Source organism: Heptranchias perlo, chromosome 10 (assembly GCF_035084215.1).
Source record: "Heptranchias perlo isolate sHepPer1 chromosome 10, sHepPer1.hap1, whole genome shotgun sequence".
NCBI lineage: Eukaryota > Metazoa > Chordata > Chondrichthyes > Hexanchiformes > Hexanchidae > Heptranchias > Heptranchias perlo.
This window is the reverse complement of record NC_090334.1, coordinates 73,154,839-73,403,109: the sequence shown is the minus strand read 5'-3', so window position 1 is coordinate 73,403,109 and position 248,271 is coordinate 73,154,839. Positions and strand designations below refer to the sequence as shown.

At 43.8% G+C, this 248,271-nt stretch overlaps 6 protein-coding genes and 1 long non-coding RNA gene across 12 annotated transcripts; 4 read left to right on the top strand and 3 right to left on the bottom strand.

The window, feature by feature from the left end:
- Window positions 1-9,864: 9,864 nt before the first annotated feature.
- LOC137326695 (exportin-1-like) lies at window positions 9,865-77,175 on the bottom strand. Its single transcript, XM_067992021.1, has 25 exons — window positions 76,701-77,175; window positions 50,767-50,892; window positions 50,503-50,604; window positions 49,320-49,392; window positions 49,136-49,191; window positions 46,689-46,733; window positions 43,409-43,590; window positions 42,047-42,095; window positions 41,733-41,852; window positions 39,567-39,695; window positions 38,057-38,215; window positions 37,175-37,369; window positions 35,954-36,092; window positions 32,408-32,589; window positions 32,012-32,168; window positions 30,783-30,946; window positions 29,287-29,421; window positions 27,973-28,156; window positions 26,743-26,849; window positions 26,138-26,332; window positions 22,594-22,762; window positions 22,015-22,149; window positions 20,938-21,100; window positions 18,959-19,055; window positions 9,865-17,768 (listed from the first exon to the last, which is right to left on the bottom strand). The coding sequence occupies exons 2-25, from the start codon at window positions 50,884-50,886 to the stop codon at window positions 17,622-17,624; spliced, it is 3,204 nt and encodes a 1,067-aa protein (XP_067848122.1). The 5' UTR covers window positions 50,887-50,892; window positions 76,701-77,175; the 3' UTR covers window positions 9,865-17,621.
- Window positions 77,176-78,786: 1,611 nt separating this feature from the next.
- Window positions 78,787-119,951, top strand: LOC137326694 (zinc finger protein 410-like). Of its 4 annotated transcripts, none has more exons than XM_067992019.1 (11): window positions 78,787-78,835; window positions 100,955-101,044; window positions 103,565-103,615; window positions 104,875-105,010; window positions 109,391-109,570; window positions 110,389-110,554; window positions 111,005-111,186; window positions 112,839-112,928; window positions 114,099-114,221; window positions 116,498-116,629; window positions 117,668-119,951. In XM_067992019.1, exons 2-11 carry the CDS (start codon window positions 101,036-101,038, stop codon window positions 117,808-117,810), a joined length of 1,212 nt encoding a protein of 403 aa, XP_067848120.1. In that variant the 5' UTR covers window positions 78,787-78,835; window positions 100,955-101,035; the 3' UTR covers window positions 117,811-119,951. The 4 variants fall into 4 exon arrangements, with proteins under 4 accessions (XP_067848120.1, XP_067848119.1, XP_067848121.1 ...); XM_067992018.1 differs by lacking the exon at window positions 78,787-78,835 and adding an exon at window positions 95,254-95,458; XM_067992020.1 differs by lacking the exon at window positions 78,787-78,835 and adding an exon at window positions 95,254-95,474 and having other exon boundaries at window positions 117,695-119,951.
- A 2,375-nt stretch (window positions 119,952-122,326) lies between these two features.
- Window positions 122,327-145,244, bottom strand: fam161b (FAM161 centrosomal protein B). 2 transcript variants are annotated; one of them, XM_067992014.1, is made up of 10 exons: window positions 145,052-145,244; window positions 139,640-139,974; window positions 137,999-138,144; window positions 136,262-136,672; window positions 135,256-135,587; window positions 133,652-133,779; window positions 131,453-131,620; window positions 129,062-129,161; window positions 127,894-128,048; window positions 122,327-124,612 (listed from the first exon to the last, which is right to left on the bottom strand). In XM_067992014.1, the coding sequence occupies exons 1-10, from the start codon at window positions 145,178-145,180 to the stop codon at window positions 124,399-124,401; spliced, it is 2,118 nt and encodes a 705-aa protein (XP_067848115.1). In that variant the 5' UTR covers window positions 145,181-145,244; the 3' UTR covers window positions 122,327-124,398. The 2 variants fall into 2 exon arrangements, with proteins under 2 accessions (XP_067848115.1, XP_067848116.1); XM_067992015.1 differs by having other exon boundaries at window positions 122,327-124,609.
- Window positions 145,245-146,662: 1,418 nt separating this feature from the next.
- On the top strand, window positions 146,663-167,222 carry coq6 (coenzyme Q6 monooxygenase). The gene is made up of 12 exons (XM_067992011.1): window positions 146,663-146,936; window positions 150,147-150,278; window positions 150,761-150,819; window positions 152,240-152,366; window positions 153,531-153,661; window positions 155,371-155,478; window positions 156,074-156,136; window positions 156,433-156,540; window positions 158,662-158,864; window positions 160,750-160,865; window positions 161,642-161,808; window positions 162,307-167,222. The coding sequence occupies exons 1-12, from the start codon at window positions 146,744-146,746 to the stop codon at window positions 162,334-162,336; spliced, it is 1,437 nt and encodes a 478-aa protein (XP_067848112.1). The 5' UTR covers window positions 146,663-146,743; the 3' UTR covers window positions 162,337-167,222.
- Window positions 164,850-208,999, bottom strand: entpd5a (ectonucleoside triphosphate diphosphohydrolase 5a). The gene is made up of 14 exons (XM_067992012.1): window positions 208,892-208,999; window positions 194,684-194,990; window positions 192,296-192,372; window positions 191,140-191,283; window positions 189,739-189,814; window positions 186,929-186,964; window positions 182,240-182,328; window positions 174,952-175,031; window positions 172,981-173,042; window positions 171,546-171,647; window positions 170,189-170,329; window positions 170,040-170,096; window positions 167,733-167,848; window positions 164,850-166,920 (listed from the first exon to the last, which is right to left on the bottom strand). The coding sequence occupies exons 2-14, from the start codon at window positions 194,910-194,912 to the stop codon at window positions 166,834-166,836; spliced, it is 1,296 nt and encodes a 431-aa protein (XP_067848113.1). The 5' UTR covers window positions 194,913-194,990; window positions 208,892-208,999; the 3' UTR covers window positions 164,850-166,833.
- On the top strand, window positions 178,088-183,519 carry LOC137326692 (uncharacterized). The gene is made up of 2 exons (XR_010964257.1): window positions 178,088-178,852; window positions 182,583-183,519. It is a non-coding gene; the product is annotated as an uncharacterized lncRNA (long non-coding RNA).
- A 401-nt stretch (window positions 209,000-209,400) lies between the features above and the next one.
- On the top strand, window positions 209,401-245,305 carry LOC137326689 (basal body-orientation factor 1-like). 2 transcript variants are annotated; one of them, XM_067992009.1, is made up of 11 exons: window positions 209,402-209,543; window positions 211,080-211,332; window positions 213,352-213,417; window positions 215,476-215,619; window positions 220,334-220,414; window positions 221,671-221,741; window positions 228,317-228,461; window positions 230,185-230,678; window positions 233,875-233,976; window positions 243,423-243,482; window positions 245,058-245,305. In XM_067992009.1, exons 1-11 carry the CDS (start codon window positions 209,524-209,526, stop codon window positions 245,188-245,190), a joined length of 1,569 nt encoding a protein of 522 aa, XP_067848110.1. In that variant the 5' UTR covers window positions 209,402-209,523; the 3' UTR covers window positions 245,191-245,305. The 2 variants fall into 2 exon arrangements, with proteins under 2 accessions (XP_067848111.1, XP_067848110.1); XM_067992010.1 differs by lacking the exon at window positions 243,423-243,482 and having other exon boundaries at window positions 209,401-209,543.
- The last annotated feature ends 2,966 nt before the right edge of the window (window positions 245,306-248,271 follow it).

Here is a 248,271-nt window from a genome sequence, read left to right as displayed (position 1 = left end):
CATCCACCTAAATAGGCAGATAGGTCCTCTAATACCTCATTGGAAGGACAGGATAGAACAGGGTACTTTCTAAATGGTAAGTTTAAAAACTGTGGATGTCCAAAGGGACTTAGGGGTTCAGGTACATAGATCATTGAAGTGTCATGAACAGGTGCAGAAAGTAATCAGTAAGGCTAATAAAATGCTGGCCTTTATATCTAGAGGACTAGAGTACAAGGGGGCAGAAGTTATGCTGCAGCTATACAAAACCCTGGTTAGACCGCACCTGGAGTACTGTGAGCAGTTCTGGGCACCGCACCTTCAGAAGGACATATTGGCCTTGGGAGTGCAGTGTAGGTTTACTAGAATGATACCCAGACTTCAAGGGTTAAGTTACGAGGAGAGATTATACAAATTGGGGTTGTATTCTCTAGAGTTTAGAAGGTTAAGGGGTGATCTGATCAAAGTTTATAAGATATTAAGTGGAACGGATAGGGTGGATAGAGAGAAACTATTTCTGCTGGTTGGGGATTCTAGGAGTAGGGGGCACAGTCTAAAAATTAGAGCCAGACCTTTCAGGAGCGAGATTAGAAAACATTTCTGCACACAAAGGGTGGTTGAAGTTTGGAACTCTCTTCCGCAAACGGCAATTGATACTAGCTCAATTGCTAAATTTAAATGTGAGATAGATAGCTTTTTGGCAACCAAAAGTATTAGGGGATATGGGCCAAAGGCAGGTAGATGGAGCAAGATCACAGATCAGCCATGATCTTAAAGAATGGGGCAGCAGGCACGGGGGGCTGAATGGCCGACTCCTGTTCCTATGTTCCTAGTGCTGCACTGAAATATCGTTGATTGTGTTGAAATCTGGGACTTGAACCCAAGATCTGACCGGTGGAATGCAAGTGTCTGAGCCTGGTTGAAGATCAATGATCAGGTTTAAGATCTGTCCAGTTATGCCCAATTCAGATGCACTGGGAAGATTTGGGGATTGAGTAGTGCAGTATGTTAAAATACTGTTTAATCTCTGGGTCCTGATTTTTGATTCCCAAGCCAGTGGGAGAAGGATGCTAATCGGGTACAGCAATCTTCCCTGCAGTATCATAGTCAAGTCCCCTACAATTCAATGCAACCCCAACTAAATTCTGCAGCATGAGAGAAAAATGTATTATTCTTGTCCAGGGTTTGGGGACATGTCTTAATATAATTAAATATTAATCATGCAGGGCATGCACTTTAGTCCATTCTTGCTTTTTGTTGACATTTTTGGTTTATAGTGTAACTTTTTTTCCCATTGTAAATTTGTGATCATTTCCCATTTAATTTATCAGCTGTCATGATTGGAAGCTTTGGCAAAGGGGTGGCATGTGGAATTTTTTTTAGATTTCCAGTATATACTCAGGTCCTGGTCACTAGGTGGTGTAAATTTAAGTATCCCAGTTATCAACATTTTTTGTGTTTTTTTGAAGGTAGCTTTTTAAAACTTTCGTACAAATTTTCACTTCACTTGTACCCCCATTACCAGCCCCTTCCTCACCCCACCCACTTCCCTCCTCACATTTTCCTCAGCAGGAAGGAGAGCAAGTATGATGCCCTCTGACTGCTTGAAAAATTGACTGGCTGTAATAATTTGCACAGGAGTAGGTATGTGCCTGGCACAAGGTGAGCCTTGCATTTTGGACCTGTAAAGCCCCATCTTGGCTAGGCCCAAGAGCAGACCCATAACTACGGTCCTCTGACTTGCCCATCCTCCTCCGCATCAGGTAGTCAAAGATCAGGAGCATAGGGCTAAAGTGCAATCTAAAAGATTACTGGTTGGAAAGGCAGTGAGTGTTGAGAGCAGCATCTGGTGGCAAGGAAACCCTACTGCATTTAGTATTCCCAAGCAGTCTCCCATACAAGTACTAACCAGGCCTGAATCTGATTAGCTTCTAAGGTCAACTGGGATTGTGAGAGGAGTTGTCAGGGGAGGTTATGAGTGGAATCAGTGCTTCAACCCCTGTTGTAATCTGGATGCCAAAATTGTAATCTCATCAAATTTATAGACATCAAGTACAGAAAGTAGGTAGTGCAATAAAGATAGACCATACAATTTATAAGTCCTTTTGAAAGTTACTATCAATTATGCAGACATGTACCAAGTAATCTGGGAGAGTATGCTCTGAGTGAGCGAACTTATTGGATAATATATACAAGAATTCCAGAAGGTTTTACTGTTCACTTCAGAAGACACCTATCAGCTGTGCTGGGCACTTTTTTGATCAAACTAGCATGAAGTTTTTGGGTATGTACCTACCATCAATTCTGCACATCTAAACACTGTCCCTACTTACAGCATGGTGGGCGGGGTGGGGGGGGTGTGGGGAAGCATAGGAACAGGAGTAGGCTTAACTCCATTTACCTATCTGCCTTAGCTCCATATCCCTAACAAAAATCTGCTGAACTCAGTCTTGAAAGCTCCAATTGTCCTAATATCCACAGCCTTTTGAGAATTCCTGATTTCTACTACCCTTTGTGTGGAAAAAGTGCTTCCTAATTTCCTTCCTAAATGGCCTAACTAATTTTAAGACTGTCCCCTTTTTTCTACCCCTCCCCAATCAGAGGAAATAGTTATCAATTCCTTTTAACATTTTAAATACCTCAATCAGATCACCCCTCAATTGTCTAATCTGAAGGCAATTCAAGCCAAGTATCCAGCAAACTACTGGTTCATGAAATTCATTTGACACTGAACTCAAAACCCTTTGTAGAAAAGACAGTGGCATCTAGTCTGGACTAGAACAATCTGATGATCCCTGGATCAAAGCACCATTAATTCAATTGACCCACTTTGAATCAGAAAAGGCTCCTTGATTCTATTGCAGTTTCTAATGTTACATTCAGTCTGCAATCAAAATATTTACATATTAAATTAGAGCAACAGAAACCTTTTGAAATAACCACTATTTTAAATTGAGTAACTTGCATTTTTGATTTTTTTTAGAACTAATATAAGCCGAGATACAGTAAACACAAATAAATCACTGGCAGAGGATTCACTTTTTTCATCACCTGTTATGTCAGCTTGTGTTGTGAAGGCACAGCTCACAGTCCCTCTACATGTGAATTGTAGTCAGTTGTCCACTGGTGGAAAGGAACTGCTACCTCCCTTCACCCAGACCCGATGCAAGAGATTTGAGTATTGCTATTAATTTGATCGTCGAGAATAACACGTCAGTTTTAAAATTCAAAGTTAATTTGGCATCTAAACTAATTAGCCCAAAATCTGTCATCAACCATTCACTCATCCACATATCCTTCATTTGCAGCAACTTGAGAGATAGGTTGAATAGCCAGTCCTGGAATTAAATTCAGTCTCCGAAGCAAAGGGTAATGGTTGAAAGCTGTTTTTGTGACCGGAAGGCTGTTTCCAGTGAGGTTCTGCAGGACTCAATACTAGGTTCCTTGCTTTTTGTGATATATTAATGATTTAGACTTAAGTGTACAGGGCATGATTAAGAAGTTTGCTGATAATACAAAAACTGGCTGTGTGGTTGATAGGAGGAAAGCTGTAGACTGCTAAGGTTAGAGTTTGTGGATTCTCGGGTCTCTGTTGTGTAGTGGGGGACTGCTGTTCAGCAAGGGCCCTTGTGTATACCTTTTTAATTGAAGTGAAATTGGTGGGATTCATTTAATTTGAATTAATTAGTTAAAGGGTAAGTCATGTCAGGACAGCCCAGCCCCGTGTTATGCTCTTCCTGCTCTATGTGGGAAATCAGGGACCCTTCCGGTGTCCCTGACGACCATGTGTGCGGGAAATGTATCCAGCTGCAGCTACTGACAAACTGCATTGCGGCACTGGAGCTGCGGATGGATTCATTAAGGAGCATTCGCGATGCTGAGAACGTCGTGGATAGCACGTTTAGTGAGATGGTCACACCGCAGGTAAAGGTTGTACAGGCAGGAAGTAAATGGGTGACCACCAGGCAGAGTAAGAGGAGCAGGCAGGCAGTGCAGGGATCCCCTGTGGCCGTCCCCCTCTCAAACAAATATACCACTTTGGATATTGTTGAGGGGGATGACTTATCAGGGGAAGGCAGCAGCAGCCAACTTCCTGGCACCAGGGGTAGCTCTGCTGCACAGGCTGGGAGGAAAAAGAGTGGAAGAGCTATAGTGGTAGGGGATTCTATCGTAAGGGGAACAGACAGGCGTTTCTGTGGCCGTAAACGTGACTCCAGGATGGTTTGTTGCCTCCCTGGTGCCAGGGTCATGGATGTCACTGAGCGGCTACAGGGCATTCTCAAGGGGGAGGGTGAGCAGGCAGAGGTCGTGGTCCACATTGGGACCAACGACATAGGTAGGAAGGGAGATGAGGTCCTGCATCAAGAATTTAGGGAGCTAGGTAGCAGATTAAAGAGCAGGACCTCAAAGGTTGTAATCTCTGGATTACTCCCAGTGCCACGGGCTAGTGAGTATAGAAATAGGAGGATAGAACAGATGAATGCGTGGCTAAAGAGTTGGTGCAGGAGGGAGGGATACAGAGTGGAGCTACAATAGGGGGTGATGTGCAGCCAAATATCGAGAAAAAAGAAGTCAGCTTGGAAGACAGGGCAAATATGTGAGGGCAAGGCTGGATGGCATCTATTTTAATGCAAGGAGTCTTGCGAATAAGGTGGATGAACTGAAGGTGTTGATAAACACATGGGAGTATGATATTGTTGCTGTCACAGAGACATGGTTGAGGGAGGGGCAAGACTGGCAGCTCAATATTCCGGGGTACAGAATCTTCAGGCGAGACAGAGGGGGAGGTATAAGAGGAGGGGAGGTTGCAATATTAATTAAAGAATCAATTACTGCCATAAGGAGGGATGATATATTAGCAGGTTCCTCTAATGAGGCCATATGGGTGGAGCTTAAAAACAAAAAGGGGGCAAGCACTTTGATGGGAGTGTACTATAGGCCCTCAAACAGTCAGGGGGAGATAGAGGAACAGATATGTAGGCAAATCTCAGAAAATTGTGCAAATAATAGGGTAATAATAGTGGGGGATTTCAACTTCCCCAATATTAACTGGGATACTCAGAGCGTAAAAGGCTTAGAGGGTACAAAATTCTTAACGTGCATCCAGGAGAGCTTTTTGAGCCAGCATGTAGAAAGTCCTACAAGAAAGGGGGCGGTACTGGACCTAATTCTAGGGAATGTGGCCGGCCAAGTGGAAGAAGTGCTAGTAGGTGAGCACTTTGGTGACAGTGACCATAATTCGGTGAGATTTAAGGTGGTCATGGAAAAGGATAGGGAGGGGCCGGAAATAAAGGTTCTAAATTGGGGGAAGGCTGATTTTAATGGGATAAGGCAGGATCTGGCCAAAATGGACTGGGATCAGCTGCTTGTAGGAAAATCCGCATCGGAGCAATGGGAGTCTTTCAGAAGGGAGATTGAGACCATACAATGGCAACATGTTCCCGTAAAGGTCAAGGGTGGTTCCAAGAACTCCAGGGAACCTTGGATGTCAGGGGATATACGAGAATGGATTAGGAAAAAAAGGAGGGCTTTTGGCAGATACAAAAGGCTAAAGACTGAGGAAGCCCTAGAGGAGTACAAAAAGTGCAGGGGGATACTTAAAAAAGAAATTAGGAGATCAAGGAGGGGCCATGAAATAACACTGGCGAGCAAAATAAAGGAAAATCCTAAGATGTTTTATAAGTATATTAAGGGTAAGAGGATGACTAGGGAAAAAATAGGGCCCATTAGGGACAAAAATGGCAATCTGTGTGTGGAGCCGGCAGATGTAGGAGGGGTTCTGAATGAATTTTTTGCATCTGTTTTCACTATGGAGAAGGACGATGTAGACATAGAAATACGGCAGGGGGACTGTGATATACTCGAACATATTAACATCGAGCGGGAGGAGGTATTGGCGGTTTTAGCAGGCCTAAAAATGGATAAATCCCCAGGCCCGGACGAAATGTATCCCAGGCTACTGTGTGAGGCAAAGGAGGAGATTGCGGGGGCTCTGACACATATATTCAGCACCTCTCTGGCCACAGGGGATGTGCCAGAGGACTGGAGAACCGCTAATGTAGTACCATTATTCAAGAAGGGGAGTAGGGAAAAACCGGGGAACTACAGGCCAGTGAGCCTAACATCAGTGGTAGGAAAATTATTGGAAAAAATTCTGAAGGACAAAATTAGTCTCCACTTGGAGAAGCAAGGATTAATCAGGGATAGTCAACATGGCTTTGTCAAGGGAAGATCATGTCTGACTAATTTGATTGAATTTTTTGAGGGGGTGACTCGGCGTGTGGATGAGGGTAACGCAGTGGATGTGGTATACATGGATTTCAGTAAGGCCTTCGATAAAGTCCCGCACAGGAGACTGGTCAAGAAGGTACGAGCCCATGGAATCCAGGGTGCCTTGGCACTTTGGATACAAAACTGGCTTAGTGGCAGAAGGCAGAGGGTGATGGTCGAAGGTTGTTTTTGTGACTGGAAGCCTGTGGCCAGTGGGGTACCACAGGGATCGGTGCTGGGTCCCTTGCTGTTTGTGGTCTACATTAATGACTTGGATATGAATGTAAAAGGTATGATCAGTAAGTTCGCTGATGATACAAAAATTGGTAGGGTGGTAAATAGTGAGGAGGATAGCCTCAGTCTGCAGGACGATATAGATGGGTTGGTCAGATGGGCGGAACAGTGGCAAATGGAATTTAACCCGGAAAAGTGTGAGGTGATGCACTTTGGAGGGACTAACAAGGCAAGGGAATACACAATGAATGGGAGGACCCTAGGCAAGACAGAGGGTCAGAGGGATCTTGGTGTGCAAGTTCACAGATCCCTGAAGGCGGCGGAACAGGTAGATAAGGTGGTAAAGAAGGCATATAGGATACTTGCCTTTATTAGCCGAGGCATAGAATATAAGAGCAAGGAGGTTATGATGGAGCTGTATAAAACACTGGTTAGGCCACAGCTGGAGTACTGTGTGCAGTTCTGGTCGCCACACTACAGGAAGGATGTGATCGCTTTGGAGAGGGTGCAGAGGAGATTCACCAGGATGTTACCAGGGCTGGAGCGCTTCAGCTATGAAGAGAGACTGGGAAGATTGGGTTTGTTTTCCTTGGAGCAGAGGAGGCTGAGGGGGGACATGATTGAGGTGTACAAAATTATGAGGGGCACAGATAGGATGGATACTAAGGAGCTTTTTCCCTTCGTTGAGGGTTCGACAACAAGGGGACATAGATTCAAGGTAAAAGGCGGGAGGTTTAGAGGGGATTTGAGAAAGAACTTTTTAACCCAGAGGGTGGTTGGAGTCTGGAACTCACTGCCTGAAAGGGTTGTGGAGGCAGGAACCCTCACAACATTCAAGAAGCATTTGAATGAGCACTTGAAATGCCATAGCATACAAGGCTACGGACCAAATGCTGGAATATGGGATTAGAGTAGACAGGGCTTGATGGCCGGCGTGGACACGATGGGCCAAAGGGCCTCTCTCCGTGCTGTATAACTCTATATCAATGGACAGGTCAGGTGGGCAGAAAAGTGGCAAATGGAATTCCATCTGGAGAAGTGTGAGGGAATGCATTTGGGATGGGCAAACAAGGTAAGGGAATAGAGGGGTGTAGAGGAAGTGGGGGACCATGGATTGTATGTCTACAGAGCCTTGAAGGTAGCAGGCTAGGTAGTTAAGGCATATGGAGTACATTCCTTCATTAGCTGAGGCATAGACTATAAGAGCAGGAAGGTTATGCTGGAACTGTATAAAACACTGGTTAGGCCATAGCTTGAGTATTGTGTACAGTTCTGGTCACCACATTACAGAAGGATGTAATTGCACTGGAGAGGGTAAGAGGAGATTTGCAAGGTTGTTGCCAGGACTGGAGAATTTCAGCTATGAGAAAAGATTAGATAGGCTGGGATTCTTCTCTTTGGAACAGAGGTGGCTGAGGCATGACTTAATTGAGGTGTACAATATTATGAGGGGCCTAGATAGTTTATTATTTGTTCATGGGATGTGGGCTTGAGAAGATGGTGGTGAGCTGCTTTCTTGAACCACTGCAGTCCGTGTGGTGAAGGTTGTCCCACACTGCAGTTAGGAAGGGAGTTCCAGGATTTTGTCCCAGCGACAATGAAGGAACAGTGATATATTTCCAAGTTGGGATGGTGTGTGACTTGGAGGGGAACGTGCAGGTGGTGTTGTTCCCATGTGCCTGCTGCCCTCGTCCTAAGTGGTGGAGGTGCTGTCAAAGAAGCCATTGCAAGTTGCTGCAGTGGATCCTATGGATGGTACACACTGCAGCCACAGTGTGAAGGGAGTGAATGTTTAGGGTGGTGGATGGGGTGCCAATCAAGTGGGCTGCTTTGTCCTGGATGGTGTCTAGCTTCTTGTGGTGTTGGAGCTGCACTCATCCAGCCAAGTGGAGAGTATTCCATCACGCTCCTGACTTGTGCTTTGTAGATGGTGGAAAGGCTTTGGGGAGTCAGGAGATGAGTCACTCACTGCAGATTACCCAGCCTCTGACCTGCTCTTGTAGCCACAATTTGTCTAACTGGTCCAGTAAATCTCTGGTCAATGGTGACCCCCCCCCCCCCCCCTCCCCCTCCAGGATGTTGATGGTGGGGGGGATTAAGTGATGGTAGTGCCATTGAATGTCAAGGGGAGGTGGTTAGACTCTCTTGTTGAAGATGGTCATTGCCTGGCATGAATGTTACTTATCAGCCCAAGCCTGGACGTTGTCTAGGTCTTGCTGCATGTGAGCACTGACTGCTTCATTATCTGCAGGGTTGCAAATGGAACACCGTGCAATAATCAGTGAACATCCTCATTTCTGACCTTTATGATGGAGGGAAGGTTATTGAAGAAGCATCTGAAGATGGATGGGCCTAGGACACTGCCCCGAGGAACTCCTGCAGTAATGGCCTGGGGCTGAGATGATTGGCCTCCAACAACCACTACCATCTTCCTTTGTGCGAGGTATGACTCCAATCACTGGAGTGTTTTCCCCCTGATTCCTATTAACTTCAATTTTACCAGGGCTCCTTGGTGCCACACTTGGTCAAATGCTGCCTTGATGTCAAGGGCAGTCACTCTCACCTCTGGAATTCAGCTCTTTTGTCCATGTTTGGACCAAGGCTGTAATGAGGTCTGGAGCCAAGTGGTCCTGGTGGAACCCATATTGAGCATTGGTGAGTAGTGCCACTTGATGACACCTTCCATCACTTTGCTGATGATTGAGAGTGGACTGATGGGGTGGTAATTGGCCAGATTGGATTTGTCCTGCTTTTTGTGGACAGGACATATCTGGGCAATTTTATACATTAGTGGGTAAATGCCAGTGTTGTAGCTGTACTGGAACAGTTTGGCTAGAGGCACAGCTAGTTCTGGAGCACTACAGCTGGGATGTTGTTGGGGCCCATTGCCTTTGCTGTATCCAGTGCTTTGGAAGGACCTATTTCCCCTTAGAGAGGTCAATAAGCAGGGGCCATAGATTTAAAGTGATTGGTAGAAGGATTGGAGGGGAGCTGAGGAAAAATCTTTTCACCCAAAGGGTGGCAGGAGTCTGGAACTTATTGCCTGAAAAGGGTGTTATAGGCAGAAACCCTCAACTCATTTAAAAAAGTACCTGGATGTGCACCTGAAGTGCCAGAAAGTAGGATTAAGCTGGATGGCTCATTTTTGGCTGGCGTGGACACAATAGGCCAAATGGCTGCCTTCTGTGCCTTAAATCTTCCAGGCTGGTTATTAAGCCATGTTTGCCAGATGAGAACTGGCCTTGCCAAATTAGGAAACAAAGTATTTTAAATTAAAAATTACATTCTTCACCTGGCTAATGGTCCCTGGAATCTGCCATAGATCAGTCAGTCAACCTCAGGAGCACAATATAAAGAAATTAAGACAAGAGGAGCAGTTGATTTAAGGCAGTTTTTTTTTTAATATTTTAATCCCAGATATGGGACAGAATATTCATACATAAAAGGTACAATCAAGCACTCCAATTAAAGAATGCCAGCCATTGCTTCCAAAAGATTTAGACGAGGCTTTTCACAAACCAGCATTAAGATCTCAGTTACAGCTTTTCCAAGCAAGCTCAGTGAGGACTGTACATTGTAAGTTCCACTGTTCCAACTCAGTTTCCAAACAGAATACAAGGGATTGAAAGAATTTCACACACACGCACACACAATGATCCTTAAAACAGCAGTTTCTAAGCTTCAAATTGCTACATTTACCAGACACTTAAAATCAGCTGCATGAATTCTGGATTTTTTTTTAAAAAACAGTATTTTCATGAAACCCAATGAAAAAACTTCCAAGTACACAGCAATCATTAAGTATGGCAGGGGGGAAAAAAGAGAGGAAAGAGAAAGTCTTTTTAAAAAAAATTGAAGAACTTGCTCTATAACTTGTGGATATGTAAAAATTACAACAAATGCTGTCAGTACCTCTCCACCTCCCTTTAAAAAGAAACAAATTTAGTAATTTTAAATATTCACAGCTATTGTTTTAATTTACTATCCGTGAATTTGCGCCTTTCCGTATACACAAGTTTACAAGCCTCTTCAGTATAAAGCTTGAATGAACCCCTGACCAATCTTACTCATGTAATAGTTGATGCCCAATCTCTGTATATGCACGCACTCACACACCATGTTTGAAGTAGGCAAGATGTACTGGGTCTAATGCCATGATGACAAAAGGGAGGTTGGGGTTCTTTAAAGGGGTTATTTTGGCATCTTTGGATCCTCACAGTTTAAAGAGATGGTTGGATACATTATTCAAAAGGGGGCCCTGATGCTGGATCATTAATAGAATTAATCCTTTTATCCCTCTTGAATGTTTTCTTTGAGCAACTGACTTTGTAATTGGGGTTATTGACACACAGTTAACATTAATAGGAGATGGTCAAAAATCAGAGGGGATTGATCAATTTATATATCCCCCCCAAGTCCAAGAGGAAGAAAAGTAGTGTTAGCTGAGTGTGGGATTAATTTGGAGAGATGGGTTGAAGAGGGGGGGTGCAGCCAGTGACACAATAATCACACGTGGGCTCTGGATTGGAGTGCACTTGACAGGTTGAATTATCTTCTCATTCTGATTTTTCTCATGTTTATTATGTGAGATCAGCTCTCCTATACCATGAGTTTCAGTAACTCCAAGTCAGGATCCCAATGCCATCAGCTGTCACTGTTTAAACATAAAAAGGGGTGGGGTGGGGGGGAATTTTTTTTTCAAAAGGACAAGGCAGAAAGAAAATGTTCCCAATTCTTTATATTTAAAAAAAAACTGTCACACAAAGAAACTTTCAAAAATTTTCACCATGGTAAGCTGTTTCTAATGGGCTAAATACTGCTTATTCAATTCAAAACTGACCACTCACGCACATACTACCCAATTCTTCAGCACAGTATTTTGATAAATACATTTAAAACAGACGACAGCAACCATCCAAAAAAACAAAAATAAAAAAAATAAAAATCTAGACCAGTTTTTATTTTGTCTTTGTTTAGTAATGATGTATAAATTAAGCTAATGGGAAAAATATACATTAAACTCATTCCTCATAAGCATATTTATAAAAGGTATAAAACTAATTTAAAAAAGTGACACTGAAGCAGTAATCAGAGTTTGCATCTCACATACATGGATTCATGAAGCTCATGATATATTTAGCCAGGATGGTGAAGGGGGTTGGGGAGAAGGTGTTGTCTTGGTATACAGTATTAACAGGGTTTTTTAATTATCCATAGAGATTTGGAATTGTGTGTGTCTATATATATATATATATATATAGCACTCACTTTATATTCAAAGGGCATAAGACACATGTAGAAGTACAACTAATAACACAGGATTTCTAGATTAGTCTCCTAAACTTTGTACACTTAAAACCAGGGGTAACAAAATCAGTATAAAAAACTCATTATGCTCACAGCACTAAGCAAAACTATTTATGCTCAATTTCACGCTCTTACTTTCTTCACTAGTAAAAGATGATCAATATCTGGGACAACCAAAATCACTAACTATAAGGGGTTCTTGCGCAACTACCTAAAATAAACTGCAATAACCCTGTTCTCCACAACAGTGCTCAACATTTTCAACAGTGAAGTTTTAAAAATAAAAATGGATACTTAAAAACTAACTAGACTTTTCCACTGATTAACTTGTTAATTTTAATAAATGTACCCATTAATTTAAAAAACACATTTTGACTGCAGCCTCCAATCCAAACAGCAGGCGTTAGATTTTAAAAATGTGATATTCAAATCAATAAACTTACATCAGAAGCCAAGGTACTTTTCAGTTTCAATTAAAATATATTCTAGCCTATACAGGCAGGAGCCAAACACCCATCACTACATTCTCACTTAAGAGCAATGCTGTATTTCTATATATAAATTGTACAAAGCACACACCAGAGTGCATTCCAAGGTAGTAAAACATCTTCGGGGTAAGGTGATATTAAATTGTTCACGTTACAACATTGCAGCATGTTGCAGACCATTATCACAATGTATACACCTGACAGCCCCTTCTAATTTAAAAGAAATACTGTAGGGCTGGTCACATTGGCGGGGGGGGGGGGGGGGGAGAATTAAATTAGATAGCACTGGTGACCAAAGTAGTACAGACACAATGGGCCAAATGGCCACCTCCTATACTGAAATTTCTATGATTGTGTGACGAATGTCCCGATACTAAGAGCAATCAACACATGGAATGAACTTCCAGATGGAGCAGTGGAGGCAAAAAGTCTGGAATCATTTAAGAAACAAGTGGATGCTGCAATGGTTTTGGGGGGGTGGGGGTGGGGGTGGGGGTGGGTTATTTCCTTCTGGATAGATGAATGGCCTTCCTCATCTGTACACATCCACCTTAAGGCCTCAATGCATACAACAACTTTACCCACCTCCCCTCCCTACCATTTAGTTTCCACATAATAAAAAATACGATTACAAAAACTTCACAATTGCAAAAAGATGTTGGTTTTCTTGCCACTGCGTTTGTTTTAAACATGATAACATTCACTAACCGTAAGTGAAATTAAGATGTCAAACCAATCTCTGGATTGGATGCTTTCCTGCAGTAGTTTTACAGTTATATAACATAACCCCTCAGTTTGATAACTGTGATTAGGGCACTGTAATATTTTTTTTGGAGAACCTTATCTAGATTCATTAAAGTTTTTTTAAAAAAAAAGTTATGGGATAATACAGCTCTAAACACCGAATCATGCTACTTGCTAAATTATATCCATTCACTTTATTTTCATGCTGGTATACAGCATTAGCCTGCTCATTGTCAGCTCAATAACACATTTATGGGCTCATTACAGGGTTTATAGGTTTTATCCAGCACAGCATGTCTCAACTGGCTCCCACTGAAGCCAAGTTGAGAATGTAGCAGTTTCCAAAACGATTTTTAAAAACTCAAATCTGCTTGTACGGCTCCGGAGAAAAATCATGGAAAACACACAATTGGAATAATGTCCCTCTAAACAGCACAGCACAAGGCCCCCCAACTCACATTGTTCATCCCAATCTCAAACTAGAGTACATGTCTTGGTTAGAATGACAAAGTGCACCCTACTCTCCTTCCCTTGCCCCCGAGGTGGCCTCAATGACCAGAAACCAACTGGTCCAAGTGTATGTGATAGTACATTGGGGGAGGAGGACAGACTGTTAAAAGTAATGCAGCCTGTATAAAGATGGGTGCTCACAGCAAACTACAACATCTACCAGAGAGAAAGTCAATCACATTGATATTGTGATATATTTTGGTGTAAAAAAAAGTGCACATTAAAAAAAACAAACACACACACCCTTCTCAAAGTCAACCACAGTGGCACCTTGCAACACTCTTTTTAAAAAAACATTGAGGTCCTTTTGTATTTAGGTGGCTCCTCACTGAGGAAAACTGAATAGTTTAAAAAAAAGCGGCAGAATATATGTAAGCATTCATGGATCAGCGCACAAGTCAATTTAAAAACAAAATACAAAACGTGAGATACACCGCACATCACCACAAACTAACTAGTAAAGTGTAACTATCTCATTTATCTAAAATCTTATTTATTAAAAAAACATTTGTCAACATTTCTATTCTAATCACCTTAATTACAATCTGTACAGTTTTTTTTTTAAAAAAAGAGGGAGGTACTTTGACCATAGTAGGAGGTTGCAAGCTATTATGTTTACTTGCAATTTCCTGCTATAAATTCTGCCAAAAAAACATTTCTAATACAGTGTAATACAGTTAAATTACACAAATTCTTAAACAAGACTTTCTGTACAAGTATTGAAAGACACGACAGGTCATAAAATGGGCTCAACTCCTCAAATCATTAAACAAAAACAGATGATAGACACAGAGAACCAAATTTCCACAGGCACACACTGCGAATGTGATGCTTTCTCATTGTATAACACAATGTGAAGTGAAACCAAGGGAGGTTCGTCCTCAGTGACTGCCACATACACAAAATTAAACCTCCCCTCTCCCCCCAGCACAACTTGACAGAGACGGGTCAAGGGGAACGGGGGACAGTGGGCAGGGACCGTGCTTTAAAATAAAATAATCTAACATCTTTGTTTATCTCGGGCAAGCCCACGTAAAATTAAATGCAACGTCCCAATCGATTGTCCAATTACTTGCGATTAAAAGGCTTAACTCGCTGGAAAAACATGGTACTAAAAAGACAAAAATATAGTGTGTAGGTTATGTCAGCGTAGAACTCAGCTGTAGCACTTCCAGGGCTGTTTGTGTGTGTGTGGCGGGAACGGAATTAAAACTTTATATGAAAATGCAACTTATGCCAATGTGAACCTGGCTTGTTTGCATTGACATTTAGAGCATCTGTATCTAAACCAAACAAAAATTAATTCCCAGAGCAAACATTAGTGACAAGTTTGGAGTCTTTTTTTTTTAAAAAAGGCAAGGATACCAGATTTACCAAAAGATGATCTATCACACACACAGCTACATGGTAAAAGTGCCACAGAATGTTTTAGATGGTACACTTTCATGGTTTAAAAATGCATTGCATTCATTCAGTACACTTATAACCAATAGTGTGGGGGGAACCTCTAGAAGGCTTGTTGATATTCGAGATTTCACTTGTGGTATAGCAAGCAATGAGGTATCTAGTGAAATAATGACTTGAAATACTCTCCCCAAGGATAGTTTCAACTGGGGAGTAGAATATAAAATCAGTCATGTGATACCTCCCAAAAGTTCAATATTATGCTAATTTAAAAAAAAATTATAATACTTCCTCCTTCCCCGATGCCAGGAAAAAGGGGACCGACCGGGAGTTGGGAGTACTGCATGAACACTCAGGACCGACCGGGAGTTGGGAGTACTGCAAGAACACTCAGGCTAAAACAGGATCATTTAAACTGGAAACGCACAAGACTCTTCCTCCCCTTCAACAAGTTGGAGTAACTCACACCTTAACATTTGATAAAGTTTAGATCAGTTACCATTACAGGTGCTGTATTAACAATGCAACACATACTGAGGCCCCTCCCACGTGCCCCCTCTGATTTCTTTTTTTTTTTGAGGGGGAGGGGAAGCTGGAAGGAAAGAGAGCAAGACAGAGGCAACTAATACTAACTGAAGTGGAATGATTGTGAGAGAGGAAAAATACTGAATCTGACAATTCCCCAGGGAAGGGGGGGGGGGGGGGGAGGGAGGAATAAAACTGTGCACTGGTTTGGTTCTTCAGAATAAATGTTCCCTCAACCCTTCTTCCTTCCTCCTCTCTCCACCCCTGCTTAAAGAAAACTTTGCTCAGCAACTTAAGGGTGCATGCTGCAAAAACCTGACTCAGCATCAAAATGGAGAGTTTGGGGTATTGAAACTTATCAGTCTGATTGATCAGTTAGAACACAAACCTGACCGTCTGATCAGATCGCTGGGATCTAAACAGCCATCATTGGAGGAAGCAAAAATCTCCCCATCCCACTTTGATTTGCTTCATTAGCTTAATTAACCCATTAAACAGATAGTTTTAACTTTCTTGTTTTAAAAAAAACAGAAAAGTAAAACTGAAATAGTTGGACATGCAAGTCCTGTCTTTCAAATCCAGATGTGCATTCCCTCTTGCCCCATCCCTCATTTCATGGCAGCCAGCAATCACTCAGGTTGTGTTCCATTTCCCCCCCCCTCCAAAAAAAAGACAATTTTAAAATGATAAATCATTTGTCAATCTTAAACTCCACACACTAACCAGATTTTTTTCTTTTCCAAAAGTGCCATTCCCTGGATGCTTTAATCAGAGCAAGACAAAAATATTTTTTTTAAAAAAGTGTTGGTGGGTGAGTGGAAGAGTGGTTGTGACAATCGGTTAAAAACCATTATTCAATTATGGTCAGTGGATTTCTTTACAAATTTGTACAAATGCAGGAAGCTCCATACATGGTGATCTTGAGAGCAACGCTACTTGGGGAAGGGGGGCGAAGCGGAGAGAGAGAACACAGTGTGCTTTACAGGCTCAGCTGTGTGGATTGAATGAAATACCATAAGGCTCTCTACAGACAAAAACCAGCTGCACCCATTTGTTTTCTTGACATAGCCGAGCTCTGGTCCCTTCCTCCGACAGCTGAGCGGGTTAGTGCCCTAAACACCGTACATAAAATAAGTGTTGCAAGAAAACCCCCCACTTTTGGCATCAAAAAAAGTTACATCTAAAAAAAACAGGAGCACTGACACTCATTAAAACATTCCAAATTGCCACCCACCCCCCTTAAAACAGAATTTTTTCGAACCCACGGCCAGTTGCACCCCTCCCCAACCATCAGTCCCACCTTGTTTCAAAGTTCTATGCGACACAAAGCACAGCAACTCCGTTAACTAGTAGCAACCGTGGCACGACCCGGCATTTTCTTTGTTTTGGAGAAAGGGGTGGGGTGGGAGGGGGAACGGTTTACAGCCAGGCACCACGTGGAGAGAAATTCACAGCACAAACACAATTAGGACGAGCAGGTTATAAACACCACCGAGTGGCACACGCCACCCTCTCTCCCACCCAAACCTCATTCACGTCAACAAAAAAAAAACAACGCACGAACAACCAGTTTTTAAAAAAGAATTCTCAGCACATGTTCAGGTGGATGAATTCCCCACCTTGTGGCTATTTTTAAGGCTGTCCCTGTTCTGTCAAAAATTTGTATTTTGCCTCCCTCTCCACAAAAAACACTGCAACTTAAAAGTGACTGTATGTTAAACCAGCCAAGCTGGATTTAAAATAAAACAGAACTATAGAATGTTTTGAAAAGTTCTCCAATGTAGTTTTTAAAAAAAAGTTGAAATAGCTCAAGCTGTACAACACTGCTTTGCCCAAATAAGGAATAATGGCTGTAGATTTAGCTATGAACAGGTTCACAATTCATAAAAACAATTCTAACCCAGGGGAAGTAAAAAGAAAAATAAATGAATCTCTTTGCGATAAAGCTCTTCTCTCTTCACCAACTGCAGTTCAGCTGCCTCGTGACGCGAGGAAACAAAATTGGAATTTCAATTTTTAAAAAATCCCGTCACATCTGGTGGATGAAGTATTTGTTCCATTTACTGTCCCTTTCACACACATTCGCTCGCTCGCTGTCCTTTCCTCTTTCATCCCTCATCCCCCACCCCCCCACCTTCTCTTGTAACACTTTGGGTTTGTTCAGTCACACATCTCCTCTGCTATTTCGTGTGGATTTAAAATCCCAGGAACAGTCATCTGAAGCTTTCTCTTCTCTTCCTGGGCCTGACGGAGGGCTGTTTCCCTTTCCTCCAGGAACAAGTCTGAAGTGTCTTCTCCACCAAATTCCTAACAACCGGAAGAAAATAGAACAGTATAGTTGCGATTCCAATCGAGAACTTCAGTATCAAACCTCAACAGAGAACAATCAGCTCCCATTCCCATTTGCTTTCCTCAAATGTTCCAGGTGAACATTTGGTGCTAAATAAGGCGTGGGATATTGAGGCACTGATTGAACCGACCATCAGTGACAGCTATAAAGGCCTTTAACGTAGTGAAACTTCCAATGCGTTTTATTAAAGGGCAGGCTGGAAACTGAAGAGGAATGGGGTGGGGAAGTGGCCAGATGGGAGGTGGATTTTGACAGTGGAGAGAGATGTGGGAAGGCGGTGGGAGTTTAGGAAGGTGATTTCCAGAGGGCAGAGCTCTGAAGGCTGTGCTACAGATGTTGGCATGAGGCAGAGAATACACACCAGTTCAGACTCTCAAGGCACGAGGGATCAGAGAGAGAAAAGAGACACCGGAGAGAAAGGGAACGGAAGAAAATCGAGCAAGTGGGCGCACAAGCATGACTTGCGTGACTCTGGTTTTGGTGTTGGGGAGGGGGGGGTCGACAGATCGATAGATAGATAGAGAGAGCTCTTCGTCCAATTGTCTTCCTCCCCCCGGTCCTGTAAATCTCCACTCCCACTGACCTGCTAGTTCACCAATGCTGGGCACCCACCAATATCTTACTCAGCCAGTGTTGGAAATCCAGTTAAAAAAGGTGGAAAGGACCGGAGAAAAATTTACAGCCAAGCCCAATTGTACCCATACTGCGAGTCCACTCATGGCTTGGGTTGGCTTAAAGGTTATGTTTCCCCAGCCATATTTACTAATGAAACATGGATTAAATAGCTCTGACTGTCCTTTACATTTAAAGTGCCTCATCATGTAGAGACATCTGAGTGCTTCAAACAATGAACGGACATGTTTTGTTGCAATAAAAAGGTTTTGAGGCAAAAGTGTAAAAATTATTCAATAATAATTCTTCCTAATTTAGAAAAAATGTTTTTATTAAGATGGCGGAAGCAAAACATTGAGTCCGGCACCTCTGGGTTACAGCTCATGTTGTATGCTGTGGGCGCCATCGCAAAAACACATTCTCCTTTATAAATACTTGTTGCTTAGCTACGACAGACAAGTGCTCCAAGAAGTGAAGTGCACTTGTTTTGTTACATTTCACATCAGCATCGAGACTTGCAGCGTTCAGTTCTTACCTTTATCTGTACAAGGAAATCTCTCAGATGTTCTTTGAAAGATGGAATGTCTTGGTTCAGGCTGAACAGGCCGGTCACAAAGATTTTGATCTGTGCACTGGGGGAAAAAAACCACCACAAAAAGCACCATTAACCAATCTATTTTTATATCCCCATTTCTGCTGCAATTCAAAAATTAGTGAAATCTTCACACAAACTCAAGCCACTATTAACATCTCTGAGCAAGGAGAGAAATTCATGCATTCGGTAGCAACCGCGGTTAAGGGCACACCGTCTGGGCAGAACAAACAGACACCTCGTTAAGCATGGAAATGTGAAAAGATGCAAATCAGCAGCTCCCAAAGAGGAAATCAGCAAATCACAATACAACAACCAGTTTCACAGTCTGTTTGACAAAAAAGAGAAAACAGACAGTCAGAGACAAAAAAAATGCAGGGGTCGGGGGGGAAAGAGAAAAAAGGACGGACAAAGGAAAGAGAATTAGAAAGCAATTGAGATAAGTGGGGGGGGGGGGGGGGAAACCAGAAGACAGACAGACAGAAAGCAACAGATAAAAAGAACAGCTGCAATTTCTTCAATCACAGTTGGTGACTCCAACACCGTCTCACTATCAAATTTCACACCGGTCCAGATCATCAAAAGATATTTGGTTTGGAACAGTAGAGGTAAATTGAGAGGGAAAACATTCTGTGCAAATACCTACAACGCACCACGCTGTCAGCTTCAGTTACTGAACAGGTAAGCTCAACGACAACCCAATCTCTAGGTGGGGGGGCAAGTCTCACGACTGCATCTACCACGTGCACACTGCAGGGACCCCAGAATGTTACTGTTTAAAGCGGTCCTGATGTGACACATTTATACAAGAGAGCGAGCCCACAAGTGTTACAGCCCCGAGTGAATAAGAATTTTGTGATTACCAACAGCGTCCTCGCCTTCTATTCAACTCCAGATCGGAGCCAGCAATACTCTCACAGTCATTATCAACTGATCAAATCGTGTCACTGTATGTTTTAGAACAGTCTCAATGTCAACCCATGAATCAGATCTGGGGAGAATGAAATGCAGCCTCCCAGCTTCACAATTATAATTTCAATAGTTTACAAAAAACCAAAACCAACACACAGACGGGTGAGTGCTGGACATATAGGGGGTCATTTGAACCTAACCCATCAGTTAGGAAACTGACGAGACCACCAGTTCGACACCCCATCGAATATTATTCTCCGTTGACTTCAACAGAGAGTAAAATCGGGTGGGTGGAAAAGCAGCGTGGTTCCCAATCCAGTCAGTCTCCCGTCGGGCAGGTTAGGTTAAAATTGCCCCCATAATCTCACCAATATATGATGAAATTAAGAACTTGCAGCCAATATCTCTGGGGTGGGGAGAAGAACTCACACAAGCACTCAGTGCAAAACACCAGGGTTTTTACACAGCTGTTGTCAGCGAGCTTCACAGCAATAGGGAAAAAAAAGAGGACATTCGGCCCCTCGAGCCTGCTCCGCCATTCAACAACATCATGGCTGATCTTTGACCTCAACTCCACTTTCCTACCCTATCCCCCTAGTATCGAAAAATCTATCTATCTCTGTCTTTAATAGACCGAATGACCCCTCTGAGGTAGAGAATTCCCAAGATTTACAACCCTCTGAGGGAAGAAACTTTTCCTCATCTTGGTCCTAAATGGCCTACCCCTTATCTTGAGACTATGTCCTCTAGTCACAAGAAAAAGAACTGCCCCGGTCTTGTCCTTCCTGTACGTAGGCATACGCACCAAGTGGAGGACGCTGGATAGCGACCAGTGGAGGAACCCTGCCCAATATTCACCCTGCCCAACCCAGAGGGCTGAGGCTTACTGCAGCACCTCTGCCACCATCCCTGCCGAGATCAGCTAACTCAGCACAGACCAGGGATCGAGGCCCAGAACCTCCTCGTCTGGATGGCCAATCTCATCACATCTCAGTCCAATCAGCACTCACTCTTGGAGGTGAGGGAAGGCAGTTTTCAGCAGGTTCGCCACAAACTCCTGTACGAAGATCTGATTGTTGATCGTGGGAGTAGCTGGGCTCAAAGACAAAGTGATCTTGCCATCCTCCACTAAACTGAACATGTATGCCAAGATGGTGGCATGCATCGTCAATCCTAGAAAGGAGGAATTAATTAAAAAAAGGTTAGACATCAGGTTCCATCGAGTAATGTGGTCAGATCCAAGTTGCACACCCATAATTGAATGTATTCTGTCGGTCACCTCCCCCAAGCGGCCATTCATCACCAGTGTCAGCGGAGCCTCAGTGGGCAGCACTCTTGCCTCTCTGAGTCAGAAGGTCATGGGCTCAAGTCCCACTGCAGGGGCTTGAGCACAAAAATCTAGGCTGACACTCCAGTGCAGCACTGCGGGAGTACTGCCACTCTTCCTACTATTACGTGGAGATGCCGGTGATGGACTGGGGTTGACAATTGTAAACAATTTTACAACACCAAGTTATAGTCCAACAAATTTATTTTAAATTCCACAAGCTTTCGGAGGCTTCCTCCTTCCTCAGGTGAACACCTGACGAAGGAGGAAGCCTCCGAAAGCTTGTGGAATTTAAAATAAATTTGTTGGACTATAACTTGGTGTTGTAAAATTGTTTACAATTCCTACTATTACAACAGCGACTACACTTCTAAAGTACTTCGTTGGCTGTAAAGCGCTTTGGGATGTCCCGAGGTCATGCAAGGCGCTATATAAATGCAAGTCTTTCTTTTTCTTTTCAATGAGCCTCAACCACGGAGGGTTTCCCATCCAAACCCAATCTCATCCTCACACAAGCTTTCCAGTATGAGTCACTCAATGGAAAAATAAAGAGCAGCAAGCCTCACCAACTCTCCCCCAACTATATATAACTTGCACATCCTCCATCATTACACTGGGCTCAGATCAGTTAACTCAGCCAAGAATCATTCTGCAACCTTCCTGGTCTGTTATATCATTTACTCAATGCTCAACCAGATAGTCCCAAAGTGGATTAATTTCTGGGTGGGGAGACTAAAGTGAAAACAAAAGTCCGACTTACCAGCAGTGTGGGAAGTGTCGGTCACCACTGAGAATATATGTTGGAGAATGTCACAGAAATAGGTTTGGTAAAAGCTCTGGGCAGCTGCTTCTTCCTGTGCAACGTTCTGCAGTAGAGTATAAAGAATAGACAACCCTGCAACCAAGCACATCGAGGAATCCAGTTAAAACACCGATGCAGTTCAAAACCAGAGGTCATAAAATACACGATAGTCACTGATAAACGCAATTGGCAATTCAGGAGAAACTTCTTTACCCAGAGATTGGTTGGAATGTGGAACTCGCTACCTCAAGGAGTAGTTGAGGCAAATAGCACAGATTTATTTAAGGGGAAGCTAGATAAGTACATAAGGGAGAAAGGAATAGAAGGATAAGTTGATAGGGTTAGATGATGTAGGGAGGGAGGAGGCTCGTGTGGAGCACAGGCAACAGCACAGATGAGTTGGGCTGAATGGCCTGTTTCTGTGCTGTACATTTCATGTAAAGTCCTTATAGTTGGATTCAGCACAGTAGAGGCCACATGAGGATCCAAGAGACGTTTGAGGGGGTGGGGAAATAGAAAGCTCACAACACAACATACCTGTGTCAGCCACATTCCTCATTGTGTGTTTGAAAGCCCAGATAATGGAGTCAAGGACCAATTTGAACTGGGCTGGAGGTATGTTCAGGAAGGCAGGGAAACAGTGACTATTGACTGCTTGAAGAAGCAGAAAGAAGTTAGTCCTGTGCTCTGGATACTCTTCAAAATCCTAGAGGGGGAAGAAAAAAAATTAAAAACTTTGAAATTATATATAGGAATATAATTTACAATCTTTGTACAGTCTGCAAGTAGCATCATCAAATATCAAACAAAAAAACTTTACTGCCACAATTTTAATATTGAAATCAGACCGTTAACAGTTCTAAGATTAATTCATTTGAGTACAATTTGAACTTTTTGGTGCAAAAACAATTTGGAATGATCAGGAGTGACTAGCAGACGGGGAGTTGCCATTCTGGTCTCACATTTACCACACTGCCATGTTCTCTTGTGGTACACGAGGATCTGGTCTTGAAAACAATGCTATTTTTTTTTCAAGATTCTAAGATTGTATAAATAATTCGGACCCTAATAAAGTTGTGGTTGAGCTTCCGATTATGCCAAAGGGGCAAACTCAGAAAAGGGAAGATGAAGAGATTTAACTATCTAACCCAGAGGGTGGCGAATGTATGGAACACACTAACTATGCACTGCCTAGTCAGACAGCGACGGCAAATTCAAGAGGCAACTGGATAGATATTTAACACAAAGTGATTGACTGCTGCGAGAGGTATAGTGCACGATATTTCTCCAACTTTGGGACTGGACCGTCACGAGCTCTTCCAGTCCTCTACATCCCCCATGTTCCACACTGGACCTCGCTGATGGCACCTGTGACTAGCAATGGCTACATAGCAAGTACGACAACCAAAATGGCAGGTATCCAAGGATGGCAAAATGTTTTAAGCCTAACTACTACACTGGTGCAGGTGTGGGAAAGGGGGAAGTATTTTAAAATTACTCTACAGATCTTCTCCTTCGATGTTGTGCTATTCGCAAGACACAATCGCTATCCCTCGCTTCCCAAGTGAAGTGTTTTTGCATTTTCTACACTAGCTACATCTATTGCCTCTCAGAAATGAAGTGCCAAGGTGTACCATGTTATGAGCGGTTTCATGCTGTGAACCCACAGCTACTAGGAAGTGGTACTGAAATTATCCAAACCTGTTTCACATGGGAAGACCCTTACAGAAAAGGTGGAGATGTTCATCTCATCAGGCTGAACTGGACACGAATACAAATTCCAGGAGGTGAAAGGGCAGTGTGCTAATCCGTTGGAACCATCCAGATTCCCCCACTATGCATTCTATTTATACCGCCCATTTAGAAAAGAAAATTAAACAAGTTACTTTTAACAGATGACAAAGAAAGTTAAGCTGTTTGGTTTGTAAGCTGACAAAAAGGAGCAGTGAAAGAATCATAAAAAAGTTACAAAAATGTAAATGAGGAAATGGAAAGCAATATACCCACAGGGATAATAAAAAAATTACAGGACCCGACTCCACACTTTAACAAAATATTCAGTCTACTGAATATAGAATTTATCCAATAAAACAGCTGATTAATTAGCTGCATAAGTCCCTACTCACGTGGGATAAGTTTACATTTAATGGGTACCAGTGAGTATTTGGTTTATATCACTACCGTATAAAATATTTTCTTCCATTGTGTCATAATTCAATGGCACTTCAGCCACGACAATTTAATACTCAGTTTCCCCCCCCACCCCTTTACGGCAATGACAGGAGCTGAGGAGAGGTTCCACAGTGTCAGGAGGCCTCCTGGACAGAACCTAAGTGGTCGTTCTCCACCTGTCAGACTGGTACTACTGGAGGAAGGGCGGAGTTTAAGGAGTCGTCGAGTTCAATCCTGCCTTCACCCAGTATCCATAAACATACACGTGCCATGTAGGGGTCACTGGATCAGAATCAGAAACAAAAACCCTGGCCAATTCTCCTCCTCCTCCTTCACCTCCACCTCCGTTCTTTGGTTGTTGGAGCCAATCATCTCAGCCCCAGGAGTTCCTCAGGGCAGTATCCTAGGCCCAACCATCTTCAGCTGCTTCATCAATGACCTTCCCTCCATCATAAGGTCAGAAATGGGGATGTTCGCTGATGATTGCACAGTGTTCAGTTCCATTCGCAACCCCTCAGATAATGAAGCAGTCCGAGCCCGCATGCAGCAAGAACTGGACAACATCCAGGCTTGGGCTGATAAGTGGCAAGTAACATTCGTGCCAGACAAGTGCCAGGCAATGACCATCTCCAACAAGAGAGAATCTAACCACCTCCCCTTGGCATTCAATGGCATTACCATCGCCGAACCCCCACCATCAACATCCTGGGGGTCACCATTGACCAGAAACTTAACTGGACCAGCCATATAAATACTGTGGCTACAAGAGCAGGTCAGAGGCTGGGTATTCTGTGGTGAGTGACTCACCTCCTGACTCCCCAAAACCTTTCCACCATCTACAAGGCACAAGTCAGGGGTGTGATGGCATATTCTCCACTTGCCTGGATGAGTGCAGCTCCATCAACACTCAAGAAGCTCGACACCATCCAGGACAAAGCAGCCCGCTTGATTGGCACCCCATCCACCACCCTAAACATTCACTCCCTTCACCACCGGTGCAACGTGGCTGCAGTGTGTACCATCCACAGGAATGCACTGCAGCAACTCGCCAAGGCTTCTTCGACAGCACCTCCCAAACCCGCGACCTCTACCACCTGGAAGGACAAGGGCAGCAGGCATATGTGAACACCACCACCCGCACGTTCCCCTCCAAGTCACACACCATCCCGACTTGGAAATATATCGCCGTTCCTTCATCATCACTGGGTCAAAATCCTGGAACTCCCTTCCTAACAGCACTGTGGGAGAACCTTCACCACACAGACTGCAGCGGTTCAAGGTGGCGGCTCACCACCACCTTCTCAAGGGCAGTAAATGCTGACCTTGCCAGCGACGCCCACATCCCATGAATGAATTTTTAAAAAATAGCCCAGGGATGTGGAAGTCATCTACAACTGGAGCTTGGCCAAAACAGCGCAGGCCACACATTGAACTTCAGTATCTTTGTGGATTGGATTTCACTTCCCTTCAGAGGATTGTGCCTGGCACCTTGAAAACCGCATTAGGAAGGATTAAAGCTAGAAGCTACTGGAAGATACAACTTTAGTAAACTTTGTATTTTAGAAGTGAAGCAAGACATAAATTGCTGGTCAATCAAACTTGCCAGTCTAAGTTGGTTTTACTTTTAAATTAGCACCATCAGAACTGTTAATTTAACATTTATATATTGAAAGAGAGACAGTCAGACTTCAACTAGCACAGAGACAGACTACTAACACGTACTATTTAGGGATTAACAGAGGCCGCATTGACAACTGAGCAGGGAAGGAAATTAGTCCCAGCCCCTGAAATCCAGTGATGCCGAGGAGACTATTTTGTCTTCAACTCCTTCGCTCGTCAAATGTTATGGATTATACTGATCAGATCGCACGACACGCAGTAAATTTCCTACAATCGGACTCAAACTTACCTTGTTGATCATATCCAGAGTGCACTCAAACAAGGCGTCAAAGATCTGAGGGACCTCTGCAGTGATGTGGTTCTCCAGTTTGTTGACTATCGTGGCCATTGTACTCAACACTTCGGGCTCCCGGGCCGCAGGAACGTTCCTCTGGTAGTCAATCAGCACTGCGTCAAGCAGCGGGGGAACAAAGTTTTCCGCAACCTGAAAGAGGAAGAGGAGGGTGAGAGTGTAGCTGTTGTGACTGGGTAACTTTGCATGGTTTCTCTTTTTGTTAGTGGGATGACAGAACTAACCCACAAGGTCACAAGAATGGGCAATGGAAACCGGTTATGATTACAGCATATCCTAGTAGCAGGGGATGGGGGATTAAAAGAGGAAAACCTAGGAGGTAAAAGTCAAGCTTGGTGTTTTTTTCTTTTAAAAACTGGTTACTGCCCATCAGTGGACTGCCCAGGTGCCCTCAGTTCACAAAAATAGAAATGTCTAGGCCACGAGCACCAAAGGTGGGGGACATGGGAGGGGGGACAGTTAACTTAAAAGGAACAGCTCAATGGAAGAGAACAGTAGGGTTGTTCCGGGAGGCCAAGTTAAGATGTGCCGATTGTACTCACCAGCTGTGGGTCTGAGGACCGGCTCACCCAGCCAGATATCAACTTCAATGTCTCCCTCTTCACTGTCCTCATGCTTTTGATTAATGGTTGCTTAGTAACAACTTCACCTAATTGAAAAAAAGAATGTACAAATATAGATTAAGAGTAGCCATCAGGATCAGCTGCCCATCCCTTCTATGGTCTGGTCAGTTATCTTGCCCGTTTTGTCTTGCTTGCACGGGCTCTCTCTTTACTGTACCCCAACAAGGAGAGGGTTTGCGGAGGGGAGGGGGTACATTCATTTGGCAATTTGATTTTCTCCTCTTGGGCTCCTGAGTGCGCCATACCTTCCCCTGGTTGGAAGAGAATCAGGCTTCAGCCAAAGCTGTGCCACAGCCAGAGTCTCCCCAGGAGTCCCTCATCCATCACTTCCTCACAGCAACACTTCATTGTACGACAAGCAAAGATGCCAGCTGTCTCGCAGCTTTTACCCTGGGGGGTTGCTGGGAGCAAAGGTTTGGAGGATTACTAGCTGGTTTGAGATGGAGGACTCACTGTGTGGGAAACCACAGGCATGAAACTGCAACACGTGGCCCTTAACATACCGTGATATATTGTATAGATCATAGATCGAAAACCGTTTATTTAGAAGTCACTCTCTAAAGCAGTCTCCTCCGTTACTTCTGAAGGAGAGTGGTGGGAGAAAGAGAGAAATAAAAGCAGGGTACATCTTATACACAAGATTTCAAAATGTATTCGCAACCTATCCTGCTCCACTCCAAAGCCACGTAAACATGAAACGTGCTTGATAACTAAAAAGGAACGGTCTGTAAACACCATTATTTGTCTTCCTAATCCAGTCCATTCCAAGCCTGTAATCACATCCTCAATGGATAGCAGAGCTTTCCTTCCCCAATTGGACAAGCCATGAAAGACTGCTATTTTCTTCAGGGGCACCGAAAGGAACATAGGAACAGGAGTAGGCCATTCAGCCCCTCGAGCCTGTTCTGCCATTCAATTAGATCATGGTTGATCTGCATCTTAACTCCATCTACCCGCCTTGGTTCAGTAACCTTTAATACCCTTGCCTAACAAAAATCTATCAAACTCAGTCTTTAAATTTTCAATTGAACCCCAGCCTCAACAGCTTTTTGTGGGTGGGGGAATTTCCAATACCCAAGAAGAGAATTTTGAAACAACTTGCTTTAACCTCCCCCTCATCCCCCCGCAAAAAAAAAAAAGACTATTTACCGTTTGCCTGGATGGCAGCAGAGATATTTTCACTCAAACACTTGTACACGTTGAGCATATCCAGATATATTCGTCCCAGCTGGATGACAAATGGATGTCCAACTGCTTTGCAAGCCCTCACGTTGGTCTTCAGGATACTCCCAAGCTGCTTTACCGTCTCTGCATCCTTCAGAATATCCACGTTCTTTATAAAGGAAGACGTACATAAATGGGATGCGCATCTATTAGAGGGGCAAAGTGCTCTAAACATTTCCCCTTTGCATCTCACCCGCTCCTTTCTGTTGCGGCCAAATGGAGGGGCAGGCGGCATGAAGTGCTCAGGCCTCTCCTCGTGGCATTCCAGCTGGGCACCAGTAAATGGTGATGCCCATCACTCCAATTTCCCTGTGGGGGAAGTACCCATCGTCCAAACGGCACATCTCTACAACAAGCCTGAGATCACGAGAAGACTACATTTAAGATCTTGGAGCTCAGGTGGAAAACACTACTGAATTCCCCATTAAGATCCAATCTCCATATTCTCTCCAGAGTTTGTAATTGTTAACTTATAGGAAAGGAAGTTGGAGACGGGGCAGTAGTTTGCAAGGATGGAGAGATCGAGTTTTTTTTTTGAGGGGATGATAGTGGATTTTTGATTGGGAGGGGGGCAGCACCTGAGGAAAATAAACCGTTTACAGCAAACATAGGGGCCAGGAAGGGAAATTGGATGGTTAGCAGTTTAGTGGGAATAGGGTCAAGAGAGCAGGCGGTGAAGTCTTATGGGCAAGCTGAGCTCAGAGGGGAACACGAGAAAAAAAAACTAGAGAAAGGCACAGGTTCAGGGCTAGGATCTGGGGAGGCGGCTGAACAGATGGTCCCAATCTTAAGTGATAAAGAAATCCATGAGCTCCTGGCACCTGTTGGAGGTGAGGGGTTTAAGGAAATGGTTGGTAGTGGGGAAAAGAAGCCGCAGGTTATATCAGCGTAATTGATAACTGTGGAGATAAAAGAAACAAAGGGGCACTTAATGCCTCATTGCTATAGTATTTGTTAATGTCGCACAGAGCTTAGAAATTGTTCTTATTTACTACATACGACCGTCTTGCTCTTCCGAAACCCGTATTTGAATTTTGATTTTATGCTCATTCACAATTTCAGACCTTTGTTTCTTGTAATATTTTTCCATAAAAGAGTTGCAAGAACATAGAGAGCGTTGCCTTCAAAATGATTTCATTAACCTAATGGCCCAACGTAAAGGACGACAGCCCAGAAAGAAGTGCAGATCTCTCATTAAACGTATAATGAATTGACCTTCCCATCAGTTGTCTAACTCACCTTAGTTGCTTGCTGAATGATGCTATCCCACACCTGGTTAGGCAAAAGCATGTATTTTTCAATCAGATGCTCCTGGACGGTCTGATCAGTCTGAGCTCCGATCATGTAACCAACGGCTTCGTAGAACGTGTGCACCTGACGTTGAAAATAAGTATTTTGCCTTAATTTTCCTCATGAAAGAATGTCTAGAGATTGGTGTTGAATCACGTGCCTTGTGTGTCACCATCAAGCTGTGCAGCTATTAAACCTCAGGCTTCTTTGACGTTACACAGCATCTCCCAAGGACATGAAACAGTGGCCAAAGGCAACTCCAAAATATTCCCTTTCATCCTGGGAATCAAGAGAAATTCTGTGCTTTGTGTCCACATTACTTGAAGCAGTGAGAAGAGTGACTTGAAATAGCATAAGGCAAGTGTTGTTTGCCTCATACAGGCCAAATTTCTGTCAAATTAAGTTACAAAATTTACTTATAATTCTATTGCATTTAGTAAATCACCCTCCTGTTACACATCTCACTTGTATCTTGTTTCATTTGATACATTATTAGTCACATTTTGAAACTAACCACCATTCAGGATACTGTCCCATTAAAATGTAATTGTTTTTTGCAGGTCCAACCCACTATGTATGCACCTTGTGTGCATTTGTCACACACTAGACATCACACCCCAAAGTCACACTGCATTACAAATGAAAGAAAAACCCAGTCATTAACCTATAGCATGAAATTAACAAACACGTCACTCAATTAAATGTGTTTATTTAATCAGCAATTAGAGTATGTGGCTTTAAAGTGACATAGCTACACTGTAGCAGAATAATGCAGTGTGTTAGTGTGATATTCTTGTCTTTTTAAAATAGTGAGTCAGGTAATGCACTGTCAGAAAGGTCATGGGAGACACGCTAATACTGCAGAAAAAGTGAGCTAAATTTCCTTCCCTCTCCCCAATATTTTATTTATATTGTCCAGTTGCTTTCCTTCTGCCTACAGTGATGGGATGTGCGTTTACTCCTAGGATTCCTGAAATAGTGAGTTCCTAATTTCAATTTCACAATGGGTAGTTGCTGCCCTGTCACTTATCCTTCAAACGTGGAAGTACCCAGTCTCCAGACAGCATTTCCCTTTGCTCTATATAAAAGAGTACAAGTAGAAAGAAGTCACAAATGTGTACAATATACTGGTTAGGCCACAGCTAAAAAAAAAGTACTGTGTGCAGTTTTGGGTGCTCCATTGTAAAAAACATTAAAAGCTCAGTATATCACTCAAGTATCAGTTGCACCGACGAACAGCTGGAAAAGTGGCTTCCCACGTTTGCGGTCATGGGCCTGGCTCCCTTAACCTGATGGCATATTTGTGGCCGGGCTACGACGTCAATGGTTTTTTTTAAGGGTAGCTGCATTTCATAGTAAGGGATAGCAGGAGAGAGAGGGAGAGCCGCTGACTCAAGTTGGCGACACTTGTAAAATATGCAAACTACAGCTGCGTCAGCACTGACCTGATGAGGCTGCAGGTCACATATGATGGTGTTGATGTTTGTCAAGATCTCATCAATGAAAGGCATCACCTCTCCCACCTGCACTTGGACAAAGTGACGCCGGCACTTCTGTGCTATCTTAATAAACGTGTCACAAGCCATGTCCTGGACGCCATCGTGGGTTTCTGAGAAGCAAAAAAAGGAGTAAAAAAAGTTTCATTTAAATTTGTAAAAAAAATTTTAGCTACAAATTAAATTAAAAACCCTTTTAGATGCATTTTTTTTAAAAAAAAATCTGAACTTGATCAGCTTTGAAACTTGGGCTTAACTTGCATAGAACTTAGTGCAACACATTTCCACACTTAACGCAATTCAATGGAATTGTGCATAGAGGCCCATGTTCTCACCCCCCCCTTCCTTTAATGCTATGTTAAGGTGCCGTTCTATGAATGAACGGCTGAAAAATTTAATTCCAAAACAGTTCCATGTATCCTTTTTGAAAATAAAACACTGAAATCAGGGCAATAGTAACAGAAATTCTTCACAAATTGAGGGTACAGTATTTTTGCACAAAATTAATTCTGCAGAGGCACATCAGTGGAAATACAGAAACTGCACATTTACATACACTGGTAGAGTAAAATTTGACAATAAAAATTTCCTGATTTTAACAGAAAAAAAAAACTTGCATTTATATAGCACCTTTCACAACCTCAGGGTGTCCCAAAGCGCTTTGCAGTCGATGAAGTACTTTCTTTTGAAGTGTAGTTGCTGTTGCAATGTAGGAAATGTGGCAGCCACTTTGTGCACAGCAAGATCCCACAAACAGCAATGTGATAATGACCAGATAATCTGTTTGTCATGTTGGTTGAGGGATAAATATTGACCCGGACACTGGGGGAGAACTCCCCTGCTCTTCGAAATAATGCCATGGGATCTTTTACATCCACCTGAGAGGCTAGACATTTAACGTCTCATCCGAAAGAAGACACCTCCGACCGTGAGCACTCCCTAGATTTTGTGCTCAAGTCTCTGGAGTGGGACTTGAACCCACAACCTTCTGACTCGGAGAGAGTGCTACCCACTGAGCCACAGCTGACACCACAAGTAATATACATTATTCCGTAGACACAAACACAAAAGGTCTGTTGCATTGTCAAAATAAATATTCACAAGAGCAAACAAACCTGCACAGCAGCTACCAGTTCCACAATGAATACAAGCCAGGCAACATGACAAGACTCACTTACCATGCATAAATTCGAAGAGCTTGTTCACCACAGTCTTCAGGAACTTCCAGTGAGCTCGAAGGAACCGGGGGTACTGTCCCACCACGTACATTATATTAGAGGCAATAATAGCCTTGTTATCCTTCCCACGTTTTTGTTCACAAAGACCCAGCAAATCCTTAAAAGTCAACAATACAATACAATGGTGAGTAAAACCAGCAGAGAGAGAGTGTTCAGGCGTCACATCTTATTTTTTTTGGTCTGTGTGTTCAAGGCATTACCAATCCCTGAATGCTCATGGGAAACAGACATGACCACTCCCTCTCCGACATCGGATTTGGGGGTACAACCTAAGTGAAAGATATGAAGCAGTATTACTCTATACTTGTGAACTGGAAATCCCCGGCACTGACTGACCTTGATGACCGTGACGAGGAAGCGTTTCTCATCCTCCTCGTGCATCGCACCGCTGATTGAGCCGATTGCCCAGCAAAGTGTGTTGAGGTTCTTCCACGACCATTCGGTGCCGTTCACTTGGTTGTGTAGCTTCTCGGTCATAATGCATTCTGTGTCAGCGTAGTCTAAATGTGTGAGATATACTGAAACAGGGGAAAAAAAAAGCCTCTTTAAACTTAAGGTTTCATACTTTGTCATGTCCTTCCATAGGTGCGACCATTAAGGGAAGGAGTGAAAAGGGGATCAGGAGAGCACATCCTCCCTCTCCCACTAAATGTTTTTGGCAAAGGTTATGCCACTTCTTGCCTAATTCTTCAAATTCTGGAATTGCCCTTGGTGTCCTTCCTAACACTTCATAATTGGTTACGCCTGGATTTCCTTTATTAAAAAGGGGCAACATTAGCACTGGGACAAGTATTTCTACATGAAGCCCTACGCTGCCTATTAAGATCAGATTGACTGGATGGTACAGAGTGTTACCAAACAACCTTCCATTGCTGGGAGCTGGGTTTGAATCCAGCCCAGGATAGGATGAACGTATCCCCCTTGGCTGGTTGCAAAGGTCCTACACGAGATGAGTTTGGGCAGTTCCTAGAGGGCGTTGGCCCAAAGCACAAATTATCCCTAATCTGGCAATCTCACTCGAGAGCCCACAGAGAGTTGATATGGGAAATGGTGCACGCTCCTGAGGTTGAGACTGAGATGCATGGTCGGGACAGAGTAGAGGGAATATTACTCTGCATCTAACCATGCGATAGCTGACCGGGGAGTGCTCGATGCTCGTTACTGGTGCCAAAAATGGAAAATATTCCATTCCCCTCGAATGAGATTTAAAAGAAACAACCGCAAATACACAACATGTCCGTTAGTATCTGACAGGAGAAAAGATATGAACATTCTTGGTAGAGGTTTGTCAGAAATGGGAAATGGATTAGAGCTCCTTTACAGGGTGATCAAAGCACCAAGAATGGGGGGGAAACAAATAGTAATGTCCTTTCATAGGGCTGATCACAATTATATAGACAGCGTGCCATTCCCAGGCCTTCGCCAACACCATACAATAATCATCTGCTATAGGTACACGACAGCAATCCAAGGTATGGGGGGGGGGGGCAAGGCAAGAAATAAATATAGAAAAGTTATAACATGGAAACAGGCCATTCGGCCCAACCAGTCCATGGCAGTGTTTTCCTTCCACAGTCAATCACCTCTGCCTCCTTCGCATATCCCTTTACCCACTTATCCAATCTTGAATGTTCACATACTCCCAGGGTTAGCGGTTGAGGCAAAAAGTGAATTACCCCGCCTCAACGTTGTGTAAAAAGTTTCTATTGCTCCATCCTTGCATTTCATCTTTTATCAATGGCCCCTTGTTCTGGAACCCGCAAAGACTAGAAACTGTCTGCTTCTCTCTACCCTCCCCCATCCTTCCATAATTTTAAACACTTCAGTTATATTGTCCTGTAATCTGTTATTGTCTTGTAATCTGCGGCATTCTAACGGAAAAGCCCCAATTTTTTGAAGTCTTTCTTTGTATTTCCTCAGCGGGCAGAATGTGGCTGAGCTCCCGGGACACGAATGGAATCAAGGGATTATGGGGACAGGGCGGGAAAGTGGAGCTGAGGTAGAAGATCAGCCACGATCTTATTGAACGGCGGAGCAGGCTCGAGGGGCCGAGCGGCCTACTCCTGCTCTTGGTTCTTATGACCGACAGAGATATCACTGTGAGGAATCGCAGGTGAAAACTCAGATCACAAAATTGTGGCCCGCACAAGCTGCCGTTCCCGACTAGTTTTACAGTTATCCTTTCGACTCGGGTAATCCCCAAAGTTTCTCACTTTACCTGACTATACCTGATGCAGACCACACCCCATCAGCACAGAGCATCTCCCAAAGGGACCAGCTAATTTAAAAGCTGATGCATTTATAACACAGATGAGGGTTTTATTTTTGGGTGCTCAGTGCAATTGTACTTGAGAGGAACGATGAAGTGGCTTTTGCCCAATTTTCATTCAACGGCAGCATCAAGTCCTCAACTTGGGTTGTAATTCAGAACGCCATCACATTGTCTTTAAGACACCCAGCTGAGGTTCTCCTACCTCAGCGTGTAGTATTTATATAAAAGCAGACAAGCATTTTACATTTGTTTATTAATCTCCAGATTTCGGATTTAAAAAATCAATTCCTTTGACGTGACACTATTAACAGAGTAATGACACCCATGGGAGCTTGATCTGTAACCATTTCAGCATTCAGCTTCAATTTGTGACAAAACTCAAACAAGTGCAGATCCTCTCATTCATTATCACCAGGATTGGAGGAATAGGCAGAGCGGTGGCACAGCTTGTCGGCACACCAGCGACATTCCTCCCCTCCCAGGGATTGCAGGGGCATGGCCCCCAATCTCACCCATTTTGTTTTGAGGAGAAGCTTGTGCAGCGGGCACAGGGAGGGAAGAAAAATATTCAGGGAGTAGCCAAAAAGTTAAAGTTCCCCTACCCACTCGCCCGCTCCGAAGATGGCGCCTTACCCCCGGGAATATCTCCACCACCACTGGAAGCTCACCTAGTCATTATACAGAATGTACAGCACAGAAACTGGCCATGTGGCCCAAATGGACTATGCCGGCGTTTATGCTCCACACAAGCCTCCACCAACCCTACTTCATCGAACCCTATCATCGTATCCTTCTATTCCTTTCTCCCTCACGTGCTTATCTAGCTTCCCCTTAAATGCATCTATGCTATTCGCCTTAATTACTCCTCGTAGTAGTGAGTTCCATGTTCTAATCACTCTGGGGGAAGAAGCTCTTCCTGAATTCCTTATTGAATTTATTACTGACTGTCTTATATTTATGGCCTCTAGTTTTGGATTCCCCCACAAGCAGAAACATTTTCTCTACATCTACCCTAACAAATACTTTCATAATAAAGACCTCTATCAGGTCGCCCTTCAGTCTTCTTTATTCGAAAGAAGAGAGCCCCAGCCTGTTCAGTATTTCCTGATCGGTATAACCTCTCAGTTCTGAGATCATCCTTGTATATCTTTTTTGCACCTTCAGTGCCTCTATATCCTTTTTGTAATATGGAGACCAGAACTGTGCACACTATTCTAAGTGTGGTTGCACAGTTCTCTTAAGTGTGGTATTTTTTTTCCACGAGAGCCTGCAAAGCATCAAGAGTAGGCTATTTAATCAGAGGGGGTTAATCAACTGAGCCCAAACCTTCCGTACCAGACATCCACACGTTTTCCAGCACAGATCACTGGCTAGCAATTAGGTGCAGGAACCCTTGCTACGTGTACTTCCCCTTCCCTAATCCTTCAAAAAGACATTGAGGCCAACTGCGGTGCCCCTACTGCTGCCCCCAGCTGAGATCAACTAACTCAGCAAAACCACAGGATCAAGTTGAGGCCTTCCAGGCCTATACGAGTCGGAAATAATTCTAAAACTTTTGCACTAACAGTTAAAACTAAAAAAAAACCACACGACTTGTGTCTCAAACCTACCAAGTGTCTCCCTCATAGTTTTGTACAAATTGATGGAGTCCGTGTCTTTCATGAATTCCCGAACTACTTCTCCCTGCTCATTCTCCACCACAAGCACCTCTTCTGGTTTTGCCATTCGGCTGATCATTATAAGCCTCACCTGAAACACAAAATCCATGAACTTATTATTAAGACGTTTAGTGCAACGATACTTCACTCAACGGTTTCTGCCTGTGTGGCACCAGTGATAAATTTCCTTACTATGATGTTTAACAAGCTAATTGTCCAGAATGGTATGTCCAGTTTGTGACCTCAAGGTGACAAACCATGGGGAGAAAAAAGGGGGGAGGAGAAGAAGGCGGGGTTGATATCAGTCATTCAAAGCTTAGAGACTGGTCCTGGTACCAGGTCAACTGACTGCCCTCTTGGCATCGTACAGATCGAAGGGAGAAGTATAAATAACTTTAGGGTACTTTGTTTTTATTTTAGTGGTGAGGGGTTACTGGCCTATCCAGCAAGGGCAGTCAGTGGAGGCAGTCATTAACACAGGACGATTTCACTTCAATCCCACCATCATGCAGTGCAGAGCGTTAAAGTGACACTGCATGGCACGTTTGAAACACTACTGTGCCAGACAGGGAAGCCAAGGGACCTGTATCCCAGCAAAGAGGGAAGTAAAGAAAATCAGAAAGCGTCGTTGCCAGGTCATTTGTGCGCACCTTCTCGGTGATGGGGCGGGGCGGGGCCTGGGAACAGTTCACCTGTGGACAGGAGGTGGTCAGTGGAGGAGGAAACAAGAACAAATTCAGCTCCAATGCAGTGAAGCTCAGTTAACTGGCCTCCCCTCCTCCTCCCAGCTAGAACTGTTATATTTCTGACTGAAGGAAAATAAAGCAAAGCAACATTTGGGTTGAATTTGTTATACGTGATATTAACAAATGCCACGTCCAATTTATTAGCAGAGGTTCATTTTAAAACGGGGTAGCACCTTTGTTAAAACAGTGTTTGAGGAATTTTATACTAACACCAATCATTAATATTTAATAACTAGGGAACACAAGAAATGTCACATCAAGGAACACATGGTAATATTCTTTGGTTTGGTTTCCTTTGGGGGGGGGGGGGGAAAAATCAGGAGTAAAGTCCACAAGAGGATAGACCTCTCCTGGCCTGTGAACTTAATCCAAGACTGGCTCTTGAAAATGTGGCAGAACATACTTCACCTGTTAAAGCAGTACACACCTTCGATAGCACCGGTAGGTAGATCTGCCTCCTAGGAGGGACGTCACTGTGTGGATTCCCCAGAGCAGGAGAGGCACTGATGGAAAAGGGATTCTCGCGATAAAGCTCTCCCGCCAGATGATTCCAGTATTCCAAACAGATTTTAAAAATCTCTATCTCTTCCACTTCCGATATCAGAATCATGTAGTGAAGGCCCTGAAACAACAGCAAAAAAAAATTAAATACACATCTGCTTGGATGCAATAATTACTCATGACAAAGCAGTACTTGCTATTTGATACACGTCTTTTTAAAAAAAAACACACATCACATACACACACTATAGTCACCATCACTGTGTGTGGGCACGCAAAAAGAAAATTTATGCCATGTGCATAGGGTCAATTGCCGGATCTCCAGCACTGATCTTAGTGTCTCTCTCCTCTTCACACTAATCGTTCTCCGCACCAGTCTTCTGCCGCTCTCCCCTGGCACACAGAGTGCTGCCCTGCCTCTCGTTTGCCTTTCTGTTGCAGAGATCCATGCAACCGCTGGCCTGATTCAGACACTGGAATTTTCACTGCCAAAAACAGGACACACTGCAGAAATTGTGGTACCTCTGGCAGGACATCGCACTACACAAAGTAACTGTAAAAACTCATGGGATGCTGCATCACGCCAGATCACTTACCCCACCAGTGACCCATGCTAGGAAGTGCACATAGGGATGCCCTCCATGATTAAATGTCCTGTCAATGGTCACCGTCTAGACTCTCACACTAAGAACGGTCACTTGCTGAGGTCCCGGGGGCTAACAGCACCTGTAGAGCCAGAATGCTAGCAGGATTTACTGGAGGGGAGAGAAGTTATCATCGAATCCCATCTTTCCAAGCTTATACTTACATCCAAGAGTGCCTCTCTGAGCTCTAGTGTCCTTTCTACCAATGTGCCATGTTCCTTCAAGAATGTGCACAAGAAGAGACTCAGATTTTGGATGAAGTTCTGCTCATCGTCCTTCCCATTTGCATATGCAAGCCGAATGTTCGTATTCGCAGGTAGCATCTGGAAGGAAATAGAACTCAAAATTGAATTGGTACATCATCGTACAACCAAATCCACAATTAGGCATGGCCAAAAGTAATTTTTTAAAAATTTTCTTACGTCACAATTCAGCCTTTAAATAAATGAGCACACTAGTCAATCATAGAATCATAGAAGTTACAACATGGAAACAGGCCCTTCGGCCCAACATGTCCATGTCGCCCAGTTTATACCACTAAGCTAGTCCCAATTTCCTGCACTTGGCCCATATCCCTCTATACCCATCTTACCCATGTAACTGTCCAAATGCTTTTTAAAAGACAAAATTGTACCCGCCTCTACTACTGCCTCTGGCAGCTCGTTCCAGACACTCACCACCCTTTGAGTGAAAAAATTGCCCCTCTGGACCCTTTTGTATCTCTCCCCTCTCACCTTAAATCTATGCCCCCTCGTTATAGACTCCCCTACCTCCTGGTGGAATTGGGTAAAAACAGCGATTGAATAAAGATCAAAGAAACCCATTGTTGATATGATGGTCTCAAGTGGGATGCATTAGTAATTGCACATGACAGAGCCTACATCATTAGAGGACAGATCCTTTGCAACCAAGTCTAGCCAACAATGCCAAGTCTCGGGTTGGACAACAGCAGTTTGAGCAAAATTTGTTCTACTCGAGTGCTGCAAGCTGGCCAGTTTTGCTGATTATTCGACCAAATGATGAAAACGGGATTGCAAACCTATCCAAATTATGGCACTGGAATTAGCAGAAAGCAAGGCAACTGCATGGATAAGGAATAGTGCTTCAAACTGAAAGTGCTGCATCACCACCAAAAAAGGTCCAAAACTTGGAAATATATTGTCGTTCCTTCATCGTCGCTGGGTCAAAATCCTGGAACTCCCTTCCTAACAGCACTGTGGGGGAACCTTCACCACACGGACTGCAGTGGTTCAAGAAGGCAGCTCACCACCACCTTCTCAATGGCAATTAGGGATGGGCAATAAATGCTGGCCTTGTCAGCGATGTCCACATCCCATGAATGAATTAAAAAAAACTACATTCTATCGTGTTGAGGATCATCTTCATTTCACATTAACAATTGACACGCCTTTACTCATCTATTTCAGAGCATGCTCTGCACCAGAGAGCCAGTCTGATTGGGGGAAGGTGAGGGGATTAATTACTGACAGGTTAGGGGTGGGCTCCAAACTGAATCCTAGAAGTTAACATTTGGGTTTTCGATGCCAAGAGACAAATACCAGTATGGACTTGAGTGTTGGCATGTTACACAGAGTCAGTTTTGAGGTTTCTCTGGGCATTGCCGGGGAAGCATCCCCAGTTGCAAATGCTGACAGGCCATGAGTTCCAACATACCTGTTTGAGCTGAATGAGTGTTAATGTAAACAATGTGACGAACTGCTCATCATACTGACTGACACTGACGCCAGCAATCTCCGTCAAACACTTCAATGTCACGTTTCGAAACATGGGCACATTCAGAAACTGGGTTAAAAGAGGGGAGAAAAGAAGAGTGATTAAAATTAAAGGCTAACTTTAAAAGTGTGTAGATTTATATATAAATAAGAGTTTTACAACTGAGTCACTTATGGTCAACCTTTTCCATTATAAATTCCAATATCCAATTTATAAAGGAAACTGCCTATGTAAACTTGTGACACTGTAATTACAACTTCCCACCAGCACCACCGCCAAAAGAGGGTGTAATTACAGCATGACGAGATTATATGTGCTGCTGCCATTATGAATGGGGAAATAAGAATGTATAATGGAAATACAAGGACAAAACGTATATCACTTTAAAAGGGGGGGGGGTGGGGGGGGGACCAAATTACATTTATGCGCCCTTGTCCAATTATCTCCACCCTCTAACCCCATTTCACCTGAAGAGCTCGGCAGCTCATATGCGATGCTACAGGACACGGACTAGAATTATACAAATGTATTTCTCAATATGGACAAAACTTAAAAATTATTGTATTATCGTAATACAAAACAATTAACTAATCAGATTTCACACATTTTGTGGTCAGCCTGGTTCAGTTGGCATCATTCACTCCCAGGAGCAAGAAGACGATGGCATCAATTCTAGGACTTCTGGAGCCAGCTCCCACTTGCATGCTGACAACACCTAGCTCGACTTCACCATCTCTCTCGACACCTCTGCTACCCGTGTGTTGTCAGACTTCTTGTCCGATATTCAGTATTGGATGAGCAGTAATTTCCTCCAGTTAAACATTGGAACACCAAAGCCATCAACTTGGGCTGCGAAACGCCTTGGGATGATTTGCTCCATTAAAACGCTACATAAATGCAAGTTGCTCTTGTGCCCATAATCTAGGTTGACACTCCAGCGCATAACTGAGTGATGTATTGCCGGAAATCCCACTGCGCTATTCGAAGAGAAGGGAGTTCTCCTAGTCAACATTCCTTCAACTAAAAACATCCCATGCTGTGAGCAAAATCCTGCCCCATTTAACTACATAGCAGTCACTGCACCCCAAAGTATTTGAGTGCGCTGAAGTTATGCAAATACAAATCTTTTTTCACTAAAATGTTCGGACCAACTTCTAGTAATTCAAAAGAATCCACAAAGCCAGTTCTTGTATATTCATGGCCTTGAAACTGGAGGTTGCAGCAGGCACAAAAGCATGAATGTGGCTTTACAATGGAATTAGTGGTAGGATACGTCTCCTCAGTTGGCCCGCTAAGGCAGGGTTCCCAGGTTGTGTCTCTGCAGGTCACACAGGTGAGCCTCAGGCCACAAACAAGGTTTAAATCAGTTCCATTAATTTGCACGTATCTCCAGTTATTGATACCAATAAATCTTGGGTGTTCCGATTTAGGATTTATTCACCAATGAAGCAACAGCACTAACAACAGCCCCTTCAAAACCTCCAGGCCCACAAAGTTCACGTGAGATAAATCAGCAAGTAAGAAATAGCAGCACAGAAAGGCCTGGATTGTCTGGGCTCAGTGGCAGTCCGTGACCAACCCTAGGATTGTTGGTCAACACTCCTACTCAAAAGGGCCATAATAGCAGAACAATTCACGGGGAAAGAAGAAAAATTCCCTCTGCTCTGCCTATAGTTTATCTACAGATATCAGAAATCCATTGAAACTGGGAATAAAAATCTTCAGAATTCACCCCCAAATCGCCAGGAATCTTTTTTTGCACCTGCATCCAGAGAGGGTGGCAAGTTGGATGCGTGCAATGAAGGGTGCTAAAATCCAGTTACTCCGACCTGACATAACATCCAATTTACAGGGGTGGGGGTTCCTCTAAACAGGTTTGGGAAAAAAAATTATATCCCAGGTCAGTCGTTCTCCAACGCCCCAGGTTATTTTTTTTAAAAAATTATTAAAAAAAAAAAAAAATCGCTCCCCATTTAACAAAAACCACTAGAAACGCTGCTGGCAGCCAAAAGGAACGTCGAAAAACACAGGACCAGTTTAAAGCAAAAGATGCTTGGTTATATCACAAACATTCAGGCGGGGTGAGGGGTGATTGGCCAATCTCACCTTGTACACCAAGCTGGTGATGAGTTTAGTTTCGAAGATGTAACCTAAAGGGATCCAGTTCAGAAACCTCAGCAATGTCTCTAGCGTTGCGTGGACTAAAGGGGCATTCTGGGAGTTCTCCTGAAATATTTAAAATATAAAAAAGGATTATTGAACACAGTAACCCGGCATCGTAAAACAAAAAATCCACACAAGACAGTAGAAATCCGAATTTTTTTTTAAAAAAACAAAAAATGGACAGCAGTTCTGGTGAAAGGTTACTTTTCGTTTCTACTCAACTACTGCAATCCCGATCCATGTAATAATATACTCACCATCACAAACTGACACAGCTGGAATATCTGTGAGAATTCATTGCACATACTGTGGGAGGGAAAAAAAATATCAAATACATATTATATAAAGACTACAGTACAGAAACAGACTAATCAGCCCAACAGGTCTACGCCAGTGTTTATGCTCCACGAGCCTCATCCCACCCTACTGCATCTAACCCTAACAACACATCCTTCTACTCCTCCCTCCCTCACGTGTTTATCTAGCTTCCCCTTAAATGCATCTATGCTAGTCGTCTCAACTGCTCCTTGTGGTAGTGAGTTCCACATTCTAATCACTCTTTGGATAAGAAGTTTCTCCAGAATTCCTCATTGGATTTATGACCATCTTATATTTATGACCCTTAGTTCTGGATTCCCCCACAAGTGGAAACATCTTCTCAGGATTCAGGAAAGACTGTACAGGCTGGGGCCCTTTTCTCTAGAGGAGAGAAGGCTGAGAGGTGACCCGATAGAGGTCTTTAAAAATTATCAAGGGGTTTGACAGGGTAGACGTAGAGAACAATTTCATATAGAAGTGATGGGGAGTGAGGGCAGCACGGTAGAGCTCTGCAAACGCACGGCGATGCTGAATGGCCAGGCTGCAGGTTTTTGCTTACCAATTCCTGCCGCCAAACCACGATGGTACAAGCAGCCAGACTTTGCTCCACTAGATGGCATAACCCAAGTCAAGGGCACACCCATAATCTGTGCTCCTAGACTTGGGTTGAGGGGGGAAGAAACCAAAAATAGCATGGCAAGTGTCCAAATACGTGGACAGGTTCAGGCTCGTCTCTGGTTAGGGAGAGTGACTTGTTGTGGTGCATGGATCCATTATGCAAATGCCGGCATTTTCACTACCCAACCCTCACTGCCCCCCCACCCCACACCCACCCAATTTCACGTTAAACCCAGAATATAGCTATATATAGAATCACAGGAGGCCGCCATTCGGGCCATCTTGCCTGTGTCGCATCTTTGAAAGAGCTATCCAATTAGTCCCACTCGCCCGGCTCTAGCCCCGTAGCACTGTGCATTTTTTTCCTTTTCAAGTATTTATCCAACTCCCTTTTGAAAGTTACTATTGAATCCGCTTCCTTTCAGGCAGTGCATTCCGTACCTCGGTACAAATTGTGCTACACACGTTTAAAAGTCTCTCGCCAGGCCAGATCACTCGCCCTAGTTACGCTTCCCCAAGTCGAACGGCCTGCCGATACTCATTACACACGCACGTGCAAGAACGATCGGCTGCTTGAGGAACGGTAGCCGAGTGGCACAGTACCCACCCCCGCTGCAGCTTGAGCCACCACCTTCAGCTAAGGAAAGGACATATCTAGGGAACATTTGACTCTGTGCACCCACCTGTCTTTTAAATGCTTGGCTTTCACCTGCGTCATCTGCCCACTGGAGAAATCAAATACTTCTTCACTCAGCAGTTTTAAAATGACCATGTTGTTCTGACACAAAGATTCACTGGTTCTGCTGGCTCCTACAATATCACTTATGAACGTGGGCCAGTTTTTGGGCCATTCATGTTTGAGGATCTGCAATTTTTAAAAAAAAGGAACGAGGTTAAAATAAAAACCAAAAATAAATTCCACATTTCTTATCTAAGTGTATTTCCAGTGTATAAAACGCCCACTTGTTCTTAAAAAATATCAAATTCCATGCAGCCATACATCACTTCCATCAACCACTAACTAGTTAATGTTAAAAAAGATTTTTTTTAAAAAAACAATGGATAACCATAGAAATCAGGTGGTGGGAGTTAAACTGGTGCAAATAAGTTTCCTGCTACATTTGAGAAACCTTGCAAGTCCATAGTGCAAAACACAAAGTGCAAAAAAGAGCAGGAAAGACGACTAGGCAAAAATCAGTAAGCACCGTTCTTTTTTTCTGACAAGTTTGGCAGGCAGAAATGCTGAGCACTTGATTGCCACTTATATTACCAATTGGTGTTTGATGAAGCCGAGACTGTTGCTATGGATCTCGAGGAGGCTGAAAGGAGCCCAGCGTCTGTCCCCCTACTTCCCACACAAAATTTCAAAAAATATTGATCAGAAAAGGTGGCTTTGCTCCTTTAACTTGGATGAAAGTTGCACACGCACAAGCTTGTGCAGGTTCAGTTCAAATTTGGACCTGGTGCAGGGGAAATTGCCCTGCAGTATTAATAGGAAGCTGCAGCCAGCATTATAGGATCACCTCTTGAAGTAATTCTCCAGTATAAAATCAGCCCAAGTCCAATGTATATACAACTGGCGGTATGTTTGGGCACTTGTGCATGTACAGTGGCACTCAGCTCAAGTGTCATCTTAGCTCATTTGGCAGCACTCTTGCCTCAGAAGCACAAGGTTATGGGTTCAAGCCTCTCTTATAGATTTGAGCACATAATCTTGGCTGACAGTCCAGTGCAGCACTGAGGGAGTGCTGCACCGTAGAAGGTGCCATCTTTCAGATGGCACATTAAACTGAGGCCTTGTTGGCCTGTTCAGGTCTGTCCAGACTTGCAAACCCACAGGCAGACCTGAACCCACATGAAATGCCAGGTTCGTTGGTGGCAGGGAGAAACAGGGGAACAACAGATGTTAACTACATGGTTTTACCAACGAGAACAAGTCATCCTTTCACCCTCTTCAGCAGGGTGTTGCTCTGTTCCCCGACTGGATCTAAACAAGCAAATAAAACAGAAACAACCTTCTGGTGCAACCGGGCAACGCTGGTTCGAGAAACTGTAGTGGACCAACTATCAGAAGGAATGTTGCTCCCCCCAACCCCTCACTAACTCCGAGAGTAATGGTTTTGTGGGACCGAAGCCAGAGTAAAAACACTGCAAAATCTAGCAACTGCTTGGAAATAAAACAGCTGGTTCAGGAGAGGACCGTAGGTCATTGAACGCAATGGGTACAACAGCACAGAAATCAAAGAATTGTTAATCGGGAGGAAAACCCGCGGCCCGGAGTGGACAGCGGAGGCCGCACGTGGATTGATATCTGGGAGTTCTGCTTTGTTATCTTCAGGGGAAAATCCGGGGAAGAATTTTTGCAGAACCTTCACCTCAGGAGGAGATCAAATAAACTGGGCAGAGTCCACGGTAAGGAAGGTTGGAGATGGCCTGTGGAAGGAATCAGCTTGTTCTTATTCTCTCTTACCAGACTTAACCTCAAACACTGTTGCCAGCTGGCAATTGCTTGCCTTTTACAGCTGCAGTTTCTGAAATTTATTTTAAAAAAACGCAGAAAATTTTGTATTGTCAAGCTGGATTCCTTAAATTAAAAAAAATTATACATAAAAGAAAATAAACAAAGTCTGTTCCCACCACCAAGGTCATACACCACTTAAAATATGCATCGGGACTCAAAAAGACAACAATAAGTTGCCATTTCCTTTCTCTCTTCCCCCCCCCCCCCCCCCCCCCAATAAAAGGTGTCACTCCCTCGCTGGGGTGTCACTCCACCAGCAGCCGCCCTCCAGTACCTCATCCAGTGGCTCTTTATCACGTGTGAGCGCAGACATTGAGCGGACAGGCTATTTGACTGTGGGTGGTATCGCAGTCCAGCCTGAACCTGCTCTCACCAGATCGGCATAGGCATTGGTGGGTAGCGATCAAAGACAGAAGTCTGACATACAAATGATGATCTGTCTTTAAAATTTGTATTTTTTAAAAAAAACACAACTTGGTTTTGAATAGAGATGCAAAAAGGTCAGTGGGCACTTCTGCATGTAACACAATTCCTTTCTTTAAAAAGGCTCACTTTTTGAATTCCCTCTGCTACCTGCCCCTGCCCCCGCCGCCCCCCACAACCTGCTCCAATTTTCCCCCTACATCTCCTGAAGGCAGTGAATCATGTTGGGGTCCAGTTCCACAGGCACCAGCTGTCCTCCGCAGTAATTTCGTCCATGTGGCCGTTCTTCGTGCGTTGGCCCAGATAGTAGGCTATTCCACCGTAAAGGGCCTCGTAGCCAAGCCCAGATCGACTTTCCAGTAGTGGGGACCGGGGTGTGTGTGGGGTCACTGTCCAACCGTGAAGAGTGGGATCTCTGTCATTTGCCTTCGTAAGCCCAGGTAAATTGTAGCATTTCCATCCCTATCACGGCTGGTACCAATTAAAAATCGACACAGGCCAGGCATCGAGTCTGGGATTTCCTGGTTACGGCTCAGTTCTCACACTGGGCAGTGCCACAACCAAACGATTGGGGAGCGGATTCCACACATTATATTAACGTTTTTTTTTTAAAAAAGTGCAGCTTCACAGTGGTACCCTGGATGTAGGGACAGAGGGTTCACTATCCCCATTGTCTCATCACTCCCAACTACGCTGCACAGGAAAAGCAGTAGCCTGGGAGACCAAATGCTAACTGGAAGCCAAGCTTCTTCCCAACGTGGGCGCGAGGCAGAAACGAGGTGGGTGCAGGAAGTATGCACACAGCGCTGCGTTTCCCGCACATCTCTGGGCAGCCGGTCAAGAGTGACCCCGCTCAGCCCCAGGGGTACAAGATACCACGGCGATATCTCAAACCATTCCCCAAAGGGTCGACTTAACTTCCATTTCAAAATTTACATCGGACTTGCACACTGTTCAGAAGAGGGAAAAAAATACTTTTTTCCCCCCTTTTCGGTTTGCATCATCAAACTTTTACCAACCTGGACAAGAATCATATTCAGTTTTCCGAGATAAACTTTATCTTTCTAGAAGACAAGACAGAAACATGTTAATTAAAACCTGAAAATTGAGTTTTTTTCCTTCTGTTACTGAGCCTCAACACTTATTTTTCATTATATGAGCTTCCTAGAAAAAGTGTACTCAGTTTATGATTTCGCTACAAGTGGCATAAAAGGAGACAAACTGACCAATCAAATCTAGAAAGTGAATTACAAAGTTGGGCTCCATATACATAAACCTGGTCTAAAACAAAATACATACACACATCAAAAGAGAGAAATCTAGGGAGAGATACAAGGCCTTATTCAGGATGTTACCACAGTTTAAAACAAAAGATGGAATAAATCAGGAGGCAGTAATCAGGTAAAACAACCTTCAAGTTTAAAATCCCGCAGACGGAAAAAAGGGAAAAAGCGAAGTGAAGGAGCTGAGGGGGGGTCAACAGTTGTTGCGTTGGGTTAACCCTCAACACTGTTGTTCAGGCAAGACTGAGAGATTGCCTCCACATAAATACCCCGACTGCTGGTTAAAACTAACAAAGATATCCTGATGGTTCAAACTTAAAAAGTCTCTGAGTGATAGAGCTCACAAAAGGTCTGGGTGGAGCTGGTCAAATCGCAACCAGGGCAATGGTAGAGTTGCTACAACTGGTCTGGGTGCCCATGGGTCAAAGAGGAAAATAAATGAAGCCAGAGTTCTTGTCCTGAGTTGCCGTACACAACTGTGAATGCCAGACATGGACAGGAGCAGACTTGGTTACAATGTCCCCCCATGGTCACATAACCTGCTGTGTGCTCACTATTCCACACCTATATTTTGTGAAAGCAATGATGTGGGATTTGGGGGGTGGGGGGGTTGAGAGCTCAGAATCTCTAATTATTCCTGACCCTCACATCACAAACTCTGCCACAACTTTGACAGCTGACTGAGAACATGAGGGCTGGAAACATTTGCTGCGAGACCAGGCGCTCTTTTGGGTTCTTTAAACTTGCTCAATGTTCTCTACACCCCTCCTGAAGGTTCAGAGTAATTTTTTTGGATCCCCTTTAACTGAGCCAGTGTTTAATACATGCATTGGAATATGACCACAGGTAATTCCAGGGGAGGGAGGAAAGTTATCTTCACACATAGGCATACAGACTTACTAAGGATGAGTTTTCTTCTGCTTTCTTTCTCCTAAATAAGGGTATTAAGGGATACGGAGTCAAGGCAGGTGGATGGAGTTACGATACAGATCAGCCATGATCTCTTTCAATGGTGGAACAGGCTCGAGGGGCTGAATGGCCTACTCCTGTTCCAATGTTCCAGTGTTGAGGATTTAAAAAAATATACATATGAAAGTGATGGGCAAGAAAAGACCAGCTGGTCCATCAAGCCTGCCCCACACTATGATGGCCAGACCATCATGATTAAACACTTCCTCCCTTCCCCGACCTCATAAGAACATAAGAAATAGGAGCAGGAGTAGGCCAATCGGCCCCTCGAGCCTGCTCCGCCATTCAATAAGATCATGGCTGATCGGATCCTAACCTCAAATCTAAATTCATGTCCAATTTCCTGCCCGCTCCCCGTAACCCCTAATTCCCATTACTTCTAGGAAACTGTCTATTTCTGTTTTAAATTTATTTAATGATGTAAGACCTCCCACCCACCCTTGCAGCCATGTACACATACAAGGCTTTGGAGAAGGTGCAGAGGAAAATTACCAGAATGGTACCAGGGAGGAGGGAATTCAGTTATGTGGAGAGACTGGAATGCACTGCTTGGAAGGATGGTGGAAGCAGATTCAATAGTAATTTTCAAAAGGCAACTGGATATGTACTTGAAAAGGAAAAATTTGCAGGGCTACAGGGAAAGAGCAGGGGGAGTGGGACCAACATGGATCGTTATTTCGAAGAGCCGGCACAGGCACGATGGGCCGAATGGCCCCTTTCTGTGCTGCATGATTCTACAATAATTCTGACTGCTGGAAGCATGCATCTCGCTGCCGTTTTTAAATTGCAATCTCCGTCAGCCATGCTGAATTAGCGAGGGTTAATGCAACTAGTAAATGAAAAGCAGCTAACAGACACGGTAAAATTAACATGTTAGGAGGCGCTGCAGTCCCAATCAGCACACCAGAGTTTGCGCCCCCCACCCCCCAACAGCTGACTGATGTTCATTTCCAGCGGCTTCCCTAGTAGACCAAGTTTTGCCTGTTGGGTCATCCACCCACGGAAGCCCCTCCTCCTCCTCCTCCCAAAATAAGGAAGTAGCTTTGCAGGGTAGGACTACATTTGAATATGGTAGAAGAGACAGAAAAAAAAAACGGAACAGCAGGAGAGACAGAGAAGGATTAGCCAAGGAACCAAATATTCAGGATTAAGAATGAGGAACGAATAAGAAAAAAAATTGCAATAATATTCAAAGTACATAATTTTTACTTTACCTCCAAGGTCTCTGAAGATGTTTTAATAATTAAGCCGACAACATACTTTTTTATACCTGCAAAAAAGTGGGGGGGGGGGGGGGGCGGAAGAAGAGGGGAAAGATGGAAAATTTTAATAAAAAGTATCTGATTTTTAAAAAAAACACACATACACTGAAGACAGTAAAAAAACTGTTAGACTCACCTTCACACTGATTTCTCGGAAGTATTTTCCAACGAGTTTTAATCACAGTTTCCAGTATCTGCAAGGCATAGTACTGAGAAACAAAGAGATTAAAAATTATCAGTGCTGTTTTAATAATAAAGAATGTAAAAACTTACTGTACCACTTTTGATCCATCCTCCACACACCCCTTATAAAATTTTGAGGTCACCCTGAATTTGTCATCTCTGGCCAAGGTGATGTACCGAGCAGTGCATCATCACATCTGAGTCAGTGCTGCTCAGCAGCCAGTAATGGGCAGCAGCCCATGGGTGGGAAAACAGAAATACGACGTTTCAGAAGGTGGGCGTTAACTCGCACTGTCTGTGGAGGGCGGGAGGAGGGGGAAGCCCCCTAGTCGGGAAATGGTCATCAATGCAGCTCATCATTGGGTACTTCTGGCATGCAGGCCAAATAAATAACTACCGGTTTATCAACAGCCAACTCAAGACAAGGCCACGTTTCGCCTCCTTCCCCATTTTTTTGGGACAATTCCGAGTGCCAGCCCAACAGTAGCTGTCTGCACAGCCAGCCATTTTAAGCTGTTAACATGCAGAACTCTGCTTTACAAGGTGAAGATTGCAAACACCTTTCTAAGAGTCATTTTCTTCTGCTGATGCTGCTGCTGCTCCAATGCATACCATTCCCTATCCAACAGTCACAAGGAAGTGGCTAGCAACTAGGCCTCTTGACACTAGCGCTTTGATTAACAAAGACTGGACAACTGACCTCAGAGGGAGGGAGGGAAGCAATCAAATCATCCTTCAGGGCACTCTTTGCAGCTGAGAGGCAGGAAGGGAATGGAGATTTGTTTTTTCTCTCTCAAGATTTCCTTGTAAATATGGCTAAATTAATTAAAGCTGGTAACTCTAATTGGACTTTTAATAGTAACCACTGCCTAATTGGCGTTATCTGGCGACAGTCCAAGGGGTTATCATCAGGCTATTCACTACACCTGTTGGGTGTTTCAGCAGCCCCACTTTTCGGCTGCTATTTAACAGCTCACCTCAGCATATTCTTTTGAAGACGCCACTTTTGAAAGCAGCGAGGCACTGAGCTGCCTTTATTAAATAAATATATACAATGGGTTGTCTTTTATTTCCCTTTCGATTGTTTTTAACCAATAGCGCGCATGTTGTATTTTTTTTTTTGACATCTTACTTACCTTTGTGTTCATATTCTGGGAAAATTCTAGAATGGTATCTACCCTGGTCCAAGCATCTGGATGCTCTTTTAAATGGGTTAATATCTCTTGTGCCATTCGTTGCTGGGAAAACAGAAAAGCAGCATTGAATTTAGTGGACCAGATTTATTCAAATACCATCATTTACTCTTTAAATGATGGTACAATACTAAGAATACACAGATACTTATTGCTAAAAAGTGCAAGAGAAAAACCACTCTGGTTACCTAACACTTTTACTCTTACCTGCGGGCCCTCCCCATGATATAAGCAATTTACAACATTATCCAGCAGGTTAATGTCTAGCTTCTGATTGAAGTCCAGAAGCTGACGTGCAGGGTGGTCGGTAGTCATAATTGTTGGCATGGGGTCCTGCAAGAGGGGAAAAAAACAAATAGATCAGATAATGGTGCAAAAACTGACTAGCCAGGACATTATTTCTCCTTTTCCTCTCCATCCCCACCCGCCCCAATTTTATTCCTTCCTCTCCCAAAGGCAGAGATTCGTGCTGGGATACTACATTGACTACACTTCAAAAGTAATTCGTTGGCTGTAAAGCACTTTGGGACGTCCTGAGATCACGAAAGGCGCTATAGAAATGCAAATCTTTCTTTTCTTTTACTATTCTACAGGTACAAGTCTATGCAGCAACAACATTGGTACCTGCTGCCCTAACCTCACCAGATCTTCATCAGGACCAAGTCATCTTTAAAAACTGACAACAGATTGATTTTTGAGGTAGGAGATGGAGATGGGAAGAGAACATTGTGTTTAATATTTGTGAAATTGTTTGAACTACAGAAGATAAGAAAAGCAGTTATGTCTTGTTGAACTGAGTGTTCTGTCGCTGTTTCTGAATAGTGAAGTAATAATTTCCACAGCATTACATTTAAGAGTATGAGTATGTGAAAGAAATGGTATTTTTTCCATTAGACTGCCTTAAGCATACATTCATAAGTAACCTTTCCTCCACCAGAAGTGTTTTGTGTAGGGTGCATAGAAATCAGGCTTAAAATTTCATTTTTAAAAAGAAACCAGTTTCCCCTGGCTAGAGGGTCAAGAATTAGGGGAATATAGTCGCAGGATGTGGGGTCGGCCATTCAAGACTGAGATGGGGAGGAATTTCTTCACGCAGAGGGTTGTGAATCTTTGGAATTCACTACCCCAGAGGGCTGTGGATGCTCAGTCATTGAATATATTCAAGGCTGAGATAGATAGATTTTTGGACTCTAGGGGAATCAAGGGCTATGGGGATCGGACAGGAAAGTGGAGTTGAGGTCGAAGATCAGCCATGATCTGACTGAATGGCGGAGCAGGCTCAAGGGGCCATATGGCCTACTCCTGCTCGTATTTCTTACGTTCTTAAACTCCAGCAGAGGCACAATGGGCTGAATGGCCTCCTTCTGTGCTATATCATTCTATGATTCCAGGAGCATGGAGTAGAAGGAGCTCCACTTTATATAAAATTTCGGTGCACTGCCTCACATGCTGCTGAACTACGCCGGCCAGATGGATCCCAGGTTTCAATCCCTGGTTTGCTGTAGGTTAATCAATCTCTGGACATGCTGGGGGGAGGAGGGGAGGCGTGGGGGAAGACTGCTTTTCCTAGGCTAGAGGAAAAACTTGGGCAACAACCTCACTTAAAATCGTTGTGCAGTGATCTCTGCTGAAAAGTGCATGTCCGTGCTCATCTGGTGAGGAGAGATGAATGCACCTATGTTGCCTCCCACCATGTTAGGAAACACGGCAGCCAATTTGTGCAACAGCAGGGTCCCACAAGCAGCAATGAGTCAACGACCCAAATCATCTTTTAGTGATGTTGGTCGAGGGATAAGTATTAGCCAGGACACCAGGGAAAAGTTTTCTGCTCTTCTTCGAATAGTGCCATTGGGTCTTTTACATCCACCCGAGAGGGCAGACGGTTTTTTCTGACATCTGACTGTGCAGCTCTGAGTATTGCACTGAATTGTCAGCCTGGATTATGTGCTCAGATCTCTGGAGTGGGACTTGAACCCATGACCTTCTGACTCAGAGGTGCAAGTGCTACCAACTGTGCCAAGGCTGACACATTACTGAAAGCTAACATGTGGTGCAGCCAAGAAATACAATGGAGCACAGAGAAAACGAAACCAAATCTGGGTTGAATTAATCACTCGCTTTTCGGTTTGCAAGTTACACGCCTGAGCACTTCTAATGTAATAGTAAAACGTAAACCGCCATCTCACTCCCCCATATCATGAATTTCATCTGGAACTGAAAAAATGCCTCCTGGGCTTAGACCTTCCAATCAGCAGGCAAATTATGCTGCTTTTGGGACATATACACACAGAAATTCAACATCATGGGTAAACCGTTACAGGATTTAAAGGCACAATTTACAAAGTCAGCTGAAATCCAATTACATACCAACTTGAAATGATTCCCACTCCTTTATTCCACCCTCTCCTCTCCCTCCAGTGTTACATTTCCACTTTATAAATTGCTGCATTTTACTGCCTCTTTTTTGTTTAAAAAGACCACATCAAACACGAGGCAGTGCTGCACCTGGGAGCAGTGTCGCAGGGCAGTGAGCGCCCACAAACCCTCAAGAGATAGATAACTGTGGTGGAGATCAGGAGCGCTAAGTTAGAAACTGGATGCTTCCCCCTATGGAGGGCAACTTAGCACCCACTTGTGCAATTCCGATTGTGACAGTTACCGATAGTGGTCCAGAGAGCACGTTGTTAAAAATATTAATTATGGGACACAGGATTGGTGTGGTCTTCTTTCAATCAAACTCTGATTCTAGCCCCTCCTGCTTAAGGTGTGGGGGGGGGGGGGGGGGGAAGAAAAAGCAACAAACAATATTGGTGTTGCCGAAATCTCTCTCTATTGTGGTAAAATGGCTGATGTTGCACTTTTTAAGCAAACAAATATTTCCAAATGCAAAAAATGAAATACCATTCAAAAGGAGAATTTCACTGGAGTTTCAACACAATGGGATTTGCACGTTATGCAATATTGGCATAAATACAACTTTTCTACAGTATACTGGTACTAATATGCTAAATAATCCAAGAGTTAGGAATCGTACAATTATACAGCACAGGAGGCCACTCGATCAATCGTGTCTCTTGCCAGCTCACTCAAAGACCCATCCCCCCTACCTTTTCCCTATACCCTTTTAAGTTTATCTTTAGTTATCAGTGTTTCTCTTTCCCCCCCCTTCTCCCCAACACCTTACTTCATCAAAACTCCACCAAATTTTGAGCATCCCTCATCATATTGCTTCTTTACCCTCCCTATTCTAAAATGGGGGGGAAAAAAGTTTCTAATGTCTCATGATTTTAGCAATGTGAGGCTTAAGTAATCAGAGTGAATCTCTTCTGCACCCTTTCCACAGTCTGGACATCCTTCTTAAAGTAAAAAGTGCCCAAAATTGGACCTAATATTCTGACTGCAACCTAACCAATGATTTGTATAGGTTTAAGCATTACCTCTTTGCTAGTATATTCTATGCTCCGATTTATAAAACCTATTATCCCATATGCTTACTTTACTTTTTTCTACAGCTTTATCAGCTTACCCCCCCCACTTTAAAAGGTTTGGCTATCGAACCCCCCCCAAGTTCCGCTGCTCCTCAAAGTTCTGCGATGTAGCAAACATTTTCTCTCCTCCCTCTCAAAATGCATCACCTCATATTTCTCCGCATTAAATTACACCTGGCATTGATCTGCCCAATCTACTAACTTGTCTATATCCTCCTGAGCTCACTATTTTTGTTATATTAATATTGTGCTCCCATACCAAAAAGTGTGGCTCATACATATCTTGTTCAGCTCAGTACCTTTATCCTTGACCATTCCCACGCCTTTGGAATCAAACCTGGCAATTGGGGCTCGACTGTGATCTCGGCTCATTAAGGGATAAATTAAATCAAAATCACAGTGACTAGGTCAGGCTGCTATCCAATGAGTCCCCGCAAGAAAATGCACGTCTGTAAATGCCAGATAAGGACAGGACCAGGCTCCGCTACGATGTCTTGCACAACCAAACCACGCTACCAACACTCACCATCTAGGCTCACATGCACAGCCAGCTGAACAAAGTACTGGGAGAGGGAGAGGGGTTTGTTGGCCAGGACCAGTAATCCTCAGTAGGGGAGGGAAGCAGCAGGTTTAGCGGGACGGGAGTCAGCATCAGATGTGCCTGAATAAGAAGCCAGCATTCTGTGACATATCTGTGCAATAGTGGTCAGAGACGCTGTCCAGTCTTTCACTCATCACCAACTCATCGGAGGTAGCTGATTAAGAAACATTCCCACAAGTTCAGGATAGCATTGGGAATGCTGAGTAACATTTCTGGGAGTAACTCCGATTCCAAACCTGTAGCACTAGTGTATAATTGCCAGTAGTAGTACACGCCTAGAGAGAGACACCCTTTCCATGAACATATTTGTCTGAACGGAAGCTGCAGTCCCAATTATTCTCTACCCACGTACTTACCCCACATTCAAAACTAAATAAAAAGCCTTTATAACTTGCATTTTAAAAATCACACTTTTCATGACCTCATGATGTCCCAAAGCAGGTACAAGTGCTCGTGTTTCAAACATAAGCCTACCAAATCAGTCAACAGGCTATTCCACCAAGGCAGTCATCACAACAGAGTCTGACCCCTCACTCAAAAAGACCAAAATACTGCAGATGCTGGAAATCTGAAATAAAAATAAGAGTTAATGTTTCAGGTTCTGATGAAAGGTCATCGACCTGAAACATTAACTCGAGTTTCTCTCTCCCCGCAGATGCTGTCTGACCCTGCCGAGTGCTTTCCAGCATTTTCTGTTTTTGTTTCTGGTCCTTCACTCCACATGTGCAACTGACACACGAACACTCCAGAGGTCAATGGAAAGTGATACTTATCTTCCCTAGCCCAAGGCTAATAAAGCAATGTTTGCCTTTTCAAAAATGTAACATTTAATAAAAACTAAACTGGCTTTGCAGAAAGAATTTTGTGAAAAACACCAACATTTTGTTTTAAAAAAAAGGACTTTTTCTAAATTAGCTTATTACAGAATATGAAATACAAATCAGTCTTTATAATACAAGACAGCCTGGAAAAAGATGTCAGGCCCACCACTCCAAGACATTTAATAAAATGGATAGTTTAAAGCATTTCAGTAATGTAATTTCAGAAATGAAAGTTGTTCATCTTGTTGCTGGGTTTATTTATAATAGGGCCCAAGAGCCAATTACTGCCTCTCTCTCCCCTTCAAGAAAGAACTTGCATTTATATAGCGCCTTTCATGACCCGATGTCCCAAAGTGCTTTACAGCCAATGAGTAGTTTAAGTGTAGTTTAGTGTTCTAATTCAGGAAACACAGCAGCCAATTTGCACACAGCAAGGTCCCACAAGCAGCAGTGAGGTACTGACCAGATAATATGTTTTAATAGTGTTGTTGAAGGGTAAATAGTAGCCAGGACACTGGGGATAGCATCATGGGATCTTCTACGTCCACCTGAGGGGGCAGACAGTGTCTCGGTTTAATGGCTCATCCGAAAGACGGCACCTCCAACAGTGCAGCACTCCCTCAGTACTGCACCGAAGTGTCACCCTGGATGATATGCTCAAGTCTCTGGAGTGGGGCTTGAACCCATGACCTTCTGACTCAGAGGAGAGTGTGTTACCACTGAGCCAAGGCCCACACCTTTATGGATGTGACAACTTTATGCACAGTGTGTATGGGGAGTTACAGGTACAGACCTGTGTCCCATCTCTCCCTGGGGCATTCATTTCAGTAGCCCCCATGCAAGATTTAATTGATCAAAAAAGTTAGGCAGCAGCACTGATATATACCAAGGCATTGATTTTTTTTCTGTTTCTTTGCGCTCGTCACTCAAAACAAAACAGCTGATTTCCACACGGGAAGAGAAGGGGGTGGGTTGGGGGATGGACAGAGTTAGAAGATCTATATTTCAGGCAACTCTCTGCAACACCTTCAGTGAGATGACTGGAAGCAGGTCTCCAGCCCACCTCAGTCAGAGAAAATACAGAACGGTCGCTAGGAATTCAATAAAGCATAATGGCGGGTGTGCAAAATGTACGTGTTAACTTGCGAGATAATGCCATTTATAGAGTCCGTCCTTCCAAACTAGAGATAAATCTGGAGAGAATGTGCTGAGCTATAGAACACTAAAGCGATGACCTGGTATTCACAGGTATGTTCACTTCCCTGACAGGAGAATTCCATTTGGCGCCCGGCAGTATAAACGCTGCCTAAAAGCATCACACAAGTAGTGCACTGGCTTAAGTGCAATTGTAGCTATAGTGTACTAGGACCAAATAAAGCCACTGCAAACACAGATTCGTTACAAAGGCACAATTCATTATTTACTCAGTGGGCAGCACTCTCGCCAGAAAGTTGTGGGTTCAAGTCCCACTCCAGAGACCATAAACTAGGCTGACACTTCAACAAAGTACTGAGGGAGTGCTGCACTGCTGGAGGGGCCATTTCTCAGATGAGACATTAAACGGAGCTCCCGTCTGCCTTTTTGGGTACAGGTAAAAGATCCCATTTCACTATTCTAAGAAATGCAGGGGAGTTCTCCCCAGTGTCCTGGACAATATTTATTCCATAACACCACAAACAGATTATCTAGTCACTATCTCATTGCTGTTTGAGACCTTGCTGTGTGTGAATTGGCTGCCACTTTTCCTACATTACAACAGTGATTACACTTCAAAACAAACAGTACAAGCTGTAAAGCACTTTGGGACGTCCTGAGGGCATGAAAGGCACTATATGCATACAAGTTCTTTCTTTCAAGGAACTTTCTTCTGTAGTGTTTCTGATAGGTGTACAGTTCACTAGTAATGATACAAGGCTTATTCTCAGCTCATTACATTTGTCACACAACATGAAACCAAACTGGTCCACATGTGCTAGTCATACGTGTTGCTGCAAACAAAGAGGGGGGAAATCCATTTAAAAAACAGCAATCACATACTGAGCCATATGACAACATAACCAATGAAATTCTGCAGCCATGATTACTTCACTGGCTAGTTACCAATCATAGTCATGCACTGACCCCAAACAGGTAGGAAGGAGAGCATTCCTGGACTAGGTAGGGGGATAACAAAATCAGCTTCTCATTCCCAATAGCTATCCAAACTTAAACTACCCTGTTTCCAAGAACCAGAGGAACTGTGCCCAGACCTGAATATATTTCTGGAAAAGAAAAAAGTAAAATGCTGCAAATACACACCAGGTCAACCAGCAGGGAAGAAAACAGGTCGATTTTTTTGGGCAGAACCTTGTTCAAACTGAAAATCAAGTGACAAATAAAATAATAGAATCAGTGAAAAGGAGGGGAGAGAAAAAAAAGAGATACCCCAATCACAGGATGAAAGAGACAAATCAAAATTATGACAGAGACAGAGAACAGATTTAATAGAATGCTGCTCTTTCCCTGTTATGGATTGAACTGTTAACCTAGATCTAGGGTGTTTCAATAACGAACGGCACAAGCAAGATTATTATGGGTCTCAATAGGACAGAGGTAGTCGGCGGTAGCAGGTTACATACCTGCAAAGCAACCACGTCCACAACGCAGTCATGATACTACAGTATTAAAGGAACAGAATTAACTGCCAGCAGCTGCCTGCCTTCATACAGTGCCTTTTAACATAGCAAAACATCCCAAGGTGCTGCAGAGGCGCGAGAGAAAAAAAAAAGACACCACCAAGGAGGAAAGATTAGGAAGGGTGGCCAAAAGCTTGGTCAAAGCAGTGAGTTCTAAAGAGGGTCGTGTAAAAAGGAGAGGGAGGGAATTCCAGAACGTGAGGCCGAGGGGGGGTGAAGGCACAGCTGCCAACGGTAGAGAAAAAGGGGGAAAATGCACAAGAGGTCAGAGCCCACAGGAACAGAGGGTTCAAGGAGAGGTTGGGGTTGGATTATAGGTGCCAACAGAATCAGGGAGGGGTGAAGCCATGGAGGGATTTAAACACAAAAATTAGAATTTTAAATCTGAGGAGTTGGGAGACCAGGAGGGCCATATAAAAATGAATTAAAATATTCAAACAAAAACAGATTGAAGACAATGGGGTAGACAGAATATGGAAAGGGGAGGTGGAAAAAGACAGCAGGAGATAAATAAAAGTGTTCCAAAATGTGCACATCCCCACCTTCAATAGTGCTTATTTTGAAGTACGTTGCAAGCCAAATATGGTTGGACAAATTCGTACAGACCCAACCTGTTTATCAAACATCCATTATAACCAGAAAATTCAGGTCAGCTGTGGAACCAGGCATTAAAATAATAATTTAATTCACCATTAAATAATCTCTCCATGTCGCTCCCCGATAAGGTGCCATCCGGATAAACATTGCCTACTGCAGGCAGTGGTCTGGATATGTACAGACAATCCGCAGAAGCATGTATTGAGTTTAGTCTGGCTTACCAGAGAGTGTCAGCACAGACTGTGTTGCCTGGGAAGTGAACTGCACTGTATCGAGCCAAAGCTACAGCACAAAAGCCACTTCTGACATCAGTGCAGCTACTGCTGTAAGAGAACTTGTTTTAGCCTCAAAGGCACCAAGGTTCCCACTCCCCATCATCTAGTGATCCTGTTAGAAAACATGTGGACATCTGGGGAGGGCAGGATCGAACTTATGCTGTGATGTCCGCCAAACACTCGACGTCCAAGTTCATAAGTTACAAATGGCCGCCAGGGCAAAGTACCAAAGCACTCTCATCTTCAGGATAACATCACTTGGACTATAAAAGACGGTAATGCCAGACTGGTACAGCAAGGAGTGCTCATCTCAAGCCAGAGTTCAACCACATGACCAATCAATTTTTAAAAAAATAAATTGTTCAACATAGGCACTTAAGTGCGAACTCACAAGACTCAGTCTCAGGCCTACGATCAAACAGGCCGGGACTTGCTCGGGAGCATATTGCATTGTGATGAATTTTACGGGAATGTTAATTTGCATGAAAAGACTAACTGTTGATTTTGTACAAAACAAAGTGTTATAAATGTACAGCAGATTGATCAACATCTGAAAGAGAAAGATAGATTAACATGGAGTGCGACTCTTCAGGAGGAATTAACCTCTCACCAATGGTTTGATGTAGTTCCTCATTGAGTCGCACTCGAAACATGGATTCATCTATCAGTCTGTTCTTATTTCAGATTTCCAGCTTTTTCCCCCCCACCGCTACCCATTGCTTTCCCTCATGTCTAACCACATTATGCATTTACCCAACAGATGTATTCACCCCTCATACCCTAACTCTGCCTAGGCCCTAAGCTCAGGAATTCCCTTCCTAAACCTCTCTCCTCCAAGGTGCTCCTTAAAACCTACCTCTGTGACAATATCTCCTAATATCTCATGTGGCTCAGTGTCACTGATTTTCCTGTGAAGTGCCTTGGGAAGTTTTACTATGTTCAAAAGGCACTATATAAATGCAAGTGGTTGTTATTGTAACCAAGCAATGAAAATGTTTAGCCACTATCAACATCACTTACCTAAAACTTGGCAGTATTTTTATTTTGTTCTAACTAGCTATTTGCCGATATAGTATGTTCCAAAGTTCTACACCACTAAACACACTCAGCAATTCTGAGCTAACTGAATGGAAGTCAAGCCACTTCTCTTGGATGAGGGAATAAAAGATATTTAGAATTTGGCAAACCAATCCAAACCATCCTGTTGCAACTGATGAAAGACCATTTGACAAAACGTCACCTCAACTTATTTGGGAACTAGTGCACGTCATTAGGGTGGAAGGGAGAAAGGCAGAGCAGTACAAACCACCCGCCAATGGCTCAAGTGAAAAGTGCAATGGCTGGTGTGGTGTTAGGTCATATAGACCAGAAAGGCTCCAGCTTCAATTCCCACTATGTACAGAGTGGGCTCATAAGTTGGGGCAGCAATTGAGGGCACTATAATTGGGCTTACTGCAACTGGACTAGGGAAACATAACAAAATGCAACAGTGATTACACATGTTGTTATACATGTGGATATAGGAATTTATAATGGATATTATACAAGATTTTTAAATATAGATATAAACAGGGTCACAAAGGAATAGAACAGGTGGAGTCAAAAATTATATTGAGATCATTGCATTTCGGGCTTGCTTCCAATACTACTTCTTCTCATCACAAAAGGCAACTTCCACAGCCAAACCTGTGCTCCCCATGACCTGAAACATAACCTGGTGTGTTTTGTATGTGGGATATACCACAGGTAAAACTATTCTTTTTATTGGAAACTGGAAAGTAGTAAAATTCCACTGGCTAGTAGGACTGAACGACGTCTCCTCTCACATCTGAAAGTGATCAGCCACAACAAATACTTTTCACAAGAGTACAATATATGGCCCGGGGAGTGGGGTGGGGGGGAAGGAAGGGTGGGTGGGTGATATCAACAATAAAACCAGTCTTTTATCTTCACAGGTGTTACCTGCATTACTGTGTATTCCTAAATATGCTTTGAAGGACAAATAAAAGTGATTGGCTAAACAAAACTAAATCTTCACATCCTAGACACAAAGGTATATGGAGTAACACATGGGGATGCTGATGAGGTTCAGAAATATACACTGTCTGGGTTTGGGAAATTTAACAATTACAGCCCACAACGTATGCTAAACACATTCTATTCACACCTGGATCAAATAATTTGTCTGATCAGAAGCAAGCAGCCTTCTTTCTGCAGTCTGTCCCGACGGGATGGGAAATGTTCTTGTGGTACATCATCGCTTAACTTCACAATCAAGACATTGGCACGTCAAAATATTTTGCTCCCCTCGGATGTATTCATAGAATCATGTATTGTAGCAACCAACTAGACAACTCAGCTTAGGTGTTTCGATCATAATGCCAATGGTCACCCATTCATTTTAATGGAATTACCATCAGCATCTAGATCAGAAATTCTAGGCCCTTGTTTAATGTAACCTCCATTTTCAGTTTGGTGTTTAAAACTGCTATTCAGGAACAAGAAAAGTATCCATTGGCAAAGGTTTCAATTTTGTCACAGTTCAGTTTATTAATTAAGTGGAGTAGCAAATTACATCGAGAGACTGACAAATTAACCCAGTCCCAATTATTTACCCACCATTGGGATGGAGTGATATGTATCAAAAATACAACCTCCACCTCTGGTAAATTTTCACGACCACTGCATCCCAGATTACACTTTGCTCTCTGGAGGTATGTAAACTGTTACATGTACTACTGCATTTATTAGAATCGAAGAATGACACAGCAGAGAAACAGGTCATTCAGCTCATCACATCTCTACTGGTGTTCTTTTCCACATAAACCACCTAGTCTAACCTCACTCTCCTGCTCATTCCAAGCACCCTTTAATATCCCTTTTAGTCAAGCAACTAATTCCCTTTTAAAAATCATTTATGGACTCATGCTTCAACAATAATTTGTGGCAAAGAATGCAACATTCTAACTACCTTTGGTGTCTAAAAAAAATTCTAACTTCCCCCTCAATTCTTTTTAGCAATTATCTTAAATGTGTACTCTCGTTACAATCTCACTGACCAGTAGCAACAATCCTTCATAATCTTGAAGATTATGTGTTAACCTTCTTTACGGTAAAGAAAAAACCCAAACTTCTCAAGTCTCATGACTGCAACTCCTCATTCCCGGCAACATCCCAGTTAATCTGCGCCTTTTCTATTACTTTTATACCATTCTTACTCCAACCGCAGTCTAACTATGGTCTTGTACTCAGACCTAACTAAAAGGTCATGTACCGTAGTCTATCCCTCGAGACATAAAACTCAGGCTTCCATTTGCCTTTAAATGCCCTTACCTACTGATGCTGCTACTTTTAATGATCTGTGTACCTATATGGCAAAGTACTTCTGCTTCTCTACTCCATTAAGATGGATTTCCTTTCTTTAATCTTGCTTCACACTTTTCTAAATTGAACTGCATCTGCCACCTATCTGCCCATCTTGCTCCCCTATGCCCGCCTAGATTTTTTCCCACAATCTTAAACTCAATTTGCCATACCCTCCCAATTTGAAATAATGAGTAAACCTCAATTCCCAAATCCAGACCATTTATGTATACAGTAAAGAGGAGCTCCAATATAGGCATGATGAAACAACATACACTCCCATTCTGACAAACTTATTTTTACCCTTAGGGTGATGGTTGGAGGAAAGAAAACTATCAGCATGTCCTCGTTCCCCCTAATTCCACGTGTCACTTCCTTTGCTAAAAGTCTACATTATACCATGTCAAATTTTTTAAAATTTATATCAAGCAACTTCAATTTTTTTCCCAAAGAATTCCATTACACAAAAGGACAAAATTAAATTCTTCACTGAAATTGCCCTTATAAACAAGACAATGTCAAATCTCACATTGTAAAAGTGTCTCAGGAGGTAGTAGTATTCTCATCTTCCAGTCAGAAAGTAATAGCTTCAAGGCCCACTCCACATGCTGGAGCATATAATCTAGGCTGACACACCCATTTAATACTAAGGGTAGTGCTGCACTGTATAGAGATGCCAATCTTTCAAATGAGACTAACAGAGGGCAGATAGGGCCTCTGTTACACAGAATTTACAGCACAGAAACAGGCCATTCAGCCCAACTGGTCTATGCTTTACATGAGCCTCCTCCCACCCTACTTCATCTAACCCTAACAGTTTATCCTTCTATTCCTTTCTCCCTCGTGTACTTATCTGGCTTCCCCTTAAAAGGCATCTATGCTATTCGCTCAACTCCTCCTTGTGGTAGCAAGTTCCACATTCCAACCAACCAATCTCTGGATAAAGAAGTTTCTCCTGAAATCTTTATTGGATCTATTAGTGACTATCTTATATTTATGGCCCATAGTTTTGGACTCCCTCACAAGTTGGGTATAAAAGATCTCATGGCAGTACACAGGTGTCCTGGCCAAGATTTGTCCCTCAACCAACACCAGCAAAAACAGCCTAGTCTCACTGCAGCTTGTGGAACCTTGTGGTGCACAAATTGGTTGAGACGCTTTCCCACATTACAAAATATGGCTATATTGGCTGTGAAGTGCTTTGGGACATCCTTTGCAAGTTCTTTGTTTCTTTCATAACGTACTTTTTTGGGGTCCACAAGGATTCTGGAAATTGGTGACTGATTTGCGAGGCACTGAATGTAAACGGCGATGAGTAGTCGTTGATATATTCTTTTCTCCTCCTTTATTGAAGGAAGATATTCCATGCTGGGTTACAGTTCCACAGATGATGAGTTATCCTCCTGTACCTTGCCCAAGTCACTTTCTTGCCCATTTGTGAGCAGAAATGCAAATTTCAGCTGGGTAGGCCAAGTGTCCCAAGACCAATTATAGTTCCCCAACTATCCCCCAACCCAAGGCTCAAGTCAGCTAACACAGCATATAATCAAAATTAGTGCCTTTGTGATCTATGCTGCTCAGTACTATACCAGGCATGCATTTTACACACTCATCGGGGCACTCATGTCATTTAAATTCAATGGCTCGCAAACCAGTTTCTTTTTGTGTTGTATAACTATGCATAGTGTACCGTATAGGAGTGATATTTTCTAGTTAAAAACAGGTCACTCCACTGCCAAATGTTAATTTTCACAGTACTGCTCACAAGGGTATCAATCTAATACGCAGCATTCTTGTTAATTGCATCTGGCTTCAGACAGCATCAGAAATCGCAAATATCCTCATACACAATGCTAAGAAAGGCCCAGGCCTTTTCTCCACAGTGGCAATAAACCAACCCCGCCCCCCCACCAGAAAAACACATGCGGAACTTGAGGGCAAATTTTACATCTAAAAAGGTGTACTGATTACCTTCAACTTAACCTGGTTGCATTGCTTAAGGGACTAAAAGTATCACAAAGCTTTGTGATTATTGGCCTGTACTAAATAACCATGTTTCAGGAGCTGCATCCTTAGGTCTTCGCACCTTAATTTCTCCTTACAACTACGAGCCAGCTGCCACTGTTTTGTTTTTCAGTCCAGTAGATGCCATGGCCACGTGAACTCCCAGCAACAACTTAATCCTTCCCAGATGTAGGATGCTCCAAAAAGCAGTAATAAAGTGACACTATGAACATCTATCCAAGAATGATCTTAGCAATTCATTTTGCGTTGAGATCACGATTGTTTATATCTCTGAATTGTTCTGTACCACACAGCTCAATCTAGCAAAGCATCTTTTTCTCAGGGGGTTGGTAGAAAAGTTAGTAAAGTAAACATCTATTGTTCACTCAACACACCAATATAGAATTGCTATTAGGTCTTTTGTCAATTTCTTCCGACCATCTTTTCATTGATTCACTATTGCCATTGTTCAAGATTCTTCTCAAATTTGCTATCAATAACATTGAACCTCGTTGTAGAAAAACTATGAATATTGGATACACTACAGGTGCTCTGGGAAAACAACAGGTCGATCTTTGCATGCTTCGAAATCCTTTAGCGGTGAAAGGATTCATACCTTCTAGTACATATCTTCCTAAAGTCCTTGCTACCAAAATGAACTAAACCAGTCAGATTGATTAATGAGTCAAACAGATAAGCCAGGCAGAATCTTGAAAAACTATTGATATCAGATGCCGATCTTTCATATCACAATTTAAGTACTCAAAAGAAGAAGAAGTACAACAAATAATTGGAGTCCTGTTGTTCTTCAAGCTAATTAAAATCTAAAATGATAGTTTCTGACGATGATTTCAGAAGGTTAGAGAAAGCTGGAGAGCAACTTGGAAGCAAGTCTTCAAAAACAGGGGAAGTGTTGAGTGTGGAATCTGGAAAGTTAAGAGTTTAATCGAACAGAAATAAACTAGAAAAAATGTGCAGTAAATGTTAACTAATACCATTATGTCTCTGCATTGTTATACTGACTTTCCTCTGAGCCAGAGAGGAACGTGCATATAACGTAGAGAAATAATGTAAATGTAAGGACAGTTAAGCTAGGATGAGATGACCAAAGAAAGACAAGGACCATGGAAAACAACTCACCATGGGCACACCCAGAAGCAAAGCCTGAGCATGCCAGTTGAGGGCATAAAAGCCCCACGTCACAACAGCCAAGTGACTACAAAAGATGAGGTTGTATATCTTATGGTCATGTCTGAAGGACGGCCTGGATACCCAGTGATACATTGAATACAGACTGTGAACTTAACCTTGGTAAATCTGTACTGCAATCTTGGACATTGAACATAACCATTACTAAGCAAAATTCAGCTGATCCTGCAATACTGTGATACACTTAAGTTACTGTTGTGCCTATAGTGATTTAGGCTCTGTCATTTAATGGTATATATTCAATTACTTTTATGTAATTCTCAACACTTAACTTTGACAGTTTTAATTTGATCACAGATGTTAATTCATAGAGTAACATAGTTAATGCACGAGTGTCCCACTTCATCTTTGATAACTTTATCAATAGTAGCTGAGTTACACTTCAGTCAGTGTTGTACTGCAGACCTAGTGTGATTGTTTTGGCTTGGTTAACTATCAATGATAATTTGGACTGGGATACGTGGACAAGCCCATGCAAGAACCTTAAACTCAAGGAGGGTGGTAGAAACCAATTCCGATATGTACTCGTTGGGAAAGGGGAAAAGATTCATCCTGATACTTTAATGTACACACAGACTCTACACTGGAATTTTGGGCTAATTTCTTACATATTGCACAGCATTTAGCATTTATCCAACTAACATCCCCTTTAATTTAAAGGCTGACACCGACACCATATGGAAATCCAACTGAAGTTATAGAATGCCAGAGGCATTTAAGCCCATTAAACTAAATCTGAAAATGGTAATGTGCTCCCATTAAATGAAACACTTTTTAAAACCATTTCAGTCAATACTACACGGCATCCTTAGTGCTCATCCTGATCCATCATTGTGACTTTCTAAGTGAGTCTCAAGCGATTGCTAGATTGTAGTTTAATTTCAGCTGATTTGTTCTCAAATTCTGGTTCATTACCAAATTTCTTCATGTTGGTTATATGTAGTTTCTGAGTCAATATCACATGAAAAGAACTGAATATGATTCACTGTTTTCATGATGTCTCTGCAGCTCTGAACCCCTCTCTTTCTTGAAGAAAGGCTTAGGTGCAGCACCACCTCCTGATCAGTTCTCGCTCTACATCAACGACAAAGACTTGCATTTATATAGCGCCTTTAACATAGTAAAACGTCCTAAGGCGCTTCATAGGAGCGTTATCAAACAAAATTTGACATCGAGCCACATAAGGAGATATTAGGACAGGGCTTGAATCTAAGGAACGTCTTAAAAAGGAGAGAGGTAGAGAGAGGCAGAGAATTCCAGAACTTAGGGCCTAGGCAGCCGAAGGCATGGCCGCCAATGGTGGAGCGATGAAAATCTAGGACACGCAAGAGGCCAGAATTGGAAGAGCACAAAGATCTGAGGGTTACAGGACTGGAGGAGGTAACAGAAATAGGGAGGGGCGAGGGATTTGAAAACAAGGATGAAACTTTTAAAATAGAGGCGTTGCCTGTAACATCAATAGTTACAATAATGACGGCAGAAGTGTCAAGCACACAGCCTCTCTAGGCATTCTCCACCACACCCAGCACCAGCTCATCAACCCCAATGTTCTCACCTTCTGCTCCCAGCAATCAAGCACAGCTCACTCCTTCGGGGTAAACTTTTCAAACCCCATCCCTACTTTCTTCTTCCAGTGCCCCACTCCCACAGACCAACCACTCAATTTGATAATCACTCCCAAGAATTTTGATCCCTTGGGAAGGCCCTTACCATTAATGATCTCATTGCAGATGAATCTACTGATCCCCTGGCGTTGACAGAAACCTGCCTTATAGGTAATGACGCCCTCACTGAAGCTGACCCACCTGGCTACAGATTCCATCATCATTTCCCTGCCCAAGCCACTGAGGTGGCACTGTAGCTCTTAAACCGCTGAGTCCCACCGTGGGCTCTTCACATCACTTGTGAGCAACTCATCCTTTTCCACTCAATTAAAATCCTCATGTGTGTCACCCTCTGAAGCCCTCTATTGACTTCCTCAAAGATCCCCTCCTTTACCCTCTGCACCAAATGATGCCTCATCCTCAGGTGATTTCAACCTACACCTAAAATGCCCTAGCCACCTCTCCTCAATAAAATTCACTCCATATAAACTCCCAACACCTCTCTCCCTCCCCAACCATCTCTTATGGTCTTCCCATTCCTGAGGTCATAAATCACAATCTGACCATTTCTCACCACTCCCTCATCTCCTTTAGCATCCACATTCCCCTTCTATCCTCCAATCTCATTACCTTCATCGTCTGACCCTGGAACAAAAACTCTTTCCTCTCTCCTTTCTTCTTCCCCCCCCACCCCCCACCCCCACTACTGATTCACTCAAATTCCCTCTCCTCTGGCCCTCCATCAATTACAGCACCTCTGCTACTGTTGACTTGCTCTATTGCTGCCTCGTCTCTGCCTTCAATCGCCTTGTTCCCACCTACTCACTCATTCACCTTGCCATTCCACTCAATTCAATCCCAATCTTCACTGCCTTAAGTCAGAGGAAAAAAGAAATAACTTGCATTTGTATCACACCTTTCATGACCTCCCAAGGCGTTTACAGCCAATAAAGCACTTTTTGAAGTGTAGTCACTGATGTAATATTTGAAACTCAGCAGCCAATTTGTGCACAGCAAGGTCCCACATACAGCATTGAGAATGACCAGATAATCCATTTGGCCATAAATATTGGCCAGGACATCAGGGAGAACGACCCTACTCTTCTTAGAATAGTGACATGGGATCTTTTACCTGTACCCGAGGGCAGACGGGATCTCTGTTTAACGTCTCATCCGAATGACAGCATCTCCAACAGAGCACCTTATCTTTTGGTCCTTTTGCAATAGAATAAATGTATTAAACAACTACAGTATTTTTATCATGCAGGAACAGAGAACTCTGCAATATTTCAGCATTTCCATTCTCCTCTAATAGCAAATGGAGCTTAAAACACTGCTTCCAACAGTGGCAAATTTGCACTTACATTGCTGACTGGACACAAAAGGTCAAAGTGATTTTAATGGGTTCATTTTCTGGTACAATTCTGCAATCCCAATTCTATTGTTTGAGGGATTAGAAATACCATGGAAATTATCTTGATTCTTCACTAACTACTAATTTTTCAGGTTTCTTTGCTACAATGCAGCTCAGACTGTCCCTCTGAATAACGACAAGTTTGCACTGGTAATTTACTCAGATGCTGTGCCCTGCTTGAGCTCCCGGCAAAACAAAATGCAGTATTTTCACTCCCTTCACCACCAGCGCACCATGGCTGCAGTGTGTACCATCCACAGGATGCACCGCAGCAACTCGCCAAGGCTTCTTCGACAGCACCTCCAAAACCCGCGACCTCTACCACCTAGAAGGACAAGGGCAGCAGGCTCATAGGAGCAACACCACCTGCATGTTCCCCTCCAAGTCACACACCATCCCAACTTGGAAATAGGGGCAGAGGAACAGGAGTAGGCCATTCAGCCCCTCGAGCCTGCTCCACCATTTGATAAGATCATGGCTAATGTGTGATCTAACTCCATATATCCATATCCCTTAATATCTTTGGTTGGCAAAAAGCTATCTATCTCAGATTTAAAATTAGCAATTGAGCTAGTATCAATTGCCATTTGTGGAAGAGAGTGCCAAACTTCTACCACCCTTTGTGTGTAGAAGTGGTTTCTAATCTCACTCCTGAAAGGTCTGGCTCTAATTTTTAGACTGTGCCCCCTACTCCTAGAATCCCCAACCAGCGGAAATAGTTTCTCCCTATCCACCCTATCCGTTCCCCTTAATATCTTATAAACTTTGATCAGATCACCCCTTAACCTTCGAAACTCCAGGGAATACAACCCCAATTTGAGTAATCTCTCCTCGTAACTTAATCCTTGAAGTCTGGGTATCATTCTAGTAAACCTACGCTGCACTCCCTCCAAGGCCAATATGTCCTTCCAAAGGTGCGGTGCCCAGAACTGCTCACAGTACTCCAGGTGCGGTCTAACCAGGGTTTTGTATAGCTGCAGCATAACTTCTGCCCCCTTGTACTCTAGATATAAAGGCCAGCATTCCATTAGCCTTCTTGATTATTTTCTGCACCTGTTCATGACACTTCAATATCTATCAACCCCTAAGTCCCTTTGGACATCCAGTTTTTAAACTTTTTAACCATTTAGAAAGTACCCTGTTCTATCCTTTTTTGGTCCAAAGTGAATGACCTCACATTTGTCTACATTGAATTCCATTTGCCACAGTTTTGCCCATTCACCTAATCTATCAATATCCCTTTGTAATTTTATGTTTTCATCTACACTGCTTACAATGCCACCAATCTTTGTGTCATCAGCAAACTTAGATATGAGACTTTCTATGCTTTCATCTAAGTCATGATGTGGAGATGCCGGTGATGGACTGGGGTTGACAATTGTAAACAATTTTACAACACCAAGTTATAGTCCAGCAATTTTATTTTAAATTCACAAGCTTTCGGAGGCTTTGACCACGTCAAAGAGGCCATCCCCTATAGACAGGCCCTGCGAATACACAGGGTCTGCTCAGACGAGGAGGAACGCGATGGACACCTACAGACGCTGAAAGACGCCCTAGTAAGAACGGGATATGACGCTCGACTCATCGATCGACAGTTCCGACGGGCCACAGCAAAAAATCGCATAGACCTCCTCAGGAGACTAACACGGGACGCAACCAACAGAGTACCCTTTGTCATCCAGTACTTCCCCGGAGCGGAGAAACTACGCCATGTTCTCCGCAGCCTTCAACATGTCATCAATGAGGACAAACACCTCGCTATGGCCATCCCCACACCTCCACTACTCGCCTTTAAACAGCCACCCAACCTCAAACAGACCATCGTTCGCAGCAAATTACCTAGCTTTCAAGAGAACAGCGTCCACGACACCACACAACCCTGCCACGGTAACCTCTGCAAGACATGCCAGATCATCGACACAGATACCACCATCACACGAGAGGACACCACCCACCAGGTGCATGGTTCATACTCCTGTGACTCGGCCAACGTTGTCTACCTCATACGTTGCAGGAAAGGATGCCCCAGAGCATGGTACATTGGCGAGACCATGCAGACGCTGCGACAACGGATGAACGGACACCGCGCAACAATCGCCAAACAGGAGGGTTCCCTCCCAGTCGGGGAACACTTCAGCAGTCATGGACATTCATCCACCGACCTTCGGGTAAGCGTTCTCCAAGGCGGCCTTCGAGACACACGACAACGCAAAATCGTCGAGCAGAAATTGATAGCCAAATTCCGCACCCATGAGGACGGCCTCAACCGGGATCTTGGGTTCATGTCACGCTACACGTTACCCCACCAGCGAACAAATGTTATCTGTTTTTAATATAACGGGTCAGTTGCTGTCTTTTCTATGTTTCTACCTCTCTATCTCTGTTTTTTTTTGTTTGTTTTTTTTTGGTGATTTGTATATTCTGTGAGACCTGGCAGGTAACACCTGTCTGTCTGCACACTGATTGCCTTGGCAACGGGCAGTTGAAAAAACTGTCTGTACTCACCAAGCATTGTTCTGTGAATTATAAATGCGATTTCATTTCGAGGATCTCATTTCACATCGTTCACCTGACGAAGGGGGAAGCCTCCGAAAGCTTGTGAATTTAAAATAAAATTGCTGGACTATAACTTGGTGTTGTAAAATTGTTTACAATTCATCTAAGTCGTTAATAAATATTGTGAATAATTGAGGCCCCAAGACAGATCCCTGCAGGACTCCACTAGTCACATCCTGCCAATGTGAGTACCTACCCATTATCCCTACTCTCTGTTGCTTTTCGCTCAGCCAACTTCCTAACCAAGTCTGTACTTTTCCCTCGATTCCATGAGCTTCTATCTTAGCTAACAGTCTCTTATGTGGGAATTTATCAAATCCCTTCTGGAAGCCCATATAAACAACATCCATTGACATTCCCCTGTCCACTACTTTACTCACCTCTTCAAAAAATTCAATCAGGTTTGTCAGGCACGACCTACCTTTCATAAATCTATGCTGGCTCTCTCTGATTAACTGAACATTTTCAAGGTGTTCAGTCACCCTGTCCTTAATTATAGACTCCAGCATTTTCCCCACAACAGATGTTAGGCTAACTGGTCTATAATTCCCTGGTTTCCCTCTCTCTCCTTTCTTAAAAAGCGGAGTGACGTGTGCAATTTTCCAATCTAGAGGGACGGTTCCTGAATCTAGAGAACTTTGAAAGATTATAGTTAGGGCATCTGCAAAGTGCTCACCTACTTCTTTTAAAACCCTGGGATGGAAACCATCTGTTCCTGGGGATTTGTCACTCTTTAGTACTATTATTTGCTCCATTACTGCTGTTTTACTTATGTTAATTTTATTGAGTCCCTGTCCCTGATTCAATATTAGTTTTCTTGGGATTTCCGGCATGCTATCCTCTTTTGCTACTGTAAATACTGACGCAAAGTAATTATTCAACATGTCCGCCGTTTCCCCACTGTCAATGACAATATCCCCACTTTCAGTTTTTAAGGGGCCAACACTGCTCCTGACCACCCTCTTTTTCCTAATATAACTATAAAAGTTCTTCGTATTGGTTTTGATATCCCTTGCAAGTTTCTTTTCATACTCTCTTTTCATAGCTCTTACTATCTGTTTTGTGACCCTTTGTTGATCTTTATCGTTCCCATTCGCCACGATCTGTGCCATTTTTTGCCTCTCTGTATGCCCTTTCCTTATGTCTTATACTGCCCCTTATCTCTTTAGTTGTCCATGGTTGTTTTTGTTGGCAAGTAGAGTTCTTGCCCCTCAGGGGTATAAATCAGTTCTGTATCTCGTTAAATGTTTCTTTAAACATTTCGCACTGATCATCAGTCGTTTTACCCATTAACAGATTTGCCCAGTTTACTGTGGACAGTCTCTGTTTCATCCCATTGAAGTCGGCCTTACCCAAGTCTAGAATCTTAGCAGCTGACGCACTTTTTCCCCTTTCAAAACCTACCTTGAACTCGATCATGTTATGATCGCTATTGGATAGATGTTCACACACAGTTAAGCTGTTAACTAAATCTGGTTCATTACTCATTACTAAATCTAGTATGGCTTGCCGCCTTGTTGCCTCTAGGACATACTGCTGTAGAAAACGATCCCGGACACACTCAAGAAATTCACTACCTTTCTGACAGTTGCTAATCTGCTTTTCCCAATCTATGTGAAGGTTAAAGTCCCCCATTAAGACCACTATGCCTTTGTTACACGCTTGTCTAATCTCTGCATTTATACAATCTAGCACTTCAGAGCTGCTGCCAGGGGTCTTATACACAACTCCCACTGTAGTCTTAGATACTTTCCTATTTCTCAGTTCAACCCATAAGGTCTCTGTTGGCTGCTTATCTCTTGTTATATCCTCCTTTATCATTGAAGTGATTTCATCTCTAAATCATTAAGGCTACTCCTCTCCCTCTTCCATTTTCCCTATCTCTCCTGTTGACCTTATAACCTGGTATATTTAGTTGCCAATCCTGACCATCCTGCAGCCATGTCTCAGTAATAGCTATCATGTCATACCCTCCAATATGAATTTGTGCCTGTAGTTCATCTAATTTATTCCTTATACTCTGTGTTTGTATATAGAATTCTTAGTTGAGCCACACACCCTAGTCTGTCCTTCAGCTTTGATGCTGGGTTAATCGCTTTACACCTTCTAGTTTTCACTTTATCTGTAGTGCCTAAAGTACACTCTCTTTCTGCTGCTCTATGTTTTTCCCTTTCACTTGTTCTTGGACAACTATTTGTACTGTAAATTTCCCCTGGGTCCTCCCCTCTCTTGCTGCTTTCAACTTTACTCTCTGACTCCCCGCTCAGGTTCCCATCCCCCTGCCACTCTAGTTTAAACCCTCCCCAACAGCAGTAGCAAACCCCCTTGCGAGGATATTAGTCCCGGATCTGTTGAGGTGCAACCCGTCCGGCTTGTACAGATCCCACCTTCCCCAGAATCAATCCCAATTCCTCCGGAATCTAAATCCCTCCCTCCTGCACCAACCCTCCAGCCACACATTCATCTGGTCTATTCTCCTATTCCTATACTCACCAGCACATGGCACTGGGAGTAATCCTGAAATTACTACCCTTGAGGTCCTGCTTTTTAAGCTTATTTCCTAACTCCTTATATTCTGCTTGCAGGACCTCATCCCTCTTTATATAATCGTCGTTCCTTCATCGTTGCTGGGTCAAAATCCTGGAACTCCCTACCTAACAGCACTGTGGGAGAACCTTCACCACGTGGACTGCAGCGGTTCAAGGCGGCGGCTCACTACCACCTTCTCTAGGGCAATAAATGCTGGCCTTGCCAGCAACACCCACATCCCATGAAAGAATGAAAAAAAGTTTTCAACAGAATTTCAGTAAAACATAATAATGGGTATCTGAAATTTGCATCCACTTGAATTGTGCAAAACACTCAGCAATACAATTACAGATTTTGTCCTTTGAAATTTGGATTGTGTCTGGAGGAAGCAATTTGAGGTGGAGAACAGTGGGGTGAAGCAATGGTTTTTGCAGATCTGTTACTGGTGCAGGTAGTTTGTGGGACAACTTAAGGTAATACATCAGAAAATTGAAGCATGTTGGCTTAAGTACAATTTTTCTATAGCTCATTGGTACCAATCTTCTAAACAACATTGCAATACAACACTGATGTGTTGGCACACGTGCTCCAGCTGCAATGTTATTGCTATGCTGCAGCTACCTTATTACTTGGCTAAATTTTCAACCAAACTGGCTGAATAAGAGAAACTCTGTTCACATGCAAAACAATGTGGAAATGTATTACCAAGTCTGCATTCTGCTGTATAGGGAAAACCCTATGCAAGACAGTCCCACCATCAGCCCGATAGGATAACTTCTACACTGCTTTTAAAAAAAGACATAGCCCTTTACTTCAAAGTTGCTTAATTCAAATCTTAAGCATTAAATTCCCATTTTTCATTATTTATTCAAATAATTGGATTATTCAATTTTTTTTTAGTGCAAAGAATAACCAACTTCAGGAATAGACAATGGGTCCATTTGTAGTATGGGGTGTGCACAGGGTGGTTTTCTGCTGGCTCTGAGTAAAAGCAGAGTCAGAACATCATGGGTTCCAGCCCCACTCTAAGACATGAGCACATAATATAGGTTGACATTTAATAGAGGGAGGGCTGCTTTGTTGGACATGCCATCATTCAGACAAGGTGTTAAACTGATGAAGCCCCGTGTGCCTAATGTTTTGGTGTCAGTGGACGTTAAAAGATCCCATCTATTCAAAGAGAAAGAAGTTGGTCCAGTAGCCTAGCCAGAATTCCTCCCTACCACCAAAAAAAAACCTGCCCATTCATTCTTCTCACTTTGTTGTGAGACCTTGCAGTATGCAAAATGGTTGCCACCTTTGCCTGCATGACAGTAATTGCACTTCAAAATTAATTTATTGAACATGGGAGTGCTTAGGAGGACCCAATAGACGTGATAGTTGCATTATGAAGAAGCATCTTTCACTCATTTTTGCTAAACCATTCAGATCAGGAAAGTTTTAGATTGGACATTGCCCCGAGTTAGCAGATGTCAAATCCACCAGTGATTCCTGTGCTGGAATATGTAAGGATCGCCTTCCTTCCTCCATTAAACACTATCCAAGAATGACCACTTGAGTAAGGTGCCATAAGGTCATAAACCAACAAGAAGCACTCCATGGTCTTCCAGAGAAGGGCGGGTTATAGATCTAATTATAAACCAGATTTATAATTATATCTTGCAGTTAAGAAATCAATCACTAAAGTTTGATGAAATACCAAGCCTGTTAGTAATCCTCGAGTTCCCTTTTTGAAATCCCAAAACTATTCAAAACATGACATTTATGCAAATGTGCCCGTTGGGTTTGCACACCATAAAAGGAACAGTCATCTGAAGGAAGTCATAAACGAAAGTGTACGGACTGAGTAGCGCAACTTTTGAAAGTTTTCAATATACCCGCGGTGAACACGCGGGGGATCTGCTTCAATCTAACCTAGTAGCGAGACCGACAGCTGATGAGCCAGCCAGAGTCGCAGCGCAGGCAACCGCCGTCAAAAGACCCAATGGACAAGGGCCCGGAAGGCGGGAACTCAACTTGCCCCAAGTTTGGTTGTCTTGTCTACAACGTTCAAAAACGTGGTTTAAAACAATTTCACAATACCTTCAGGGAGCGTCACCAAACGGCGCAATCCAAGTCCCACCCGATGGGAAAAATACGATCGAGTCTCAGAATATCACAAATCACTCATCTCCACCCCCAGAATTATACTTTATTTTACTTATTTTTTAAAATGCAGAAAAAAGGAAACTTAGGACACAATCCCTTAGCAAGAAACAAGTTTTTCTTTCTAAAAAAAACAGAAAAACAGCACCACGATTGCCAAGAAAAGGCATAAAAGAACTACTATACTGTGCAAAGACTGCACAAACATAAATGCAGGATAGGAAACTATTATTCTGAACCACTTCAACGGCACACGTCAAAAACACCAATAGGTGCGAAGTTTAAATGAATGAGATTGCAAGAAAGTTACATTAACTTATTTTAAAAAAACTTCAACAAAGAAAAAAAAGCGTTGTTAAAGGAGCATGCAAGCCCACCCCCTCAAAAGGTTAATGCACGGTATAGCTTCACGCCAGCACTGCAAGATTTTCAAAAATGTATCAATAGATACATTAGTGCATTTTAAACTCTTATAATTCATTCCAAGAACGAGTTGCGCCCCTTTAAAATTAAGCAGCTTTATTTTTTTGATAATTGCATAGGTTTTTTTCTAAAAACGACTCGTTTTACATACAAACGGATTTCAAACAAGTCTTTTTCTTAAGGGGAGGAAACAAGGTGGTTATTACCAGAACACAAATACAAAACATAAAGTCAAATTATTTTTCAATGAATAATAAAACAATCCATATAAAAACACAAGACTCGTGTTTTTGAACTGATTACCCCCTCAGTCCAAAAAAACTATACTGAAAACGAAAGACACTCCCCTAAGCGTGTCGAAGGCCAAAATATAGGCCCATACCCCTTAAAAACCCATGCCTGTTATAAAGCAAAGCGAGAATTGATCCACTTACCTAAATTATTACAAATCCCTCCTCGAGATTCTCCTTAATTGAGTTGCGATTTATCCCAGATGAAGAATTAAAAAAATAATAGAAGCTGTCTCCCCCCCCTCAATTCTGAAGCAAAATAGAAAGTCTCTTTGGTCTTTAGTAAGAAGCTCTCACTTGGCAACAGTTGTTTCAATAAATGATGATATATATTGTTTTTCCTCTCTTGTGTTTCGTGTGTTGTTTTTTCCTCCTCCTCCTCTTCTACAAAGCTGGAGTTGAAAATAAATTATCTTTTGATAAGCAATCCTGTGCAAACTTAACAGGATGGTTTATTTTTCCCCTCTTTCTTTCCTTTCAACCTCCCCGTAGATCTGAAATCTTTTAAAATGCAGCAGAATTTTTTTAAAACATATATATATCCTGGAGTGAATGTGGGAAGCTTTTCACTGCTGCTCGTCTTTTCCCTCACAAAAAAATCTAACAACCGGTTGCAACCAGTTCTTACTGGGAGATTCCATCTTAATGTAGCCATCCGGAAAAAGACGGAAATACACGAACCACCACCACCAACCTTCGCCACTTAAATCCTTTTTAAAAAAAAACAAATCTTACCTACTTTATTATCGTTGGTTAACACTTGAATGATTTAATTTCTTTTTTAAAAAAATAGGACTGATCTCAGTCACAGTTTGTTTGTTTTTTATGAGTTAAGACTTGTTTTTTTTAAAAAAAACATCCACACCCCCTTCACAACCAACGCCTGCTGAAAATAGATGGTTGGCTTTTTTTTCGTAATAAAAAACTATCGGGGGAAAAAAAAATCACTTCATATATTTGCACATAATGTGGACACAAATGATTCTGATGTGATGGGAGTTAATTTGTTATTTTTCAGTCACAGGTTTTGTTACATTTTTACCGCGCTGCTCGAGGATACATTGTATCAAACGCAGCGGAATTCCAAATTCCACAGATACGGGCCATGTTTTCGAGTAATTATTACTGGAAGGGATTGAGTTTTTTTTTAATTATATGTTTTTATCTCTGTCGATCTAGTCTGTAGTAGTTTCTTCCACTGTTGATTATCTCTACCCTGGCCCGCGTGCTTAATTTTTTTTAATCTATAACGTAACCCCCGAGCGTTGCTGATGAATGGGACTTACGTCATGCATAACGCGTAAAATATTATAATGTAGCGCTTTTTGCAGTGTGGGGGAGGGCGGACGTGTGGCAATGTTGCTCACAGTCGTCTCATCCCGACCTATTTCCTTCCCCATGCGTCTGTTTACTTTTCTGTTGGTTGCGATTAATTGCAGAAGTTTTCGCCTTCTCTCACCTGCTGCAATGGAAAAGGAGCTTTTCAGTTGGTCGTTTTTGTGGAGGTTGCCTAGTGGTTCTCAGACACACACCAGGCACGCCCCAGAGGAGGAGGAGGAGGAGGGGGCAAGGTTGCCAACCGTCCAGGATTGTCCTGCAGTCTCCAGGAATTAAAGATTAATCTTCGGAACACTGATGCGAGCAACACCCTGGAGACAAATCATAGAGGCATTAAAAAAGTTGTATTTTTTTTCCCATCATCTTTGAACACTTTTTATTAGTTATAAATATTTTGGAGATGACTGTTTGGCTGGATGGAGCGCTGGAGGCGGGGGGGTCATGTGATGAAACCTCCAGGAATATGTCCAACCAGAGTTGGCAACCCTAAGGGGGAGAGAGACAGACACACACCTCGTCACATGATCCAGAGCCGGGTTAAAATTTTAATACTCCAAAACTTCTTAAACAAACATTCTATTTATGCTTTTTTTGTGCATCATTGTTTTCTTTCAAATATGTTTTGATACGTTAATGTACCACTTTCTTTTTAAACTCAGCACATTCAAGAACAACCTTTTGTTTATGCATCAACCCAAACCATCCATCTGGTGGGCATGAAATTAGTGATCTAAGAGCTTCTGTATATTGTGGAAATTTGCAGGGAAACTACGAGCAGGATTTTAACTGCCAAGTCCAGGTGGGTTCGAGGCGGGGGGGCAAACAAAAGGAATTCCGGCTCCAACCTGCTGAAAAACACATACGACCCAGACACATTTGGGTGCACACGGATCAGGAAGCAGAAGTCCCGCCGGCAAATTTACCTCATTGAGGTACTTAAGGTAGTTTATTTTTTGTATATTGAATATTTTAAAAGATTTTAACCGTACCTGGGCGGCTTTCCCACGGCTTCCGATTCACGCCTGGTGAAACCAGTCAGGGAGGGCCAGATCAGGCAAAAATAGACTAAATAAATAAAATTACATTTCCCATTGTAAAAAATAAACATACCTTAAAACCGATGTCACCTGTACCCCGATGTCCGATGTCTCTCTCTCCCCCCCACCCTCCCATCTCTCTCCCCCCCCCCCCCCCACCCTCCCATCTCTCTCTCCCCCCCCCACCCTCCCATCTCTCTCTCCCCCCCCCACCCTCCCATCTCTCTCTCCCCCCCCCACCCTCCCATCTCTCTCTTCCCCCCCCCACCCTCCCATCTCTCTCTCCCCACCCCCACCCTCCCCCCCCCACCCTCCCATCTCTCTCTCCCCCCCCCACCCTCCCATCTCTCTCTACCCCCCCCCACCCTCCCATCTCTCTCTCCCCCCCCCCCCACCCTCCCATCTCTCTCTCCCCCCCCCCCACCCTCCCATCTCTCTCTCCCCCCCCACCCTCCCATCTCTCTCTTCCCCCCCCACCCTCCCATCTCTCTCTTCCCCCCCACCCTCCCATCTCTCTCTTCCCCCCCCCCACCCTCCCATCTCTCTCTTCCCCCCCCCACCCTCCCATCTCTCTCTCCCCCCCCCCCACCCTCCCATCTCTCTCTCCCCCCCCCACCCTCCCATCTCTCTCTCCCCCCCCCCACCCTCCCATCTCTCTCTCTCCCCCCCCCCACCCTCCCATCTCTCTCTCCCCCCCCACCCTCCCATCTCTCTCTCCCCCCCCACCCTCCCATCTCTCTCTCCCCCCCCACCCTCCCATCTCTCTCTCCCCCCCCACCCTCCCATCTCTCTCTCCCCCCCCCACCCTCCCATCTCTCTCTTCCCCCCCCCCCACCCTCCCATCTCTCTCTCCCCCCCCCCACCCTCCCATCTCTCTCTCCCCCCCCACCCTCCCATCTCTCTCCCCCCCCCCCACCCTCCCATCTCTCTCTCCCCCCCCCACCCTCCCATCTCTCTCCCCCCCCCACCCTCCCATCTCTCTCCCCCCCCCCCACCCCACCCTCCCATCTCTCTCCCCCCCCCCACCCTCCCATCTCTCTCCCCCCCCCACCCTCCCATCTCTCTCCCCCCCCCCACCCTCCCATCTCTCTCCCCCCCCACCCTCCCATCTCTCTCCCCCCCCCACCCTCCCATCTCTCTCCCCCCCCCCACCCTCCCATCTCTCTCCCCCCCCACCCTCCCATCTCTCTCTCCCCCCTCCCATCTCTCTCTCTCTCCCCCCCCCCTCCCATCTCTCTCTCCCCCCCCCCTCCCATCTCTCTCTCTCCCCCCTCCCATCTCTCTCTCTCCCCCCCCCCACCCTCCCATCTCTCTCCCCCCCCACCCTCCCATCTCTCTCCCCCCCCCACCCTCCCATCTCTCTCCCCCCCCACCCTCCCATCTCTCTCCCCCCCCACCCTCCCATCTCTCTCTCTCCCCCCCCCACCCTCCCATCTCTCTCTCCCGTCCCCACCCTCCCATCTCTCTCTCTCCCCCCCCCCCACCCTCCCATCTCTCTCTCCCCCCCCCACCCTCCCATCTCTCTCTCCCCCCCCCACCCTCCCATCTCTCTCTCTCCCCCCCCACACCCTCCCATCTCTCTCTCCCCCCCCCACCCTCCCATGTCTCTCTCCCCCCCCCACCCTCCCATGTCTCTCTCCCCCCCCCCACCCTCCCATGTCTCTCTCCCCCACCCTCCCATCTCTCTCTCCCCCCCTCCCATCTCTCTCTCCCCCCCCCTCCCATCTCTCTCTCCCCCCCCCTCCCATCTCTCTCTCTCCCCCCCTCCCATCTCTCTCTCCCCCCCCCACCCTCCCATCTCTCTCTCTCCCCCCCCCCCACCCTCCCATCTCTCTCTCTCTCCCCCCCCCACCCTCCCATCTCTCTCTCTCCCCCACCACCCTCCCATCTCTCGCTCTCCCCCCCCCCCACCCTCCCATCTCTCTCTCTCCCCCCCCCACCCTCCCATCTCTCTCTCTTCCCCCCACCCACCCTCCCATCTCTCTCTCTCCCCCCCCCCACCCTCCCATCTCTCTCTCTCCCCCCCCCACCCTCCCATCTCTCTCTCTCCCCCCCCCACCCTCCCATCTCTCTCTCTCCCCCCCCCACCCTCCCATCTCTCTCTCTCCCCCCCCCACCCTCCCATCTCTCTCTCTCCCCCCCCCACCCTCCCATCTCTCTCTCTCCCCCCCCCCACACTCCCATCTCTCTCTCCCCCCCACCCTCCCATCTCTCTCTCCCCCCACCCTCCCATCTCTCTCTCCCCCCACCCTCCCATCTCTCTCTCCCCCCACCCTCCCATCTCTCTCTCTCCCCCCCCATCTCTCTCTCTCCCCCCCCCCCACCCTCCCATCTCTCTCTCCCCCCCCACCCTCCCATCTCTCTCTCCCCCCCCACACCCTCCCATCTCTCTCTCTCCCCCCACCCTCCCATCTCTCTCTCTCCCCCCCCATCTCTCTCTCTCCCCCCCCCCACCCTCCCATCTCTCTCTCTCCCCCCCCCCACCTTCCCATCTCTCTCTCTCCCCCCCCTCCACCCTCCCATCTCTCTCTCTCCCCCCCCCCACCCTCCCATCTCTCTCTCTCCCCCCCCCCCACCCTCCCATCTCTCTCTCTCCCCCACCCACCCTCCCATCTCTCTCTCTCCCCCCCCCCACCCTCCCATCTCTCTCCCCCCCCCCACCCTCCCATCTCTCTCTCTCCCCCAGCACCCCCACCCTCCCATCTCTCTCTCCCCCCCCCCACCCTCCAATCTCTCTCTCTCCCCCCCCCACCCACCCTCCCATCTCTCTCTCTCCCCCCCCCCACCCACCCTCCCATCTCTCTCTCTCCCCCCCCCACCCACCCTCCCATCTCTCTCTCTCCCCCCCCCACCCTCCCATCTCTCCCCCCCCCACCCTCCCATCTCTCCCCCCCCCACCCTCCCATCTCTCCCCCCCCCACCCTCCCATCTCTCCCCCCCCCCCACCCTCCCATCTCTCCCCCCCCCACCCTCCCATCTCTCCCCCCCCCCCCCACCCTCCCATCTCTCCTCCCCCCCCCACCCTCCATCTCTCCCCCCCCCACCCTCCCCTCTCTCCCCCCCCCCCACCCTCCCATCTCTCCCCCCCCCACCCTCCCATCTCTCCCCCCCCCCCACCCTCCATCTCTCCCCCCCACCCTCCCATCTCTCCCCCCCACCCTCCCATCTCTCCCCCCCACCCTCCCATCTCTCCCCCCCCCCACCCTCCCATCTCTCCCCCCCCCCCCACCCTCCCATCTCTCCCCCCCCCCACCCTCCCATCTCTCACCCCCCCCCACCCTCCATCTCTCCTCCCCCCCCACCCTCCCATCTCTCCCCCCCCCCCACCCTCCCATCTCTCCCCCCCCCACCCTCCCATCTCTCCCCTCCCCCACCCTCACCATCTCTCCCCCCCCCCACCCTCCCATCTCTCCCCCCCCCACCCTCCCATCTCTCCCCCCCCCACCCCTCCATCTCTCCCCCCCCCACCCTCCCATCTCTCCCCCCCCACCCTCCATCTCTCCCCCCCCCACCCTCCCATCTCTCCCCCCCCCAACCCTCCCATCTCTCCCCCCCCCACCCTCCCATCTCTCCCCCCCCCACCCTCCCATCTCTCCCCTCCACCCTCCCATCTCTCCCCCCCCCCCCACCCTCCCATCTCTCCCCCCCCCCACCCTCCCATCTCTCCCCCCCCCACCCTCCCATCTCTCCCCCCCCCCACCCTCCCATCTCTCCCCCCCCCCCACCCTCCCATCTCTCCCCCCCCCACCCTCCCATCTCTCCCCCCCCCACCCTCCCATCTCTCCCCCCCCCACCCTCCCATCTCTCCCCCCCCCACCCTCCCATCTCTCCCCCACCCCCCACCCTCCCATCTCTCCCCACCCTCCCATCTCTCCCCCCCCCCCACCCTCCCATCTCTCCCCCCCCCCCACCCTCCCATCTCTTCCCCCCCCCACCCTCCCATCTTCCCCCCCCCACCCTCCCATCTCTTCCCCCCCCCCACCCTCCCATCTCTTCCCCCCCACCCTCCCATCTCTTCCCCCCCCACCCTCCCATCTCTCCCCCCCCCACCCTCCCATCTCTCCCCCCCCCCACCCTCCCATCTCTCCCCCCCCCCACCCTCCCATCTCTCCCCCCCCCCCACCCTCCCATCTCTCCCCCACCCCACCCTCCCATCTCTCCCCCACCCCACCCTCCCATCTCTCTCCCACCCCACCCTCCCATCTCTCTCCCCCACCTCCCATCTCTCTCCCCAACCCATCTCTCTCCCACCCATCTCTCTCCCACCCATCTCTCTCCACCCATCTCTCTCCCACCCATCTCTCTCCACCCACCCTCCCATCTCTCTCCCCCACCCACCCTCCCATCTCTCTCCCACCCATCTCTCCCCCACCCACCCTCCCATCTCTCCCCCACCCACCCTCCCATCTCTCCCCCACCCACCCTCCCATCTCTCCCCCACCCACCCTCCCACTCTCCCCCACCCACCCTCCCATCTCTCCCCCACCCACCCTCCCATCTCTCCCCCACCCACCCTCCCATCTCTCCCCCACCCACCCTCCCATCTCTCCCCCACCCACCCTCCCATCTCTCCCCCACCCACCCTCCCATCTCTCCCATCTCTCTCCCAATGGCCGATGAGGTCTCCCTCTCTTTCTCCCCCCCCCTCGGATGTGTAGCTCCTCTTTGCCGGGCGCGAAACCCAGAAAAGAACATTGATTGGCGATCGCGACCCGCCTACTTCCATTCCAGGTTTCGCACCCGCAAATCCTCCCCCCCACTCTCCTCCTGCCGCATGATAAAATCATCCCCTATTTGTGAATATATCCTGTGCTTAATCTGAATCAATCCATGCCATTGTGATACTGCTTTGTATTTATCAATTGCAATCAAAATTATAATTATTCAAAATTAAAATATTAAATTCCAACTCTGTGTGAAGAAATTCTTTCTGGAGTCTGTCCTAAAAAATAAACTTGCCCCCTTCCCAACCCTGAACCTGTGTCAAGCATGGCTCAGTGGGTAGCACTCTTGCCTCTAAAATCAGAAACTTGTGAGTTCAAGTCTCACTCCAGCGATCTAGGCTGACGCTCCAGTGCCAGTACTGAGGGAGTGCTGCACTGTCGGGGGTACTGTCTTTGGGTGAGACGTAAAACTGAGGCCACATCTGCCCTCTCAGGTGGATGTAAAAGATCCCATGGCACTATTTCACAGAAGAACAGGGGAGTTTTCCCCTGGTGTCCTGACCAATATTTATCCCTCAACCAACACCTAAAAACAGATTATCTGGTCATTATCACATTGCTGTTTGTTGGACCTTGCTGTGTGCAAATTGGCTATTGCGTTTCCTACATTGCAACAATGACCACACTTCAAAAGCACTTTATCGGCTGTAAAGCAATTTGGGACATCCTGAGGTTGTGAAAGGCGCTATATAAATGCAAGCCTTTTTCCCTTTCTTTTTTGTCTTGCTGTCTTGGCTAATTAAGTATCCCATTAAGTATCCTATATACCTCTATAAGGTCTCCTGTGAGGCATCTCTTTTTGAAGCTGAGGAGCCCCAGCTGATCTATTTCCCCATAGCACCTCCCTTTATAAGTGGAATCTGCTTTACCCCCTCTAGGGGTTGGTTGTGGATGAAGAAAGAACTGACATTTATACAGTGCATATCCTCAGGACCCCAAGACACTCACAACTGCTGAATTATTTTTGACATTAGTGCACAGCAAGGGAGCACAAACAGAAAATAGGATAAATAACCAGTTAATCTATTTTTGGTGGTGCTGAATGAGGGCAGAGTGTTGGCCAGGACACTGGGAGAAGTTCCTGCTCTTCTGCAAAGTGTGCCATGGCATCTTTTACGTCCACCGGAACAAGCAGGCGGGGCCTCGGTTTAACAATTTATCTAAATGTCAGCACCTCCAAAAGTTTTTGACTCATGGTGACCAGAAATGTAATGTATTGGAATACCCCAGGTGCGGCCTGACCAGACCACTGTTCAGCTTCTGGGGATTTAGCAATATTCCCCAGCATGCTGCTTGCTGTCATTGCCTCCCTTTTACTTCTAATTTAATCAAAATGTTTAATCGCTTTATATGTTTTAGTCTCTGTCAATTATATATTTTTTGTTGAATTGTTTCAAATTCTGTTTAAAAATAGAAACCATAATTACTCAGTTTCAAGCATTACATTCATTTTAATGTTCAAAAACTAAATTTTACAGATGCTTTTTTTTCTTGTCATGAGGGAAAAGCGTAAGGAAATTGATTCAGAAGGAATGTTTTTCAACACCAAGAAATTAAATACTTTTCAAGGTATAATGCTGAACATGCACAATACTGTACCTCGGATTAAAAAGAATAGACTAAACTGAGTGAGTCCAAATTAGTCTGAAATAATGTATGGAGGAAAATTATTACAAATCCTGAAGGGAGAAGGGTGAAGGGAACCGCCAGAATGAATGCAGAAAAAAATCAGAAACTTATTAAAAGGGTGGTCAAAGGGGCTAAGAGGAATCAGGAAATAAGCATAGCTCCAGACCCAAGACATAAGAAATTCTTTCAGTCCTACAATAGTAAGAGGGCAGTCACAGAAGACGTAAGGATGCCAAGCTTCACCCTACACAAACTCCAACGCGTGCCAAACTTCATACCCCACACTAAGCCCTTCCTACTGCGACTGAGCATAAAACAGTGAGTATATTAAATCATTACTTCCTCCAAGTATTCACTAGGAAAGACATGAGAAACATGCCCTCCATAATTAGTAATAATCCAAGTAGAACTAATGCCTTCAACATAAATGAGTTGGAAATGCTAGATAGGAACATAGGTACAGGAGTAGGCCATTCAGCTCCTCAAGCCTGTTCCGTCATTCAATTAGATTGTTGACCGGAGGTCACCGGTTATGGTTATTGGCTTAGTACAAAGAGGAGAAGAGTCAATTCTCTCTTAACTCTCAATTCGCTTTATTCACGTCGTTAGATCATACACATATAGCTTATACGTCTGGTTAGATATAGACATGCAGTTTGCACCAGGTTATACAGTTTTATACCCAAACTAGGATCTAAACGCACACCCAATAGGTTTCTCTGACACTCCCTGAGTGGTCACAGAATATAAAGGCTAATACCCGAAAAGGAGAGCTGACGCTGGCCAGGCATTCCGTTCTCTCTCTCTTTCAACCTTCTACGTCCCTGACGTAGGTTTTTCCATTTCCGCGATGGTTGGTCCCTGGAGTCTTCGCTGGCTCCACGCCCGAGATTCTTCATTCTTATTCCGAATCTTATCTCTTCAAGCTGTGCTGTCTCTCTCTCCCGTTGGTTTAGGCTTGCTCACCTAGTCTGTGTCTTCTCCTCATTGGCTCTGTCCCAAGGACTTAGGTAGCATTACCTCATAACTCCTTTTCTAAATAAGGACTTGTGTCTCATCACATCTCCTTTGTCTTTCACAAAACTTAGCTAATTCAAACCGATTCCAGCCAGCTCAGGCCAGCGACTGAACTCAGGTTACTTCAGTTCAAAAGTTGCTTTTGCCTGTGTGTCAGCAGTTCGGAATAAACTTAGTAGTTTCTGCATCCCCTGGCCAACAAGATCATGGCTAATCTGTATCTTAACTCCATCTACTTGCCTTGGTTCCGTAACCCTTAATACTCTTTGCCTAACAAAAATCTATCAATCTCAGTTTTGAAATTTTCAATTGACCCCCAGTCTCAACAGCTTTTTGGGGGAGAGTGTTCCGGATTTCCACTACCCTTTGTCTGAAGAAGTGCTTTCCGACATTATCCCTGAACAGCCTAGCCTATGCAACCTGTCCTCATAATTTAATCCTTTTAGTCCCGGTATCATTCTGGTGAATTTGCACTGCACCCTCTCCAAGGCCAATGTATCCTTCCTGAGGAGCGGTACCCAGAACTGAATGCAGTACTCCAGATGGGGTCTCACCAGAGCTCAGTACAGCTGTAACATAACTTCCACCCCTTTGTATTCCAGATAAAGGCCAACCTTCCATTGGCCTTTTAAATTATTTTTTGTATCTGTCCACTAGTTTTTAGTGATTTCTGTACTTGGACCCCTAAATCTCACTGCTCATCCACAGTTCCTTTGCTTCTCGCCATTTAGAAAATACTCTGATCTATCTTTCTTAGGTCCAAAATGGATGACCTCACACTTTCCCACATTGAACTCCATCTGCCATAGTTTTGCCCACTCATTTAATCTATCAATATCCTTTTGCAACTTTCTGCTCCCATCTACACTATTTACTGTGCCACCTAACTTAACGTCATCAGCAAACTTAGATATACAGTTCTCTATTCCTTCAAGTCATTTATAAATATAATGAAAAGCTGCAGCCCCAGTACAGATCCCTGAGGGACACCACTAGTCACATTCTGCCAATTTGAGTACATATCCATTATCCCTACTCTCCGTCTCCTAACCAATTCCCTATCCAGCCAGTAGGATGCCTCCAATTCCAGGCGCCCTCATTTTTGTTAAGTCTCTTATGTGGGACCTTGTCAAATGCCTTTTGGAAGTCCATATAAATAATATCCACAGACACTCCCTTACCTACCTTGTTAGTTACCTCCTCAAAAAATTCAACTAGGATCGTTAGACATGACTTACCCTTTATAAATCCATGCTGGATCTCTGATCAGCTCATATCTGTCCAAATGCACAGTCACACTGTCCCTAGTAATAGATTCTAGTAACTGCCCCACCACTGATGTTAGACTAATAGGCCTATAATTTCCTAGTTTATCTCTCTTACCCTTCTTAAATAATGGGGTGACATTGCCAATTTTCCAATCCAAGGGGACAATTCCTGAATCGAGAGAGTTTCGGAAGATCATGACTAATGCATCAATAATTTCCTCACCTACTTCTTTTAATACCCTGGGGTGAAAACCATCGGGTCCTGGGGATTTGTCTATCTTTAATCTCATTAGTTTCTCCATCACCTTTTTTTTTAGTTATGTTGAATCCAGTTAGTTCCTCCCCTTGATTTATTCTTGGTTTTTCTGGTAGCTCTGGTATTTTCTCCTCATCCTCTATGAAGACTGATACAAAGTAACTATTTAGTAAATCTGCTGTTTCCTGATTTCCAATTACAATATCACCTGTGTCTGTCATTAAGTGGCCCACATTACTCTTAGCCACCCTCTTTCTCTTAATATATTTGTAAAACTTTTAGTATATTCATGATATCCTTGATATCCCTCGCAAGCTTTCTCCTGTATTCCCTTTTTGCAGCTCTTACCATTTTCTTTGTATCCTTTTGCTGTTCTTTATATCTCTCCCAGTCCGCGGGATCTCTACTGCTCTTTGCCTTGGTATAAGCTCATTCTTTTAATTTTATACTGTCTCTCACTTCCCTTGTTGACCAAGGTTGTTTAATTACACAAGTAGAGCTCTTGCCCTTTAGGGGTATGTACAGGTCTTGTATTCTACCAAATACTTTTTTGAACGCCTCCCAGTGTTCATCCGTAGTTTTATCCGTTCTGCCCAGTCTGTTGTGGTCAATTTCTGCCTCATTCCTCCAAAGTCAGCCTTACCTAAATTTAAAACCTTGGTTCATGACTCACCTTTCTCCCTCTCAAACCTAATATCGAATTCTATCATATTACGGTCACTGTTAGCTCGATGTTCCCTCACCGTTAGATTATTGACTAGTTCATGCTCATTATTCATTACTAAATCTAAGATGGCCTGTTCTCTTTTTGGTTCAAGAACATATCGTTCCAGAAAACTGTCCCGAATACACTCTAGAAATTCGCTGCCTTTCGGACTCGAGCTGTTCTGCTTCCCCCAGTCTATGTGAAAATTAAAGTCTCCCATTATAACTACTCTGTTTTTGCAAAAAGCTTCTCTGGTCACTGCGTTTATGTGTCCCGCTACTTTATCACTGTTATCTGGAGGTTTATAAACAACTCCCGCCAAAGTCTTGCATCATTTTTTACCCATAGCTATTGCCCGCTCACCCTTACTGATATCCCCTCTTTCTAATGCTGTAATAGTGTCCTTTATCAATATTGCTATTCCTCCTCCTTGCCTGTCCTTTCTAAAGACCTTATAACCTAAAAGACAAATAATCACCAAGGACTGATGGTATTTATGCTTGGGTACTAAGGGAAACAAAAGAGGACATTTCTGATGGTCGTTATGAGGGAGGTGATGAATGTTGGATGGTCCTACTTACATAGTGCGCATTTTTAAAAATGGTGACAAAACAAACTCAGGCAATTGTAGGCCCATCAGTCTTACATCAAACTGGGTAAACATAGAAACATAGAAACATAGAAAATAGGAGCAGGAGTAGGCCATTCGGCCCTTCGAGCCTGCTCCGCCATTCAGTATGATCATGGCTGATCCTCTATGTCAATACCATATTCCCGCTCTCTCCCCATACCCCGTGATGCCTTTTGTGTCTAGAAATCTATCTAGCTCTTTCTTAAATATATTCAGTGACTTGGCCTCCACAGCCTTCTATGGTAGAGAATTCCACAAGTTTACCACCCTCTGAGGGAAGAAATTTCTCCTCATCTCAGTCCTAAATGTCCTACCCCGTATCCTGAGACTGTGACCCCTCGTTCTGGACCCCCCAGCCAGGGGAAACATCCTCCCTGCATCCAGTTTGTCTAGCCCTGTCAGAATTTTATATGTTTCAATGAGATCCCCTCTCATTCTTCTAAACTCGAGTGAATACAGGCCGAGTCGACCTAATCTCTCCTCATACGACAGTCCTGCCATCCCAGGAATCAGTCTGGTGAACCTTCGCTGCACTCCCTCTATGGCAAGTATATCCTTTCTTAGGTAAGGAGACAAAAACTGCACACAACACTCCAGGTGCGGTCTCACCAAGGCCCTGTATAACTGCAGTAAAACACCCTTGCTCCTGTACTCAAATCCTCTTGCAATGAAGGCCAACATACCATTTGTCTTCCTATCTGCTTGGTGCACCTGCATGTTTGCTTTCAGTGACTGTTGTACAAGGACACCCAGGTCCCTTTGTACATCAACATTTCCCAATCTATCGTCATTTAAATAATACTCTGCCTTTCTGTTTTTCCTTTCGAAGTGGATAACTTCACATTTATCCACATTATACTGCATCTGCCATGTATTTGCCCACTCACTCAACTTGTCTAAATCGCCTTGAAGCCTCTTTGCATCCTCCTCACAACTCACAATTCCACCTAGTTTTGTGTCATCAGCAAACTTGGAAATATTACATTTGGTTCCCTCATCCAAATCATTGATATATATTGTGAATAGTTGGGGCCCAAGCACTGATCCCTGCAGTACCCCACTAGTCATTGCCTGCCATCTCGAAAAAGACCCATTTATTCCTACTCTCTGTTTCCTGTCTGTTTTCAATCCATGCCAGTATATTACCTCCAATCCCATGTGCTTTAATTTTGCACACTAACCTCTTATGTGGGATTTTATCAAAGGCCTTCTGAAAATCCATATAAACCACATCCACTGGTTCTCCCTTATCTATTCTACCAGTTACATCCTCAAAAGGGCACAAGTCAGGAGTGTGATGGATTACTCTCCACTTGCCTGAATGAGGGCAGCTCCAACAACACTCAAGAAGCTCAACACCATCCAGGATAAAGCAGCCCACTTGATTGGCACCCCATCCACCACCCTAAACATTCACTCCCTTCACCACCGCGCATGGTGGCTGCAGTGTGTACCATCCACAGGATGCACTGCAGCAACTCGCCAAGGCTTCTTCTACAGCACCTCCCAAACCCGTGACCTCTACCGCCTAGAAGGACAAGAGCAGCAGGCAGATGGGAACAACACCACCTGCATGTTCCCCTCCAAGTCACACACCATCCCGACTTGGAAATATGGAAATATATCGCCATCGTCGCTGGGTCAAAATCCTGGAACTCCCTACCTAACAGCACTGTGGGAGAACCTTCACCACACAGACTGCAGCGGTTCAAGAAGGCGGCTCACCACCACCTTCTCAAGGGCAATTAGGGATAGGCCTTGCCAGCGATGTCCACATCCCATGAACGAATAAAAAAAAAACCTAAACATAAAGCCTTTGACGAAGAATTTCATGAAAAGCAGCTACTTAGGGTTTATCTAGCTCAGTGCTGTGAACTCAACAGCGTACAGCATCAGTGTCCTCCTCAACCCAAGGCTGAGCTTCAAACTCTACTTCTGGTCAATCATCAGGACTGTCTATTTCCAACTCTGGAACATCAGCTGCCTCCATCCCTCTTTCACCCACATCGCCGCTGACTCCCTCATTCAGACATTTGTTGCCTTCAGACTCAATTTTTTTCACTGCTCTCCTAGTTCATTTCCTGGCTCCATCCTACATGAACTCCAACTCATTCAGAACTCTGCCACCCACATCATATCCAGTCCCACTCACTCATTATCCCAGTTCTCGTTGCCCTCCACTGGCTCCCTGACCCACGGTGCATTAACTTCAAAATCCTCACCCTCATTTACAAAGCCTTCTATGGTTTTGCTCCCCTCCCCTCCTCCCTCCCCCCTCATGCCCCATCCCTGCAACCTCCTCCAGCGTTACATCCTAGCAACCACCATTCTTCTAAGTCTGAACTACTGTGTATTGCCCTCTCCCATCAATCCACATTGGTGGTAGAGCCTTTAGCCATCACGGCCTTGTGTTCTCTTCCCACCTTCAGTAGCCTCCCTCAAAACCTTTCTCTTCAACCTTGTCCTTGGTTATCTTACCTAACTTTCTCCCTGCTCGGTTTCCAATCAGCCCCTCTGTCAAACACCTTGGAACGTTACACTACATTAAAGGTACTGTATAAGAATAAGTTGCTGTTAAAGCAGTGTGGATTGAAGGTAAAACTTGGAAATGGATAAGAAATTGGCTGAAGGATAGCAACGGCATGCACTGGGACCAATATTAGGAGGGGAGAAGTCCTGAGAGGAGTGCTCTAAAAATTGTTGTTGGGACCTTTACTGTTTCTAATTTATATTAATGCCTTGGATTCAGAAGTTTAATGCATACTGGTCAAACTCACAGATGATGACAAATAGGAGGGGCAGTTGAATCTGAGGAGGCAGCCCAGGAACTTTAAAATGAGCCAGACAAAATATGGAAGTGAGTGGAACAGTGACAGATGAAATTTAATATGGATAAGTATAATGTATTGTACATGAGATGAAAAAATGGAAGGCAGAAATAATCCACAAAGGGTGAAATAGCTAAAGGTGAAGTTGAGAGATATACTAGGGTTTTAGTAGATTTAGCAACAATCCTGGAATCATTTAAGGAATAATTGAATGCTGTGATCGGGGTGTAGGTTTGTTCTCGATGGATAATCTCAAATGGTCAAATAGGCTTCCTCATCCATGTCTATTCTGTGAACAGCAAAAACTAAATTATGTTCATGTTTGAGTAAAATAAAACCCTGTTCATCTGACTGATCTCATACACTTTAAGTATTACATGAAGCGATATATGTCATGGAACAGTGGTTCACACAAACACAAGTGGCATCAACCGTGTAACAATACAACGGGTGCTAATGAGTTACAACTGTCAGAATATGAGCGATTGATTCTTTGTAAAGTACTGGTACCAACATTTATATATTTCACTTATACATAGGGAAGGTGTGATGTTTAATTTTCCATATAATGAATATCTGTGAGATTATTTTTCTTCCTGATTGCTTAAGTATAGGGAACACAATATGAATTTTGAAATCTACACAACAATAGAATGCATGCTTAACTATAAAGAGGGCTGTAAGTGACTTTGGGAGTTCATAGGTTAGCAGATTGGACGGCTAGACGTCAGATGAAATTTAATGGGGAGAAGTGCAAGGTGATAATGCTGTAAAAAGCAACTGGGGTCCTAGATTTTATAAATAGGGACACAGAGAACAATAGCAAATAGTAATTCTAAACCTATACAAATCATTGGTTTGTCTACAGTTACAATATTGTGTCCAAATCTGGACACCTTACTTTAGGAAGGATGCCAAGGCCATGGAGAGGGTGTAGAAGAGACTCTGTGAGATAATACAAAGGATGAGAGGTTTTAGTTACGAAGAGAGAGCTGAAAGAGAAGAGAATGTGAGATGTACACACAGAACTCCACCACTCATGTCATATCCTGTCCCATTCACACATTATTCCAGTTCTTGTTGCCCTTCACTGGCTCCCTGACCCACAGTACATTATTTTCAAAATCCTCACCCTCATTTACAAATCCTTCTATGACCTTTCTCCCACATGCCCTGCTTCCGCAACCTCCTGCGTCAGTGAAGGATGCAAGGCTAAAGGCGGTTACAAAGGTGGGGGGGGGGGGGGAGGGGAGGGGAAAGCCATGGAAAACGTGTAGACAATGACAAGAATCAACTTCATAAATTTATATGATATGCACATTATGTATATATTGAAGCTCATGGGATTAAAGGAGCAGTGTGGATACAAATTAGCTAAGGAACAGAAAGCAGAGAGTAGTGGTGAACGGTTGTTTTTCAGACTGGAGGGAAGTGTGCAGTGGTGTCCCCCAGGGGTCAGTGTTGGGACCACCGCTGTTTTTGATATAGATTAATGACTTGGACTTGGGTGTACAGGGCATAATTTCAAAGTTTGCAGATGACACAAAACTCAGAATTGTAGTAAACAATGTGGAGGATAGTAACAGACTTCAGGAGGACATAGACTGGTGAAATGGGCAGATGCATGGCAGATGAAATTTAATGCAGAGAAGTGTGAAGTGATACATTTTGGTAGGAAGAATGAGGAGAGGCAATACAAATGAAATGGTACAATTTTAAAGGCGGGGTAGGAACAGAGAGACCTGGGGGTGTATGTACACAAGTCTTTGAAGGTGGCAGGGCAAGTTGAGAAGGCTGTTAAAAAAGCATACAGGATCCTTGGCTTTATAAAAAGCCAAGGATCCTGTTTTTTCCACATCGTTCACCTGAGGAAGGAGGTAGCCTCCGAAAGCTTGTGAATTTAAAATAAAATTGCTGGACTATAACTTGGTGTTGTAAAATTGTTTACAATTGTCAACCCCAGTCCATCACCGGCATCTCCACATCATTTATAAAAAGAGGCATAGAATACAAAAGCAAGGAAGTTATACTAAACTTTTATAAAACACTGGTTAGGCCCCAGTTGGACTATTGTGGCCAATTCTGGGCACCACACTTTAGGAAGGATGCCAAGGCCTTAGAGACAGTACAGAGGAGGTTTACTAGAATGGTACCAGGATGAAGGACTTCAGTTAGAACAAAGAGGATTAAGGGGAGATTTGATAGAGGTGTTCAAAATCATGAAGAGTTTTGATAGAGTAAATAAGGAGAAACTGTTTCCAGTGTCGGAAGGGTCGGTAACCAGAGGACACAGATTTAATGTAATCGGCAAAAGAACCAGAGGTGCCATGAGGAAAAATAAATGTACGCAGCAAGTTGTGATGATCTGGAATACGCTGCCTGAAAGGGTGGTGGAAGCAGATTCAATAGTAACTTTCAAAAGGGAATTAAATAAATACTTGAAGGGGAAAGTTTTGCAGGCCTATGGGGAAAGACAATTGTAAACAATTTTACAACACCAAGTTATAGTCCAGCAATTTTATTTTAAATTCACAAGCTTTCGGAGATTTTCTCCTTCCTCAGGCAAATGTGGGAAAGAGCAGGGAAATGGAACTAATTGGCTCTTATGGGGAAAGAGCAGGGAAATGGAACTAATTGGCTCTTTCAAACAGCTGGCACAGGCATGAGGGGCTGAATGGCCTCCTTCTGTGCTGTATCATTCCATGATTAAGCAGGCACAAGTGTAATACACACATATATTTTGTATTATATATTATTCTTCAAAAGTAGGCAGGGAGAGTGGTAAATACCAGTACTGCTTTTAAGTACTTTGCCACTTTTCTCTTGCCCACTGCTAAAGCCTTGACTCCTTGCTGAGATGTTTCAATATGGATAGCCTATTCGACCAGCGGGAACATCACAGCCGAGCCTGACCCAGTCCTATCTGATGTTCACACACACTTCCAGTAGGGATCACTGGGTAGCAATCAGGAGTGAGAAATCTGGCTAATCTCCCCTTCTTCATCCAAGGAGTGCTGAGGTCAATCGCAGCACCTCTGCCAAGCTATCAGCAGGGGCACTTTGTAGCTGTCTAACTGAAGAAAAAAAAAATTAGATATACTTAGCGGATGAAAATCTCGTATCTATCGTTTACACATTTTGTTTTAAAACAGCAGCGAATTAATTTACAATCAAGAAAAAAAAAACCCTCTCTCACTCCCTTTAAGAAAACGCGTTTCGACAGGGGGGGGGGGGGTGAGTAACCTTGTGCTGGTCGGCGTGCCGTAGGGGTCGGATGTATGAATGTAGCAATGTGCGAGGTTTGGGGAGCGGGCCCGCCCGGGAGCTCAGAGCACGTCCGGCCGGCCGGCCCTCACCGCTCAGGACAAGGGCTGCTGAGAAGTCAGTGAGAGGAGAGAGAGAGAGGCAGGCTTGGTGTTGGGATTGCGTGCGTGCAGTTAAGCTGCAATGGGGGAGAGAGAGGCCCTGGTTTGTGTTTATGTTTGTGAGTAAACCAGCTCAGTCTGTTCTGACCTTCTGCATGCAGATGTAGCATTTAATTCACTGTGCCTGCTGAATGAGAATGCACAAATTGATTTAAATACACACATTATATATGTGAATATATTTTATATATATATTACATTATTATATATACACACACACATAGATATCTATGTGTGTGTGTTTTGTTTTATTAGTAAATGTGTGATATATTTTTTTTCAAATGGAATTGGGGTTTAGGTTTTTGTGGATCCCTCACCTGCACTTTCTTTCCCTCTAATGGAAATTCAAAATCTTACCAGCCTCCTGCGTGGATCTGCGCATGTGGAGGTAGGACTAAGTGTCGTCTTCAGTTGCAGCAGGGTTAAAGCAAAGGAGATTTACTAGAATGGTACCAGGGATGAGGCACTTCAGTTCTGTGGAGAGACCAGAAAAGCTGGCATTGCTCTCCTCAGGGAAGGTTAAGGGGAGATTTAATAGATAGAATAAATAGGGAGACATTGTTTCTACTGGCAGGAGGGTCGGTAACCTGAGGATACAGATTTAAGGTAATTGGCAAAAGGATCAGAGGGGTGATGAGAATTTTTTTAATGCAGTGAGTTGTTATGATCTGGAGTGCATTCCAGAAAGGGCGGTGGAAGTAGATTCAGTAGTAACTTTCAAAAGGGAATTGGATCTATACTTGAAAAGGAAAAATGTGCAAGGTTATGGGGAAAGAGCAGGGGAGCGGGGAAGCAATTAGATTGCTTTTTCAAAGAGCCAGCACAGACACGATGGGTCAAATGGCCTCCTCCTGTGCCGTCAGATTCCATGAATCTATAAAATGGTGGAGATAATTGGATGAAAATGTCGAGAGAGGAAAAGACTGGCTGGCCCATGTAGCCTGTCCCACACAGTTGTGATGCTTTGTACATCAGGTAAAGAGACCTCCTACCCCCTTAGGTGCCAAGTAGCCTCTTGGATGAGGTGAAAAACCAGATCAAAAATCCAAGGTCAGTTGTTTGGGGGGGAATCTGGAAAATCCCTCTCCCATCCATCTAGGCAATTGAAACTAGTCCAGGTGACCATGATGACCATGACTTGTATTAATTGGTATCTTCCTCTTGTGTGATGAGATCTTGCACGTAAATGCAAGTTTGTTCTTCTTTCACCACTCAAGCTGGCAACCTGTTCCACAAGTCTGCTATTCTCTGAGAAAAGAACAACTGCCTAACATCTAACCTATCTTTTTCCTCGTGTAATTTATATGCATGACCCCTGGACCTCCCCAACCTATCAACATGAAATAATTTGTCAGTCTGCAAACAATCTAGTCCCTTCATAATTTTATAGACCTCAATCAAATCGCCTCTCAGTCTGTGTTTTTCTAAAGTATGTAGACCCAGTTTCTTAAGGTGTTTTAAACTGTGAATCATCCTTGTGGCCCTCCTCTGAACCTGTTCCAAAGCCTCAATATCACCCACCATGTGAGGGGACTGGAACTGGACACAGTATTCTAAATAGGGCCTAACAAAGGTCCTGTACAAGGACAAAATAGTATGTTTCATTTTGTAATGGGGTTGAATGTAGCCCAGCACCCTATTTGCTTTAGCTATAGCTTTTCTGCATCAGTCGTGAACCTTTAGAAAGTTAGGAACGATGATACCAAGATCTCTTTCTTTCACCACAGGCTTCATTTGTGTTCCTCGTGGGGTGTAAGTGTACTTAGCGTTGGTCCTGCCTGCTGCACTTGTCTCAAGTACAAGTACAAGTACAAGTGCAGTGGGCAGGACCAATGCTAAGTGTACTTGGGTATGGTAGCATTTTGGTTATGTTACTGGACTAGTAATCCAGAGGCCTGGGCTACTAATCTGGAGTCATGAGTTCAAATCCTGCCATGGCAGCTGGGGAATTTAAATTCAATTAATTAAATAAAATCTGGAATTACAATACTAGTATCAATAATGGTGGCCATGAAACTACCGGATTGTTGTAAAAACCCATCTGGTTCACTAATGTCCTTTTAGGGAAGGAAACCTGCCATCCTTACCTGGTCTGGCCTATATGTGACTCCAGACCCACAGCAAAGTGGTTGATTCTTAATCGCCCTCTGAAATGGCCCAGCAAGCCACTCAGTGGTTCAAGAAGGTGGCCTACCACCGCCTTCTCAAGAGCAGTTCATATGGGCAATAAATGCTGGCCTTGCCAGTGATGCCCACATCCCATGAACGAATTTTAAAAAAAGTGAAATACCATTTGCTTACAGCAAAACTCCCAACAAAACTTCACCTATTATAATACATGCATTACTCCAAATCCCCAGTACATACCGCTGTCTTGGACTGTCTGGCAAGCACACCGGGCAAAAATTGACGGAGCACACCAGTGGTGTCTTTGATGCATCTGTCACATTCGGTGGTGCGACTGTGTCACCAATAGGTCAGAAAGATGACTGGCCAACCTCCCCTCAGTGTCACAATTGCCAAAAGGGCAGGTGGCTAGGCTCGACCGGCCACACTACACCTCCAGGGCACTTAGAGCCTGTCCTCCGAAGACCTGGAAACGTGCCGCTCCCACACCCCTCCCTCACCCCCCCCCCCCCCCCCCCCCCCCGGACGGACGAGAAGCCCCCGGCTCTCAACCGTTACAGATGATCTCAGGTGCCAGAATATAGGAATCTTATTTTTGTCTTTCTGTTATAAATTCCCATATCCACATTTATAATGGAAGCAGCCTATGTAAACATCTCACACTGTAATTACATCTTCCCGCCAGTGGTGGTGTGGGTGCAGGAGGGAGGGAGGTGATTGTGTAATGACAGGTTTTATATAGACGAGTCCCATTATAAATGTGGATACAGGAATTTATAATTGAAAAAGTTGATGGGATATGTGTGCAGATGTAAGATTTTTAATACATTATAGATTTATAATTAAATAAAAATATGTACAGCAATTTGGGAAGCAACGAAGTAGTTAGTTGCAGAGTTGGTGTTTCTCTGCACCACAGGCTGAGGAGTTGAGATACAAACCTGAGATGCTACAGTGCCACCATCTATGGGATGATGTGATCACTGCAGGGCAAGTTGACATAGGCAGTTTCCACTATAAGTAGGGACATTCAAATCTGTAATGGAAAAATTGACACAACATTTTAGCTATGAGAAAAGATTGGATAGGCTGGGGATGTTTTCTTTGGAACAAAGGCGGGTGAGGGAGATTTAATTGAGGTATATAAAATTAGAAAGATCCTCCCTATCCACTCTTATTCCCTTAGCAGAGGGGTCAGTGACCAGGGGGCATAGATTTTAAAGTAATTGGTAGAAGGATTAGAGGGGAGCTGAGGAGAAATGTTTTCACCCAGAGGGTGATGGTGTCTGGAACTCACTGCCTGAAAGGGGAGTAGAGGCAGAAACCCTCAACTCATTTAAAAAGTACTTGGATGTGCTGTAACCTACAGGGCTACGGACCCAGTGCTGGAAAGTGGGATTAAGCTGGATAGCTCTTTTTCGGCTGGCACGGACACAATGGGCCGAATGGCCTCCTTCTGTGCCGTAACTTTCTATGATCCTATGATTGTATGAACAAAGGGCCATAACCTTAAAATTAGAACTAGGCCAGGGTGATGTCAGGAAGTATTTCTTCACACAAAGGGTAGTGGAAATCTGGAACACTGTTTTTACCCCCCCCAAAATGCTGTTGAGGCTGGGGGTCAATTGAAAATTTCAAAACAGAGATTGATAGATTTTTGTTAGGCAAGGGTATTAAGGGTTACGGAACCAAGGCAGGTAGATGGAGTTATCAGCCATGATCTAATTGAATGGGGGAAACAGGCTTGAGGGGCTGAATGGCCTCCTCCTGTTCCGATGGAATGTGAATGGATATTGAGTGTTCTTAATATTTTTGAGCAGCCCTGTGGGCCAAAGTAAAATGGGAGGGGCCAGGAAGGCTGATCACTTTCTGAAATGGAAACGTGATGTAGTAACGAGAAAGCTTAAAACTGAAGATGCTGGAAACCTGAAACCGAAATACTGGAAACACAGCAAGGCAGTCAGTATCTGTGGAGAGAGATGGAGACCCCCATCGGAACTGCCTGCTACAGGATGCACAGGGACACACAAGCTCCAGAACCACTTCTTAGAACAGCTGTCATTAGTTCCACACATTTAAAATCCTGACCATTCTCAGCGACCCTGAGTTTGCTGTACTGCTGCCCTGCCCTGTCACAGTGATGGTTCGTTGCTCCCGGCCCTTGTCGGCACAATATGATCAGAGTAGGGCCTCCTTTTACTATAAATGTGCAATTTCTGACTTCCAGTGCTCTCAATTAAGAGTCTAGGGTACAATCAGTCAGACTCGCCTCAAGATTTGGAGCTTTTATTTAAAACTGCTTGTCTTCTTTTTCACACCAACTTTCTCCTCACTTCTCCTCCCCCCAAGGGGAGAGGGGGGGAACGGTTCCATGGTTCCTTTTTATCTCTCCGGTACCTCACCCAAGTGGCCATTATTCAAGTTTGAGCCTTGACACTGAGTGTCAGCAAGCTATTTGATCTTGATCACCTGGTGTGGGGAGAGGGTGTGGTGAAGGCATCATGAAGCCCTGATCCTGTCCTCACCCAGTATCCATGTGCGATCGTACAGGTTGCAGGATAGTGATCAGTGGTGGGACCCTTGGCTGTTTTTCTCCACCCACCCCCCCCCCCCCCAATCCTTAGTCAAAGAAATGCTGAAGCTAATTGTCGGCCTCGAGTTTGCCCTGGTTGAGATCAGCACACTCCGTGCAGACTGGAGAGCAAACCTGGGACCTCCAGAGATTATTTTTTGACAGGAGTGGTTAATTGAAAGAACAGGTGCCTTTAAATGTCTTCATGACATCCCAAAGCTCTTCACAGCCATTTAATTACTTGCAGAGCAAATTTGTGCACAGCAAGGTCCCACAAACAGCAATGAGATGATGACCAGATCATCTGTGGGGTCTGTTGAGGGGTAAGTATTAGCCAGGACACCGGGGAGAACCCTTCCCCTACTCTTCTTCGAATAGTGCTGTGGGATCTTTTACATCCACCTGCGAGGGCAGGCGGTTTAATGTCTCAACTGAAAGACAACACCTCCAACAGTACAGCACTCCCCCAGTACTGCAGTGAAGTGTCTGTCTGGATTATGTGCTCAAGTCTCTGGAGTGGGACCACTGAGCCATGGCTGACGCCAGTGTTTAGGGACGGCTGGCTTGGGGGAAAAAGCCACAGCGTTTCATTAAGGGAGGGCGTATTCCCAAGTGAGGCACTCTGTTTGGGGCAGAGTAGAGGGAGCTGCACTCTGCATCTGGCTGTGCTATATTTGACCTGGAAGTAGAGTGCTTGATGCTAGCACTGGGTGCTTGAAATGAGAAGTGTTCCATTCCTTGGTACTGACATTCCTCGCCTTGATGAGCGCAAAATAAACCCCAATTCATGTACATTTTATTTGTTTGGAGATTTCTAAATAATTTTTTTTTCTTATCCAGCGATGACATCCCAGGAAGCGTTTGAAGACCAGTAGAGAGCGTTAATGCAAAATAACCTCACCAAAGAAAACATCTTCTCATATGATTAAGGTAAGAGCTGTCTTTGAAAAGATTATGTCTGAATCCAAGAAAGGTGCGATTTTAGATGACACCGAACGCAGCAGCAGGTTAATCTGATGCTATGGGATAAATACTTGAAAAGGAAAAATTAGCAGGGCTATGGGGAAGGAGCAGGGTGGTGGGACTAAGTAGATAGCACTTTCAAAGAGCCAGCACAGGCACGATGGGCCTAATGGCCACCTGTGCTGCATGATTCTATGATCCCATGTGCGAATTTGATAGATTCTATATTTTGGTGCCTTGGGGTGTTTTACTGCATTCATCATTAAATAAATTTAAGACAGAAATAGACAGTTTCCTCGAAGTAAAGGGAATTAGGGGTTACGGGGAGCGGGCAGGAAATTGGACATGGAGCTGAGTTCGGATCGGTCAAGGCCCTGTGGGTGGCGGAGCGGGCCCAGGGGCTGAGTGGCCGGGTCCTGCTCCTGCTTCTTGTGTTCTTTAGATTTGAGGTTAGGATCAGATCAGCCATGATCTTATTGAATGGCGGAGCAGGCTCGAGGGGCCGATTGGCCTACTCCTGCTCCTATTTCTTATGTTCATAGCGCTATATAAATGCAAGCTGTTGTCGTCGTCGTCGTCGTCCAGACACGATGTAAGAATCCACAGATCTGTCAAATGTTCCTCTGTAGGGAACACCAACCTTTGGAACTGGGAAGGGAAAGTCCTAGGGATCTACCCGAGAACAAAATGCACATGACCCTCGGTGACCAGAGTTGGCCGGTGAGGTGCAGCTTTGGGACCTCCAGCATTATCGCCACAGAGTGGCGGATCGCAGGCTCGCGCTTGGAAATGACCCCTTTTAACCGTGCCTTTTTTGATGAGGGGAGGGGCAAGTGTCCAGCAGGATCCAGGAGAGCACAGCAGGAAGGCAGTCGCCCTGGATTGCTCCTTTGCAGCTCCGAATGGCTGGGCATTATGAGCAGAGGACTGGGAGTAGGTTTCCTGTCTCCCTGGGTGGATAATGCTGCATGATATTTGGGAGACGTACAGGTAGGGGAGAGTAGAACCAATCTTTTTTTTTTTTACTCCCCTCCTATCCCTCAACCAATATCACATTTAAAAAAAAAACAGATTATCTGGTCATTATCTCATTACTGTTTGTGGGATCTTGCTGTGCTCAAATTGGCCACTTCGTCTCCCTACGTTACAACAGTGACCACACTTCAAAAGTACTTAATTGGCTGTAAAGCGCTTTTGGGACGTCCTGAGGTGGTGAAAGGCACTATATAAATGCAAGTATTTTCCTTCCCTTCTGAAGGTGCTGTCTTGGCTGGAGTAAGGCCTCGCGGTTACTGGTATCTCACCCAAGTAGCTATTCTTCACGTGTGAGTCCAGTTGGTGAGCGCTGAGGGGATAGTTGACTGCGGTGGGCATCACAATCCAGCCTGACACTGCCCTCAGCCAAAGAGCAGGCACGTGCTTTCCCAGCGGGAGTCGGTGGATGGTGATCAGGAGCAGGAATCCTGGTTGATTCAAAATTGTTTTAAAAATGTGTGTTGGTCAGAATTTTCCATTGAAAGTACATTGTACAAATGAGGGCAGGACAGAATTAACACTTCTGGTTCAACGGTGGGCTTACATTACACAAATATAAAATGTTTGTCATTTTCTTTTACCAATTTCTCTGTTCCTTGGGAAGGAAGGAACTTGTATTTACAAAGTGCCTTTTTCGACCTCACTTTATGGCTGATTAGGTACTTTTTTGAAGTGTAGTCACTGTTGTAACATAGGAAACACAACAGCCAATTTGCGCACAGCAAGGTCCCACAAACAGTAATGAGATAATGACCAGATATTCTGTTTTAGTGATGTTGGTTGAGGGATAAATATTGGGTAGGACACCGGGGAGAACTCCCCTGCTCTTCGAAATAGTGACATGGGATCTCTTACATCCGTCTGAGAGGGCGGACGAGGTCTCGGTTTAACGTCTCTTCCGAAAGATGGCACCTCCGACAGTGCAGCGCTCCCTCAGTACTGCACTGGGAGTGTCAGCCTAGATTATGTGCTGAAGTCTCCGGTGTGGGGCTTGATCCCATGACCTTCTAACTCAGAGACGAGAGTGCTACCACTGAGCCGTGGCTGACATCTGTCCTTGGTGGGATACAGTTCTGTTACATTCTACACTACCTCTCCCAAGACGTCATTATGCTTGTGTGCGTCTTAAAGGTGGGTGTTGGTCAGTCTTTTCAAGCAAGGGGCAGCAAGGCTGGCCTCGATCATGTCCTTCCCGTCATCCCGCTCTCAAACAGGGGTAACTGGGCAGGGACCAGCAGTGGGAGTCCTGACTGACTTTCTTCAACCCAGGATGCTAAGGTCAATTGCAGTGTCCCCTTACTGAAATTCTAGCCGAGATCAGCTAACTCGGCACAGACCAGGGACTGCACCCGTGAGCTGCCTGCTCTGTGTAGCTCGGTGATCGGAGGTGCTGACCCATCAAGGGATCAATCTTAAAACTTTTTTTTTTTTAAATCGTGTGCTTCTTCACAGAAATCCGAGGCTGAATCTATGTTGTCAGATGAACTAGAATCCAGGCCTGAGGTGAGTTGCAATACCTTTTAAAGTATTGATTTAAGGTTGCAGTTAATATTTCTTTGGATTGTTCAGTGAAAACCCATTGCCTTGAAGAATGAGCACACACTTGACAGATTTGTCGTTCTCACTATATCGTACATGATGGAACCTGGTGTTGGGGGGGGGAAGGAAAAGGAGTGAGCTGAGGGGAAACTCTTGTTTAAAAGCGTTGGAGTTGGAGGCCTGATAATGCTTGACACTTTTTTTTTGTCCCTACCTATTTTCTTGCCTCTCGTGTTAGGGTGCGGCCGTTCTTCATGTATCACCAAGACGGTGAGTGTTGGCCGTGGCTCGGTGGTAGCTCTCTCTCTCTCTCCTCTGAGTCAGAAGGTTGTGGGTTCAAGCCTCACTCCACAAAACCTAGGCTGACACTCCCAGTGCAGTACCGAGGGAGTGCTGCACTGTCGGAGATGCCGCCTTTCAGGTGCGACGTTAAACCGAGGCCTTTTCTGCCCTCTCAGGTGGACGTAAAAGATCCTATGACGCTATTTGAAGAAGAGTAGGGGTGTTCTCCCCGACGTCCTGACTAATATTTATCCCTCAACCAACATCTCTGAAACAGATTATCTGGCTATTTATCTTATTGCTGTTTGTGGGACCTTGCTGTGCGCAAATTGGCTGCATGTTTCCCACTCCACGGTCAACTCCAATACCAAGAGCGCGTGGATTTCTTTGTCTGTTGGTTTTAGACCTCCCCAGTTTCTCACTCACAGCATCAAGACTGACCTTTCCAAAGTCACAATTGATATCCTCTGTACGCGTGACCGCAATGTGTTAACTGTCCTTGTCGTCCACAACCTCTCCGCAGATTGATATAATAGAATCTTACAACACAGAAGGAGGTCATTCGGCCCGTCGAACCTGTGTTGGCTCTTTGATGTAGTGAACCACACCACCCTCTTCCACTGTACAACTCTGGAGTGGGACTTGAACCCACAACCTTCTGACTCAGAGACGAGGTTGATAAGGGGTCAGCCTTATGGCTACCACTGAGCCATGGCTGACCCCTTATCATGTAATGAGACATCAACCTTGACTATAAATGAGCTGTGGCTTCAGATATTTTCATGGCTACTAAATCAATGATTTAATGTAACGTTTTAATTGTTTACTCGGTCTTGTTTTAATTAAAATTTTTATTACACCACCAGTTGTCAGTAACGTTGCCATTGAAATGTCGTGTGTTTGGATCTACGAGCTGATGTCCTGAACTGTTTTGTTTGCAGTTGCTGGTACAGTTTGTCCAGAATACTTTTATACCCTTGGGAGAAGGGTTAGAGGAGCCAGAACAGGGTACTGTCAAATGCCTGCCTCCAACCAAAGCCAGTGAGAGCACTTTACACAAGCAAGCACCAGTCTCGGGTAAGCAGAACAGAAACGTCTCAGAAATGGGGATGGGAGAGGCTCTGTAAAGCAGCAGGTAATATTTTTTTAAAGTTGTGCTGATTATAGTGAGGATGCCAGTGATGGGCGATGGGTTGGGTTTTCTACTTTGGATGCCCACTGTTGACTTTGAGCTAATGCTTCCTAATTTCCAACCCAATGATGCGCCTCAATCTCAAACACCCCTTATTGCACCAGACCTCCTGTGGCCTCTCCGATTAAAAGGGTCAGTTTGTGCACAGGTTTGAGAGAAGTGAAAGAACAGAAATGGTGGGGAGACAGACAAACAAGTGAAAGATGAGAGAGAGAGAGAGAGAGAGAGAGAGAGAGCGCCCAAGAGACAGGAGGAGTTATGTCGTGTGGTCCAAGGATTGAAAGAAATGCAAAATAGATTGAAAGTTGGCTGTGCTGTTTAATCACAATTCTAAATAGAATCATGGAAAGGTTACAGTACGGAAGGAGGCCATTCGGCCTGTCGAGTCCGTGCTGGCTCTCTGCAAAAACAATCCAGCTAGTCCCACTCCCCCGCCCTATCCCCGTAGCTCTGCAAATTTTTCCTCTTCAAGTACTGATCCAGTTCCCTTTAGAAAGAAATGATTTGAATCTGCCTCCACCACCCCCTCGGGCGGTGCATTCCAGATCCTAACCACTCGCTGCGTTTAAAAAAAAAAGTTTTTCCTCATGTCACCTTTGGTTCTTTTGCCAATCACCTTAAATCTATGTCCTCTGGTTCTTCACCCCTCCACCAATGGGAACAGCTTCTCTCTATCTACTCTGTCCAGACCCTTCATGATTCTGAATACCTCTATTAAATCTCCACTCAACCTTCTTTGCTCTAAGGAGAACAACCCCAGCTTCCCCAGTCTATGCATGTAACTGAAGTCCCTCATTCCTGGAATCATTCTAGTAAATCTCTTCTGCACCCTCTCTAAGGCCTTCACATATTTCCTAAAGTGCGGTGCCCAGAATTGGACGCAGTACTCCAGTTGTGGCCAAACCAGTGTTTTATAAAGGTTCATCATAACCTCCTTGCTTTGGTACTCTGTCTCTATTTATAAAGCCCAGGATCCCGTATGCTTTCTTAACCGTTTTCTCAACCTACCCTGCCACCTTCAATGATTTGTGCACATATACTCCCAGATCTCTCCGTTCCTGCACCCCTTTTAGAGTTGTACCCTTTAGTTTATATTGCCTCTCCTCGTTCTTCCTACCGAAATGTATCACTTCACGTTTTTCTGTGTTGAATTTCATCTGCCACCTGTCTGTCCTCTTGTCTCAGTCACTGTTCACTACCCTTCCAAATTTTGAGACATCTGCAAATTTTGAAATTGTGCCCTGTACACCCAAGTCCAAGTCATTAACATATATCAAAAAAAGCAATGGTCCTAGTACCGATCTTTGAGGAACACCACTGTGCACCTCCCTCCAGTCCGAAAAACAACCGTTCACCACTACTTTCTGTTTCCTATTACTTAGCCAATTTCGTATCCATGCTGTCATTGCCCCTTTTATTCTATGGGCTTCAACTTTGATGACAAGCCTAATATGCGGCACTTTATCAAACAACTTTTGGAAGTCCATGTACACCCCATCAACTGCGTTGCCCTCATCGACCGTCTTTGTTACCTCAACAAAAAACTGATTGAGTTGTTAAAGGCAAATCGTGTTTAACCAACTTGCGGTTGGTTAAACACGATTTGCCTTTAACAAGTCCGTGCTGGCTTTCCTTAATTAATCCACACTTGTCCAAATGACTGTTAATTTTGTCCCGGATTATCGTTTCTAAAAGTTTCCCCACTACCAAGGTTAAACTGTAGTTGCTGGGTTTATCCTTACCCCCTTTTTTGAACAAGGGTGGAACATTTGCAATTCTCCAATCCTTTGGCATCACCCCCGTATCTAAGGATGACTTAAAATCTACTTCATCAAACTCCCCTCCCCTGTTTGTTGGTTGAGTCACAAAGATCTGGCCCACCACTCGGATGATAAAAGTTTGTAGATTCCTGACCCAGTACGACAGGTTTTTATGATTTGGATATGGATGATGGAAGCCTCTCGATGGTAGTGGCCATTCTTCAGGTGTGAGTAGAGAGAGTGACAGCAGGGGATTTAATCGTGGGGCAGGGGGTCATATATCCTTTCCTTGCCAGACATCTGGAATTGTGTACTTTGCAACAGGGGTCATTAGGGGTGTCCAAATCCTTACTTTAAAAAAAAATTATATTGAAGAAAAATATTATTTTCAACTGTATTATTGAGAAGAGGCGAAAAGCATTCTCCGCATTAATAGCAGCAAAAGGAACTGAGCAACTATTTAGGGCTTTTCTTGATTGTCTCTGGAGTACAATGCTGTATTTTTAAATATGAAAGGATCTGCAGTATTTATTCCCCAGACGTGTGCTGTGTTATCTGCCCCTCTGCGTCCAGCACTCTGTAAGTGTCTCCAGTCACAATTAACTTATTCTTTCACAGCTCCATTGCCAGGATGTGGAATCCAGCTCTACCCTGTGTTAATATAATGGCCTGATTGTTTCAATTAGTCGCTGTGTAGTTATCAAACCCACTTGCATAATGAGATTGCAGCAAACTCCTGCAGCTGGGCTGGTAATGTTTTCTCTTTAAAACAGACCTTCATTATATCTTCCCTCTAATAAATGTTTGGGGTGCGGAGGACATTTATAACGGGAATCTTGCAATTGGCAACTGGTCAATTTTATAAAAAAGAAAAAAACAAGTGATTTTAATGTCTTTTCACCCCCCCCCCCCCCCACCCTCCGGCTTTTCTCCCTCTCCCTAAGGTGCTGATTCTTGCTGGGGACACAGATCAACAACTCTCCACTACCTCACCCATGTAGGCCTTGACAGTGAGTGTCAACAGGCTGGTTGATTATGAATCGCAGCTGTGACTGATGCTTCCTGTCCTTGGCTGATTCCCACACTCATGCACTTTGCAGCAGGGCGGCGGAGGTGTGGGGGGGGGGGGGGGTCACTGGATAATGATCAGGAGCAGGATCCCTGGCTGGTTTTCCATCTCCCTCAGCCAGAGATGCTGGGATTAGCTAATTCAGCATAGGTCGGCAATTGAATCTTGGACGTTTCTGGCTTGTATCATTATTCGGTGGCACGTTTCCACACTGAGTTAGCCGGGGTGGGGGATGCGGTGGTGATTTGTGACTCTAGTTTAAGTTGAATGACTTTCTATAGTGCAATCTTCAGGCCTGGGGCTCATGCAAAACCCAGGAAAAATGCAGCAGTGTTAAAATATGAAAGAACTGTGCAAGCTCCCACAGTGGGTGTATATATAGACCCGGAAAGTCTCTCATTTGACCCCTAGTCTGATTGCTGTCGGGTCGGGTCAGGACCTGAGGAGCTACAATTGGCCTCAGTAACCCAGGGCCAGGATTTGTGCTCCTGATCACTGCCTAGTGATCCTCGCTGGAAAGTACCCATTGGGTGAAGGCAAGATCATGTGATGCCCTCAACGGTTCAATAGCTTCCCCAAACTCGCTGCCTAGGCTCGCACGTTAAGTATAGTGACTTAGGCAAGGTGCCATAGGGCTGCCAGTACCTGTGATGCTACACCATTGCATGAATTACCATCTCCAAGACCAGCACCAAAGAAGCTCCTTCAGTAGTCGTCCAGCAGGTGCTCCCAGGCTTAAGCCAGTGCTGTTCTGAACCCAGCCACTAGGAGGTGCAGCTCTCCCTCAAGGGATTTCCTTCCTGTACCTGACGTCTGCTGAACGCCTCCTCACATCAGCATGGCTAAGAGCAGGAACTCCATAACCTTGTGACAAACACCTTCCGCCGTTGCATGGCAGAGTACATTGCCTTGTGCCCACTTGTGCCCTTTTCTCTTTTTCCCCTCCCTGGATTCTAATTTTCCTGTTTTTGAAAACCATGGTCTTTCAGAAGGTCATGGGTTCACGTCCCACTCCCGGGCCTTGAGCACAAAATCTAGGTTGACACTCCAGTGTGGGACTGAGGGAGTGCTGCACTGTCGGTGGTGCCGCCTTTTGTTTGACACGTTAAAGAGAGACCCCGTTTGCCCTCTCGGGTGGATGTAAAAGATCCCATGGTACTATTTTGAAGAAGAGCAGTGGACTTCTCCCCAGGTGTCCTGGCCAATATTTATCCCTCAACCAACATCACTAAAACCAGATTATCTGGTCATTATCACATTGCTGTTTGTGGGATCTTGCTGTACGCAAATTGGCTGCCGCGTTTCCTACATTACAACGGTGACAATGCTTCAAAAGTACTTCATCAGCCATATAGTGTCCTGAGGTGGTGAAAGGCACTACATAAATGCAATTCTTTCTTTTTCTTTCTTTCTATCTTTTCTTTCTTTCTTTCTAGGTGACCCCTCCGCCTCCGACCCTGCTGTGCCAGCTCGAGCCGAGGCACCAGATGCCGGGAGTGGGACAGCTTCCGGCGAAAAGGCAGATGGGAGTACTCCGTGGTACCTCCGCGTTCAGGAGCTGGCGCACGACAGTCTCGTAGCTGCGACCAGGGCACAGCTGGCAAAGGATTCAAAAGGTACCAACAGTATTGACTTTTCTTTGCTATGTGGGAACACAGGACAGATGTAGGCCATTCAGCCCCTCGTGGATCATAGCTGATCTGTGTTGGTACTTAAAACCCCTCTCTCCTTTCCCCTCCTCCCCCGCCCCACCATGATAGTTAGTGGCCCAGAAAAAGCTGGAGTGGGGCATCTCTGGGCGAGCGCAGTGAGTTGCATTTTTGTAAGCCCGCCTTTCCGTTCGTGTTATTTTTGCGCCGCCCACGATAGTTATTCTGTTTAACGTCCTCTTCTCCTCCTTGCTCTCCTGACTTGCTGCCCTCGAGTATCTCCCGTGAGGGGCAGTTCTTTGCGCCCAAGCCTGACCAGTAATTTCACAGTGGGAGAGCATCGTCGCCCAATCCTCTTCTTGCCCACTGTCAATGGGTGCCCCACCCCCCCCCCCCCCCCCCCTCTTCTCAGCTGGGTCACTGGATACTTTGTCAGCAGTGAGACTTTGGGTTTGGTTTCTCTTTTTCCTCCCCCCCCCCCCCCCCCCCCAACCAAATGTAAAAGAAAGAACTTGATTTAAATGGCTCCTTTCACCACCTCAGGATGTTCCAAAGCGTTTTACAGCTAATGATATCAGGGAGGAAATACCAACCAAGCTCTTATTTTTTGGCTGCCCCTCACTCAGGTCCGGGGCGCTGAGACCAATCGTTGAGGCCTCCACAACCTACCCGTTATGTTTAGAACACGTAGCACCCAGAGGAAATCTACCCGTTCCCCCTCCCCGAGGTTTGAGACAGTGCAGATGTCTGAGGCTGCAGCCCTGATGTGTGATGTTCATCCCCAGGGGAGCCAGTGAACAGCTGTAACGTATCCAGCTGTAAGGAAGACTTGACGCCTGACCTGCGACATGGCACTACGCGGAGCGAGAAGACCCTAAAGTGCACTTACGAAGGATGTAGCAGGACCTTCCTCTGGCATGCTCACCTGAAGTATCACCTGAAAACACACAAGTGAGTTTAAAAACGTATTTCTTGGCCACAACCATGAACTTACATTGTTGGGAGGGCAGGGTGTTTTTTCAATAAAAGAGAAAGAAGTTCTAGCTTTGATTGATTTAATTGGAAACTTTCTCCACTTCCTTGTGGCATGCGGTGCCATAGACCAAGAGAGCAGGGGGAAGGACCTATTCCCCTGGCCTTCACCATATGATACAATCTATGGAATCACCAGGAGGTACTCAAGTCTGGGGAGCAGTTTCTCCCCCTGTTTCGCCTTCGTGTAGCACCTCTCCCTGACTGCAAGGTTAAGCTTACAAACCGAATGGGGCACGATCCCACATCTTACCCCCCTCACGTTGGACTTGCCAGTGTATGCACACCACCGCATCGCCCACATTTTCTGGCTTCACATAGTTTTAGGTGTGCATTCCCTCCCACCGAGTAAACCCCGTCTTTCCACAGGAACGATCGCTCCTTCACCTGCCCAAAGGAGGGATGTGGGAAGAGTTTCTACGTACTCCAGAGGTTAAAGGTCCACATGAGGACGCATAACGGGGAGAAACCCTACATCTGCCCCGAGGACGACTGCGGGAAGAAGTTTACAACAGCGGGCAACTTAAAGAACCACATGCGAATTCACACTGGTACCGATCGTAGTTAACACGCAACTTTACATTTTTTAAAATGATTTCAGAACGAGGTTGAGTTGCCGGCCAGGTGTTTGAGCGGCACGTCTTTGTGTGAGAGCATTGCCCCTCCTTTCCTCCCCGCGCACTCCCCGCTCTCTCCCCGTGAGCTGTCCTACTCTGTGATTAAGGGACTCAAGATTCAAGTTGCTGCTCGTTCAGTGAAACTGCTTTAACGAAAAGAAAGGCGGGCTTGAGGTCGTAGAGTGTGTCGTGGAGGGTGGGAGGGTGTTGTGGAATAACACCGTCCCACATGAAAAATATACATGCAGCTCCAGTGCCATCTCTCTCACCACTGTTTGGCAGAAAATAATTTTTATCCCGCTCAGTGTAGTGACCACAAGTTTAGGGAAGATTTTCTCTGCGTTTACAAAGATTGGATTTATAATTTGGTCACGTGCAGCACACGGACGTATGCTCTCCCCATTGTTATTTGATCAACCCGTTCCTGAAAGATAAATTAAATTAAGTCCTCCATAAAATTTTCTTTTTAATTAATCCTTTTTTTTTTCCTTCTCTCCTTTTTTGTTTCTTGCCAATTTTTTCCCCTTTCTCTCTTGACTCCTTGCTGGAACATGAGTCTATAGACACCTGTCGCCGTCTGATACCTAGTCCAAGTGGCCATGGTTCACGTGCGCGGCTTGATGGTGAGGCAGGCTATTCAACCATGGGTTGTATCACGGCAGAGCCTGAACCTGACATCCACATGCACGCACGCACTGCCAGGGGTTACTGGACATCAAACGTGGGTAGAGACTCCGGCCAATCAATTTCTCCCCCCCCCCCCCCCCCCCCCCCTCCCGTTTTCTAATTCAGAGGTGTTGAGCCATTGATCCCATCTAAGAGCGAATTGAACCCAGAAGCTTTCCGCTCAGTTATTCACTGTTTTAGCCAGCTATCCACACAGAGGGCTTCAAGCGTCAACTATGTAGTGAGTGTCTAGAGGCACATGTAGGCCAGATCGGTGGCTGATTCCGTTCCCCGAAGTACATTCGTGAACCAGTTGTGTTTTTACAACAAAACAGTAGATCCTAAGATAGATCATTTTATTTCATTGCTGTTTGTGGGACCTTGCTGTGCGCAAACTGGCTGCCAAGTTTCCCTACATTACAACAGCGACTACACTTCAAAAGTACTTCACTGGCTGTAAAGTGCTTTGGGACGTCCTGAGGTGAGATATAAATGAAAGTCTTTCTTTCTTTCTCTCATGGTAATTTTTTTTTTGTTGCAACCCACAAACAATCAGATTTTATTTCATAAATTGCCGTGGTGGGATTTAAACTCACAACCTCTGTGTCGCTGGTCCAGTACCATAATCACTACACTACCAAACCTTACACTAAGGCTGAGCTATTCAGGACCCTTCTATTTAGTACTAAGTGGCCTGTCTTAAGTAAACACCGTGGGGTAGCATTTCCACAGAGTTCTTGCGATCCACCGTACCTCTGGTGGGGAAACTCTGCAGAGATGGTGGAAATAGCTGATAATGTCGTTCCTCCAGGGTCTTTGGCTGATCTTCCACCGAATCAAAGCCCTCGTGGAAATTCCTGACACGTATATTTCTATTCTGGGTCGAATGATAATTTGTTGGTGTGTTTTCCTTTCATTAGGAGAGAAGCCATTTGTTTGTGAAGCAGGAAGCTGCGGGCGCTGTTTTACAGAATACTCCAGTCTCCGTAAACACATGGTCGTACACTCAGGTACTGAAGCTCTTGTGCTTGCCGTTGAAAGGGTGGTTCTGGCGTAGGACCAGAAGAAGTTAAATTGGAAGAGGAGTCGACTGCCCTCCAAAGTGGCACTTGTGAAGAATGCCCTGTTAAAGGGAAATAATTTGCATTAGCTCATCTCCATCTCTTTAATCCTTCCCCCCACCCCCCCCCCCCCCCCCATTATTCTCCTCCTCCTCCTCCTCCTCACCTCTGGTGCCAGTATTGTTCTACAGATCCTGGCAGACCTCTGTTACTTAGCCTCACAAAATCACAAGATAGTTACAGGTGAAGGCGGCCATTCGACCCACCTTAATTCATCCCCGTCCAGATAGATCCTAGAGTCTTCGACCAGCCACAGTTCCTCCAGTTAAACATTGGGAAGACCGAAGCTACCCTGCCCCCGATTTCATTTCCCTCCCTGGCCGCTGTTTCAGGTTGAACCAGACTGTTGGTAACCTTGGCATCTTATTCGACCCCAGAGTTGAGCTTCCGAACCCGTAATCCCCTCCGTCACAAAGACCGCCTACTTCCACCTCTGTAACATCTTCCGCCTCCATCGCTGTCTTGGCCCATCTGCTGCTGAAACCCTCGTCCATGCCTTTGTCACCTCCAGGCTTGACTATTCCAATGCTCTCCTGGCCGGCCTTCCATCCTCCACACTCTGTAAACTTCAGCTCATCCAAAACTCTGCTGCCTGTATCCTATTCTGCAACAAGTCCCTTCTGGCTTCATGTTCAACTGGCTGCTGTTTTAACTTACCAGGTGATCGGGAGTGGTGGGGGGTGGGGCCATAGAAATACTTTTATACAGTGGGAATCCTTCTCACAGTAGAAAGTGCTGTAAATAAATGGTGGGGAAACAAAAATGCACAGCAAGATCCTAAAGGGAATGAAACTTTTTTTAAAAAAAAAACTATTATTGTGAATCTTTGGAATTCTCTACCCCAGAGGGCTGTGGATGCTCAGTCGTTGAGTATATTCAAGACTGAGATCGATGGATATTTGGACACTAAGGGAATCGAGGGATATGGGAACAGGGCGGGAAAGTGGAGTAGAGGTAGAAGATCAGCCATGATTTGATTGAATGGCAGAGCAGGCTCGAGGGGCCATGTGGCCTACTCCTGCTCCTATTTCTTATGTTAAATATATATTTTATTTAAAGGTGAGAAGCCTTACCGGTGTAGTATCTGCGGGAAGACTTTCTCTCAGAGCGGCAGCAGGAATGTTCACATGCGGAAATACCACAACGTCCTCATGCCCCTCAGCGACCAAGAAGAAGCCACAGGTTTGTGTGTGAGGGGGGAGGGGAGGGTGCATTTGGTGAGGATCTCAGTGCTGGGGAAAGGGAACATTTTCCCACTTATTAAACCCAGTTGTCTCCAAACATTGAGCATTCGAAGATCAGGTACACAGTGAGGTTCCTTTTACAATGTGCTTTAACCCCCTCCCAAACTCAGAAGAGCAATCCCTAACTGCACCAGTGTGATTTTCTTTCTCTTATTTCAGACACCAGCTGTCCTCGTGATTTTTATGTGAGACTGATGATCCGTGGCCAGTTCATGTTAAATTACGCGGCAGTAGGAACAAGGTTGACTGAACGCAAACTCGTTTTACCAACGAGCACGACACCCGGCAGAGAGAGAGAGAGAGAGAGAGAGATGAGATTTTATCCCTTTAGTTTGGGAAGGATGAGGACTCTGGTCCTGGAGATGGTTAATGCAGTCCTGTTACTTACAGCATCCATTCCCTCCTCTATTCTCTCCCTTTGCCCCACTCCTCCAAACCCAGATGATGCATGGTTTCCTTGGTGCAGGGAGCCCTTTGGTACCGTGCCTAGGTGGCTGTTCTTCATGTGTGACCCTAAATGTTGAATGTCTGGGGGCATCACAGCCAATCTCACTCTTGTTCTCAACCAATGGGCACGTACACACTTTCCAACAGATCACAGATAGCAATATAAAGAAGGAACTTTGATACAATTTTTTTAATTAACCCCTTCCCTACTCCAGGATCCCTGAGGTCAATCCTATTTTATAGAACTACATAGCACAGAAACAGGCCATTCGGCCCAACAGGTCTATGCCGATGTCTATGCTCCATACGAACCTCCTCCCACCTTACTTCATCTAACTGTATCACCATACCCTTCTATTCCTTTCTCCCTCATGTGTTTATCTGGCTTCCCCTTAAATGCACCTCAACTACTCCATGTGGTAGCAAGTTCCACGTTCCAATCATTCTCTGAGTAAAGAAGTTTCTCAAATTCCTTACGGGATTTATTAATGACTATCTTATATTTATGGCCATCATCCCAACTGTTTCTTTGGCTGAAATCCACTAATAGCACAGATGAGGGTGTCCTTGGTCAGAACCATACCACGAGGCACACTTATCAACTGAGCCATTGGGGCAGCCTAGTTAGCAACAGCGTGAAGTGAATCTAAAACCTTAGAAACCTTTCTGACCTGGACAGAGTTGGTTTGCCGTTCCTGTGAATTTAGATTTGATTTGATGTAGGTTTGTATTGGCTTAAACAAGGAGTGACAACAATCTGCCACTTTTCATAAAATCATAGAATCTTACGGCACAACAGGAGGCCATTCAGCCCATCGTGCCCATGCTGGTGCGGGCTCTTTAAAACAAGCTATCCAATTAGTCCCATACCCCTGCTCTTTCCCCATAGCCTTGCAAATTTTTCCCCTGCAATTATTTATCCAATTCCCTTTTGAAAGTTACTATTGAATCTGCTTCCACCACCCTTTCAGGCAGAGCATTCCAGAACATAACTACTAATTATGATAACCTTTGGTCTGGGTTGAGCTGGGAATTGGAAGGGGAGCTGAGTACTGACAGTTGTGACCCTATAAAGCCAAACCTTTCATGGTGCCAGCCACGTTGCCATGATAGAATTCTGGAGAAAATCGGAATATTAGAGGCAATATTAAAACAGTAGTAATCCTGTAGGAAATGTGGGGGAGAGGAAACGACTTAAAGAAAATGGGGTGGGGAAAGGTAGAGAGTGTTAACGATAACATATAGTGTGTATATCCAGGGGCTCTGGATGCTCTCCAAGTGGCTTTTACACACGTGCGAGCCTTGTAAGCCGGTGAAAGGCTATTTGACTTACAGTCAGGCGTGGGAACCGTGGCCAAAATATATTTCCCCACCCCACCAACAATTGGGACATTTATCTACGTTAAAGGCACTATATAAATGTAAGTTGCAGTTGATTGATTCCAATTCTAGCTTCCCCCATCCTAGCTGAGATCAGCTTATTCTGTAGAGAATAGGGATTGAATGTTGCACCTTCATGGTCTGTGTGGAAAGACCCAACGAGCCATCAGAGGAGCACTTGCATCTATCTGTGTCACAAAATGTTAGGTCCAATGAGAAACGAAGAGTAAGTCACCGTCCCTCCTGCGAGTTGTCTTTCAACGGGATTGGGAAACTAATGCTGTTTCTGGCGAAAGAATGTGCCCGCCGTATCTTTGTGAAGATGGTTATATCGCACACAGCAGTTATAAAGAGCTGAACCTTGTACCTTCGTTGTATCTTCAAAAGCTGACGCTGGTGCGGAATATGAGGCAGAGATACCTGCTGGACTTTCGGCAAATACGGCTACAGTGGGGACGCCGTTAAGCCTGGAAACGCAGCCTTTGGTGTTACCGCACAGCATACTTGGAGCAGAGGAGGGTACGTGCTCAATCACATTTAAAACTTCATTTTAAGTTTACATATTTTATTTGTGGAATTTATTTTTTATTCCCCTCTTTCACCTCTCCCCCCCCCCCCCCCCCCACCAATTCCTCCTGTGTCATGCAATCTTTCCTCGCCTCAAAGCCAGGCTGGAAAACCTGCTCCCGGGGTTCCCGACTTGATGCTACTCTGCAGCTGCCTACCCAGGACTGACTGGCTGTTTCCATGATTGTTCCCTTCCTCCCTCATGTTGAACACGCGGTTAATCCTTCGCTTCACCCATTACGATCCGGAACATTCCGTTGGGGCAGTCGGGAGTGTGGGTCTGTGGCACAGCACATGGGTGCTTCCGGTGTTCGGTGCTGCTTTGTGCGGGGGGGGGGGGGAAACAGATTAATTTTTTTTCATATTTTTTTTAAAAAAGGCCTTCACTTTTATGTTGAACCCTAATACCACCATTTTGGAATATCTTGGATGCAGTAGAAACTGTGTACAAACGTGGCATCTGTGTTCCTGTGAACGCTTAGGAACAGGAATAGGCCATTCAGCCCCTCGAGCCTGTTCCGCCATTCAATTAGATCATGGCTGATGTGTATCTTATTTCCATCTACCCGCCTTGGTTCCGTAACCCTTAACACTCTTGCCTAACAAAAATCTATCAATCTCAGTTTTGAAATTTTCAATTGACCCCCCAGCCTCAACAGCATTTTGGGGGAGTGGAGTTCCAGATTTCCACTACCCTTTGTGTGAAGAAGTGCTTCCTGACATCACCCCCAAACAGCCTGGCTCTAATTTTAAGGTTAGGCCCCCTTGTTCTGAACTCCCCCACCAGAAGAAATAGTTTCTCTCTCTCTCTACTCTATCAAATCCTTTAATCATCTTACACACCTCAATTAGATCACCCCTTAATCTTCTATACTCAAGGGAATAGAAGCTTAGCCTATGCAACCAGACCTTGTAACTTAACCCTTTTTAGGAGGAAGAGGAGATGTAATGAAAATGTTCATGTGTACATATATATTTTTTTCCTGGCAGAAGTATTACCTGAGAGTTCTCCTTCAGTTTCCAGCACAGCAACCACGGCATCCGTTGTAGTCCTACCCCAGCCGCACCATCTAGTTACCATAGCGACAGCAGGACATTCGTACGAGGAAGTAGTCACCGTACTACTGCAGTGAATGCCAGCGGGTCCCTTTTTTTGGAGATTACGCGTTCCACAGTGGGGAAAGGACGACGCAAAATGGAAGCTGCTCCCTGGAGAGTGAGACCGTTTTCCTCCCCTCACCACCTCGATCACAGCTTGACCGCCTCTCACACGAGTTTACTAAACTTACTAACCCGGGCACAGGTTTGCCTGTGAGTATGCAAGAGATCAACGCAGAGAGCAGTAAGGTGGTCTTTTTTTTTCCTTGTTCTTCCTGAAGTATTTAACTATGTGTGCAAGATCCTGATGACCTCCCGCGTGAAGGAAATTAAGCAAATTTGACCACTTTTCTTCTTGAAGCAGCAAAGAAAAAGAATTGCATTTATTTACAATGAGCCATTTAATTTCACTTGCCGCCCTTCAGTGAACTTAGTCGGCTAGTGACATTCTCGATGGCCCAACCTGTAGACCTGGATGCAAGTGGGTGTCGGTGGAATCCTCAGTATATCCTCTTCTCCTCGAAACATTACACTGAGAGGTTCTTTTCCCGCAAAGCCACTCTTGCCATCCCTTGAACCGTGCATCGTCACCATCCTGGAAGCAAGACTAAGCCTGAAGAAGGTGGTCGCCTTTGGCTACAAGGACTCGTGCTGCCGACTTTGCCTTCCTGGTGAAACAGCCGGTTTAGTGATGGATTTCAGTGAAGGCTTTGTGTGTGCATTACTAAAATGTCTTCCAAACATAACTATTCCCCTCCCACCTACAATTGGGTCCGAGTGCTGCGTGTGTATTAAACACTGGTACGATATGTGCAAGGTGAGTTTTGATATACTTCACATTAAATAAAAGATGGTTATGCCGTCAGTGCTGTGACCTGCACTCAGAATACTTGGAGAGCCTGACCGCTCAAACGTAATGTGGTAGGGGAGGTACGTCCGAGTCCCAGTTTGCTGCTCTAGGGATTAGTACAGCTTAGATTAGTACAGCTCCCGATCTGGACCATGTTGTTTTGAAGAGATGGTGAACAAGGGCGGGTGTTTCTCCCCCATAAGAATAGAAATTCAGAGACCATGCCACCCTCCACCCCCACTTGCACCTTCTTGCCGGCACTGAGGGAAATCTTGGATCCCTGTGCGGTTCAGGAACGTGGTTGGTGCTAAGAAGTGGGAAGAGTCGAGAAACGCTATATAGAACAAAATATGAACGATAAACAATTCCTCCGCTAGTCTTAGCGGATGAATGTTTGGTTAGCAAGCTATAACAGACCAAAAGGTCCAAGGCTGTACCCTGTTCTTGTTGAGTTAGCTATTCTATTCCCAATCACAGTGGTAGTAGGGTTGCTACAGTTGGCCAAATTAGCTGGATGCCTGTTCCTAATCACTATTCAGTGACTTCGCGATGAAATGTGTATGTCAGGTGACAACCGAATCAGGCTGGGCAGTGATTCCCCTAATGGTAGAATAGGCTGGCAGTGTCACCAGGCTTACAAATGAAGAATGGTCACTCGGATGAGGGTGGTTAGTGCCCACAGAACTGTGCCCTCCCAGCACAGATTAGAAATACAAAAAGACGAACTGTTATTGTTTCAGGTCTGACGTCATGTGGTGTCTTCAAATGTTAACAGAAATGTGGCACTGCAGAATTTAGAAAAGGGATTGTGTATATTGTGCACCAGAATGGAGGTGTCTGACAGCCTCTCAAACCTTGCCTTGTAATTCCCAGACAGCCATTACTCCTCTACCATATCAGTCATCACTTAGGAGTTTCAAGTTGTGATATTCCATGTTAAGGAATTTTGTACTGCGTTTCAATAACTCTTAAGGGTTCATAAAAGGTTGAAACCATTGGGATTCCCTTTCAGAAATTGGGAATATTGACTGATTATTATAACAGCTTTGAGTTTTATTTTTGGCCGTTGCCAAAGCCTGATTTCTCTGAAATAGTCTTGTTTTTTTTTTGGTTCAATTTGCATTCCTGTAATTGTTCCCTGAATTCTATCTTGTTACGAGACCTGTGCCTACCACTGTCCTCGGTGATGTATGGTTATACCTGCCGATGGACAGGGGCACTGTATTCATCAATCTGCACTAGGCTTTGGAAGCAGATAGTTTTGCGTTTTGACAATTTAATGGGTACTAATGTCCATTTTTAATTAAAAAATGACTCTTAATCAGATGCTTTTGTTTGCTGTTTACCTTTCTAGGTACAAGAGTTCTTTTTATAAAAAAAAAAAAATTTTGCGATGCTGTTGGTGAAACTTTTTTTTAATGTTGTGACCCAAGCTGGGCTACAGTTCCATGGAACTTGCAGTCCACTTGTTCCTCACCCAGTTAATTGAGCATTGGAGGGCTACATGTCAGTGTAGCCGGACTCTGTCCTCGCCTGACGTCCACATAAGCACTTTCCAGCAGAAATCAATCAGGAGCAGGAGGCGTGACTTTTTTCCTTTCCTTCCTTCCCTCTCTCCCTTTCCTTCCTTCCTTCCTCTCTTCAGATTTAGCACCACTCTGGTTGAGTATACCTAACTTGGCGTAGACCAGGAAGCAACAGAAGCTGGGCTCTACCCACTAAATACCACAGCAGGATGTTCTGACCCTCGGTCCTTCACCCTGTCCACTTACTATCCACTGCTCTGGAAAAATGCTTTGAGACATTTCTTGGTCTGTAATGAATGCTTTAGAAATGTACGGTGTTTATGATAAATGCAAACAATGTTTCTCCTCACAGTTTCAGAATTCAGTTTTGGTGTCATATGAAAATGACTGGCAGGAAAAGACCAGCTGGTCCATCAAGCCTACCCCACACCCATGATGCCTGGAGCATCATGACTAGACCCTTCCTAAATCACCGCCCCCCCACCTATGTAATGAGAGGTGAAAAACCCAGGGTTGATAAGGAAAAATATAAAATCTGCAAAATTCCTCTCCAACCTCCCCCGCCCCCACCCCCCAAATTCAGGTGATCAAAACCAGTGCAAGAGATCACACTGACCATGTGTATGTTAATTATTAATCCACTTACCTTTTATATGATGTGATCTCTACCCCAGCCAAGAATCAGTTCAACTCCCTCTTGAAGGCCTAGATAATCAGCGCACTCAGCACTAGACGGCAACGCATTTCAGAGGCATGTCTCTACTCCCAGTGATTATGATCGAAATTCAACCCATTGTCCTCCACTGACACCCTTCATGGTTCCGTAATGTGGGTGATTTCTGTGACTGCCATTGTAATCCTGATGCATGTTTGTCATATCACGTGCAGAATTGTAGATGATGACCAAGGTGTAAGAGTCAAAAAGGCACATTGCTCCTGCTGTTGAATGGTAGATGATGCTGAGGCCAGCATTGGCATGTAGATTGGTAACAGACAGCCAACCCATGGAGGACTGGAAATGTAACGCTTCTGAACTGCAATACCACAGACTAAACAAAGGAATAAATTTCCTGCCCTTATAAAATGTTCCCTTGTTTTGCTGCCTCCTTTCCCCAAGAGTACAGGCTCTCTTGGGTGTCTAGTAATGCAGCTTTAACAGAATGGTAGGAGCCACAGGAGAATTACATATTAAATAGAATAACATAGAAGTTGCAATACGGGAACAGGCCGTAGTGGTGTTTATCCTCTACATGAGTGGAGTACCTTGGCCACTTTATTTTTGTTTTTCTTATCTCTGAGGAAACGCCTGGATTTACTGTGTCTCTTGCTAATGGTATTGCTGAGGCTGGCATTGGAGATGTGAAGCAATAGCCTGTCGCTACATGGCATAGCGTGTAGAATTACCACAGCACTGTAACGCTACCTTGTAATACTGAATGTGGGGGGGCATCCAGATCCTCTGAAATACGGGCACTGAGCAGAGATATTGTCTATGGCTCTTAATTGGTGCTGTCCTGTCTAGGAGCTGCTCCAACACAAGGGCAAGATAGAAACTGGGGCTGGGAGAAAGTGGGAGTTCTTGTTTGGAAGCAGTGGAGAGGCTGAGGACTGAGGCAGTGGAGAGGCTGAGGACTGAGGCTGTCATTGGAGCTGGGAGGCTGGAGCCTGGGGAATGGGAGGGAGCAGGGTTAGGGAGAGATGGGGGCCCTCAGTGATACCAAACAGGCCAGGTGAAGGGAGGCTGGACCAGCTGAGGTATTGAGGGGAATAGACTCCTCTCATTCATCACAGTGGATATGCCCTGGCAGGAAAGGGGATTGGTTATGCAGATTGAGCTTGTGGTTACCAGAAGCTAATCTGATCCCAGAAAATGGAATGATGGGAAGAGACAGTGGCCAGACATAATTTTATTTAGATAGATAGCTAGAATAGTACTTGCTTTTCAGAGTGCGATATTGTTAAAATCAAAATCAGTCTTGCTCAGTGAACAGGTGTGAGACACACTCAGGACCAGCTGATCAGAATTATAAGGGTCCACAGATAGGTTGCTCCATTCTGTGCATTTGGCATCTGATCATTTTATTTTCCTACAAAAATAAAACAAGTTTTTAAACTTGCATAAGTGCTATCAGATTCCATATTTTGAGCTATATTAAAATAACTTTGACCAGAAACAACTTGATATGCAATTTATACACACCATAGAAAACATTTAAAGATAACACATCACTGACACAAGGAAATATTGTAGGCAGAAAACCTGTTTTAAAAATGTACAGTAGTTATTGGCCTGTTTGCATTCTGTAGCACGAGGCTCATTCAAAAAGCTTCTGCGATACTGAACTTAAGCACGAAGGTGAAAATGCAGTAAACAGACCTCACAATTTTCGCACTGCATTTAATGACTTTCAAAGGTATTGTGAGAATCAGACCTATTCAGTTATATAGTGGAGACATTTGCCAGTTAAAAATGGGATCAAAACACAAAATAACCCACTATAAATATAATTGAAAACTTACTGAACACAAACTGATTTTAATAACACTTAAACTATAACAAAGGTAAAGAAACCACCTGGGCCAATTTTTAATATAAAATGCCAAATCAGTGCAAAGTTTTTGCTGCAGCAAATTCACTGGAAAGATTCTTTCTCCTCCTCACCCAAGGAAATGAATTTCAGAAATAAAATTCAGAGAGGAATTTTGGGGAAAAATAGGAGGCTGCTTCTGACAGTAAAGAGCTGGGGTTACTGCAGCTCCTACTGTGGAGGAGAGCCTAGAGGGAGTAACAGAAAACCAGTAGTGTTGCTACTGTGGCCAGAGCCTTAGTGCAAGGAGAAAATAAATGAAAAATAACAATGAAAGGACTCTGATGGAATGAACCTCCTTATCGCCCACAATAACTTAATAGCATTGCTGCCTCAACTTAGATTTCAATTTAATTTTTTTTTAAAAAACTTACATCTTGCTCTTTCCAATTCTGACTTGTTTAGTGTGGCCTGACTCATTCTTTAAGCCCTACTCTTTGTGGTTTCCATAGCAATAAGGAATATTTTCTTCTAATTTCATTTTTAATAAAAGAGTCAGACATGAAGGGAGGAGTGTTTCCAATTAAAACAAAAACTGGGTTAAACTAAAATTTGAATGGATAGTTACTTAATGTTTGTTTTAAGAAATGTTTTCCAGTAAAGGTTGCCAGATGGACATTTTAAACCAAGAAATATTACCTCCTGTGACCATATCCTAGTAACTAGTGGCCTAGCAGGATTCAACACACCTTGGCCCGAGGAGAAGAAGCTTGCCTTTTTATAAGCTAGAACTGAAAGTTGCACGTTTGCATGAGATTGAAGGGGTAGTCATGTCATGTGCCTGCAGAGGCCTGGAAAATATCTTTAAGGCGAAGTTGAATGATCCAAACTGTAGGAAGGAAGCAGACTGTAAATGGGGAGGCCTGTGAGAGCAAGAGTTGCTTCAGCTATTGGAAGATGGGATTTACATTTGTGATTTTTGTAGTTTTATATTATAAAATTATTTTTATCACTAGATAGCGGTGTGGGGGGGGAACCAACATGACTGCTTAAGCGATTTGATTGCTTGTTCATCAGATGTGTTTTTCAAATGGAAAATTTTTGTAAAGAATTATAATGATTCTTAAGATTAGGAGAAATTTGTAGGGCTATGGGGAAAGAGCAGGGGAGTGAGACTAATTGGATAGCTCTTTCAAAGAGTCAGCACAGGCACAATGGCCTCCTTCTGTTGTAGTATTTTTTGGTTGCTTTTAGGCCATGGGACATTTGAGTCAAACAGCATACTTTGCTTCCCACTCTATGGATATTTTCCACACCCAGCAGGGATTTCCTGCCCCTGAGAACATTTATGCCCTACAAACACACACTGCATGCAAAATACGTAAATAAAATAATACAGAGCCTTGGACGTATGACACGGTACAGCTTGGGAAACATTGCATTAACTGATCAAAGTGAAGCTCAAGTGCTCCCTCAATGCTACCTCAGCTCTAGTTGGTGGCATATTTGAAGGTGTACGTGTTTGGTTTCCTATGTGATATGTCTCCCAGACACATGGCTAATAGGTTCACTATTATGTTCGTTAATATATCTGATCCAGAGACCACAAGGTGAGTGGGGCCTATAAACTGGAGGAATTGTGATTGCAATTGTTTCAATACTAGACATGAGTCTCGAGGCACAAAGGCAAAAAAAGAAATCCTTAAAAGTAATAGGATTCTACTTTAACTGGAGTATAGAGTTATTAGTACTGGTTGAATTTTCTCTTACACAAAGGTTGAGACTATTTTTCTTGTCTGAGTTAGAACTGTCCTCTTGCTCTTCGTCCTCTTCACCTTCGTCACTGTTCTGAATATCTTTTTCTTGGTCTACTTCCACTGATCTGATGTTTTCCAAAGACTCACTCGTCCTGTCACGCTCATGCTTTGCTCTGCTACGGAACAAAATTTAAAAAAAAAACTTCCCTTAGTTCTTGATTAGAACCTGTAACATAAATGGGCTCCTCAACAGGAGCAGTTGAATATGAAATCCATCCCATCAGAAACACTAACTTGCCATATTTAAGATGGAGATCCCTGAGTTTTTATGCCAATCCAACTGTCTGAATCTTCTTAGTTTGGAGTTTTGGAAACAGATCTGAATTTTACTAAGTAAAACTTAGTTCTAGTACCATTATTCAAGAAGGGGAGTAGGGAAAAACCGGGGAACTACAGGCCAGTGAGCCTAACATCAGTGGTAGGAAAATTATTGGAAAAAATTCTGAAGGACAAAATTAGTCTCCACTTGGAGAAGCAAGGATTAATCAGGGATAGTCAACATGGCTTTGTCAAGGGAAGATCATGTCTGACTAATTTGATTGAATTTTTTGAGGGGGTGACTAGGCGTGTGGATGAGGGTAATGCAGTGGATGTGGTATACATGGATTTCAGTAAGGCCTTCGATAAAGTCCCCCACAGGAGACTGGTCAAGAAGGTACGAGCCCATGGAATCCAGGGTGCCTTGGCACTTTGGATACAAAACTGGCTTAGTGGCACAAGGCAGAGGGTGATGGTCGAAGGTTGTTTTTGTGACTGGAAGCCTGTGGCCAGTGGGGTACCACAGGGATCGGTGCTGGGTCCCTTGCTGTTTGTGGTCTACATTAATGACTTGGATATGAATGTAAAAGGTATGATCAGTAAGTTCGCTGATGATACAAAAATTGGTAGGGTGGTAAATAGCGAGGAGGATAGCCTCAGTCTGCAGGACGATATAGATGGGCGGAACAGTGGCACATGGAATTTAACCCGGAAAAGTGCGAGGTGATGCACTTTGGAGGGACTAACAAGGCAAGGGAATACACAATGAATGGGAGGACCCTAGGCAAGACAGAGGGTCAGAGGGATCTTGGTGTGCAAGTTCACAGATCCCTGAAGGCGGCGGAACAGGTAGATAAGGTGGTAAAGAAGGCATATGGGATACTTGCCTTTATTAGCCGAGGCATAGAATATAAGAGCAAGGAGGTTATGATGGAGCTGTATAAAACACTGGTTAGGCCACAGCTGGAGTACTGTGTGCAGTTCTGGTCGCCACACTACAGGAAGGATGTGATCGCTTTGGAGAGGGTGCAGAGGAGATTCACCAGGATGTTACCAGGGCTGGAGCGCTTCAGCTATGAAGAGAGACTGGGAAGATTGGGTTTGTTTTCCTTGGAGCAGAGGAGGCTGAGGGGGGACATGATTGAGGTGTACAAAATTATGAGGGGCACAGATAGGATGGATACTAAGGAGCTTTTTCCCTTTGTTGAGGGTTCTATAACAAGGGGGCATAGATTCAAGGTAAAAGGCGGGAGGTTTAGAGGGGATTTGAGAAAGAACTTTTTCACCCAGAGGGTGGTTGGAGTCTGGAACTCACTGCCTGAAAGGGTTGTGGAGGCAGGAACCCTCACAACATTCAAGAAGCATTTGGATGAGCACTTGAAATGCCATAGCATACAAGGCTACGGACCAAATGCTGGAATATGGGATTAGAGTAGACAGGGCTTGATGGCCGGCGCGGACACGATGGGCCGAAGGGCCTCTATCCATGCTGTATAACACTATGACTCTAAAACGTGAGCCTCCATATTAATATTGTTAAAATGGCATCCCTGCCAAGTGAGCAGAACTGTACATCTCAGCCCGTTTAGTTCCCATTCATGACTAATAAATTCCCTATAATCAATGGCTTAGCACTGAGTATCCTGTTTACCACATAAGATAATCAAAGAAAATTGAAGATTGAGGAGTTTAAAATGATAAAAGGATTCAATAGGGTAGAGGGTACATATAGAGAAACTATTTCCTCTGGTGGGGGAATCAAGAACAGGGGGACATAATCTTAAAATTAAAGCCAGGCCATTTAGGAGGGAAATCGGGAAGCACTTTTTCAAACAAAGGGTAGTAGCAATCTGGAATTCTCTCTCCCAAAAGGCTGTGGATGTTGGAACAATTGGAGCTTTCAAGACTGAGATCAATAGATTGTTGTTGGGTAAGGGTATCAAGGGATTTGGAGCTAAGGCGGGTATCAAGGGATTTGGAGCTAAGGCAGGTAAATGGAGTTGAGCTACAGATCAGCCATGATTGGATTGAATTGAATTGAATAGCTGAGCAGGCTCGAGGGGGTTAATGGCCTACTCCTGTTCCCAAAATATTGATTATTTTCTAGTTTTATTTCTGTTCATTGTAACAAATGCAGATACAGCGTTAATATTTCCTGTGCCTACATGTTTCTATTGAGAAACTTAAGTGAAGGGTCAGCTCCAAGGCGTTAGCCTGGGCTCTGTAGTAACACCAGTGTCCCTCAAGCCCTATCCACTTTCTCGGAAAGATCCCACGGCACTATATGAAGGACAGCATAAGAGTTCTCCTGGTATCTTGGCCACCATTTATCCCTCAAACACCACCAAAAACAGATTATCTGGTCATTTATTTGATTGCGGGACCTTGATGAGCGTAAATTGGCTGCTGCACTTCCCTCGCTCGTCGGCAACATTTAATTGAGGCCCCAACTTGAATAGAGAGCCAGTATCCTACTCTTCAGACCGTATTTAAGGGAGAAGGATATGCTGGTGGTGGAGGTTAGGGGTACTTTATATTGAAAACACTGTCCCTGAGCTTCCGTGCAGTTCTCCTGATCTCCAGCTGTAACTTCAGTTGAAGATCGGCAGAAACTGTTTTATATCTATTTATTTAGTAACTGTTCCATTTCTAAATTACGTAAATGGTCGTTTTTAACCATTTACAACATTTCTCCAAGCCTTCTGTTGATCTCTTGCGGAAAATCCACGTGCCTCTCTCCATCCCACATCTATGTAATTTCATAACCTAACGTTTATTATTATTTCCCCCACGGAGGCCTACCATTTTTGTTCTCTTACCCCAAGGAGTACCTGATATTAGTTATGGGTGCATCAGGGAGCAACTCCATAAGGAAACTTAGATGTGACATGGGACTGCCCTGAATGGCAAAAGGGAGGCAGAAAACCTGGGAAATAGCAGCAGTGCTGTGCACTTACTGCGGTTTGTGTTATTTGTTCACCCAAACCCCCATCTTCTCTCCTCTCCCCCCACCAACCGCAATGAGATTTATTTCTTGCAATCACCCCATTGATGCACCAGTAATTCTCAATTCAGTTATCTTTCACCAGTAGCCTGTAATAATCCAGTATGTGTAATACTTATGTCACAAATGGTCTACCTGTATTCACTGTCATGGCTGCTGTCTTCGTCATCGGATACTGAGAGAGGAATATCCTCTGCATTTCTTCCTTTATCGAAGACAAATTCTTCATTCACCCCAGCTTGCTGCAATGTGTCACGGTATCGTCTCTCAGCCTCCGATGTGGCATTTTTCTGAAGAAAAAATATAAACATTTTTGTGCTGAAAAAAGATCAACGTGGAGCACTGTTTCACATGTAAATGGTGAATTTAAATCATTTTCAATCTTTTGTTCAATTGTCTCTCCAGTAGTCTCCTTTCCCCTCCTGAAGGCAATGACTTACTTTGTTGGTTAATAGTTTTAGTGGTGGTAGGTGGCGTTTATCTTTGGGCACCTCAATCTAATATATTATTCCAGTGTGAACCTTGATAGTGAGTGCCTGCAGGCCGCTCGGATGTGGAGGCCATCACAGCTGACCCCGACCCTGTCCTCACTCGACGGCCATAACCGCAGGTGTCTTTAAATCATGATCAGAGTGGGAATCCTGGCTGATTTTTCCTTTTCCAATTGTAGTACCACTATGCTGAAATCAGCTAGGTCAGAGATTGTATCTGGGATCTTACTGATCTGAATTACTCAAAGATGGAGTTTTTACCTCTAAAGCAGCATCGGTTGGGAGTAGCCCTGAAGAAAATATTTTCAAAGATTTGCAGTAGGGAGGGGGAGAAGTGGTGCCAAAACTGGGCTCAGTGTTCCTGGGCTTGGTCCTTGTGCTCAGCAGCTATCTGGTGACCTCCCTTTCTTCCTCCCCCCCCCACCCCCCCCATCATAGAAGCATATATAATGCCAAAGATGCACCCAGTCAGTCATTGTCCAGACCTTTATAATAAGAAATGCTGCTGGAGAGAGGCACCAGAGAGCTGCTGCTAGCCGTGCAGCTGTACTGGAGCAACTTCAAGAAAGGAGCAGTAAGAGGAAAGAAGGGAATTTGGAGGTACACAAGTGTATGTATGGTAGCCAGTGGTTGTTCTTATCTGGTTTACTTGGTTTCAAAATTTCAGGTGTACTGCAACCCATAACAGACCTGTTAAGTCTCATTTCCAGCCAACATTATTGTAAAAAAAGTGCAAGTTGGGTGTCTCAGTGCCACCTTGACAAGTAGATGTAGCTTTGTGCTTTATTGCCCACAACCACTTACTTCCTCACCTGAGTGACCTGTTCAAAGAGGTAGGGTCTGCTGCGGACTCGCCTCTTCATCTCCTCCAGTTCCTTCTTGTATTCCTTCTTCCTTTTGAGGTCTGTCTGCCTGAAAATGAAGTGACAACTGATTAATTAGAATTTGCACACAGCAAGGTCACACAAACTACAAGTGAGATGTTAAATCGGTCTTTGGTGGTGTTGGTTGACAGAAGAATGTTGGTCAGACACTGGCAGAACTATCTTACTCTTCTCTGAAATAATGCCATGGGATCTTTTACATCCAGGGTAAGATAAGGCAAAAAAGGAAAGCTTATGTCAGACACCAAGAGCTCAATACTAGAGAAAGCCTAGAGGAGTATAGAAAGTGCAGGGGTGAAATTAAAAAAGCAAAGAGAGGGCATGAAGAAATATTGGCAAGTAAAATCAAAGAAAATCAAAAGATGTTTTATAAATACATTAAGGGCAAGAGGATAACTAAGGAAAGAGTAGGGCCTATCAGAGGCCAAAAAGGTATCCTATGTGTGGAGGCGGAAGATGTTGGTATGGTTCTTATGAAGACAGACGCAAAGTATTCATTAAGAGAGGGATGATGCAGACATTGTAGTTAAGGAGGAGGGCTGTGAAATATTGGATGGGATAAACATAGTGAAAGAGGAAGTATTAAGGGGTTTAGCATCTTTGAAAGTAGATAAATCACCAGGCCCAGATGCAATGTATCCCAGGCAGTTAAAAGAAGCAAGGTAGGAAATAGTGAAGGCTCTGACCATCATTTTCCAATCCTCCCTGTATACAGGTGTGGTGCCGGAGGATTGGAGGATTGCTAACGTTGTACCATTGTTTAAAAAGGGAGAGGGGATAGATCGAGTAATTACAAGCCAGTCAGTCTAACCTCTGTGTAGGCAAATTATTGGAATCAATTCTGAGGGACAGGATAAACCGTCACTCAGAAAGGCATGGATTAATTAAGGACAGTCAGCAGGGATTTGTTAAGGGAAGGTCGTGTCTGACTAACTTGATTGAATTTTTTGAGGAGGTAACAAGGAGGGTTGTTGAGGATAGTGCGTTTGATGTTGTCTACACTGATTTTAGCAAGGCCTTTGACAAGATCGCACGTGTCAGACTGGTCAAAAAAGTACAAGCCCATGGGATCCAAGTGAAAGTGGCAAGTTGGATCCAAAATTGTTTCAGCGGCAGGAATACAAAGGGTAATGGTCGACTGGTGTTTTTGTGATTTGAAGGCTGTTTCCAGTGGGGTTCCGCAGGACTCCATACTAGGTCCCTTGCTTTTTGTGATATATATTAATGATTTGGACTTAATTGTAGGGGGCATGATTAAGAAGTTTACAGATAATACAAAAATTGGCAGTGTGGTTGATCGTGAGGAGGAAAGCTGTAGCCTGCAGGAAGATATCAATGGACTGGTGAGGTGGGCAGAAAAGTGGCAAATGGAATTCAATCCGGAGAAATGTGTGGTATTACATTTGGGGAGGGCAAACAAGGCAAGGGAGTACACAATAAATGGGAGGATACAGAGGTGGAGAGGAAGTGAGGGACCTTGGAATGCATGTCCACAGATCCCTGAAGGTAGCAAGACAGGTAGATAAGGTGGTTGAGAAGGCATACGGGATACTTTGCTTTATGAGCCGAGGCATAGAATATAAGAGCAGGGAGGTTATGCTCGAACTGTATTAAACACTAGTTAGGCCACAGCTTGAGTACTTTGTACAGTTCTGGTCGTCACATTACAGAAAGGATGTAATTGCACTAGAAAGGGTACGAGGAGATTTACGAGGATGTTGCCAGGACTGGAGAATTTTAGCTATGAGGCAAGATTAAATAGGCTGAGGTTGTTTTCTTTGGAACAGAGGAAGATGAGGGGTGATTTAATTGAGGTGTACAAAATTATGAGGGGCCTAGATAGAGTGGATAGGAAGGACCTATTTTCCTTAGCAGAGAGGTCAATAACCAGGGGGCATAGACTGGCAGAAGGATTTGAGGGGAGCTGAGAATTTTTTTCAGCCAGAGGGTGGTGGGAATCTGGAACTCACTGCCTGAAAGGGTGGTAGAGGCAGAAACCCTCAACTCATTTAAAAAAAAAAGTACTTGAATATGCACTTGAAGTGCCGTAACCTACAAGGCTACGGATCAAGTGCTGGGAAATGGAATTAGGCTGGGTGGCTCATTTTCGTCTGGCGTGGATACAATGGGCCGAATGGCCTCCTTCTGTGCTGTAAGTTTTCTTTCTATGATTTCTATCCAGCTGAACAAAGACAACATGTCTAATTGTTATTAACAATGCACACAATAGATAAGCTGCTTTATTATCATATGCTATTGATAGTGATGCATCTTTATTTCTATATAGCTAAGAAGTGGTACAGTAAGAACCTTACAAACCTATACTGCTTCAACGTTTCTTTGTAGGTTTCTGCTAGGCTTTGATGAGGGTCCATAGCTTTAGCTCTTATCGATAATGTTTTGCTCATGTCTTGGGCATTCATCTTGTACCTCTCCATCCATCGAGCTCTCTCTAGTTCCTGCTTATCCCGTTCGTCGAGGGATTTTCTACAGAATAATATTTTCCACAGTCATTCCTAGCACTACACAAATCACCTACTCAAATGGCTACTTTCAATCAAACACAGCAGTGCTTTCCTGGTGTTAAAGTGCTTGTGTCCTTACCCAAAGATGGATTTGCCTTCCTAAACTTTCTGCCACCCATCTTGGATGTTAGTTTCACCAGATCTTAGCCTACGTAACTAGAAGAATCACTACAGCATAATGAAGATGCAGAGCAAATGACAGGCAAGTATATGAGTGGCAATTTTCTTATTTTGCATTATATTCTTTCATTGAATGCCATACATTATTACCCCACCAAGAGCACGGACATGCTATTTGATCTCCAGTCTCCAGTCAAAATGCTGCTTTTTATCTGGCTTGATTCCTTGATTTGCTCTGGATGAACCAGAACAATGTAAGTTGTTGGATATTTCATAAGTGTAAGTTGTATTTGGCTGTTATTTAACTAAGTCGTTGGCAGTTATAGAAGTTTAAGTTGTTGTTGGCTATTATGCAAGTATGTATAAATTGTTACTGTTGGCTGCCATAAGTTGTTGGTGGTTGCTAAATAAGTAAGCTGTTGTTGGCAGCTACATAAATGTAGAGTGTTATTGGCTGCTATAATAGTGTGAGTTGCTGATCTATAGGTGTAAGTTGTTGGCTACTTTATCAATGCGATATATAAGTGTAAATTGTTTCTGCTCTGCAAATGTAAGTTGTTACACAAGTTGTATTCAGCTGTATAAAAGAAAGAAAAGAAAGAACTTGGATTTATATAGCGCCTTTCATGATCTCAGGACGTCCCAAAACGCTTTATTGCCAATGAAGTACTTTTGAAGTGTAGTCACTGTCGTAATGTAAGGAAACGCTGCAGCCAATCTGCGCACAGCAAGGTCCCACAAACAGCACTGAGATAAATAACCAATAAAACTGTTTTCGTGATGTTGGTTGAGGGATAAATATTGGCCAGGACACCAGGGAGAACTCCCCTGTTCTTCAAATAATGCCATTGGACTTTTTATGTCCACCTTAGTTCATTGTCTCATCCGAAAGACGGCACCTCTGACACTGCAGCACTCCCTCAGTACTGCTCAAGTCTCTGGAGTGGGACTTGAACCCACAACCTTCTGACTCAGAGGCAAGAGTGCTAACACCAAACAAAGTGTTAACTGTTTTTGGCTACTATACAAGTTTAAGTTGTTGGCTGCTATAAAAGTACAAGTTGTTTTGTATAAAAGTGTGAGTTATTGACTGCTATATTAAAAAAAATTAGAAAGGCTCAAAAGGAATGAAGACCGATAGTAACAAAGGGAAATAGTAAAGGATATTATAAACACATGAATAGGTAAAGAAAGGGTAGGGCCAAATAGAGATGAAAAAGGAAATCTTATGGAGGATGAATGGTGGAGATACTAAACGAGTACTTTGTCTTGGATTTCACAGAAGAGTTTGACAGTGAGAATAAAAGGCTAACAGAGGAGGAAGTAGAGCGATTAGACAGGATAACTATAGATAAGGAAGTAGTACTAAAAAATTGGTGAATCTCAAAGTGGAAAAGACACTGGGCCTTGACTGCATGCATCAGGCTGAATATAGAAAGTACAGAGAAGAGAAAAAGGAAATAAGAAGAGCGAAGACAGAGTATGAGAATAGACTGGCGGCTAACATAAAAGGGAATCCATAAGTCGTCTTTAGGCATATAAATAGTAAATGGGTAGTAAGAGGAGGAGTAGGACTGTTCAGGGACCAAAAAGGAGATCTACGCATGGAGGCAGAAGGCACGGCTGAGGTACTAAATTGAGTACTTTGCATTTGTCTTTACCAAGGAAGAAGACGCGGCCAAAGTCACAGCAGAAAGAGGAGGTAGTTGAGATACCGAATGGACTAAAACTTGATGGAGGAGGTACTAGAAAGGCTGGTTGTACTTAAAGAAGATAAGTCACCCGGTCCAGATGGGATGCATCCTAGGTTGCTGAGGGAAGTAAGAGTGGAAATTGCAGAGGTGCTGGCCATAAACTTCCAATTTTGTTTTACCTGACAGCTGATTGCCTTTTTCTTGCAGCATCTGTTGTGTAGGTTGGAAGCGTATCAGAAGATAGTGACTGAATCCCACAGAAAGAATTGCTTCTAGTCAAGCAAGTCTTTGCTTTTTTATGAGAATCCTATACATGTGACAGAAAAGTAACCATTTTACACTTGAAACAAATTATGCAATATTATTTAATACTAAATTTTTGTAAGAAAGTAACAATTTTTAATAAAAAAACCAAGGACAAATAATTGTACTTGCACAAGAGTTGGGGTAATGAAGTGCAGCTAAATGAATGTTGTGTACTCCAAAGGGAGTCACAAGTGTTCATTCTGAATCAAGGTTATCTGATCACCAATATTTGATTCTACAGTCTACTGATAATTCAGTCATTTTTGCACTTAAAAAAAAACCTGAATTATCCAATAATTTGAATTAAGCCATAAATAACACAGCACAATAGCATAAACAAATTTGATTTGAATTAAGCAGCTTTGAACTAAGAATAGACTGTACACAAGGTAACATCTGGGTGGTAGGGTACTGTGAGGAGAATATGGAATGTAGGGGACATTTTGCACCAGTTGTGCATATGTATAACCTGTGGAGGGTGAGGTTTTGCCAGAGATTTTGCCTTGCACTTCCTCAATGCCAGGATAATCGAGCCAGGTTTATTTATTTTTTAACAATGGTGTTGCGCTGCTGCTCCAGACTCTCAATGACAGGGTGTTGCACATTCATTACAGGCTTGAAAATGATGTTAATGAGACCTGGGCTGCTTTTGCAAGGTTTGCCATGGGGCCTGATCCTGTCCTCACTAGGATTACTGTGTAGGAATCTGATTGTCTGATCCACAAGATCAATTTTGGCCTCGATATCTCCGCTCCAATTGAGCGTAGCTAAACCACGTATTGAACCTAAGACCTTCCAGATCTACATGGCTTGGATACCACATCAAGCAGCACACTCAGCCTCTGAGCCATGGAGCCGCTGAATTGTTTACATTTTAAGTTCAAAAGTACAAACTCTGTGTTTCTTACTTTCAATATGGAGTGTTCCAGTGAAAATTTTGCTCACCAGTTACATCTTACAGCCACCTTATGTCACATGTGTGGTCTGGGAATGGTGCAGATATATTTCTTCTTTCCATATACGATTTCTTTATTATTGCCTGTAAGTGAAGTCCCAAGGGTAGAATTTCTACGGGGATTCCCCAATCTCCTGCGTAACTTTGGTAGAAAAATCCTGGAGAAATGGCGTAATCAATGGCTTGAAAACCAGATGGGTTCTATTAAGGGTAGGCAATCCACTCTGCCAGATTACAGGCCAGTAGGTGAAGAAGAAAATCTACACCTGTGTATCCAGATAGGGATTCATTGTAAGTGTAGGACTGCTGGCATTAATTCTCAAAATACACCATTGTTAGCCAAATTTTGACAGATTACAAGAATCTCCCAAATGGTGGCATTGCAGTGAAAAATCTTGAAAAACTTACCTAGGGACACTCTTTCGTAACTTTGTGTGGTTATAGAGTGACACTGACATAAGCCTGGAAGCAGACTCTGTCTGTCACACACACACACAAACAAAATAAAACATTGCACATCACCTTTGATTCAGTTGTTTTACTTTGCCGTGGTGGTAACTTTGACGTATGGAATTCAAAGGGCACACATTTTGTCGTCTCCTTCATCTCTATCCTTCTTCTCGCTTGTCTCTGAAATGCTTTGTAGAGTTTCACAAAGTCAGGAACTTCTGGATTTATCCTTGGCTTGAACTTTGGTCCTTCTTCCAGAAATCCCAGCTTCTCCTGTCTTGTTTTTGAAGAGCTTATTGTGGCCAGCTCTTTGTTGTATGGACGAAGATCTATAGGCGATGTAGCACTTTTGAGCAAGTCCACAGCTCGCATCTGTATCCGGATCTTTCTGTACAGTTCCTCTTCTTTAAGAAAGAGATAGAAAAAATACTTGGCGGTACATTTGGTATTATTGATATGCGATACCATGGCACTGGGGATTGGGTAGCAAAAGTTCAGGCCCAACACTACATGAGATGAATCTCAGTTGTGCTATTATGGAGAGTCACTAAGCAGAGGCCTGGTCTCTCCCGTGAGGGATAGTTTTTCAAGATTTCAGTTCAATCAGTTCTGAATCTAAAATAAGAATGTCCTTAAGTGCCACTCCATGGGGTTGGCAGAGGGCTATTAATAATTAATTATCTAATGCATTGTGAAGTGTTTTGGACTTTCAATAGCTGTATAATGGAGTGCTTGCGTGTTGGTTTGTTCTTGAGGTTTCCCACACAGCAAATTTCCAATCTCAGCCATCTTATACACTTGAGACAGGGAGCAAGGGCCAGAAACAAAACCACAATGAGAAAAAAAAATTAGATTTACATTCCCTACCCCCACTTCTCCCACTGACCTGCTCTCAAGACAGCTTCTATTTCTAGTCTAGAACTGTATAGGCAGATGCCGGAGATCAGGTTACCATCCATCTGGAGATAGTCTGCGCCATAGGGAATTTCAGTTCCCAGTGTGTCGCATGACTAGAATACTTCAACGCAATACAGACCATTCATTGTAAATGCATATTGTAATCAGTTATTCAACTTACCTTTCAGTTTCTCGCTTACTGTTGGATCCTGAACAGACCTTGGAATTTTCTTTATCTGTTTTGTCATCTTGTCTGTTTCTGGCACCCCTGTATTAAGCTGTAGTTTCAACTTCTCCTTCCTCTCTTCCTCCTTCTCTGTAAAATTAAATGGTTTCTGTGTGGACAGCAGAAACTCTCTCCGCTTCTCTGTTTCTTTCCTTCTCTTTTCCTCATTCCGTTCATTCATTTCATCATAAAGTGACAGATAAACATGAGCAGGTACAGGAAGAGCTCGGAATTTCTTCTGGCATTCTGCCTCTTCCTTCTTCCGCCTTTCCATTAGCTCCTTCTCCATTTCCAGCGACAGCCTGGATCTGAGAAGCTGTTTCTTCTTTTGACCTTCCCGCATAGTCATACTGAACGGCTGAGGGACTATACAAAACAATTCAGTAAGAAAGTACATACAGAGTAATGCAACAGTGATGTGTGCTACACAAGTTCATCCCGGGGTGTTAAAAACCCATAAATCACTGATTGTCTTTGCTTTGAATGAAGGAAGAGTATCAGCAGTGCAATTCCTTGCTCCCCATATCTTTTGGTTATTTTTGGCTGAACAAGATGAGGAATGTTATTGTTAGGAAATAGAATACCTTTCTACTTTTGATATCAAATGCACCCAGGTCAGCTATAACACAGGCCACATGCAGAGTCAAGCTCCCTCTGTTCTCCCGCACCAACCACCAAACTCAGGAGAAGAACACCCCTGCTGCATTAGTGTGTATTCTTTACTTCATCACACCAGCCACCCTTATGCCCTTTCTTCTAATATTAATTGTGAGTTTGTGTAATCACTGCACTGTCCATCACCTAGTACATAGGGCAGACATTTTGTCATCCCCACCTATGTTTTAACACTGATGACACGTCATCTCTGAGATGTGCTGGTATGGCTGACTCCTTGTTCCTCAGTGCTTCTCCGTTGAAAGCAGCAGAGTTTGTAGTTCTCTTGATTCCTACACTGAATATTCTTCTCCCAAGTTTCCTTCTTTTTCTGCCCTCCTTTCCTGAAGGCAGTGGCTCAAACTCAGATATTGTTCCACAAGCATGACAACTCTCCAGCAATGAGGAGCAGTAACGATGTCATCTCTTCACAAATCTGATCTACAGAGATTGATCTGGAATAATCTGGTGGTGCATTGTACATGAGAACACCTAAAAATATGCCTTCATTTTCTTTCATTTCAGGTTGTAGATTGCTGAATAAGGTTTTTTTATGTAGATAATGATCTTTACCACTGCTACCCCCAGGCCTACTGCATCCTTTCTCTTGGCCAGTCCTAGGGTTGGCGGAAATGGGGCAGCTCACTGGGCTCCACTACCACGCCAGTATTTATATGGCGGGTGAGAAAGGGGTGGCTGGCTGCTGTCCCAGCAGAGTTTTGGCGGGGGGGGGGGGGGGGGCGGTGGGGGAAGGAATGCAGCAGTAAGTCTCATCTCCTGATTTTGCCCCATTTTCCACCATTATCTCATAGCAAAGGAAAATCCAGCCCCAGATTATTTTAATCTTTGTGCAGGTAGTTGTAGAAGGGCTAGTGGAGACTTTGGTAAATGCTGGAGGATATTTAGACATTAAAATGCCCCTGAAACATATGCATTTTTCCATATGTGGCTAATAAATTTCTCTTTCTGACAGAAAAGTGTTTGCTTGGTTTGAAAAGCTTAGTGCTGTGTAGTTATTATATTTGGGAAATGTTTCACCTGTAATCTGCGAGATCCAATCTGAAATAGCACTCTTAGGTTTGCTGGACTTCTTCAACTGTAAATTATCCTTTTTAACATTCACCTCCGAATCGGTTAAACTGCTGAGTTCATTCACAGAGTAGGATTTTCTCATCATTGTGTTTCTGACAAAGAAATAAAAATAGCTGCCAGTAAGATAAACAATGAATATAATGGTCAGGCTTGTTCGACACTGGTATATAAGGTCCAGAGACAATATAGATATGAAATGTACGTGATTGGATGATACCAAGTGTACAATTTGGAAACGCAATGGCGTCTGAACGAATTCCCAGTTTGTAAATCCTAGGTAGTGTGTGTTGAAGGGCCTAGTATTGAAAGAAGAGAAAGTGGTCCAGCTAGCAGAAACCTACCTCTCGTTGAGTTATTATTTAACACATTGTCATTTACTTTGGTTATGTTTTAGGTCCAATTTTCCATGCTTCCCTGACTGTCCTTCAGTCAGAGATAATGGGATGGGGAGGTAATATAGATAAAACAAAGTTGCAAAGTTATTTTTTCAGTATATAAGAGACTACACTCTTAACAAACAAATGAACAACTGGGTATTCTGCGGCGAGTGACTCACCTCCTGACTCCCCAAAGCCTTTCCACCATCTACAAGGCACAAGTCAGGAGTGTGATGGAATACTCTCCACTTGCCTGGATGAGTGCAGCTCCAACAACACTCAAGAAGCTCGACACCATCAAAGATAAAACAGCCCGCTTGATTGGCACCCCATCCACCACCCTAAACATTCACTCCCTTCACCACCGGCGCACTGTGGCTGCAGTGTGTACCATCCACAGGATGCACTGCAGCAACTCGCCAAGGCTTCTTCGACAGCACCTCCCAAACCCGCGGCCTCTACCACCTAGAAGGACAAGGGCAGCAGGCGCATGGGAACAACACCACCTGCACGTTCCCCTCCAAGTCACACACCATCCCGACTTGGAAATATATCGCCGTTCCTTCATTGTCGCTGGGTCAAAATCCTGGAACTCCCTTCCTAACAGCACTGTGGGAGAACCGTCACCACACGGACTGCAGCGGTTCAAGAAGGTGGCTCACCACCACCTTCTCGAGGGCAATTAGGGATGGGCAATAAATGCCGGCCTTGCCAGCGACGCCCACATCCCGTGAACGAATAAAAAAAAACAAAAAAAAAACAATGGCATCTCAGACAGAAAGCACCCAGCTACACTTACTGTCAGTTCTCTGCACTGTTTGTAAAAATTCATTTGAAATTCTCACATGCTGTCACATATAAGAACTGGGTTTGTGGCCACGAATCACGAGTACAAATCCACATCCCTTCACTCAGTGACACAGAGCACGAGCTCCAAAATGCTGCATCAATAAGCTACCATACGACGTCAGTTATTAGCAAAAAATATTTTGCTTCAGAGTTTAACAGCAAACAATTTTTAAAAATTTGTTAAGTAGGATCATGGAGTGTTAATGGCTCTAAGAGTCTGAATCTTAGCCAAATTATTAACTATGAGGGGTAAACACACCAAGAGCCAACAAAATGAGATAAATTCTGTGTATTGGGATTGAGGGGCAAATAATTTCCCAAAACTGGATGGATTCATCTATATTAACCACAATAGACTCACCCTGATGAATGCAGCTTGCAGGGACTATTCTTCACAAGAGTTCTTCCTTCATTAATTGTGAAGAACTTGTCCAGTTCCTCAGACAGTCCTGACTTTTTCATGTTACCCTTATTCTCTACGTTATACTTGTTAATCTGCTGCTCATACAGCATGCCTAGCTCCAGCAGCCTCTGCCTACATGAGCTCTTTAAGGTCAGAAGCCCTTCATAGTACTGCTTGCCAAACACTCTTTGATCTCGCCTCAGAAACTCCATTAATTCATCTTTGCCGCTCCTGTTAAACCCAGCAGTAGGAGATTCATTGCTGGAGTCTGGATCATCGTGTTCAGACATATCCTGCAGAAAGATCATATAGCAATCATCACTTTATTGCAATCATTGATAAACAGTGAATGTCCTAATTCTAATAAAAACAGAAAATATTGGAAATATTTAGCAGATCAGCCAACTTCTGAAATAGAAAGCTGGATTATCTTTTTGAATGGGAGTAGGACCTTCATCTGAGTTCTCTTTCAAGCACTAACTGACCGTTTGTACATGACTAGGATTTTCTACTTTTATTATAGTTACTTTTGGCATTGAGTCCAAATAATTTTTGACTTAACAATAAGGGCTTGGACTTTCCACTTTAAGCACAACTGGCATTTGGGCGCAAATTGCGTCCCAAAATTGCACAGGCGCAAATTACGCAGAGAATCGCCAAGTTTCAACTAAAATGCATTAACATAATCACAAACGTAAAATCTGCCATGAATCAGTGCAATTCGGCAGCTTAACATAGTGTAATAGTTTATTTTTTTTTGCAATAAAAAATATTCATTGATATATTTAAGAGAGGTAACCTGGTGCAGTTTTATTAAAACAGCTGAAAATAGGTTTATGACTAAAAATAAGTATTTTTAAGGTCTCCAGTCCTCTGCCTATGAGTAATCTGATTTAAAATCACTCAAAATCTATACTGAAGCATTTACTGTTTTCATTGGTGTACACTAGTCAGTTGCTTAGTAAATTAATTAATTTTAATACTTAAAATCGTTTAAACAGTGCCTACTACTGCCTTTGTGCCTAAGAAAACTAGCTTAATTTTAAAACCCTCATCGCAGGCAGGCGCAATCGACGGAAACTCACCATCCAAGTTATTTTGAGCGGGGCGGGCGGGACTAGTTTCAGCGAGTTTTTTTTTGATGTGCAAAACATCGCAGAAACTCTACTTACACCAGGCGCAAATTACACACAGCCTAATTAGAAATTCCTCTATATTTTGGGCTGGTTCGGCCAGGTTGCACTGAAAAAGCCAGTGCAATCGAGCGGACACTCTGGGCCCAGATATATTATAATCATATTTTTCAAATTTATAGTCATCAGACAGTTTGAGTGATTGTCCCAAGCAAGTTTATCAAACTAGTTCAGATCTACAATTCCCTAGAGCTATAATTTGTAAAGACTTACTCATTATAATACATTACCATAACCACTGTACCTGATAAAATTGGGGACTGGACTCAGAAGTTCAAAGTCCTTGCATAGCAAATTGTGAATTTAGTCTGGAGATTTGTGGGCTGGTGCCAGAATAAATTGACCATGAAAGCTGAAAGATTGTTGTACAAACCCCGGGAAGGGACTTGCCACGTTTATTTGTCTAGCCTAGATGTAACTCCAGTCCCACACTATGCCGTAGACTCTTCATGTCCTCAGGGTATCCCAAGTATTAATAATAAAAAAAATGTTGATTTCGTTTTTTAAAAAAATCTATATTGTGCTAAGAACACCTTCATCATACACATCAAAATGTCAGAAGTATTTTTTTTTAAAAGCCAGCAGTTTCCTTCTGCTTTATAAACTTCATAAACTGACACCTCTCCAAAGGCAGGAGCCGGGGATTGACAAGCAGCTGCCAATCTACAGAAACTTTTCCTCCCCCCAAGCAAGTAGTCTCTAATTTCCCTCAGAATTAGCTATACCAGGAATATCTCAGCAATGGCCTTAAAAGGTAAGTCCACAACCAAAACACACCTGCACCTGCGCAGCTAAATATCACAAGCATTTTCCAGACTGCAAACAATGCCACAACAGTTCAGCCAGCACATTTAAAAAAAATTGCAATGAATCCAAGTATCATAGTAGTTTCATAGTATGGCACAGCACAGGAGGAGGTCATTCGGCCCATCATGCCTGTGTCAGCTCTTTGAAAGAGCTATCCAAATAGTCCCACTCCCCTGCTCTTTCCCCATAGTTCTGTAATTTTTTCCCCCCATCAAGTATTTATCCAACTCTCTTTTGAAAGTTACTATTGAATCTGCTTCCACCACCCCTTCAGGCACTGCATTCCAGATCATAACAACTCGCTGCATTAAAAAAATGTTTCCTCATGTCGCCTCTGGTTCTTTTGCTGATCACCTTAAATCTGTGTCCTCTGGTTACCGACCCTTCTGCCACGGCAAGCAGTTCAAAACCGTTCATGATTTCAAACACTTCTATCAAACCTTCTCTGTTCAAAGAAGAACAACCCCAGCTTCTCCAATCTCTCCACATAACTGAAGTCCCTCATCCCTGGTACCATTCTAGTAAATCTCTTCTGCACCCTCTCTAAGGCCTTTACATCCTTCCTAAAGTGTGGTGGCCAGAATCGAACACAATACTCCAGCTGAGGCCTAACCAGTGTTTTATAAAGGTTTAGCATAATTTCTCCTTGTTCTTCCTACCAAAATGTATCACTTCACACTTGTCTGCATTAAATTTCATCTGCCATGTGTCTGCCCATTTCACCATATGTCCTCCTGAAGTCTGTTACTTTCCTCCACACTGTTTACTACATTTTGTGTCATTTGCAAACTTTGAAATTATACCCTGTACACCCAAGTCCAGATCATTAATATATATCAAAAATGAATAGATATCAAAAAGAGCAGTGGTCCTAATAGTGACCCATATACTGGCACTGTATACGTCCCTCCGGTTTGAAAACAATCATTCACCACTACACTCTGCTTTCTGTCCCTTGCCAATTTTGTATCCACGCTGCCATGGTCTCTTTTTAATCCCTTGGGCTTTAATTTTGCTAACTGGTCTATTATGTGGAACTTTATCAAATGCCTTCTGAAAGTCACACATCAATTGCACTACCCTCATCAACCCTCTCCGTTACTTTATTAACAAACTCAAACAAGTTAGTCAAACACGATTTTCCTTTAACAAATCTGTGTTGACTTTCATTTATTAAACCATGCTTTTCCAAGTGCCAATTAATTTTGTTCCGGATTACTGTCTCTAAAAGATTCCCCACCACCGACGTTAGGCTGACTGGCCTGTAATTGCCGGGTTTATCCCTCTCCCCTTTTTTAAACAGGGTTGTAACATTTGCAATCCTCCAGTCCTCTGGCACCACTTCCCTATCTAAGCAGGATTGGAAGATTGTGGCCAGAACCGCTGCAATTTCCACCTTTTTTTTATTCATTCATGGGATGTGGGTGTCGCTGGCGAGGCCAGCATTTATTGCCCATCCCTAATTGCCCTTGAGAAGGTGGTGGTGAGCCGCCTTCTTGAACCGCTGCAGTCCGTGTGGTGAAGGTTCTCCCGTAGGGCTGTTAGGAAGGGAGTTCCAGGATTTTGACCCAGCGACGATGAAGGAACGGTGATATATTTCTAAGTCGGGATGGTGTGTGACTTGGAGGGGAACGTGCAGGTGGTGTTGTTCCCATGTGCCTGCTGCTCTTGTCCTTCTAGGTGGTAGAGGTCGCGGGTTTGGGATGTGCTGTCGAAGAAGCCTTGGTGAGTTGCTGCAGTGCATCTTGTGGATGGTACACACTGCAGCCACTGTGCGCCGGTGGTGAAGGGAGTGAATGTTTAGGGTGGTGAATGGGGTGCCAATCAAACGGGCTGCTTTGTCCTGGATGTTGTCGAGCTTCTTGAGTGTTGTTGGAGCTGCACTCATCCAGGCAAGTGGAGGGTATTCCATCACACTCCTGACTTGTGCCTGATAGTTGGTGGAAAGGCTTTGGGGAGTCAGGAGGTGAGTCACTCGCCGCAGAATACCCAGCCTCTGACCTGCTCTTGTGGCCATAGTATTTATATGGCTGGTCTAGTTAAGTTTCTGGTCAATGGTGACCCCCAGGATGTTGATGGTGGGGGATTCGGCGATGGTAATGCCATTAAATGTCAAGGGGAGGTGGTTAGACTCTTTCTTGTTGGAGATGGTCATTGCCTGGCACTTGTCTGGCGCAAATGTTATCACTTATCAGCCCTGGATGTTGTCCAGGTCTTGCTGCATGCGGGCTCAGACTGCTTCATTATCTGAGGGGTTGCGAATGGAACTGAACACTCTGCAATCATCAGCTAACATCCCCATTTCTGACCTTATGATGGAGAGAAGGTCATTGATGAAGCAGCTGAAGATGGTTGGGCCTAGGACACTGCCCTGAGGAACTCCTGCAGCAATGCCCTGGGGCTGAGATGATTTGCCTCCAACAACCACTACCATCTTCCTTTGTGCTAGGTATGACTCCAGCCACTGGAGAGTTTTCCCCCCGATTCCCAGTGACTTCAATTTTACTGGGGCTCCTTGGTGCCACACACGGTCAAATGCTGCCTTGATGTCAAGTGCAGTCACTCTCACCTCACTTCTGGAATTCAGCTGTTTTGTCCATGGCTGTAATGAGGTCTGGAGCCGAGTGGTCCTGGCGGAACCCAAACTGAACATCGGTGAGCAGGTTATTGGTGAGTAAGTGCCGCTTGATAGCACCGTCGACGACACCTTGCATCACTTTGCTGATGATTGAGAGTAGACTGATGGGGGCAGTAATTGGCCAGATTGGATTTGTCCTGCTTTTTGTGGACAGGGCATACCTGGGCAATTTTCCACATTCCACTCAGTAACCTAGGATGCATCCCATCTGGACTGGGTGACTTTGCAGTAAGTATGGTTAGTTTCTTTTGTTGGTAAATTTGTTACAGTAACAAACATAGGCACCTAACATTTTTATTTCACTTTTACTCAAGATGGGACTGTTGTTGGTTGGGATAATCTGGAATAATTCCCTCCAACACACAAAGACACACGCACTTACACACAAACACGACTCGTTCATAAGTGTTTCAGACAATGTCACCTTGAGATAACAACCTGTATTAATGATGGAGGATAAAGTGTATGATTTACTGTTGCCAAAAAAAACATCGCCATGCATCAACCAAGCCAGCTGAGCCCTGACAGTGTTACCATGGCAACCAAAATCAACCGGGGACCGCGGCCTGGAACCCCAGCAGCCCTGTAACGGGAGAAAAGAACCCAGCAACCGGACACACGAGCACCCACCCTGCCCGGGCGCAGTGTCCGTGTATTAATAAGCACACATATTATAAATGTCCGGATTGTTTACATTGCCCGGGGTGATGGCCGCCGCTCCACAGCACTCACCTCAGGCGGCCCGCGGCTTCCCTCTGGCGCCTCCGCCCGCCCCGTGCTGCGCGGCTGCTCCCCGCGGCTTCGCAACGGGTTTTTCACGGAGGAATTAGTGAGAACCGACAAACCGTGCGACACGGGCATCTTCAAAACATCGAATTATATCTTCGTCATCATCCAAACCCGAGCGTGCAATCGTTGGCACCGCCTCCCCGCTGCGCTGATTGGTGGGGGGGTCACGGCACCGAGCTAGGCGCTGATTGGGTGGTCGAGATGTCAATTAAGCATGTGGCCCCGCCTCCTATCTCGCAGGCTCCAAGCGGGCGGCCTTGGGAACTGCGCAGGTTGTGATTGGCTCAATCATGCCACGTGTTCACATCCCCCCCCCCCCCCCTTCCCACTACTGCCATTCAATTCCCCTTGAGCGTCAGTCAATGTTTCAATGCAGCATCAAGTGGCACTTTATAGTAAAAGAAGCACTTGCATTTATATAGCGCTTTTCACGACCTCAGGACACCCCTAAATCGCTTCACAGGCAATGAAATGCTAACTCTATTTCCACAGATGCTGCCTCACTTGCTGAGCTTTTGCAGCACTTTCTGATTTTATTTCAGATTTCCAGCATCCACAGTATTTTGCTTTTGATTAAGCACTTTTTAAATGTGGTCACTGTTGTAAACTAGTCAATTTGTGCCTAGCAAGGTCCCACAAACAGCAATGAGATAAATGACGGGAGAGGAGATTTGCTAGAGGTATTCAAAACCACGAAGGGTCTGGACAATAGATAGAGAGAAACTGTTCCTATTGGCGGAAGGGTCAGGAACCAGAGGACATAGATTTAAGGTAATTGGTAAAAGAACCAAAGGTGACATGAGGAAAATCTTTTTTACACAGCAAGTGGTTAGGATCTGGAATGCACTGCCAGAGGGGGTGGTGGAGGCAGATTCAATCATGGCTTTCAAAAGGGTACTTGAAAGGAAAAATTTGCAGGGCTACAGGGATAGGGTGACGGAGTGGGACTAGCTGGATTGCTGGCACAGACTTGATGGGCCGAATGGCCTCCTTCCGTGCTGTAACTTTTCTACGATTCTACAATCTGTTTTTTGTAATGTTGGTTGAAGGACAAATATTGGCCAGGACACCGGGGAGAACTCCCCTGCTCTTTTTCAAAATAGTAACTTGGGATCTTTTACATCTGCCCGAAAAGACAGGGCATCAGCTTAATGTCTCATCTGAAAGACGGCACCTCCGACAGTGCAGCACTCCCTGGTGTGTTAGTCTGGATTCTCTGGAGTGAGACTTGAACCTACAACTTTCTGACTCAGTATGCAAGAGTGCTATCCACTGAGCCAAGGCTGACACAGTAAGTCACTGTATGTAAAGCACTTTGGGATGTTTCAGACTGATATAGTACTATATGCATGTAAGAATTTATTTTGGGATGTATTTATATTCAGTAACAGGCACAGCAGATGCAATCCTGCAATAAAACTTATTCTCAATCAAAACCTGCTGCCACTACCTATTAAATGCTGCAGTACTGGGCTGCTGCGCATAACCGGAAGCGTATTGTACATACCATATAACGATTGGCTGACTGCTACCCCACCCGGAAGTTATATGCACTTCCGCCCCGCAGTGTCTTCTTGCCCCCTTGTGGAAGGTGACCGTTCCCATGGATGTTGCTCGGCTGGCCTTATAATTGCAATGAGTCTGTGGAGGGGAGCGGGGGTGGTTTGTGGCCTCCGTGCTCAGGGTCGGGCTTGGCTGCTGGGGAGCAGAGGCTCTAGGAGATGCTCCTCCAACCGGGAGGAGCAGCAGGAGTCCGGGCCTCCGGAGCTGTACGATGTGGTCATCTCCGGCGGTGGGATGGTCGGCACTGCCATGGCCTGCGCTCTAGGTAGGACTCGAGGGTACTGGCCCACTGATAGAGCGGGGCCCGGGGGTTAATACGGATCCCAGGGCAGGGCGTATGGAGCTGCCAAGGTGGGAGAAACGTTAAGAGTGGGACCTATGGTCATAGGGTAGGGGGCTGAGTCCAAACCATTCAAATTCTTAAAGGTGCAACGGGCTATACTTTTACATAAATATAAATTAATTCCCTGCAGGTAATTCATGTTGGGGTATGGATTCATGGGGCATCAACAACCACCTAGAAAGACAAGGGTGGCAGGCAAATGGGAACAACACCACCTGCACGTTCCCCTCCAAGTCACACACCATCCCGACTTGGAAATATATCGTCGTTCCCTCATCGTCGCTGGGTCAAAATCCTGGAACTCCCTTCCTAACAGCACTGTGGGAGAACCGTCACCACACGGACTGCAGCGGTTCAAGAAGGCGGCTCACCACCACCTTCTCAAGGGCAATTAGGGATGGGCAATAAATGCCGGCCTTGCCAGCGACGCCCTCATCCCATAAAAAAATATTTTAAAAACCCAACCCCTTAGGTTACTGGACCGTTCTGTGGATCACAGCCGAGTCCGATCTAGGGCGTCTGAGGCAGTTGCAATAAAGATCTCTACGGGTTCTCGGAATAATGCTGAGAGTTGGAAATTGTAAACAATTTTACAACACCAAGTTATAGTCCAGCAATTTTATTTTAAATTCACAAGCTTTCGGAGCTTTAAAATAAAATTGCGAGAGTTGGAAAGATAGAGATGTTGAAGGGTTGGAAATGTGGATTGTGGTGGGGGATTAAGGTGTCCATGTTAATTGTAAAATGGTTAACAACTCCTTACCAAAATAAAGCAAAGTGGCAAGTGGAATTTCAAGAAGGTTGCTCTGAGTTAAAGTGCACATCGCATCAATCCTCAAGTATGTTACAACTGAGCAACTATAGGCCAGTCAGTTTAACCTTAGTGGTTTTAGAAATGATAATCTGGGACAGAATTAACAGTCACTTGGACGAGGGTAGATTGATTAGGGAAAGCCAGCATGGATTTATTAAAGGCAAATTGTGTTTAACTAACCTGATAGTTTTTTGATTTGGTAACGGAGATGGTAGATGAGGGCAGTGCAGTTGATGTGGTGTATATGGACTTACAAAAGGCATTTGATAAAGTGCTGCACGGTAGGCTTATCAAGATTGTGGCCCATGGAATAAAGGGGGCTATAGCAACATGGATACAGAATTGGCTAAGGGACAGGAAACAGAGTAGTGGTGAATGGTTGCATTTTGGACTGGAGGGAGGTGTACAGTGGTGTTCTCCAGGAGTCGGTACTAGGACCACTGCTTTTCTTAATAAATATTAATGACTTGGACTTGGATGTTCAGGGCACAATTTCAAAATTTGCAGATGATACAAAACTTGGAAAGGTAGTAAACAATGAGGAGGATAGTGATAGACTTCAAGAGGATATAGACAGGCTGGTGGCATAGGTGGACACATGGCAGATGGAATTTAACGCAGAAAAATGCGAAGTGATACATTTCGGTAGGAAGAACAAGGAGAGGCAAAATAAACTACTGGGCACAACTCTAAAAGGGGTACAGGAATAGAGAGATCTGGGGGTATATGTGCACAAATCATTGAAGGTGGCAGGACAGGTTGAGAAAGCGGTTAACAAAGCATATGGGATCCTGGGCTTTATAAATAGAGGCATAGAGTACAAAAGTAACATTCATGCCAGGCAATGACCAATTCCAACAAAAGAGTCTAACCACCTCCCCTTGACATTCAACTGCATTACCATCGCTGAATCCCCCACCATCAACATCCTGCTGGTCACCATTGACCAGAAACTTAACTGGACCAGCCACATAAATACTGTGGCTATAAGAGCAGGTCAGAGGCTGGGTATTCTGCGGCGAGTGACTCACCACCTGACTCCCCAAAACCTTTCCACCATCTACAAGGCACAAGATGGAATACTCTCCACTTGCCTGGATGAGTTGAGCTCCAACAACACTCAAGAAGATCGACCCCATCCAGGCCAAAGTAGCCTGCTTGATTGGCACCCTATCCACCACCCTAAACATTCACTCCCTTCACCACCAGCGCACCGTGGCTGCAGTGTGTACCATCCACAGGATGCCCTGCGGCAACTCGCCAAGGCTTCTTCGACAGCATCTTCCAAACCCGCGACCTCTACCACCTAGAAGAACAAGGGTAGCAGGCACATGAGAACAGCACCACCTGCACATTCCCCTCTAAGTCACACACCATCCCGACTTGGAAATATATCGCCGTTCCTTCTTCGTCGCTGGGTCAAAATCCTGGAACTCCCTACCTAACAGCACTGTGGGAGAACCTTCACCACATGGACTGCAGTGGTTCAAGAAGGTGACTCACCACCACCTTCTCCAGGGCAATTAGGGATGGGGAATAAATGCTGGCCTTGCCAGCGATGCCCACATCCCATGAACGAATAGAAAAAAGCATGGAAGCCTTGACGAACCTTTATAAAACACTGGTTCGGCCACAACTGCAGTATTGTGTCCAGTTCTGGGCACCGCACTTAAGGAAAATGTGAAGGCCTTAGAGAGGGTGCAGAAGAGATTTACTAGAAAGATTCCAGGGATGAGGGACTTTAGTTACATGGTTAGACTGGTGAAGCTGAGGTTGTTCTCCTTGGAGCAGAGACGGTTGCGAGGAGATTTGATAGAGCTATTCAAAATCATGAAGGGTCTAGACAGAGTAGAGAGAGAGAAACTGTTCCCATTGGTGGAAGGGTCAAGGACCAGAGGACATAGATTTAAGATGATTGGCAAAAGAACCAAAGGTGACCTGAGGGAAAACTTTTTTACACAGCAAGTGGTTAGGATCTGGAATGAACTGCTCGAGGGGGTGGTGGAGGCAGATTCAATCATGGCCTTCGGAAGGGAACTGGATAAGTACTTGAAAGGAAAAAATTTGCAGGGCTACGGGGATAGGGCAGGGGAATGGGACTAGCTGGATTGTTCTTGCATAGAGCTGGTGCTGTAACCTTTCTATGAGTCTGGTTAATAATGTTTCTTGTAAATGAGCTGTTGTGAAATGTAACATGTTTGCTGCTTTTAAAAACAAAACATTTTGAATGATCTTTATACAGTGACATTCTTGTATAGTTACATGAAAAAATTGAAATGAAAACTTGTATTACACTTGCTTCCTTTATTTCTCTGCAGCTTATGATCAGAATCTATCAGGGAAAAAGATCCTGTTACTGGAGGCTGGAAACAAAACAGATGGAAAGCTGCCAGAATTGCACAGTAACCGAGTGAGCACACTCACACCGGGCGCTGCGGCCTTCTTAAACCGTATGTTCCAGTTCACCCTTGGTACATTTATTCCAGTGTGTCGTGCTGGAATTAGTTATTTTGGTGGGGGGTGGGAGGTATCAGAGCGGAGTACTCAGACTAGCCATGTTGTTGAGTAACGCATCTGGGTTAGGTCGCTAGTCTTGAGAAGCTTGCATGCGTGGCTGGAGGATGCACTTCAATCGTCTCTTGCCTGCCTCTTCTTTCCAAACAGTAAAAAGTCAAGCTGCTGCTTCACTGTAAAGATGTGCTCTTATTTATGCTCATCAGGGTCAAGGGACTAGGGCACCAGAGAATTACTTTCTCCCTGTCTTTCCTCCTGCCCCTATACTTTGCATCTGATCACAGCATTGAGCACTTTCATTTCTCAATAATACAATTGCATTGTTTGTTTTTGTGCATGGTACACACTGCGTAAAATATTAAAAAGACCTCTTTCATTGTTTCAGCCTAATGTTTCTATCACTTTCACCTCTCCGTAGGTTTTGGAGCTTGGGATCATATATGCAACATGAGGTACAAGCCGTTCAAGAGAATGCAGGTAAACTCATTGTTGCTTTGGTGGGGTTTTTACCTGATTCATTTTCTACAATTGTTTTTGTGTTTGGTTTGTTTTTAAGGTTAGATTAAAGCTCCAGTGATGGCTCAGCGAGTTTAACCATTGACAAGCTCAGCCGTACACACCAGGAAGGTTCAGAGTTCAGTATCTAGTCTGTGAGGAGATTGCTGATATCAGCCAAGGAGACATCAGCAGTGCTGCAAGTGACCTTGGTTCCCTTGTGATATAGGGATTGGAAAATCGGGGTTCCTGCTCCTGATCACTAGCCAAACACCCCTATTTGGACTTCAGTTGAGGATAGGATCAGGTTCAGCTGATAAGCCCTTTGTGGTAGTCACTGTTCCACAGGGTGATTGGCACCTGTGGAGGTACGGATCAGCTATGATCTAATTGAATGGCGGAACAGGTTCAAGAGGCTGAATGGCCCATTCCTGTTTCTATTTTGTTTGAATATTGTCCACGACACTGGGGAGAGCTCCCCTGCTCGTCTTCAAAATAGTTCCATTGGATCTTTTACATCCACCTGAGAGGGCAGACGGGGCTTCAGTTTAACTTCTCAATTGGAAAATGGCATCTCCGATAGTGCAGCGGTCCCTCAGTACTGCACTAAAGTGTCAGCCTAGGTTCTGTGCTCAAGTCCCTTAAGTTGGAGTATTGACACTTAGATGAAGCACCTGAGGGCTACTGTCTATGGAACTGCACCCTAGTATGAATCAAAGACTTTTAAGAGATGATTGGCATGGGGAGAAATAGAAGGGAAAAAGATCAGAAGGTAGGGCAGAATAGCTTGTGTGCCCGTGTATCCACAAACTTCATTATCTGATCTTGTCACCCAACTAATGTACTGGAAAAAACAGAAACTAGAGAGGGAGGGAAGGAAAAATGGAGACTCAACAACAACAACTTGCATTTATATAGCGCCTTTAACATAGTAAACAGTCCCAAGGCGCTTCACATGAGCGTTATCAAACAAAATTTGACACAATCAGTGTTTTATAAATTCCTGAAGGGATTCGATGGTAAAGACATGAAACTCTTCATGCTTGAACATAAGAAGGGAACAAAATGAAACAATCATAAGATTACTGCAAGCTAAATGTAACTTAACAGTAACTACCTGAGACATCCTTGTGTGGAGAATATGGACTTGGTTGAAGCATTCATGAGAGAAAAGGGAAGAATCCTGATTCAACAAATGGTAGAGGGGTATGAGTTTGGTATGTGGGGTGGGGTGGGAGGGGGGGACATGAAAATGGACCTATTTGAGAAGCTGAGCTGAACTTACTGAATGTTTCTTGTTCCTTCCTTGAATGTTTAGATTATGCCGTGTTCTGTCGCTTCATCATTAAGTGCAATAGTGAGAGCGAACAGTGACTCTGAAACTCTAGCGTTTTCTCCTCAGGTTTGGGATGAATGCTCGGATGCTATAATTACATTTGATAAAGCTGACCTGTTGGAGGACATGGGCTTCGTGGTTGAGAATGATGTGGTGTTGTCAGCTTTATCTAAACAGCTGGCTGCCGCTGCTGGTAGGTGTTGACCTCCTTGAACCTAAGATGTTCTGAAAGCTTTCAAAACCAAGTTGCTGAGGTAATTGCAGTGCTACTCTTTTAGATCATCAATAGACGTGAACCGTTTAAACAATGCGTCAGGTCTTGTAGTTTTGCCACTTGGATTTATTTGCCTCTTTTCCAAAGGTGCTGACTCGTGTGGTTCCCAGAGTTTCACCCACCTGCCAGTATCTCGCTTTTGTATCAGTCTTTCAGATGAGACGTTAAGGCAAGACCCAAGGTTTTAAGGAGGGGGGTGGGGGGGGAAGGAGAGAGAGGTGGAGAGGTTCATTTCAGAGCTTAGGGCCTAAGCAGCTGAAGGCACGGCCGCAAATGGTGGAGCGATGAAAATCGGGGATCCGGAAGGGGCAAGAATTGGAGGAGTTCAGAGATCTCAAAGGTTGTAGGGCTGGAGGAGGTTACAGAGATATGGAGGGGTGAGGCCTTGGAGGGATTTGAAAACAAGGATAATAATTTTAAAATCAAGGTGTTGCTGAACTGGGAGGCAATGTAGGTCAGCGAGCACAGGGTGTAATAAATTGGATAGCCAGGTGGTCTTCAGTTGCTTCTGAGCCTTAATTCACAGAGCTCAACATTATTCACTCCACACCCTGGATAAGCTCACATATACATGGATACAAGAGAGTCCCCAATTGATACGCACCACCTGAATACAATTAACACTAATTGATATAAATCATATGGATACAATTAACACTGGGGTGATGGGTAGACGGGACTTGGCTCGAGTTAGGATATGGGCAGCAAAATTTTGGATGAGCTCAAGTTTTTGGAGGGTGAAAGGTGGGAGGCCAGCCAGGAAAGCATTGGAATAGTCGAGCCTGGAAGTAACAAAGGCATGGACGAGCTGAGGCGGGGGTGGAGACGGGCGACGTTACGGAGGTAGAAGTAGGTGGTCTTTGGTGACAGAGAGGATATGGGGTCAGAAGCTTAGCTCACCAATCTTCATGTGGTTGATGTTGACCCAGGTGTACAAGTGTTGCATTCCTCAGGACAGATGTCACAAAGCAACCCTTCCCATGGGGAAGAGAGCACGGATGTGAGGCAACTCCGGGAGTGGTGGTGAAAATGCATAAACAAGGATGGAATAGTTTGTGCTTAGCTTGGTGCTGTTTTTCTCAGACAGGGTGCATGTGTTATACAGGAGCAGAGTGGTGAACTACACATGGCCAGAACCCTACCTGTCACCTCACACCAACCCATGGGTGCACGTCGAACTGGCTGATGGGAGTAAACTTCAGACAAAGTTACTGGTGAGCATCAATGAACCCCTGAAACTCTCAGCTGTGGAGAACGTGCAATGGTTTTTTTTTAATATTGCTCTTCCAAGTTTCTCTTCTTAACTGAAGGTTTCAATTCATGTTGGGAGCCCATTTCAATGGGCACTGCAGTCCCTCTGGCACCTTGCCCAAGGAGCCATTCTTCATATGCGACAGCACATATGTTGGCCGTCTCCTCGATAAGCTCTGATATCACAGCTGAGGCTGTCCCTGTCCTCACCGGGAATCCGCTCGCACGTAATTCACGACGTGGGACCTGGCCAATTGTCCGTGATTCCTTGTTTTTCTTCTCCCTTTCTAGCTTAGGGATGCGAAGGCCTGTTGTAACATCCCTAGTACTGCCTGGCTGAGATTGGCCAACTCCACACAGACCTGGTTTTGAGCCTGGGACCTTCCACAGCACAAAAAAAAACATTTCCTTGATGCTGAAAAATTCAACTTTTTTATTTCTCTGCCTCTTTTCCACCACCAGCACCCCCTCCTCTTTCTGGGAGGGGGGAGAGAGTTGGAGGTGACCTGCTTTCGGGCCTCTTGACAGTGCTGCCCTGAAAGCAGCAGCTGGGAGATGAAGTTCCACACACCCTCATTCATATATATGTATTTTATTAATGTACAATCTACTAACTGATTACACTATCCAGCTCCCCCAGATGTTTTAATTTAAAAAAAATTACTCTTGCCCATCAAAAATGTGATAATCAAAAGTGAGTTAGAACCTACATGGCTCTCTAACAGTAGCAATGCAGGTTAACAAGGCCATTAAAAAAATGCAAACCAAGCACTGGGGTTCAATTCTTGAGCAACAGAATTGAAAAACAGAAAAGTTATGTTAAACTTATATAGAACTTTGGTTAGACCACACTTGGAGTATTGTGCACAGTCCTGGTCTCCATATAACAAAAAGTAAGGAATCTTACAACACAAGGTTATAGTCCAACTGTTTTATTTTCATTTTCAAATAAAACTGTTGGACTATAACCTGGTGTTGTAAGATTCCTTACATTTGTCAACCCCAGTCCATCACCGACATCTCCACATTATAACAAAAAGGATAGCGAGGCACTGGAGAAGGTGCAAAAAAGATTTACAAGGATGATACCAGAACTGAGAGGTTATAACTATCGGGGAAGACTGAACAGGCTAGGGCACTTTTCTCTAGAAAAGAGAAGACTGAGGTGTGTTCTAATAGAAGTCTTTAAAATGATGAAGGGGTTTGATAGGATAGATGTGGAGAAGATATTTCCACTTGTGGGGGAGTCCAAAACTAGGGGTCATAAATATAAGATAGCCACAAATAAGCCCTATAGGAAATTCAGGAGAAACTTCTTTACCCAGAGAGTGGTTAGAATGTGGAACTCGCTACCACAAGGAGTAGTTGAGGCGAATAGCAAAGATGCATTTAAGGGGATGCTAGATAAGAATATGAGGGAGAAAGGAATAGAAGGATATGCTTAAAGGGTGAAGTAGGATGGGAGGAGGCTTGTGTGGAGCATAAACACCGGCACAAATTAGTTGGGCCAAATGGTCTGTTTCTGTGCTGTAAATTCTATGTAATAATACTTAAACTATAGGATCTGGGGTTTGGGGAGGGGGTCACTGACCACTCCATCGTGTTGATTAAATGACTTTTTTGTTCAATTTAGCTTTACTACATTAAAGGGCTGTATCTCTCCTCTACATAGATCGGAGCAGACGGTCCAAACTCAATGGTACGGCAGTCTGCCGATATTCAGACCCTGCAGTGGAAGTACGATCAGTCTGCTGTGGTTGCTACCCTTCGTCTTGCTGAGGTAAGTACGCCCTTTTTGTCCTTGCTCACTGCTGTGAATGTATTTGGATTATTGACACGTGTCTGCAGTTTCTCAGGATGATAATTTCACTTGTAGTGAAATGAAGTGTGAGGTTGCCGTGACTACCTGTTTCTCCAAGTTGGCTGCTGCATTCGTCTAAATGACCAACAAGGCGAGTGTGATTGTGCCAAATTTTGACTAGCCGCTAGTATGGTTATAGACTCGGTGGTTGTGTAAGATACCTGCTTAATGTGACCCCGGTCTGGTGTGGAGGCACGGTGGGTCAGCGCACCGGTGCTGTGCACTAGTGGGGTAGGATGTCAGCTTGTGTCACAGTGCCTCGCGCGGTGTCTCCCTGATTTCAGATGTGCTGTTGAGTCAACAAGTAACAACTAACGGAGACGGGGGTTGGGGGGGGGGAGGAAGGGTGATCAGAGTGACTGGGTGACGCCTCTTTTCACCGCTGAAGGGCATTGGGTGCCAGCAAGCCACGTGAGCCACCTTGGAGGGTGGGGTCTGCTGAAGAGAATGACCAAACAGAATGTTGTGTGATTGACTGGCGTTGCTTCTAACTATTTTTCTTTTAATTCCTTAGCCTACTGATAACAATGTGGCTTGGCAGCGGTTTCTGGTGACTGGACCAATTGCAATGCTTCCGGTACGCTTCATTTTAAATTTAAATTTCTTTTTGGAACTAAAAGACGGAGACTTTCTGTAGCTGTTGCACTAAAAGGGTTTGTCATAAAGTCACAAACTCCTTGATTAAAATGTTCCCAGTACCGCAATCCTTCCATTATTCTGTCTGATTTTGAGAGCTGTATCACAGCTGTTCTTTCCACATATCTAATTGTTGCCCACGATTAGGGTAGATGTATTTTGATATCCCAGCATGAGGATGTTTATGCGACGTGCTTCTGACCTAATCCTTGAGCCTCTCTTTCTGTGTTTCTCCAGCTCTCCGATACTGTCAGTTCCTTGGTGTGGTCGACTTCCCACCAGCATGCATCCGACTTGCTCAGCATGAATGAAGAGACGTTCGTGGACGCCATCAATTCCGCTTTTGTAAGTGGACTGTGCAGAGTTAAGCCATGTAGATCGGAAGGTTCTAGATTGGATATCTGTCTGTGCAGAGTTAGCTGATTTCAGCTGGGGCAACGTTTGGCCTTAGAACCCGACGACTAGAGAGGGGGAAAAAACCAACCAGGATCGCTGCTTCTGATCAATGTCCACCATTCCTGGAATATGCATGCATATATGGACATTGGATGCGAATAGGACCAGGCTGGGTTCTGATGCCCCCCCCTCCCCATCTATGTATATTATTAACAAACATGCATAGGTGCCTGTCCAACTTCCTGTTGTCACAATTTTGGATCACACTTTTATGTTCGCATTTAACATTGAAACTGCCTATGTAAACATTTAGAATGGAAACCCTGTATGTAAACAGCTGTAAGTACCTGTAACAATGTAGTTGCAGGCTCTGGCCAGTAGGTGGTACTATGGAGCAAATTTCTGAAATCTTTTCCCCAACTTATTGCTGTATGTTATAGTCATTAAATGACAAGTGGGAAACACCATGGACAGTTTATTAGTGGCGATTTAAAAATACAGGCTCTCAACACTTACAGTGCAGACTCTCCCCTGCAAAATGACCATTTATGTGAGGTGATGAAATAGCAACCACACAGCAAGCTTCCAACAAGAGTCACCACCTTCAGGAGAGGAGGATAGAAAATTGTGGGAAAAGAAATGGAAACTTCTGTTGCTGTGAATTTAAAAAAAAAAAATTGATAATGTTTTATGTTTTAAATGGATTCCTGTCAAGGTGCACACTGGAAACCCATGTCCTACTGCTTTACAGCACAACTTGTGTCAGTCTTTTTTTTATTTGCCTGGAGCTCTCCCATTCTGTGACTGTTCCCCTGCTACAAAGGCAGGCTGGAGACTCAATCCAAATACTTCTTCCATCATTTTATTTCGTCTTCTCTTCTTGGACGTTGGCTCGTGCTACGACGTGGGCTGGTAAGCCCTCCGGGACCAGTCTCGTGAGACCGTTATTTATGTGCGAGTCTAAACTGTTGAGTATTGGTGGGCTGTTTGTCCTCCGGGGCATCGTAGCCACAGCCCAATTCTGTCCTCGCCTGACATTCTCAGACATGCACTTCCCTCCCTACCTATTGGGAGATACTTGGCCTCCATTTGAATCTGCTACATAGCCATGGATGAAATTAGCAATTCAGTATGTGGAAGATTGCAGTTATAGGCCCACAATTTTATTACTCCCCGACACTGCAGTCTTAATCTATGGTTCAATTTTATTTTGAGGTTGATGGAATGTGGAATTGTATATCATTGTCACCTTTTGCAATTTTTGACCATTTTTCCACAGAAAGGATTTGGGAGGTTGGGGGGGAGGGGGTAAACACTGTTATTCTTAGATGTTGTGTTTTTAAAGCAATGTTTCACACAAGTTTAGAGACAAGCCCAGCAAAGGCAATGAGAATGTTAAAACTCAGAATAGTTAGGAGTTATTTTGTTTAAGATATGCAAGACAACCCACCGATGTAGGAGAGCGTGGCATATTCATTATTTTGTGTTATTACACCAAAACACGTTGAACTGATTGAAATAAGTAAATCCAAATGTTACTGTTGCTCTTAAGTTCACGTACTGTGAAATAGAACAGCTTAACAATTCGTATCCGGCCTCAACTCAAGTGTTTTCTCAGTCCGCCTTCAAAGAGATTGGAGAAGCACACATGCGAAAGACACGAATATCCAGTGCAGATCACAAGGGGCTATATATCTAATTATATCAACTATAATTAGATAGTTATATAACTAATTATATCTACTATAACGAGATATAGTTTAAAAAATCTAATTATATCTACTATAACGAGAAATAGTTATATATCTAACTACACAATAGTGTATGATAGGTTACGTTATTATATAGTTGGATGTTGAGCAGTACGGGCACAGCCCTAAATGTAAGATGCTCAGATTGCTACGGGAGTGACTGGCACCGCTGTACCCAAGAGAATATGTAAGGCCAGACCTAAACTTGTAACAATTATGTTATGATAACATTTTAATTTGTGACGAATGGGGCTAAAATCCTGATTAATCCTCGAAGAAGAATTTTTATTGAATTACATTTTCTGACTTTTTTTTGTAGTGGAGTAATGAGAATCACTCTGAATTCGTTGACACTGCCAGCTCCATGTTCAGGACCGCTTTTATGTTCCTGATGCCATCGGGCACGTCAGTACGCCAGCTGCCACCAAGTGTGGCTCACATCGACCCAAAGAGCAGGGCCATGTTTCCGCTCGGGCTGGGCCATGCCACCAAGTATGTTGGACCGCGAGTTGCCCTCATCGGGTAAGATAATGTGTATTTATTTTTCTCCCTGTCTCCTTGCGGTCCTGACTTATGAGGTCAAAGGTTTCTAGGAAGCCAACTTGCTTCCAGGTCTTAGCCAGTGTTGTAAGGCTGGTCACTGGGAAGTGCACAAGACCTGGCTGTGGATGGCTGTCCTTCTGATTTCTGCAGCAAAGCATTTGCACTGTGCCTCCTCGCATCAGGACAGTGAAAATCTGAAGGTGCACTTTGGCGAATCCTTGCATCTTACCAATCCGCAGCACAGCACGTTGGGCGCTCCAGATACCAGCTCCACCCCTGAGCACGTTCTAATGTGTGATCTTACAGATTCACTACAAAATGACACAAACGCATGCTGTTAATGTAAAGACTTGCATTTATCTTAACACCTCAAACATCTGAAAAATGCTTCATGTGCAATGACTTACTTTGAATTGTAGTGACCGTTGTTAGTTAGGCACAAGGCTCCATTTGATTTGAATTGAATCAGGATTCTTTGTGAAGGTACAGGGGCTAAGTTCTGATTTGGAATCTGAAGCAATTGGTGAATGTAATGGAATTTTGGAAATTGACCCATTATTACTGTGAAAAACGTTGTCTTTTTTTGAGAAGCAAAAGCCATATTTTGGAAGCATTTCCCTTTTGATTTTTGCAGTGGGGGTCTCCAACAAGTTTGTTTTCTCTTCCCCCACCCTGGTGCTGAGCTTCCGATCTCAGCTTTACTGCTGTGAGCCTGTGCTAAGTGGAGGCCTTACATGGACTGTTATTCCCAGGCTGCCCAGATATTACCCTAGAAACTAACGCCACCGTTATCGGTGCAGGCCTGAGAGCAGACGAGGTACAGGTGGTGCATTGCTCAAAGGGACCCCCGGTCCCAGAGGAGGAGTGGGGAGGAGAGGGGGTGGGAAAAGAAATTGAACTCATATTCTCACAAAATCAAAATAGTTGCAAAAATCCAAAAGCGAATGTTAATTTATGCCCTCCTGTCAAGTTTTACTGAGTACATGCTCGATTGCACTGCCTGAAAGGGTGGTGGAAGATGATTCAATAGTAACTTTCAAAAGGGAATTGGATAAATACTTAAAAAGGAAAAATTTGCAGGGCTATGGGGAAAGAGCAGGGGAGTGGGACTAATTGGTTAACTCTTTCAGAGAGCCGGCACAGGCACAGTGGGCCAAATGGCCTCCTTCTGCGCTCTGTGATTCTATATTTTATTCTAAGATTCCTTTGGCGGAACTGATTAAACAAAGTTACTAAGCACAACGGTGCAAGGAGCTGAATTAGCACGTACAGTGTTGGTGCTGAAATGATCTGGTTTAATGACTTGTCCCTAAAAGAAATAACTTCGATTTATAAAGTGCCTTTCATGTCCATGGGGCGTCTCTAAAAGCTTCACAACCAATGAATTACTTTTGAAGCGTAGCCACTGTTAAGTAGGAAATCGTGGCAACCAATTTGCACAAAATAAGATCCCCGTAACAGCAAATGTGATGAACGACCGGTTAATCTGTTTTTGCTGGTGTTGGTTGAGAAATGGACACTGAGATATTCAACTGACAGTCCAGCTCCTTGTGTGCTCTGGGGTTCAGTAGTTTTTATCAGCTAGGTCTTACTCTAATGAAGTCATCATCGATAATAAAAAAAAAATTCCGTAAATATACTGAGTGACAATTCTGTAACCGTCACTCTGCTAAATAAACGTGAGCCTTCCGTACAGTTTGAACAGCAAATACTGTGTCGAGCACTTTGTGTTTAAACCCTGATTTCCCTCCTTCAATTAGAAATAATACAAATGAAGCCTGGTTGCCTTGATGTGACCTGGTAGGGCAGGTGGTTTCACTCTCGTAATAAATCTTCTCTTCACCTGTGATTTCTCTTTCTGTAGTGATGCTGCTCACAGAGTTCACCCATTAGCAGGCCAGGGAGTCAACCTGGGCTTTGGGGACGTGTCCAGTCTCTCGCAACATCTCAGCGAGGCTGCCTTCAATGGCAAAGACCTAGGTAGGAGAACCTTTATGTCTCTGCATAGTGTGAGAGAATTGGGTTATTTTGGGTGGGGCTGGCAGTCAGAGAACACCTTATCTTTCGATGCATTCTCACTTTTAGGGGTTCTGGACTTTGCAATGTCATGCTGCAGGTGTCAGTGTTCTGAACCCTGGATATCCCACTAGATGCTTATTTTCCTTTTCACATTTTATAGGCCGTTCTTCATGGAATGAGCTCAACCATGTGATTGTTGGCAGGCTCTTTGACTGCAGAGGGCATCACAGCCACACTTGGCCCCTGACATTCATGGCCATGCAGGCTGCCCAACACCAGCAGATATTGATCAAGAACAATGGCTTTTTTTTTTCCCCTGCTCCCTAGCCCAGGGATGCTGATGCCATTTTCAGCACCCCAACTGATAACAGCTTGGCGCAGATTAGAAATTGAACCTGGCACCTTCAGGCAATAGCACTATAGTGTGGGACAATGCTTTACCCAGTAGGCTATCAAGGACCTGGACTGAGACTGCCAATAACTCATCAGCCAGCTTTCTTTTAGCAGTTATAAAGAATGAAAGCCTGTGTTTAGGCCAAGTTTCCAGCCATATCAAGGAAGGAAAAGGGCAATAATTTGTAATCTGCAGCTCTCCCCAGCCTTCAATCTATTATTTATAATGCTTTTCATTCCCTATAAAGATCACTTGTTCTTCTGAGCAGCATTAACTTTGGTAGAACTGAGTTGACCGTACTGTGGTTTGACCGTTGAGTCACTGTCTCACCTTGTTTACCCAGGGTCTACCAAACACCTGAATGCATTTGAAAGCGAGCGTCAGAGACATAATCTCCCTATCATGGCTGCAATAGACCTGCTGAAGAGACTGTATTCAACCAAAAGTACACCAATGATCTTGCTGAGGAGCCTTGGCCTGCAAGCAACAAATGCCTTTGTACCTATTAAGGTAATCTGGTGAAGCCATAAGCCATTTTGCTGCGCATTATAAGAATGTGAGGTATGGAATAAGACAAGGGTTTGAATACTGAAGGATTAATTCCACTGGTCTATAAATTGGTAACAAAGGGCAGATAAACTTGGGTTTGGCATTAGAAGCATAATGGGGAGGTTAGAACATGTGTTTTCATAGAAAGAGTTATCAGAATATGGAATGCATGAGCACAAGTGGCTATTCAGATAATTAGATAAACACTCGAAGATGAAAAGTATTAAAGGCTGCAGACAAAGTCTGGAGTCCAACCTCATCCAAGGTTGCTCTTGCACACCACCTAGAGGCCATATTAGAATGGCATTGGCAGAGGCCTCCAGATTCGTGGCCCTGTCATTTCAAGGGTTGAAAAAAGCACGCTCTCCTGAAGGAAAATGAGCATTTGAGCAAAACTGGCTTGAGTTTTGCCTATGATTTTGGCTTTTTTTTTACAAAAACTTTTTCATTGTTTTCCAGGAGCAAATCATGGCATTTGTCAGTAAGTGAATTGAATTCTGAAAACTGCACTGGATTTTTTCTGTCTCGGGAGGATGCTGCGAGTTCTGGCTGATGTGAAGTTTTGTAATAGGTTCTTGCTGTTTGCTCCAAAGGACTGATTCTTTGTAATTTATTACTTTTGAATTGAATACATGGTAAATATTGGACTGATTTGTATAATCTCAAAGAATTCTTGGCCAGCCTGCATCCAGTGTAGAGTCTGTCACATGGCACCGCACAGCATGGGTGGTGAATGGCGTGTGTTGTCTAAAAATATTTAGAATGACTCAAACACCCACTCACTGGTCACACTTGTCTTGTGGTTTGTGACAATCCAGTGCTTTGTTAGACCTTGAAGAAAAATACAAGTCCATTCAGACTTAGGAATCTTAACAAGTGGATTAAAAAAGTAAAAAATTTGGTACATCAGTTAAATGTTTGGCTCTGTTTAAATGTTCTAGTATTCAATAGCCCTGCTATAGGCTACAGTATACATTTATATCACTGCCGTTTACTTATGGAAAGGGAGTATACCTGTTCTGTCTGAACAGTATGGAGGGACTTAAAGGTGGTGGTGTAAGTTAGACAATTTCTGGGCTTCAGGAAATCCCAGAACCTGTTGTATCCCATGCAGCTCAGGCCAATACAAATTTGAAGGCGAGGGGGAGAAAGCAGACTTATGAGAGCCACCATAAGAGCATACACTGCTGCTTACAAATTATGTTTTTAAAAGGCAAAAAAGTGAAATTACAAATGATAAAGGACAGAAAAGTAATACTCATGTTTTACTATTTGTAATTTTATTAATTTTTATGTAAATACTTGTTAAAGATTGGACTGATATTGCAGGCGGTGTCTTCAGAAGTGACAAAACTACTGAAGTGAGTGATCACAAAACAGCAGGGTTTCTAAAACAGCAAGATTGCAAATTTACCAAACCCTTCAGTCGTTGCCTAGGTAAACTCCAATTACAGGTGGTTACTTATGCAAAGGCCATCTGTGGACTTGTGTTGTGTCTCAACTGGATTTCCACATATTAGAGCAGAATGCATTTGGCTTCAAAGTTCAGCTTATGATCTTCCAATCTTTGTGTTGAGGTTTTTGTCAACTTGATATCTAGATGACTGTAATGAGTTACCTGGGTAACAGTTTAATGATTGCTATTTTGAAGTCATTGCTCTCTAAAGGCAAATTAATTTATTACAGTTCCTATTGCTAATTTAAAAGTCTGATTTTTGCTAATGTTTAATGGATCAATTCTGAAGACAGCTCCCTGCCAAAGCAGTAAGTTTTTTTTCCCCCAACTTTTCTACCTTATTAAATAATTCTAGAACCAGCTTTTGATATCGCTCTTCAATGACAATCCCTGCTCAAGAAATATGATTTGTTTTAGGATCAGAAAGCAGTGAACTTTTTCAATCCAGTAAAATTATGTCCTACATATTGAAATGTGGATTGATGTACTAAAAATTTAATTATGTTGCATTAAACAAAATCACATTACAGCTGTTGATAGAGAAACTATCTCCTTTACAAACTAGGCCCTGGGAATATTGTAATTTTTTTAAAAACTAAATTATTTATGACCATTGTACTAATTTTTGCAGGAAATCTACAGCACTAGTAGTGTTCTGCAGGTTTTAGATGCTCAGCAATTGTGTCTAATTTAATTTCCATTACATTGTTATTCTACCAGCAGCAGTTTCCTAGAATACTCGATAGGAGAAGGAGGCAGGAGCAGGAAAGATCTGCTTTCTTTACATTGTGTCTTATTTGGGTTCATAAGATATAAATAAGTAAAATTCATTCACAATACTTTGAGGATATTAAGAAAATTCCAAGTTAAAATAATTATTCCAAGACTACAGAGGGCAGACAGGGAGACAGTTAATTTAAAAAAAATACTAGTATGACCTTCCTGTGGTCTAGTTTGTAAAAGGAGAAAGAGAAACTGGCAACAGTTATAATGTGTAATTTTTAAATTCAATACAAAATTAAATTTTAGTACAAGTCAATCAACACGTAGGACATAATTTTACTGGATTGAAGTAGGGTGAAACAAAAGGTTCACAACTTTATGATCCTGCATGCCTGAATTTCTGAAAGCATTCCCTGTGTCTTTAAGCTCTGTTCCAGAAGGATTAAAGATGAATAATTTACACTCTAGTGAATTAGGACGTGCAGCTGAGGAGTTGCAGATGTTCTTGCATTTGAATGATCAGTCAATAAAGCTTTGTCTATGGGCTGTGCAGGTGTACCACAGAGACTCAGGAACCATATTTAATTTTATTACCATGAATCTACCTACATTTCAAGTTGCAGAGACTATTAAAGTTCAAATGGGACAAATAAATATGCTGTGCAGATAGGACGCAGTTGCCTGGCTTCGAAGGCCAGCTTAAGGGGTGTGGGAGCTTCTGCTAAAAACTTCTACCTGTACGATAGGTGAGAATGCAGATTCTTGCCCTTCTGCTAAATATTCTGGTAGTGTGGCTGAAAGCAACGAAGACAGAGCAAGTAGCACTTATCCAATATTCATTTTTTTATTAAATTCTGAATGTAAATACAATTCATAATGATAAATGTACCATTGAATTTACATCACATGACAAGGACATTTGGAACATTAAACTGTGCGTGTAGATGTCCTGAATTCCTTTCAACTTAAAAAAAAGTCACGAGTGAACTTTTATATAAAGTACTCACTAATTACAGCCATCATGCAGTTAAATAATGTGCAATATAGCATTTTTTTTTAAAAAGCAAGAATCATTTTGTACCACAGGAGCTAGCACAAATTCTAGAGTTCATAGAGATGAAGTACAACTACAAGGAGTTGGCATACAGTAGCCATGTGTGTGCTAACCTCTCTGCCTAAAGTGCTCTTCTGCTTCCCAAAACCACGAGCTTTAGTTGGTTGATGGTTGGGCTGCAAGCAGGATAGTTTTCAATTTGAGGGAGGTGTTAAGTTGCTGAGGCAGTGGTTGGATACGAGTTTGTTGGTCTGGTGAGCTAGTCAAACTCAAGAATGGAACTCAGACAACTTTAAAGCATAGGTTGGATTATGAGGGGTACATCATCCCAGTGGCTGGAAGTGAAATAATTTTTAAAAAAACTAGGTGATTTTAACAGCTGGTTAATGTTTCCAGTGCTACTTTTTGTTACAGCTCTACCCTTAGATTTAAAACACTACAGAACAGCAGCATAGTAATAACCTGAGAGAGGTCTTACAGAAACAGTAGGACAGCAATAATCTCACAGTGCTACAGTTTATTGCACAAGAGTACAACTCGTAAGCAGTTTATGTAAGAGATGACAAAGTTTAGTTAAGGCAGGACCATACATCTACCACAGTGTTGGAAATACTTGATTCAAACTTTATGAATTCAAACTTGTCCAAAAGTTACATTTTAAATTTATATAGATGTTAAAAGTGATCCATTTTCAAGGCTGTAACTGAAAATCTAAATGTGGTAATCAAGAGACATTATTTTTCCTCTGTTTGCTTGCTTTAAAATTCCCTTTCTCTTCCACCTCCCTGCTATATCCAGACAGGCTGCTACCAGGTCCCTGGAATCCAAAGGCAAACAGCTCCAGGGTAAAAACTACTTTAACCTGGTCACTAGATGGCGTGCAAGATAGGCCATGGGCAGCAGCCTTCATTCTTCACAGGAGGGGTTAAAATGCCTTCCCCTGCTGGTACAGCCAAGATTGGTTCTCAACAGGAGGGTTTAACATTCTAGTGCCCCAACAATTTTAATCATAAAACATCCCAATCAACTTCAAGATTAAGCTTCTATTTAAGGTAACAAATCTATATTTGTGATCAAATCTGGTGCGAGATGTAATTTTTGAACATTATGGTAATTTTTAAAAGTTCACATCTTTAGTCACTATCACTAGAACAGTAATCATGGTTTGTTCCTCCTTTCAAAAAAAAATCAGCTGTATTTAAATCAAGGTTATGAACTGATCTACAGCTTCATTTTCTTTTCATGATGATTTATGATTTTCAGTTAGAGTGGGAGCACTAACCAAATTAAATTGTTAACACTAAAAAAGTATTGGAGCATATCAAAGTTGCTCCCAAATTGCAAAAGAAGAGCTTGTACTGCACAATTATCACCCTATGCCATGTTGGAGTCAAAGGAGGTGTTGAGGATTTCCATGAAAGATGACAATACCAACTTTTTTTTTTTGCACGTCCATAGAAGGTTATAGTTTTTAATATTTCCAATCTTATTTTATCCATGAGTAGAATCAAAAACAGAGTGGCTTTCCCCGCCCCCCCACTTCATGAAGCAATGAGACCCCCAGTGCAAAGGTGAGATAACTACTGAGACAAGTCTTCTCTGGATTGTATTCAGTGGGTGGAGTCCAGTTTGGAACTAGAGTATCTTTCTCTCTGCAGGTGTAAATCACAGCATTCATACTTTCAAAAATAGTACCACAATCATGTGCATCACTACCCTCTTAAATAAAAATCTTTTATGCCAGGTTTTTTTTTCATGGAGCAGTCTTCAATGACTGGATGAGGTGGAACGCTGCTCCTAGTGCCCAGCTAGTTTCTATATTATTGACTTTCTTGGTCAGCTGTGAAAACAATAAATGCAAGGGTGAGAAATGCTACCACAAAACAAAACTCCATCCAGAGCAAGTCGAAAAGGCAGACAAAGTGGGAGGCAATTGAGTGGAAGGAGCCATAACAATAAGCATTAGGTTCTTCAATTTTACTCTTAAATTTAGAAAACCTTTTATTTAACAACTTTTAATTTAAAAAAACTACCTCCAGATTAAGTGAGTGACCATAAACTGTGGGTTGTCATTTAGCTTGTATGCCTTTAAGTCCCTTGGTCATTTTAGCATTATTCAAAATAAAATCTGTTTTCAAATGATTTTATCTGAATTTACTTGGATTTTTTGGGAGTACAATGCCCCCCACCCCAGATTTCTCTTTTTAAAATATAAAAAAAAAGCACTAAATAAAACCTGAAAAGCAGGGTTTTAAAATTGGCAATACAGACTTTTAAAAAACCTCACCAATATTATAATATGCAGCAAATACCAGGTAATGCATATTGAAAATGGGTGGATTTGAAAGTTGAGATTTCCTAGATAGCTGCTGTTTTCAATTGCTAATGGCCAGCTACGAGTATCAGCAGATAATTCCTATAGTCTAAATGAAATAATGGTTTATTCTTAGCGCTTGCCTATGATTTGTGGTTAATATGTAAAATAGTGTCGATACACCCTCCCCAATACCTGCAATAGTCTAGGGCCACACTTTATAAACCCAATAATGAAAAGAACCATTACTATGAAACCCCCAAACGGAGATGCTGGCAACATTTGCCATCTGCATTTAACACACCTGGAAGTGAAGTCAGAATAAGCGCCATGTTTACCTTCAGTTCTGTGTTGTCATAGAATCCAAACCCTTCCTTGAGTAAGGCAGTGATGTACGTTAGATCCATGCATAGAAAGGGACTGCCTGTGGTCGGCTCATTTGAGGCTTTGCAGACTGAGGAATTAATAGTTCATAATTAGGCCGCAGGAAAACAGAAATGATTCAGTTTTACTTGGGTCTGTTTATAATTACCGTATTTACAAACACATTACAGCTGGCCATCACTTTCTTGTACATTTTTTAATATACATGTTTTGTCTCCTTTAAAAATGAGCACTACGTTCATGGACAAGTATGACATAGAAATTACAACACAAACAGGCCATTCAGCCTAATTGATCTTTATGCTCCATACAAGCCTCCTCCCACCCTACTTCATTTAACCGTATCAGCATAACCTATTCCTTTCTCCCTCATGTGTTTATCTAGCTTCCCCATAAATGCATCTATACTGTTCGCCTCAACTACTCCTTGTGGTAGCAAGTTCCACATTCTAACCAGTCTCTGGGTAAAGAAGTTTCTCCTGAATTCCCTATTGGATTTATTAGTGATTATCTTATATTTATGGCCCCTAGTTTTGGTCTCCCCCACAAGCGGAAATGTTTTTTCTACATCTATCCTATCAAACCCCTTCGTATTTTTAAAGATCTTTATTAGGTCACCCCTCAGCCTTCTCTTTTCTAGAGAAAAGAGCCCCAGACTGTTCAGTCTTTCTTGATAGGTATAACTTCGGTTCTAGTATCATCCTTAGAAATCATAGAAAGGTTACTGCACGGAAGGAGGCCATTCGGCCCATTGAGTTCGTGCTGGCACTATGCAAGAACAATCCAGCTAGTCACACTCCTCCACCCCATACCTGTAGCTCTGCAAATTTTTTCCATTCAAGTACTTATCCATGTTCCCTTTTGAAGGCCATGATTGAATCTGCCTCCACCACCCCCTCAGGCAGTGCATTCCAGATCATAACCACTCACTGTGTAAAAAAGTTTTTCCTCATGTCACCTTTGGCAAAAGAACCAATCACCTTAAATCTATGTCCTCTGGTTCTTGACACTTCTGCCAATGGGAACAGTTTCTCTCTATCTACTCTATCTAGATCCTTCATGATTTTGAATACCTCTATCAAATCTCCTCGCAACAGTCTCTGTTCCAAGGAGAACACCACCAGCTTCTCCAGTCTATCCACGTAACTAAAGACCCTCATCCCTGGAATCATTCTGGTAAATCTCTCCTGCACCCTCTCTAAGGCCTTCACATCCTTGTAAATCTTTTTTGCACTGTCTCCAGTGCTTTTATATCCTTTTTGTAATCTGGAGACTAGAACAGTGCACTGCACTCTTAAGTGAGTTTGAGGGGGAAGGACAAACTAGGCTTTGCTTTTGTTTTGACAACGTCATGTACAATGTTCCAAGTCACTCCACCATGTTCTTGCAAATTTAAAAAGTTTGCTACTTTTTCCATGAGTGTAATCCTTTAAACAGGTTCCAGTTTCTTAATAAAACCTAGGGAACTCTAAGGGCATTTGGTACAAATTTATTCCACTCTAAGCATTCACATCTGTAAATGAAAACGATTCTCGGCCTTTTGGCTAAGATCAAGTGTAGTATCTGCAAATCCTGCCCACACGTGTACTGGGGAATATCCTCTCCACTGGAATTGGGGGGTGGGGTGAAAAAGATGATAAAAGGAAAAAAAAAGATGGAATTGTAAGCAACTGGTTACAGATGTCACTCCCACACAACACTGGCCACCACCAGATACACTCTCCATATCTTCTGACAAGGAGGAGGAGGCTGGAAGTGGTGCGTGTTCACCAGGTTTAAAAATAAAATTCATTCTCAGGATGTGGGCATCGCCAGCAATTATTGCCCATCCCTTGTTACCCTCAAGAAGGTGGTGGTGGGCCTCCTCCTTGAATAGCTGCAGTGAAGCTGCTTCCACAATGCTGTTAAGTAGGTTGTTCACCATTACACCTATCTGTTTAGGAAGACAATAAACTTTGACAACAAAATACATTGGAGAAACAAAAAGTATTTACACTGAAAAGGACTGCCTTCTCTTCCCTTGGAACTTAGTTTTAGTAAGAGTTGTGTGGAAACATTCCTTCCACTCGAACAAATACAAAATCCTGTCTTCCTTGGTGGGGGATTTGGGGGGGCAGAGGAAGAGAAGAGAAAAGAGGTGCTGTCTGAAGCCTGTTCATTTGGCAATCAGTTCTTTTGGGTTAGGGGAGGGTACAAACCTGTTACGTGACTGCCTCAAGCACAGAATGTTCTTACTTCAGGAGAGCAATTAAAACTTTTACCTTCTTCTGCTTTCATTTCAAAATCCTTCACAAGTATAACACCACCCTTCTCACCATCTAAAAAAAGAAATAAAACTTTTAAAAACTGGCTTCCGATATATGTAGAAGAATGACGGGCGAAAAAAGAATAATTCCAGCCGCTCACTCACCAATCATTCCTGCATCCACTGCTCGGTCATAATAATATGAAAAGGCATAGAAACTCCGGCTTTTGATTTCATCTTGCTGATCAAGTTTCTCCTGTATCACCTTCGTAACTTCAGTGTAGCAGGAGTGGAAGCCTGAGGGAACTGGGATTACAAATACAAGTCATTCCATCCGATTCAGTGTGCAACAAGTTATATTTTACACACCCCTGCCTGAATTTACTGCCTTCCTCTCCTGGAGGCTGCTATTCATGCCAAGGAATGGTTCCACGAGTGCTGCAGACCACACTACCTTGCCCAAGTAGCTGCTCTACATGCATGAGCCTAGGCTACTTGTCAATGGAGGTTCTGCTCTCACCTATAGTCTACACACATACATTTTTCAGCAGGGGTTACTGGATAGCAATCGGAAATAGGACCCTTGGTTAGATGCTCTCTTCTCTAGCCTGGAACACGGAGGAAAATTTTAATGGCCCTCAATAATGACTGAGATCAGCAAATGTAGCACAGACCAGGAATCAATCCTTCATCTGTATGGCACAATGCACTATTTTTACACACAGCACCGCCAGGAGAGCGTGACAGACTCAGTTTTTCAGAGTGGATATCCAAGAGAAATAGAAGTAGTAATCCAATAATGTAATTACAACGGTCGAACTCAAAGCAGTTTTATGCATATTATCTGAACAGAGGTTTCATCCCACTTTGCACTTCACCTGACTGGTATCAGTTAGCTGTTTTCTTTAAAATTAATGATCTGTTATCAAATGTAAAAAAAAGTTTGTCCCAGTTTGATGTGTTGGCCAAACAGTACCATTTAAAGGTGGTAATGAGCTCCATTGGTATGATGTAGGGCCTGAACTTACAATTATCACATTACAAGTCCTACACAGTCACTTTTTAAAAAAAAAGAAACTTCACCCAGTGATGCAAAACCAATTGGTTATATCCTGGAGAGGAAGCACACAGGTTCATGCAGTTCCCTACACTATGGTTTGACCTCAGCTGTGCTGAATGGCCAGATGGCTTACTACTGGCGGAATAAATGTTAGTTTACAACACAAACAGGCAATTTGTCCTAACTGGTCTATGCTGGCGTTTATGCTTCACACAAGCCTCCACCCACCTCATCAGCATATCCTTCTATTCCTTTCTCCCTCATGCGCTTCTCTAGCTTCGCCTTAAATACTAGGTAAAAGGTAGAATCATGGACAAGTTATACTCATGGCTCTTTGGGTGAAGGATGCACCCATTGGCCTGTGGCTCTAACCAATTTATTTGGTAGCATGACCTTGAGAGTATTGTATTCTGTGATTGGGCAATCCTGTGATTGTACAATTGAGCAGCAGCATTTTCCTACCTTCCTTCATTCCTCCAAACTTGTAGTTAATTCCACCAAATTTCCATTCAGCTTTCAAGAACTGAGGTAAACATGAACTCCTGTACCTTCTGCTCTCATCCACTGAAAGGAAAAATGGACAGATTTTTTTTTAGAATGACGCAACAAAAAGAAATCCAAAATACACAAGGTTGAGAAACAAGTGCAGACATGATGCAAATCTTATATCAGATTTAACAACTTCCTCCACATTTTAAAGTTCTACAAAAAAGGGTAACAGGGAAGAACCCACTTATTTTTTCACATCACACCTGAACAATAAAGTGTCTAGAGGGACAAGGGTTCATCTCAAGGTCATTCCTTTTACAATACTTGATAATGGATTCTGTCTCATTTATTTAATCTGATGGAACCCAACTGAACAGTATGTTCTATGACCAGAGACATACATAAACCACAGTGTTCCATAAAGTGTTGACCATCTCAGCCCACAATTCTCCCACAAACCTCCCATCCCACTTTAAAACAAATAGGAAGAGAATTGGCCTCAAGAGCCTGCTACACCCCCATGGGAGGAAGGAATAGAACAGGTTCTTTTGAGCTACTTATCCCCCCTACGTACTGAAGTTTTTTTTGGGGGGGTGGAAGAAAGAGAAAGGGGTCACCAAATGCTCATCAGCAGTTATAAACTAGATCTCAAGGCAGTTTTTCTTTGGATATAATATTTGCACTAAAGATAGTTTCTACTTTAGAAAAAAAATCAGAGTAAGGAATTTTCCTATTGGAGAACAAATTGAGGAAATGGGACTTGTACCAATCAACTAAGAAAGGCAAGAAATGGACCACCACCAATCTCCAAACTACTACAGCACCCCCAATGGCTCAGTACACAAGTACACCAAATCATTTGGCAATGGGCTATACAGACTAGGGGTTTACCTCCCGATCTGTGCCATTAATCTCAGCTGGAGTAATGGTGGGGCACCTCAGTTTCCCTTGTATTGGGGGGTGGGGGGAAAAAAAGAGACAGAGGAAAGGGAAAAACATTATTCAGCCAGTGTCCCTTCTCTTGTTTTCTAGTGCCCCTCATTAGAAAGCATGCAAGCATGGAACTTGGGAAAGAACATGATTGGGGGCTTGGCTTCAATGTGCCTGTTATTTGACTTTTAAACAACTGCCCAATTGTTTCAGTATTACTGCCAAAGCTCTGACATTTCCCCTGCAATTCCAGAGCACTCGGAGCTCACACATATATGTTTACTTCAACATGAAGTGATTGTACACAATATGAATTCACCTCTGCTTCCTAATCACTGAGCCTCGTCCAATGGTAGCAAGTACCTGGGCAAGTTACCTGGCTTCCTGAGTGGGCCAGAAGTCTATCACCTGGTATCTTTCTTTGAATTACAAAATACAGAAATATTTAAATCAGTAAACAAAACAAGATTTCACTTACCTTTTGCTCCCAAGGCTCCCAGTACAGCCAGCCTCGCAACTTTCAATCCAAAACCTAAATAACTAATAGTCAAGAATATAGAATACATCAGGATCTTCTGCAACAATCCTACTGATAAGATTATAGTGATTGATAGAATAGATACAAAAAAGTTTACAGGGTTCCTTTTACCATCATTGTGGGGGGAGGGAAGACTTGGCTTGACATTGCAAACACAGCAAGAAGATTTCCTATTTTCATTATCTCTAGCAAAAAAATCTACTGAAAGGATTGCACTAGAAACAGTGATCAGAGGAAATCTTCTGTTTATGATGACGACAACCAGAGTAATCTCTCTCCCCTCCCCCACACAATTTGTTTAACTTTTTTAATCATCCATTATCATTTTATTTCTGTAAAAGCAGATGAAAATATTTTGTTTCAATGTTCAATTATTAATAGCTGGGGGGGGGGGGGGGCAAGTAAGAGGGACCTTAACCATCATAGGTTGAGATGGAATAGTCAACCTGGCAAGTGCTTCAGCAGTCTCACTGCAAATGCACCAGCGCCCTCCCCAAAGGGGCTGGGCAAGTATTCACACTGTGTGGTATGGAACAGAGCCTTGCTGGCCAGCAAGGTCCTAAGTTCAATCGCTGGTGTGTCCTGGCTTAGTTGAACTCACAGCACTACAAGTGAGCAGAGTTCCCCTGGACTAAAAGGTAGGGGTGTGGGGGAGGTGAAGAGAAAGAAAGAGAATGGTTCTCTTTCCTAATCATCATCAACTGACCCCTAGAAAGGGCACGTGAGGTGCTGTTGAGTGAGGACAGATAAGGATCGGCTGTGATGATCCCCACAATCAAATAGCCCGCTGACAACTACTGTCTAAGCTCACTTTGGAAGAGAAGCCATTTGAACAAGATACCAGAAGGCTGCAAGTATCTGTGATACAACAATCCAGCATGAGTCAGTCTGGTCACCTAGATGCGAGGATGTGGCAACGGTATAGATAAGAGACACAAAACTGATCTCTAACTTCAGAAGATTGAGAAATGATACCAACATGGTGGAACTTGGACTTTCAACCTTAGGAGAGATACATACAACAGTAAACAAAATAGAAAATACAAATTACAGACTGCAATAGTAGAAAAGTAGGACACAGGTGCAAACTAGCAAAAGACAAAAAGGGTAGAAATTAGCTAGACTGGTCTGAACTGGGTGCTGAGAACGATCCCTTCACTCGAACAGGTAGGCCCAATCAAAATCAGGTCTCATCTGAATAATTGGGTCAAGGTGCCAGCACCCGTCACACTTTCAGAGGCAGCTAGCCCACGTCCACTAATCCAACTTGGGCTGCCTGCCTTGCTAGAGGCAGCTCCTCGGGAAGGAGGCGGGGAAGATAAAGGAAAGGAATAGAAAAAAAAAGGGGAGAGAGAGAGAGAGGATTGCAGCAGCCTCAGGAGTGCTGTGAATCCATGGGGAAGCACTCTTGCTCCTCTTGACTCCATGTGAAAAAAGAGGTTTACAAAAAAAACGCTTACTTTTGTTGGCAGCCACTTGTTAACCTACATCCACGGCAGGAAAACCTGAGCAAAGCAGGCTTAGCTCAAGGCAGTCAGGGGTCATAAAAATCGGCATTGGGCCCCTCATTAACACAGGCAAGGGGCCAAATGCTTGTTTTAGGCGTCCGCCAGAAAGAAAAAATAAATAAATCACACGACCCAATAGATTGGTCAGTTTGTACCTTGACTAAATCCTTATTCTTAAAAAGGGGTAGAAACTTAAACATTCAATCACAATTAGAAACTTATCGGGTCTCAAACAACTGCACTCAAGCAGCTCTTAACTGGATTTTCTGGATTAACAAAAATGCAGTTATAATATTCTAAAACTATCAATATTCTCCAACAAATATAGCACACTTAATACCAAATATCAACCGTTGTACTTTTATTGTAAAGGTTATTAAAAGGCTAGTATTATGAAACACACCTGTGGGTGTACAGTTTGTAGGAATTGTTAAACATTTCAAAAGAACTGATATATTCTTCAGGTGCAGCATGAAGCGTACTCTGCAAGATTGAAAAAGAAACAATGCATCAACTCAACACAAAAAGGTTAAATGCAAATATTCTTTCCCCAATTCCTCTTTGGGGCATACACTATTTGAACAAGGCTGATAATTTAGCGCCAGTGCACGCTGAAACAGTTTTGTGATCATGTCCACAGGAAATAGGGCTGTTCTGAACTAATTTCATTGCATTAGATAGGGTTTGATTCAAACCCAAGTTACAGAGACACAAGCACAGTATTCTAAAGTGATAAGACTAAGGCGAAAGTCCAAATGATAAAAAAAAGGAAAATAAAAAAACAGGACAAGACTTTGTTCTTTAACTTGTAAGCATTGAGTGAATGTTCCTCCCCATACAGTTAACAAAGTGGTAGTGTCCGAATTGCTTGACATAGAAGCAGTATTATAACTTGCATTGCGATGGACACAGGTCTCTTTACAGTAGGGAAATAAAATAAAGCTTTCTAGTAGTGTCAGCCGTGGCTCAGTGGTCGCACTGTCCCATTCCAGATACTAGAGCACAAAATCTAGGCTGATACTGCCAGTGCAGTACTGAGGGAGTGCTGCACTGTTGGAGGTGCCGTCTTTCAGATGAGACCCCCTTCTGCCCTCTCAGGCGGATGTAAATAATCCACGACACTATTCAAAGATAAGCAGGGACGTTCTCCCGGTGTCCTGGCCAATATTTATCCCTCAAGCAACATCACTAAAAACAGAAGATCTGGTTATTATCACATTGCTGTTTGTGGGACCTTGTGTGTAAATTGGCTGCCACATTTCCTACATTACAACAGTGACTACACTTCAAAAGTACTTCATTGGCTGTAAAGTGCTTTGGGACATAGAGGTCATAAAAGGCGCTATATAAATGCCAGTCTTTCTTGAAGAAGGATTCCTTCCAACTTTAGATATGCTGACCTGCAGACTTTATATACAACAAGCTAATGTTCCATTCCCCAGCACCAACATCCCACGACCTGATAAGTACAACAATTAGGCTTTTCTCAAATAAATATTTAAACCACATTATAGAATGATATTAAAATGAATTTATTGTGATTATTGGAGAAAAAACAATGAATTTGTCCAAACAATTATTTGGCCCAACTATCAGGCATGTAATATTTTGCATGCAACATTTATAGAATATAGCATATATAAAAAAATCCCTCACACACGAGAACGTGTTTGGCTAGTTGTAATAATATTATATTACTATGAGTTTACAAGATAACATGTCAGGGTGATTGAATTTTGATCCCCAAATAGATTTGAGAGATCCAATCCTATCTCACTCGATTATAAAAGAGCATGGTGTCAAAGATCAAATTCAGAAAATCTGTCTCACTTATTACTTAGTACATATTAAACACTTCTTTTGCCTCAGTTCAATGTTACAGGTATTCCCCTTCTCCCCGCCACAGACTCTCATACACACATCAATTGCCTATTGCAGTGTTAATATATAAAATTGTGTGTACAAGACATATGAGCACCTACACTACAACTTTTAGAAACTGATAATGTGAAACATGGTTATCTGTGGGTGATGTACATCAGTTATGGGGTTTTGTTTTGGTGTTGGGGGGGGGGGGGGTGAGAAAGAGGAGAAAATAAAAAAAGGTGAAACTTCTCACCAAATAGTGGGGAGGAGATAGAGGAGCAAATTACAGAAAGATGCAAGAACTATAGAGTAGGGATAATGGGGGAGGTGGGGGGGGAGGAAAAACTTCAGTTATCCCAATATAGACTGGGACAATAGCAGTGTAAAGGGAAAAAGAGGGGGAGGAATTCCTGATATGTTCAAGAGAATTTTCTGCAATAGTGTGGTCCAGCCCAACGAGGAAGGAAACAGTGCTGGATCTAGTTCTGGGGAATGAAGTGGGGCGTTTAGGGAACAGTGATCATAATATCATAAGGTTTAGAATAGGTATGGAAAAGGACAAGCAAAAATAAAATGTGAAAATACTTAACGGGAGGAGGGCAAATTTCAGTGAGTTAAAAAGGGATCTTGCCCAGGTGAATTGGACTCAAAAATTGGCAGGCAAAACAGTAAGTGAACAATGGGAGGCCTTCAAGGAGGAGTTGGTTTGGGTACAGAGTAGACACATTCCTACAAGGAGGAAAGGAAGGGCATCCAAAGCTAGAGCTCCCTGGATGACTAAAGATATAGAGATTAAAATAAAACAGAAAAATGAGGCTTATGACAAATGTAACGTTCATAATACAGTAGAGAACCAGGCTGAGTACAGCAAGTACAGAGGAGATCTAAAAAAAATAAGAGGGGCAAAGAGAGAATGAGAATAGATTAGTGGCTAACATAAAAGGGGACCCAAAAGTCTTTTTATAAACATATAAATAGTAAAATTTAAAGCACAGAGTGAACAGAGTGGATTGCGAACAGAGTGGGAACTTGAGAATTTGATGAGCGGGGGACTCTTAAGTAGTGGGTGAATCGAAATTAAAAATTTAGTTTAAAATTTAGTATAGAACTTTAAAAGAAACTGCAAGTTAGGTAGCAGTTAACAGTTAATCAGCTGTAAGTGATTACCCTCTATTCAGAATTACTGGGAACTGGAAGCTGATTGAGCAGTTGTAACTGCTCATCTCAAAAAAGGTGTATAAAGTAGAAGGAAAAGCACAGAGCGAGCAGAGTGGATTGCGAACAGAGTGGGAACTGGAGAATTGGGTGAGAGGGGGAAGGACAAATGACCAGAGCGGCGGAGGCGGGAGCGGGGACCAGAGCGGCGGAGGCGGGAGCGGGGACCAGAGCGGCGGAGGCGGGAGCGGGGACCAGAGCGGCGGAGGCGGGAGCGGGGACCAGAGCGGCGGAGGCGGGAGCGGGGACCAGAGCGGCGGAGGCGGGAGCGGGGACCAGAGCGGCGGAGGCGGGAGCGGGGACCAGAGCGGCGGAGGCGGGAGCGGGGACCAGAGCGGCGGAGGCGGGAGCGGGGACCAGAGCGGCGGAGGCGGGAGCGGGGACCAGAGCGGCGGAGGCGGGAGCGGGGACCAGAGCGGCGGAGGCGGGAGCGGGGACCAGAGCGGCGGAGGCGGTTAATCATCAGGATCAAAAAAAATCAAGGAGTGATGACACAGGACAGCAGGTTGGTGATTGGCGGGAGACGGCCCGAGAGCGAGAGCGGGAGGCAATAAAGCGGTGGGAGACGGCCAGAGAGCGGAGCGAGAGCGGGAGGCAATAAAGCGGTGGGAGACGGCCAGAGAGCGGAGTGAGAGCGGGAGGCAATAAAGCGGTGGGAGACGGCCAGAGAGCGGAGCGAGAGCGGGAGGCAATAAAGCGGCGGGAGACGGCCAGAGAGCGGAGTGAGAGCGGGAGGCAATAAAGCGGCGGGAGACGGCCCGAGAGCGAGAGCGGGAGGCAATAAAGCGGCGGGAGACGGCCAGAGAGCGGAGCGAGAGCGGGAGGCAATAAAGCGGCGGGAGACGGCCAGAGAGCGGAGTGAGAGCGGGAGGCAATAAAGCGGCGGGAGACGGCCCGAGAGCGAGAGCGGGAGGCAATAAAGCGGCGGGAGACGGCCCGAGAGCGAGAGCGGGAGGCAATAAAGCGGCGGGAGACGGCCCGAGAGCGAGAGCGAGAGCGGGAGGCAATAAAGCGGCGGGAGACGGCCCGAGAGCGAGAGCGAGAGCGGGAGGCAATAAAGCGGCGGGAGACGGCCCGAGAGCGAGAGCGAGAGCGGGAGGCAATAAAGCGGCGGGTGACGGCCCGAGAGCGAGAGCGGGAGGCAATAAAGTGGTGGCTTTTTACACAGTTGGATTCAACTCACCACAGGCAGAAATTGAAAATGTGACGTCACAGGACAGCAGGTGAGTGATTATTACTGTTTTTTTCTCTCTCTAAGTTAGGGCTGGGGTTTAACTAAGAGCTTAAATCAATAACTTATACTAGATGAATTGATTAGTTAATAAAACTAAGAATAGCAAGAGATTAAAAACTCTAATAAAGTAAATAAATAAATTCTGGTTCAACAAGCAATGACATGGCAGGTGGTGTGTCGTAACTGCAGCATGTGGGAGTTTGTGGAGACCAGTGAGATCCCAAGCAATCACATCTGCAGTAAGCGTCTGCAGCTCGAGGAACTTCAGCTCAGACTTGTTGAACTGGAGTCCGAGCTGCAAACATTACAATGCATCTGGGAGGAGGAGTATCATCTGGACACTTTGATCCAGGAGGCAGTCACACCCCTTAGATTAGATTCGTTCAGTGGTCAGGGACAGAAGGGTGTGACTGCGAGTCAGGCAGGTATGGGGACCCAGGATCTAGTGATGGAGGAGCCTCAGCCTTGTCCAACAGGTACGAGATACTTGCTACCTGTATGGATGAGGGCAAAGACTGCGGGGAGGATGGGCAAACTGACCACGGCACTGTGTACAGGGGGGGCCATTCAAGTGGGGGGGGGGGGGCGTAAAAAGGAATATGGTAGTGGTAGGAGATAGTATAGTCAAGGGGATAGACACTGTTCTCTGCAACCGCGACCAAGAGTCCCGCAGGCGGTGTGCCTGCCTGGTGCCAGGGTTAAGGATTGGATTGGTAGCAAATGTAACCTCTTAGTTCAAGAAGGGAGAGAGAAATCAAGAAACTACAGGCCAGTTAGCCTGACATCAGTTGTCAGGAAAATGCTGGAATCCATTATTAAGGAAGTGCTAACAGGGCACTTAGATCATCATAATATGATTAGGCAAAGTCAGTGTGGTTTTATGAAAAAGGGAAATAGTGTTTGACAAATTTATTAAGAGTTCTTTTGAGGATGTAACTGGCAGGGTAGATAAAGGGGAACCAGTGGATGTAGTATATTTTGGATTTTCAAAAGGCATTCGATAAGGTGCCAAATAAAAGGTTGTTACGCAAGATAAGGGCTCCTGGGGTTGGGGGCAACATATCGGCATGGATGGAGGATTGGTTAAATGGACAGAAAATAGAGAGTAGGGATAAACTGGTCATTTTCAGGTTGGCAGGCTGTAACTAGTGGGGTCCCACAAGGATCAGTGCTTGGGCCTCAGCTATTTACAATCTATATTAATGACTTGGATGAAGGGACGGAGTGTAATGTATCCAAGTTTGCTGATGATACAAAGCTAGGTGGGAAAGTAAGCTGTGAGGAGAACACAGTGTCTGCAAACGGATATAGACAGGTTAAGTGAGTGGGCAAGAAGGTGGCAGATGGAGTATAATGTGGGGAAATGTGAGGTTATTCACTTTGGTAGGAAGAATAGAAAAGCAGAATATTTTTTAAAATGGTGAGAAACTATTAAATATGTTGGTATCCAGAGAGGCTTGGGTGTCCTGGTACAAGAAACACAAAAAGTTAGCATGCATGTACAGCAGGCAATTAGGAAAACAAATGGCATGTTGGCCTTTATTGCAAGCGATTGGAGTACAAGAGTAAGGAAGGCTGGTTCCTGGGATGAGGGGATTGTCCCATGAGAAGAGGTAGAGTAGAATGGGCCTATGGTCTCTGGAATTTAGAAGAATGAGAGGTAATCTCATTGAAATAAGATTCTGAGGGGGCTTGACAGGGTAGATGCTGAGAGGTTGTTTCCCCTCACTGGAGAGTCTAGAACTGGGTGTCATAGTCTCAAGATAAGGGGTTGGCCATTTAGGACCGAGATGAGGAAAAATTTCTTCACTCAGGGTTGTGAATCTTTGGAATTCTCTATCCCAGAGAGCTTTGGATGTTCAGTCGTTGAGTATATTCAACACTGAGATCGATGGATATTTGGATACTAAGGGAATCAAGGGATATGGGGATCGGGCAGGAAAGTGGAGTTGAGGTAAAAGATCACCCATGATCTTATTGAATGGTGGACCAGGCTCGAGAGACCGTACGGCCCACTCCTGCTCCTATTTCTTATGTTCAGTCAGCCACATTGGTGTTGGGGAAATTTGTAGAGACAATAATATGGGACAAAATTAATTGGCACTTGGAAAAGTATAGGCTAATAAATGAAAGTCAGCTCGGATTTGTTAGAGGAAAATAGTGTTTGACTAACTTGAAGGATATATCCTCTTTGATGAAGTAATGGAGAGGGTTGATGTTATATAGATGGACTTTCAAAAGGAATTTGATAAAAGTACCATATAATAGACATGTTAGCAAAATTAAAGCCCATGGGATTAAAAAGGGACCATGGTAGCGTGGAAAGATAATTGGCTAAGAGACAGAAAAGAGAGAGAGTAGTGGTGAACAGTTGTTTTTCAGACTGGAGGGAAGTATACAACGTTGTTCCCCAGGGGTCAGTATAGGGACCACTGCTTTTTTGATGTATATTAATGACCTGGACTTTGATATAGAGGATATAATTTCAAAGTTTGCAGATGACACAAAACTCTGAAATGTAGTAAACACTGAGGTTGGTAACATACTTCAGGAGGACATAGACAGACTGGTGAAATGTGCAGACACATGGCAGATGAAATTTAACACAGAAGAATGAGGAGAGGCAATATAAACAAATCTTTGAAGGTGGCAGGCCAAGTTGAGAAGGCTCTTTTAAAAAAAAAAAGCAAATGGGATCCTGGGCTCTTATTAATAGTGGCGTAGAGTACAAAAGCAAGGAAGTTGTGCTAAACTTTTATAAAACACTGGTTTAGGCTCAGCTGGAGTAGTGTGTTCAACTCTGGGCACCACATTTTAGGAAGGATGTCAAGGCATTAGAGAGGGTGCAAAGGAGATTTACTGGAATGATACCAGGGATGAGGGACTTCAGTTATGTGGAGAGGTTGGAGAAGCTGGGGTTGTTCTCCTTAGAACAGAGAAGGTTAAGAGGAGATTTGATAGAGGTGTTCAAAACCATGAACCATTTTGACAGAGTAAATAAGGAAACACTGTTTCCAGTGGCAGAAGGGTCGGTAACCAGAGGACAGATTGGCGAAAGAGCTAGATGAGACATGAGCAAACATTTTAAAAAAAAAACACAATGCGTTGTAATGATCTGTAATGCACTGTCTGAAAGGATGGTGGAAGTAGATTCAATAGTAACTTTCAAAAGGGAATTGGATAAATACTTGAAGGGAGAAAATTTAAAAAGGTCTATGGGGAAAGAGCAGGGGAATGGGACAAATTGGATAGCTCTTTCAAAGAGCCGGCACAGGCACGATGGGCTAAATGGCCTCCTTCTGTGCTGTACCTACTATGATACTAGATTTAACAAGTTTGATTTCTGGCTGGGTCAGGTCCCTGGTTGTTTTCTTACCTCAGCCTGAGGGAGGAATGATATCTGTGTGGAAGCTCCTCCCAGGTCCAGGATTCCTACAGTGTTTTGATTCGCACTGTACAAGTGGCCTGTAAATTATATTTAAATAGGTCAAATTCCTGTTTTAAATAGCTGCTAGAAATCTTCCTTATAAAAAACATACCTCACTTTCACACTAGATTAGAAGTACAGGCCATTCGGCTCAATAAACCCTGTCCATTTTTGATTGATCTTAGCCCAGTTTTCTCGCCCTAGCTTAAAAATTGTAGGCAAACTATGGGTTACGAAAAGTTTCTGGGCGATTTTACTTGTGCTGATTTATACACAATTTTCTTGTCTTCAGTCAATACGTGCTGAGTTTCTACCTGGCCAACACAATAAGGTGGCTGGGTCTGACCACGCTGGCCAAGCAGGTGCAGGACGTCCCGTCGAGCTGGACCGTTGCGTGCCCGCCCCCCCACCTGTCCCAGGTGGAGAAGTTCCTGAGGAAGAACCCCTTCGACCACAAGGCAGTCAGATAGTGGTGGATACAAAACATCCCGAGAGTCCTGCAAGGAAAGTAGAGGGTGGACTCAATCGGGCTCTTCCTCGACCAGACGGTCGATGCCATTTGGCAGAACGCCTCATCCCCAGAACTGACCAACAGGCAGCAGAATGTAGCCTGGATGTTGGTAAGGGCCCTCCCAATGTGGTCCTTCCAACACGCACGGAATCTCAGTGTCACCACGAGTTGCCCTCGAGGCTGCGGCGGAGAGGAGACCGTCATCCACCTCCTGGTGGGCTGCCCCATTGCGCAGAGGGTGTGGAGAGAGATGCGTTCGTATCTGTCCTGGTTCATCCCCAACAGTTTGGTAACACAGGGCGCTGTGCTCTACAGACTGTTCCCTGGGACACACACCGAGGCAGACATCACCCGCGGCTGGAAGACCATCAACTTGGTGATGGTCCACCCAAAACCTGCTGGTCTTCCAGGTGAAGGAGCTGTCCACGACGGAGTGTTGCCAGCTGGCACACTCCAAGGTCCAGAAGTACGTGCTGCAGGATGCACTGAAGTGAGGTATGACCTACACAAAGGCTCAATGGGGAAAGGCCACCCCACCTTGTATTGTACACCATGAATCATAAGAAATATAATGTATTTGAATTGTAATATTGAGACTGCATTGTGTACGATCTGTAATGCATTGGTTTTAATTGTACTGGTTTGAAATTGTGATATTTACATTGAACTGTATTTTTAAATTCTATGAAATAAAGTACATTTTGAAATTTTAAAAAAAGTCTTGATCATGGAGGTCTTGGAGGACAGCATGCAGGAGAGCATGGATCAGCCACTGACTTTGGACGAGCTGACAAAGGCTGTCCGGTCCTTCAAGAAGAGTAGAACTCCCGGAAGCGATGGCTTACCGGTTGAGTTGTACTCAGCTCTGTGGGACTGGATAGGCCGGATCTGCTGGAAGTGTACGGGGGTATGCTTCTGGCAGGCACCATGTCAGAGTCCATGAGGAAAGGCATCATCACCCTCATCTACAAGCAGAAGGGGGAAGAGGGAATAAATCAAAAATTGGCAACCATTTCCTTGCTAAATATCGACTACAAGATTCTGTCAAAGATCATCAGCAACAGGGTCAAGTCTGCTCCATCCCGATCAGACCTGTGCTGTACCCGGCAGGAAGATATCAGATAGCTTTGCGCTGCACAGGGATATGATCACCGACATGCAGGACAGGAGGGTGAACACCTGCCTCATCAGCTTGGACTAGGAGAAGGCGTTCGACAGAAACCCTACATGTACATGGATGTGCTCTCCAAAATGGGGTTTGGGGAGGGAATCTGCGGTTGGATCTGACTGCTCTATGCAGACATCTGTAGCGCAGTCCTAATCAATGGGTGGGAGTCAGAGAGCTTTCCGATCAGATCTGGAGTCATGCAGGGCTGTCCCCTGTGGTCTTGTATCGAGCCATTTGCCGTGTCCACCTGGAAGGATGCAGCTATCGGGGGGTGGGGGGTGACTATCTCAAGCAGCGAAGGCTCTCAGGTTAAGGCCTCCCTATACATGAATGACCTCCCCGTCTTTTGCTCCGATCAGCCCACAGACTAATGGACACCTGTGACCAGTTCGGGCTGGTCTCGGGGACCAGAGTGAACCGCAGTAAAAGTGAGGCCATGTTCTTTGGCAGGTGGGAGACCCGATCCTTTGTCTCCTTCACCGTCAGGTCCGCCTACCTGAAGGAGCTGGGGGTTCGGGGGACCCCTAGCCTGCACCAAGAACTGGGAGGAGCGGGGTTGCCGAGGCCAAACAGAGGCTTGGTATGTGGTGGAGGGCCGGGAAAGAAAGAGAGACTGAAGGAGCTGTCATCTCTAATGCCGGCAGGAACCTAGTGATAAGGTGTGAGGTGCTGCTCTACGTGGCCAAGGACTGGTCCATTCCCCGCCGCCACAGTCACCCGAGCTATCTTCCACTTTCTCTGGAGGTCCAAGGTAGAAGGCATCCGCAGGGACACCACGTAAAAGCCCCCAGACAAAAAGGGAGGGAAGGCGTCCCCAATGCCACCCTGATCCTGATGGCCATCTTAGGACGTGTGTAGAGCCCCAGTACACAAACACTAAGTGTCACTACGTACTGAGTTTCTACCTGTCCATCACGCTGACACAGGACTTCCCATCCAGCTGGACCGTACCCCACCAGCTGTCCCAGGTGAAGAAACTCCTCAGGAGGAAACCCTTCGACTACAAGGCTGTCAGTCAGTGGTCGACACTGTTCTGGGGTTCTTGCAGGGAAAGAAGAGCATGGATCCGATCGGGCGGTTCCCCGACCAGACGGTCAATGTCATTTGGCAGAACGTCTCATCGCCAGAACGGACCAACAGACACCAGGATGTAACCTGGATGGTGGTGAGAAGGGCCCTCCCAGTGCGGTCCTTCCAACACACACGGAATCTCAGCGTCACCGCGAGCTGCCCTCGAGGCTGCGGTGGGGGACAAGACCGTCGTCCACCTCCTGGTGGGCCGCCCCTTTGCGCAGAAGGTGTGGAGAGAGATGCATTGGTATCTGTCCTGGTTCATCCCCAATAGCTCGGTAACACAGGAGGCTGTGCTCTATGGGCTGTTCCCCGGGACACACACCGAGACAGATATCAACTGCTGCTCGAAGACCATCAACTTGGTGAAAGGCGCCCATTGGTCCGCCCGAAATCTGCTGGTCTTCCATCTGAAGGAGCTGTCCATGACTGAGTGTTGCCGGCTGATGTACTTCTGGACCTTGGAGTGTATGCTGCGGGACGCACTGAAGTGAGGTGCGGCCCACGCAAAGGCCACCCCACCTTGTATTGTACAGAATGTATTAGCAGATATGTACTGTGTTTTGAATTATAATGACGGGATCAGAGTGTGTACGATCTGTATTGTATTGTCTTGAATTGAAATTGTGTATTTACATTGAACTATGTGTATCCTTAATTTTATGAAATAAAGTATATTCTGAAATTTAAAAAATTCTATAGAAAGCCCCTCCCACACAGTAGTCAAGCTCTGAATTACAGTTAGGAACCAGGTAATCACTTAAAAATCAAAGGGAGTCTTGGCCTGTGGAGCCCTGTGTCTAAGAAGTTCTTCCAAATTTCTCTTTGTTATTCCTAACTTTGTAATTTTTAAACATGCATGCATTGATATTTAAACCTTCATCACAGACTGAAAAGGGGCTCTGTTATTCTGGACCTAGCACATAATTAAGCGTGAATAAGTAATGTGTTTCTTATTCATCTGTAACTGATCAGGTTTATATCCCAACAGATTTTTTAATAAGAGGGGGTTAAGCCTTTCACAGTAGCATGGTGCTGCTTTGTTTGTAATTGGGTATTGAACTTGAAATATGTCCACTACAAATAGTTATGGTTACCAATAACAACAGAATTGACTGCATGGAAGTGGAAGAAATTCACTGGTCCTACTTTTTAGGTCTTCATACATGAAGGAGACCAAATTTACACTTGCACTGACTTTATCATATCAGCAACTGTAGGAAAATACACTCTATACTGATAACACCTAAATCTATTACACAGCGAAAACAATGTGTGGGACAAAGAACGCCACAAACCCCAAGAACAAACAGAGCAGTCAAACAATCATCTGAACCTGTAATCCAGTGGTTTTCTTTGTATTGGATTGAGTTTTTTGAACCTCCTCTTCCTTTCCGTTACTACCTTGGCATTACTGTTGGGCACCAATGGAAAATCAGGCAGATCATCAGAATATTGGGTTATGTTGGATGACGGACGAGTTAAGGCAATTCAAACCTTCCATGCATTTTGTTCTACTGGATTACATTTTGATGTGCAGTCAATAACGTAATACTGGATTTGATATTAAATATGCATTGTATGGCTCCCAAAGCTGGGAGATTTATGGGAGTTCTGGCAGAACCCAAAGAAACATCAAGTTTTGCATTTTTGTTCTGATTAAATTATGAAACATTACTTGTGCACGGGTCCATTTAACCGACAACATAAACTGCCGTAAATTGTGAACCTTAGGATGCTGACGGAGTTGGTGAAGCCATGATAAAAAACACCAAAACATTTTCTAGCCATGTAAGAAGTTCCAAACTATTACTATTCTTCCAACATTAAAATGGAAATGGTGGTAGGGAGCAGGAAGATGGCCAAAAAAAAAAAAAATCACACATACCAGTCAAGAAGTTTATTGTGATCCAGGCTAAAATTCCTGCAGAAATAAAAACACTACAATCAGCACAAACATCTAAAACTTTATAAGGATTTTTAAAAAAAAATAAGGAGTAGATGAGGCAGCTCTTCAGCCCTCCCAACTTAATCTTTTGTTTAGGTTCTCTTTCAGGACTCACCAGATCACTGCACTTCCCTCTTCTCCCAGCATTAACCTAATGAATCAAGAATTGGTCCACTAATTTTTTGAGTACTTCAACCAGGTGTAAAATATTTAATGTACTCATTAAGTTAATAGTTTCTTTATCTTATAATCGTGCCCTTTGGTTCTTTCTACACGCACCCCATTGATTTTTCTGGATCATATTTCTCTCCTTAATACAAACACATATTTCAATAAAAAAGTTAATTGGCAAAAAAAGCTGGGGGGGGGGGGAAAGACGAGGAGAATTTTTTCTTAATGCAGCGAGTGGTTATGTGGAATAACCTGCCTGAAATGGGTGGTGGAAGCCGATTCGATTGTAACTTTCAAAAAAAGGAAATGGATATGTACTTGAAAAGGAAAAAATTTGCAGGGCTACAGGGAAAGAGCAGGGGGAGTGGGACTAATTGGTAGCTCTTTCAAAGAGCCAGCACAGACATGATGGGTTGAATGGCCTCCTTCTCTGCTGTATGATTTTATAAAAACACATGCAGCTCGCTCATAGTCAACTCACTGATCCAAAGTTTGAAACCACTTTATTTTGTTGAATCTGTTCCAAACCAATCTGTTCATAAAAAGGTAAGCAAAAGCATTTCTGGAACTGAAGTGGTTTCATGGTCAATCCACTGGAACCAAAGGCCAAGGTCATAACAACTTTTACATTAGGCCAACAAATCTGGGTTTACCAAGTACTATACCACTTTGTATAGTACAAACTGAAACCTGAAATTATGGAGACAAGTGGAGTGAATACTACTGAATTTGGCTCAGGGATGCAAATCAAAATTTGACAAAACTACCCAATTACTTAATGTTCCTTTGTCTGAACGAACATACCTTTTAAAAGAGCTTTTTAAGTGATCACTACAATAAACCTGTGTTACAAAAATCAGATGAAACAAGAAACGCCCAATTACCCCAAATCCTTGAATACAAACATATTTTGCATTTTAGTGAACACTTTTCAAATTATTTAATCTTCTTGGGGGTTCAAAAGAAAACACAGGCGCAACATCAGAGAAGAAAAAAAACTCAAAGGTGGCTCTCCAATCCTCCAAAGGTAATCGAATGAAAATTCCAGGCTATCAATTTACCATTACAACAACTTACATTTATATAGCGCCTTTAATGTAGCAAAATATTCCAAGGCGCTTCACAAGAGCGTAATCAGGCAAAGATTGACACTGAGCTAAAGGAGACATTAGGACAGGTGCCCAAAAATCATGGTCAAAGAGGTAGGTTTTAAGGAGAGATGGCGAGGTTTAGGGAGGGAATTTCAGAGCTGAGGGCCTAGATGGCAGAAGGCACGGCCGCCAATGGTGGGGCGAAGGAAGTGGGGGATGCACTAGAGGCCAGAGTTGGAGGAACGCAGAGTTCTCGGAGGGTTGGAGGAGATTACAGAGATGGGAGGGGCGAGGCCATGGAAGGATTTGAACAAGAGGATGAGAATTTTAAAATTGAGACGTTGCCGGACTGGGAGCCAATGTAGGTCAGCGGGCACAGGGATGATGGTGAATGCTTAAGTTTATGGAGGGCGGAGGATAGGAGGCGAGCCAGGACACCATTTGTATTGGCTAGTCTGGAGATAAGTAAAGCATGGATTAGGGTTTCAGTAGCAGATGGGCTGAGGCAGGGGCGGAGATGGGCGATATTACGGAGTTGAAAGGCAGCGGTCTTTGTGATGGAGAAGATATGGGGTTGAAAGTTCAGCTCAGGGTCAAATAGAATACAAGGTTGTGAACAGTCTGGTTCAGCCAGAGAAGTAGGCAGAGATGGAGGTGGAATCAGTGGCTTGGGAACAGAGTTTGTGGCAGGGCCGAAGACAATGGCTTCAGTCTTCCCAATGTTTAATAGGAGGAAATTTCAGCTCATCCAGGACTGGATGTCAGACAAGCAGCCCGACAACACCAGAGGTAGTGGAGGGGGTTGAGAGAAGTGGTAGAGCAGGGTGGGAAACCAGACGTTGTGTTTTCAGATGATCACCATACATTAGTCAACTTTGATTCCTTTTGTTACTTTATTTTTCTCCTCCAGTTTTCCTTTCATTTTCTCCCCTCACCAATCCTCTTTTGAAGCTAGCAACACATGCTGGAGTAAGATTTTACAGTTAGTAGCTTCTTCCTGCTCACCCAAATGGCCAGTTTTCATGTACGAGTCTGAGCAGCAAGTATGCGGGAGGGCTATTGACCACAGGAGTCATCATAGCCAAGTCCAGTGCAATCCACCATCCAACACACAAGTACCTCTTACAGGGATCTTTGGATAGCAATCAGGGTCAAGAACCATGCATATTTGCCCACTAAGGAAGATAGGTTTCCTGTGTTTGTTGAGGCAGCAAACGCTATGTAACATACATTCCCAAGTAACAATGTCTAAATCAACATTGTGACTTGAATTATCTTAACTCAACATAAGTAATGTAGCCTTCAAGTGATGGTTAATTGTTAATCAAATTAATACAGGGTCATAGAAGCAGAGGAATTAGATGGTCCCTTTCAATCCCAAATGATGTAGCAGGAAATGGCCAATTCTCCAGCCTGATCCGCAGTATACACAACATAATTTTCAGCAGGAGTGGAAAAGAAAAAGCACGTTACGGATTTGGTACCAACCTTCGTAAGTTCCATTCATTATACTAACAGAGTCATCTGGTACTAGAAAAGGGGAATCTTCAAATAGTTCCTGGACCTAGATTGAAAATGCACACATCAGTACAATTACAGATTTATTTTACACTGTACGCATTTTGATCCTTCCATCTCTTTTCACCTCTCTCAATTCTCGTTTCTTCTGCTTCCTTCCCCCCCCACCACCCCCCGAAAGAAGTGTCTCTCCCCCACCTCTAATTCTGTTCCCTTCTCTCCTGAAAGTGGCCCCTCCTAGTGAGATACAGTTCAGAGTGCCAACTGCCCTTCAGTACCCCACCCAAGCAAGTTCATTTTTAAAAATTCATTCTTGGGATGTGGGTCTTGCTGGCAAGGTCAGCATTTATTGCCCATTGCTAGTTGCCCCGAGAAGGTGGTGGTGGTGGGCCAACTTCAACGGTTAGCAGTCTGATTCAACTGAGTGGCTTGCTAGTGCATTTTAAAGGGCAGTTAAGAGTCAGAGTTACATATAGGCCAGACTGGGTAAGGACAGCAGATTTATTTCCCTAAAGGACATTAGCGAACCAGTTGGGTATTTGCGACAGTTTCATGGTCACTTAAAAAAAACCAATTTAATTCTCAAACTGCCATGGTGGGATTTGAACTTGTTAGTCCAGGCCTCTGGATTACCAGCCCAGTAACATAAATCACTAAACTACCGTACCCACTAGTTTAGACAGTGAATATCAACAAGCTATTTCACCACGGGGAGGATCATTACAGAGCCTCATCCCATTCTCACACACACTGCACTTTTCAGCTGAGTCATTTGATAGCAATCCAGAGTGGGAGACCTGGCTGATTTCTCCCACCTGGCCTACCATTGTCTGATTTAAAATCAGCTAATTCAGCATAGAGCAAGGATGAAAGTATGGATCTCTCTTGTCTGTATCTAGTTAGCGCATTGATTTCTGCTGCTTTAGTCGAAAAGAGAGATCAATCCGAGTTGTCGACTTCTCCACAGCCATAATCAATACTTTCCCCTCATAAGATGACAGTTCGAGTCATCATGCCAGTTCCCAGTCTTCAAAGTGTTACAAAGCTTGGATGGTAATGGTGCAAAACTTGTAAACAGGGCCACAATCACTAACTGGGAAAGTCAAATTCCATTTTTATGAAATGGGATTCCACTGCCATTTTGGGGATCACATTCTGGGGTTTTTTCTTCTCTCATCTTTGTCTTTCCCTTCCTCCCTCCCTCCCTCCACGACCCCCCCCACCAAAAATCAAAACAGTGCCTTGCCTATAAAATTTTTTAATACCAAGACACCAGAGTGGCCCAGCATAACAAATTTGGCTATTTTGGTGTAAATGCAAGTAAACACTGCTGAGTTACTACTACGATACTGGTATATTACAAGGTCACACCTCTGATAGCAAAGCTTGTGCTTTCTGCTCGGGAAGCAGTCGCAGTCCTGCCGTGGCTTTTAATACCACAGGGGTAGTTTTCCAGTGAGTTGAAGGTATTGTCTGCTTTGCCACGTCCAGTAGTTCGCGCACAGTCTCCGCACCCTAAAATACAAAAACACAGTACTTTGAAACAGGCTTACCCCTGTCTGACTGTCCTGCACAATTCACCGAGTGTACCACAGCAGATTTATGGGACACAAATGGATTCAAACCGTAGCATAATAAACAAAGCCTCATGTCAACACTTCGTTGCTAATGAAGATAGGCACTGTTTGTCTTTGCACAATGCCTTTTTTTATTTCAATGTTGTTTGTAATTCATTAAAATACAGTCACTCTTCAACAAGATGATGACGGAGACACCACAAGAGTCACTAATGCTCAAGCTTGGCCTACATATTTGGTCACTGTAAACCAATGGCTGGGATCAAAAACTCAAATTTCATTTCTAATCACACACTATATTGGGGATTGGATTCCACAGTACCTCTCTCTCCCACCGAGGAAAGAACATAGGAATTGCTATATGAAAAAAGACCAAGGTTCATCCAGTTCAGCTTCTACCATCCTGGTGGTCACGTAATGCAATAATGGAGTTGTTGACTAATCATGGCAATCACTAGACTACAACAGACCCAGACTTTAGGTGTGGAAAACCCCCAGTGGTGGAGAGCTTTGGGAACCATAGGTCCAAAGTCACCTGCTCCACTTACCCTATGGTCAAAAGAAAAAAGGAAAAAAGAGCTCTCCTCCTCCATCTCTACTAAGAAAAGAAATAGGAAGAAGAATAAAGGGAAAGGGAACAAACCAACTTGCACACGTGCACTGATGTCACCTGGAACTGGTCAGCTTGTGCGCAGCAGCTCAAATGCACAGAGTTAATCTTCACCCACGGTTATTAGAACAATTATTAAAAAGATCTGACTCACCAGTTTGTTAGGCAATTCAAATTTTCCAGATCTGCGTAACCATCAATCAGAAGAGTAACATTTGAGGGACAGCTGCCTCTGACTGCACTTATTTATTATACTACAGAACATGCAAACTTGTGCAAGGCTATGATTTGCAAGCCAACTAAATAATTCAATTCATCCATAAAGAAATGCTGTACTCACCTGCTCAGGGTCATCTACATAAGCAGACAGACCAGGTTTTACTGACTCAAAGATTTCACTGTCCAATTGAGGGGGTTCTGCAGTTTCAAAAAAATATCTGTTACTCATCTGTCTAGAGTACAGTGAATTTGGTGGAAAGCACTTGTCTCAGATTTGATACCCAATAAGAAGGAAGACTTAAATTTACACAGTACCTTATTACATCACTCAAATGCTTTCATATACAATGAATGACTTTGAAATGCAGCGACTCATGTAGGGAAACACAAGAACCATTTTGCGCAAAGCAAGATTCCAACAACAATGAGATGAATGACCAATTAATCTATTATTGGTAATGTCCTGTGAGGGATGAACACTGGCCAGGATACCCAGAAAACTTCCTTCTCTTCTTTGAATAGAGCCACGAGAATCTAACCTTGATTTTTCATCTCCCTATACCATTCACTTTCCACAACTGAAAGATTTGGAAGGTGGGGCGGGGGGGGGGGGGGGGGGGGGGGGAAGGATATGAGAGGGAGATGCAACCTGCCTTCAGATTTGTTTCCTATTGGCGCTCTGTGACCAGCCACTGGGACGTACACAAATCTAGCCCAATTTAAACCATATCTTTCCTCCTTGGAACAGAGACTGTTGCGAGGAGATTTGATAGAGGTATTCAAAATTATGAAGGGTCTAGTCAGAGTAGATAGAGAGAAACTGTTCCCATTGGCAGAAATGTCAAGAACAAGAGGGCACAGATTTAAAGGTGATTGGCAAAAGAACCGAAGATGACAAAAAAAAAGTTTTTTCTCATAAGCACAGTGAGTGATTAGGATCTGGAATGCACTGCCAGAGGGGGGTGGTGGAGGCAGATTCAATCATGGCCTTCAAAAAGGAAACTACTTGAAAGGAAAGAATTTGCAGGGCTACAGGGATAGGGCAGGGGAGTGGGACTAGCTTGATTGCTCTTGCATAGAGCCGGCATGGACTCGATGGGCTGAATGGTCTCCTTCCATGCTGTAACCTTTCTATGATTCTACTCTGTACTTTCCCTTGATGTGTCAAGAGCTATGAGCACAAACCCACTGATCTGGTATACCAAATTGCTGTATTGGTCGCCTCGCTGGTGACAAATCTTAGGAAGGACATTAATGCATATATTTAGTTCTCAGTGCTTGTGAGAATAAGGATAATAATAGTAAAAGAAATTGAAGGCTGGGTCATCGTCTATTTCAATATGCAAGGATAGGTGAGCAACCTTCACTGCAACAGAACATAAGAAGATTGAATATAGGACCATTGAGGGATTGGGGTTTAAACGTGACAGGAAAGAAAGAGCCAATTCCACTTAACCCACAGAGGTAAGTGTACGCATATTAATTCATTGCAATTAGAAATCTCAAAAGCAGAAAAATACAAGCTAAAAAAAACCTGCTTCATAACAAAATGATTATATTAGGATCAACTGGTCTCAGAATTGCTCATCACTTTGATCATGGTGACTTATCCAGGCGAGTTTTGTCAGTTCAGTACATGAACTACCTCAAAGTGAGCCCTTCTATTTCTTGAAGGGGGAAAAGACAAGGGAATGGAACCCACACAGTAAACATTAAGGCACTTTAACATTACTAGAATGCAGCCAATGACAAACAGTTGGTTCGCCCACCATCAGCTGCACTTGGAAATACAGTGCCCTCATTTACTTTTTCTGCCAATTTGTTTTGTGTATCTTGAGAGCTGCCACTTCTGGCCCACTAAATACATGGAGCGGATTCAGCAGGTCTAATGTCAATAGTATCAAAGCAAGCCAAAGAAAACACTTGGATTGAAATGCTGCACATCCTAGATATCGGATTCCCATATGCTGAATCGGCACGTTACGGAGAGTGGCACTAGGTGGAAAAATAAAATTTGGGGAGTGGGGGGGGGGGGGGGGGGGGGAGAAAAAGGAAAGAGTTGCATGGGAGGCCAGCATAATGCTGGTCTCTCAAAAGTGGAACAGCAACCATAAAAGTGCCTCAACTCAATGAGCTTCCATCGACAGCTAGAGTGGCAATGCAGACAAGACTGCTTCACTGCAAGTTAAATTTACCACTTAGAGGAAGAACTAGGGAGGTGTAAAAAAAAGTCGGTTTTAAGATATTACTGATCTTCTCTTATGTTAAATTGCCAGGTTAAGGTGGGCACAGAAGGTTACAAATACTGTACCACAACCTGCCATACCATTACTAAATATAAAACCTGGGACATTTAGTAACAATTTGTTTATCACTATCAGGAATTTGCCTGCAACAGCATGAGAGATAAATAGATTCAACTGTGCCAAATACAAAATTATGGAAGACTTCAAATCAAAATAAACCACTAGGCTCATTGCATAAAGAAATGCAAATAGGTTGTACTCACCGGGAGACTTCTGAATGAAAGTGTAGATGTGTATGCGCGTCCCAGTGCTTCCAGCATCGAACATGATTCCGTAAAACACGTTGGATATATTTACAGAGGTTAACCTTGAAGGCAAGATATCTTGATTTCCAATTCCATACTGTGGGCTGTAAACATCTACTTCTGATGATGTAATGCAAGCCAGGGAGACAAGGAACACCAGAACCAAGAAGCCCTTCAAAGATTCCATAATTTTTTTTTAAAAATGGAGGAGGAAATGTTGATGGAGGTAGAAGTCACTTCTGGAATTTAATCTGATGTTACGAATCTGAAACAACAAGTTTTAAAACATAGTTTCTCTTGTTTTCCGTCCTTTACAAAGATGGGATGCCCCTTTTGCTCCCCATCCAAAAGGTGGCATTAAAGCCAAGGGATTTTTGGCCCAAGTTTATCTGTTGATGGCCCTTATGGGAGTCACTACTTTTCTACCCCCTCCACCACCCAAAGTTTGCATAAATGCTCAGCAGGAGGGGAGTTGGACCAATTATTCACAGCTCTCAAGCGTAGTTCTCCAAAAATTACATTTTAACAGAGGTGAATGTTGAATTGCAAATGTACTTAATTAGTGAGTATAGTAAGCATATTCATTAATCTAGCAGGGTTTAGAATTCTGCATAGCTGTACTTAAGTAGTAGAGAGAGACAGACGGAGAGAGATACGTAGTTTCAACTATACATAATTCCTATATTCTTTCAAAAAAATCATGACAAGGTTTCCACCTTAAAAAAAAAAGCACTCTTTAAAAAAAAACCCTATTACTATCTCCTTAAAAAGTGAGGCAACACAGAATGTCATAGATTAGTCCAAATCAGGGTTCAGTTTGATCAATAGACAAAAAAAATCTCATTTGTTGTTAAGATGAGCTCACATTACAACTTAATGCTGTCCCAACAAACAGCTGTTGCCAGTGTATGGTCTAAACCTGATCCAACCTGCAGCATTTCTCATGCCCATTTCACCAGCCAAACAAGTTAAAGCTGCCGTTCAAGATTATCTGTCCCAATGTTAAGCAAGCTTATGAAAAAAACAAAAAAAATCCACTGATGCAACCTGAAAATAAAAATAAAAATCCAAATACCCAGAGCAAATGATCCTTTCCAACAAGTTTGAAGCGTTGGCTTCCTATGTGGAGGAGGATTATGAGGGACATGACCATCAAATGGATTACAATGGCTCCAAAAAAAAACGAGATGACTGTGGGTTGGGGGAAAAAAAAAAAATGGGAAAACGGGCAAGATTAGCAATTGAGTTAGTAATGGAGGACTGGAGAGTGAACAATGAAATACCCGTTTTCAAAAAGGAGACAGAGCTAACCCAGTAATTACAGGCTAGTCAGTTTAATAGCTGTGGCAGAGAAAAATTTGGAATCTTTAATTAAAGATGAAATGAAAATAATTAGAAGCAGTCACCACACATTTCAGACAGGAAGATCATGCTTGCCAAACCTGGTAAGAGTTCTTTGCGGAGGTGGCCGGTATGGTGCATGGGGAAGAATGCAGTGGATGTGGTGTAAACGGACTTTCAGAATGCCTTTGACAAGGTACCACATGCGAGACTATTGAAGATTAAGGAGTATGGAACTGGGGCAAGTAGCAGATTAGATTAAAAACTGGTTAGAAGGGAGGAGACAGGAGAGCAAGTGTTAAGGGGCAGTTCCTCAGTGTTGGAAATACATAGTGGTGTCCCACAGAGATCTGCTCTGGGACTACTTCTATTCATTGTGTACATCAATAATTTGGATATGGGGCTAGATTGATTGGTTTCCAAATTTGCAGATGATACTAAAATAGGAGAGCATAGTAAATAATTCTGAGAAGGTAATATTGATAAGATGGTGGAATGGGTAACAAAAAGTGGCAGATGGAATTCAATCAGTAAATGTGAGGTGGTACACTTTAGACTAAAAAAAATTATACTTTGAATGGGGGAAAAGTTGGGTGATGTGGAAAACAGAGTGCCTTGGGGATTCAGCTTCACAAGACATTAAAAACAGCACCTCAATGGATAAGGCCATAAAGCATCTAATGGGATGTTGGGTTTTATAGAAAAAAAAAGTGTTTCCACTGGTAGAGGGGTCTAAAATGAAGGGACATAAATACAATACTAAATGCAGGAGATTTTAGGACAGAGAGCAGGAAGAACATTTTTTAAAACAAAAACAGAGGGTTGCACTAGGCTAAGTGATTAAAGTAGAGACCATGTCAACATTTAAGAATAGATTAGGTAGGTGGTTGAAGGAAAGGGGAATAAAGGGATGTGAAGAAAGAGCAGGCATTTGAGACAAGGACTACTGCTTGTGTGGAGGATAAACAGCAACATAAACTGGTTGGGCCAAACAACCTATTCAGTGTTGTAATTTGTATGTCGATGACTGAACAGGATAACACTTTCACAAGAGAATTTCACCTACTTCCTTGTAATGTCAAAAATAATAAATTATGCAAACTTTACCCTCGATGTGGGCTTGGTCTAACTCTACAAATTAGTATCGCTAAACTGACTGGTGCTCACCTAGGGGAAAAGAGCTCCCTGCCTCTCAAACTCAAAATTAATGCAGATTGACTTCTCCACTGGAAAAAAGAGATACAATCACAAGAAGTGAGAACTACACTCAAGCCAAAACTTTTGATATATTGTACATATAGATAGTAACAAACAAGTCCCATCTTGTCCACTTTTTACCCAATTAATTACAAAGTAACTTTAGCACAGAGCAAGAAATCTCACCACCATATGTTGCAGAGAACAGTGTATTGAATAGGGACAGAAAGAAGAAAACAAGAGAGAGGGGGAAATAGAAACATCAGTATATATTAACACCAAGGAAAACAACTGGGCATACTGGCATGTTCTTTGAACTTCTGATCTCTGAAGTACACTCTGTCTTGTGATGTGCATCACTGCCACAGGATCAGATTCTGGAGATATTTACTGCAAAATTACCCTAATCTAGGGCTGTGTCAACTGATTTTGGGATTTGAATAGTTTATGCATTATTTGACTTTGGACTCAAGGCCAATGTGAAAATGGTGCAATCTATGCAATTCCAGAACTTTCTCAATGATGCGCTAAAGCCACAGTTTAATTCTAACTATATTCAAACACTAGTTTTTCTCCCCCTCCCCCCTTCGAATTTTCTCCCCCTCATGAAAGATGGGACTCATGGTGATACACAGTTCTAAAAAGGCATCTGATGCCCTAACTATGCTGCCCAAGAGTTCATCCAACAGGTGTAGGTCTACACAGTGATCAACTATTCAACCTACTGAGAGGAGAGAGACAGGGAAGAAATAGAAAGATAAAACACTAGAGCTCAGTTTGTCTTGTTCTCACCTGGCATGCACACATTTTGCAGTATGTGCAATCAATAGGGATCAGGAGCAGGAACAATGCTCAGTTTTTTTCCCCTAACCTAGTCTGGTAACACTAAGGCTAACTGCAGTACCTCATGTGGGAGAGATTGGTTAGCTCAGGGCAGACCTGGTTTGTATGACTCAGTACCACGCCATGCAGTGCTGTCTTCAGGAAAGCACTACTACGAATTCATAATGAAAATGTCAGTACTAATTGAGTGACGGAGCAAAGGAAGACATCTCGCTGATCAAGGGGAAGCAGTGGTTGGAGTTGTAGCATAAAAAAAGATTAACTATGTATTCAAGATATGTGTACCTACTAGTGCCTTTTTCACCTGTCTATATAGTAAGCTTTAAAATTGCTAGTCAGAGAGTCTGGAAGTAAAACCAGCATTAAGTGCAGTCACTGTTGTGTTGTAGGAAACGCAGATACCAATTTGCATACAGCAAGGTCCTACAAACAGCAATGAGATTAATGACTAGGTAATCTGTTTTAGTGATGTTGGTTGAGGGATAAATATTGGTGAGAACTTCCCTGTTCTTCTTCGAACAGTGCCACGAGGTCTTTTCTGTCCACTTGAGACCAGACAGGGCCTCGGTTTAATGTCTCATTCCAAAGACAGCTACTCCAAGAGTGCAGCACACCCTCAGTACTGCACTGAAGTGTCAGCCTAGATTATGTGCTCAAGTCCCTGGAGTGGGACTCAAACCCACAACTCTCTGACTCAAAAGTGCTACCGCTGAGCCATGGCTGACACCTACAGTGAATATAGAGAAAGAGTGAACATTTTTAATACAGATCTATCAATATTATATAAAATCTCAAACAGACATCTGTTCTCCATTTTCATGAGCATTAGGGGTATGGTAGCATAGTGGTTATGTTACTGAACGAGTAATCCAGAAGTCTGGACTAATAATCCAGAGTCATAAATTCAAATCCCGCCACGGCAACTAGGGAATTTAAATTCAGTTAATTAAATAAAATCTGGAATTAAAAATAAACTAGTATCGGTAATGGTGGCCACGAAACTCATCTGGTTCACTAATGTCCTTCAGGTAAGGAAACCTGCCGTCCTTATCCGATCTGGCCTATAATGTGACTCCAGACCCACAGCAATGTGGTTGATTCTTAATTGCCCTCTGAAATGGCCTAGCAAGCCACTCAGGTTGTAAAATCTTGCTTAAAAAAGTCACAAGAAGAATAAAACTGGACGCACCACCCAGCATCGGACACAACGGCAAACCAAACCCAGTCGACCCTGCAAAGTCCTCCTCACTAACATCTGGGAACTTGTGCCAAAATTGGGAGAGCTGTCCCACAGACTAGTCAAGCAACAGCCTGACATAGCCATACTCACAATCATATCTTTCAGCCAACGTCCCAGACTCTTCCATCACCATCCCTGGGTATGTCCTGTTCCACCAGCAGGACAGACCCACCAGAAGTGGTGGTACAGTGATATACAGTCAGGAGGGAGTGGCCTGGGAGTCCTCAACATTGACTCCGGACCCCATGAAATCTCATGGCATCAGGTAAAACTATGGGCAAGGAAACCTCCTGCTGATTACCACCTACCATCCTCCCTCAGCTGATGAATCAGTCCTCCTCCATGTTGAGCACAACTTGGAGGAAGCACTGAGGGTAGCAAGGGCACAGAATGTACTCTGGGTGGGGGACTTCAACGTCCATCACCAAGAGTGGCTCGATAGCACCACTGCTGGCAGAGTCCTGAAGGACATAGCTGCCAGACTGGGCCTGCAGCAGGTGGTGAGCGAACCAACACGAGGGAAAAACTTACTTGATCGCGTCCTCACCAATCTACCTGTCACAGATGCATCTGTCCATGACTCAGTATTGGTAGGAGTGACCACCGCACAGTCCTCGTGGAGATGAAATCCTGTCTTCGCACTGAGGACACCATCCAACGTGTTGTGTGGCACTATCTCCGTGCTAAATGGGATAGATTCAGAACAGATCTAGCAGCTCAAAACTGGGCATCCATGAGGCGCTGTGGGTCAGCAGCAGAATTGTATTCCAGCACAATCTGTATATGTATCTTATGTAACCTCATATTCCTCACTCTACTATTACCAACAAGCAAGGGGATCAACCCTGGTTCAAGCTACAACTCAAGACTACATGCATGCTAAACAGTGGAAGCAACAGGCTATAGACAGAGCTAAGAAATTCCACAACCAACGGATCAGATCAAAGCTCTGCAGTCCTGCCACATCCAGTCGTGAATGGTGGTGGACAATTAAACAACTAACAGGAGGAGGAGGCTCTGTAAACATCCCCATCCTCAATGATGGCGGAGTCCAACACGTGAGTGCAAAAGACAAGGCTGAAGCGTTTGCAACCATCTTCAGCCAGAAATGCCGAGTGGATGATCCATCTCTGCCTCTTCCCGATATCTCCACCATCACAGATTCACTCCACGTGATATCAAGAAACGGCTGAGTGCACTGGATACAACAAAGGCTATGGGCCACGACAACATCCCGGTTGTAGTGCTGAACACTTGTGCTCCAGAAGTAGCTGTGCCTCTAGCCAAACTGTTCCAGTGCAGTTACAACACTGGCATCTATCCGACAACGGGGAAAATTGCCCAGGTATGTCCTGTCCACAAAAAGCAGGACAAATCCAATCCAGTCAATTACCGCCCCATCAGCCTACTCTCAATCATCAGCAAAGTGATGGAAGGTGTCGTCAACAGTGCTATCAAGCGGTAGTTACTCACCAATAATCTGCTCACCAATGCTCAGTTTGGGTCCCGCCAGGACCACTTGGCTCCAGACCTCATTACAGCCTTGGTCCAAACATGGACAAAACAGCAGAATTCCAGAGGTGAGGAGAGAGTGACTGCCCTTGACATCAAGGCAGCATTTGACCGAGTGTGGCACCAAGGAGCCCTAGTAAAATTGAAGTCAATGGGAATCAGGGGGAAAACTCTCCAGTGGCTGGAGTCATACCTAGCACAAAGGAAGGTGGTAGTGGTTGTTGGAGGCCAATCATCTCAGCCCCAGGGCATTGCTGCAGGAGTTCCTCAGGGCAGTGTCCTAGGCCCAACCATCTTCAGCTGCTTCATCAATGACCTTCCCTCCATCATAAGGTCAGAAATGGGGATGTTTGCTAATGATTGCACAGTGTTCAGTTCCATTCGCAACCCCTCAAATAATGAAGCAGTCCGTGCCCACGTGCAGCGAGACCTGGACAACATCCAAGCTTGGGCTGATAAGTGGCAAGTAACATTCGTGCCAGACAAGTGCCAGGCAATGACTATCTCCAACAAGAGAGAGTCTCAACAGCTCCCCTTGACGTTCAATGGCATTACCATCGCCGAATCCCCCACCATCAACATCCTGGGGGTCACCATTGACCAGAAGCTTAACTGGACCAGCCATATAAATACCGTGGCTACAAGAGCAGGTCAGAGGCTGGGTATTCTGCGGCAAGTGACTCACCGCCTGACTCCCCAAAGCCTTTCCACCATCTACAAGGCACAAGTCAGGAGTGTGATGGAATACTCTCCACTTGCCTGGATGAGTGCAGCTCCAACAACACTCAAGAAGCTCGACACCATCCAGGACAAAGCAGCCTGCTTGATTGGCGCCCCTTCCACCACCCTAAACATTCACTCCCTTCACCACTGGCGCACAATGGCTGCAGTGTGTACCATCCACAGGATGCACTGCAGCAACTCGCCAAGGCTTCTTCAACAGCACCTCCCAAACCCGCAACCTCTACCACCTAGAAGGACAAGAGCAGCAGGTACATGGGAACAACACCACCTGCACGTTCCCCTCTAAGTCACACACCATCCCGACTTGGAAATATATCGCCGTTCCTTCATTGTCGCTGCGTCAAAATCCTGGAACTCCCTTCCTAACAGCACTGTGGGAGAACCTTCACCACGCGGACTGCAGCGGTTCAAGGCAGCGGCTCACCACCACCTTCTCAAGGGCAATTAGGTTTGGGCAATAAATACTGGCCTTGCCAGCGACACCCACATCCTATGAACAAACAAACAAACAAACAAACAAATAAATAAATACGTTTGGCATTCACTCAGTTATCTCCTGAGTATGACTAACTTTTTTTCCGCCATGGTTATAAAATTATACTGGCCTAAAAGCATACAAACTTTAGCAGAAAAGGGTGTTCAGAACAGTCACACCCACCACGATAACATCGCTCAGCAGCTGCAGGGAAAAAAACTGACCCTTGTGTACTGCACCATCTAGTTTGTTGACTCACCTTGACCCTACAGTTTTTAAATGGGTAAACCAAGCTGCATCAAGTTACAGGGTAGATTACAGTGCACTACTTAATTTGGTTTTGACATCAATAATAGCTAAAAGAAGTTTTTAAATTAACTTTTGACAAAGCAAGCACTTTGTGGAGGTCAGGAGGTTTGGGGGTAAGAGGCAAAGCATTCACCGATTACTAATTAAGTTTGAGTGCCAACATCAGACGCAAGGCTTTTTGCAACTTGAAAAGGGCATTCAGTCCACAAAGACTAGTTGGTTTCAGTTTAAATACTTCTAACCACAGAAAACTCTTAATTCTCTTTTCAAAAGAGCTATCACACAGTTCACCACATTAAGTTACATCTTAGTCTTGTACATCCAGCCCACTACTCAAAGCAGCAATTAATTACTGTTAATTGCAAAGAAGGCAACACATAAGCTATGCCTTAAAAGTGGCAATGACTTGACTAAATCTTAAGTATGCAGATGTGACACCCCTAAGGGCTTTGGAGTGAGTGTGAAGTTTTGATGTTCAATTCAGTGAAATGTTTCCTACTGAAACTAACAGGCTAGGAAAGGTAGAAATCTGTCATGGCTCATGATCTGGAGGGCCCAGTATCCAATAGCTCCTGCTGGAAAGTCCACACATGTAGACATTGGGCAAAGACTGATTTGAGCTTGGCTGTGATTCTCTCAAATAGTCAACTGACAATCTCTAGCCACATGAAGAAAGGACATTTGAGTGAAATACCAGAGGATTGTCAGCTCTTATGGAGCTTTATCCCAACAAGAGTACATGAAAGGAGGGAGAGGCAAGAAAATCCCCACAATTACTCAATTCACTTCCTCTTTTCTACCTTGGTAGTGTCCTGCACTATGGGCCTTGGCATCTTTGCCTAGGTTTCTCAAAGAATATTAGACAAGGGGATAAATAATTTCACCTTCCCTGAGAACAGAGACAACAGAAAACAATTTACCTTTGGTCTCAGTGGCTCAGCATGTTCACAACTCAAATTATGTCCTTTCTTAGTCTTTTCTCCCCCCTCTCTCTCTCGTGTATAAAAACCATGTAATTCTACACGCCTCTCTTCATATCTTTGGAGTTTTAAAATCCACAATCATTTTTGCTGTTCTTTGATCCTTCTCCAATAATATCAATGTTTTTATAAATAGGTAGAGGGCCAAAAACTATAGTAGTCCAAAAAAAATGCAATTTGAAGTAGGTTAACGTTGAGGAAATGCGACACAAATATCCACTCAGTCTCTGGCCAGAAATGCTGCTCTCCCCCTTCCTATGTTTCTATCAATTAATACATTTTAAATCTGAGATCGATAGATTTTTGCTAGCCAAGGGTATGAAGGGATATGGAGCCAAGGCAGGTGGATGGAGTTAGGATACAGATCAGCCATGATCTCATCGAATGGCAGAACAGGCTTGAGGGGCAGAACGGCCTACTCCTGTTTCTATATTCCCACTCCTCCCTCGTGAAGGCACTGGCTCATTCGGAGATACAGTTCAATGGATGGCAGCATGTCTCCAATACTTTCAAAGGGCAAGTCTGAACAATGATGGTTGCTGGTCTATGCAACCGTGAGGTGCACAGCTGGTAACCCTGATTCTGCCATTACTTCCAACCGATTTCACTAGATAGCAACCAGGAGCAGAAACTATGCCCGAGTTTTCCCCTTCCTAGCCAGGGGATATGATGGCCAACTTTAAAAAAAAAAAATTTGTTCATGGGATGTGGGCATCGCTGGCAAGGCCAGCATTTATTGCCCATCCCTAATTGCCCTTGAGAAGGTGGTGGTGAGCCTCTGCCTTGAACCACTGCAGTCCGTGTGGTGAAGGTTCTCCCACAGTGCTGTTAGGAAGGGAGTTCCAGGATTTTGACGCAGCGACAATGAAGGAACGGCGATATATTTCCAAGTCGGGATGGTGTGTGACTTGGAGGGGAACGTGCAGGTGGTGTTGTTCCCATGTGCCTGCTGCCCTTGTCCTTCTAGGTGGTAGAGGTCACAGGTTTGGGAGATGCTGTTGAAGCCTTGGGGAGTTGCTGCAGTGCATCCTGTGGATGGTACACACTGCAGCCACAGTGCGCTGGTAGTGAAGGGAGTGAATGTTTAGGGTGATGGATGGGGTGCCAATCAAGCGGGCTGCTTTGTCCTGGATGGTGTTGAGCTTCTTGAGTGTTATTGGAGCTGCACTCATCCAAGCAAGTGGAGAGTATTCCATCACACTCCTGACTTGTGCCTTGTAGATGGTAGAAAGGCTTTGGGGAGTCAGGCAGTGAGTCACTCGTCGCAGAATACCCAGCCTCTGACCTGCTCTTGTAGCCACAGTATTTATATGGCTGGTCCAGTTAAGTTTCTGGTCAATGGTGACCCCCCAGGATGATGATTGTGGGGGATTCAGCGAGGGTAATGCCGTTGAATGTCAAGGGGAGGTGGTGAGTTTGGATTTGTCCTGCTTTTTGTGGACAGGACATACCTGGGCAATTTTCCACATTGTCGGGTAGATGCCAGTGTTGTAGCTGTACTGGAACAGCTGGGCTAGAGGTGCGGCTAGTTCTGGAGCGCAAGTCTTCAGCACTACAGCCGGGATGTTGTCGGGGCCCATAGCCTTTCCTGTATCCAGTGCACTCAGCCATTTCTTGATATCACGTGGAGTGAATCGAATTGGCTGAAGACTGGCTTCTGTGATGGTGGGGATATTGGGAGGAGGCTGAGATGGATCATCCACTCGGCACTTCTGGCTGAAGATGGTTGCAAACGCTTCAGCCTTGTCTTTTGCACTCACGTGCTGGACTCCGCCATCATGGAGGATGGGGATGTTTACAGAGCCTCCTCCTCCTGTTAGTTGTTTAATTGTCCACCACCATTCACGACTGGATGTGGCAGGACTGCAGAGCTTTGATCTGATCCGTTGGTTGTGGAATTGCTTAGCTCTGTCTATAGCATGTTGCTTCCATTGTTTAGCATGCATGTAGTCCTGAGTTGTAGCTTCACCAGGTTGGCACCTCATTTTTAGGTACACCTGCTGCTGCTGCTCCTGGCATGCTCTTCTACACTCCTCATTGAGGAAATGAGCCAGGGTTGATTCCTCTGGCTTGTTGGTAATGGTAGAGTGAGGAATATGCCAGGCCATGAGGTTACAGATTGTGCTGGAATACAATTCTGCTGCTGCTGGTCGCCCACAGCGCCTCATGGATGCCCAGTTTTGAGCTGCTAGATCTGTTCTGAATCTATCCCATTTAGCACAGTGGTAGTGCCATACAACACATTGGATGGTGTCCTCAGTGCGAAGATGGGACTTCGTCTCCACGAAGACTGTGCGGTGGTCACTCCTACCAATACTGTCATGGACAGATGCATTTGCAACAGGTAGATTGGTGAGGACGAGGTCAAGTAAGTTTTTCCCTCATGTTGGTTTGCTCACCACCTGCCGCAGGCCCAGCCTGGCAGCTATGTCCTTCAGGACTCGACCAGCTTGGTCAGTAGTGGTGCTACCGAGCCACTCTTGGCGATGGACATTGAAGTCCCCCACCCAGAGAACATTCTGTGCCCTTGCTATCCTCAATGCTTCCTCCAAGTGGTGTTTAACATGGAAGAGGACTGATTCATCAGCTGAGGGAGGGTGGTAGGTGGTAATCAGCAAGAGGTTTCCTTGCCCATGTTTGACCTCTGGTGGGTCTGTCCTGCCGGTGGGACAGGACATACCCAGGGATGGTGATGGAAGAGTCTGGGACGTTGGCTGAAAGGTATGATTCTGTGAGTATGGCTATGTCAGGCTGTTGCTTGACAAGTCTGTGGGACAGCTCTCCCAATTTTTGCACAAGTCCCCAGATGTTAGTGAGGAGGACTTTGCAGGATCGACTGGGCTTGGTTTGCCTTTGTCGTGTCCAGTGCCTAGTGGTCCGTCTGTTTTTAATCTTATTGTGACTTTTTTAAAGCGAGATTGTACAACTGAATGGCTTGCTAGGCCATTTCAGAGGGCAATTAAGAATCAACCACATTGCTGTGGGTCTGGAGTCACATATAGGCCATACTGGGTAAGGACGGCAGGTTTCCTTCCCTAAAGGGCATTAGTGAACCAGATGTGTTTTTACGACAATCCGGTAGTTTCATGGCCACCATTACTGATATTAGTATTTTTATTCTAGGTTTTATTTAAGTAATTGAATTTAATTAATTGAATTTAAATTCCCCAGCTGCCGTGGCAGGATTTGAACTCATGACTCCGGATTATTAGTCCGGGCCTGTGGATTACTCGTCCAGTAACATAACCACTATGCTACCGTACCCTACTCTAAATTGGCTTCTGTGATGGTGGGGATATCGGGAGGAGGCCAAGATGGATCATCCACTCAGCACTTCTGGATGAAGATGGCATGAGATGATATTTTAAGTGGCAAGAAGTAAATTGCATAATTTATTTGCAGAGCAACTTTAGTTTAAAGAAAATAAGAAACAAAGTGAGAGAAGGCCACTAGGCTCATTAAGCACCTTCCCATTCTACACATTTAACACCTAGGGAAAATTTGCATTAACCAAATTTACATCTCTAATCTAATACTGAACCCTGGCCTTCTGTTTCCCCAACATTCCCTGCTTTACAGCACATGGACGATGGTTAGAGAATACAGTTAGGTGAGTGATTGACCATATATGGTCAAAATCATGTTTCTCACTCAAGCTTACCTGCAGACATGGGGAGGGGGAAAAAGGGCAGTTCAACTGGTGGAAGGGATTCACTGATAGTTGTGAGAGTTAAAAATACATACTAATAAGACAAATGAAGGAAGACAAACGTAACATCAAAGATACATTATTAGAACTCACCCAATGCTTCAGTGGGTAAATGTTGTGTGCTGTAGGACTGATTCATATATTCCAAGAAGATCCCAAGTTTGATTCGTGGTCTGTGCTGAGTTATCTGATTTTAGTCTAGACGGTTGCCGAGATTAGGGATCAGCCTAAATAAGGCAGGGCTCCTGTCAATGTTTATCAAGTGATCTCGGTTGAAAAAAAACCAAGAACATCAAAAGGAGGACAGGATCAGGCAAAGCCATGGTGCCCCTACAATCAACTAGTTGGCCAACATTCACCATCTGGATGAAAGTACCACACAGCAAGTTACTGGAGGGCTACCAGCACAAGTCACCATCATTGAATGATGAGGAAAGCTTTGAGGCACTGTTGGTAAATGCATTACACAAGGATATTTTTCAAATAATTTCAGGAAACATCAATGTATCATGAAAAATCAAGATAAAAATGGCACAGTTTGATGTGTGGCACCGTGATAGTATACTGGTTTGTACTCTACATTGTGGTCACAACAATCACAGTTCAAATCAGATTCTCAGCATAGCTTGCTTTATTTCCAATAGTAACTTTCAAAAGGGAATTGGATAAATACTTGAAGGGAAAAAATTTTACAAGGCTATGGGAAAAGAGCAGGGGAATGGGATTAATTGGATAGCTCTTTCAAAGAGCCAGCACAAGCACAATGGGACAAATGGCCTCCTCCTATACTGTACCTATTATGATACATCACTTCCAAATATAGTAATAATGCCTCTCCAGGGGCAGGGGGGGGGGGGGGGTGGAGAAAGAGAAATTCCCTTAAATACTTCAACAGGAACAAAATGTTCTTGCCTTCATATTTTAACTGACTTATGAGACACCTGGTGTCTCTGAGCGAGGAACTACCATTAGGGCCTTATTCTGCCAATGAAAACATATCTTCCACATACCACTGGAGCAGTCCAGTACAAATGCCAGCTCTTTGAAAGATCTATCAACTTAGTGCCATTCCTCTGTCCTTTCCCCAAACATACACACTATATACATATTTCCCTTTTAAAGACCATTATGGGCTCTGCTTCTATCACTGTTTCTGGTAGGACATACCATACCTCAACAACCTTCTGCATAGTTTAAAAAATAATCATCTTAACTTCTCTTTTCCTCCTTTTGGTGACAATTTTAAATGTATGCCCTCTAATTACCAGCTAGTACATAGGTTTTTGTTTATTCCTCTTCTCAACAAAAAAAAGTTAATCAGAGCCGCCAGGGTGTTGCAGGGGGTGAGATCAGCAAACACATTTAAACAAACGCAGGCACATTTGAGTTGAAGAGTGAAATAGATCACAATTAAAAGTTTAAAAACTTTTACACTAAAATAAGTGATTAATGGGGAAAGTGACAAGAGAAAGCAAATCTCAAGGTGCAGCAAGCAGCCTGATCTCTCTAGATCGCACAGTCTTACTGTGGATTTGTTTGTAATAGTCTGGCACAGCCCCTAACTGACACTTGTTGCCTGCGAGAGGCAGAGACCTTCGCCCCAGGCAGAAACTTCCACTCCAGTCACTGCGCAGCCGGTGTCCAACTCTGGTGGCAACTGGGGTGGCAGCTCTCACCAACCTCACCTCCCTCACCTCCCTCAACGCCAACCGCCACTCACTCACTCACTTCCCCCCACCTTACAACGGAACTAAACACCAAGAGGAGTAGAACAGATCAGTAACAAACTCCCTTAAGGCGACCAGATGACACTCACCGCTTCTTACTGTTCCTCTCATCTTCCACTGCGGCGGAGGTGCCGGCTATGCCTCCGCCTCCTCCGCCTCCGCCAGCTTAAAGCGACTACGTCACGCGTGGCTTGAGCAAACGTCACGCGATTTGACGCTCACGTCACCGAGCCTGGGCGATCCGCGTTTCTATGGTAACGGACGCTTCGCCCGTCATTGCCATCCATCGATGCACCTAGAATCATTATTCATTCGCTCAATCAATCAATCAATAATTTTTAATGCATAACCAGAAACAAAAAAAAAAGGACTACGAGAATTATTTGTCAAATTGAGGTTCCTTCCATTATTTACATGAAGGAACTATGACCATATTTGGAAACTCAATTCAGTCAAAAAGAGAGAGAAAAAAAATCATTAAATTGCTGCGTCAACTAATCGGGAACAAAAGGGTAAAATTGCATCTGGAAGCTCTGGGGATTACCTCACCGGTTTAGACGTAATCGTCTCTTGCGTTCTACATCACCGAAACCTTGTGTAGCCCGTTTCCTGGGGTAACGGGCTAAGGGTTTTGTACACAGGCCCCAGTGTGAGGGACTGGAGACTCCACACAGCAGAAATACTCACAGCGTAGCAACCCTGAATCTTACTGCACGTCGCCATGCCGAAGAAAGGAAAGGGGTAATCTGCCTTCATTTTTATTAACTTGTACAGTTTTAAATCTCAACAGGTTTTTTTTCCTTTCCTACTTTATGTACCACCTTTGCTTTTATTCTCTGCACTCAAAGTATGACATGAAGAGCCACTGGTCCATTATCAAAAGGAGTGCTTTTGCAGGACGTTAGAGGCAAAGGCTTCGTGATGAAGTATAAATAAACAGACCCCCCCCCCCCCCCCGCAAATACAGTATTGAAACAAATACAGAAGATGCTGGAAATAAGTGGCACGTTGGTCAGCATCTGTAAAGAGAAAAGGCAGGTTGATATTTGGGGCATGGCCCTTTGTCAGAGACATTCTGTCGAGAAAAATAATATTGTTATTTCTACATATTTATACTAAAGACTAAGGAAGATTAATTTGTATTTTCATTGTTACAAGAATTGTGTGGAAACATGGCAACAAGTGTATAATACAAGGAAGGCCGTGTTATTTAGAAGAGTGCCTACCAGTTTAAGTTACACTGTATGGCCACGTTATTCTTGCACTGATCCTATGTCGAGCATCTGAGCATCTTCTGTTGGCTCACTGCATCATTGACATCTGATTCCATCATAGTAACAAATGGGGCATGATGCAAATTGCGGTGACACAGTGCTACCTTTTGGCTATATTTTTCTGTAACCTAATGGACAGGTGCCCTTTTTTATTGTGTTAATTTAATGTATTGTAATGAGGATAACATTTAATTCCTTTCTTTTTAGGAATTTGTTTTATGCCCTTTTCTCTCACTAGGGTTTTCTCCCTGTGCCACATATATTTGCTAAGGGTTGGAGAGCTGCTTCCAGTCCTTCACTCATGATATCATAGCCAACAGTAGCTGTGGGCACTCGGATGAGATAATGTAAGGCCCTCGAATCATGCTCCAACTTGAGTTGCTGCCTTCAGGAGCAAAGGGGAGAAAATTTGAGCAAAATGGGGGGAAAATAATTTAGATATATCATAATTGTTGGCCAAAGACAGTCTGAAGACTGTACCTTCAATCTTTTCCTCCCTAGGAAAAGTGTCTATATAGATGTTGGTCATGGGCTTAACAAGAATACCCACAATGGTAATCTAACCTGTCAAAATTCAGTGACATAGGCTCACAAATGAAGAATGTGAACTTGGATGGGGTACCATAGTGTTGACACCCATGGGATCGTGCCCCAGTATGAGTCTCTTCACAGAGGAAGGAAGAAAATTAGCGAGAAAAAGGCCTCAGTTTCTCACTTAAGGCATAAAGCTCCATTATTTCCAATATGGCAGCATTCTTGCTACTTTGATATTTTGCACTTGAACACGCAGTGCAAAATGCTCAAGTGAATTCCCACCTACCTATCGTTCTGACCCCTGTTTCCTGGGAATTGTGAGACATTGACAGACATGGTGGGTGCACTTGTGTGAATTTCCAGCTGATCTAGAAGGGAGCAAGAGCTCCTGGACGTAGGGATTCACTCAACAAACTGTTAGTTATCTTTTAAGAAGTACTTCTTCAAAAATGTTTGTTTATCTATTAAGAAAGGGAAACAAGGATGAAAAGTCTGATCCAAAAATTGCTATGGAACCAGATATAGAGAAGGCAATGGCAAATGCTACTTTATGGGAATCAAGACTGAATGTGGTTGAGAGGTCGCGAGTGGAATATCGTAACACAGCACGTACGCTTGCCAGAACCAATGAAACCTTAATGAACGACCGGTTTCAAGTAGAGAGGGACGCCATGGAAGTGATCTCATATTTAAAGAAACAGGACTTGGAGAAAGAGGCACTGGTAATAATCTTGGATGTTTTCTTGAGAATTTTTAAAACTTAATATCGATTAAAATATATTTAATCTTCTCCTCCCCCCTCCCCCCCTGCCCCCGTTACCACTTTCCATGACACACGACGATTTTGCCAACTGAAGGACCTACTTTGAGGCCTGTGATAAGGCTACTCTTGCGTTGGGCACTGAGAGAGCAACCTGGAGAGGGCCACTTGTGGATTTGTCCCTCTGGGGACATGCCAAGCCTTTGCTGGGAGCATTTCATTGATGGCATTGCCCAGATCAGGAATTTATTCTGTGGGGAACTGCAGGCGTAAACTTTCATTCTAATGTTAAGTGGCCAATCCACAGGAGCATCAAGTGCTACATCACATGATCAACCAGTAATTGTGTCATTACAGACATCAATGTTTTCAGTAAAATCCTATTTTCTTGTAAGGTCTTTCCTTGATCTAGTGCCATAGTTATATATTATTTTTTTTTAAAAGCACTTTCAACGTGACACAAACTCACAAGCCAAGATGATGCATAAAGTTGGCAGTAGTAAGAAAAAAAATGTTGATGGACTTGCTAGATAGAAACTCCCAGTGGTTAAATCAAGCAAGAAAATCTAAGGGGAAAATAGTTCTATGTATTTGTTGTAAAGAGAAAATATGTTTGAGAGTATATTCAATGTGACAAATTCTCTTGGTTTAGATGACATATAGAAACCGAGGGGTTGCATTTCAGAGGGGTCCTCCCAATCGTCTGCCGTAACCTTGGCAGAAGATCAGTAGGAACCCCAGGGAGATGGGATGCTCAAGCTGCCCTAATGTACCACACTCCATCCCACTGGTTATCAGGTCTGTTTCAAAGTGCTTGACTGAGCGAACCTACAGAGCTAGGTAAATGGCTGGGACTCCAATGTTCAGTAATGTGAGCCACAAGTAGACTTATTTAGGAGGGACAGTAAGTACTGCAGATGGGAGCAGGAAGTTGTAAAGGGACAAAGGCAGATTAAAGACAGTGGGCAAAACTATGGCAAATGGAGTTCAATTTGGGCAAGTGCGAGGTCATCCACTTTGGACCCAAGAAAGATAAATCGGAGTATTTTCGAAATGGTGAGAAACTAGGAACTGTAGAGAAGCAAAGAGATTTGGGAGTCTAACTACACAAATCATTAAAAGCAATTAAAAAGGCTAATAGAATGCTGACCTTTATCTCAAGGGGGCTGGAATACAAAGGGGAGGAAGTTATGCTTCGGTTGTAGCTCCTTGATTAGACCCCCATCTGGAGTACTGCATTTAATTCTGGGCACTGCATCTCAGGAAGGATATATTGGCCATGGAGGTGGTGCAGCTTAGTTTCACCAGAATGATACCGGGGTTTAGAGGGTTGAATCATGAGGACAGGTAGCATAAACTTGGCTTGTATTCCTGAGTATCAAAGACTGAGCAGTGATCTGATTGAGGTGTTTAAAATGGTAAAAGGATTTATATGGATGGGTACAGAGAAACTATTTACTCTGATGGGGGAATCAAGAACAAGGGGACATAATATTAAAATTGGAGCTAGGCCATTCAGGAGTGAAATCAGGATGCACTTTTTCACACAAAAGGTAGTAGAAATATGGAACACTCTCCCCAAAAGGCTGTGGATGCTAGAACAGTTGGAGCTTTCAAGACTGGGAATGATAGATTTTTGCTAGGTGAAGGTATCAAGGGATATGGAGCAAAGACGTGTAAATGGAGTTGCGGTACCGATCAGCCATGATTCAATTGAATGATGGAGCAGGCTCGAGGGGATGAATGGCCTACTCCTGTTCCTAAGTAGTCTTTCTTACTTTGATTAATTAAAGTAATCTGGGTGGCACGATAGCAAATGTGTTGGATAATTAATATGATGAGTTCTGAGCCATGTAATTTGGGAGGTTGCCAGGAACTTGCCTGCAGGAAGGGAAGGAAAATTGGGAGGTGAGCTAAATTTGCCAGTCATCCAAAAAAGTGGATTCATGTCAATATGCTTGAAAGAGTTTGTGTTTTACAGATCAGCAAACTGCAACAGCAATTATTGGACCAAAGGCAACAAGCAAATGAGGAAAATAAGAAAATGGTAAGCATCTGCAGTTTTTCCAGTTACAGTTGTATTTATGGGGCTCATAACCAGCAAAAGTCCAAGGAAACCAATTTTCCTTGATAGTAGTGGAAGCGAAAGAAAGGGTACTGTAACATTTAGTATATATGTAAAATTGTATTGATGTATTCCAATCAATCCCACATTGTAAAGTGAAGTTGTGATATTCTGATTAGACAGATAGGCTTGGTGGCATAGAACGCTAATGACAATTTCAAAGCAGGTGACACAAAGGCTTCAGTTAACCCACCAGACAAAGCTGATGATCTTTTCAGTCATCAGGACAACATCAAGTGGGAAAATTGGAAGAAGGGGTGACTACTGCTCTCCTAGAGCATCTTCTACTGGCCAAAAGCAGGGGCAGCAGTATTGATCAGCACCCCACACCCCCTCCCCTGTCTAGGTTTGTGTGCGAGAGCAAAAAAGTTTTTAAAAACTATTGAGAAAAGCCAAAAAAAGTGCTGTAATGGAAATTTGCTGCTTTTAGCATACCAATTTGGGACAATGGCAGTGCATACTTAAAGCAAAAGTAGCAAATTTGATTGTGTTTTGAAAGGTGAGCTGCTATGTGTATTACCATTATTCCATTAATGGTAGATTTTAAGTAAGTCTGACATTATGTAGTTATTCCCAATACAGCGGGTCCATCATAGGATCCAGAAGTTCTTTGTTTTAGGTAAGGCAGTTCCAGGTAGGAAATGATCTGATAATGTGGAGCAAGAGGAATTCTGGAATGAACATTTTCACTGACCACCACTGAGTGATGTAACTGATGTAAATTTTGATATGATGGCGTGTGATCAGTATGGATGGTTCTTTCTTTCCTTCCTCCATGCTGTTTCTGGATCCAGGGATGAGAAAATACAATTATGAGGAGAAACTTGAGATACTGGGACTATTTCTACTGGAGGAGAGAAGGCAAAGAAGAGATAATAAGAGGTTTTTCAAATTGTGAAGGAATTTAAAGACTGATTAGGGAGAGACTATTTTCTCTGGTTGGGGAGTTAAGGACAAAAGGCCATTATTTAGAATTGTCACTTAAGAGAGCAAGGATACTGGTTAGGAGAAACTTCTTTACTCAGAGTTGTTATAGCAAGGAGCACCTTGTCACAGGGAGTATTGAGGCAGAGATGATTGGATCTTTTAAGGGAAGAGTAGATAAATATTTAAAGCAAAGGAAGATACAGGGAGGGAACAAGACATTGGAATGGATTACTCTAGCAAAGAGCCAGTGCAGAGATGATGGGCTGAAGTTAAGTTTTATGGTTCTATGAGAGGGATCCTGTGGGGTGGGTATTGGTGGATATCTCACCGAAACCAACAGCACCGTGTGTGTGGCAGCAGTAATAAAAGCTAACTGCATTTTGCAATGTATAACCGGAGGGATAGAGCACAAATCACAGTATGTTTGGAGAAATTTCTTTGCTCAAAGGGTTTTTCGAACATGGAATGCTTTGTCACGGGGCATGGTAGAGGCAGCTACCATTGCACCTTTTAAAGGAAAATTGGAAAAATATTTGAGGCAGTAGAAATTATAGACCCATAGGGAGAGCACGGCTCAGTGAGATTAGTTTTTGGATTGCTCTAGCAAAGAGCTAGCACAGACATAATGGGCTGAATAGCCTCCTTCTGTGCTGTAAATGTCTATTGTTTTATAAGATACAGTGAGGATATCGCATTTAATCTGCTATATACTGCCCAGGAAATGGAATCAGATTGCAGGTGGCTGGGAATGTGCAGCACATTGAACCTAGTGGTGGATTAGCAGGAGCGATTTTCCATATTTAATGAACTTAAAAAGCACAGTTTTAATATGCTGGATTGTTATTAGTAGACTTGCACTAATATCAATCCACCATGATTAATCCGACTAGCGACACCCTGCTGTTATAGGTGTATACCTAGAATATAATTGCATCCATAATTATGGGGGATAAAAACTCCTACACCTAAAAGGAGTGCAGTGTACTAACAGTGAAGACGCGGTCTGCAATCACAGTTAGCCGAGCCTGCTATCACTTCTCCATCTTCCTACAGTCCGAATCCCACGCTCAACTGAACGAACTTCTGCGAAACAAAGTGTTGCAAAAGACAAAAGAAGTACAGTTGATTCAAGGGGAATTGAACAGGGTCAAGGAGTTTAGGAAGAAACAAGTTTTACTGGAAAACGAATTGGATGATGTGAGTCGATTTTAGATTTCTTTGTTTATTTATGTATGTACAGATGTAAGCAAGATCAGTAGTTATATGCGAAAGTGATGCCTCCCCTATGTTGATGACATTCAGTTGAAACTAATAATTCAATGTTAAAATAAAAACACTAAAAATAAAATAATTTAGACTTTTGCTGACACCCTGCTAATTATTATCACATTATAGGCTAAATTATAATTGCACCAGTACCATCTTACACTGTTGCCCTCTCCTGTGCATTCTTCTGCTGTTGGGAACTGTAAGTGGATCACAAGCCATTAACAATTGTCATTGGAGTGCAAGAAGTATTTCATTATGTGAATTGTTTTGAGAAGTTTCAACTTGAAAGTTGCTTTATTAATGCAAGTATTTTTTATTCTTTTTATTCAATGGCAGTACTCCATTTAAAAAAAATATTTGTTCCTATTCTCTCTTCCCACCCATCATCCGTGGATAAAAGGGTGGCCAGGGGATCTGCTCCCTATACAACTACCTCTCAGCTCGCAAATATCGTCAATAGCTCCCTTTCCTCAGGCTCCATCCCTCCACCTTCAAGACTGTTGTTATCAACCCCTCCTGTCTGACTAGCAGGTTTTTTCCCAGCTTGCCTTTCCTCTAAGGTCCTCGGACGTGTCATGGACACCCAGCTCTATGGCCATCTTTTTAAAACATTTTTTATTCATTCACGGGATGTGGGCGTCGCTGGCAAGGCCGGCATTTATTGCCCATCCCTAATTGCCCTCGAGAAGGTGGTGGTGAGCCGCCTTCTTGAACCGCTGCAGTCCGTCTGGTGACGGTTCTCCCACAGTGCTGTTAGGAAGGGAGTTCCAGAATTTTGACCCAGCGACAATGAAGGAACGGCGATATATTTCCAAGTCGGGATGGTGTGTGACTTGGAGGGGAACGTGCAGGTGGTGTTGTTCCCATGCGCCTGCTGCCCTTGTCCTTCTAGGTGGTAGAGGTCGCGGGTTTGGGAGGTGCTGTCGAAGAAGCCTTGGCGAGTTGCTGCAGTGCATCCTGTGGATGGTGCACACTGCAGCCACAGTGCGCCGGTGGTGAAGGGAGTGAATGTTTAGGGTGGTGGATGGGGTGCCAATCAAGCGGGCTGCTTTATCTTGGATGGTGTCGAGCTTCTTGAGTGTTGTTGGAGCTGCACTCATCCAGGCAAGTGGAGAGTATTCCATCACACTCCTGACTTGTGCCTTGTAGATGGTGGAAAGGCTTTGGGGAGTCAGGCGGTGAGTCACTCGCCGCAGAATACCCAGCCTCTGACCTGCTCTCGTAGCCACGGTATTTATATGGCTGGTCCAGTTAAGTTTCTGGTTAATGGTGACCCCCAGGATGTTGATGGTGGGGGATTCGGCGATGGTAATGCCGTTGAATGTCAAGGGGAGGTGCTTAGACTCTCTCTTGTTGGAGATGGTCATTGCCTGGCACTTATCTGGCGCGAATGTTACTTGCCACTTATGAGCCCAAGCCTGGATGTTGTCCAGGTCTTGCTGCATGCAGGCTCGGACTGCTTCATTATCTGAGGGGTTGCGAATGGAACTGAACACTGTGCAGTCATCAGCGAACATCCCCATTTCTGACCTTATGATGGAGGGAAGGTCATTGATGAAGCAGCTGAAGATGGTTGGGCCTAGGACACTGCCCTGAGGAACTCCTGCAGCAATGCCCTGGGGCTGAGATGATTGGCCTCCAACAACCACTACCATCTTCCTTTGTGCTAGGTATGACTCCAGCCACTGGAGAGTTTTCCCCCTGATTCCCATTGACTTCAATTTTACTAGGGCTCCTTGGTGCCACACTCGGTCAAATGCTGCCTTGATGTCAAGGGCAGTCACTCTCACCTCACCTCTGGAATTCAGCTCTTTTGTCCATGTTTGGACCAAGGCTGTAATGAGGTCTGGAGCCGAGTGGTCCTGGCGGAACCCAAATTGAGCATCGGTGAGCAGGTTATTGGTGAGTAAGTGCCGCTTGATAGCACTGTCGACGACACCTTCCATCATTTTGCTGATGATTGAGAGTAGACTGATGGGGCGGTAATTGGCCGGATTGGATTTGTCCTGCTTTTTGTGGACAGGACATACCTGGGTAATTTTCCACATTGTCGGGTGGATGCCAGTGTTGTAGCTGTACTGGAACAGCTTGGCTAGAGGCGCAGCCTTTTAGTCCAGTTTCTGTCAGCTACAGAACCCAGATTGCTCTGGTCAGTCACCAACAACATCCTTTATGAATGTCTACGCTAAGCTACTGAAGTAAGCTCTCCCTCCTAGTCTTCCTTCACCTCTCTGAGGCATTCAACCAGGTTGACGACTCCATCTTCCTCCAGTGACCATCCTCCGTGGTCCAGTTCTATGGCGTTGTCCTCTCTTGGTCCCACTCTTACTAGTCTCAAAGCATCAAGCATACCTCTTGCAACGGCATTTTCCACCCCTGCACAGTCACCTCAGGTACATCCAAAGATCTCATCTTTGGCCCCCTCTTTTCTTTGCCCACCTGCTGTCCTTTGGCAATATCACCTGTAGATGCAGGGTCATTTTTCACATGTATGTTGACAACATCTTGCTCCATCTCTCCACCCCTTGATTCCATGACCATCGTTGTGCAGTCTAACTGTGTATCTTACATCAAGTTGTTGTTTTCGCATCTTCACATTCTTCTCTTGGAGAAGAGTGCGATGTAGTGGAAGGATTCGCAGACTGAATAACAGTCTGACAGGCTGCGACATAAATGTTCTTTCCATGGCCGTAACAATCTCTATACTAGCCGATAGGGTGGTTTGTCCTAAACGGGGGGAGGATTTGATGGGCTCCCGCAACCTATATGATGATTGGGGGTCAACCCAGAATGGATGTCAACCCAGAATTCCGAGCCGGAGCTCTGGTCTCCACTTGCCGGGACTATCTTGACTGTGGTTCAAATCCCGCACCTTCTGATTTGGGGAGGGGGAATGCTACCACCAAGAAAAAAGCTCACTCCACCCTACATCAAGTCATGGATGAGCAAGAACTTTCTTCAATTTAACATCAGCAAACTGAAGCCACCTACACCCAGTTCCTGATTCCATCCCTCGCTGTGACTGCTCACTCAGACTATACCTGAGGATGTCCAGTTTTACCCTGTGCCGAGCTTCAGACACCCCATCCTAACCACCATCAAGAGCATCCATCTCCTCCTCCGCAACATAACCCTGCCTCAGTTGTTGCCTCACTCCCACTGCTGCTGAAAACCTTATCAACACCTTTGTCAGTGCCAGTATTAATTACTCCAATGCTCTTCTCACCAGCTTTCTGTGTTCACCTTTCATAAACTGCAACTTGTCTAAAATTCTGCCACTCGCACTGTTTCCCACATTTAGCTTACTGCCCTATTGCCCCTGTTCCCCAAACGGATCAAATTTAAAATCCTTCTCATCCACAAGTCTCTCCATTGCCTCACCGCTCCCTACCTCTGCAAATGTTCCTAGCCCTATCTACCGGTGGATGCACTCTTCTGGCCTCCTTAGTATTCCCCACACTCCACCTTCTGCCACAGACCTTCAGCCATCTTGGCCCTACACACTCTGGCATTCTCTGCTTAAATCTCTCCCTCCTTCAAAAACCTCCTAAAAACCCACCCCCACGACTAAGCCTTTGATCACCTCCCCTAACCTTTCTCCTCTTTCTGCACATTATCAATTATTGCTTCTGTAAAGTACTTGGGACATTTTTTTTATTATGTTAAAGGGGCTTTAAAAATGCAAGATGTCGTGATTGTTGCTCTCAGCTATTCTTCAATGGTGCACTGGAATCAGCTGCGTCAATATGTGTGAGAGTGGCATGGGGATAAGTCTTCATCTTATTTTCCCTAAGAGAAAGCATCTGGCACTCTATTCATTTCTTCCTCACTTCAGCTGAGTTTGGGATCACAATGTGTGGAGGATCATGGCCCAGTGTGACCCCTTGGACTGTACTATCTTTTTTTTAAAAAGCAATTACAAGCTGCTCTGACAGAAGCTATCTTGCAATCAAGCCCTCCTTTTTAGAATGCACCATCCTCTGAGAGCATCCACCCTATTTCTTGCCCTATTTTTCCCTGTCCCAAGCTAGGGATGAGAAAATGTGGCTGGGCTTCTTGTCCTGATTGTTATACCGTGTTGGTAGCTGTTATGCGTGGATACCAGCTGAAGACTAGATTGGACTTTCCTTTCATAATATGTGGAGAATGGCCACAATGACAAAGTACTGGAGTGTCAGGACTGCCTATGGATCAGTACCTAGCATGAGTTGCCAAATGCAGACCAGAGCAGGGTAAGGAAAGAAAATGGTTTGTAGCTTTTGGTACGTGAAAAGTTATTGGGGAGTTTTTAAAAATTCTCACTCAAGCTTTTCTAACTAGTCACAGTTGCCATTTAAAATGTTTCATTTATGGTGTACTATATGCCATTGCTTTTGCTTTCTAACTGAACATTTTCAGGTGGTGGCATCAGAATATACATGCACTACAGAAGGAGCTTTCCCAGTCTCAGATGCACTGCTGTGGAGAGGTGCTGAGTGGTAAGCAGTTATTTCCCTGTAAGGAACAAGGTGAAGTTGTAGCCATTGCTGTCACCTGGAAAAGATGTCTGGTACGGGGATGGGACCTTCAGGGATGATAAAAGGGAGACAGAGAATTAAAGAAAATATTTGCTCAGATGTTTTCTTTTCTTTTGTTTTCTTAGATAAAGGACACCATGAGCACAGCAAACAAAGAACACAAAGAAACACTGAGACAATTGGAGTGCAAGTTTTTTGAAGAAAAAGTATGTGAATAGGAGCCAAAAAAGCTAGCCTGAAACAACTTAATTTCAGCCTCGTACATATCTTGATGGGACTCAGTAAAGTATATAACAGTAAGGTACGGGGTGACTGGAGACAAATTATGCTCCTGAAGCAATAGGATGCATACTGGTTCCTTTCTCTCCTCCCTCGTGTATCCCGGCATGGTGACTTCTCATTGTCAGCTGGGGCCAAACGAAGGCCGGGGTCTTCCAGACAGGGATGAAGAGGGGAGGGGCGTGGAGGTGGGAGATCAACGGTTGAGTCACCTTAGGCTGCCCCCTTACCGCTCTTAATGGGTAGCTCAAGAATGACATTTGTAGAAGCCTGGGAGTATAGGGCTCTTGGTTGGGAACTGTGCTTGCTGCAAGAAGAGCATGAAACAAGGAGAATATAAAATGTTTCAAAATTAAATAGAAAGATAACACTTTAGCAACTTATCTATTCCCTTTTGTTAAATAATTGAGTTTTGAACAATGAGTACTGACTTGGATGAGTTACTGAGTCTTACAGAGCAAGGGCGATGAAATAACACAACCAGCTGATCACCAAAGATTTACAAAAAATGTTGGAAAATGGAAACAAAATGAGTACATGCTGGAAATATACAGCGGGTCTGTCAGCATCTGACAGAGCTGAGACAGGTTGAATTTTAGGGTTTGGTCCCTTTACCAGACTGGTCGGATAAAGGGTCTTGACCTGAAACATTAATCTGTCTTTTCTCTTTTCAGATGCTGACACACCTAATGTGTATTTCTGGCATCTTCTGTTTTTGATAACCGAGATACTGGCTGTATCTCTATTGATGAGACCTCACACTGTTGGTCTTAAGTGGTTTGCCCGAACAAGATTCCTTGTTGATTCTATTGGCAATTAAAGAAAAATATTCATACAATCATAGAATGTTACAGCACAGAAGCAGACCCAGCAAATCTGTGCCAGTGATTTTCACCACATAAGCTACCTAGTCTAATCCCACTCTCCTGCTTGCTCTCCATACCCTTTCATAGTCTTCTTTTTCAAACAGCTACCTAATTCCCTTTTAAAAAGAACCAATGGACTCTGCTCCAAAAATGGCAGAAAATTCTACGTGCAATAAAATCAACTGAAAGAGCAAAGAAGAACAGTTAGTACTTGATCGCAGTTCTTTATAACTGATTGTTAGAAAACAACTAAGGGTAAGCTTTAAGCATAAATGAGATGTCTGTGTTTGTGACTATTGTTGCCTTTTTACGTTTAGGTCCGTCTGGAGAGGGAGGCAGAGCAGAAACTAGTTCAGCTGACTGAGCAGGCTCACACTGAAGCTATTATGTAAGTTTTTGGCCACAATGCTCCCAGATCTTGATAAATTTTCTTCCTAAAAACATAGATGAAGTTGCACTTTGAAAAGTGCGTAAGCAATAAAAGGTTGTAATAGTATTTTGCTAAGCAATGACGAAGTATAATCTGTTCAATGTACTCTGCCTCTCTCTCCTCCTTTAAGATACTCCTTTGATCAAAGCTACCTCTTTGACCAAGCTATTGGTCACATGTCCTAATATGTCCTTATGTAACTCGGTGTCAAATTTTGTTTGATAATGCTCCTGTGAAGCACCTTGGGACATTTTACTACATTAAAGACACAATATAAATGCAAGTTGTTGATGCAAATGTGACGAAAAGGCCCATAACTTCATTAGAGTAGCGCATGCATTTCAAGGCACCATTTTGGATTCTGGGAGCACAAGAGAGCTCTTTGAAACTTGGGAGAAAACAAAGGGAGCACTGAACCGACTGATAAGGTGGTTTCACCATTTTAATTCCTGGTCCAGCATGGATACAAATTTCCCTGAAAGAATCCCTGTAAATAAGACTACACTGTCAATCCAGCATGTTGAGAAATAAAGGACCGTGCACACAGAGTATAATTATGTCAGGAAAACATGCCAGGCCTGTGAAATGCTGTTCTACAGGGACGGGAAAGAAAGGCATTTTATTCTTGGTACTGGCACATTGACCTAACAGAGACAGACCACTTGTAACCCATTCAATAATACTCAATCATCCCCATGTAGTGCTGTGATGATATCTACATGGGTTAATTAATATAAACAGACAAAGCAGCAGTCTGAACAGGAAAGTTCTTTCATTTCATCAGGAGCATCTTCCAGATCCTAAATGGTCAACATTTTTATAAAATCAAGTGATTCACTTGCATATATATATACCTGTGCTGGCTCTTTGAAAGAGCTATTCAATTAGTTCCATTCCCCTGCCCTTTGCCCATGGCCTAGCAGATTTTTCCCTTTCAAGTATTTATCCAATTCCCTTTTGAAAGTTACTATTAAATCTGCTTCCACCTCCCTTTCAGGTAGTGCATTCCAGATCATAACAACTCGCAGCATAAAAAAATTTCTCCTCACTTATACTGGACTTTCTCTCCAACCTGAACCAAATGAGTCAAAGATCCCAGTTTAATACCACCAAACCACTTCTCTTTCTTCTAATCTTTCACTCACACTCGTTGATGTATCACAAGATAGAATCATAGAATCATAGAAGTTTACAACATGGAAACAGGCCCTTCGGCCCAACGTGTCCATGTCGCCCAGTTTATACCACTAAGCTAGTCCCAATTGCCTGTACTTAGCCCATATCCCTCTATACCCATCTTACACATGTAATTGTCCAAATGCTTTTTAAAAGACAAAATTGTACCCACCTCTACTACTGCCTCTGGCAGCTCGTTCCAGACACTCACCACCCTTTGAGTGAAAAAATTGCCCCTCTGGACCCTTTTGTATCTCTCCCCTCTCACCTTAAATCTATGCCCCCTCGTTATAGACTCCCCTACCTTTGGGAAAAGATTTTGACTATCTACCTTATCTATGCCCCTCATTATTTTATAGACTTCTATAAGATCACCCCTAAACCTCCTACACTCCAGGGAAAAAAGTCTCAGTCTATCCAACCTCTCCCTATAAGTCAAACCATCAAGTCCCGGTAGCATCCTAGTAAATCTTTTCTGCACTCTTTCTAGTTTAATAATATCCTTTCTATAATAGGGTGACCAGAACTGTACACAGTATTCCAAGTGTGGCCTTACTAATGTCTTGTACAACTTCAACAAGACATCCCAACACCTGTATTCAATGTTCTGACCAATGAAACCAAGCATGCTGAATGCCTTCTTCACCACCCTATCCACCTGTGACTCCACTTTCAAGGAGCTATGAACCTGTACTCCTAGATCTCTTTGTTCTATAACTCTCCCCAACGCCCTACCATTAACGGAGTAGATCCTGGCCCGATTCGATCTACCAAAATGCATCACCTCACATTTATCTAAATTAAACTCCATCTGCCATTCATTGGCCCACTGGCCCAATTTATCAAGATCCCGTTGCAATCCTAGATAACCAATCTTGGTGTCATCTGCAAACTTACTAACCATGCCTCCTAAATTCTCATCCAAATCATTAATATAAATAACAAATAACAGCGGACCCAGCACCGATCCCTGAGGCACACCGCTGGTCACAGGCCTCCAGTTTGAAAAACAACCCTCTACAACCACCCTCTGTCTTCTGTCGTCAAGCCAATTTTGTATCCAATTGGCTACCTCACCGTGGATCCCGTGAGATTTAACCTTATGTAACAACCTACCATGCAGTACCTTGTCAAAGGCTTTGCTAAAGTCCATGTAGACCACGTCTACTGCACAGCTCTCATCTATCTTCTTGGTTACCCCTTCAAAAAACTCAATCAAATTCGTGAGACATGATTTTCCTCTCACAAAACCATGCTGACTGTTCCTAATCAGTCCCTGCCTCTCCAAATGCCCGTAGATCCTGTCTCTCAGAATACCCTCTAACAACTAACCCACTACAGATGTCAGGCTCACTGGTCTGTAGTTCCCAGGCTTTTCCCTGCCGCCCTTCTTAAACAAAGGCACAACATTTGCTACCCTCCAATCTTCAGGCACCTCACCTGTAGCTGTCGATGATTCAAATATCTCTGCTAGGGGACCCGCAATTTCCTCCCTAACCTCCCATAACGTCCTGGGATACATTTCATCAGGTCCCGGAGATTTATCTACCTTGATGCGCGTTAAGACTTCCAGCACCTCCCTCTCTGTAATATGTACACTCCTCAAGACATCACTATTTATTTCCCCAAGTTCCCTAACATCCATGCCTTTCTCAACCGTAAATACCGATGCGAAATATTCATTTAGGATCTCACCCATCTCTTGTGGTTCCGCACATAGATGACCTTGTTGATCCTTAAGAGACCCTACTCTCTCCCTAGTTACTCTTTTGCCCTTTATGTATTTGTAGAAGCTCTTTGGATTCTCCTTTGCCTGATCTGCCAAAGCAATCTCATGTCCCCTTTTTGCCCTCTTGATTTCTCTCTTAACTCTACTCCGGCAATCACTATACTCTTCAAGGGATCCACTTGATCCCAGCTGCCTATGCATGTCATATGCCTTCTTTTTTTTGACTAGGGCCTCAATCTCCTGAGTCATCCAAGGTTCCCTACTTCTACCAGCCTTGCCCTTCACTTTATAAGGAATGTGCTTACCCTGAACCCTGGTTAACACACTTTTGAAAGCCTCCCACTTACCAGACGTCCCTTTGCCTGCCAACAGACTCTCCCAATCAACTTCTGAAAGTTCCTGTCTAATACCATCAAAATTGGCCTTTCCCCAATTTAGAATTTTCACTTTTGGGCCAGACCTATCCTTCTCCATAGCTATCTTAAAACTAATGGAATTATGATCACTGGTCCCAAAGTGATCCCTCACTAACACTTCTGTCACCTGCCCTTCCTTATTTCCCAAGAGGAGGTCAAGTTTTGCCCCCTGTCTAGTCGGGCCATCCACATACTGAATGAGAAATTCCTCCTGAATACACTCAACAAATTTCTCTCCATCCAAGCCCCTAATGCTATGGCTGTCCCAGTCAATGTTGGGAAAGTTAAAGTCCCCTACTATTACCACCCTATTTTTCTTGCAGCTGTCTGTAATCTCCTCATCACTTGTCATGCTGATCCTTCTGCTGGTCTTGTTCTGCTGCAACCACACTGGCCAAGTCAGGCTGAAGTGGGTGTTTAGTTGGCATTTTAAAAACTAGTCCAGTGGTCGAACATCGCGTTACAGTGTGCAGGGTGTCTGTACATCAGTCGAAAATTTACTAAAGAATGTTTCCAACACAAATCTGTTTCCATCTGGCTAGATGTAATACGTCTTTAGGGACTGTGTGTTTAAATGTGTGTTCTGGCCTTTCTGCGTTCCCATTTGAAACAGAGTGGTATGACAGAACAAGGATATATTTACAAAGAAATGATACAGAATTACATAGAATTTACAGCACAGGAACAGGCCATTTGGCCCAAATGCTGGTGTTAATGCTCCACGAGCCTCCTCCCACTCTACTTCATCTAACCCTATCAGTATATTACTGACACTCATTGATGTATCACAAGTTCCTTGAGATCAGATCAGATCATATACTTAACTTCATTCAGTTTTATAAATTTAGCTAATTCCACAGTTATGAAAGAGACCGCATCTTCTGAAATATCATATATTGGAAATAAACTTTGAAGGATTCTGGTGGTTTGTCAAAAGACAGGAAAAAACCTCTAACCATTTTGAATGACTACTCACTAGTAACATAGAAACATAGAACATAGGAGCAAGAGTAGGCCATTCGGCCCTTTGGGCCTTCTCCGCCATTCAAAATGATCATGGCTGATCGTCTAACTCAGTACCCTGTTCCTGCCTTTTCCCCATATCCCTTGATCCCTTTAGCATTAAGAAATATATCTATCTCCTTCTTGAATATATCTAATGATTTGGCCTCCACTGCCTTCTGTGGTAGAGAATTCCACAGGTTCACCACCCTCTGAGTGAAGAAATTTCTCCTCATCTCAGTTCTAAATGGCATACCCCGTATCCTGAGACTGTGACCCCTGGTTCTGGACTCCCCAGCCATCGGGAACATCCTCCCTGCATCTAGTCTGTCTAGTCCTGTTAGAATTTTATATGTTTCGATGAGATCACCTCTCATTCTTCTAAACTCTAGTGAATATAGGCCTAGTCAACCCAATCTCTCCTCATACGTCAGTCCTGCCATCCCAGGAATCTGTACTAAGTACTAAGAAACTAAGAAACTAAGATCAGTACTAAGAAACACTGTTGATTCTTCTCGACAAGATCTATTTGGACAATTTCCTCAATGCCTTTATCAAGATCAGGCCACCAGAGATAACCTCTGGCCAGTGCCTCAAGAGGCACATGACATGATGTTCCTCATGTTGATCCCTTGGTAACCTAGCTCTTGATATATGTGATATCACCACCTTGAGCTCCCATCACACACAATCCTTCTCTGCTGATGATGATCATTCGCTTCTGGTAAAATAAGAATGAATGTCCTCTTTTTCCAAATTGTTTGACTACCCATTTAATATACCACCATTTGATATATATAAGGTCAGAAATTGCCAGCCTTTGCTGCTGGCATAGAGTCTTGGTAGACATGAACGCAGGTTGGAGAAAGGGCTGCAACACGGATGCTCTGATTCTAGCAAGACTCTGCTCTAGCAGCACAGCTTGGAATTTCTGCTCTATAGTCTCATACCCAGACAACTACTGAAACTTTGTGCCTCCAAGGTATATCCTTTGCCAAAATGGGCATTTTATTTGAATAAGTGGAAATAGAAGGTGATTGTACTTCTGTGAAAGTTCCAAATACTTTCTTGCTAACCTTGAGAGAGCATCAACCTTTGCATGTTAGCTTATCTAAGACATTCAATTTTGTAATTCTATGCCAACAAAGTTAATGTCTAGTGTTGTATCCTCAAGGTAGGGACCTTGGGTCCCAACATATGGTTTGTGATCTGTAACTTATTCACCCCAAATATGATGACCAGAACCTCCTTTTCAATGTGGGCCTATTTTTCGTTTGCTGCTGGTTGGCATCCTGGAAACAAAGGTAACTGGTCACATCTGCTTTTTCCATCATTTAATAGATTACTGTGTCCACTGCATATGATGAAGCATCACAAGCTAAATACAGTGATTTCCTTGTGCTGTAGTACCTTGAAGCTCCACTATCCAGAAATTGCTTCACTGCATTTTCTTAAGCAACCAAACGTTTTCTGCTTAAAGGAGCTCACTCCGGTTTATGTGCTGTAGGGTTGTGGAGAGGCAAGACGGAGTCTCCTATACCAGGAAAGATCTGAATTCAGATTCATTTTTAGGCCTGGATGCCTTTTCATTTGTAGAGTGTAAACTCTCAGCATCCACCAAATCCTCCAAACCCTTGCATAAACTGACACTGTTAGCTTCCACAAATTTGATAATGCTCTAATCTGATCTAAAATTTTAGTGTTCCTCTTGTGAACTACCAATGATCAGAATGTCATTGACCAAACACACCATGTGGTCAAGACCTTGTAATATCTGGTCCATGATGGCTCAACAATTGCTGGTACACCAGGGACTCTGTATAAGAACCTATTGTATTGATAGAGGTCCTAATTGGTATTAATAACTAAATATTACTTGAATCCAGCTCTAGATGTAGAGAAATATTTCACAAATCTATTGTTGAAGCAGAGTCCATAATTTTTTTAAAAGGTTGCTTGAAAAAGAGGAATATGAAAGGGTATGGGCAGCGAGCAGGAGAATAGGATTAGACTAGGTGGGTCATGTGCAGAAAGTCACTGGCACAGACTTGATGGGCCTATTGCCTATGACCAGCAGTTTTAAAGGCACTGAAAGACACTGATAAGCATGTAGATACTTTTCTTCCTGCGATAATAACAATCATGCCAAACCGAGACGTTGTAAGTATTCAGTAGAGTTGTTGAAGTCCTGCTCCCCTCTTATCCCACAGGAATCTTAATGAAAGGACTCGTTGTGTCTTTAAAGAAAATGTAAGACTACAAGAGGTGGTGAAGTTCTACAAGGCAGAGGAAGAACGTCTGAGGAAAAGCAACGAGGCTCTAGAAGAGAAAAAGACACAGCTCGCTAGTAAAAAGGTGTTGCGTACATTGAAGACCAAGCAATGATCCTGCTGTTTGTAAAACGCAACTCCGTAAACAAACCTGATGGGAACCTTATAATTGAGAAAGGGGCCATAGCTGTAAGGTTGGAGATCTAAACCTAAACTAGGTGATTGAGTTCGGTCTTAATTTCAATCTCAGCCAAAATACACAGTCTGGAGGTAGGAATAGGATTTTTTCATAGGTCTTCATCTTGAAGAGAAACTGGTTTGGGGAGAGGGTATCCCTAACTGAACTGCCTCCTGGTGGTTTGATCTAGGAATGGTATTTTTAAAGATCTTCTGTTATTGTTGAATTCTTATGTTTGTTAATGTGACAAATATCAGGGCTAGAGAGTGGAACAATTTTCCACATTGGTCACTCAATGTCAGTATCAATCGTTATTAGGAATGTGGTTATTTGATTGTCCTTAGCATGAGTGAAAAAGCCCTGTTATGAAACTAAGCCATACAGACAAGAAGGCCCTTGTTTTGATCCCTGATCTGTGCTGCTTTTCACTGGGTGCTGCAATTAGCTTCAGCACCTCTAAACTAGACAGGAAAGAAAGTCAGCCGGGGTTGCCGCTCCGATCTCTATCCAGTAACCATTGCTGGATGTCAGTTGAGGACAAGACCAGGCTTCTGGAGTCACCATAAAGCAGTTGTCCTCATAGAATCATAGAATGATACAACACAGATGGTGGCCATTTGGCCCATCGTGCCTGAAAGAGCTATCCAATTATCCCTTTCCCCATAGCCCTGCAAAATTTTCCCCCTTCAAGTATTTATCCAGTTCACTTTTGAAAGTTATTATTGAACCTGCTTCCACCGCCCTTTCAGGCAATGCATTCCAGATCCTAACAACTCGCTGCGTAAAAACATTTCTCCTCATTTCACCGCTGGTCCTTTTGCCAATTACCTTAAATCTGTGTTCTCTGGTTACCTGCCCTTCTGCACTGGAAGCAATTTCTCCTTATTTATTCTATCAAAACCCTTCATGATTTTGAACATTTCTATTGAATCTCCCCTTAACCTTCTCTGTTCTAAGGAGAACAACCCCCAGCGTCCCCAGTCTCTCTATGTAACTGAAGTCCCGCATTCCTAGTGCCATTCTAGTAAATTTCCTCTGCAACCTCTCTAAGGCCTTGACATCCTTCCTAAATTGTGGTGCCCAGATTGGACACAATACTCCGGCTGGGGCCTAACCAGTGATTTATAAAGGTTTAGCATAACCTGGTTATACATTGGTGAAATAACATAAGAAACGTTAAGGATGAGAAAAGGCCTTTGGACCCATCCAAGCTCATCAATCATTCCCTGAACTTCCCATTACAGCTTATCATCTTGAACATTCCAATTTTTTTGCTACTACTACCCTCCCTGGAAGACTGTTCCATACATTTATTAGTCTTGGTGAAAATACAATTTTCCTAATACCTGTTTTAAAACAATTTCTTGCTAATTTAAAGTTATGTCTCTTGGCCCTGCTGTCTGGCTGTACCATTTAATATTTTATCTACCTCGATAAAGTCACTCTCAACTGCCTTCTTTCTAGACTGTAGAGCTTAAAATTCTCTAATCTTGTCTCTGTTTATTGTCTTTACTCTTGCAGTCAGCACTGTTGCTCTTCTCTGCACCCTTTCTGGTGCTTGTATATGTTTTTGTAAGAGTATATGGTTCACAATCAATTGACATTAAAACCAGCTTGCTTCTCATTCTAGGAAACTAATGAGCTTTTAGTGAAGGAAAAGGTGTCGAATGCGAGGCAGCAGAGAGAACAGATCTGTGTGCTTCAAGGGAAAGTGGAGAACCTGGAGAAAGCGTTGGGTCACATGGCATCTGAGTTTGAGGTAGCAAAAGAGGAGACCAAACGAGAAGCTGAAATTAAAGTGGCAACCAGCCAGGTAGAGATTGCTAGGCTGGGGGCATTGATCAAGATGAAAGACAAAGAGATGAACAGGGTGAAGAAGCTGGCCAAAAACATCCTGGACCAGCGCACTGATGTGGAAATGTTTTTCCTGCAAGCCCTAGAAGAAGTGAGGCAAGAGATCCTCTGCAGTCAGGCACACTACAAGCAGGCGGCTCAAGTCGCATACCAGAAAAAAATGCTGAATGCAAACGCAGGCAAGGAGGATTATCCCAAAATCAGGACCTTTAACAAAAATGAATATAGCACAAACTGTGTGTACCAAGATATGGAAAAAGCTGATAAGTGGTATGTCAATGTTTTTAAGTTTATTTTACTTGTGTGACGCCACACCAGTGGTATTAACTATGAGTGCAGATTTCCTAGCTTTGTGCTGTGCCCTGAGTCTTTTGAATTGCCTGTTTCCGACAGTGATAAAGCTGCCACGGAGTGGAAATATGCAATTCCCAAACTCAGAAATGTGATGTTTCTCTAGCACAGGAAGGAAAGTGTTCTATCCATATCCTCCACTCCTCCAACTCCAGATTGCTCTGGCTCCAGATGAATACTCCCTACAGTGTAACACTGGAGGCTGATCTTTTAGCAAATATGGCATTCCACCTTGCCACCTCTCTCTCACTTCCTTTAAAATCCTTAAAATTTATCTCTTCAACCGTGCCTTTGGACCTTCTCCCCTAGTCCCTTCTCGAATCCACCTGGTATGCCCCTCTGCCCCGTTGTAAAGTGCTCCGAGACGTTCTGTGTCGGGGACACTGTAAATGCAAGTTGTTGTGGCAGCTGCTCACAAAAGTGACAGGTTGCATGGATTATTTTATTCCCATTTTTGGAGGAGAGAAGTGAGATTAAGTGAAGGTAAATGGTATTTGCTTATGTTCGGTGAAATAAAGCAGTTTAACGATTTACGTCTGTTCTTGTCTCACCAAGTGTTTCTCATACCGCCTTCGAAAAGATTGGAGAAGCACATATGAGCGACACAATAGCTAGTTTAATTCCCAAGGGGGTCCTCTTGTTATATTAAGTTACATCAGCGCACAAATTAGATATTGAGCAGAATGGGCACATTCCTGAACGTAAGACGCTCAGACCGCTTATGGGAGTGACCAGCACCGAGAGAATACCTGAGGCAGATATAAAACTTGTAACGGTAGAATATTATCTTCTTTGCTGTGCCTCTTAAAGCTGACTATAGCGAAGCTTCCCCAATGGCCTAGTGGGAAAAGGCATTGTCTGGTGTACCACTAATTCATAAAAGACCACAAGGCCCCAGGTTTGATTTCCGCCCGTGCTGAGTTAGCTAATCACAGTCTGGCTACTACAATTGTCCTGTCCTATGGAAGGGGAAAAATCAGCAAAGGTTCCCATAAAAGAACAAAACTGACTATTCTCCAGTTGATATACCTACATTAAGAATGACTTTGGCCAAACAATCAAGAAGCTTGGATTTTATCAACAATGTATTAATAAGCATGCATATGTACAAACCTAAAACTGGTAGCACAGTTCACCATTGATTTGAACCATGGAGAAATAGGAAGTAGATTGACTGATGCCTGATATTTCTCACATGACATGCTTCTGAAACTAAGTGACAGGAGATGTGCTGGGTAAATATCAAGGCGCCTGAAAATGCGTGTTTTGGTGAACGCACTCACCTGTTGCTGCTAGCCCTGCCAGGGTTTGCTGGGTCAGGATAAGTGGGTCTTTGGCCCCCCCCCCCCCAACAGCAGAATCTGAGTCCCCCATCACCCCCTTTGTAAGGGGGCTGTTCTTACTTTTAAAAAAATTAAACCTCATCTTCGGGGATTCTGGTATGCACTCGCCCTCCTCATCAATGGAGTGTCAGTACGCCTCTTCTCCTTCAGCCTACTGGTCCCCAATATTACGCTGGGTGTCCTGAAGGCTGAGGGTGTGCGAACACCCAGGATTGGGGTGGTCCCTGCCTTCTGCCCCACCCCTTCTAATGAGCGTGCTTAAGTAAGGGGCAGATGGATGCTCCATTCGTTATTGGGTACCATGGGAACTCTGAGACCTGGCGCAAACAGGTTGCTGCCATTTTCCAGGGAGTTCCACCAATCTTCCACCAGGGTTACAGCACAAGACCAGCAGAATCTTCATGGAATTTTAGCTCTTGTGCGCTTTCTCACAGGGAGAAGGAAAGAAAAAATCAGGGCGAGATGCTCCAAGCTGCTCTCAATTGGGTACAGGGCAGCACATCATAGTAGGTTCAGCACAGGAGGAGGCCATTCAGCCCATCGTGTCTGTGCCGGTTCTTTGGAAGAGCTATCCATTTAGCCCCATTCCCCTGCTCTTTCCTCATAGCCCTGTAAATTTTTTCCCTTCAACTATTTATCCAATTCCCTTTTGAAAGTTATTATTGAATCTGCTTCCACCACCCTTTCAGGCAGTGCATTCCAGATCATCACAACTCACTGCGTACATTTATTTTTTCTCATGTCACCTCTGCCTCTTTTGCCAATCACCTTAAATCTGTATCCTCTGGTTACCGACCCTTCTGCCACTGGAAACAGTTTCTCCTTATTTACTTTATCAAAACTGTTTGTGATCTTGAACACCTCTATCTAATCTCCCCTTAACCTTCTCTGTTCTAAGGAGAACAACCCCAGCTTCTCTAGTCTCTCCACATAACTGAAGTCCCCCATCCCTGGTACCATTCTAGTAAATCTCTTCTGCACCCTCTCTAAGGCCTTGACATCCTTCCTAAAGTGTGGTGCCCAGAATTTAACACAATACTCCAGCTGAGGCCTAACCAGTGTTTTATAAAGGTTTAGCACAACTTCCTTGCTTTTGTACTCAATGCCTCTATTAATAAAGCCCAGGATCCCATTTGCTTTTTAACAGCCTTCTCAACTTGTCCTGCCACCTTCAAAGATTTGTGTATTTGCTCCCGCAGTTCTCTCTGTTCCTGCACCCCCTTTAAAATTGTACCATTTAGTTTATATTGCCTCTCCACATTCTTCCTACCAAATGCATCACTTCACACTTCTCTGCATTAAATTTCATCTGCCCATTTCACCAGTCCGTCTATGTCCTCCTGAAGTCTGTTTCTATCCTCCACGTTGTTTACTACATTTCTGAGTTTCATGTCATCTGCAAAGTTTGAAATTATACCTTTTATACCCAAGTCCAGGCCATTAATATATATCAAAAAAAGCAGTGGTCCTAATACCGACCCCTGGGGAACACCACTGTACACTTCACTCCAGTCTGAAAAACTGCTTTCTGTCCCCTAGCCAATTTTGTATCCACAAAAGACAAGGTAGCTCAATTGGTTGAATGCTGGTCTAGATTCAAATATCAGCAGCTCAGCCTTCCACCCTATCCAAACTGAGGTGTGGTATAGGGTCACCTGCTTGCTCTCCTGCCTGGGAAGTACAGCATGTTGCGTGAACGGGAGGTGAGTAAAAAATGCAAAATAACAATGATATCGACTGTCATAAATAAAACTATACGGTTGTTTTTTCAGCATTCGGGTTGGAAAAGTGAATATCTCCAACTTAACTTGGGAGCAGAAAGAGAGAGTTCTCCGCCTACTGTTTGCAAAGATGAATGGATTGAAAATAAATAGGTATGTTGCATTTAAAGTTGATACCCTGACTATGACCTCCAGAACATCAGATTGAGCTACAATGCTCATAAATGGTGGCCTGTATAGTAGCATCACACTCTCTATTCTACTTCAAATTGTCCCTGCCCTTCCCCCTCCCCCCCCCCCCCCCCAACAAAAAAAATTGCAATACATAACAACAGTGACTGCACTTCAAAAGTAACTTGTTGGTTGCTAAGCACTTTTGATAGCCTGAGAATGTGAAAGGTGTAATATAAATGCAAGTTCTCTTTTGTGCATCACATCATATCACATCTAAACTCTATTCAGCATATATAAGGTTCAATTTTCACCAGTAGCTATATTTAAACAGCTATTACTTATTTCACTTTTTTTGTCATTTTGCTCAGTTTTCATTTGGGTTGCATCTAATCGACAAAATACCTAATACAGTCCACTCTTCACTAAAAGTTGTTTATTCAAATTATCTGATCATTTATTTTTTTTAGTGCTAAATGCCCAATTTGCTCTGTATTTATGGTGCTTAATTCAAATTATTGGCTAATTCAAATTCTCAGCACAAACACCTTTAAATTATCAGCGTAGACTTTATGCTTACGTGTTCACTAAGATCAACTCTTTAAAATTGTTAATATATAAATATGTCCCGGAGTCTGTGCACTGATGATTGCAGTGTTCGGCCCCATTCCTAATTCCTCAGATAATGAAGCAGTCCATGCTCACATACAGCAAGACCTGGACAACATCCAGGTTTGGGCTGGTGAGTGGCAAGTAATATTGAGCAACACACAAGTGCCAGGCAATGACCACCTCCAATAAGACAAAATCGTAACCACCACCCCTTGACATTCATTGGCATTACCATCGCCAAGTCCCCCACCACCAACATCCTGGGGATCACCATTGACCAGAAACTCAATGGACCAGCCACATAAATACTGTGGCTACTAGAGCAGGTCAGAGACTGGACATTCTGTGGTGAGTGACTCACCTCCTGACTCCCCAAAGCCTTACCAACACCTACAAGGCACAAGTCAGGAGTGTGATGGAATACTCTCCACTTGCCTGGATGGGTGCAGCTCCAACAACACTCAAGAAGCTTGACACCATCCAGGACAAAGCAGTCTGCTTGATCAGCACTTCATCCATTAGCCTAAACATTCACTCCCTTCACCACCAGTGGTGTACTGTGGCTGCATCTACTAACTACAGGATGCACTGCAGCAACTTGCCAAGGCTTCTTCAGCAGCACCTCCCAAACCCATGACTTCCACCACCTAGAAGGACAAGGACAGCAGTGCATGAGAACACCATTAACTCCAAATTCCCTCCAAGTCACTCACCATCCTGATTTGGACATATATTGCCATTCCTTCATCGTCGCTGGGTCAAAATTCTGGAACTCCCTACCTAACAGCACCTTCACCACATGGGCTGCAAGTGGAGTTCAAGAATGCACACCATCACCTTCTCAAGGGCAACTAGGATGGCAATAATTGCTCGCCTTCCCAGAGATGCTCACATCCCAAGAATGAATTTAAAAACAAAGTCACATAAGTTTATATGTTGACAGTTGTCTAAGAGCTGACTGCACTTTCTTAAACCTCCAGCAGAGAGCGGGAAATTTTATTGTGATGGTAAAGTAGATAATTTTAAACCAATCCAGCAATTACTCAGAGTCATAGAAATTTATGGCACAAAAGGAGGCCACTCGGCCCATCGTGTTTGTGCCAGCCAAAAAAGAGCTACCCAGCTTAATCCCACTTTCCAGCTCTTGGACTGTAGCCTTGTAGGTTATGGCACTTCAAGTGCATATCCAAGTACTTTTTAGAGGGTTTCTGCCTCTACCACCCTTTCAGATAGTGAGTTCCAGACCCTCTACCACCCTCTGGGTGAAAAACTTTCTCCTCAGCTCCCCTCTAATCCTTTTAACAATTACTTTAAATCTATGTCCCCTGGTTATTGACCTCTCTGCTAAGAGAAATAGATCCTTCCTATCCACTCTATCGAAGCCCCTCATAATTTTATACACCTCAATTAAATCTCCAAAGAAAACAACCCCAGTCTATCCAATGTTTCACCATAGCTAAAATTCTCCAGTCCTGGCAACATCCTCATAAATCTCCTCTGTACCCTCTCTAGTGCAATCACATCTTTCCTGTAATGTGGTGACCAGAACTGTACGCAGTCCTCACGCAGTGGCCTAACTAGTATTTTATAGAATTCTAGCATAACCTCCCTCCTCTTATATTTTATGCCTCAGCTAATAAAGGAAAGTATCCCGTATGCCTTCTTTACCACCTTATCTACCTGTCTTGCTACCTTCAGGGATCTGTGCACATGCACTCCAAGGTCCTTCACTTCCTCTACACCTCTCAGTATCCTCCCATTTATTGTGTGTTTCCTTGCCTTATTTGCCCTCCCCAAATGAATTACTTCACACTTCTCCGGATTGAACTCCATTTGCCACTTTTCTGCCCACCTGACTTGTCCATTGATATCTTCCTGCAGTCTACAGCTTTCCTCCTCACTATCAACCACACGGCCAATTTTTGTGTCATCTGCAAACTTCTTAACCATGCCCTCTACATTTAAGTCTAAATCATTAATATGTATCACAAAAAGCAAGGGACCTCGTACTGAGCCCTATGGAACCCCATTGGAAACAGCCTTCCAGTCACAAAAACACCTGTCAAACATTACCCTTTGCTTCCTGACGCTGAGCCAATTTTGGATCCAACTTGCCACTTTCCCGTGGATCCCATGTTTGTATTTCTCTCCCTCTCCCTCTCTCCCACTGTTTGTGTTTCTATCCCTCTCCCTCTGCCATGTGGGACCTTGTCAAAAGCCTTGCTAAAATCTATGTAGACTACATCAAACGCGCTACCCTCATCGATCCTCCTTGTTACCTCCTCAAAAAATTCAATCAAGTTAGTCAGACATAACCTTCCCTTAACAAATCCATGCTGACTGTCCTTGATTAATCCGTGCCTTTCTAAATGAGTATTAATACCGGCCCTCAGAATTGTTTCCAATGATTTGCCCACCATCGAGGTTAGGCTGACTGGCCTGTAATTACTCGGTCTATCCCTTTCTCCCTTTTTAAACAACGGTACAATATTAGCAGTCCTCCAATCCTCCGGCACCACGCCTGTAGCCAGGGAGGATTGGAAAATGATGGTCAGAGCCTCCGCTATTTTCTCCCTTGCTTCTCTTAACAGCCTGCCGTAGATTTCATACGGGCCTGGTGATTTATCCACTTTCAAAGATGCTAAAACCCTTAATACTTCTTCTCTCACTATGTTTATCCCATCCAATATTTCACACTCCTCCTCCTTAACTACAATGTCTGCATCATCCCCCTCAAAGCATTCATTAAGAACCATACCCACATCTTCCGCCTCCACATATAGATTACCTTTTTGGTCTCCAATAGGCCCTACTCTTTCCTTAGTTATCCTCTTGCTCTTTATGTATTTATAAAACATTTTTGGGTTTTCCTTGATTTTACTTGCCAATATTTTCTCATGCCCTCTCTTTGCTTTCCTAATTTCCTTTTTAATTTCGCCCCTACACTTTCTATACTCCTCTAGGTTTTCTGCAGTATTGAGCTCACGGTAGCTGATATAAGCTTCCCTTTTTTGCCTTATCCTACCCTGTATGCTCCTTGATATCCAGGGGGCTCTAGATTTGGCAGTCCCACCCTTTTTCTTTGTGGGAACATATTTGCTCTGAACCCTCACTATCTCCCCCTTGAATGCCTCCCACTGCTCTGACACTGCAAATTAAAATATATAAAGATAAAACTTCACCTATTGTCACTAGAAGAATGCACTGCTCATTACATTGAAAGTTTCTGTGAAAATTGGGTATATTTTCTGACAGGTAATGTTCAGTTGGTGGGTATTACCATTGGGAAAATGACTGATCCCAGGTGGGAACTTCATTGTAATATTTAAATGAAGTTGCAATAATGTTGTTTTGACATTTACACAGTGCCCTTATGTCTACCTGTAGGACTAGGTGACCATTACTTTGCAAAGAGCCAGAGATAACACTTATATATGGAGCTGGTCACCCTATCACTTGATAGAAATTGAAAACTGAAAAATAATCTCCCCACATCTTCCCAAAATGCTGCTCTAAGTGAGGTTAAATCTTTCATCGCTCAGAAATTAAGATTTACGTAGAATTACATAGAATGTATGGCAGAGAAACAGGCCATTCGGCTCAACAGGTCCGTGCTGGAGTTTATGCTCCACTAGAGCCTCCTCTCTCCCTACTTCATCTAACCCTCTCAGCATAACCATCTATTCCTTTCTTTTCTCCCTCATGTATTTATCTAGCTTCCCCTTAAATGCTAGTTGCCTCAACTACTCCTTGTGGTAGCGAGTTCCATATTCTAACCACTCTCTGGGTAAAGAAGTTTCTCCTGAGTTCTCTATTGGATTTATTAGAGACTATCTTATATTTATGGCCCGTAGTTCTGGTCTCCCCCACAAGTGGAAACATCTTCTCTGTGTCTACCCTATCAAACCCTTTCATAATCTTAAAGACCTCTATCAGTCTTTCTAGAGAAAAGAGCCCCAGCCTGCTTAATCTTTCCCGATAGTTTCAGCCTCCCAGTTCTGGTATCATCCTAGTAAAATTTTTTTGCTCCTTCTCCAGTGCCTCTATATCCTTTTTATAATATGGAGACCAGAACTGTTCACAGTACTCCATGTGTGGTCTAACCAAGGTTCTATACAAGTTTAACATAAACTTCTCTGCTTTTCAATTCTATCGCTCTAGAAATGAAACCCAATGCTTGGTTTTTTTTTAATGGCCTTATTAACCTGCGTCACTACTTTTAGTGATTTGCGTATCTGTACCCCCAGATCCCTCTGCTCCTCTACCCCATTTAGACTCTTATTATCCAAGCAGTATGTGGCCCCTTTATTCTTCCTACCAAAATGTAATACCTCTCATTTATCTATATTGAAATTCATTTGCCAATTACACACCCGTTCTGCAAGCTTATTAATGTCTTCCTGTGTTTTGTCGCAGTCCTCCTTGGTATTAACTTTACCTCCCAATTTGATGTCGTCTGCAAATTTTGAAATTGTACTTCTGATTTTTAAGTCCAGATCATTTATGCAACGGTGAATAACCGTGGTCCCGGCACCGATCTTTATGGAACATCACTTCCCACCTCTTGCCAGTCTGAGTAACTACATTTAATCCCTACTCTGTTTTGTAGCCAGCTTGCGATCCATTCTGCTACTTGTCCCCTGACTCCACATGCTCTGACCTTAGTCATGAGTCTACTATCGAAGGCCTTTTGAAAATCCAAATATATTACATCTATTGCATTATCCTTATCTACTCTTTCTGTTACTTCTTCAAAGAATTCAATGAGGTTGGTCAAGCAGGATCTTCCCTTTTGAAATCCATGCTATTTTTTATTATATTTTTAGTTTTCTATTACATCTTTGAATAATGTAAGGAATCTTACAACATCAGGCTATAGTCCAACTGTTTTATTTGAAAATCACAAGCTTTCGGAGGCTTTCTCCTTCGTCAGGTGAGCGAGTGTGGGATTCCATGGAAGGTTACCGCATTTATAGTCAGAGAACAATACCTGGTGATTACAGATGAATAAGGATTCCATTATCTTAAGCTAATTGGTCTCTAGTTCCCTGGACTTGTTCTATCTCCCTTATAGGAATCCTTATAGAAATATAGGAATCACATTAGCTGTCCGCCAGTCCTCTGACACTATTCCCTTCTCTAATGAATTTTTACATATATGTAATAGTGCCTCTGCTATCTCTTCCCGAACTTCTTTTAATATGTGCGGATGCAATCCATCCGGACCAGGGGTTTTATCCTCTCTAGGTTTGATTAGTTTATCAATTATCTCCCCACTTCTATCTTAAATGTCTTTATACCTTTTTAAATCTCTTCTTCTAATGTCATGCCCACCATGATAGTCTCCCTGGTAAATACTGAGGCAAAGTAATTATTTAATATTTCTGCCATTTTGCTGTTGTTAACTGTGAGTTTATTGCGTGTATCCCTTAGTGGTCCTATTCCTATCCTGATTTTTCTTTTGTTATTTTACGATTCGGTGGAATACTTTACTATTTCTTTTTATATTCCTTGCTAATTTTGTAGTTTCTCCTTGCCTTCCGGATTGTTTTTTAAAATTTCTTTCCTAACCTTTTCGTATTCCTTGTTGTCATCCTCTCCTTTGTTGTCTATGTACTTAGTGTATGCCCTTTTCTTTTGTTTCAATTTTGCCCTCATTTCTTTATTCATCCATGGTGTATCACTATTGGCCAGTTTGTTCTTGCTTTTTAGTGGGATGTATTTCTCCTGGACTCTATTGATCACCGTTTTAAATGTTTCCCACTGCCGTTCTATTTCTTTGTTTGTCAGTAAATTTCTCCAGTTCCAGTCTCATCCCCTGAAAATTAACCTTTTTCCACTTTATTACTTAGGTCTTTGTTTTACTTACATCCTTGTCAATTTTTATCTTAAACCTTGTTATGTTGTGGTCGCTATTGCCTAGATGTTCCTCTACACTTACTTTTCTTACCTGTTCTAGTTCATTTTCCATTACTAGATCCAGCAATGCTTCCTCTCTTGTTGGGATTTTTACATACTGGGTAAGAAAGGAGTCCTGCACATATTGTAAAAACTCCACTCCCTGTACCCCTTTACCTACCTCTTTGTGCCAGTTTATTTGGGGATAATTAAAATTCCCATGATTATTATTCTATGTCCTTTACTCATTTCACATATTTGCTTATATATTTCTTCCTCCACCCCCTTTCCACTATTAGGTGGTCTGTAGTATACCCCTATCAGTGTGATCGATCCCTTCTTATCTTTTATTTCAATCCATTTGGATTCTGTTTCTATCCTTCTGTTAGTTGTGTCCCTTATTTCTACTGCCATTATGTTATCTCTAATTAGTACAGCTACTCCCCCCTTCTTCCTTCCCTTTCTGATTATGTTATAACCTGCAATATTTAGTTGCCAGTCCTGTTCTTTCTGTAGTCTTCTGTAGTCATGTATAAGTTATTCCTACTACATCAGGTTCCTCACTACTGCCTCCAGTTTCCCCATTTTATTTTGGACACTGTTTACATTGCTGTACAGTTTAATTCATCTTTAATAGTTGTTCCTTTTATCTTATTTTTAATAGTCCTTTTATATTTCTGTTTTATAACTGTATTTGTTTCTTCACTGTTTATGTTATCTTTATTCCTTACTCTGGTCTGACCTTTACACTCTTCTCCTGTTTCTTTTATCTTTAAGCTTTTGTTATTGTTACCAGATCCCTCCCCTACCTTGCTAGTTTAAAGCCTTATGCACCACCCTATTTATCCTTTCCTCTAGGACTCTGGTCCCATTCCGGTTCAGGTGGAGCTCATCCCAGAGGTACAGCTCCTTCCTGACCCAGTTCTGGTGCCAGTGTCCCATGAAATGGAACCCCTCCTTCCCACACCACTCTTTTGGCCACGCATTCACCTTTATGATCTGCCTATCCCTATTCCAATTAGCATGTGGATCGGGTAGTAAACTGGAGATTACCACCCGTGAGGTCCTGCTTTTTAATTTAGTTCTTAGCATCTGACCACAACAATTGGATCCTCCCCTTCCCTTTCCAAGTTCCTCTCCAGTTGCTCCGAGATGTCCTTTACCCTTGCACCAGGTAGGCAACACCCCCTCCTGGACTTTTGATCGTGACTGCAGAGGACGCTGTGTATCCCCCTGATAATAGAATCCCCTATGACTACAACCTTTCTATTCTGATCCTCCCTCACTTAGACTGCCTCATGCTCCACGGTGCTATAGTTAGCATTCTGGGCATCCTTCATCCTTATCGTCACAGGTATCAAGTACCTCATATCTGTTGGATAGGACGAGTGTTTGCCGGACCACCTCCTCTAATTCCTTTTCCCTTATGTGTCGGAGTTTCTCTAACTCGCACTCCAGTTCAAAGACTCTGAGCCAGAGTGTCTTGAGCCAGAATGTCTCAAGCCAGAGACATTTACTGCAGATGTGGCAATCCGGGACAGTATCGCTGTCCACAAACGCCCAGATATTACAGTCCCGACACACAGTCTGTATTGCCATTTCTAGTTTTTATTTATTTAATCAGTAGTTTATTTCTAGGTCTAATAGAATCACTTGAGATTATATTTAGTAAATGGATTTAGCTTGATTTCAAAATAATTAGTAGTTACTTAGTCTTTTGTTTAAATTTGATGTATTTTTTCTTTAAGTTTTAAAAGTTGATAGATTAGTTTATAGTCCCTTGGTTTAAATTGCTTAGCTCCTAATTCTCACACTCACCAAATTCCCAGTTGAAAGTCCTCACTCTGGCAATTCACTCCGTTAGAGGTTCACTGTCTGTCTTTACCAGCCTCTGTGCTCAAGCTCTGTGCTTTTGCAAAGCTCCTTGTACGATATACCTTTCTGGCACATCCTAATTACAATTGGTTAGTCAACTTCCAGCCACAATAATTAATACCTAGTTGAGAACTTACTTACAGCTGATTGTCTGGGAAATTATTAACTGCCATTGACTTGCAGCACTGTCTTGCAGCTTTTTAAAGTTAGTAAACTAAGTTTAATCTAAGTTAAGTTTCAGTTTGATAAAAATAAAACACACTTACTACTTACCAGTGAATTCCCACACTCTCCAAATTCCCAGTTGAAAGTCCTCACTCTGTTAGCAATTCACTGTTAGAGGTTCACTCTCTGTCTTTACCAACCCCTGTGCTTCTCTCTCCCCTTTCACTAACAAGTCACACTTTCTTGCAAAGACCAGATCAGCATTTGGTGCAATAGTATTAACCAATTGTGAAAGAGAAGTGTTGTCATCTAGCTCACTGTGAATGGCAACCAAGGCTTGAAACTGTACCACGGAAATCTATAAGGTAGTCAGTGATTGCACAAAGTAGACTCTATTTCAGTGTGCTTCATACTGTATGTACATGTGTGCTGTAAAATGCACCATATAGGTTTTGGTTATCTTAGTTATCTTCTGGAGCACCATCATTGCTCCAGCACTGTCTCTGCAACTACTTCACCAGTTTAGCAAGTGACACACTTTATATTGGAGTGAAAAAAGATCACTTAATGGGTGTGTGGGAAATGTAAAAATTCACCTTTGTTGCTGGAGGGATTTATTTTGGGGTTAGGCAGAATGAAGGGACCTTTACTCTACATCCTGGCTGCACCTGATGCTGAAAGAACTCACAGTAATATTAACAGGTTTCATTTTCTCAGCCACAGGATACCAAAAAAATAAATCTTATTGCACTAAGCCATACATTTATATTGTTGGCTCTGTGGTGTTCTTGCTTATTCAGTAGGATAGCATTTGATGTTCTGCAGATAACTTGTGCAGTCCATATTTTGAATCTCTCATTTATTTATATTCTGAATAGGAAACAATACAATAAAGGTCTGGACTCAACTGACAGCATAAAGGAGCCAGGAGAAGCTTAGTAAGGATCAGACTGTAAAACATAAGTGACTTGAAAATGTTTTAATTTTATTCTCCAAGAGCTGTATATCTTTATATAGTTCTGTATTTTCATGAACATGAATTAAGAGTAGCTGCACATTATGGGGATGCAGGAGCACAAGTGAATGAGGATACCCACATGTACGAGATGGTGGTAGCCTGAAGATGGCGATTTGCCTGAGTCTCCTTTTTCTCATCCTTCCCCCACCCACATGGCCTCTCATTACCAAAGGACAAACTTGCACTGACACTAAAGACATGACAGCTGTCCATCCTGAAGATGGTTGGGTCCATTATTGAGTGGAGGGGTCAATGAAACCTCCAACATTGCAGCTTATTTTAGCGCAAAGATTTCCTCTTTTTTGGTTTCCCCAAATACGCAGGGCATTTGTGGATGAGAGCACTGCTCAGAAACGAGTACTGGATTTGGTCGTGGGGGTGGGGAAAAGAGACGCTCTGATTTTTTTCCCCTCCCCTCCCTCACCGTACCTTCATTCGGCAGCACGACTGAAGCTGGGAATCAGGTGCAGCGGAAGTAATGGCAGGAAGAAACCCAGAATCCCATCACTCCCTGTTGGCGCTCCAACATTTATTGGTGGAGAAATTTTAAAGACTGAAAATCAAGACAGCTGGCCAGTGTATAAAAACAGAAAATGCTGGAGCTGCACAGTAGGCCAGTCAACACCCGAGGGAGAAAGGTTGGCAACTGTTACAGTGGGACCCTTTATCATATCCACTGACTGACTGACTGTGTATTTCCAATATTTCGCTTTTTATCTCTATGGCAGTAATGGGGGCGTAGAGGAGTAGTTTAATACATGTTATCACTAATTGTACTGATGAGAATATCCTAGAATTATTCTAGAATATACAATATGTGGTGTAAATATTGTTCCCTATTGAACAGCCCATTTTTATTTTTTTGATGATTTTCTGATGCACATTAACTTGCACTGGGGAGAAGCTTCAAGGTGGGAGTGAATCACAATATGTGGAAGGTGAGTGAATCATAATATCGGGAAGGTGAGCCAACAATCCCTACTGTGGTTGAGACATCATGAGTGGAAAAAGTCATCAACCAGTAGAAGTACGATATCCTTCATAATCAGTATAGTACCTTCCTAAAATTATAAAAGATTTCCCTCCTATTTCTTAACTCTTCCTGCAGCACCTCAATGTCTCAGCTACAGTTACTCTAACCAGTCATTTGGGTGGTAGATGAGGGTTAAGTCTTCAGTGACTCTCCTTGTCACCATTGAGAAACTCAGCACACAAAAAAAAAATTGCATTTGCAAATCAAACAAGTAATACATCAACAGAGAACATTGCACCACAGTGATGTACCCTATATGATCATATTAGTCGCAAGAAGTTCATGAACAGATTCTAGGTGGGGTAGTCGGACAGAAACGTGGCAATTTAGGAAGATGAGAACTGGATCTGGTTAGGGGCTCTGTGCAATTCTAAAGGCTTATTCTTGTCCTGCATAGTTTTGTGTTTTTGTGTCTCATTTCTCAAAAGTCTGACTTAAAGATTCACATTACTTCCTTCGCAGCACTCAGGATGATAGCCGCGATTCCACCTTTATCACCCAGCTTCGAATGGATAATGCATCAAGCCACATCTTCACCATATCAGATATTCAGCTGTCAAAAGAAATTATATTACCAGATATTGTGATAAAATAAATTATAAGAATCAAGCAACAGTTTTATATTGCATTAGCATCTCAAAATATATGTATTAGAATCATGAAATTAGAAACACAATTTAAAATGTGCTTTAAAATTTTTGGTGAAAGTATATTTTTTGTTTGTTTTATTTTTATGCCTTAAGTGTCAAGGTTTCAAACAGCGTGTCATTTAAATAGCAACAGGATGGCATAGTACATTGGTGTGGAGATGCCGGTGATGGACTGGGGTTGACAATTGTAAACAATTTTACAACACCAAGTTATAGTCCAGCAATTTTATTTTAAATTCACAAGCTTTCGGAGGCTACCTCCTTCCTCAGGTGAACGATGTGAAAATGAAATCCTCGAAATGAAATCGCATTTATAATTCACAGAACAATGCCAGGTGATTACAGACAGTTTTTTCAACTGCCCGTTGCCAAGGCAATCAGTGTGCAGACAGACAGGTGTTACCTGCCAGGTCTCAGAATATACAAATCACCAAAAAAAACAATAAACAAAAAAAAACAGAGATAAAGAGGTAGAAACATAGAAAAGACAGCAACTGACCCGTTATATTAAAAACAGATAACATTTGTTCGCTAGTGGGGTAACGTGTAGCGTGACATGAACCCAAGATCCCGGTTGAGGCCGTCCTCATGGGTGCGGAACTTGGCTATCAATTTCTGCTCGACGATTTTGCGTTGTCGTGTGTCTCGAAGGCCGCCTTGGAGTACGCTTACCCGAAGGTCGGTGGATGAATGTCCATGACTGCTGAAGTGTTCCCCGACTGGGAGGGAACCCTCCTGTTTGGCGATTGTTGCGCGGTGTCCGTTCATCCGTTGTCGCAGCGTCTGCATGGTCTCGCCAATGTACTATGCTCTGGGGCATCCTTTCCTGCAACGTATGAGGTAGACAACGTTGGCCGAGTCACAGGAGTATGAACCATGCACCTGGTGGGTGGTGTCCTCTCGTGTGAAGGTGGTATCTGTGTCGATGATCTGGCATGTCTTGCAGAGGTTACCGTGGCAGGGTTGTGTGGTGTCGTGGACGCTGTTCTCTTGAAAGCTGGGTAATTTGCTGCGAACGATGGTTTGTTTGAGGTTGGGTGGCTGTTTAAAGGCGAGCAGTGGAGGTGTTTGTCCTCATTGATGACATGTTGAAGGCTGCGGAGAACATGGCGTAGTTTCTCCGCTCCGGGGAAGTACTGGACGACAAAGGGTACTCTGTTGGTTGCGTCCCGTGTTAGTCTCCTGAGGAGGTCTATGCGATTTTTTGCTGTGGCCCGTCGGAACTGTCGATCGATGAGTCGAGCGTCATATCCCGTTCTTACTAGGGCGTCTTTCAGCGTCTGTAGGTGTCCATCGCGTTCCTCCTCGTCTGAGCAGACCCTGTGTATTCGCAGGGCCTGTCCATAGGGGATGGCCTCTTTGACGTGGTTAGGGTGGAAGCTGGAAAAGTGGAGCATCGTGAGGTTGTCCGTGGGCTTGCGGTAGAGTGAGGTGCTGAGGTGCCCGTCTATGATGGAGATTCGTGTGTCCAAGAAAGAAACTGATTCTGAGGAGTAGTACATTGGAGCATAGATATACCATGATAGGGGAGTGGGGAAGCACGTTTGATTTTCTCACTCCACTGAGCTGTGATCTCAGTTGCACTGCTCCAGGGAGAAGCCAAGTGGACGTCTGGTGCCTCCTGAAGGGCGTGAACAAAAACAATGGAAGGGAGCGGTGGGGAATCTCCAGTGGATTTTTAAGCAGCCAATTAAGACTGCAAGCAGGCTGTTCACCCTCAGGCACAGGCTATGAATGGCAGTGGGGCAAGCAGCAAGGGACATTTAAACAATTCTATGAGCATTTCTTTTATCCCTGCTATTTAAATGTTAAGTAGGCAATGCCTATAAGGAAGAATAAAATTGCTGGACTATAACTTGGTGTTGTAAAATTGTTTACAATTATAAGGAAGAAGGCAGCTGAGTGCCTTAGATAAATTCCTTAAACAGTTCATATAATCAGCAGATCCCAGCGATTATAATTCAGTCTATAACTTATGCTCATTCTATAATGTACAGATGCACTGGGGGGGCGGGGGAGGGGGGGAGGAGAGAAAGAAAGATGGGAGGCCATTAAGCTTACAAATTGTTTCTTGGGGTGCTGTGGAAATCTTTGAAGACAACCCCAGATTATGCAAACTAGTGAGGGAAGATGCATAAACACCAGTCTTGGCTGATCAAGACTGGGCAGGTTAATGATCCAGATTTTAAAAAGACCAGCAATACTAAAGAATTTTAGATGAGTGTTAGTGCATTTCTCATGACATTGCCTCAAGAATTTGGAGACAGCAGTATCCAGGATGGAGGTAGGAGGACTGATGCTACTTAGAGTGGATGCTATTGTATGGCTATCTTGTTCTCTGCTCCTTGGATGGTAACAGAACCTGAGGAATGGGGTTTTAACAAGGTACAATTCTGTGAGTTTGTTGAGTTTTGTATCATGATAAAGCAACAACTTGGGAACATAACTGTCCAGTCACCCAACATCCTGACTTGGACATACACTGTTGTTCCTTCATAGTCGTGCTGGAGTTCAAATTCCTGGAACTCCTTACTTAATACTATGTGGGAGCACCAGCACAGGGACTGCAGCAACTCAAGGTGGCCCACCCATTCAGGGCAACTAGGGATGGGCAATAAATGCAGACTTGCCAGCATTCCCCACATCCAGGGAGCAAACAGAAACATTCTGCAGATCATTGCAGCTCCAAGACTTCCTGCACGTGAGGAGTGCTATATAAACAAAACTTCTTGTTGCCAATCATTGATGTATCCACTGGTTACTGCAATTTTAATGTGCTGATTAATCCTTTTGAATCAGTTTTAAAAAAAAACAGCATGAAAATTCTAGAATCTCTCGTATGAAAGCTCCTTCCCCTTCCAGGTTAGTATTACTTCACGTTTTTCAGTTTCTTCTTTTATCACACCCCATTACTGTAGAAAGGCCAGCAAGCAACTCACCCCTAGACCTCTGCAGATACTGATCTGTAACCAGACATGGAGGAGTGATTGGTGTCATGTACAAATGGTTAGGCACATGGCAACTCC

Excerpts from the sequence above, each read along its gene's own strand:
- LOC137326695 (XM_067992021.1), bottom strand. The coding sequence starts at position 50,886 with ATGCCAACAATTATGACTACCGACCACCCTGCACGTCAGCTTCTGGAC. Across the intron at positions 43,591-46,688 it reads TGAATATGATTCTTGTCCAG|ATCCTCAAACATGAATGGCC; the intron begins GTTGGTAAAAGT and ends TAAAAATTGCAG. Across the intron at positions 19,056-20,937 it reads GCCTTCCCTCACCTCCAAGA|TGCACAGATCAAAATCTTTG; the intron begins GTGAGTGCTGAT and ends TTTTTCCCCCAG.
- fam161b (XM_067992014.1), bottom strand. The coding sequence starts at position 145,180 with ATGCCCGTGTCGCACGGTTTGTCGGTTCTCACTAATTCCTCCGTGAAA. Across the intron at positions 131,621-133,651 it reads AAAAGGCAATCAGCTGTCAG|AAAATCCCTCGACGAACGGG; the intron begins GTAAAACAAAAT and ends ATTATTCTGTAG. Across the intron at positions 129,162-131,452 it reads GAAACGTTGAAGCAGTATAG|GCAGACAGACCTCAAAAGGA; the intron begins GTTTGTAAGGTT and ends CTTCATTTTCAG.
- coq6 (XM_067992011.1), top strand. The coding sequence starts at position 146,744 with ATGAGTCTGTGGAGGGGAGCGGGGGTGGTTTGTGGCCTCCGTGCTCAG. Across the intron at positions 146,937-150,146 it reads TGCCATGGCCTGCGCTCTAG|CTTATGATCAGAATCTATCA; the intron begins GTAGGACTCGAG and ends ATTTCTCTGCAG. Across the intron at positions 156,137-156,432 it reads GACCAATTGCAATGCTTCCG|CTCTCCGATACTGTCAGTTC; the intron begins GTACGCTTCATT and ends GTGTTTCTCCAG.
- LOC137326689 (XM_067992009.1), top strand. The coding sequence starts at position 209,524 with ATGCCGAAGAAAGGAAAGGG. Across the intron at positions 230,679-233,874 it reads ATGGAAAAAGCTGATAAGTG|CATTCGGGTTGGAAAAGTGA; the intron begins GTATGTCAATGT and ends TTGTTTTTTCAG. Across the intron at positions 243,483-245,057 it reads AAGGAGCCAGGAGAAGCTTA|CACTCAGGATGATAGCCGCG; the intron begins GTAAGGATCAGA and ends CTTCCTTCGCAG.
- entpd5a (XM_067992012.1), bottom strand. The coding sequence starts at position 194,912 with ATGGAATCTTTGAAGGGCTTCTTGGTTCTGGTGTTCCTTGTCTCCCTG. Across the intron at positions 173,043-174,951 it reads TACAAACTGTACACCCACAG|TTATTTAGGTTTTGGATTGA; the intron begins GTGTGTTTCATA and ends CTTGACTATTAG. Across the intron at positions 171,648-172,980 it reads GGGAGCCTTGGGAGCAAAAG|TGGATGAGAGCAGAAGGTAC; the intron begins GTAAGTGAAATC and ends TTTTCCTTTCAG.
- LOC137326694 (XM_067992019.1), top strand. Across the intron at positions 109,571-110,388 it reads GCTGGCAAAGGATTCAAAAG|GGGAGCCAGTGAACAGCTGT; the intron begins GTACCAACAGTA and ends GTTCATCCCCAG. Across the intron at positions 112,929-114,098 it reads ACACATGGTCGTACACTCAG|GTGAGAAGCCTTACCGGTGT; the intron begins GTACTGAAGCTC and ends TTTTATTTAAAG.